Raw genomic sequence first — 272,911 nt, forward strand, 5'->3', positions numbered from 1 at the left:
GGTGTGAGTTTTCTTCCTGACCTACAGATAGCCACCCTCTTGCTCTGGTCTCACATGGCAGAGAGGAGGGAGGCGGGGGGGGGGGGAGGGGGAGAGGAAGAGAGACAGCTCTGTTGTCTCTTCTTATAAGGGCATTAATCCCATCATGAGGGTCCTACCCTCATGACCTCATCTAAATCTAATTGCCTGCCAAAGACCCCCATCTCCAAATACCATCGTGTTGGGGTTAACACGTGAATTGGGGGGCCACAGTGCAGTGGCAGATATCTGTCAGGTTCTTTTTCTCCTCTCCATCACCACTACCACTATCCTAGTTGAGATGTTTATCATCTCTTACTAAGACAATTGAAGAGCCTCCTAGCTAATCTCTCTGCTCCCAGACTTCAAATCTCTTTAAATCTACCCCTTTAAATCTACCCTCCATGTAGTAAGTAGCCTTGTCTTCCAAAAAAGTTGAGACCAGATATTATGGTCTGGAAGCCAGATATCATGGGAAGGCCTGCGTATGAATGAGAAGTTCAAGAGGTAGATTGGACTTCGTGGAAAGCCCAGCCACCATCACCACAGCTGAAGTCTCCACTGCCCCCCAGTGCTGGCTTCTCTGCCTCCCCTGGAGTGAGGCTGGGATCAGACACAGCGTCTGTTGTACCTGCCATGGTAGGAGCCCTGGCAGCTCTGGTACCCAGGTCCACGAGCACACCAGACTCTTGAAGACTCTGATCCTCTCATCACGTCGAGACCTGGATGAAGCTCCATGTAGCAGGACCGGGGATCTGACCTCCCCAGCAGCTTCCCAAAAGCCCACGTGGGGACTCAGTGCCCCGTGGGATAAACTTTGACCAATGACCATCAAGAGGCAGAAGAAAATTCCTCTCTCTTCCTCTCTTAGTGAACTGGTCTGAGGCACAGCGTTTCCGTACAGCCTGTTCACAAATGTCCCACGTGACAGAGCACCTGGCTGTGCTTCTCCACAGCCTCCTTGCACTTGTTTCATCTCGTTCGGTGGCTTATGCGCTGCCCTCTCATGATCACCTAACTGCCCACGTGTCACTCCCTCCACATCTGCTTCCCTGTCTTCCCACCATCCCTGCCCCACAAACAAGTTCAAAGTCAGGTACCCCTTCTCTCTACTTGCACAGAAATCTGAATTGTTGAAACCGTTAGCTTTATTGAATGCTCCCCCATCACTCTCCCCTACGAGACAGTGAACTCCGCTGAGAGCTGGGGCCGTGCTTTATTCATTTCTGTGATCCGCAACACCTAGCACTGTGTCTGGAGATTCCGTGAAGACTGGCTAAACTGAAGAGCCCGTTGATGTTCACTTGGTGAGGCCTAAAATAGTACACAAGGTTTCTACAGACATGACGCTAAAGGAGAGCGTCCCTGGACACAGAGACAACCTGAGAAAATGCCTAGATGCCAGAGTAGAGGGGATAAGCCTGGCCAGGTAGGTCGGGGCTCTCTTGCAAGGGCTTGACAACCAAGCCAGTGAATCTGCGTGTCTTTTCGGTAGATAAATTGGGAGCCTTTGAAACGAGGGAGTTGCTTTAGAAAGCTGAAATTGTCCATGATATATGGGGTGAGTGGGGGGAGGGGATACTGATTGGGGAATGGTGCGGATCGGAATTGCTGTGGTAGCCAAGAGAATGGGAAAGAGGGATGCTTGTGGGCGAGACAGTGGAGGTAGAGTCCACTGGGTGCAGCAAGCACTTGGGAGTGGAAGAAATCAGAGTTAGCTTCTAGTATTCAAAACAAGGTCTCTGGGAGAACAGTGGGGCCGGCAATGGAAACTGTAAAGACAGGAGTCGTCTTTGGTTTGGGGTTGGGAGGCAGAGCTGAAGGAGTGTCAGAAGCATTTTCATAAAAGATGAAACTGCTGCAACACACACACACACACCCCCCACCACCACCACCAGCAACAGCGGACAGCAAGCCATGGTGGTTCTTTCATTTTTTTTGCCACTGTTTTCTATCATGAGCAATGGGCACAGGACTAAAATAACATTTCTGCAAATTCAGAGGGCAAGAGCCATCTGTCCTGCGATTTCTGCTTCACTGTAAGGTGAGTCAGCAGAGGTGAAAGTATTAGCTCCCCCTTTGATCTCCCTGCAAATTCCCATCTTTCCACATCGACCTAAACATTCATACTGTGGGCATATACTTCCTGGGGCTAACTGAATAAATTCCTTTAGGGACAGATCATGTGATTGGGGCCGGAAGGAAAGCCAAAGAGTAGTGAAGAAACGTTTGGTGAAAGTTACATAACAATAGGAAAATTCCTCTTCTCAAGTCATTGGTCTTCTAGAAAGGAAGGCACTTGGAGGCTTCATATCCAAGAGGCTGTTATTGTTATCGCTCTCATCATCATTTTCATGTTTCAGGCGCTTATGCAGTGCCCAGCTGTGGCTGTTAATTGGCCAGTGAGTTAAGAGCATTCATAGAGCAGACTCTCGGACAGCCGGCACTAAGGGAAAAATGGAAAATAAAAGTTGCAGTCCCCATCCTCCGAGAGTACTCTCTAACGTGAGTAATTCAAACACAGAAGATCATTTAGAAATAAGAGACTAGAGGCTATGAAGTACTGAACAGTAAACGGCTAAAGGTTAAAATTTAGTATTTTCATAGGGTACCAGCAAGTAGAACTCTTAGGAAGGAGTGTTTGGGGAGCCCAAGAGCAGCATCTTGGGATGGAGCAGTCTGGAGAAAGTTCTCTCTTCTTTTTCATCAAGTTATTCTGGGTGGGCTTCACCAAGGTGATGTATCGAGACATATATATAGAGAGAAGAGCTATTAAGTCGAGTGCTTGGACATCACAAAGTGATTCTGAGATAAGTGAAGGGAGGATAATTCTAGGAGGGAGAGTGATTGGGGGAAATCCAGCAGTTTCTAAGGCAAGTCCAGCGCGTCTCAGTGGAGTCCTCAGAATATCTGCCCCAGAACAGTCTGATTCAGCTGGTGGGAATGGGCCAGACAATCCCCGTTCTAACCCGGCCCCAGGTGATCCCGAGGCACCCTAAGTTTGAGAACCATGGCAAGTCTTTCTCCCCGGTCCTCCCATCCCTGTAATGGCTCTCATGTATTCACTCATGTACGTATTCAAATATATGTACCGAGTCTCTGCCGTGTGCCATGCTCTGTTGTAGGGGCCGGAGATGCAGGAGAAAACAAAAGAGACCAAGTCCCTGCCCTCCTGGAGTTCATATCCTAGTGAAGTAGCCAAACAACAAACCAATAAATATGCAATAAATATGCAATATGGTGATAAGTAGCCAAACAACAAACCAATAAATATACAATAAATATGCAATATGGTGATAAGCACTCCAGGGGAGCCAGGAAGGACAGTGGCTCCAGTGGACGACGGATCAAGTGCTGTTGTATATCAAAGGACAAGGAGGTCCTCTCTGATCAGTGGCATTTGAGCAGAAACCCAGCCTTTCTAAGTGCCCTGAGACTGCTGGCTGATTTGCCCATTCCCTGAGTTCTTCCTCGTCCTCCAAATTCATTCCTTCACCAATACTGAGGGCGTCTTGTGTGCCAGTAAGATCTCTGCAGCACCTGCTGCCCAGCCTCATCAGGGCTGCTTTGTTTTTGTTCCTGCCATTCTCAGCAGTTCCATGGTTTTTCACAGCCCCTGCTGATCGCCCAAGTCTCTCCCACACCCTCCCCACCCACTGTACTTCCAATCCATTGCTCTGAATTTCCATCTTCCCAAATCAACATGGTGCTCCAAACATCACACTCTGTAGGACACAACCCGCAGAAGGCTTGGCAAGGGCTAGATGATGGCTGGAGCTCCAAGGAGTAGGGAAGTCTGTGAACAGCAATAAACTGCATAATCACGCCGGCTCCTCTTGTGGTTAAGCAAGATCCTGAAGGCAGCAGCCTGGATGAAAAGGGTTAAAATGTGTGAATAAGGAGGCTGGGAACAGGAGGACACCGGATACCTGCTAAACGAGACTGTGTAAAAGATTCATGTCATCCCATTGAATCCTTATAACAATACTATGAGGTTGGTATTAAGCCCATTTTGACAGGTGGACAGCTGAGGCTCAGTGAGCTTAGGTAACCTGTGTCTGAGGCCACACAGCCAGTGATGGATGGAGATGGGATTCAAACCTGAATCTGAGTCTAAAGCTCCTTGCTTTCTTCCATCAAGTGAAGTGTGAGTTTGTAAAGGAAAAAATTCTCAACAGTGCATCTCAGGTTAAGGGAAATCATGACAACTTTGCCAGCTGAAGACTCAGAGGAACTTGGAATACAGCCCTTCAATTCTAGGTAGGTCATATGTGTCAACCAGCAGGTTGAGTTGATAACAATCACGTCGTGACCTGACCACGCTCCCATGCCACTGCCGGATCAGCTAGAGAGAATCTGGCAGGGCTGATACATTTCTACCTTAGCCAGGTAGAAGCAAGGGAAAAATGCAGACCAAAAGACAGCAAAAGAGAAGCTTGCAACAAAACAAAACAAACCTAGACTAAACCCTAGAGCATCTGGTTCCAGCTGTTGCAAATTCCCAGATGCATGAAAACCAAGTTCGTTAATAAGAAATACAAAAAAGGGGAATTCCCTGGCAGTCCAGTGGTTAGGACTCTACACTCTCGATGCTGAGGGCCTGGGTTCAATCCCTGGCCAGGGAACTAAAATCCCACAAGCCACATGGCACAGCCAAAAAAAAAAGCAATGCGAAGAAGGCTTAGCTCCATGGAGCTGTCCTAAGTTCATTTACTGAGCCGGAGCTTGTAACAGTGATCAGGTGATTTCCGGTTGTGACTCCACAGCACTCGTCTCCTCCCTCTGGGAGTGTGACCTGCAACGACAAGACGTCTACTGTCTGGACTCTTCCAACATGCTTCCTTTTCCCTGGAACCCAGGAAATCCTGGCTACCTGCAGTGTGCAAAGGCAGCTGGCCAGGCAAGGAAGCTGGCGCCAGGTCCCGGGGGCCCCTCCCTGGAGGGAGCAAAGTTTGCCTCTCAGGTTGCAGCTGCAGAAAGAGGGAGGAGACTAGAGGGACGGGTTGGAGAGCCGTGGAGGCAGTGGTTTGGACATCAACTCAGTGAGTCATGCCCGGGGCAGCTTTTTACAGGAGTTGCAAATTCCAGTAACAGCAGATGAGGGACATCTCTCGAGGGACTTCCAACCAATCGAAAGTGCCTCTTGCTCCATTTTGGCAGTTCTGAGTCCGCATCCAAATAGCTTACCTTCAAAAGCAGATCCTGAAGTTTTTCCTTGCATGTGTCCCTGGGCTTCCTGAAACCAGGAGGTTTTTCTGCCCAGAAGTTGGAGATGTTGGGTGATAGCCATTGTCAGCAAACACTGCGCCTGAGTCTGGCCCCTCTTCCACATAGGGATGCGATTTCCATTTCCTGTGTCCTGGAGGGTGAACTGGGTGTTTTTCTTTTGCCCCTCCAGATCCACTCCCTGGCCGCCTCCCTGTTCTCAGCCCTGGGGAGGCTGACCTGTGTGATCTCCATCAATGGGCTCCCTCTCTTGTGGTGTCCGGTTGGTAGAGCCCCAGCAGGAGATGAGAAGGCAGGCAGAGAGTGAGGTCATTCTTCCCAGCTTCCTGTATGTGGGGTCCCACAGGCTGACAGGGTCCCTTATGGGAAGAGTACAACCCTCTCTAAACAGTATCTCTGTCTCTAGATTCTGGTAACCACTCTCCGTGTCCTTTCCAGCCTAAGGGAGTAACAGCTCCCCCTGTTACTAGCTTTGGGTACTGCACCATCCTTGAGGTTTCCTTAAACTTTGCCCTCTCCCTTTATCAAACCCACCTCTTTATTCTGTTCCACGACAGTGATATCCACCACTCTGTCTTCCAGCTCACTTATTTGTTCTTCTGCCTCATTTATTCTGCCATTGATCCCTTCTAGTGTATTTTTCATTTCAATTATTTTATTTTTTTAAATAAATTTATTTATTTATGGCTGCGTTGGGTCTTCGCCGCTGCACGTGGGCCCTCTCCAGTTGCCGCGAGCGGAGGCCACTCCTCGCTGGAGCATGGGCTCCAGGCGCGCGGGCCTCAGCAGTTGCGGCAAGTGGGCTCAGCAGTTGTGGTGCACGGGCCCAGCTGCTCTGCAGCACGTGGGATCCTCCTGGACCAGGGCTCGAACCCGTGTCCCCGGCACTGGCAGGCGGACTCCCAACCGCTGCGCCACCAGGGAAGCCCCTTCATTTCAATTATTGTTCATCTCTCTTTGTTCTTTAAATCTTCTAGCTGTTTGTTAAACATTTCTTGTATCTTCTTGGTCTGTGCCTCCATTCTTTTTCCAAGATCTTAGATCATCTTTACTATCATTACTCTGAATTCTTTTTCAGGTAGACTGCCCAGCTCCACTTCACTTAGTTGTTTTTGTGGGTATTAAACCCAGTGGGAGTGTGCCATCTCCCCACTTCTGGGCACCTGAGTGATAGCAATTATTTAGGTAAAAGCCATCTTGACCCACACCTCTTCTCCCCTGCTGTTACTGCTACTCTAACCTACCTCCGCCTACAAGGACTAATAACCAAGTGTCGTTCAAGAGCCTTTGTGGCTGTCGAGCAGAACACATGTCAAGCCACTTAGAATAAAACCCAAGCTCCTTCCCAGGGCTTGAGAGGCCTGAGCCTGCTCTCCAAACCCCTCTCCCTGCACGCTTCCTCTCCCCTCCCCCAGCCACATGGGCTTTCTGACATTTCCTAAACATACCGAGATTGCTCACACTCATAAGCCTTTTGCACGCACTGTTCCTGCCGCTACCAGGTCCCAAGGTTGTCAAGTTTAATCCTCACTCCTGCAAGTTCCCAGAGGCAGAAATTCATTTTTTAAAGTTTTTTTGGCATCGTTTCGTTCCGGGAGCTACAAACTCAAGTGCCTGTGGAACATGTCAGGTAACATAAACAGGAGAAGTGGCCAAGGCTAATAAAAATCATTCAGCTCTCTTGGTCTGGCTTTTGTTTTCCCACTTTTGACAGAGACATGAAAGCAGAGAAACAGTTTTTACTATAAAAACACACACAGTGCAGAGTCAGTGATGGGGGCAAGTGACAGTCCTCCTTGGCGTTGGGGAGCAGTAGACAGCGGGTGTTGACTGCAGCAAACCTCCTACCAGCCAGTTCGCTGTTTTGCAGAAATCAGTCCCAGTATGACCAGAAATTGCCATTTTTCATGAGAAGCTGGAAATCCTGGTTTGTATGTGGTGTCTCCTAATTTTTTAAGGTTGACAATTCTTTAAAATTAAAGTGTAGTTGATTTACAATGTTGTGTTAGTTTCTGGTGTACAGCAAAGTTTCATATATGTGTATATATATGTATGTATACAGTACATATATTCTTTTTCAGATTCCTTTCCATTGTAGGTTATTACAGGATATTGAATATAGTTCCCTGTGTTATATAGTAGGTCCTTGTTGTTTATCTATTTTATATGTAGTAGTGTGTATCTGTTAATCCCAAACTCCTAATTTATCCCTCCCCACCCTTCTCCCTTTGCTAACTATAAGTTTGCTTTCTATGTCTGTAAGTCTGTTTCTGTTTCGTAAATAAGTTCATTTGTATCATATCACTGCCGTATATTCAGTGGGCACAGCACAGAGTATATGTTCAACAATTCTGTGTAGAATAAGTAGTCTTCCCAGGTGACTCCTCAGCTTCCCTCTGTTGGGAATGTAGAAAAAGTGGGTTCAGAAGGAGAGGACGCTTCTCCTTTCTAGCTGGGAGTTTCAAGATATGTCTTCTCCTGAGCTCAGGGGCAGCCTGGATGAGTTCCGTGAATATGAGATTTCTCTACCACGTGGACTGAGGCTGATGTTGCATTGATATGGCCGTGCCTGTACTTTAATAGTCTGCATCCATTCTGATGGTTGGTGCCGTGATGTACTGGTTGTTAAACAATTTTAGTATCAACCCCCACTGCGTGCACAAACGGAAGGCTATATTGGCCACAGTGTGTGTCCACCAACAAAGGCTCTTAGAGGTGGGAAAGGAAGCAAAACACACTCTAGTTCATTTAGAGGTTGAAGTCTATTCCAGGTTTGGTAGAGGGCTGATTCTCTTCAAGACCTTATAAACCTGCTCATGCTTCTAATGGCTGTTTTTCCATCACAGAGGCTGATAGGTTCTCACACCTACCTTCCCTGCCCAGCCAAAGCTACTCCAAAGCTGCTGGAGGTTGAGGAATGACTGGTGTAGTCCAGTGAGCCAGGTCAAGCGGGGGCTGGGTGGTGACCCAGTGGAAGACAGTGGCAGAAACAGGTGATGGCTTTGGGAAGAAATTTTAATTAATTCACTTACTCCGATGTCTAAGGCAAGCTATCCCAGTCTTCACAGCAGCAGGCTCACGTCTGGTTCTACCTATTTGCACTGTAAGCAGGAAGTTCACCGTCTGTTCAAACGCAAAAGAGATGTTAGCGGCACTTTATTGGATCAGCTCAAGGTGATTTAGATTTGTTCTTGGAATCCATTAAGCATTTGATAACGCGGAAGTGTGGCTCTGCTTTCTGGACAGATAGAATTACTCCTCTGTATATGCTAACCAACCAAAGTGTATCATCCAATGCGATAAAGCTATTTGGAGAGATATGCAAACTCATTCCCTAGGATTTCTGACTCAGGCTTATCCTAATGTTGCTCAGAGCAGAGCTTCCCAGCTTTCTTTTGTTTTGTTTTATTGAAGTATAGTTGATTCACAATGGTGTGTTAATTTCTGCTGTACAGCAAACTGATTCAGTTACACACATATATATTCTTTTTCATATTCTTTTCCATTATGGTTTATCACAGGATATTGAATATAGTTCCCTGTGCTATACAGTAGGACCTTGTTGTTTCTCCATCCTATATGTAATAGTTTGTATCTGCTAATCCCAAACTCCCAATTCTTCCCTCCCCCACTCCCCCCAAAGCTTCCTAGTTTTTATTTGGGGTAGCCTAGGGAAATGGTATACAAACTTATTTTAGTTTTAGGAACTAAAATACAAGTACAGAAGCCAATGAAAACCCAGTTGCTCAGAGGCAAGCAACTAAGAGACCCTGGGAGTGTGCCTGTCACCCCACTATCTTCATCCCCTTTCTCTTGTTGCCCCTACCAGGGCTACTAGGAACCTCAAAGTTGGAACACAGTTGAAGCAGCTGTTCTGGAAAATCTCCAAGTAGCTCAAGTCCTATTGGAAACCTGTAACCCAGACCTTTAAAAACAAAGTTCGTTTTACCTAATCAAAACCCTCCTTGGGCTTCCCTGGTGGCGCAGTGGTTGAGAGTCCGCCTGCCGATGCAGGGGACACGGGTTTGTGCCCCGGTCCGGGAAGATCCAACATGACGTGGAGCGGCTGGGCCCGTGAGCCATGGCCACTGAGCCTGCGTGTCCAGAGCCTGTGCTTCGCAACGGGAGAGGCCACAACAGTGAGAGGCCCACATACCGCAAAAAAAAAAAAAAATTGCCTCCTTATAATTTATAATTGTGTAATAGTTCAAACATTCATAGGGATAACAGGACAAACATTTATGTACCTACCACTTTCCTTTGCAAACTTAACATTTTGCTTTGTCGCTTTGGTTTTTGAAAGGAATAAAATACTTAAAATATTGTTGAAGCCCCCCCCACCACGTACCCTTCCCCAATCCTACTCCCTCTCCTGTATGTTCCCTCCCTAGAAATAACCACTATCCTGAATTTGCATTAATTGTCCCCATGCAAGATTTTTACTATTAATACATATATTAATGTATGCATTTTTCCTGAACGTATATATGTGTATATGTACACATATGTAACATATAATATTATATACATATTCCCTAAACAGCATATTGTATTCTTTGCATGAGTTCACACTTAAGATCAATATTATGCTATAATACCAATCTGCTGTTTCCTTTTCCAGCTCAACATTATATTTTGGAGATTTATCCATGTTGAAACATTTAGCTCTGTCTCAAGCACTTTACCTGCTATATCATATTCCTTTGTATGAATTTATGGGTGCATTTTCCTCTTGATAATGTTTGTTGCCTCCAATTTTTCACGAAATGTTGGAATGTATATTCTTGTATGCATCGCACTCTGCAAACTTCTCTAGGGCAAAGGCTTTCAAATTGACCTGACTGCCACCCACTATCAGAAATGCATTTTACACTGGGACCCAGTGCAACACAAACACACAGTACTCTTAGGACACTTTCAGAAACACTCTTTGTAATTTTTGATTGTCTGTTTATTTCATTGTTTCAAATCGTGGTCATGACTCACTCTGTCAATTCTACAACCATCAGTGGAACCCCCAGTTTGAAAATCAGTGCCCTGGAGCATATACCAGGAAGTAGCATGGCAGGATTGGGGGGTGCGCACACCTTCAAACTTTACAAAAGAGGGCCAAAGTAGTTGTGCAAATTTACACTCCACCAGCAGTGTACAAGAGCACCTGTTGCTCCACAGCCTTACCAATACTTGGCGTCAACTGGCCTTTCAATTTTTGCCAAGAGGATGAAAGCAAAACAGCATCTCACTGTGGTTTTAGTTTGCCTTTCCGTGATGAGCAATGGGTATGGCACCTTCCTAGTTGTTTACTGGCCATTTGTGTTTCCTCTTGTGTGACTTGCCTGCTCTTATCCTTGGCTCATTTTTATTAGATAATTTTATTTTGTCTTTAGCTTTCTTGGCCCTTTGCTTTTCTCTATAAATTTTAAGATCAGTTTATCTCATTGCATGAAAAACATTGGGATTGTCATAAAAATTGATTTAAATTTTATAGGTCAGTTGGGGAAACTGACATTTTTGTGATGTTGTCTCTTTGGGAGTTTTTGCATACATTGTCATTATTCACAATTTATTCTGTGCCCTCCAATATTTTTATTTCACTTTTTTTCCCCCATCTTTCCCATTTTAGTTAAATTCATTCCTGAGTTCTTTACAGTTTTGTTTTGTTGCTACTATGAATTTTTTTTCAATTACTCTTCCAAATGCCTCCTATTTCTTTTTCTTGCCTTATTGCACTGGTGAGAAGGCCCAGTACAATGTTGGGTAGGTGTGGTGACAGAGACCATCCGTGTCTTTTCCTTTTTTTAAAGTTAAAATACTTCTGTATATTTGCAAATGCACAGCATTTTCCTGGAAAAATGGGTAAGAAATTGGTTATAATGATTTTCTTAAGGAAAGGGAACTGGGTGGTTGAGGGATAGGGAAGGGTAGTCCTAATAAGTCATTTGTCCTTTTTACTTTTTGTTCCAGGAGCATTTAAATCCTTTTGAAAATAATAAATGAAGTTAAAACATTACAGAAAATGCTGGAATTCCTTTTGTCCACTGTGTCCAATTCTCATTCCTTCTTGACGTCCCTCTAAGTTGCTTTCTCTGAGGGATAGTCTTTATATTTACAAACATTGTAGTACTTTAAGTTTTAAAAAGGAGGACATACTAGGGTATTCTGCCAGTGCTTTTCTCCTGCTTTTACATAAATATGTGTATACATCCACAGAAACCATAGAGTAACGTTTTGTGTATATGTGCATATTATGTAAATGAAATTATACTGCACGTAGAATTCTTTTTTTTTTGCTTTATAATTTGTTCAGGAGCTTTATATTGTTATACATACATCTAGCTCTTCCCTTTTAATAGCTGCCCAGTATTATATAACATGAAGATGTTACCATTACTTTATCTACCCTAGAATTTCTCTAGGGCAGATAGAGTAGTGAAATTATTGGTTCTTAGGGGAAACAGATTTGTTGTCGTTGTTATTTTAGCAAATACTACCAAATTGCTCTATAAAGTGACTATACCAGTTTCTTTCACCCACCAAACAAGTATTTTTGTCGAGGGTCTACACATTCCCCTACTGACTTGCTGTGACCTTGATTGAGCAGGGCATGTTTTCTCTCTGGACCCCTAGTGACTCCATCTGTAGGAGGAGGGAGTTGGGTGGACCCCACGAGTGTACGAGATGGCGTAATGATAGGCTATGCAGCCTCAGAGTGGGTCGGGGATGACTGCCCTAGAGACAACAGGGAGAGGAAGAGGACGCGGGTAACAGCCAAGCTGAAGCCAGGCAATTTATAAGCACTTGGCCCTTATCTCAACTCCTCCATTAGCACAATGAACATTTATCATGAGCTTTCACCCAAAAGCCCCCTCTGGAAGGCCCGGATACCCTTTTCTGGGGGGAATTCACCTCCCAGGGTCTCCCAGAGGAAAGAATGGCAAGCAGGGTTAGCAAAATGTGTGTATGGTAATTTTGCCGTTGAACAAATAAATGCTCTTAACAAATACAGAGCGATATAATTGCACTGGTCAAAGATAATTACAAGATTTATAGACAATATTAATTCATAATGTACTACAGATGGTGTGGTCCAGCAATGGAACACACATTTACAACTGTATGAAGAATAGTTTTCTTTTTCATCCCTGTCAGTGTGATGCAGTGACTGAACATATGTGTCTTTGGAGAAGTCTAAATATGAGCAACTTTCTGAATGTGAGATGCACCAAATACCCTCCCATCTTCTCCACCCTACCCAGGCTCAACCATTCCGAGGCTGGCAGTGAAAAGATACAACATGTTTAATGTTTCTAAATCTGATGCCTGTGTCGATTACCCACACTTGGAGCAAATCCATATGCATTTTATGGTTTCCCAATGTATGCATCCGGAATAAAAGAGAAAAAAAGAAAAGTTCTTCCTCCTTTGGACTTAGAAAAGGGGGGAGATGACAGGGATGAAGTGGATTTTAAGACATGGTAAAGGCAGATTCTGGGCCACAGTAGATGTGGATTCTGAGCAATAATAGAGATGGTAGAGGTGGTTTCTGAGAGAGACAAGGTGGATTCTGGGACATCCTAGAGGTAGGCTCTGGGACAAAGGTGAGGTGGATTCTGGGGCATGGAAGAGGTGAGTTCTGGGACAGGGACCAGGTGGGTTCTGGGAAGGGGCAAGGTGGATTCTGGGTCAGGGAGAGGTGGATTCTGGGTTGGAGGGTGAGAGGTGGATTCTGGGACACGACAGAGGTGGGTTCTGGGTGTCGGGGTGGTGGGAGGTGGGGTCTGTGAAGGGGCAAGGTGGATTCTGGGACAGAACGGATGGACTGTGGGCTGGTCCTCCCACTCCGTGTTCCCAAAACCCACTCATGCATAGTTCCCCCGGAGCCCACAACACGACCCATGGCCCCTGTTGTCTCCCACAAGCCTTCGTTCGAACATCACTTGCTCAGAGAGGCCTCCCTGAAGACTCCAACCCCGCATTAGGCCCCCCTGTTACACATTCTCATCCTGTCCTGTCCTTTCTCTTGGTAACCACTCTGCCTGGTAGGTGACTGTAGATGTGTACCTGTGATTACTTGGGCACCGCCTACTCCTGGCTAGCCGGTGACTCCTTGCGGGCAGGGGCCACGTCTGGACGGCTCGCCAGAGAGCGCAGGGCCAGCCCCAGAGAGGTTGCCCAATAATCATTTGTATCAAGCGAATGAGTTTTTCTTCCATGAAACTTAAGTATCCTGTTTGATTTGCGGTTTCATTCCAAGTGCCTACGAGGCCTCAAGTAGATGAATGAATCAATAAAGAAACAGGGTGTCAGGGCAAGAGGAAGTGAGGGAGGGAAAAAAAGGGAGGGAAAGTGAAAGAGAAGGAAAGGAGGAAATGTAGGAGGGAGAACCAGAGAAAAGAGAGAGACCAAGGGAGGGAGAACAGGCAGAGGCACAGAGGCAGAACCAGGAGCGGGTGAATTAACGCCCGCCGGACTTCATGAATTACCCAACGCCCGCCCGCCTGCGCGCGCCCTGGGACTGGGCGGGCAGTGCGCCTCCCCGCTCGGGCCCACGGCCGCGCCCGCAAAAACCACGCGAGCGGGTGGCGCGATCCCGGCCCCGGGTCACCCCGCGTGCGAGTAGCGCCCCTGGCCGCTGGGGGTCTCGGCCCCGCCCCTCAGGCCGTCGGCGCTGGCCCCGCCCCGCCCGCATCCCCTCCTCGAGCCTCCCGGCCGCGCGCGGCATTGTGGGAGTTGTGGTCCCCGCGGCCCCGCGGAGTGCAGCGCGGCGTCGGCACCGGCTGGGAACCGGCTCGGCTCTGGCTCGGGCTCCGGCGGCGTGGGCCGGGCAGCAGCGGGGCGGTGGCTCCGTGGCGTGGGCAGGGGGCGTCCGAGCGTCCGCGCCCTCGGGCGGCGGCGTCTCCCCGGCCCCAGTGGCCGCCCCCGCCGCCCGCGCGCTCGGGCGCAGGTAAGCGGCTTCTCCGGGGGCTGCGGGGCAGGACGGCGGCGCAACGGGACCGACCCTGAGAGAGGGGGAGGAGGCGGGGGCCGGGAGGCTGCAGGCCCGCGGTCCTCACGCCCGGCGGCGCGGCCGCGGAGGGTGCTCAGCGCCCCGCATCTCGGCCCGTATGAGGGGCCCCCGCCGCCCAGCGCTCGCTACGTGCTGAGCGCCGCCGCCTTGGCAGTGTACGCGGCCCGGGCCGGGCATCACCCTCCTTGTCCCCTTGCTCCCTCGCGACTCTGTTCACCGTGTTAACATGCCCCATCACCGTCACCTTCTCGGTCACCATCCTCCTTGGTCCCTTCTCTTGTTGCTCTTCCCCTCCCCCCCAGCCCTGTGCATCACCCATTTCCCTTATTTCCCGTGGTGACCCTCCTCCCCTGTTCCATGAGCCTCCTTCCCTAATCGCCCACTTTTCCTGTCAGTACCTTTCCATCGTCCCATTCCCCCCACCCCACCCCCACTCCCGCCCCGACCTCCTGGTGGTCACCATCTGTATTAACCTATTCTGTGCACTCCCCTTTTCCCCCACTCTCCTGAGTGGGTGGATACTGAAAAAGCTGGACAAGAAAGTGAGGAGGAGAGGTCTCCGGTGGATACTGAAAAAGCTGGACAAGAAAGTGAGGAGGAGAGGTCTCCGGTTCCCCGCAGCAGAGGGCTGGCCCCAGGGCAGCTCTCAAGCTCCTGGGTGCATGCATCACACTCCTTGCCCGGCTCCTTGGGGGGCTTCTAGGGTACCCTGAGAGTGAGCAGAAGCTCTCTGGCACTGGGCAGCCTCTCGGACTGGTAATGTGAGCTGGATTAGCCAAGTTTGAGCCGAGTGTCTCTCTCCCTAGGTGTTCATTGTATCAGAAGTTATATTTGATTCGACTTGCTCACCAAAAAGTGGCCATGAATTCGGACCCTATTCCCCAGAGCTGGCTGCCTTTGAAGATCTGGAGTTGCGTATTATTAAAGTGCAGAACTGCAGTGAGGTGTCCCCATCCCTGATGAGGACAAGAAATGGAAACAGATGTGTAAAGGAAGCTGGAAGTTACTGTGGTCACAGAGACAAAAGCTCGGGGGTGGGAGTGGGGGGGTGGAATTCATGCCCTCGCAGCTGCAGGGCTGGGGTCTATGAGGGTCAGATGTTTGAACCAGTACTTGATAAACTGCCAATCACCCTGTAAAGGTAAAGGTTTAATTTAGTGTCACGTTTCAGCTGTGAGCTTGTTAATCCATCTCCGGGCTCAGGGTCCTGCCAGCGTAGTTTGGGTAAAAGTAAGTGGCAGATGTGAGAAGTCCTTACTTGAGCTCTCAGTGCTGTTTGTGATCTTGTGAGCAGGGTCTGAAGCTGGGGTCCAGGGCCTGAGGATCCTCTGCGTTTTGTTTATAGCTCAGCTTAGGGAGCGTTCATGGCCGGTGTTGTACAGAATGAGGCTTCCCTGGGGAGAGGGTAAGTGGTGTGACTGTCCAATGGAGAGATTCCCTCGTCATCTACCCGGTACTCCGCGTCTTCATTTTGATTGACTTAAACTTCAAGCAGGGCTGATGGGAACTGAAACTTAACAGGTGTTTGTTAAATGATCATCATGTCACTCTTAGAACATTTAAGAGAAACAAACCTCTCTTCCTGAGAGGCTGGGTTTTCAAAGTTCCAATTAGGGCTTCAGCTCAGCGATGGGGGAAATCCTTTTAGTAAAAGTGCTTGTTATCATACAGATGATAGTTTCACACTGAACTTCAAGAATCCTGGGGTTCTGTTTGGCAGATGGCTTGCAAACAAAATACCTTTCATCATGATTATCCTTCCCTTTTCCTCAAGAGGAAACAGCTGCCAGTTATGGGAGGACTAGTCAAGAACCAGGGCCCCGGGGTGAGTGGGGGAGGGGGTCTGTTTCCATCCAGGGGGCCCAGCCTTTCCCTCTTCCAAATCTGTGAAGACATGGAGAACGTATGAGGAAAAAATTTAGCTTCTAACCTCCCGACTCTCGTATTTTTCCGAGAAACATAAAAATGTCCGTGAATATTCAGCATATGCGTTTCTGACTGAATATTATAGTCAAGCGATTCTTTATTCAACCTAAGCTGGGAAGATATAAGTAGGGAGTTAAGGACAATCTAAGGTTTCCCTTTAATTTTAATAGCTTTTGCACGTCTGGGGACCCGCCCCCCCCAAAAAAAAATTCCTTGAGATGTGTGGCAACAAGAGTATACCTTTGGCTGTTGGAATTCTCAGACCTGAGATACCTTTCCCTGATGGCCCACCTGTGGTTTGCTGGCTACTAGAGATGGGAATCCACATGTCACAGCGGTCACTAGCACATTCTGAACTGTCACCATGATGTGATCATCAGTGCTTTCAACCCATCATTCCCCTTGATCCAATGAGAGGAGCATTACCCCGTCTTAACAGATGAGCAAACTGAGACTTAGAGAGGGGAGTGACCTGCCCAGTTTGGGTTCTTAACCTCTCTGCTACGTTGCAAGAATGTTGGGGCCAAATTTAGTCCCCGGAGAAGGGGGAGGGTACAGCTTTCCTGTTTTTATTAGTTGCCTTCTCACATTCCTGTGAGACAAGGGAGAGCATGGTACCAAGCGAAATTTCTGAATTATTCTGCTCCTCGAGGTGAGGGAATGTATTACACATGTAGTAGAACATAGACCTGGCTGTTTTCATCCAATTAGAGCAGGATGGACAGAGAGTTTCACCTGGGAAGCACGGCCGGGGTTCTATAGACACAGGCAATGAGACAGCTGGGCTTCGATCATCTCTTAGGTTGTTAGGATAATCAGCGTGCCGGACACTGGCCCAAACCATCGGCAGGATACGTGGCAAAGCACAGCACTTCTGTGTGTTTTGGAGACAGACCGGAAAGGGCTTCTATTTTCATTCTATCCATCATTTCACTTTCATAATCTCATGGGTGAGGCCAGTAGATAGCCTCCCAAGCGAGTAGACAGAAAATGCCTGGTGTCTGCCACAGATGTGACCCCGGGGAGCCCACTTCCTTTTCCAGCTTGATTTAAGCCCAACCTATGTCAGAAGGGCAAGAGAGGTTAAATAAGAATGATGAAGTGCTGTGAAAAGAGCAAGTAAAACGGAGAATATGCAGTTCCAAATTCCTTTACCATTTGTAAGATGCTTTTGAATCCAGATTTCTCTTTAATAAAAGGTACAGAGATTTAAGGAGAATAAGCATTTATTACATACCTACTGTGCAAGAGCGTAGCAAAATGGATAGATATGGCTTTGAAGTGAGATGGGCTCTGTGTCCCTGCCCCGGCTGCATGAACTGGGGTGAGTTATAGGACCTCTCTGAGCCTCAGTTTCCTCATCCATAAAATGGGGATCACAGCACCTCCTAAGGATGACACAAAACAGATGGGACTACTGTAATGATCAAACAGTACTTGATGCAGATTAAACACTACTGGCCTTTTGGGAAACGGGGTGGTGATAAAATGGAAGGAGAAAGTACAGGATTGAGAAGCGTGTCCCCTTCCAACAGAGACCTGACAAAACGAGCTGGGGCTTTGTGTTTCACTTGAGGACTTTTCCAGGGGTAAAAATTTATGCCGGTTTATTATTATTTTTTTCATCTCAGGTTTGGACTGCCTAAAAAAGTCATTTCACGGTGACCAGCCCCACTTGCCGACGTGACCTAAAGCCGCTCCTTTGCCCCTACCCGCAGTGACTTTTGCCGGGAGCGGGGGGCTGGGCACAGATGTCTTTCCATGCCGCCCTTGGCAGGACCCGAGGAACCGTGGCAGCCATGCCTCCGCCTGCCCCAGCCGCCCCTCACCCCCTACGCTGACCTGCATGGTATGCATGCCCTTGGGACTCCCGAGGACTGACCAGCTGACCTCTCTTCGGATCCCCAACAGCTCCCCCAAAATGTCGCTCGAGTGGCTGGTGGCCTGGAGCTGGTCGCTGGACGGCCTGAGGGACTGCATCGCCACCGGCATGCAGTCCGTGCGGGACTGCGACACCACGGCCGCGGTCACCGTGGCCTGCCTGCTGGTCCTGTTCGTGTGGTACTGTTACCACGTGGGCAGGGAGCAGCCCCGGCCCTACGTCTCGGTCAACGCCCTGATGCAGGGCCCCGACGCCACGGGGCTGCAGAACGGGTTCGTGTACTGCCAGTCCCCCGAGTGCGTGCGCTGCAGCCACAGTGAGGGTCTCAACCAGAAGCTCTACCACAACCTGCAGGAGTACGCCAAGCGCTACTCCTGGTCCGGCATGGGCCGCATCCACAAGGGCATCCGCGAGCAGGGCCGCTACCTCAGCAGCCGGCCCTCCATCCAGAAGCCCGAGGTCTTCTTCCTGCCCGACCTCCCCACCTCGCCGTACTTCGCCCGGGACGCACAGAAGCATGACGTGGAGCTGCTGGAGCGCAACTTCCAGACCATCCTGTGCGAGTTTGAGGCCCTGTACAAAGCGTTTTCGAACTGCAGCCTCCCACAGGGCTGGAAAATGAACAGCACCCCCAGTGGGGAGTGGGTCACCTTTTACTTGGTCAATCAGGGGGTCTGCGTCCCCCGGAACTGCAGGAAGTGCCCACGGACGTACCGCTTGCTTGGAAGCCTTCGGACCTGTATTGGGAACAATGTTTTTGGGAACGCGTGCATCTCCGTGCTGAGCCCCGGCACCGTGATAACGGAGCACTACGGACCCACGAACATCCGCCTCCGCTGCCATTTAGGTACGTGGCGGGGACAGGGCCTCCCGGCACGCGCTGTTCTAGCAAATACATCCCAGCCCGTCTGCCGGCCGGGAGCCCAGACACCACGAGTTGTAGTCAGTAGCCAGGATTGGGCTTTTTCTCATGCTTCACTGTACTCTGATCAAAAATGGATGGGTCACGTGTGAACAGTGTTGGCAGCAGAGAATTGAGTCAAAAAAGAAACGTGTGGTCAGTATAAACCTAATTTGTGACAGAAACTCCGTCCAAAGGAGCTGTCTGCCGAGATGGGAATGGTCTCCATCTACGCTGTCCAGTGCAGGAACCACCAGCTGCATGTAACTTGAGTGCCTGAAATGTGGCCAGTGCAACTAAGGAGCTCAATTTTTACTTGAATCCAAATTTTAAAATATGACACTTGGCTACTGTATTGGACAGAGTAGTTCTAGAGCCAGAGGCTATTGGGGTGATTCAGGAGGCTGAAAGATACCCAAGTGCCTTCCGAATCAACAAGGACGAAGGGACGCTTTGTGTGAAGTTGATTTTATTCTGCTTCTAGGGAGGTTGGTAATACGTGTAGTGTGTGTAGCAGTGGTTTTGAGAACAGGGTCTGGAGTCAGATTGCCTGTGTTTGCGTCCTCACCCCACCATGAGCTGGCTGTGTTACTTTGGGCAAGTCAGTCCCCCTCCCTGGGCCTCAGCTTCCTCATTTGGGAAGTGGAGGTATTATAAAAAGATCATCTTTTACAGAGTTATGTCGAGGCTCTGGTGTGATGATGTGCATCGTGAGGCATTTGCTCAAGCAGAGCCTGATAGTGAGTACTTGATAAAAGCAGGCTCAGAAACTACTCGGTGAAGAGGGACGTTAGTTCTCCAGAGTGCCTCCTTCCTAGTGAGTCATGATGACATTGGTTACCAGGGCAGTGGCACCACTGGTTAGCATCCCAGACTAGAGGAGCTGCCGAGAGCCTGAGCAAGGTCCCGCTTTGGAAGTCCGCCCCAGCTTTGTGTTGGAGGGATGAGAGGCGCACGGAGGAGCCCCAGTATAGCCTGGAGAAGGGGGTTCATAACCGTGGTCCACAGGGCAGCCTCGGGGCTGCCTGGGGGACCTGAGCCCGATGCCCCGGGCCCTTCAGCCCCTCTTTGCCCAGAGCCCTCTGCTTCTCCCGCTCTCTCTGTGGAGACTGGACAGAGGGCTTCACTGCTTTAAAAAAACAGAAGGAACTAGGTTCGAGCAATTGACATCGTTTTGAGTATTTCAAGAGTAAAAGCAGGACAGGGTAGGGGCTCTGGAGGGAGTTGCCTGGCTTCGTGGCTGGCTGTGAGACTTTGGGAAATAACCACGTCTCTCCGGGCCTCAGTTTCCACATCTGTAAAATGAGGAGATAGTACTTATTCACAGGAATGTTGAGAGCTTTCAATGAAGTCATATCTGCCATGGCTGCTTGACACGGCTCCTGGCATGCGACAGCATTCGATAAATGGTAGCTAGTAGCTTTTATGATCATACGCTGTGTTGGGCAGTGTGAAAAATGACCCATAAGACATAGTCCCTGCCCCTGGGAAACAGTGGAAAATGCACAGACTCTGGAAGCAAACATACCTGGACTCAGATCCCGGCTTAGCCCCGTTTGCCGGGTGACCCTGGGCAGGCTCTGAAACTGAGCCTCCCATTTCTCCTCTCTGAAATGGGCGTAACACCTACCTGGAGGGCTGTTTGGAAGATTAGAAGTATGTCCTGTGTGTGAAGTGCTTGGCAGGTAGAGGGCAGTCAGTTAAAGGGGGCTCTGGTTGATCTAAGAAGTGAGATGATCGTCTTAGTGATGATCATTGTAATGAAATCTCTGTGTGAGGCACCAGGGCGCACTCTGAGCTCAGGGGACACGGGCTGCCTGTGGGCTGCTCCGGGACGGGGGTCTGGCCCTGCAGGACCGCTGGGGCCGCCGGGGTGGAGCAAAGCAGGAGGCTCCCCCTGGGGCTGGGGCGCCGTATCTGGGCTAGCTGGGGAGCCCGCTGGTGGGGCTGAGCTTGACCAGCTCAGTGGGAGCAAACCGCAGGGGGCCTCCCTGCCAGGCTGTGGGCCTCGGGGAGCAATGCTCTTCTTTTTAAAGGTTTCCCTTGTAAGTTTTCTAAAAGCTTCAGAAGGACGTGTAGGGAAGGGCACTTGAGCTGGGTGTGGTAGAATTCCGGGCAGGTGTGTCGAGTAGGAAGGGCTGGTGGACCTGCCTCCCAGGTGTTCATGCCTGTTGTGTATGTGTGCAGTGTGTGTGTGTGTGTGTGTGTGTGTGTGTGTGTGTGTGTGTGTGTAACATGTGCCCACGTAGGCCTCTTTATGATCCGTCATTCCCCTCCCGGCCCAGAGAGTCACTTGCCACCGGAAAAACTGGGTCATCCGTGTCACCCTGGACAGCAGGCGGTGTTGGAAGGCGTCCCACTAGCGTGAGCTGTCCCCATGGCAAGGGTGAGCGCCAGGGTTGGGTTTGCTCCGTTTCCTCCTCTCCTCTGTCCTACCACCCAGGAAGGAAAGAGAGGGGTGTGAGACTCACGTGACCTCGTGTGTTGACATAGGGGGTGTCCGGAGAATGAGGTCAGAGGCAGGAAGGGCCTGGTACATGCCAGCGGCCACACCTCCGCCAGTTACCTGGCAGACGTGGGGAGGCACCTGCGGTTCCAGAACTGTGTCCTTGCAGTGCCCCGCAGCCTCCCTTTCCGCCTTCCGTCTTGAGTGGGGGCTGGGGGCGTCGTCCCGGCCGCCGCTCTTCAGCCGTCAGCGCCTCCGGGTGGCACACGTTTGCCGAGCCTGCTCCGAGCTTCCGCTAGAGGTGGCATCGCTCAGCACCTGTCCATGCGGCCCAGCCGTCACCCAGCACCCTGTACGGGGCTGCGAGGTCCCCACCCACTGTCACGAAGCTCCAGGGAACAACCTCTGAAACTAATGAGGCAGCTGTTAGCCAGGAGGCAGATACCGGTCCAGTGGCAGACCCTCAGGGAAGGGTGGATGAAAGTGTGTGAGCGTATCCAGATTCTCGCTACAAAAGCCCGTTAGGCTCTCATTTTCCTTTCATGAGTATATTGTTGGATTTCTCGGCCGTCCGGCTGGGTGATACAAGCTGGTCAGCTCCTGTCTGCCTTGCCCACCCTGAGTGCCAGCTGCCAGCCTCCTGAAGTGGTGGACAGAGCCCTTTCTCCACCCGTCTTGCGCCTCTGTCCATGGGCATTGGGGACAAAGCAGTGAGCCCTAAGCCAGAGGGGGCCTGGGGATATGGGACTGGCCGAGGCCATGCGTGGGGCCTATGTGTCCCCAGTAGCCGCCCGAATGCTCTGTTTGGGCGAGTGTTAATCATATCTGCCAGCCAGGCTGGTTTATGGCAGTAGGCGGGGATGGTGGGCCGCTGGAAGGCTGGGGCGCAGTGAAGGGAGGCGGAGGCGAGTGAGCAGGGGCTGGGAAGCCGGCAGGCCAGGCCGTTTTTCTGTTGTACCATTGGGGTGGTGATGAATCATTTCGTGGCCCAGAAAAAGGGGAGCTTCTTTTTGGAATCCTGGGGTGTTCTGTCCCTGCAGAGAACCACCTATCCCTAAAGGCCTTCTCCACTGAACCAAGCGGTGAGGGCACGCATGGAAATCTTTCAGGCGGAGCGGAGCTCCTTTACAGCCCTAACCTCCCCCAGCAGCTGTTAACAGTAGTGGGAGATCCTGGTTCCAGAGGCAGAACTGACAGTGTCAGCTGATTCAGTGAAACGTACTATTGATAGTTGAAACATATTAACTACAGGGAAGTTGACAACCACTTAGCCTCACTGCTACCGATGTAACAACTAGCATTTATATCCTACTGTCCAGTGTTGTAAGAGCCTGTTTCATGGAGCCAGACAGATCTGGGTTCAAATCTCAGTTCGCGCAGGACTAAATAGCGACTTCCAGCAGGTCACTTAACTTCTCTGAAGCTCAGTTGCTCCATCTGGAAAGTGTGTGATGTCCGTAAAGTGTTTATTTAACACAAACCTGCTCACAGTAAGTCTTCAGTGATTGGTAGCAAGGACAGTGCTCACACAGCCTGGAAGGCAAGTGTGCTCATGGCCTCTCTTTACAGATGAGGAGGCTATAGCTCAGAGAGATTGAGTGACTTGCTCAGAGTCACCCAGCACGTAAGGGTGGTCGTCTGACCTGAAGTCCTCTCTCCTGCCCATTACTCCACGTGGCCTCTTTGTTTGAATTCTTACTCCATATGTGTCTCCTGGCGCCATCCATTTCTGGTTCAGAGGGTGTGTTAAATCCTCAGGCTGTTGAGAGTACGCTGTTTCATGTGTGTCGTAGGGACATTAAATCAGAGCGGGGATGCTGACTGGCCCAGGGTCGTGATTATCAGGGTGGGTCACTGAAGACAGACAGAACACCATGATCCCAGGCCCTCTCGCAGGGCCCACTTCCTCCCGGCTCAGGGCCTACCCAGCCTCCTCTGAGTCAGTTAGGTGGCTGTGCCGGTGCCTTCATTCACAGATGACCAGGTAGTGCCAGGGGCCAAGCGTTCCTTCAGACCCTTGAGTTGGAAATGGGGGTGTGAAAGTGCATGCACGGCAGCGCTTGAAGAAGACCCCCCCTTTCCGGGGTTCTATACCCGAGCTCGGGTCCCCCGCCTGCATTTTGAACATATGGCTTCCTACGAGGGTGGCAGTCAGTTTCCTCTGAAAGCTCAGGCGTTTCTTTAGGGGTGTCACCATTTTCCCAGAATGAGGCTGGGGAAACTTGGACTGTGAACATGCCATCCTCAGGCCTCACAGTGGATTTTGACGTTGGACCCTAAAGAGGAGGGCACTGTGTGAGTCTCCGAGTCTTTAATCTCGACGGAAGCAGCCTTTGCCTATTGGGCAGGCAGGGTTCTGAACCTGGCCTCCCTCGGTTTCCGGGGCCCCACGACTGGGCTTCAGGAGTCTCACAAGTGGAGCGCAAGCCTTGGTCCGTGCTTTAATCAGAGTAGTCCCTGGCCCAGAACAGATTAAGCCACCAGAGGAATGAGTTTCTCCAGGGAGCACAGTGAGGGTGCAGGTGCACGGCCTGCATCTGTCCTAACGGACTGCCTCCAGCCACCCACCAAGCGGGGCTCCCGAGGGGTAAGGCGCAGGGTCGGGGCTTTGGAGGTCGAGAGCTTCCTCCAAAGCCTGCCACTCCCGACTTCCGGCGTCCCTGGCCCTGCCCGCCTTCATTTTCTTTTCTCTGCTTTGCCCCCAGGTCTGAAAACTCCGAGTGGCTGTGAGCTGGTGGTGGGCGGGGAGCCCCAGTGCTGGGCAGAAGGCCGCTGCCTCCTCTTCGATGATTCTTTCCTGCACGCCGCGTTCCATGAAGGTGAGTGTCTGTGTGCCCCGTGGCTGCCTTTAAAAATATAAATATATATATTTACATGTATCTTTAAACTTTCTTTTTAAAGCAGTTTTTGGTTCCCAGAAAAGCTGAGCAGGAAGTACAGAGTGTGCTCCCTGCCGTGACCCCCATAAATTTCCCCTCTCTTAGCACCTTGTAACAGTGGAGTACGCTGGTTACAATGGCCGCGCCAATTTTGACACATCATCAGTAACTCAGGTCCGTAGTTTACATGAAGGTTCACTCTTACTGTTGTACACTCTGTGGGTCTGGACAAACGTGTGATGTCACGCGTGCACCATGACAGGATCGCACGGAGTAACCTCCCTGCCCTAAAAGTCCTCCGCGTTCCACCTACCACGTTTTCACCCTTCCCTCCCTCTGCCCGTTTCCTTTCTGCACTCTGCTCAGAACCTTCTGGGGTCTTCTGATAATGTTGTTGATCAGAGAGGAGGAGAGCTTGCGATCTGTGCCGGGGTCAGCAGGGGTCCCTGCCCGAAAGCTGACCGCGTGGGTCTGGCTCTGCCCGGGTCCTGGCTCCGGGCGGTTTGAACCTCTCCTCTCTCGCCGCCCTCCCCCAGGTTCGGCGGAGGACGGCCCACGGGTGGTTTTCATGGTGGATCTGTGGCATCCCAACGTCGCAGCGGCCGAACGGCAGGCCCTGGATTTCATCTTTGCCCCGGGACGATGAGAACATTGGTCGTGCTGCAGTCGCCGAGAGTGGCCGCGGTCCGCCCAGGCAGACAGGGGTGCGGCCCGGCCCCTGCCCCTGTTCCAATTCCATGCCTCGACAGAATGCTCTCATTTGGGATTTGGTTTTTAGGTCGTGTTGGGTCCCTCTTTCCTTCGGTTATTGAAAGTGGGAAATTTTCAGCTTGTATTTCCTTAGATTTTTTTTCCCTTCCAATCATTTGCTTCTGCGATTCGTTTCTGCCTAAAAGCGCATTACTTTGCTCTGTGACCAGAGGCTCGGGGTCCCTGTCGTCTGTGTCACGCTGCTACTTGGTTTCGTCAGTGCTCTGAAATAGGGTCGCCAAATGGTTACTTGTCTGGATGTAATAACGTAAATCTTCCTGTCATCTTAAAAGAAAAAAACAAAAACAAAACAAAACACTGCAGATCAGAGAGCTGGAGGACGTGGCCTCTGCTGCTGTCACGATCACCCTGGGCCTCAGACGCCCGGGTCAGGGGAGCCCGCGGTCTGCATCCCCAGCTGTCCCCTGCTGGCTTCCTTGGTAGGGTGGCCCAGGGCAGGGCAGACTCACCATTGCTCACCTCACCCTGAACCCAGTCGGGTCCCTGATGGCAAGAGCATCAGGCTGGTGGCAATGGAGGCTTTTCTGTAGACGTTGCTTTCCGACAGAGCTGAGGCTGGTGTCTTCGAGAGCCAAGCTGGGGCTCCCTCGGTTCAGCAGCTGAACATGTGATTCGATTACCTCACTGCCTACAGAAGCCCTACTGCCAAGCCGGGCCTGGAGAATTCCCCGTTTGAGCTGTTTGGAGTCCAAGGTGATGAGCATTCAGACCCCCAGGCTGGCTGATGGGCGCCGAGGTGAGATGAGACCTCACTCATCCAGTGACGTTCTGGAAAAGCCTTTCTCTGGCAAAACTGGAATCGTAGATCCGCCCGAAGTGTCTGTTTTGCTTTGGAGTTCTGTTTCCTATGATTTCCCATTTGTCTGTACATAAGCGTTCAAACGCTGGGCTCGGAGATCATGGCAGAGTCGGCCCTGTGTCTCTGTCAGTGCACAAGGGTGTGGTGAGGGCCACCTAAGCCAGTGTGTGCACGTGAGGACACTGGGGGGACCTACATACCCAAAGGACCCATGGTCATGGCGCTGGGTCTGCTGTGAAGGACGTGGCCAGTTTGAGGCACTAAGTCTAGAAGCAGCCCCCCGTTAGCCGATGTGTGAAGGAGTCTCCTCCAGTCACACTAGAGATGCCTTTTTTGAATAATGTATTACGGCAGAGTCAGGTTTGTAAAGCCTTGGAGCGGTACGGAACATACTGCTTGTCCCGTCTGGGTCCAGTGTTTCTATCCGAACGGAAACCAGCAGCTTCTGGGAGGAGCAACCGTCAGAAGTAAACGCGGTCTGAAACGCACTAGGTAGTTACTAGCAAGTGTGCAAAGAAACCGTGTCTACATTTGAGTACAATTTCTACACAGATGTTTTTCAGCGATTAGAATGCAGGAAAGGGCAGAAATGTCAAACACACCTGAAGTCTTTTTACTTGCTAAGTTTCTTGTTAAAGAATCCCTGAGGTGCATGATTTCTATACGTACTGACTGCTCTACGTTTACAAAGCCAGCAGCCCACACAGGCCCCTGGCTACCTGTGCTCACGTGACGCGGTTGGGGAGCAGAGGGTAAATAAAAGATCTTGCTGAAAACCAGAGTGAAGTGGTAAAGCGATCTGTTGGAGAGGTGACGTGGGACTTGGGCAGAGGCTCCGAGAGGGCCACTCGTTGCAGGCTCTTGGTTTCTGGATCGTGTCACAGAGACAGGCGGGCCCCTAACGGTGATCATGTACAGGGAATGAAGCAAGATGTAGTTCTCAGTAATGGGCGCGGAGTGGGGGAAAGGAGCAGATCCATGGAATGTTCAGGAGCTGCAGGTGTCACTCTGGACAAAGAACAAGGACCGTGCTTCAGGAGAGCTGAGGATTCCGGACTCGGTGCCAGGAACTTGCTCCCACGTCACCTTGCACAAGTCATGGAGCCTCTGGGACCCTCAGTTTCCTTCACTGTAGAGACAGTGCCTGGCACGTGAAGCAGCGAGGTTGGTTCCCTTCCTGACATAGCAGGGGTTCTAAGCAGTTACAGACAAACAGGTGAGGGGGAAGGATGGGTGAGGAAGAGATGGACGAGTCCACCGGGTCGCTGGTAGAGGCGGCCGGGGAGCTGCGGCTTCTTTCTGCTGTCTGTGTCTAACCTCGGGGAGAAAGAAGCAGGGCCCTTGGTGGCTCTGTTTTGAATGTTTCCCCTTGTCTTAGAAGAAGGACAGGGAGCTCTGGTGGCCTGGAGCCCCAGGAGATGCCTGGCTGCCAGGTGTTTTCATAGCAAAGCTGGCCAGGCTGCCACAGCAGGTGGGAGGGAAGAGCACCGTGCACCCTGGGCCACGATATTTCTCGCTCTCCTGAAGCGCGCGTTGCCAGCTAGGCAACTGCTAAAGTAATTTACACGTTGCAGCCGGGGATGCCCAAGGTGAGAAAAGGGAGGCAGCATGCTTGCCCAGCTTCGAGTGGGAAGCCCTGCCTTCCACGCAGAGGCAGCCTGCCTCGGCTGCAAGGCCGGATTGGTGACTCAGTTTGACAAGGTCACCTCCCAGGTCTTCCAGGCACCTGCTCATCATCCCCCAAAGTCGCCTAGATTGTCTGGGTTCTGAGCCCTCCTTTGCTGACAGCAGCCACCCTTGTAGCATTGAGTAGTGCCCTGCAGCGTGTGGTGGGGGAGGAGAAGGGTAGTCCTCACCCACTGGCTCTGGACTTTGGCTGCACAGTACAGTCACCCAGGGAGCTTTTGAGAAATACTGATGCCCACACCCTGCCCCCAAGGCATCTCAGTTCTTTGGCCAGGTCTCCGGTATTTGTTTCAACTCATTTCCTGGGCTGACTCTAATGTGTAGCTGGAGCTGAGGGTCGATGCCCTGAGTAGCAAAAATGGCAAGGCCTTTGAAATCAGCCAGCTGGAGGTTCAAGGCTCAGCTGTGCCCCTATGTGATACTGGGATAGGCCACCTAACCTTGGCCTCTAGGGGATGGTCACTGTTTTAACACTCTCCTCCAGCAGTACTCTGACGAGCCTCTTGCAAGACCGTAACATTCCCCTTTCTCAGTCCCTGGATTTCCAGGACCTGACCCAACCCCAGCTGCAGGGCTAGGCACATGACCCACACCTGACCAATCATCAGAGCCTTGCAGACTCCTGGGTACTAAGGGCTGGGCACATGGTCCAAGTTCTCTCCTGGGACCATTGAGAAAGAGAGGCTACTTTTCGAGGGATGGGAGTGGGGGATCCAGTGTAAAGAAAATCTGAGAGAGAAACCCACAGAGGAGAGCAGGTCTCTCATCTTGTGGAGATCATCTGAGTCCTAATATAGCTTTGCCTGGAACCAGCCCTACCTCTGGACTTTTCCGTACATGAGCCAATAAACTCCCTTTTAACTCTTAAGTCTGAGTTGTGGTTTCTGTCTGTTGCTACCAAATGTCCAAATCCACTCTGTGAGCTTCATCTCGAAAATGTGCCCAATGCTTCCTCTCATAGGCTTAAAGTGAGGTCTGAATAAGATAAGATTATGGCAAGTTGTGGGTGGGTGGGAGGTGCTTCTTACATGTTTTTAAAATGTAAATACGAGAAGCAGAGGCTAAGTACAAAATGCTGTTTTTAAGGACCATGATGGCCTACTGGCAGCCGCCTCCCCGTGACATGTATGTCCCTGGCTGAATCTTGCTAACCAGATGTAAACACAGGGAACAGGAGAGAATAAGGCTATATACTTTAGAGCTGCTGACAGATGGCAGTGAAAATACTCAAGCAGACTGTAGCATTGGGTGGCAGGAGGCAACACACACAGAGATTAATTGACTTTCCGCCTCCTTCCCAGGCACACACGTTGGTCCTAACTTCGGATCACCTACCCTTCCCCATGTTTCCCACTTCCGCCGCGTTAGCCACCCCGGCTTCAAGGTGAGTGTGTTGCGTCCTCGAGTACAGACAGCACTGTTCCCTCTGGAAGATTCTATTGTATACATTATTATCCCATAATACTTGTGGCCCCGCGGGGGTGGGTGCTGGGACAGTTACGCTCACTTAAGACGAGAAAACGTAGGCTCGGGGCAGTGGGCGAGCACAAGGCTGTGGTGCCGGCTGGAGGGCGAGCCGGAAACAGAAGCCAGGTGTCCCGGCTCACGGCTCAGCATCCCCAGGCTTTTGAACTCCGGTCATGTGTTCAGGCCTCTCTCTCCACGGCGGGCAGAGGGACCCCCGTGGGGAGGCCGTTTGCCTTCTCAGGACACACAGGACACTGTTTGCCTTCTCAGGACACTGAGCCCCACTTTCTGTGGGTCCACGACGTGCCACACTTTTACTTACATCGCCTTTCCTCTGCATTTTAAAGAAGATACTGAGAGTTTCCAAAGCACTAAGTGGTAGAGCTGCGATCTGAACCCTGGTCTCACACCAGAGCCGCGTGCTCCTACTGCCCCAGGAACCAGTTGGGGCTGGTTGGAGAGCAAGGACGCACCCTCTGAGCACACGGGAGATGGAGTGGGGAGAGGGCTCGTCTCACCGTCCCCGTGCCCCGCGCCCTTCCCGGGGATCTCTCAGCCCCGCCGAGTAGGAGGGCAGGGCAGAGAAGGGCTAGCACTCAGCTTGGACCCGAGCGCACTCAGGCTCTCATGACATGGCCTCTTCTTGGCGCTTGACAGGATTCAAAAGGCACTCTGGGTTTTGTTCCCCAGAGAAACACAGCTGGTTTCAAGTTCAGACATTGAAAATAAACAGAGAGGAAGTGTCCTTTTTCAGCCTTGAAGCCCTTAGAATCTTCACCTTAAGCTTCCCAGATTCAATGAATGTACTGAGAAAAGATCCAGCGTGCCTTTTTCTCCTGAGCTACGATGACGAGTGTGGATCTTACATCCCGCCCTCCCTAGGGGGAGGGGACAGGGTACTTCCCCTCCCGCTGCTCTTTTCTCAGGACAGTCCACAGTGAAGGGGGTGTGTGTGTGTGTAAGGCGGGAGGGGGTGAACAGATGCTAGCGTTGCACGCAGTTCGAGAGCGTCAGCCGTCGGTTCCCTGCTCACCCCCGTGGACCCCTTATTAGTAGGGGTCTCCCTCTCTCCGTCTTGGCTTCCTCCGTCTGGAGACAGTGCCCATCATAAAGCAGGCACATCCCTCCATCTGCCCCAAGTGAGGCGCTTCCAATCTCCCAAGTAGTCCCCAAACCTGCCCATCTCTCTCAGTCATGTCACCTCCCTGCTCCGCGCCACTAACCCTTCCCACCTGGACAGCCGCAGCCTCCTGGTGGTTCCACTCCTGCCCTGCTTCTCGCCCATCTGAGAGCCAGTGACATTTCCAACGGGAACCAAATTGAGTCACTGCCCTGCTTAAAGGCTCCCCTTCGCCCAGTGTCTCGGCCACCTTGCAAGGGCCTTCACGGTGCAAGCCCTTGCTCCCCCCCGCGCTCCGTGGCACCGCACTGTTGAAAGACAGAGGCTTGGAATGGCCAGAAGGACAGACACATCAAGTTTGCAGGGTGGGCGCATTAGTTTCCCATGGCTGCTCTAACAAACTACTATGAACCTGGTGGCTTAAAACAACCGAACTCGTTCGCTCATGCTTCTGGAGGCCAAAGTCCAGAATTGGTTTCGCTGGGCCTAAGTCAGTGTGTTGACAGAATCCTGCTCTCTGGGGTAGAGGCCATCCTTTGCCCCTTCTGCATCTTGTGGCCGCATCACTCAACCTCTGCCTCCGTCCTCACTTCTCCTTCTCTTCCGTGAGTCACCTGCTTCTGCCTCTCTGACAAGCACACTTGTGAGGGCACTCGGATGACCTGCATCTCAAGATCTTTAATCACACCCGCGCGACCCTGATCACACGACGTAACGCTCACAGGACCTGGTTGGTATCTTTGGGGGCCACTGCTGGGCCCACGACACAGGGCCTGTGGTCCGGTGTGAGGATGCACACTCAGCGGGGAGCAGCTGCACCCCACTTCCTGCAGGATGGGTGTGAGGAACGCAGTAACTGGGGGAGTGTGCAGAGCGTCTCGGCCACATGAGAAAGGCCCACCATGGGGCTTCAACGCTCGGGAGAGGGTGACTGCAACCAAGAGCCAGTCCCCACTGGCTGTACGGTCAAGGTGACAAGAGCCATAAGCCTAGATGCTTCCTTCCAGCGGGAGGCAGTTTGATTAGGCTCAACATCCCTCCGGGGACCAGAGAGCCTTTCCCGGCCGGAGTCTGATCGATTGCCACTGTTAATCACACCATGGGACCTTTTTCCCTGAGGTTCACAGAGCCTCTCACTGCTCTCCGTCCTCCCATGTTCCCCGCTTTCTGGCGGGAGGCAGTCGTCCTGGATGATGGGGGGTGTGCCGTAAACCAGGGCGTCCTGCAGACACCGCCGTCCCTGGGGGCACGGGTGCGGAGGAGTGGGGCTCGCCCCCGTGGGAAGGATCGGACTCTGGAACTGGCAGGAAGAAAGGGGAGGGAGCGCTCGGTTCCTTCCTTAGTGGTGCGGCCCGGCGGGTGCTGGTGGCTGGATACGGACCGAGGCTGAAGGGCCCCTGGGCCAAAGCTGCAGGGAACCTGGTCGGGGGCTAAGATGTGGGCTTGCGAGTGTCCTGTCTGCTGCTGTAACAGACCACCCCGGGAGTGGCGTAAAACAACACACGTTTATTGTCTCCCACGCTGCCTGAGGGCTAGTTCAGAAGTGGTTCGGCTTCATGGTTCTGGCTGTTTCTTACGAGGCTGAGTCACATGTCGGCAGGGGCTGCAGTCCTCTGAAGGCACCCGGGCTGGGGCACCTGCTTCCAAGAAGGCTCACTCACGTGGCCGTGGGCAGGAGACCCTCACCACGAGGGCTTCTCCATAGGGCTGCCCGGATGTCAGCTTCTCCCCAAAACAGGTGAACTGAGAGAGAGGTGGCAGCTGTGATGTTTCATAACCTACTCTCAGAAGTCACACTGTCATTTTTGCCACATTCTAGTCATTGAAAACGAATCACTAAGTACAGCCCACATTCAAGGGGGAGAATCAGGTCCCTAATTTGTAGCAAAGAAATTGTGGACTTATTTTAAAATGGCCGTCACATGCAGGTCTCACATTCTGCTGTGCGGACCCGAGATCACAGGACCTCATACCTGTGATCACTGAGACTCAGCTCAGAGGGAAGCACCGGGCTGCCTCGAGCACTGATTCTCAGGAACAAGCATTTTGTATTACACACATTTTAGGCTCAACAGCAGCCCTGGGAAATTAGATGGGAAGAGAGGTTTCTGAAAGCAAAACAGAGGAGATTAAGCTCTGCCAATGGCCTGACAGCCAGGAAAGGGCTCAGAGACAGGCAGGAGATTTCCTTGTGAAGCAGATCTTGTTTGGAAGAGTCCTTGAGCCCAGGTAGTTAGCCGAGGTACCGGGGGCGCAGATGAAAATGGGCTCAGGGGCTCCAGGTTCTGTCCCTGTGTCAACACATAACAGGTCAGAATTTCACCAAACTCAGGACTTGGAGATCTCACGATTCTGGAGCATCAGTGGCAAGAGGAAAAAAGTGTGGATGCTTGAAATACCTCAGGACAGAAAGCGAACATGTTCTGTGTAAGGCGGTCACGGGAGTGTTCCGTGAGAGCTTGGCCCCGGGATTTGTAAGGGACTTTTCCTTGGAGAATCAGGCAGAGAAGTAGGACACTGTACATTTCTCCTAGCTTGAGGTGTGGTCCTCCTCCGTCTGGGAAGCTCACCTCTTAGGCCAGCCAGTGGCAGGAGGGACCCCAGAGAGGAGACAGAAAGGGTGGCATGGGCCTGGCGTGCGGTCCAGCCACGCTGAAGCTGGTGCTCCCTGGAACAGCGCGCCACCCTCGCACGGACCGTTCTGTCATGCGCTCTTCCTCACCTGGCCAGGCTGGATCAGGCAGGGCAAAGAGAAACGTGACCACGTGAAATACACACATATGTACATATATACATAGATACCTTCTTCCTTACTTTGTCACTAGAGATGTTACTGTTACTCAGAACTCATTAGTGTTTTTGGCTATTTTTATTTTTAGCCCTTAGAAACTTGTTTCAAGAAAAAGACACCATGTCAGAAACATGAGATAATGGTTCACTGACATGAAGTTATTAACATCACAATTTTCAAATGGAATCTCAGGTACTTCCAGTAAACATCTGGTTAGGATTTTGTGAAATATTTTCATCCTGTGACCTGCATCGTATCATAAAATGTCAGGCTATAACGTAATAGAACTGATGTTCTAGTACCACTCCAGCCCAGAAACACACAAACGAATGCTGTTCCCTTTCATGCAGCCACCGCTGAAAAGCACAGTCCTGCTTTTGCACCAAAACCTTTTAGAAACTCACGTTTGGGACACTCACTCACTCGGGAGGAACCAGCAGCACAGCCCACTTCCACCCAGGGGGCCCAGTCTGGCCTGTCGTCACCCAGCTCTCGGTCCCGGCACCCCAAACTCCCTTCCACGTCATTGAGATCTGCCCCCACTGCGGGTGAGCCAAAGAACAGGCTGCTCGTTTTGAATATAGTTCCAGAAGATCCAAACAAGGTGGTTTCAGCATCCCTGACTGCTTCACTGCACGAGGCGTCCCGCCCTCCCAGAAGGACTGCCCTCAAGGTAACCTGAGAAGTGGGAGCTCTGGTCTGCTCGCTGACAAATCTGCCTCCTGGCTGGGTACTCACACCTCAGACCGGCCCCCTGGAGACAGGGCTGGACATATACTCTAGACAGGGCCAACCAGGTTCTAGAAAAGATGCCAACCTGGGATTTTGTGGTCCTAATTAAGGCTGGGGTGGAACAGCAGCAAGAAATGTCAGGTGCCCGGGGCTCAGTGTGACGGGGGGGCTCACTGGCCCTGTGCCCCTTGGGTGTAAGGACCAAGGCACCCAGTCTGGCCGCAGTGCTGCCCACATCATCAAGTTCTTTACCATGTGCTCTAGGTCTGCTGACCCGGAGAGCTACCTCCTCCAACGCCAATCTGCAGAAGGGGCAACAAACACTTAAATATCATTACATTCCTAAAAACGAGGGACTATTCCAAGGAAAACAAAATAGTGGGACTTTTCCATTTAACAAGGCAGAGCTTCCTTTGCTGGGATTCGGTGTGAGAGTCATCTGCTGGGGTCACGAACCCACGGTTCAAAGTAAGTTCACCCCGTGCTTCAGCAGCTTCTGCTTGGCTTTGCCCGGGAGGCTGAAGGCGCTGTCCTGCGGACTCGGGAAGCCGGAGCTCCGCCCCGCCGGCGCCAGCTGCTGGAAATAGGTTTCCTGGACAGGGCTGCAGCAGGCGTACACAGCCGTGGAGGCATTCCTGTTGGAGGAAGAAAGGAGACCACAGTCCGACGCTGCCTGTGAGCCTTCAGAGCCCGGAGACCCGCAGAGGCGCTGTCAGTGACCCGGCAGGACGAGTCATGGACCAGTCACTACGGCCATGGAGAGGGGGCACCTTGGCCTGCAGGTAACGAGCACGGATCTGGAGTCACACAGACCTCGGTGCTCATCCCACCCCTGCGACTTCCTGGCTGTGTGCCCTTGGCTCAGCTGCTCCAGCTTTCTCGTCAGTGAAATGAATATGACAACAGTAAACTCCCTCACTGAGACTTTATAGAGAGTGAGTGAGTAGGCATATATACGCATTGCTTAGCCCATGGTGCGCGGTTAAGAAGTGGAGCCTGCTTGTGCTGTTTCTATTATTCAAATGAGCTACGTATCCCAACGCTAAAACCCTCTCAGCTCCAAGGAAGATGAAATACTACAGGGCCACAAGGTGGGTGATGGATCTAGGTTGCCAGCGTGGGGCAGCTGTGACTTCAAGCCAGAGGAGACACATTTATTACGGAAAGATATACAGAAATATTGGCTGGAGATGGCGCTGGGCAGCAGAAGTGTCCGCATTCCTGTGTGGCCGGTGACAGGCATTAGAACCTGGTCAGCACCAGAGCCGAGCCCAGAGCCCACACGCCTCCTTCTCAGCCACACTGTCCCCGGAACTGGAAACGTGTGCGGCCGGGGCATGTGCTTAGAGCTGAGACACCTGGGCTCAAATCCTGACTCAGCCTCTGAGTAAGAATGCGACCCTGGGGCGAGTCGTTCATTCTGTTTGTGCTTCAATTTCAAAAGAATGCGCTGGACCAAATCATTCCAAGGACTTAACTGAATGATATACACAGAGCAGGCACCCCCCCTTCTGACCCTCTAACTTGCCTTCTTTTCTGCTACCGGTTTCATAAGAGAAGCTTGTAGAGAGAAAAAGTAGAAATTCGGTTGGTTAAAGATTGTAAATGACAATAATAATAATAATCTACATCTGCTGGCACAGCAGTGTTCAGGACATGCAACAAGGTGAAAAAAAGAAACTTGTAAATCAGCACATTAGTATGCTCCAGTTTTCTAGAAGAAAGACCATTAAATAATCAAAAATTCTAATCGTCTATCTTTTATATGCAAAAAATAAAAATGAAAACCAATGAAACCTGGAGTAATGTACACCAGACTATTAACTGTGGGTGTCTCTGGGCCATATTGCCAGCGAGGGGAGGGCAGCATTTGACTTGGGAGACTTGGTCCTGAGCACATGGGGCTTGTTAAGTTAGAAGATGGAAGACAGCACTTCAGCATCGTTTATGGCAGAGACCGAGGCCCCTCCTCCCTCCCCAGTGACGGATGGACGCACTGAGGTGGTGAGGGCCTTAGGTCTCCTCCCTGCTGTACCCCAGTGTGTAAATCAGCCCGAACCCCAGGATGGGACCCAGCAAATACATGACATGGGAAGCGTGGGGGCAGATGACAGCAGCCACCGGAGCAGATCAAAGAAAGCCCTGACTGGTGCCTGGACTGTCCTTCATTTGGTTATGAACGAGGCTCTGCCGGGACCGGGAAGGCGGCTCCTGGCGCAGGGCTGTCAGTGAGCTGGGGACGCTCACCTGACGGTTACTTCGTACAGCGCGGGCAGCCGGGCGAAGTCGGAATGCATCAGGCTGACAGCCTGGAGGAAGCGGCGGTCCTGGGCTGTAGCCACCTGTGGCAGGTTGCCTTCCAGAAGAGGACACAGAAGTCGTGAGTGGCAGACCGCCCCCCCTCCAGCAACATCCCCCAAACCCAGAACCATAAACTGGGACAGGGTGAGGCCCCGGCCTGGGGTACAGGTGCCCAGGGGCAGCGGAACAGAGGCCGGGTGCTGGGCCCTCCAGCTGCGCCCCGCCACGGAGCACACGCCGCCCCCGATGGTGGGCAACACCGGTCTCTGCACACGAAGGTCCGAATCGGGAGGGGACCTCATCACAGACATTTGAATGTGTGTGTGCTTCTCTCAAAATGTTGGAGAAACGGCCAAAATAAAATAAACGAGAAAAGAAGTGTTTGCCAAGAGAATTTAAACCCCGTGGGAGCTGGGCTCCAAGTGAGAAAGCAGCATCCTGACTGCAGGGCACTCACCCCGTGCGCTGGGCCCCGGTTCCCACTCCCACCCACTGGAGGCGCCCCTTACCCGCCAGCACGTTCTGGATGCGGTCGTAGTGCGCGAAGCCATAGGTTCTGGCCGCGGGGGCCGCCTGGTCCTGGGGCAGCGTCTCGTTCAGGTGCACCTCCAGCCCATTGAGGGACGCCAGGCTGCCGTGGTACTGCGGGGCAGGGAGGGGACAGGCCGCCACTGAGCAAGCCACCCAAGGGATATCTGCGTGGCTGCCTGACTTAGCAAGAAGGACTCTGACCAGTGCTTTGACCTATTGTTAGAGAAGTTCTGACTTCTGCCCTTATGTCCTAATGCATTTCAAACTTGTAGAAAAATCAGAAAATAGGGGGGAGCAGAAAAAGAAAAGAAAAAAAAAAAAAAAGCAAGGAAAACTGGCCCAGAATCTCACTGTCCAGGCAGAGCCACTGGTGGCGCCCTGGTGCATCTCCTATAACCAGGGCTGGCGTTTGTGCCCCGCTCCTCCCCCACCCCGTGCTTCTTGACTGTCTGCAGAGAGGCCACCTCCCTCCCGTGTACCTAGAATGGTACCAGCCACTGTTCTCGAAGGACTGAGAAGTGTGGGTGAAATGGTTTTCTGTGCTCTCTGGCTCAGAGGAGGAACCCAGCTGAGGAAGGCTGTCTGGGAGGTGAGGCCCAAACACCTGTATTTTAAAACACCTCCCAGGGGATGTCACCTGCAGGTGCAGCTGGGAACACTGGACTGTCCCATTTTGTACGATTTGTTGTTTATAAACTAAAGATGGAGTCAGACCATAAATAACAACTGATGCTAGTTCTGTGACCTAAAGATACAGCATGAACTTCATCCTTCATCCGTGAACTATTTTCCCGCAACGTCATTTTCGAACGGCTGAACTCCATCTTGGGCCCCGCCAAGTACGTCCCTCACGTCCAGATGGACTCAGCCTGAAACAGGGCCTCCTGGGGCTGCCCCGGGCTGCTAAAGCCACAAGGAGGCCGCGGGCCCTGGGCAGCAGCTGGCGCCCAGGAGAAGGACCTCCTGGCTCAGCCTCTTCCCGACTAGATGACCCGGGGCAAGTTACTGGCTTTTCTGCGCCTCGCTTTTTTTCATCTGCGAAATAGGGATACTATAGGGCTGCTGAGTGGCTGAGGTCAAATAGCATCTATCCATTCTGTCCGCTCTGAAGTGCTGGGAGCGAAGGCATTTTCTTAAAGTCAAGAATATGAAAACTGTCGTTATTAAAGAAGTGGGACCTCTTCCATGAGCACTCGTCCCTGGACTAATACGACTTGTCTGTGGGTTGACTTATTTCACAACAGCTGTGTAAAAAAATAAGCTCACATAAAAGGACCAGAGATGTAAAGAGAATGTTCTGAGGTGAATGTCATGAAACTCAAGTGTTATTTTGGGGAGTGTCCTGGACTTAAATTAGCATTTCTATCCCATGTCGTAGAAATGGTACTTAAAGACATTAGGTTTGGCACCAGGGTTTACGTGACACCCTCATCTCTGCGTCCCCAGGGCCCAGCAGCGAGCCTGGCTCCCAGGAGGTGCCAGTCAACAGCCACTGGGTGACTGGACAGCGGGTGTGACCGACACCAGGCACCGTCCACCACGAGCTGTGCGGGCTGAGTCGAGGGTCCATAGTAAGGGAACAGGAGGACAAGCACACTGTGCCCTGCTTGGATCCCTGGATCAGCCTCACCAACGCAATTAACAGAGGCAGATGAGGGGGTGTGTGTGTGTGTGTGTGTGTGTGTGTGTGTGTGTGTGTGTGTGTGTGCGTGCGTGCGTGCGTGCGTGCGTGCGTGCGTGTGTGTGTGTGTGTGTACAGGATTTACCACGAAGTCAAACCACAGCCCCGCTGAAAGTTTCTGGATCTCAGGAATCTGCAACAGTCATCCCTCCATCCCCAGCGGGTGCCCAGGGAAAGGGAAAACGGGGACAGAATGAGCCATGCCAAACCTTGAGCTTTCTCTGTAGGCACCGAGCCACTTCTGGAATCTTCTGCCTAACTTGTCCTCAGGATAAAATCACTTAACCATCAACGCAGTTACATCACAAGACGCTATACCAGATGACACGTGGGCAATTTTCTACTGGTAAGCAAGTGCTTTCATATATACCAGGGGTCAGCAAACCATGGCCCGTGGACCAAATCCAGCCTACTGACACTTTTAGATAGCCTGAGAGCTGAGAATGGTTTTTATATTTTTGTATGGTTAGGGAAAATAAACTCAAAAGAATAATATTGTTATGTGAAAATTATATCAAGCTTCAATTTTCGTGTCCATAAACAATGTACTGGAACACAGCCACGCCGTTTACTTACATATTGTTTATGGTTGTTTTTGTACTACAACAGCAGATTCGAAGAGCTGTACAAAGCAGAAAGCACCTGCTATGTGTTCCTTTACATTAAAGTTTGCCAACCCAAGACACACTACCACATACGAGAGCCTCACAGCAGCCCCAGGAGACACAGAGCCGGGGCTGTTCCTGGATCCTCCGCCTTCTAGTCCACAGCACAGCAAGGGGCTCAATGTCAGTGTGTCCCCAAACACGCAGAAGAAACGATGCAGGAACTCACATTACTCAGAAGCACCGGTTTCACGGGAGAGGGGTGCTTTTTTGTATTTTATGCTAACACACTATACCCAGGCTTTGTCTACTGTACCCATAGCTCCGTGTCCTACTGTAATGATGAATAATTGAAGGTCAGTGAGAGGATTATCTTGGGTTTTGAGCAGGAAGCTATCAGCGGCTCTCTGCTGCCCCCTGGCGTGAGCCTACTCTGCTCCTCTGAACCAGTGGGTTGGCTTTTTCTGGACAGCAAGCAGCAGAGGGTCTGGAGGGAAATCAGGTCGACTGTTTTGTGTGCAGAACCGGGACAAAAAGGCAATGAAAGCTCTCTGCTGATTATAAAATAGACGGCCTTTGGGTCTGATCAACCGACTCCACTCACAAACCAGCAAGCTGATCAAAGTTCGTTAACGCCCTACTCTTCTTAGAAAAGACTAGTTTTCTTTTTCCATAAAATTGCGTTCTCTTTCCTTCCCAACACCAAACCCTACTTTCCATGAAAGCCCAGCGAGGTCGTTGCCCTGACAACAAGGATGGGCTGTGACAGACCAAGTCCCATGTCCGAGTATCAAGGGCCACAGAAGGCAGGGCCTTTACTCCTTCACCTTCCCACCTACCATGCCAAAGTCAGATCTGTGGGGGACAGAGGGTTGAGGGTGGGAGACAAGAAACAGGCAGGAGTCCTGGACCCCACCATGTGCATTAGGCCTTGATCTCAAAGAGGCGGTTTTCTTAAGGGCAAAATGGGAGTTACCGTGCCTGCCCCCAGAGCCAGCTGTTCCAAGGCTTGGCTAAAGTAGCAGATGTGAAGTATTTACATACAGCAAATGCAGAATATATCTTAATTTACCTTCTTCTCCCAGAGCAGCCTGCACTATTTCTTCTTTTTCTTTTTGGGGGGAAAGTAAAAAAAGAGGGGTGGTATCCACTGTACTGCATGCCAACACCGGGCCTGCAAAATGCCGCATCTAAGCTCGGTGCTAAGCAGGACAGACCATGAAACCGAGGCATCGGCCGGGAGATGGATGCACAGAACTGCAGCCCTGGATCCCTGAGCTGTTACAAGGAGGAGGAGGTGGAGATGTCGCTCAGAGCCGTGGGGAAGGAGGTGGAGGGAAGCCGCCACTCGGGGAGGGTGCTGCAGGGCCTGTGGAAAGGGGAGAGGAGCCAGGCAAGTGCGAGAGGCGCAGGCTCTGTCTCCAGGCTCCGTGCGGAGGACCCGCTGCCCTCCTCCACTGCGTTCCAGGGGACCTGCTCATGTACGGAGGGCCACGGGCCTGCCTGCTAATACGATGGACTTAGAATAATATAGATTTAAGAACAGAAACAAGGCAAGCCCCAGGACACCGTTCACCCTGCAGCAATTTTAACCTGCTGTTTTTATCGCTGCCGTTGCCCGGCCAACTAAAGCAAGGCTGTTACTATGGCAACTGGATCCAGCGTGGGCCCAGGCCCCAGAGAAGGTCAGCTTACCACTCGAAGTGGGGAAGGGGCTGCAAGGGTTTGAGAGGAGCCTTCTGGATCCAGTTAGCATTTCAGACGTCCTGGGCCTTCTAGGAAGGAGCTCCAGATGGACGGAAAGTCAGGGCTGGCGGAAAACTCCCAATCCAGGCGGTGACACACACAGACTCCGGCCACACAGAGCCTAGAGCTGCCGGGCTAGGGAGTGAGGCCGTGTGGTCATGGCCCGCATGGCTGCACTGCACCCCACACTGCTGATGACGAACCAGAGGTGCTGAGAAAATGGAAGAAGCTGGAAAGGGCAACACTTGTGGATGCCTTTGCACGTGGCTCTGTGCTCAGCACTGGGTGCTCACTCACCCACCCCCCCACAAACAGCCGAGGAGGTGGGCACCACCGGTACCCCACTGTGTGGACAAGGACGTTTGGCACGAGGTCACACAGCTGCTGGCCAAGCGCCCCTGCCTGTCCCCACTCCGAGGAGGCGGGGGCGGGCTGCCAGGGGCCAGGGCGTCTGCACACTCACCACGTCCTCGATGGCCGCGCCATCTCCCAGCAGCGGTTCCTCGGCCAGCAGCAGCAGCGCCAGGCCTCTGACGCGGTGAGTGTAGAGGTTCATCCGCACGAGCCGCGCGAGGGACACGGGGGTCGCCCTGGATCCGGTTCTGTCTGCGGAGGGGCCGTCGCCTGGGGGGTCTGCCGAGCCCGAGGCGCGTTCCGGGCTGGAGGCTGAGCGGCCCTCAGGAACCCCATCGCCGTGCTGCCCCTCGCCTTGTTCCCCCACGGGCAGCTCAGACCCCGTCTGCCTCGAATCCAAGCAAGGCGACGGCAACGGCCCGCTCGTCGGGCTGAGGAGGTGGTCCCTGGGGACGGGGGCTTGGCTGCTGTTGCCAGGGAGGTCTCTGGGCCGTTCTAGGGCTCCATTCTGGGTGAGCATCTCAGCAGTGGAGGGAGGGAGGGGGCCTTCCACGGCTGTGCCCACAGGCAGGGCCTCAGGTGGCTGGCTTCCGGGGTTGCCAGAGTCACTGACAGATGCCCTGCAGCCAGGAGGTCCGCCGGCGGAGGCAGAATAACCCAAGGATGCTCCCGTGTCCTGAGCTTCTGGAACGTGGATTTCAGACAAGTCCAGTTCCTCTTCCCCCCTGGACAAACCGGTTTCCTTCACCAGGGAGAGGCCGAGCCCAGGCCCCCGGCCCCCGGCGGCGTGGTACGGTGTTGGGAGCTTGATGCTTTTCAGATCACAGTCTGACCAGTGTCCGTTCTCCCCGCTGCCATTTGGCCAGGTGATGTCAGGAGACGTGGGCTCAGGGCTGGTCGCTGAGATCCGAGCCGTGGATTCCACGTGTCTGGGGGCGTTTTCTTTCGGGGCAGATGTGTTCAAACCCTTTGGAGGGCGCTGGGCTGGGGGCTCCGGGAGTCTGGCTGGAGATGCCAGAGTGCTGGCGAACAAGGCGGGCATGAGGAAGGGCAGGCGACTGAGCGTGGGCAAGGGCCCTGCCCTGGGGGAGACTAAAGCAGTGCTTCCCTAAAAAGCATGGGCATTGGTGACAAGTGGGTGCTGAGGCCACAGAGCCTAAGAGGCCACGGTCAAAGCACAGGAGGAAACCTAGAGCAACGCCTAGGCCTAGCCCTCGGGGCTTCACACAGTGACACTGGGATCACCTACAGGAAACGGCAGAGCCCACTGAATCAGGGACACCCACGTTTGGAGGCCGACTGTGAGTCAGGCCCTATACTGGGTGCTACACACATACTATTCCCAACTTTCGCAAGGAACCCGTGAAGTAGACATTACTGGGTCCATTTTACAACTGAGGCTCAGGCAGGGAATGGACTTGCTCAAGCTCACACAGCTGATAAGCAGCAGATCTGGGATTTGAAACCTCCGCTTATCTCACTCTGCCAGATACCCCTGATCTCTATGCTGAAGCTCCAGATGCCCCTGCCAAGGCAGAGCACGGAGAAGACGGAATCGGTTATCAGATGCCAGGGGCTCACCTGGATAAATCCTTGGGAGGGAGTGCCCCAGAGGAACCCCTGTGAGCTCCCTTACCTGGTTGTGGGCTCCCGGGGGAACTCACGGAGACTGACAGCTTCCTCTTCGGTCAGGAAAACAGGCACAATCTGGACGTTTGGAGGGAGTGCTGCTCCTAGAATTGTAAAGCGGTGTGGCCAGGGCCCTCCCCTGGGCCAGAGAAGACAGAGGGGCAGGGACTGTTCTTGGGGTGACGCATCCAACCCACAGGCGGGCTCAGAGAGCAGCTCTGGGCTACGTTCCTCAACCCAGAACAAAAGCCACAAAACTGCAGCTACAACGTCAGCCATCAGCAGGGAAAAGCCCGTGTGGGCAACTCTGCACCCAGGGTGACGTTTGGTGGAAGAAAGTTTAGTGGCACTTTAAAAAAAAGACAGAAGCTGGGCTTCCCTGGTGGCGCAGTGGTTGAGAGTCCGCCTGCCGATGCAGGGCACACGGGTTCGTGCCCCGGTCCGGGAAGATGCCACATGCCGCGGAGCGGCTGGGCCCGTGAGCCATGGCCCCTGAGCTGCGCGTCCGGAGCCTGTGCTCCGCAACGGGAGAGGCCACAACAGTGAGAGGCCCGCATACCGAAAAAAAAAAAAAAAAAGACAGAAGCTGGAAAAAAGCACTTCCACCTGACCAAACGGGTCTGCCCTGACTTATGATGCAAAATGAAACAAATCCCCCTCTTGGGGGCACCTGCACTGCTGCAAAAGGTCTTCCTGGCAGGGGCCGCCGATAGCACCCATTCCTAACCGTGACCTTCTGGGACTCGTCTGAGTAGTCTCATAACGGGGAGTTAAGGAGGATCTGAAAACGGGGATTTAAGAGGTGTGCCTAAAATCACGAGCTTTACAACTGGGATTTTGATGGGTAACTTTGTGCTTGAAGCTCTATATATTTTTCCTAATCTCACGAGCTGATGGAATTACCATGTAGGACTACTTGGCCTTTCACGTGACTTGGATAGGGCCAGGCAGCTTGAAGACCATTCCCAAGATGTAACAAGGCACCTGATTGCTTACCGTGTTCCTCCAGGGCATCCCCTCCTAGAGGTTTTCTCTGAAAATAAACACACAGAGAAGTTGGTGCTGGGCACCGCATTCTCCCCCCAACCTAACCATCAGGACCGCGTGGTACCATCTGTTCATGAAATGTAGCCAGGCCCAGGATGCTGGTCCCAGCCGCATGCCAACAGCAAAGCAGATGGAACAGAAGCTCCCCCAAGCTGCCTGCCCCCCGCCGTGGCTGGGGTCAGCCAAGAGCCGGGCCCACGCTGGCCGGGGCGGCCACACCACCCCGGCTCACACCAGGCTTCTTCCCGTTCTGATTTCTCAGTTTCTCCTCTCTGGGAATAACAGCAAGCATTCATTCATGTTACCTCTCAGACCTCCAGGGAAGTCATCTCCTGGAATAAAGCCACATCTACCACAGCCCTGGCCTAGAGCTCACACAGATCCCATTATAACAAAAGTGTGAAGGGCCTGTGACCCTCACAAGGGAAGGATTCAACCTAAACCAGATGTGAGGTCAGATCTCTTGTTCTGATTTACAATCAAGGTGAGAAACCCAGGAATCTCCTCAAAAGAGCTTTCCAGCCATCTCCACCTAAAGGTTCCAAAAGGACCCACCAAAACAAAACAAAAACTGCTCTTCTCACCAAAATGACTTTCACTCCTAAGAAGTGTTGTGGCTTTCTTTCTTTCTTTACATAAACTAACTCTAGACAAAAATTCTTTTCCAAAATATCACATATAATTCCCTCACCCGCAAGCTAATCCTGTTAACATTGGGCACATTTTCCTTTAAGTCTATGCATTTTTTTAATACTCTGAGGCCACATTACGTAAAACTTTTTTTTCTGCTTGAAAGAGTGACACACAATTTCTGTCATTAAAGGATCTTTGGCCATTTTCAACGGCTGACCAAAATTTTATGAAGTTTACAGTGGTGCAGGAGAATTCATCGTTTCCGAAAATAGTGAATATTTTCGGCTTTGCGGCCATACGGTCTCTGTCCAACTGCTCAACCTGCAGATGTGGCTCAAAAGCAGGCCAAGAAAATTCTGTCAGTAGGCGACTGGCCCACAGCCCATGGTCTGCCAGCTCCTACCGTAGACATTTAAGTTATATCTGATTTTTCACTTTCGTAAATCCTGTTGCGATAAATTTTGAGTATAAACCTTCTTCAGCAGTCAGATGACTTCCTTAGTATTGATTCGTAGTGCTGAGCAATGAGGAAAAAGGAAAGGGCATCCTCAAGCCTCTTATTATCAAATAGTTTACCAGGAAGGCTGTCCTGACGACCCCTGCATCACGGTGGGAAGGAGCCGGCTAGAGCCACACACGTGTTTTAAATGTCTACTGATTTAATAAGTGTAAGAAGCTAGCCTGATGACACATTTAAAACCAGAGTCTGGCACAGGAAGAATCAACTAGTAAAACAAAAGAAAAAAGAACTCAAAGGAAATATGCCAGATGCTAGCAGTGATTTTCTCTGTGCAGTCCAGTTGTGGGCAGTTTTATTTCCCATGAGCACATATGACTTTTCCTTCATTATAAAAACAGTTAAGTAAATATAAGAAGGAAGTATTTTTAAAGTTTCTGTTGTCCTAAGCCATCTTTTACAGTCTCTCTCTCTCTCTCTGAAAAATCCAACATCTCTTTGACATAAAGCCCATCCTTGAGGGAAGTCAAATTCTCATAGCTCCACTTGGATCGAAGAAAAACCAACCAAGTCTACCACGCAGAAGACAACATTTTCTTTCGGCTTTGCCAGTGACCTCACTCGAAGGAAACCACACGGATGGACCTGGGGTCCTGAGAAGGACAAGGCAGCGGCAGCTGCCCCCGTCCATCTAGCACTGGGGCTCAGCCTTGCCCGGTATAAAGACAGACTCGCCACATGAAGCATCCCAGCCAGCGGGGTGGGCTTTGCGATACCTGGTCCCGACGTGCAGCTCGATGAAGCAGAACCTTGGCTGTGACAGAGGGTGGGAGCTGGGTGCTAACGATCCTGGGGGGTCAGACACAGGAACAAGGACACCATGAGAAGAAACACACTCAGGACTCTGAATTGGAAACATTCCTGACACCCTGTGGTGGCGAGGATCTCGGGGACACAGCTGGTGGGAGTTTCAACTGGGAGAGCCCCCGTGGAGGGCTCTTGGGTGCTCAAGCTCACTAAGAGGCCCTCCAGCTGTGTGAAGAGCTGCAGTGAGACCTCAGAGGCCAACTGGAGACGGACCCAGCCAAGAGGCTGCAGGAGCCTGAGCTGAAGCTATGGCCAGCACACCAGGGCCCTGGGCAGCAGGGGAAGGTGCTGTGGGCCTCCTCCATGCCCTATCTGAGAATTTCACGGATCTCTTCAAAGCTGCCTTTTATATTCCCAACTCTTTTCTGGACACAACAGTTTGCAATTTCCCAGCTCTGCCCAAAGACAGGCAGGGACCCTATATCAAATCTAAACTACCTGCTAGTTGCCCAACAAGACCACCTGGAACTGGCCACACAAAGAGCTCCCCGCCCCCGATCGGGGTGGTCAGTTCTGCAGCATGGGCAGGGCTGGAGGGGCAGGACCCGGCATTACTCACAGCCCCTTATAGAGGATGCAGCCGGCTAGAACATGGGGCGAGCGCTGGCAGGTCTGCAGAATGAGGGCCGCCTTCAGCAACAGCAGGGGCTCCACCTGTGCCGGGCAAGAAGCAAGCCACGAAGTCAACACACTTACCATCAGCGAAGGAGGAACAGGAAGGGGGCTCTGGAGAGCAGATGGACAGCTCAGAGCCCAAGCCTGGAGGCAGAGTGTGCCGCACAGTGACAGCTATGTCACGCCTCTGACACCCAGAACGGCTGCCACCACAAATGCCAAATTCTGGGGACAAGGAGGCCTCTCTGGAAGCTGGAAGGTAGAGCAGATATGGCGTATGGCTCTTCACAGGCGACAGTGCAGATGGCCAAGGAGACCCTGACGATCAACGCTGAGACCAGAAGGCAGCAGGAGAGGAGAACCTACCTCTCAAATTCAGGTCATGGTGTCGGTGAACCCACCCACCCGTCCTCCACCGTCGCCCTGAAGCCCAGGCACCCCTGTGACGCAGCTGGCTTGATGTCTGACCAGATCCCGTAACTCTGTTGCGTAACAGAAAATGATAACATCATGGCCTTTCACTCAGGAGTATATGCCTCAGTCCACGGTCCTTGTAAAAAGTCCCGAAAAAGACCAGAAAACGATCTGAGCCTGGTCAAGAATGGCCAGCAATAACCAAAAGCCTCTTCCTGCTTCCTGCCGGGCAGCGGTTAGAACCCAGTGCCAAGGAGCCAAGCATGCAGTTCATTCTTTCACGCCCTCAAGACGCCCAGGCCCAGCCAGCCAGTCTGGAAAGCTCTGGGCCAACTCCAAGAAGCCCTCCAAACAGGAGCGGGAAACCCGTCTCTGTTTCTAGCAGCATCCCAGTGCCACATCCCTGTTAAAAGGACACAGTCAATGACAGCAGCGAGAGCCAGCCCGCACATAGTGGAAGGCTCCCGTCCCCCGAGATGCTCAGGGCACGGGCCAGCGGTTCTCGAGGGGCAGTGCCTCGCACCTCCCTTTGGCTACCTGACTGTGAGGATGTGATGCTCAGCCAGATCAAGGCCACTGAGCAAGGGCAGTGCAGGCGGCCGGGCCAGCCACGCAGGAGGCCTCCTGTCACCGCGTGCCAGCGGCAACAGCGACAGCGCAGGGACAGAACACCTCCCAGCCCCGCAGTCCCAGATGTGGCAACCCTGGTTTTAAAATGTCAGCCCTGGGCCTTTTTGGATGTCGAGAATAATTAAATCACATAATGGTACTATCGAGAAGGGGACCTTCAGATCACTGAGTTCAACACTCCTGGGCATCAGCAAAACAGTAACACCCTTTACTGAGTATCTGCTTCCTGTCATTTACGTACTGTCCCATTTCACCATCAGAACAGCTCTGGGAGGCAAATCTTATGCTGTGGCCATTTTACGGGCCAAGCCATTTTACTTGTCCAAGCCTCGTGAGGGCTGCATGGAATCTGAGCACGGGTCTTAACAACTACGCGCACTGAGATACACCTCATTCAAAGGGGAAAACGTGTCCAGAAGCCCTATTCCTATCCATGCAACGAGCAGGGGGCTGAGCCTGTTACTTTCGTTCGGTCCAGGTTCCAGAGGGAGTTGAATATCTTATGCAGGTCACCGGTGTTTCTCAGGATCTGGTCAATGAAGGTGTCCCACTCCCCGCTCAGTTCTTCCCGAGAGCAGCTCTGAAACAGAACAGCTGGAGGTCAACACCCAAGATTCCAAGAGACACAGTCTTCGGCAAGGACTCCAACCACCAACAAAATTGTTCCTGCATGAAAAACTGGCCAGAAGGGAGGGCCTGTTCTGAACTTCCCATCCAGGCGAGGCCTCACCTCATGCCCCTGATAACCTGCCCCCCACAGACCAGGGCCCCTTGGGGCGGGGAGTGGGGGGAGGGCGTGACCAGGCCCTGCTCTTCCCAGCCATCCTAGGAAGGAGGGAACAGGCATAAACATTTGGGTGAACGGGACTCAGGCCACCGGGGAAGAAAGGCATCTGAGAGGGGCTCCAAGGGCCCATGACCTTGTCGCTGACACGATGTGTTTCTGTCAAGTGTACCAGACCCCTGGATGAACACTGTGTTCTGCCGATACCGATTTTGCTAAGGAGGTTCCACTTAAGACTCCTCAACACCATACCTTGTAGGCCAGAGAAACAGGCCCGTTGTAAAAATTAAAGAAGCCGATGAGCTGATCCAGAAGCTGCTTGCAGCTGACATCAGGGAGCTCAACAGCACAGCCCAGCACCTGTAAAGGAGGACAGGCATCTTCCTTTTCTCTGAGGCCAAGCTCAGAATCCTGGCATCCAGGGCTCACTAAAGCTGGACTCCACTGGCCCATCAAAATCCATCTTCTGCTGTGTGACCCCACACCCTCCACCAGCCTCGCTGGTCTCCACAGGAAACAAATACTTTTTGTACCTACTCATGTTGCCCAAGCTGAAATCCCCCCGCCTCCCGTTCTTGTTCATTTGCCTGGGACTCCCCCCTGCCTTCCCCCCGACCCCGTGCCCCCCCCCCCCCACAGATGCCAGCCCCCGCAGGATGCCTGTTTTCATCACTCCAGACAATGCCGACCTGTTTCCTGATCCCTTGTATTGTTAGCACTGTTATTTGGACACTGGATGTTTCATTTGGGTTTCACAGCAAACACTGGACCCAGACCGTTTCATGAATGGCAATCCCGTCTCTCCAGCTGGATGGAGTACTTCCAGAACAGGGACCGACTGCATCATCGCTCCAGCCACAAAAGATAAACACTTGCTCAGTTAGGAAATAATCTGGGCCTATGTTTAAAGAGCCTGAAAAACCTTCGTATTCTTTGACTCAGTAATTCTTCCTGTAGGAGTCTTTCCTAAGGGACTCATCAGAAACTTAAACAAAGCAACCCTGAAATAAAACAAATAAACAAACAAACAAAAATGCTCTCTGAATGTAAGCCCCACCGATGCAAGGATCTGCATTTTGTTCACTGATGTAATCCAAGTGACAACAGTCTGGCACCCAGTAGGTGCTTATGTCTCCCCTAATTAATCTATAGAGGGAATGAAATCCTAATAATCCCACCAGCTTTTCTTTAGAAACTGACAAACTGATTCTACGACAGAAATACAAAGGACCTAAAATAACCAAAGCTGTCTTGGAGAAGAATAAGTTTGGAGGACTTCCACCATCTGATTTTAAGACTTATTATAAAGCTACAGACATCAAGACAGAGTAGTACTTGTATAGAATCTTCAGAAAGATCAATGGGAAAGAATAGTGAGCCCTGAAGTAGAGCCACACACTTAAATGGTCATTTGATCTTCAACAAAGGAGCCACAGGAATCTAATAGGAAAAGGAAAGTTTTCAACAATGGTGCTGCATTAACCGGACACCCATATGGAGAAAAGGACCCTTGACCTCTGCTTCGCACCATACACAAAGATATATCCAAGGTGGATTACAGACCTAAATTTAAAAGCTAAATCTGTGAAACTTACAAAACCAAAAATTGGAGAATGTCTTCTCCAATGGGGTAGGCAATGGTTTTAGACAGAATACAGAAAGCAATAACCATAAAAGATAACACTGATAAATTAGACTTCCTTAAAACTAGGGCTTCCCTGGCGGTGCAGTGGTTAAGAATCCACGTGCCAACACAGGGGACATAGGTTTGAGCCCTGGTCCGGGAAGATCCCACATGCCGCAGAGCAACTAAGCCCATGCACCACAACTACTGAGCCTGAGCTCTAGAGCCCACGAGCCACAACTACTGAGCCCACGTGCCACAACTACTGAGCCCACGTGCCACAACTACTGAAGCCCGCCCACCTGGAGCCCACGCTCCGCAACGAGAAGCCACCGCAGTGAGAAGCCCGCACACCACAACGAAGAGTAGCCCCCCGCTCACCGCAACTAGAGAAAGCCTGCATGCAGCGACGAAGACCCAACGCAGCCAAAAATAAATAAAATAAATTTATTAAAAAAAAACTAAACTAAAAACTTCCCATCAAAAGACATTATTAAGAAAGTAGGCACACCACAAACTGGGAGAAGATATTTTTAAAATGTATATCTGACAAAGAACTGGTATCCAGGATGTATGAAGAAACCTACAACTCAAGAAAAAAAGAAAACCCAGTTTAAAAAATGGGCAAGAGCTTTGGACAAATACTTTGCGAAGGAAGATATACAAATGGCCATGAAGCACACGAAAAAGCCTTAATATCACTAGTCATTGGGGAAATGCAAGTTGAAACCACAATGAGATACCACTTCACATCCAGCAAAATGGCTAAAATTAAACGAACTGACCACATTACTGCTGATGAAGATGTGGCAGTATCTGGAATTCTCATACACTGTTGGTGGGAATGTAAACTGGTACAACCGCTCTGGGCAAAAGTCTGGCAGTTTCTTGTAAAATCAACATACACCTACCCTATGACCCAGCAATTCCATGCCTAGATATTTACCTATGAGAAATGAAAACATATGTCCACAAAAAGACTTGTATAGGAATGTTTCTAGAGCCTTATTCCTTTTTTAAATTTTATTTTCTTGAAGTACTGTTGATTTACAATGTCGTATTAATTTCTGCTGTACAGCAAAGTGATTCAGTTATACATATATATACATTCTTTTTCAGATTCTTTTCCATTATGGTTTGTCATAGGATATTGAATATAGTTCCCTGTGCTATACAGTAGGACCTTGTTGTTTATCCATTCTCTGTATAATAGTTTGCACCTGTTAATCCCACACTCTCAATCCTTCCCTTCCTCTATCCCCCTCGGCATCTAAAAGTCCGTTCTCTATGTCTGTGAGTCTGTTTCTGTTCATTTGTGTCATATTTTAGATTCCACATGTAAGTGATATATGGTATTTGTCTTTCTCTTTCTGACTTACTTCACTTTCTGACTTACTTAACTTAGTATGATAATCTCTAGTTCGATCCATGTTGCTGCAGATGGCATTATTTCATTCTTTTATGGCTGAGTAGTATTCCATTGTACATATGTACCACACCTTCTTTATCCATTCATCTGTCGATGGGCATATAGGTTGTTTCCACGTCTTGGTTATTGTAAATAGTGCTGCTATGAACACAGGGGTGCGTGTATCTTTTTGAATTAGAGTTTTGTCCAGATATATGCCCAGGAGTGGGATTGCTGGGTCATATGATAATTCTATTTTTAGTTTTTTAAGGAACCTCCATACTGTTCTCCATAGTGGCTGCACCAACTTACATTCCCACCAACAGTGTAGGAGGGTTCCCTTTTCTCCACACCCTCTCCAGCACTTATTATTGGTAGACTTTTTAAAAAAAATAAATTAATTTATTTTTTGGCTGCGTTGGGTCTTCGTTGCTGCGTGTGGGCTTTCTCTAGTTGCGGCGAGCAGGGGCTACTCTTCCTTGCGGTGCATGGGCTCCTCATTGTGGTGGCTTCTCTTGTTGCGGAGCATGGTCTCTAGGCTCACAGGCTTCAGTAGTTGTGGCTCGTGGGCTCAGTAGCTGTGGCTCAAGAGCTCTAGAGCACAGGCTTCAGTAGTTGTGGCACACGGGCTCAGTAGCTGTGGCTCAAGGGCTCTAGAGCGCAGGCTCAGTAGTTGTGGTGCACAGGCTTAGTTGCTCTGTGGCATGTGGGATCTTCCCCGACCAGGGCTCGAACCTGTGTCCCCTGCATTGGCAGGCAGATTCTTAACCACTGCGCCACCAAAAAGTCCCATTGTTGGTAGACTTTTTGATGATGGCCATTCTCACTGGTGTGAGGTAGTACCTCATTGTAGTTTTGATTTGTATTTCTCTAGAGCGTAATTCTTTTTTTAAAAAAAATATTTATTTATTTATTTATTTATTTATTTGGCTGCACCAGGTCTTAGTTGTGGCGTGCGGGATCTTTGCTGTGGCGTGTGGGATCTAGTTCCTTAACCAGGGATTGACCCCGGACCCCCTGCTTTGGGAGCAGGGAGTCTTAACTGCTGGACAACCAGGGAAGTCCGTCTAGAGCCTTATTCTTAAGTGCCCCAAACTGGACACAGTTCATGTGTCCACAAAAAGGAGAATGAATAAGTAGACTGTGATACATTCAGACTGTGGAATACTGCTCAGCAATAAATAGGAATGAACCGCCGGTACATGCAACAATGTGGATGAATCCCACAAGTGTTAAAATAGAGGATAAAGGGATGAATATATAAATGTGTGATAAAGCAACTATAATGAAGTGTTCTGTAGAATCTAGGAGGTATGTGAGTAGTCACTGTAAAATTCTCTCAACTGTTCAGTATGTTAGAAAATTTTCATAACAAAATGTTGGAAATAATACCTACGAAGGTGAAGATACTTCCTTACACTTAAGCATCCCATCCCCTCAGGAATAAATTTAAAATAAGAGGAGGCATGAGACAACAGTACTTTAGAGTCTATAATACTACTAGCTGTAAATTGTTCTTTTTTTTCCTTAATGGTTCTTTGAAACCTAACATATATGCACCAGTGTCTTCGAGTTTCTGGCTCCCTTCCCCAGTAAGCGTGGAGAGTATAGAGAGTAGAAACAAGAAAAGATGGAGATTAAAAACTCAATTTGCATCACAGAGCAAAGAGAATTTCCAGAGGATGACCAAAAGAGAGGAGAAAGCAGGCGTGTGCAATGCAGGATGTGTTAGCAGTGTTTTGGAGAGAGCACTCAGTTCTGATGGGCACCTGCAGAAAGTGACACGAGAATCGCAGATGACCGGGGGTCGGGGGCAGCACACGCGGGGAGAGGAGGAGGTTCTAGGCTCAAGATCCATGGCAAGCATTATTTCTAAACCCTAGCATCGCAATACTTCTCACAAAGACAAAAGACTCTTGGTAGAGGCTACCCTGCAGGCACTGGTTCAGCCTGGTAAACTTACCCAAAGGTAATCGCCGTCAACCTTTATGGCGAACTTAAGTTTCCGCAGACGGACGATGGTGGGAGGAGAGCCGGAAATGTCAGAAATGCAGTGGACAACCCCGGCGATCTGTCCACAGAGCAGCTCCTGTTGGTCAAGCAGGGTCTAGGGAAAAGAGCCAATTCCAGACATTACGTTGAAGTTCCCGAACTCCTGTGTCATTCCTTAGAGCAGGGGTTGGCTAACTATAGCCTGGAGGCCAGATCGACTCTGCTGCCTGTTTTTATATAATCCGGGAACTAATGATGGTTTTTACGTTTTTTTAAGGGTTGTCAAAATAACAACAAAGAAGAATACGTGATAGAGACCTTACACGGCTTGCAGAGACCAAAACATTCCCACATTGGCCCTTTTGAGACAAAGTTTGCTGAACCCTGCCTGAATTGTCACAAAACACCCACAGTGAATGCATAAGAACTACGTTTTGTTCCTAGGATTATAGGCCTGTGGGTAGAAGAGTGAGCCTTTATCCCCATTCATATCCCCTGCAGAGTGGCCAGAGCAGCCTAGACTAATCCCCACTCTCCAAGTCAAGTGTGATCACATGAGTGAATACACAGGCCTCCTAATCGATCTTCACGTTAACTAAACTGTGGGGCAGACAGACATCATGTGATGCAACGGAAAACAGAGAACTCTTGACTAAAAGAGCTGAACTTGAACCAAATCGAGGCTCTAGATCTTACTACTAGTTTAAAGGAAATGCACTGGGTAGAAAGCATTAAATGATACCATCGTGAGGAAGTAATCAGCCCAATGCAGAGTGGGGGACGTGCTGACATTCTACTGCATAAGAGACCTGGTTTCCTCAATAATTCAGTGGCACAGGGGGAAAAAAGGATGGGGGGAGGGGGGAGGAGTGTTATATGATAAAAGGGACTTGAAACACAAAATAACCGAATGGGGTATGTGGACCTTGCTAGGATGCTGATTAGGAGAGGGAGGGAGGGAGGGAGGGAGAGAGAGGCAGGGGGGAGGAAGGAAGGACTAAGTAACATCTAAGATAATAAAGGCAAAATATGAATATAGACTGTATCAGATGATATTATTGTTACTAATTATTGTAAATTTTGCTGCATGGGATGTTAACAAAATACACCCTTTTCAGTTAGAGATGTTACTTGATACTGGTGAGATGACACCATGTCTAGGATTTGCTTCAAAATACTTCAGGAATGGACTTCCCTGGTGGCGCAGTGCTTAAGAATCCGCCTGCCAATGCAGGGGACACGGGTTTGAGCCCTGGTTTAGGAAGATCTCACACGCTGCGGAGCAACTAAGCCCGTGCGCCACAACTACTGAGCCTGTGCTCTAAAGCCTGCGAGCCACAACTACTGAGCCAGCCTGCCAAAGCTACTGAAGCCCCCGCGCCTAGAGCCCGTGCTCTGCAACAAGAGAAGCCACTGCAATGAGCAGCCCATGCACTGCAAAGAGTGGCCCCCACTCACCGCAACTAGAGAAAACCCACGCACAGCAACGAAGACCCAATGCAGCCAAAAATAAATAAATACGTTTATTTTAAAAAAATACTCCAGGAAAAAAAGAGTGGGGAGGAGTTAGGATAGCTCATATCACATTGGTCAAGTGTTGATTATTGTTGAAGCTGATGATGGGCACGTGAGGGCCGATGATTCTCTCCTCTTTACTTTGGTATATGTTTGGAGAAAAGTTTTTTTTTTTTTTTTTTTTTTTTGGTACGTGGGCCTCTCACTGTTGTGGCCTCTCCTGTTGCGGAGCACAGGCTCCGGACACGCATGGCTCATGGGCCCAGCCGCTCCACGGCATGTGGGATCTTCCCGGACCGGGGCACGAACCCGTGTCCCCTGCATCAGCAGGCGGACTCTCAACCACTGTGCCACCAGGGAAGCCCTGGAGAAAAGTTTTTAGTCCAGCGGGGCAGACAGAAAATCATGACGGTAACAGAGAGCTAGAGAAGGCGGAAGTACTGGGCTGCCTGGGCACTTCAACACCAGAACAGCAACAAATAATACAACTAAGAATAAGAGAGTAGAAGTGGCGAATGCCTGGACTACGCAGAGAAAACTGTCCACATGTAACCCTCCCCAGACCTTTGGAAAAGTCACCACTTTGAGGCAGTGGGATCCCCACCAAACAAGAAAATGCTGTGCGGCTTACCTGAGGGGGAAAAAAGTAACAGATGCCAGCTCTGGTTGGATCTCCTTCTCCCTTCACCTTGGAACCATCATAAAGGAAAAAATAATTCCACCTGTCAAGAGAACAGAAGGGAGCTGTGTTTCCTTCCATCTGGTGAGCAGGGCCTTGTAAAACACAGCTTCCTTTTGCCCAGCCGGAGAGGGGCTCATGATTCGGCATTTGAAAAGCCCTCTGGTGGCCCCAGAGGAGAAGGGACCCAAGAGCTACAAAGAGATAAAACCATTTCATAAGTGCAGCCAAGTCAAACTAAAAATACGCCTCTATCCAGCCGTCAGACCATCTGCCCCAAAAGACAGAAGAGCAGCTAAGGAAAGACAGGGCACCCACAATGATGCCTCTTATTTGAGACACTGAACCTTAACTCTATAACCATGTGGTTTGGTCAACTGTCTTTTAAGGCTCTGATAATGAAGTAAGTTAGGGATGTCTTAGTTGTCTTCATAACTGCTGGGCACGAGGTCTCTGGAAATTGCCCTTCTACCAGGAATTCATTTAACACACATTTGCTGAGGGTCTGCGGTGTGCGCTGCATGTGCCAGCCTCGGGGGCCATCGAGAGGAAAGGGAAACAGGAAACATGCAGTTTGCCCGCAGGGCAGCGAGTCTATGATGGGAGAAGCGGGGACATCTGAGAGCTCAGAGAGGCATCACACCCCTCCTTTAACACAATCCCTCATCAAACTTCTGATTCCCTCCCTGCAGAGGAAGCTCTCTCCTCAATACCCATAACCCTCTGCTCCTCCCTAAAGACTCGGGGTCTCCTCTCTGGTGTAACTACAATTACTTCTTTAAGACCGCAAAGCAGACTACCCAGGCTGGACCTGGGTTTTAACCTCTCAGTCTCCGAAAGCACACCCATCAGGCCAGAGCAGTGACTACTCTGTCACCTGCACTCTTCTCCCCTGATCTGCGCCCTCCCCGGCTCCCACCTTATCTTCCTATGACAAGCACTAACTCTGTTTCTAGCACAATCCACTTTCCCGAGTTCTAGGTCCCAACGTGCAGCTGGCTGCAGGGCCCGGACAGATCAAAGAGCCTCAAAAAATGTTTCAAACCCAGCTTGGAAACCCCACTGCCAGGTGGTGAGCATACTGTAATGTATAGAAATAGCAAATCACTATGTTGGGCACAGTGTTGTAGGTCAATTATACTTGAAACAAACTCATAGAAAAAGAGTTCAGATTTGCAGTCATCAGAGGCAGGAGGTGGGGGAAGGGGGATTGGATAAAGGTAGTCAGGGCTTCCCTGGTGGCGCAGTGGTTGAGAGTCCGCCTGCCGATGCAGGGGACACGGGTTTGTGCCCCAGTCCGGGAAGATCCCACATGCCGCGGAGCGGCTGGGCCCGTGAGCCATGGCTGCTGGGCCTGTGCGTCCGGAGCCTGTGTTCTGCAACGGGAGAGGCCACAGCAGTGAGAGGCCCGCGTACCGCACCAAAAAAAAAAAAAAAAAGTAGTCAAAAGGTACAATCTTCCAGTTACAAAATAAATAAGTACTAGGGATGTAATGTACAACATGATAAGTGTAATTAACAATGCTGTATGTTATATATGAAAGTTTTTAAGAGTAAATCCTGAGTTCTCATTACAAGGAAAACATTTTTTTTCCTTTTATATCTATATGAGATGATAGATGTTCACTAAACTTGTGGTGATCTTTTCATGATTATGTGTGTTACAGTGCTGTATGTCAACTATATGTCACTAAAACTGGAAGCTAGATAGATAGATGAATATTTGAATGAATGAATGAAACCCCACTGCTGGGCCCCATTCTACTGTTTCCTTATGTTCCCTGGGTGAAAGTGACCCCACTCTTACAGGCACACAAAAGAAAACCTGAGTGTCGTTTTGAACTGCACACATATAATCAGTCATAAATCCTGCTCATTCTATTGAAACCATGCCTCTCACTTTCCTCTCCTTCATAAATGTTTGCTGAACCAAATTAAGACACGCTTAACCCATTTGCGGTTGAGAAGGGAACTGAGTTTCAGGCAGACATTGTGTAATACCCTTGAAGAGCCAGTCTGGCCAAACCTCTTCTCGTGGTGTAATTCTGCACCGCCACAGCTTCTTGTCTCTCAAAAGTGAAGACTTCAGTGCCCACGGTATTATCAAGGCCGGCTGCGGGATCCAGCCGTGGCTCTCTTTTCTACCTTCTACCAGCAATGCTGGATTCGTCAAACCCTGCAAGAGGCTCGTGTGGTTACAGTACATCAGCTTTGGAGAGAAATGGCCCTTGATTTGCTGCTCTGAGGAAAATGGTATTTTTTTTTTTTTCTTAATAAAATCAAGACAGTCTGGCTGGGGACTCTCAGTTCACCCAAAACATCCGTGCAGCAGCCTGCAGGAACTAACCCCCTGCAGGCCCTGCTACTCACCAGGAGGCTGACTTGGTCTCTGTCGAGGTGGAGGTGGCCATTTACTCTTCGGTGGCCCTCATTCTCTTTATTTGGGTTTTCTTTTCCAGTCTGGCTTCTTTCTCCCCAGCAGTGACAGTTCCTCCGCTGAATCCGGATGTGGGACGTTTAGGTGTTTTCAGTCTCCAACAGTCACTTGTCTAGTTTTCATTCAGCATGAAAATGCTTCTTCCCTTCCTTCTTCCTTCCAATACCTCCAGCCTCTCAGAGCTCTGGGAAAAAAATCAATAAAGCAAGAGAATTCTACCAGAAAGTCAAATCCACCAATCTGGTTCCGTGAGCATCGTTTCCCTGGCCCTCTGCAGAACGACCCCTTCAAAGAACGACCCCTTTGCCAGGGAAGCCTGACAGGGCAGATGCATGCTGAAGGCGGTGCTCTGAAGCGATGTCTAGCTTGTCGGGTTCAAAGCCATTCTGAAGGTTTCTTTAAAAAGTTTTGAAGCTTTCCCTTCAAACATCAGTCCCTTGACCCTAAAATAAACACAAGGAATAGATTATTTCAGAATCCCATGAGTGAGCATGTGACCCAGCAGGGTTAAGCAAATGGTATGCTTCAAAAGAGTTTTCCAGAAAGCTGAAAAGTGTGTTTCAAAATCCAAAAGTGAGGGGAGCAAAACTTCAGAGTAAGTCCCATAGTTAACGTGAAGAGATATATCACACAGAAGATAGAATTAAATAACCGGTGTGAAAAAGCTCTGGGTGTCAAGGACAGCTATACAAATAAGGCGGTTGGTGTAGTAATAATGGAACTCAAATTAAGGAACTGTCACCTTGACAGCCCAAAATTAATCTTAACATGTAGAATCCCAGAGCTGGGCAAGTTTCCAAAAGTCAAAAAGAGAATTTAACAAGTGGCTTTCAAACTCCCACAAGAGGAAAGAGAACTAAAGAGTATCAAGAAATTTCAGGCTCAGAAGGGACGCTGGCATCACACACTCTAATCCTTACTCTCCTTCAAAAACTACCTGGACTGGCTCTTGCTTACTCCCTCCAGAGATAGGCAGTTCTCAGTGTTCTATTTATCCTTCCACCAAGCTGAAACGGGCCTCGCACTAACCTCCACACACTCTCCAGGAAAACAGAACAAGGTCTCATCCTTCCACAAGTCAACCCTTTGGTCACTTCAAAACTGTATCCCTACTGTCACTTTCTCCAAGCTTAATGTCCCCAGCGACATGGTTTCGAAAGCTTGCTCACCATCTGCCATCCTCCTGGGAACACAAGAGAGTTTTTTTAAGCTCCTCTGGTAGAGGGAAGTCCCTAGAGAGGACACCACCGAATCTTTGATGGCCTGTAAAACCTCTGTCTTTTCTCAGCTCTGGATACCCTGGGGTGGGCCTCCCTAGGGTCATATTCATAGCCGGGTGCCTGTGGAGGCGGCATCTAAGCCCGTGGAACCAAGGACTGCAATCTGAAACCCCCATCCCTTGTTCCCATAGGACTGGGCCCTACACTGCCAAGGTCCACTCGCTTATCTCTGAAAGGTCCAGAAGAAGCCGCTAATGGTCCGTCGGGGACAGGGCAAGTGTTGGGATGTGGCCAGAGAAGGCTGTGGCCTGGGAAGTGGCAGTAACGATCGGGGGAGTCGAGACGTGGCCGGCAAAGGCCTGTGGGTGGTGGTGATGGTGTAGGAAGTGGCCTCAGTGTGTCAGCAGAGCAGGAAAAGGGGCGCTAATGAAAGCGATCGGTAACCGCCGGCAGCAGTGGGAAGTGTCTGGCCTCAGCTCCAGGGGGCTGGGACTGGTGGGCAAAGGTGCGGGGATCAATCGGGGCCGGGTCACAGCGCGGAGGGGCCGCCAAAAGGCGCTCTCGGCCGGGGTCCCGCCCTTTGGTGTCCCCGCGCCCCCGGGCGCCGCCCACCCGCCGGAGTAGCCAGGCAGCCCGGGGATACGGGATCAAGGCTCGGGACTCGGGACCCGGAGGTCCCAGCGACTCCCGCCCGATACCTACGCGCGCGGCGGAGAGGCCCCAGGGTCACGCGCCACCTGCGCTTACCGCCCCCTAAAGTTCCCGCAGAGCTGGCGCGCGCCGATGACGTCAGAGACCAATGGCGGCGGCGGCGGCGCTGGAAGCCTGGCAGGCGGTGTCTCGTCGGAGAAGGCGCTCGGCGGCTCTGCGTCCGCGGCGTAGGGAGGCGGCGGCGGCGGCGGTGGCGGTGGCGGCGGCGGCCCGGGACCCGGGAGCCCAGCCCGAGGTGGACGGCGGAGACGTGCTTCGTCGCATCCAGGAAGCCAGGTGAGTACGGGCTAGGTCCTGGGTCCGAATCTTCACGTCCGTGGGAACCTCCCCAAGCCCCAGTCTCGCCATCTGTAAAGTGGGAATAACTGCAAACTCTTTAAGGGTTATGGTAGGATTTAACGGAGGTAAAGAGCTCATTACAGACTGGAGCATAGTAAGCGCTCAGTAAAGTTTGTCATTCCTCTTATTGCAGTTGTAGCTGCGTGACCTTGGGCAAGGTATGTAATCTTTGTGCCTCAGTTTTCTCATTTGTGAGATGGACGTGGAAATAGTACCTATATAGGCTTGTTTTGAGGATTCAGTGAATTAGTCAATGGTTTGCCATCCCCAACAGTGTCTGGCGTGTGGTACGCGCAGTACCAGTGTTTGGTATTAATATTATGTTAATGTTGGTTATTAGCGGTTTTGCTCACACCGTGGCCGCAACCTGCACACGTGATTGTCATCTTCACAATTATCATCACGCGTTAATTGAGGAGCTGCTCCGTGCCTGGCGCTGGCTTGAGCTCTCTACACACTTTGTCAGAATGAACATCTCAGCCATGCTAGGATCCTGGCAGGGCGCCCAGTCTCAGAGAAACATAGGTAATGTGTGGAACCAGGTTTCAAACCCATGTCTTCGGTAACTTCAAAACCTGTGCTTAAAAGCTCTCCGTTATTCTGGTTGATCCCACCCCTCCCGCCATCATCGCTCCGTGCCTTGCTGTGTACCTTACATAGTGTTGGGGAGGAAAAGTTTTTCCTCTATCCTTCTAGGTTCTTTTGGCTGGTCTAATAAGAAAATTGACACAAGACAGGTTAACAGGAGGGAAAACCAAATTTCATCAGGAATGTGCAGGAGTCCCATAATAACATGGCACCCAAGAAAGTGGCCAAATCAGGCACCTTTTCTATCTTTCAGACAAGGAAACAATTATTTGTTAGAAAACAGAGGGGCTTGGACTTAGGGTAGCAAGTTCATGAAGTAACAAAGTGTGTTTATAAAGCGTTCTTAGCCTTGACTCATCTATCTCTGGCGATAAAGATGCCTTCTATTCTCCTGGTATTTGAGGATCCTTTCATATGGGAGATTTATTTCCTGCCTTCAGGGGAACAAAGTAGGGTCAAAGTGTTCTTGCCGTGAATGTTTCTCAAGTAACTATAATTCCAGATAATCAATATGCCACAGTGGCATATTGGGGGGCAGCCTGCCCTGAACCCCATCAATAGCACTTAGAATAGTGCCTGACACCCAGGAAGCACTCAATAAATGTTACCTACTTTTGTTATTCAGCATTGTGCCTTTATTTTCAGTCCTTTAAGGGCTCAATCAATAACAGCTTTTGTGAGTGCTTCTTCGGATCAACAGCTGAAGGACCTTCACAACTGAGAGAAATGAGACTAATTTTGTGTATTCCCCTCCCCCAGAATTAGGGCCTAGAGTCAGTGGTGACTGAGCCTGAAAAAAAAAGCATCAGTGACTTTTTCTAGGCTCTCAGGTGATGCCATTGAGAATGAGTGTGCCTCGGGGCTTGGAGATATCTTAAGAGGTGTCCTGACACTGTTATTCCTCTTCAGCTTCTTCAGTATCCCCTGGAACTCCCTGCTTCTCCCTGTAGCCCCAGGTGTGGTGCAGTCCCCATTGCTCTGAGTAGAGAAGAGCCCAGCACTTTACACGCTGTTCTCCTGTGCACACACTCACCAGTTTACAAAGCACTCCCTGTACGTTACAGCCCTCCTTTACCCTCTGGGCAGAACCTGAGGGCAGCCTCTTCAATTCTGTCTCCTCTCTGAGTCCCCTGAACACTGGTTTCTGGCTTGTCGGTTCAAATCCAACAAGTTCAGTTTTTTTTTCTTTCAATTTTTTTTTTTTTTTTTTTTGTGATGAGAGCTTAAGATCTGCCTTAGCAACTTTCAAGTACACCATACAGTATTTTTAACTGAAGTCGCGGTGCTGTACATTACATCCCCATGACTGATTTATTTTACAACTAGAAGTTTGTACCTTTGGGACCCCCTTCACCTGTTTCACAGCGCCACCCCCCTCCCGCCCACTCTTAGCAACCGCCAGTCTATTCTTTGTATCTGTGAGCTTCATGTGTGTTTGTTATATTCCTCATATAAGTGGGATACAGTATTTGCCTTTCTCTGACTTATTTCACTTAGCATAATGCCCTCAAGGTCCATCCATGTTGTCACAAATGGCAAGATTTCATTGTTTTATGGATGAATAATATTCCACTACATATATATAAGTATAGTATGTGTGTGATATACATATATATATATATATATATATATCACGGTTTCTTTATCCATTCATCCATGATGAACACACAGGTTGTTTCCACATCTTGGCTATTATAAATAGTGCTGCAGTGAACATGGGGGTGCATGTATATTTTCAAGTCAGTGTTTTCATTTTCTTTGGATAAATACCCAGAAATGGAATTGCTGGCTCAAATGGTAGTCCTGTTTTTAACTTTGTGAGGAACCTCGTACTGTTCTCCATAGTAGCTGCACCAATTGACATTTCCACCAGTGGGGCACCAGGGTTCCCCTTTCCTCCACATCCTCACCAACACTTACTATTTCTTGTCTTTTTGATATAGCCGTTCTAACAGGTATGAGGTGGTAACTCATGGTGGTTTTGATTTGCACTTCCCTACTGATTAATTATGTTGAGCATCTTTTCATGAACCTGTTGGCAATCTATATGTCTTCTTTAGAAAAATGTGTATTCAGATCTTCTGCCCATATTTTAATTGGATTGTTTGGGGTTTTTTTGGTATTGAGTTGTGTGAATTCTTTATGTTTTGGATATTAACCCCTTATCAGGTATATGATTTGCAAATATTTTCTCCCATTCAGTACGTTACCTTTTCATTTTGTCAGTGATTACATTTGCTGTGCAGAAGCTTTTTAGTTTGATGTGGTTCCACTTGTTTATTCTTGCTTTTGTTGCTTTTACTTTTGGTGTCAGATTTTTAAAAATCATCGCCAAAAAAATAAAATTAAAATAAAAAATTAAAAATCATCGCCAATACCTATGTCAAGGAGTTTACTGCCTGTGTTTTCTTCTAAGAGTTTTATGGTTTCAGGTCTTATATTTAAGTCTTAAATCCATTTTGAGTTAAGTTTTGTGTATGGTGCAAGATAGTGGTCTAATTTTACTCATTTTTTGTATGTGGCTGTTGATTTTTCCAAATGCTATTTATTAAAGAGACTGTCTTTTCCTTTGTATATTCTTGGCTCCTTTGTCATAAATTAATTGACCATAGATGCATGGGTTTTTATCTCTGCTCTCCATTCTGTTCCATTGATCTGTGTGTCTGTTTTTAAGCCAGAACCGTACTGTTTTAATTAATATAGCTTTGTAATAGAGTTTGAAATTAGAGAATATGATGCCTCCAGCTTTGTTCTTCTTTCTCAGGATTACTTTGACTATTTGAGGTCTTTTGTGGTTCCATACAAATTTTAGGATTGTCCTATTTCATTAAAAATGCCATTGGAATTTTGATAGGGATTGCACTGAATCTGTAAATTGCTTTGGGTAGTATGGACATTTTAACAATATTAATTCCAATCCCTGAGCAGGGATAGCTTTCCATTTATTTGTGTCTTCTTCAGTTTCTTAATGTCTTGTAATTTTCAGTATACAGGTCTTTCACCTCCTTAGCTAAATGTATTCTTAGGTACTTTATTCTTTTTGATGCAATTGTACATGAGATTGTTTTCTTTTTTTTCTGATAAATATTTTTTATTGAAGTATAGTTGATTTACAATGTTGTATTAGTTTCTGCTGTACAGCAAAGTGATTCAGTTATACATATATACACATTCTTTTTTTTAATATTCTTTTCCATTATGGTTTATCATAAGATATTGAATATAGTTCCCTGTGCTATACAGTAGGAACTTGGTGTTTATCCATTCTATATATAAAAGCTTACATCTGCTAACCCCAACCTCCCACTCCAGCCCTCTCCCAACCCTGGTCCCCTTGGCAACCACCAGTCTGTTCTCTATGTCCATAAGTCTGTTTCTGTTTTATAGGTAGGTTCATTTGTGTCATATTTTAGATTCCACATATAAGTGATATCATATGGTATTTGTCTTTCTCTTTCTGACTTGCTTCACTTAGTATGATAATCTCTAGTTGCATCCATGTTGCTGCAAATGGCATTATTTCATTCTTTTTTATGGCTGAGGAGTATTCCATTGTATATACGCACCACATCTTCTTTATCCATTCATCTGTCGATGGACATTTAGGTTGTTTCCAGGTCTTGGCTATTGTACATAGTGCTGCTATGAACATAGGGGTGCGTGTATCTTTTTGGTTTTGTTTTTTATAAATTTATGTATTTTATTTTTGGCTGTGTTGGGTCTTCGTTGCTGCACACGGGCGGGCTTTTCTCTGGTTGTGGAGAGCAGGGGCCACTCTTCATTGCAGTTCACGGGCTTCTCATTGTGGTGGCTTCTCTTGTTGCAGAGCACGGGCTCTAGGCATGCAGGCTTCAGTAGTTGTGGCGCGCAGGCTCAGTAGTTGTGGTGCATGGGCTTAGTTGCTCCATGGCACGTGGGATCTTCCCAGACCAGGGCTTGAACCCTTGTCCCCTGCATTGGCAGGCACACTCTTAACCACTGCGCCACTGGGGAAGCCCCCACATGTATCTTTTTGAATTAGAGTTTTGTCCGGATATATGCCCAGGAGTGGGATTGCTGGATCATATGGTAATTATATTTTAAGTTTTCTGAGGAACCGCCATACTGTTTTCCACAGTGGCTGCACCAACTTACTTACCACCAACACACCCACAGTGTAGGAGGGTTGCCTTTTCTCCACATCCTCTCCAGCATTTATTATTTGTAGACTTTTTAATGATGGCCATTCTGACCACTGTGAGGTGGTACCTCATTGTAGTTTTGATTTGCATTTCTTTAATAATTAGCAATGATGAGCATCTTTTCATGTGCCTGTTGGCCATCTGTATTTCTTCTTTGGAGAAATGTCTTTTTAGGTCTTCTGCCCATTTTTTGATTGGGTTGTTTGGTTTTTTGTTGTTGAGTTGTATGAGCTGCTTATATATTTTGGAAATTAAGACCTTGTTGGTTGCATCATTTGCAAATATTTTCTCCCATTCTGTAGGTTGTATTTTCATTTTGTTTATCGTCTCCTTTGCTGTGCAAAAGCTTATAAGTTTGATTAGGTCCCATTTGTTTATTTTTGCTTTTGTTTCTGTTGTCTTGGCAGACTGACCTAAGAAAACATTGGTACAATTTATGTCAGAGGATGTTTTGCCTGTGATATTTTCTAGGAGTTTTATGGTGTCATGTCTTATATTTAAGTCTTTAAGCCATTTTGAGTTTATTTTTGTTTATGGTGAGAGGGTGTGTTCTAACTACATTGATTTACACGCGGCTGTCCAACTTTCCCAACACCATTTGCTGAAGAGACTGCCTTTTCCAATTGTATATTGTTGCCTCCTTTGTCAAATATTAGTTGCCCGTAGGTATGTGGGTTTATTTCTGGGTTCCTTATTCTGGTCCATTGATCCGTAGGTCTGTTTTGATTACTGTAACTTTGCAGTATTGTCTGAACTCTGGGAAGGTTATGCCTTCTGCTTTGTTCTTTTTCTTCAGGATTGCTGTGGCAATTCTGGGTCTTTTATGGTTCCATATGAATTTCAGGATTATTTGCCCTAGTTCTGTGAAAAAATATCATGGGTAATTTGATAGGGATGCATTAAATCTATAGATTGCTTTGGGTAGTATGGCCATTTTAGCAGTATTCTTCCAATCCAAGAGCATGGGATATCTTTCCATTTCTTTGAGTCATCTTCAGTTTCCTTTATTAATGTTTTATTGTTCTTAGCGTATAAGTCTTTTACCTCCTTGGTCAGGTTTATTCCTAAGTATTTTATTTTTGGGGGTGCGATTTTAAAAGGTGTTTTTTTTTTTTCATTCCCTTTCTGAATTTCATTGTTGGTGTAAAGAGATGCAGCCAATTTCTGTATGTTAATCACGTATCCTGCTACCTTGTTGAATTCATTTATCAGGTCTCGTAGTTTTTCTATGGAGTCTTTAGGGTTTTCTATATAGAGTGTCATATCATCTGCATATAATGACAATTTTACCTCTTCCTTTCCAATTTGGATACCTTTTATTTCTTTTTCATGTCTGATTCCTGTGACCAGGACTTCCAATACTGTGTTAAATAGAAAAGGTGAGAGTGGGCATCCTTGTCTTCTTCCAGATTTTAGCTGGAAGGCTTTCAGCTTTTCACCATTTAATATTATATTGACTGGGGGTTTGTCATAACTAGCTTTTATTATATTGAGATGTGTTCCCTCTATACATACCCACTTTAGTAAGAGTTTTTTTCATGAATGGATATTGAATTTTGTCAAATGCTTTTTCTGTGTTTATTGAGATGATCATGTGGTTTTTATCTTTTCTTTTCGTTTATGTGGTGTATCACATTGATTGATTTGCATATGTTGAACCATCCTCGTGAACTTGGGATGAACCTCACTTGGTTGTGGTGTATGATCTTTTTTTTAATTAACTAATTTTATTTATTTGTTTATTTATTTATTTATTGGCTGTGTTGGGTCTTTGTTGCTGCGCGCAGGCTTTCTTTAGTTGCGGCGAGCAGGAGCTACTCTTCGTTGCAGTGCGTGGGCTTCTCATTGCGGAGGCTTCTCTTGTTGCAGAGCACGGGCTCTCGGCACGCGGGCTTCAGTAGTTGTGGCTCGTGGGCTCAGTAGTTGTGGCTTGAAGGCTCTAAAGCACAGGCTCAGTAGTTGTGGCACACGGGCTTAGTTGCTCTGCAGCATGTGGGATCTTCCCAGACCAGGGCTTGAACCCATGTCCCCTGCCTTGGCAGGCGGATTCTTAACCACTGCGCCACCAGTGAAGCCCATCTTTTTTATGTGTTGTTGGATTCAGTTTGCTAATATTTTGTTGAGAATTTTTGCATCTATATTCATCAAAGATATTGGTCTGTCATTTTCTTTTTTTGGTGGTGTCTTTGTCTGGTTTTGGTATCAGAGTGATGGTGGCTTCATCAAATGTCTTTGGGAGTTTTCCCTCCTCTTCATTTTTTTTGGAAGAGTTTGAGAAGGATTGGTATAAGTTCTTCTTTGTATGTTTGGTAGAATTCACCTGTGAAGCCATGTGGTCCTGGATTTTGTTTGTAGGGAGTTTTAAAATTACAGATTCTATTTCACATCTAGTGATCAGTCTGTTCAAATTATCTATTTCTTCTTGATTCAGTTCTGGTGGGCTCTATGTTTCTGGAAACTTATCCATTTCTTTAGGTTGTCGAATTTGTCGGCATATAATTGTTCATAGTATTCCCTTATGGCTTTTTGTATTTCTGCCGTATCAGTTGTTATGTCTTGTTTTTCATTTCTTATTTTGTTGATTTGTGTTCTCTCTCTTTTCTTCTTGTTGAGCCTGGCCAGAGGTTTGTCAGTCTTGTTTTTCCTTTCAAAGAACCAGTTCTTGGTTTTACTGAGTTTTTCTAATCTCTATTTTATTTATTTCCTCTCTGATCTTTATTATTTCCTTCCTTCTGCTGATTTTAGGTTTTGTTTGTTCTTTTTATAATTCTTTTAGGTTGTAGGTTAGGTTGTTTATTTGAGATTTTTCTTGTTTTTTGAGGAAGGCCTGTATCTCTATGAACTTCCCTCTAAGAACTGCTTTTGCTGCATCACATAGATTTTGTATGGTTGTATTTTCATTTTCATTTGTCTCAAGGTATTTTTAAATTTCTTCTTTGATTTCATCATTGACCTCTTGGTTTTTTAGTAGTACGTTGTTTCGTCTCCATGTAATCATTTTATTCTCATTTCTTTTTCTGTGGTTAATTTCCAGTTTCATGCTTTTGTGGTCAGAAAAGATGCTTGACATAATTTCTGCACCGTTAAATTTGTTGAGGCTTGTTTTGTGCCCTAGTATGTGGTGAATCCTAGAGAATGTTCCATGTGCAATTGAAAAGAATGTGTATTCTGGGGTTTTTTTGGATGTAATGTCCTAAAAATATCAATTAAGTCTAACATTTTCTATGTTTAGGATCTCTGTTGCCTTGATTTTCTGTGTAGAAGATCTGTCCATTGATGTGAGTGAGGTGTTAAAGTCTCCTACTATTATTGTATTACTGTCAGTTTCTCCCTTTATGTCTGTTAGTATTTGTTTTATGTATTTGGGTGCACCTATGTTAGGTGCATATATGTTGATGACTTTAAAATCCTTTTCTTGTATTGATCCTTTTATCATTATATAGTGTCCTTCTTTATCTTTCTTTATGGCCTTTGATTTAAAGTCTGTTTTGTCTGATATGAGTATTGCAACCTCTGCTTTTCAACCTGTGTGTGTCCTTTGCCCTGAAGTGGGTCTCTCTTGTAGGCAGCATATTATAGGCTCTTTTTTTAAAAAATCCAGTCTGCCACTCTGTCTTTTGATTGGAGCATTTAGTCCATTGACATTTAAGATAATTATTGATAGATATGTATTTATTGCCATTTTAAACCTTGTTTTCCCATTGATTTTATGTTTCTTCTTTGTCCTTTTCATTTTTCCTTTTATGGCTTGATGATTTTCTTTTGTATTATGTTTATGTTCTCTTCTTTTTGGTTTTTGTGAATCTATTGTGTGTTTTTGATTTGTGGTTACCCTGTTTTTCATGTATGTTACCCCCTTCCTATATCTACTTGTCTTAGACTGGTACTCATATAGGCTCAAACACTTTCTAAGGAAAAAAAATCAGCATTTTCGTACTCTTCTTCCCCGCATTTTATGATTTTGATGTCCTCTATTACATCTTCACGTTCATCCTTTTGCTGTTCACTGTGGTTATCATCACTGTCACAGAAATTTTTTGATTTTTTTTTTAATCTGTGTACTGGCTTATTTAAGTGATTTACTTTCCCACTGTGATTTTTTTCTTTCCTATATATTCTTACTTCTTTTCTATTTAGGGAAGACCTTTCAATATTTCCTTTAGGATAGGTTTAGTATTGCTGTATTCTTTTAGTTTTTGCTTGTCTGAGAAATTCTGTGTGTCTCCTTCTGTTCTAAATGATACTCTTGCTGGGTGGAGTATCCTAGGTTGCAGATTTTTCCCTTTCAGGACTTTGAATGTATCTTGCCACTTCCTTCTGGCCTGCAGCATTTATGTAGAGAAATTGACTGATAGCCTTATAGTAGGGTTCCCTTGTAATTAGCTCTTTGTTTTTCTCTTGCTGCCTTTAGAATCCTCTCTTTCTCTTTAACTTTTTTCCATTTTTATTATATGTCTTGGTGTAGGTCTGTCTGGGTTTATCTTGTTTGGGACCCTCTGTGCTTCCTGTACCTGGATATCTGTTTCCTTCTTTGTTTTTTTTAAATTTATTTATTTAATTTATTTATTTTTGGCTGTGTTGGGTCTTCGTTGCTGCGTGTGGGTGGGCTTTCTCTAGTTGTGGTGCACGGGCTTCTCATTGTCACGGCTTCTCTTGTTGCAGAGCACGGGCTCTAGGCACAGGCTTAGTAGTCATGGCACGTGGGCTCAGCAGCTGTGGCTTGCAGGCTCTAGAGCGCAGGCTCAGTAGTTGTGGTGTGTGGGCTTAGCTGCTCCACGGCATGTGGGATCTTCCTGGACCAGGGCTTGAACCTGTGTCCCCTGCATTGGCAGGCGGATTCTTACCCACTGCGCCACCAGGGAAGCCCTTGTTTCCTTCTTTAGGTTTGGGAAGTTTTCAGCCGTAATTTCTTTGAATTCATTTTCAATCCCCTTGTCTCTTTCTTCCCCTTCTGGAATCCCTGTTATGCATGCTGTATATTATCCTGTAGGTCTCTTATGTTGCTTTCATTTTTTTTTTTCATTTGGCTTTCTGTCTGTTGTGCTGATTGGGTGATTTCCATTATTCTGTCTTCAAGGTCACTTACTCGTTCTTCTGCATTATTCGTTCTGCTGTTCATTGCCTTTCGGTCAGCTTTCTTATCTGTAAATGAGTTTTCTCATTTTTCTTGGTTCCTCTTTATAGTTTTACAGTACTCTACATTTCTGTCAATAGCCTTTCTTAATTCCTTCAGTATTTTCATTATCTCATTTTTGAAATAGGTATCTGTTAGACTGAAGAGGTCTGTTTCATTGTTCTTTTGGGGGAATTCTCTTGGTCTTTTAACTGGGAGCTGTTCCTCTGCTTCTTCATTTTACTTACATTTCTCTTACTCTGGAAGTTTAGGAGAAGCAGTCGTCTGCTGTGGTCTCGGAGGGCTATTTGTATGTGGAGGCGTCCCTGTGTAGCTTGTGGGTGTTAATGTATTTGGTGCAAGCGTTGCTTTTAGTGTGGATGCTTGTCGCCTCTCTCTTCAGCGTGTGCTGGGCATTGTCCCCTTGATAGGGGTGTGCAGGTGTGTGGTGGCTGATGTGGGCATCAGCCACCACACATCTGCACACCCCTATCAAGGGGACAGTTGGTGGCAGTGTTGGTTCTTGGTGGCAGTGTTGGCTTAGGCGCACCCGCCGAGCACACAGTGGGAGCGGAGGCGGCTCTCAACCGCTCCTGGCATCTGGGTGGGTGGCAGCGGCAGCTCACGACTGCCCCTGGAACCCATGCAGTGTCCTGCCCTCTGCGAACGCACACACAGGGAAAAAGGCTACAGTGGTGGGTCCCGCCCCTCCCCTGTCATACCCCCCAAACAGTGTCACCTGGCCTCTAAGGGGGTCTGGGCTTCCTCTGCATACACCCTCAGTTGTGGTCACACAGATTCCAGCCCCTCACGCCCCCGCCCCGAGCTTTTTTCCACACAGCCACGCCCAGCCCTCTCTCAGGGTCTGATTGAAGCCCAGGTTCCAGCACCCAGCCCTTGCCTGTGCCGGCGGATGCACATCTCAGGCTGGGGAGTGCAGGGCAACGGCACTGACCGTCTGTGAAGTCCTCTGTCTGCCACAAACCAGCTGCTGTGTTCTCCCCAAGGCTCTGAAGCTCTCTGTCTGTCCTGGCCAATCTCCCGACCGGTGAGGGTGTAGAAACCTTTCCTCATTCACAGCTCCTTCCCAGGGGCACAGGTTCTGTCCTGATTCCTTTCTCACTTTCTTTTTTTTTTTTTTTCCTTTTGTCCTACCTGGTTACATGGAGATTTTCTTGCTCTTTTAGCAGTCTGAGGTCTTCTGCCAGCGTTCAGTAGATATTCTGTGAGAATTATTCCTCACGTAGATGTATTTTTTTGTGTGTGTGTACTGTGTTTGGTCTTCATTGCTGCGTGCGGGCTTTCTCTAGTTGCGGCGAGCGGGGGCTACTCTTCGTTGCGGTGCGCGGGCTTCTCATTGCAGTGGCTTCTCTTGTTGTGGAGCACGGGCTCTAGGCACGCGGGCTTCAGTAGTTGCCAACCCACCTGATCTTAAAAGGGCACTGGCCTCCCTGTCTTCCCCATTGGTCCTGGGAGTCCTTAACTTCCAGGAAAGCCAGTTGGTCTCCAGTCACCTTTAGGACCTGGTGGACCTATTGGACCTGGAATGCCTCGTGGACCACCACCTCTAGTGGGACCTCTCTCTCCTTTTTCACCTGAGGGTCCAGGAGGACCTTGAATTAAAGTGATATTTTTCAATGTCTGAGAATGTTCCCAATCTTTTAGCCTGAAATCATTAGTGATATTATTCAGTAGTTTCACTTCTCCTTTTATTTCCTGTTCCAAATGCACTTTTTTCCCCCAGAGACATAATCTCTGCTATGCATTATACACATGCTCCTTTAGCTTACTCATCTCCTGCCACTGTTCTGATGATAGGTACAAGGACTGCAAACACAAGGAGATAAAGGGCAATCAATGCAGCTTTGAAAGATTTAGTTTCTCTTGAAGGGCAAGGCCATTTTTAGGATTCAGAGGAAGCAAAGCTGCCATTGAGCAAGCATCGGACTTCACAAATTCTGAACAGCTATCAGTGTCCTCCTGTTGATTGGGAAAGCCATCCCACCGTGTCATACTTCTGAAGCAGAAGCCACTAGAGCCCTAAACTGGTGAGGACACTTAAATGATCATTTTGATGAATTCCTGGAAGCTGAGTGAGGACTAGTGTGAGAGTCTCTGAGAGCCTTCTGGGGGCTGCAGTCCTAGGGGCACCCCCAAACTTTCCTGGGCTTTACCTGCAGGAACTCAACCAGGGTCTTACAGTGAAGAGCCAAGAAAAATCACCCGGTGCCTCTGGCAGAGGGAGGGGAAAACTAACCATTTAAAATACATCCAGAGCATTCTTCATAACAAAGGCTTGCTCTCCAGTGAAAAAGCCATATGTATATAGCCTTTATTATGTTATGTTCCCTCTATACCTGCTCTGTTCAGAGTGTTTATCACAAATGGAGGTTGAATTTTTTCAAATGCTTTTTCTGCACCTATTGATAAGATCATGTGATTTTTATCCTTTATTTTGTTAATGTGATGTATTACGTTGACTGATATGCAGATGTTGAGCCAACCTTGCATCCCTGGAATATTAGATCCCACTTAATCATGGTGTATGATCCTTTTAATGTATTTTTGAATTCGGTTTGCTAATTTTTTAAAAAGATTTATTAATTTATTTTTTGGCTGCATTGGGTCTTAGTTGCGGCACACAGGATCTTCGTTAAGGCACGCAAGACCTTTCGTTGTGGTGTGCAGGCCCTTCGTTGTGTGTGGGTTTTGTCTCTCTAGTTGTGGCTCGCGGGCTCCAAAGCACAGGGGCTCTGTAGTTTGCAGCACGCGGGCTCTAGTTGAGGTGTGCCAGTTCAGTAGTTGTGGCGCACGGGCCCAGTTGCACCACGGCACGTGGGATCTTAGTTCCTTGACCAGGGAATGAGTCCCCTGCATTGTAAGGCGGATTCTCTATCACTGGACCACCAGGGAAGTCCCTGGTTTGCTAATATTTTTGATGAGCATTTTTGTATCTATGTTCGTCAGGAGTATTGGCCTGTAATTTCCTTTCCTTATGGCATCCTTGTCTGGTTTTGCTAGGGTTATGCTAGCCTTATAAAATGAGTTTGGAAGTGTTCCCTCCTCCTCTATTTTTGGAAGAGTTTGAGAAAGATCAGTATTAATTCTTCTTTGAATATTTGGTAGAATTCACCAGTGAAGCTATTTGGTCCTGGACTTTTGTTTGTTGGGAGTTTTTTTTTTTTTTAGCGGTACGCAGGTCTCTCTCACTGTTGTGGCCTCTCCCGTTGCAGAGCACAGGCTCCGGACGTGCAGGCTCAGCGACCATGGCTCACGGGCCCAGCCGCTCCGCGGCATGTGGGATCTTCCCGGACCGGGGCATGAACCCATGTCCCCTGCATCGGCCGGCAGACTCTTAACCACTGCGTCACCAGGGAAGCCCTGTTGGGAGTTTTTTGTTGTTGTTTTTTTTTTTGCGGTACGCGGGCCTCTCAGTGCTGTGGCCTCTCCCGTTGCGGAGCACAGGCTCCGGACGTGCAGGGCCAGCGGCCACGGCCCACGGGCCCAGTCGCTCCACGGCATGTGGGATCCTCCCGGACCGGGGCACAAACCCGTGTCCCCTGCATCGGCAGGTGGACTCTCAACCACTGCGCCACCAGGGAAGCCCGGGAGTTTTTTGATTACTGATTCAACCTCCTTACTAGTAATCAGTCTGTTCAGGTTTTCTATTTTTTCATGATTCAGTCTTGGAAGGTTATATATTTCTAGGAATTTATCCATTTCTTCTGGGTCGTCCAGTTTGTTGGCATGTAATTGTTCCGAGTGGTCTTTATGATCTTTTATATTTCTATGGTATCAGTTGTTATATGTCTTCTCTTTCATTTCTATGGTATCAGTTGTTATGTCTCCTCTTTCACGATCTTCCTGGACCAGCCCTGTTTTTTTTTTTTCTTGGTGAGTCTAGCTAACGGTATGTCAATTTTTATCTTTTCAAAGAACCAGCTCTTGGGCTTCCCTGGTGGCGCAGTGGTTGAGGGTCCACCTGCTGATGCAGGGGACACGGGTTCGTGCCCCGGTCTGGGAAGATCCCACATGCTGTGGAGCGGCTAGGCCCGTGAGCCATGGCCACTGAGCCTGTGCTCCGCAACAGGAGAGGCCACAACAGTGAGAGGTCCACGTACTGCAAAAAAAAAAAAAAAAACCAGCTCTTAGTTTTATTGATCTTCTCTATTGTCTTTTTAGTCTTTATTTCCTTCATTTCTGCTCTGATCTTTTTTTTTAATATAAATTTATTTCATTTTATTTTTGGCTGAACTGGGTCTTTGTTGCTGCGCGCGGGCTTTCTCTAGTTGCAGACAGCGGGGGCTACTCTTCGTTGTGGTGTGCAGGCTTCTCATTGCGGTGGCTTCTCTTGCTGCGAAGCACGGGCTCTATGCATGTGGGCTTCAGTAGTTGTGTCGCATGGGCTCAGTAGTTGTGGCACATGGGCTCAGTAGTTGTGGCACACAGGCTTAGTTGCTCCGCGGCACGTGGGATCTTCCCGGACCAGGGCTTGAACCCGTATCCCCTGCATTGGCAAGGGGATTCTTTTTTTTTTTTATAAATGTATTTATTTATTCATTTAATTTTTGGCTGCATTAGGTCTTAGCTGCTGCACGCGGGCTTCCTCTAGTTGCAGTGAGGGGGGGCTACTCTTTGTTGCGGGGCACAGGCTTCTCATTGCAGTGGCTTCTCTTGTTGCAGAGCACAGGCTCTAGGTGCGCGGGCTTCAGTAGTTGTGGCTCGTGGGCTCTAGAGCGCAGGCTCAGTAGTTGTGGCACACGGGCTTAGTTGCTCCGTGGCATGTGGGATCTTCCCAGACCAGGGCTCGAACCCGTGTCCCCTGCATTGGCAGGCGGATTCTTAATCACTGCACCACCAGGGAAGTCCCAAGGCTTTTCTTGTTTCTTGAGGAAGCCACTTATCGCTATGAACATCCTTCTTAGAATAGCTTTTGCTGCGTCCCATAAATTTTGGTATGTCTCTGTTTTAAAGTCTATCTTGTCTAATAGAAGTATAGCTCTCCCGCTTTCTTTTGGTTTATGTTTGCATGGAATATCTTTTCTTAGTCCTTCATTTTCAGTCTGTGTGTCCTTATGTCAGAAGTGATTCTCTTGTAGGTATGGGTCCTGTGTTTTAGTCCATTTACCAACTCTATGTCTTTTGATTGGAGAATTCATTCATTTCATTTAAATTAATTATTGACTGTGTTTTGCTCTGGTTTGTGGAAAACAGTTGACTTTAAAGAAAGCCTAGACACTTGGTTTTGTCCCTTCTTTTACTTTCACCTTGGAATTATTTGTAATAACAAAGGCCATTTATTGGGTACCTGCTCTGTACGAGGCACTGTGTTGAGTGTTAACCCATTTCACTCCTACCGTAACCCTTTGTGATGGGCACGGTTCTTATCCCTATTTTAGAGATGAGGAAACTAAAGTTCAGAGAGGCTAAATCTCTGCATCTAACCACCAATTGTGGAGCTGCACCTGTGTGCCAAGACCCAGCCCAACATGTCCCCAGGGGTCGGGGGCCTCCTCCAGGAAGCCCTCTCTCCTGCCATCTCTGAGCCCCAGCAGCTCTGCTCTGGCCATATTCACCTGGTACCCTCCTTCAGTCTCACAGGTGGACTCTGTGTCTGAGGGTGCTCCACCATCCTCACATCCCAGCCAGGAGGAAGGTCCCTGTTAGGGCAGCCCTGAAAGGGATGAGAGATGACCACGCCATTTTTTTCTCAACAGGGAGGACCTGCTTATCTCTGATTTCTGGAGTTCAGCACTAGGTGGGTACCATCTGGCTCAGGCTGGAGGCGGTCAGGGTGGGAGGAGGGCCTGGATGTGGGCAAAGCAAGGAATCCAGCTCTCATTGGATGATGTTTTGCTTCACAGAGTGGTGTGCATGCTGGGTTCTAATTCTGACTTCCCCCTTACAACTGTGTGTCTTTTGGCACTTAACTCTGGTCCTCAGTTTCTTTATCTGTGGAATGGACATGAAAATGTGCATATCCTGTAGTGTAATTTTGAATATTAAATGAGGCATTCAGTAAAGTGCTTACGACAGTGTGTGCCTGCTGCACAGGAGGCAGTAACTGTTCGTTGTCATTATCAGTGTTGTTGAAATTTATATTTATCCTGCTCTTCCCCTTGACTTTACATTGTAGACCCCACCCCCTGCTGTTATACTCTCTTCCTGAACATAATCTGTGGCAACATAAATATTAATACACAACGTGAATATACCATAGTTGTAATTTTTATTGAGGGACACTTAGTTTCCTTTTTTGTTTTTTTTTAAATTTATTGTACATAATTTTTCTTTTTTTAAACAGTAATCAAAACTTAAAAATGTTTTTAATTAAAAGAATTTTTTTAGCCGCACCATGCAGCATGTGGGATCTCAGTTCCCCAACCAGGGATCAAACCCCTGCCCCCTGCGGTGGAAGTGCAGAGTCTTAACCACTGGACCACCAGGGAATTCCCAATATACATAAATTTTCAATGAGCACCCTTATGCATAAAGCTTTTACCAAATTTAGGGTAATCTTCTTAGTATATATTCCCAGAGGTGGAAGTGATCAACTTGATATCCACTGTCAAGTTGTTTTCCAAAAAAAGCTTTTACTGATTCTTTGACCAGCATGGATGAAAAGAGCCAGCTTTTCGTGCAACCTTTCCTAGCCTGGGTCTTATTTAAAGGTACCTTTGCTGATAAGTCAAAACTGGTATCTTATTATGGGAATATAGGGCTGTTTGCTTTTTGTTTTGTTCTACGTACAGATTTGTTCTGCTAAATTCAGTACCAGTATAAGAGGAGAGACAAGAGAACTCACCACTCTGTGAAAGGCTTTAGACAGAGTATTTTTCATTACTGTCTAGAAGCCCCAGCCTACCTTTTTTTCTTTTAGTTTTTTACACATTAAATATTCTTATTCCCAGTTATTTATAGTGTCATTTTGAGAGCTCTGCTCCTCTATTCTTTATTGTAAAAAAAAAAAGTAGGTATTTCAGACCATCACTTGCATTTACCTGGTTGCCTCTTATTAAATTAGAATGAGTTGACAATGAGCGTTAGATGGAAACCGTGCCCGTGAATGAAACCTGATTTTTGCTTGAAACACTCTTTTCAGTTGTAGGCTGTGGGCAGCCAGGGAGCGGACAGCCATCAGTTCTGGGTGGGTGTGGCAGCATGTCCCGGGCACGTTTGGGAGCGAGGCCAGCAGCCCTTTTCTCTGAGGAGCTGAAGCCTTTTCAAGCCTGCTCTTCTCCTCCCTGGGTCCATGGAGGATTTGGTTCTCAGGGTCAGAGCGTGCCCTCTGACTGTACTGGGCCTGCTCTTTCAGAAACCATCAACAGGTGTCTTAGGAAATATCTGGAACAGCTGAAGGCCCCTGTGGGGCCTCTTTCAGAAGTCCTTGGAAACCTGCATCTCGACTCATCACCAGGTGAGTCAGATGTGGCCCCTGGCTCCGTCCCAGAAGAGACCCCAGTCACAGGATCCTGCCGTTTGAAGTGTGTGTGTTACGGCGTTGGGAACTTCGCCACCTGCATCATAGCTAGAAACCAGCTCGCATTTTTGCTTCTCTTTCTGGAGAAGTGCCAGGTAAATTTTGGTATCCTTCTTTACTGTCTCCTTCCTTGGTCTTGTGCACACAGATGTTGACTAAGCCACTCATTTGCCCTCTGCAGATCCCCAGAAGTCACTGCTGGGTGTATGACCCTCTGTTTAGCCAGCTGGAAATTGCGGTTCTTAGCACCCTTGGTGTGGTTGTTCTCAGTGAGAACGAGGTACGTGGTTTAAGAGAGGGGAGCAGGGAGGGCTGGGCAGCTGCTCACCAAGCGGACCCCGGGCCCTGTCCCGGGACGCCAGGCTCTGTGACTAGCGGTGCCTCCTCCCCAGGGCGTCCGTGTGTGGCTGGTCTGTTACCCCGTTTGGACCTATGTTGTGCCTGTCAGAAGAAAAAAATCACACAATGGCACAAACACGTTAGGTTTGCAAAATTCTCGTTAAGAACTGTGTCCCAATTTTATGCTTAGCTGGTATTTACTGTTGCTGCAGGAGAATAGAGGGCACAGTCTCCGCACCTCAAACGAGGTCCTTCCGGTTGGAACGTGCCCTGTCCTGGGGGAGGGAGGCCGTAGACCAGTCACACGCATAGCACCTGGCTGAGGGTTACGGCTAAGTCCTTGGCCTACCCTGCACCCCCTAAAAAGGCTGGGATTCAGATTTCTGAGACCTCTGGAAAAAACATCATTGCACAAGCCAAGGGCTGGAGCGACTCCACGCAGGTACCCCTACATTTAGTCAGGCATTGTCTTGGGATCACAGAATCATCATTTTGTTCCTCTCGGTTCTGAAACCGCCATCTCATTGCTTATTATGAAACATGAAAATTAGGCCCAGCTGAGAGGAGAGTCAGTCTCTGATGTTGGCGGGGTCCTAAAACACTGAGGTTCAGCTCAGGTCATCCCGAGCTCTGAGTGCCTGCTCTGTGCGAGGCAGGGAGCTCTGGGGAGCCCGAGGGCGGTGGGCGCTGCTCTCCACCACTGCAGGGCACGTGGCTGTGAACAGGCGCATGACGAGTGGACAGCGAGCAAAGCCACGCCTGGGAACTGAGACGGAGGACACCTGTGCTCTTCCGGGGGTCCAGGAAGGCTTCCTGGGTCTGAGCTGGGATTTGAAGGTCTCCCAGGAGTTTGCTGAGAGCCAGGACTGCAGGCAGCCTGGGCGGAGCCGCTGCTCAGGAACCACGGCCAGTGTGTCATGGGCTGGGGAAGCTGCAGGGAGAGGAGAGAGGCCTAGGGTCGCCGGCGCCAGACAGCAAGGGCCAGGGGGCTTGTTCCCACCGGAGAGGTGGCAGAGATGGCATAGAGCAGAGGTTCTTCAGAGGCGGTGACTGGACCCCCAGGGCACGTTTGAAAAGGACTGAGTTACGATAGGGATCTGCAGAAAGTGATTCAGGAAAACACAAGTACCTGAGGGACAGTGACCTCTGCTGTCCCTCCTGCCCTGCTGTCACGGACCCAAGCTGCCCCTTCATTAGTCCAGAGCCTTCTGCGTTCATGGGACACGCATTTGTTAAGTAAACGCGAGTTCTTTCTGGACTTCATGACTTCTTGACTTGTAGTCCCGTATAACCTATAGATTTCACATGCACTACTTATGTAACTGTTCCACAAGAGAATGTAGTAGTTTGTTTCCATTTGATGCTTCAGTTCGCCTTCCCCTCAGCTCATCATTTGTCCAGCTACACTGACCTGTGGTGACATGTAACGTGTAAGTTGAACGTGCACTAGTTGATTTGATGCATTTTTTGGTAAGATGATTGCAAGCGAGCTAACACATCCTTCAGCACCACACAGAATTACATTCATTTTTTGGTGGTGAGAACTCACAGCTCATTATCACTCTGCCCATCCCTCTCCCTCACCTTGTTGTAAGAAGTGTGTTTACACCTGTGCCCGTTGTACCCCAGGAAGGAAAACGGAGTGTGTACGGCGAGCCCACCGTCTTTTACATGCTCCACTGTGGGACGGCGCTCTACAACAACCTTCTGTGGAGGAACTGGTCCATAGATGCCCTTTCCAAGATGGTCATCGTTGGGAACAGTTTCACAGGACTCGAGGAAAGGTAAGCCTGGGAACGCCGAGGTGCCACCAGGCCCTGAGGTGAACCCATTCCTCAGACTGACCTGCAAGCAGGAAACATTTCACACTTGGAAAGGCTTTTCCATGGGAACCTGGACAGGGGGTTGGAGCTGGGAGACGTCAGCCCTGAGTCAAGCTGGGAAGCAAGTTAAGGAGTCTTTCTGCCAATAATTCCTCCCTTCCCTTAGGACAGGCAGAAACGGCTTTTTAAAATGGGGGAAAAAACATTTGCGTTCTCTTCTTACAGCTGCATAACATCCTCTTCCTGCTTCACGATGCCTCGGTGTCTGCTGTCGTTTTTCCCTGATGAAATGGGCAGTGACTGGGGCGTTCACACCTTCTACTAAATATTTAACCTACTCTGCAGCCCACATTTTTAAAAGATTTTTTGATCTATTTCAGTCACCTTGCCCTTCTGTGTCTTAAGTTGAATGAAACCACTCTCAAACCACCTAATCAGATTTTTAAAAAAATTTTTGTTCTAGGTTGTTGACAAGGATTCTGCAGAAACATTATCCGTATGTTGCAAAGGTATGTGCCTGAGTGAAGGGGCTGGGGTGGGACATCATACATACCTCTCCATTACCCTGGAGAATTCTGCCTTCACCTGTAGCAGCGGGAGCTCCCGTGGGGCTAACCGAAGGCGGCACAGCAAGGTTACAGCACCGTCAGCTCTCGCGAGGGGTCTGTGTTCCAGAAAGCTAGGACGTTTTAGTGCATCGCTTCATTTTTTTCTTAATTATTTATTTCCTCTATTCTTAGTATCTGGTCTGCAGTAGGCACTGCCCTTGGGGCTTCCAACTCATTGCACAAAGCACTTAAAATACCTTACTCCTTATTTATTTTTTAAAAAAAGGGAGGTGGGGGTGAATAGTAAAACGGGACTCTAACCCAGGAGGGTGGGCCTTACTGGGACTCTCAAGGTTTTGTTTTACTTTCGAATTTTCCTGCTCAGATTTTGAAAGGACGGGAGGAGCTGGCATTCCCTCAGACTTCACAGTACACGGACGTATTTAATGACACCTCCGTCCACTGGTTTCCTGTACAAAAGCTAACACAACTCTCCACGGACACTTGGGCCTTCCGGGAAGAACCGGATTACCAGGACTGTGAGGGTCTCGAGATCATCAGGAACAAGACAGAAGACCCTTCAGCCACTGACTTGAACCCGCTGTGATGCGTCGCCACGGAGGGACTGCAGTGAGTCCCCTTTCAGACAGGGCAGGAAGTACGTCAACTGTGATTTAAAATACTATTTAAAATACCGTTTGTTTATTCACCAGTCTGTCCGTGGCAGGGGCTGCGGTCTACTTGGCCATGTCAATCAGGCTCTGCAGGGAGGTGGGCACCCAGGTCTTCTCCCCCTGCACGAACACCACGCCCCTATCGATGTAGATGACGATGCGGCCGAAGGTGTACAGCTGCTTCCCTTCGTGTCGCTTCCCGATGACGGGCATGAAGACGATGTTGTGCTCCTCGGCCTTGGTCTCAATGAGGTCTTTAAAGTTCATGGGCACGGAGCTGGCAGCCACGCCGATGCCTCTCTGGGCCATGTTCTCAGCCTCTCGTCGTTCCTGCATGGCCTCGTACTGGAAATCCTTCCTCCGCTCCGTGTGGGTGAGGTAGGCGATGTTCTCCCGTGCTCCGGGCTGCATGTAGGCACCTGGCAGATAAAGGGGGGATGGCGGGGGTGAGGGACAGGTCCCAACATGACAGAAATGGAGACGCTGACTTGGCCTAGGGCTGGGTATGCCACAGGCGCCGTCTCCTAAGGCCTCCTGGTGCCTCAGAGCACTGGTTTTAAATAAACCAGATGATCTTGGGGGAAATGTGGCCAGCTGGCTGCAACCAGAGATTATTAAATATTCCACATAATAAAGAAGCATCAGCAAGGGACTTATTCTTACGGGCCAGAAACCTTGACAGGCATCAGGCACTGTTCTGTTCCCTTCTTGCTAGAGTTCTCACTCCACACTCCCCCAGGGCAGCTTTTAGAACCCTGAACACACACGGCCTATGCTAGTTATATATTTAACTTACCCATACAGGCCCCTAGCCCTGGAAGAACTTTATATCCGGGGAGCTGAAACACAGATGTTTCAGCTTCACAGATGAAGGGATAATACAGGACCATATTTGCCTCATTAAATGCAGTATGTGTCTATGAATTCTCTGTTTTCATGTAATAGGCTAAGTAGAAAGAATTAAAGCCTTGCCTCGGGAAATAGAAATTACAATCCCAGCTGCCACTCTGTAGTTCTGTGACCTTGAATGAGCTCTTGACCTTCTCTGTGAAACATGGCTAGACTAGGTGCTCCATTGGCCTTTGCTTTGAGACGTGAGCACACTCTTCACAGAAGACTGGCTGAGTGGCTCCCAGGCAGAGGGACTTGCCTAGAACTGAGTAGTTCGGGAATAGATAGTAAACGAACCAGCTGCCTACTTCTGACACACCGAAGACACCATCTACTGAGTGCCATCCACGAACAGTACGTACCTTGGTCCCCCTAGGTGCTTAATAAAAACCTGGAAGTGGGTCCTTACTACTGCTTTACAGGCAAAGAAAATGGGCTAAAGAAGTTAAGCAGCTACTAAGCGTTAGACTGTCACCCAGCTCCACACCATGAGCTGTTCCACTGGAGTGGCCACAGAACGCCGGCCGGGCAGACATGCCGAAGAGCCCAGGTGGAGCTTGAGTGAGTGAGTGCCCATTCAGGAAGAACGCCCCTCCCAGCCCCAGGCGGTGGGGGAGTGGCTGCTGGCTAAATAAGTATGTGATGGGTCTTGTGGGCAAGAGTCTGTGCCCTGCCGGCGACGGTGAGCCCACTGGTACCTGAAAACTCTGTCATTTCCATGCTCAGAAACGTGGAGCTGGCCCAGGATCTCCATAAAATGGAACCCTCACTCACCGACATTGGAGGACACCGCCCTGTTCATGATATCAAGTGCCTCGTTAAATTTGTCCTTGACGGATGGGTGCGCCAGCACTTGGTCTGAGAACATGGACTTCCAACCCAGGTACCACTTGGTGATCTCCTCGTAATTTGGGCTGTTACTGAGCCAGGAGCACAGCACCTGCCAAAAGGGAACAAATACGAAACCTGCATCCACAGTGGCAACAAAGGGGAGCAAAACTTCCAAAGGGGCCACTTGTTTTGTGTGGGTCCTGCTCCTACAAGCTGATGATACCTGGTAGCTAAGTGCCCTGCATGTAAACTGCACCTCGGCCTCCCACCTACACACGCGATACCGGTCCCCACCTTACAGGGCTGTTGCGGGGGTGGGTAATCAGACCAAGTGCTTAGAACAGCATCGGGCACGTGGCAAATGTCCAATAAAGTGGTGCTCGCTGTTCCTGCCCGCCTCATTCTTACCTTGCCGTGTAGTTTACCTTCATTGTGTGGCCACAGCACTGCCACCCAAGGCTCCAGTGACTCCCTCCCTGTCCCCAACGCACCCCAACAAAGCGAAACAAAGCGTACCTGAAGCCACTTGGGGAAGAAGTGCTTTTCAAGAAGCCCCACCAGGCTGGAGACAGAGATCATCCCTTCCCAGTCGATGACCCAGTAAAAAGCATCCATGTGCTGCTGGTGGGGGTTGATGACCAACTCCCCGAGGCACATCCCTGGAAGAGAAACCAGCCTCTAAGGCAAAGCCACATAGCAGTGGCTTCACCAGACAGTGTCGGCTTTCGATCTGCTTTTAAAGGGCAAGTTTAAGCTCCTGTGGCTACTCTTAAAAATTGTTTTCTTTTCTCTAATCCAGTATGACAAAAATTTCAGAATACCTGTGGCTATACTGTCAGCAAAGGCCCGAAGCGGACCAATCAGGAGGCAGGCAGGGTCTGATGTGGTTAGTGCAGAAAGGGACCTGGTTAACATTTATATTCGGCCTCAGTGCACAAACGCCACCTCTTATCCTGAGGAATATGCACTCAGAGCTCAAAGGCCATGTTTCTAAGCAGCACCGTCATTACCGCCAGCCACAGAAGCCAGGCACCGAAGCCGCTCGACCCGGATGCATGTCCCCGTTCCCTTACCCAGTTTGGGCACTATGTTCTTGACCATGAATGCCTCCCAGGAGCCGGGGGTGAAGACGTCCTTCCAGGGCTGGAGGATGAGCTTGGCCGAGGAGTCGCTGGGGTGCCACTTCTGCAGGGCGCTGGCCAGCTTGCTGCGGATGGGCGAGTAGAGCGGCTCCAGGCGCGCCCGCATGAGGGGCAGCCACGGGTGGACCCACGAGTGGATGGGGACGGTGTCCGTGAGCGGGTTCCAGTTTTCCACCTGCAGGAGGAGCGGGGGAAAGGCAGCAGGGACAGGATGAAGAGGAATGCGAAACGAGCCCGCGTGCTTCCTGATGACAACCGTTCCCCACGCCCAGCCTCACCTCCTTCTGCAGCTTGGGGAAGACGAGCTGGTCCAGGATGCTATCCAGGATCCACACGGGAATGATGTGCACCCAGCTATCCAGAAAGTCCACCATCGGGTCACAGTTCCTCGGCTGCCAGTGAGTGACGATATTTCGAACAAATGGCATCCAGACTTCCCATATCAGCCTATACGAGAAAGGCAGGGGGCGGCTGGCTAAAAGCACTGGCTGGTTTCCACGTGTGCAAAGTACACCGCCACCTACCTCTAGGCTAAGAAAGAAAATGGCAACAGCGGGGCAATCCAGTCACAGAAAACCACCGGACCGGCCCATGTGTTGGCCAGACGTGCGCCTGCCTCGACCCCGCTCTCCTGGCCGCCCACTCGGCCTTGGGGCCTGTCTCCTCAGTAGCACCTGCCGGGTCCCGCCCCCCAAGCATCGTGTGCTTCCCCAGCTGGAGCTCTATCTGCACAGCCAACGCCCCTCATGCTTTAGGGTCACAGCTTCAACGTCACCTCCCCCGAGAGACCTGTGCCCTCCCCACAGGTGTGCACCCTTGTCATTCTCTACTGCTGGACCCAGGTGGTTACCACCTGCCTTTTCCCCTCACTGGAGGCAGGCCGTCTCTTCACTCCCAGGGTAAGGCAGCAGCACAGAGCACAGGCAGATCCTCAATGACCACTTGACAGATGTGGGGTGCACTAATGAATGAATTTAAATTCCCCGAGCAGCATCGGCACGTGGCCAGGGCTCATACAGGCAGTGCCCCCCGTCCCCCCCGAGGAGCACCTGTGGAAGGCGTCTGCCGAGAGGTCCTGCCCCCCGTGGGACAACAGCTGGTCGTTCTCCAGGAGGCTTTTCCACTTGGAGATGATCTCGGTGCCATACGTACAGTCCTGAGGAGAAACACATCAGCCGAGAGGCAGCGGGCTGACGGCCCCCTTGCCCCCGGGCCTGCCCCGGAGGAGAGGCAGCGCGGCGGACTCCCCGCCCACTCACCTTGAGGGGGTCCCACTCCTTGAAGTAGTCCTTCATGAGCGGGTAGACGATGGCCACGGCCAGGTCCACGCGGTCGGACATCCTGTACTCCTCGTAGTACTTGTCCTGCAGGGTCTCGAAGATGCGGGCGCACTCATCCAGGGTAAGGGGGTCACCGCACCCGGGCTGCAGGCGCCGCTCGCACTCCTCCACGAGCCCCAGGACCTTGCTCAGGTTGGAGATGGCCCGTTCCTCGTGCTCCAGGACCTCCGACACCTTTTCCAGCTCGTGGGACAGGTTGACCACCATGTCTCGCTCGTACTGCAGCTGCCGGTCGTTCTGGATGATCTCCTGCTCTGTGAGGTCGATGAGCAGCTGCAGGTTGTGCTCCAGCTCCGGCAGTGCGAAGCCGGGGGCCTTGGCCTCCTTGCCGGGCTGGGGCGGCTGCTGTGACTGCAGCGGGAGCCCGTCGTCGGGGACGCTGTGCTTGTGGCTGATCTGGCTGTAGCTGTAGTAGACCTTCTGCTCCCGGCCCGTCATGTCTATGACCTTGGAGAAGGCGGCAGAGGGCACGTGGGTTAATGCTCACCACTGCTGCCGTTAGACACACACCGGAGCCCAGGGAAGGCACGACGCTAGTGGGAACATGTCAAAACCACACCGTTCAGCAGAGCTGGAGAAGGGCGGTGTTTCTCAAAGTGGGGCCTGGGCTGCGCTAGATTGGAAGAGACTCCAGGGACAAAACAACCAACCGGTTGTTGAATCGGTCCCTCTGGACCAACCGGATGGAGAAGACTTTTTAGCAAAACTGATGAAATATGAATGTGGACTATTTAGTTGAGATGAAAATCTATTTTCATGGAAAAGTAGAGGCTGTACTGATCAAAGCAGGCAATGGGACAACAAACACAATCAAAATCGTATTTTGGTAAAAAAAAAAAGCATATTTAGACAAAAACACCTGGAAGGATGTACATCACAGGTGTGAAAACCAGTCATTTATGGGAAAGGAAAGTAATTCTAATATTTTTGCCTCTATTTCTTAATTGTCTAAAATGTACTGCATACTGCTCTGTAGTAGTAGTTTTTTTAATTTAAAAACAACATGAAACATACAAAAGGCAACCGAGGAAATGAGCTAACTTCAATGCCTGAAGGAGACTGAGGAAACGAGAACGTGGCTGTGCTGAAACAGAAGCATCGCCGTCACCTGAGGTGAGAGTGTAATCTCTGAACCACCTGTATTACAAATACCTGGGGGAAAATAACGGAGCATGAGGCCTCAGGCCCCATCTAGAGCTACAGCCTCAAAATCTCCAGCTGTGACCTGGACATCTGCGCTTCTCACCAGGTCCCGAAGTAACCTGATACACAACACCCTGACCTCTGAGAACCCCACTCGACTTTCTGTAATACACACGCACTGTATCTCCTACGCTACGTCCCCTACAACAGACATTTGTCACCAATGTTCTCTGGCCACTAGGGACAGTAATGGAAAAGCTCAGAACAGTGGTAATCATCTTAAATGCGATGCTGGGACGCCCTGAGGGCCCACTCCTGCTCAAGAAGTGAGTTAGTGCAACCTTCCCACGATTTAAGAGCCTTGATGACTTTAACCTGTGACTGCACTTCTAGGACTCTATCCTTAACAGCTGTAAAACAAAGACAAACCTTTATACACAAACTAACCTGCCCCAAACCAAACCAGAAATGTTAAAGGTCTAGCGACAGAATGACAGGAGCATCATTAAATCCACTGACCGCAAGCTCCAGAAAGCTGCAGACACTGTTCGATTTAGCACTCTCACGCCACAGGGAGCGCTTGGCACGGGTGGGACGGCGATGAGCGTGAGTGCGGGGAGTGGGCACAGGCTGCTTCATGCCACAGAGGCAGCACACACACAGCCGGGATGGAAGGCCCGCGGGAACCTTACGAGCAATGTTCGGTGACTGCTCTGGTGTATGGGATAACTTTGTGTCTTCCAAGCCCCCATCCTGGACCAGGCATCCACGGGCCCCATACCTTGACCTGAGAAAGCTCCTTCTGGGGAGCAGCGAGCTTCTTGCTAATCCTGCCCTTGGCTTTCAACTCTTCCACTGTCTTGTAAGAGTATCTGGGCTTCTTCTTGCTTCCACTGGGGTCTTTCCTCCACTGGCTCAGCTCCTTCTGAAATTCCTGAGTCAGAGGGATACAGTCCATCACAAGAAGGAAGCGCCACTTTTTACCACAGGTGGGGTCGGTGAGACTTTCACAAGGTTCTGTGCTGAGGACCGTACTGTGTAACACTAAACCCAGCCAAGGACGCTGCTTGACACCCGCTCCCCGCCCTTACCAATGCTGAGACCCCTTCCCCACACACCCAACCTTAAGTTCTCCCCAGGACTTCCTGCAACCACACTGTGGTTACTTGTTGACCACGTCCCTGTCCACCAGGCTCCACACCCGTTCAGCGTGTGACACCAGCCTCCAGCACAGTGAGTGGCACACGGTAGCTGGGCGAGTGAGCGAGCAGATGAACAGACACCAGTTGAAAGGGGCACAGACAGCACCCGGCCCGTCTCCTGACTCACCTCCTCGGCTTCTTCTTCGGAGTCAGCCATGGGGAAGTCTTGGAGGGGCTGAGTGGTGCGCTCCGAGCCATATGCCCCCACGGCGCCCTTCCCCTTTCTCTGCTTGGCTTCGATTGGGTTGATGATACCTGACAAATTTCAGCAAAAGACAGAGACTTCAGGTCACGGCAGTTGCCACGTGTGTGAGCCACTCAGGGGGACCACACTCCTGGGTCCTTACTCAAGACGACGCACCACCCAGGAAGGAGAGTGCACTTCTGCCCTCGTGACACTGTTGCACTCCTGGGTGACCGGAAGTGTCTGCATTTATGCTGCCACAGAGCAGTGTGCGGATACCACCATATGTATGTCCGAAACACAGATTTCCATTTCCACTTGGGTTCACTGTTTTAGTGGACGGGAATATTCATTTATAACTGGAAACTCTGGCATACTAGAGTCTACACTTTGTTAATTTGGAAGCCTATTAATACAGAAAGGGCAGTAATTCAGATAATATATTAATTCTGATTAAAGTGAGGTGAAGCTGCCATTTAATATGAAACGCCATCTATTTTACTCAGTACTTCATGTCTCCCGTGCTTAACTTGTTCTATAACATGTTTAAGCCTTGGAAACAAATGTGTCTTTCCTGTAAAAAAAGTTTACAAACAGGACTACAACATTTCAGTGAAGAACTGCCCTCACCCCAAACTTCCCACCACACCCCTTCCAGCTAGTACCGTGGAAATGCCACGTTAGAACGTCCCTCACGCATTCCAGGTCACCTTTTCCATCTTCACTCAAGTCCATGGATTTTTCATACAGCTAACAGTTACCTGTCCTGCCCCTTTGTGAGCAGGGACCACAGACTCCTATGCCTTCAGGGCCCAGAAACATTAACAGGAACAAGGAAAGTGGGCTGGGGTGTGGAGAAGGCTTCCAGAATAAGGCCGTGGCTGCTACCTGGGGCAGGAAGATTCAGGGAAACCACTCACCGCCAAGCAAATCTAGAATTCAGATTTTTAAATACTGGCAACCAGTTTGATTTTTTTTAGAAACAATGGGCGGGCCAGAAAGAAGCCTGTTTTCAGCCTATCAGCCTGCAGCCTATTTGAACCCTAACCTCTCCCTCCTGCTAAAATAAGTGTATTTTATGAAACTTGAGTTCTGATAAAGTGCAGTGGCATGGAGCACAACTGTCATGCGCTGCCAGAAAAGCGAAAAAGCAGAGAAAAGGCAAACCACGCCCCAGCTGCTCTTCCGGCCTCTGCCTGGCCGCCCTCGTGTGAAACGGTGGAGTGGGGGTACCACACCTTGTGCGTTCTTCCCGAGGCCTCTTCCAGGGACATAGCCCATCTTCTGAAGAAGCTTCTGTCCAATTCCTTTTGTGTGTCTTTCCCAGCTGCCAAAATCCATGAAAGACTTGGTTCCTCCTGCAAAACCTTTCTGGCTGGGTTTAAAATTGCCACCCTGAAAAGAAGAAGAAAAATCAAAAGAAGGAAAAACCTAAGGAAGAAAGCTTGGCTGATGGGAACATGGCTGGCAGTCACAGAGCATTGTGAAAAGTATCCTATTGTACAAACCAAACATATCTGTGATGTGTCTCAGGAAAGAGACAAGACTGCACTGCACATATCACCCCTCAGGGAAACCTACCTCACAGGGAGAGACCCACACAAGCGGCCTCCAGCTGAACCCCTCCCCCAGCAGATGCTTGGGCCAAAGTGATCTTCCAGGGGTATTACTAAGGTCACAATCCTTCAATAAAAATGCTACCGTTTTTAACTTCTTTGGTCCGAAATCCTTAGGAAATTCATCCTGCTTAACAGGTTTCTCCTCATCGTCGGAGCCTTCCAGCTCCGGCTCTTCTGCCGCCCCTTTCTTGAGCCCCGCGCTGATGAAGTTGACTGGTGCCGAGTAGTCGCGGGCCCTGCGGGCAAACACAAGGCCACGGGGTCCATGAGAACTCTCTGCAGGCATCCCTTGGAGCTTTGCTGGCCAGAGAACTTCCTTAGGGCGGACCTCGTGGGATCCACTTTAAAGACCAACCCATTGACTCGTATCAAAAGGGCCCCAGTAATCACGTTTGACATTTTTGCCTGATGTGTTCAAGTCAACTCCGTGGCTTAAGAGTTACCAATAACATACACACTAACAAACGTAGTAAGGTAGATAGCTAGTGGGAAGCAGCCGCATGGCACAGGGATATTGGCTCGGTGCTTTGTGACAGCCTGGAGGGGTGGGATAGGGAGGGTGGGAGACGCAAGAGGGAAGACATATGGGAACATATGTTTATGTATGACTGGTTCACTTTGTTATAAAGCAGAAACTAACACACCATTGTAAAGCAATTATACCCCAATAAAGATGTTAAAAAAAAAGTTACCAATAACAGAGTTGACTTAAAATTGTAAATATGATGTAACTGTCCACCTTCCTTTTACGTTTTTAAAAAATTAACTTACTTTAAAAAGCATTTGTGACATTGAGTCGAGATGGCATCCCCCCCAAGACTCCAGGAGCATATGTACAAATGGAGCGGCTCTCAGAGAACACCTGCTGGACACCAGCAGGGGACCTTGGACACCAGAAAGGACAAGAAGGAGCTCCGTGGAACCAGGGAGGACAAAGAAAGACAAAAAAAAAAAAAAGCAGCAGGACAGGACCTGCACCCCTGGGGGGGAGGTCTCGTCACGGGCGGAGAGATCAGCCGGGACAGAAAGGGAGCTTCGGAGGCTCAGAGGAGAACGCAGCAACCGGTCCGTGACAGGCAGGACAGAGTGAGAACTAGGCGGACGGTCTGTGCCACAGCCCTACACACCCCAGCCTGAGGCCTGTGCCCGCTGGGACGGGCAGGGGCTGCGTGCCCGAAAGTGGGGTTTAAAGAACAGACCCGGGAAGAGGCCTGCTGCTGGCTGTGCAGAGACAGGCTGTAGGGGTGGGAGTGCGGAGCTCTGCAACCAGGAGTGCTGGTGAAAGCAGCCCAGGCCGCCACAGAAGTGAAGTGCCATTTCTAAGAGGCGCACAAAGCGCAGGGCCGCCACCGCAGCCTCTTGCCCACGCACGGCCCCTGCCTCTCCCAGAGCAGCCCGCTCGCCCGAGCCGGCTCGTGCACTCCAGCAGCCTCGGGAGCAGATGCCCGTGGGTAGCCCGCACGCAGAGGTGGGGCTGAAGCCCCAGCTGAGCCCCAGGGGCCCTGAAACTACGGAAGAAGAGCTGAAGTCTCTCCTTGCGGCTGCGCGAACTGGATTTACGCCTCCGCTGGGGGCTTTATAAACTCAGCTCCTGCTGAACGTCCAAGAGGACGTCCGAGAGGACGAGTGCCCCCTCGGCTGAAACAGGCCTGGCTTCAGCAGCCGAGGGCTCCGTGGGCACATACACGTGGGGCTGGGCTGGGCCAGGCCGGAGTCGGAGCTGCCCCCACAGCAGGTCCAGGTGCAGCACTGCTGCGGTCCTGGGACCTGAGTTCAGTGCATGTGCACTGCTGGCCTGGTGAAAACAATGCCTGAGCGTCACCGGGGCCAACTGCCAGCTCACCGCAGTTAAGGTGGGACCAGTGCCAACAACAGCGTACTTTGTAAGCCCACGCAGCGGGGGAAGAGTGACACAACAGAGCACATTCACAGGTGAAAGCTCCCATGGAGGAATACTCAGTGGCTTCTCTCCCAGTGGGAGTGCTCCAATCCCACCTACCTTGCACCGCAGATCAGAAACAGCTCAGAAACAGATCTGGGGGCTTCTACTCCAACAGCTAGGGAGCAGACCCTGCCCCTGACACGGCAGTGACAACCACAGAGCAAAGAGGAGGCCTCACTCGATAGCCAGTGTAGGCTCTGGTCACAACATCAGTCACACCACCTATCAAAGGGATAACGGCCAGCATACACTGAAGAAAGAGGTGGCAGACATCCATACTAAAGGCAACACTTGCACTAAAAAAATATTAAACCCACGCAGGCTACACAGGGACATTCCCACTTAAAAAGAGCCTTCCAGGGACTTCCCTGGTGGTCCAGTGATAAAGAATCCACCTCACAATCCAGGGATGTGGGTTTGATCCCTGGTCGGGGATCTAAGATCCCACATGCTGTGGGGCAACTAAGCCTGCATGCCACAACTACTGAGCTCACACACCTCAACCAGAGCCCGCATGCTGCAAACTACAGAGCCCAGCCCTCTGGAACCCGTGCACCACAACAAGAGAAAACCCACACCCACAACTAGAGAGAAGCCCACGCACCACAACAAAGAGCCCGTGCGCCACAACGAAGATCCCACATGTGCCGCAACTAAGACCCAACACAGCCAAAAATAAATAATAAATGAAATAAATAATAAATATTGAAAAAAAATTGCCTTCCAAGACAGTCTGAGGGCCTGGCGTCAGGAGGAGGAACCCCCAGGGCATTTAGCTTTGAAGGCTAGTGGGGCTTGAGTGCAGGAGTTCCACAGGGCTGGGGAAACAGAGACTCCACTTTTGAAGGGCACACAGGGCACACACAAGGTCTCACATGCACTGGGACCCAGCACAAAGCAGTACCTCCACAGGAACCTGGGCTAGACCTACTTACAGGTCTTAGAGGGTCTCCTGGGGAGGCAGGGGTCAGCTATGGCTCACTGGGGGGGCAAGGACACTGGTGGCAGAGGCCCCAGGGAACACTGGTCAGTGTGCGCTCTCCTGGAGGTCCCCATTTTGGCACCAAGACCTGCCCCCACCCAACAACCTGCAGGCTCCAGTGCTGGAACGCCTCAGTCCAAACAACCAGCCAGATAGAACACAGCAGAGAGGCTGCCTCAAGTACTGAGCTTAAAGCCACCTCTTGACACAGCCCTCCCCACCAGAGGGAAAACACCCAGCTCCACCCACCACAGGGCAGGCATCACTCCCTCCCACCAGGAAGCCTGCGTAAGTCCCTGGACCAACCTCACCCACCAGGGGGCAGACACCAGAATAAAGAGGAACTACAATCCTGCAGCCTGTGGAAAGGGGACCACAAACACAGAAGGACAAAATGAGATGACAGAGAAATACGTTTCAGATGAAGGAACAAGATAAAACCCACAAGAACAACTAAATGAAGAAGAGATAGGCAATCTACCTGAAGGAGACACTTCAGAGTAATGATAGTAAAGATGATCCAAAATCTCAGGAAAAGAACAGAGGCACAGACCGAGAAGACACAGAAATGTTTAACAAAGAGCTAGAAGATTTAAAGAACGAACAGATGAAGAATACAACTAAAATGAAAAATACACTAGAAGAGGGACTTCCCTGATGGTCCAGTGGTAAAGAATCCGCCTACCAATGCAGGGTACACGGGTTCGATCCCTGGTCAGGGAACTAAGATCCCTCATGCTGCAGGGCAACTAAACCTGTGCGCTCCAACTACTGAGCCTGCGTGCCTCAACGAGAGAGCCCACGTGCCGCAAACTACAGAGCCCACGCACTCTGGAGCCCACGCGCCAAAACTAGAGAGGGAAAACCCGCACACTACAACTAGAGAGAAGCCCACGCAGAGAGAAGCCCACATGTCACAACGAAAAGCCCGTGTGCAACTAAGGCCCAACGCAGCCAAAAATAATAATAATAAATAAATAAATATAAAAAAGATACACTAGAAGGGATCAATAGCAGAATAACTGAGGCAGAAGAACAAATAAGTGAGCTGGAAGACAGAGTGGTGGAAATCAATGCCATAGAACAGAATAAAGAAAAAGAATGAAAAGAAATGAGGACAATCTCAGAGACCTCTGGGATAACATTAAACACACCAACATTTGCATTATAGGGGTCCCAGAAGGAGACGAGAGAGAGAAAGGGCCTGAGAAAATATCTGAAGAGATTATAGCCAAGAACTTCCCTAACATGAGAAAGGAAACACTCAGTCAACTCCAGGAAGTGTAGAGAGTCCCATACAGGATAAACCCAAGGAGGAACCCACTGAGACACACATCAATCAAACTGACAAATACAAAGAAAAAATATTAAAAGCAACAAGGGAAAAGCAACAAATAACAAGAGAATCCCCATAAGGTTATATCAGCTGATTTTTCAGCAGAAATTCTGCAGGCCAGAAGGGACCGGCACGATATATTTAAAGTGACAAAAGGGAAAAAACCTACAACCAAGAATACTCTACCCGGGACTTCCCTGGTAGTGCAGTGGTGAAGACTCTGCGCTCCCAATGCAGGGGCCCTGGGTCTGATGCCTGGTCAGGGAACTAGATCCCACATGCAGGCAGAACTAAGACTTCGCATGCCACAACTAAGGAGCCAGCAAGGCTCAACTAGGGAGCCCTCAAGCTGCAACTAGGGAGCCTGCCTGCCACAACTAAGACCCAGCACCACCAAATAAACAAATTAATTAATTAAAAAAAAAAGAATACGCTACCCAGCAAGGCTCCCATTCAGATTTGAGGGAGAAATCAAAAGCTTTACAGATAAGCAAAAGCTAAGAGAATTCAGCACCACCAAACCAGCTTTACATCAAATGCTAAAGGAACTTCTGGAGGCAGAGAAGGCCACAAACAGAAACAAGAAAATTATGAATGGGAAAGCTCACCGGTAAAGGAAAACATACATACAGTAAAGGAAAGAAATCATCCACACACAAATATGATATCAAAACCAGCAACCATGAGAAGAGGATAGTACAAATGCAAGAAATGGGAAATGCATCTAAATTAAGAGACCAGCAACTTAAAATATCCTTGTGTGTGTGTGTGTAGGCTGCCATATCAAAACCTCATGGGAACTGCAAACCAAAAAACTACAATAGACACACAATCCAAAACAATCCGAACACAACATTAAAAACAGTCATCAAAGCACAAGAGAAGAAAACAAAAGGAAAAAGACCTACAAAAACAAACCTGAAACAATTAAGAAAATGGCAGTAAGAACATACATATTGATAATTACCTTACTGTAAATGGATTAAATACTCCAACCAAAAGACAAACACTGGCTGAATGGATACAAAAACAAGACCCGTAAATATGCTGTCTACAAGAGACCCACTTCAGATCTAAGGACACATAGAGACTGAAAGTGAGGGGATGGAAAAAGATATTCCATGCAAATGGAAATCAAAAGAAAGCTGGGGTAGCAATACTCGTATCAGATAAAAGAGACTTTAAACACTGTTACAAGAGACAAGGAAGGACACTACATAATGATCAAGGGATCAATCCAAAAAGAAGATATAACAATTGTAAATATTTATGCACCCAACACAGGAGCACCTCAATACGTAAGGCAAATGCTAACAGCCATAAAAGGAGAAATCGATTTTACAGCCCACTTTTATCAATGGACAGATCATCCAGACAGAAAATCAATATGGAAACACAGGCCTTAAATGACACATTAAGCAAGATGGACTTAACTGATATTTATAGAGCATTCCATCCAAAAGCAGCAGAATACACATTCTTCTCAAGTACACATGGAATATTCTCCAGGATTGATCACATGCTGGGCCACAAAGCGAGCCTCAGTAAACTTAAGAAAACTGAAATCATATCAAGCAACTTTTCTGACCACAATGCTATGAGATTAGAAATCAACTACAAGAAAAAAACTGTAAAAAACACAAACACATAGAGGCTGAACAATATGCTACTCAACAACCAATGGATCACTAAAGAAATCAGAGAGGAAATCACACAACACCTAGAGACAAATGACAACAAAAACACAATCCAAAACCTATGGGACACAGCAAAAGCAGTCCTAAGAGGAAAGTTTATAGCAATACAATCTTACCTCAGGAAACAACAAAAATCTCAAACAACCTAACCTTACACCTAAAGCAACTAGAGAAAGAAGAACAAACAAAACCCAAAGTTAGCAGAATGAAAGAAATCATAAAGATCAGAGCACAACTAAATTAAATAGAGACAAAGAAAACAACAGAAAAGATCCATGAAACTAAAAGCTGGTTGTTTGAAAAGATAAATAAAACTGAAAAACCTTTAGCCAGACTATCAAGGAAAAAAAGGAGAGGGCTCAAATCAACAAAATTAGAAATGAAAAAGGAGAAGTTACAATGGATACCACATAAATACAAAGGATAAGAGATTACTACAAGCAACTACAATTCAATAAAATGAACAACCTAGAAGAAATGGACAAATTCTTAGAAAGGTACAATCTCCCAACACTGAACCAGGAAGGAATAGAAAATATGAACAGACCAATTGCAAGCACTGAAATTGAAACTGAATAAAAAATTGCCAACAAACAAAAGCCATCCAGGACCAGATGGCTTCACAGGCGACCTACATCAAACACTTAGAGAAGAGCAAACATCGGTCCTTCTCAAACTATTCCACAAACTTGCAGAGGAAGTTAACACTCCCAAACTCACTCTATGAGGCCACCAGCACTCTGATATCAAAACCAGACAAAGATATCACAAAAAAAAAAAAAAGAAAAAGAAAGAAAATTACAGGCTAGTTTCACTGATGAACATAGACGCAAAATCCTCTACAAAATACTAGGAAACCAAATCGAACAATAAAAGGATCATACACTATGATCAAGGGGCACTCATCCCAGGGATGCAAGGATTCTTTAATATCTGCAAATCAATCAGTGTGAAACACATCAACAAACTGAAGAATAAAAACCATATGATAATCTCAATAGATGCAGAAAAAGCTTTTGACAAAATTCAACACCAATTTATGATTAAAAAAAAAGAACTCTCCAGAAAGTGGGCATAGAGGGAACATACCTCAACATAATAAAGGCCACATATGACAAACCTACAGCTAACATCATACTCAACGGTGAAAAGCTGAAAGCATTTCCTCTAAGATCAGGAACAAGACAAGGATGTTCACTCTTGCCACTTTTATTCAACATAGTTTTGGAAGTCCTAGCCATGGCAATCAGAGGAGAAAAAGAAATAAAAGGAATACAAATGGAAAAGAAGAAGTAAAACTGTCACTGTTTGCAGATGACATGATACCATACATAGAAAATCCTAGAAAACTACTAGAGCTCATCAATGAATCTGGTGAAGTTACAAGATACAAAAATACACAGAAATCTGTTGCATTCCTGTACACTAACAAAAGATCAGAAAGAGAAATTAAAGAAACAACCCCATTTACCATCATCAAAAAGAATAAAATACCTAGGAATAAACCTACCAAAAGACCTGTACTCCGAAAACTTTAAGATGCTGGTGAAAGAAACTGAATATGACACAAACAGATGGAAAGATATACCATGATCCTGCATCGGAAGAATCAGTACTGTCAAAATGAATATTCTGTCCAAGGCAATCTACAGATTCAGTGCAATCCCTATCAAATTACCAATGGCATTTTTCACACAACTAGAACAAAAAATTTTTAAATTTGTACGGAGACACAAAAGACCCCAAATAGCCAAAGCAATCTTGAGAAAGAAAAATGGAGCTGGAGGAATCAGGCTCCCTGACTTCAGACTACACTACAAAGCTACAGCCATCAAGAGTATGGTACTGGCACAAAACCAGAAATACATATCAATGGAACAGGATAGAAAATCCAGAAATAAAGCCACACACCTATGGTCAATTAATCTACAACAAAGGAGGCAAGACTCTACAATGGAAAAAAGAGTCTCTTCAACAAATGGTGCTTGGAAAACTGGACAACTAAATGTAAAAGAATGAAATTAGAACATTCTTTAACATCATACACAAAAATAAACTCAAAATGGATTAAAGACCTAAATGTAAGACCTGATACTATAAAACTCCTAGAGGAAAACATAGGCAGAACGCTCTCTGATATAAATCGCAGCAATATCTTTTTCGATCTGTCTCCTTGAGTAATGGAACTAAAAATAAAATAAACAAATGGCACCCAATTAAACTCAAAAGCTTTTGCACAGCAAAGGAAACCATAAACAAAACAAAAAGACAACCCACAGAATGGGAGAAAATATTTGCAATCGATGTGACTGACAAGAGATTAATCTCCAAAATCTACAAACAGTTCATGCAGCTCAATATCAAAAAAAAAAAAATCAAAAAATGAGCAGAAGACCTAAACAGACACTTCTCCAAGGAAGACATATACATGGCCAAGAGGCAACTGAAAAGGTGCCCACCATCGCTAATTATTAGAGAAATGCAAATCAAAACTACAATGAGATATCACCTCACACCAATCAGAATGGCCATTATCAAAAAATCTACAAACAGTAAATACTGGAGAGGGTGTGGAGAAAAGGGAATCCTCCTACACTGCTGGTGGGAATGTAAATTGGTACAGCCACTTTGGAGAAGAGTATGGAGGTTCCTTAAAAAACTAAAAATAGAGCCATCATATGATCCAGCAATCCCACTCCTGGGCATATATCTGGGGAAAACCATAACTCAAAAGGTACATGTACCCCAATGTTCACTGCAGCACTATTTACAATAGCCAAGACATGGAAGCAACCTAAATGTCCATTGACAGATGAATGCATAAAGATGTGGTACACACAATGTTCACTGCAGCTCTATTTACAACAGCCAGGACACGGAAGCAACCTAAGTGTCCATCAACAGATGAATGGATAAAGAAGATGTGGCACATCTGTACAATGGAGTATTACTCAGCCATAAAAAGAAATGAAATTGAGTTATTTGTAGTGAGGTGGGTGGACCCAGAGACTGTCATACAGAGTGAAGTAAGTCAGAAAGAGAAAAATACCGTATGCTAACACATATATATGGAATCTTAAAAAAAAAAAAAAGGCTCTGAAGAACCTAGGGGCAGGATAAAGATGCAGACATAGAGAATGGACTTGAGGACGTGGGGAGGCGAAGGGTAAGCTGGGACGAAGTGAGAGAGTGGCATGGACATATATACACTACCAAACGTAAAACAGATAGCTAGTGGGAAGCAGCTGCATCGCACAGGAAGATCAGCTCGGTGCTTTGTGACCACCTAGAGGGGTGGGATAGGGAGGATGGGAGGGAGGGAGACGCAAGAGGGAGGAGATATGGGGATATATGTATATGTATAACTGATTCACTTTGTTATACAGCAGAAACTAACACACTTTATTGGAGTAAAGCAACTATACTCCAATAAAGATGTTTAAAAAAAAAGATGTGGTACCTATATACAATGGAATATTACTCAGCCATAAAAAATAATGAAATAATGCCATTTGCAGCAACATGGATGGACCTAGAGATTATCATACTAAGTGAACTAAGTCAGACAGAGAAAGACAAATATCATATGATATCACTTATATGTGGAATCTAATTTAAAAAATGACACAAATGAACTTATTTCCAAAACAGAAACAGACACACAGATCTGGAAATCAAACTTATGGTTACCAAAGGGGAAACGTGGGGGGAAGGGATAAATTAGGAGACTGGGATTAACATATACACACTACTGTATATAAAACAGATAACTAATAAGGACCTACTGTGTAGCACAGAGAACGCTACTCAATATTCTGTAATGACCTATATGGGAAAAGAATCTGAAAAAATAAAAGCATTTATTTCAGACACTATTTCAAATAGAAAAATCAAACAAGAAAGACATTCTCATAAATAAAAATCATAAATAAATAAAATATATTAAGAGAGATTATATGAATGTAAATTACATTAGCAATTGTATCAATCAGATTCTTAGAAAATCTCATGTCCATTAAATTTGTTTATGAAAACTAAAATACCTAAGAGGGACTTCCTTGGTGGTCCAGTGGCTAAGACTCCGTGCTCCCAATGCATGGGGCCCAGGTTGGATCCCTGGTCAGGGAACTAGATCCCACATGCTGCAACTAAGAGTTCGCACACTGCAATAAAGATCCCACATGCCACAACTAAAATACCCCACATGCCACAACTAAAAAGATCCTGCGTGCCGCAACTAAGACCCAGCGCAGCCAAATAAATAAAAATAAAATATTAAATAAATAAATGAATAAAATACCTAGGAAATTAACTCCGTGAGATGGAAAGTATTGATTTTAACCCTGAATGCCTCAAGAACAGTAGTTACAATAAGTCATTAGCAACAGTTCCCTTTTGTATGAACTGGAGCTGATAGCTTTCTATTATGTAGTTAAAGGGAGAGAAAAGATTCCAAAGAAAAGCCCCGGGAATATAGCAAAATAAGGCGATGCTTTACAAAATGACTAACGTAGTAAATAAACATCCCCATGGCAGCAATAAAATTCAGAGAATTTTTTCCTAAGAGATGCAATATAAGAGCCCAACTCTAGAGTCAGGCCCAGATTCTCAGCTTAGCTGCGTGACTTTTGGCTGCTGTTTCTTAATCTGTAAAATGGGGTGATAATAATGGTACCTTTCTCGGACTTCCCCGGTGGTGCAGTGGTTAAGAATCCACCTGTCAAATGCAGGGGACACAGATTCAAGCCCTGGTCCGGGAAGATCCCACATGCTGCAGAGCAACTAAGTCTGTGCACCACAACTACTGAGCCTGCGCTCTAGACCTCGCGAACCACAACTACTGAGCCCGTGTGCCACAACTACTGAAGCCCACGTGCCTAGAGCCCGAGCTCCGCAACGAGAAGCCACTGCAATGAGAAGCCCGCGCACCTCAACGAAGAGTAGTCCCCACTCGCTGCAACTAGAGAAAGCCCGCGTGCAGTAACGAAGACCCAATGCAGCCAAAAATAAATAAATAAATTTATTTAAAAAATAATGGTACCATTCTCATACGGTCAATGAGACCAGGCCTGTTAAGAACCCAAAGATTTTGGCTGCTATTATTATCTTATGATCTTGCAATTCTTGACCCCTGATCTACTCGTCGTCTGCTGTTAGATTTCTTGCCAGAAGAAAAAAGGTTGAACTGATCTCTGCTCTTTCTCCCCAGTTTCTTTTGTGAAAAATGTACAATATCAATGGGCTGGAGCCTCCAAGCCTCAGGTGGGGACAGGGAGACAAGCCCAAATCTACTACCCACTCTGGTCAAGTGAGTTGCAGCCAACACACACACGACTTCACACCAAGGAGGAGGCTTTCAGCCTGAATCCTCATCCCTGTGCTGCCATCTTAGACCAGGTCTCCCGCACCTCTGCCAGGACCACTGCCTGGGCCTCCTCACAGAGCCCCCTCTTCCACTGTGGCTCCCCGCCAACTTTGCACATGAGCAAAAGGGTCTTCTACCCTTCTCCCCAGGTCATACCCTCTCTACACAAACCCACGGCCTCTTCTCAAACTATACTCCCCACTCTCTCCCCGCTTCAGCCCACAAAACCTCTCATATCCTCGTGGGTGCCCTGCTGCCTCCCATCAAGGGCCTTTGCTTACTTGTGCCTCCCCTACCGGCCAATCTTCCCTGACCTCCCAGAATAGGTCATACTCCCTAAAATGTGTTTCCCCTCAGGTCCTAAATCAGTTACACCCTTCCATTGTGTGAGCCTGTCTCCATCCACTAGAGTCTGGGCTCCTGGAAAGCAAGGACTGGGTCGACAGCACAAGGCTTAATATACATAACTGCTCACTTAACACCAACTGATGATCAACAGTCAGAGAGCAGCGCTCTAACCTAAAGCGGAACTGGGCTCCCGAGCTGATGTCGCAGCTAAGGGACTCAGTGAGGCTGGGAGAGAAATTTACTTAGCGGGGTAGCTCCCCAATTCCTAGGGAAGCAGCCCGTGCCAGCCATACCGTTTGCCTCCAAAGCTGGGCCTCTCTTCATCCGAGTCTCGCTCTGCCCATACTCCGTAGGTGGCCTCTTCCTTGGTCTGCCAGTGGCGCTGCCGGTTGGGGTTGAATTCATTCTGGAGATCCCAGTCGGTGATCTCAAAGTTCTCCCGCTCGTCCTCGTCATCCATGAGGCCTTGGCCTTCCCCGTCCCGGTACAAGTGGGACAGTGACATGCCCTGTCACTAAAGGAAGGGATAAAAGAAGGTACAGTCTGTGACAAGTCCTGGGAGCAGCAGCATGCTCCCCTGAGTTCCCGCTCCTTGCCGCCTTCAGAACTTCCTCCAAACTAAAGTTAACTAACATCATTGTTACAATTCAATAAAGCACACACTAAAAACATATTGTAGAAAACAACAGGTACTAAAACAGGTGGAACAAAAGACCAGTCACAACAGTCCATGTGATTCTTAAGCATGTATTTCCTTGTCAATGTCGTAAAACATCACACACACTCACATACACACAATCCACATAAAAACAACTAAGGAAGTATGTTGTTCTATGTATTATTGCCTCAGAAATGAGGCAGACATCTTCCTGGACCCCAGATTTTATTAGTTTTTTCTATTATCGAGTAAAGAGTTTCATCTGGACCTCCGACAGTCGCAGCACAGTGAGTTTTTTCGAAGACGCTTTTCTGAAACACATTATTTGATGAAAGCCTCATCAAATGAGCCTTAGTTTTCTTCAAAAAACATGAACCTCTTCTGAGGCGCCAGAAGGCAGTAGTAATTATGAACACGACCTTAACAGTACACAGCTGTGAAGTGGAATACAGCTATCATCTCAAGGTAGCTGGGTGATGAGATTCAGCTGTCTCTTAAGTGGATTAACTGCAGTACCAACCTTAGAGCGTGCCTGTAAGGCAGATTCAACGAGATGGTGCTTTAAAATCACTTAGCTCATAGCCCTTCCTATTACTGGATTCGGGAATGAGCCGAGCAAAGTGGCTGTGAAACCAGCTGCTAAAATCACAGCCCGAGTTCAAATCTCCACTCTACCAGGTACTCAGTGTATGAGTATTAAATGCAGATGAAATGCCACGCATGGGCCACCACACAGCAATACATTCAATATATGACAGCACTGTGATTCGCCTCTATCAGTTGCTGCAAACAGCCTTCAGGGACGCGGGATGGCTACTTCCCCAGGCGGTGTTAAACTCTGGTCAGCTCTGTTTGAAAGTTTCCCTGCTTACTCTACTCACTGGTGCACTGGTTGGTTGCTGCCGGTCCCAGCGTCATCCAGGAGCGCAAAAGAGGGAAACATTCTCAGAGGAGGCGGGGAGTCCCAGATACACCGCTGCCTCCTTGGGCACAGAGCATGGGGATAACCACATAGTTGTCACGAGTAATAGAGCCCCCGGGGGGTGCTAAGCACTTGCCGGACGCTTCAGGCCGATAATCTCATATAGGAATCAAGACACTTCTACGAGGAAGGTACTACTAGCGTCCTCAAGCTTCAGTTTAAGTAAAGTGAGGCTAAGTTAAATAATTTGCCCTAGGTTCCACGGCTGGCGGGGCTCGAAACCAGGGGGGCCTGAAGCCGGGGCTCGGGTGTCTCCCTGCCATGCTGTCCAGGCCCCGCGGCGGAGACTCGGTGCCTAACTCGGCCTAGGCCCCGACTGCCCGGTGACCCCGCGCGGCCCGCCCCTCTCCCCGCCTCGGCAGAGCCGTCTGCGAAAGGGAAGCGCAACTGGCGAGGCCGAGGCCCACTTCCCCCAAACCGGAGCACCCACTCCCACCGGCACAGAATCCCCCGGGTCCCCTGCCCACTCCCGGGCGCCGCTCACCTCTCTCCTGCTCAGCGTATCAAACACAACTACCCGCTCCGGGTTAGAAGCGCGTCGCTTGGGGCCGGAACCCGGATGTGCCGGGACAGGCGCGCCGGAAATGACATTTCTCGACAGCGGAAATGTCGCGCAGGTTGCCATGGCAGCAAGGGAACGCTAGGGCGGCTTTGGATCTAGCGTGGCTGAGCCACTAGGGAGGGTTTTCAGGGCCCGGAATAGAGGAGGGCTGATTTCCCTGTTGCGCCCGCTTCGGGGCGACGCCCAGCCTGTGACGACGGGTGTGGACGTCGTCAAGCCACCCTAGCCTAGGGAGACTCCTTTGCCAGCCTGAGATTCTAAATCTGCAAAATGGGGATATAGGACTAGCTCATGGGATAGCTGTGTGTGAGACATTTGCGGGGGTCGGGGGGCGAGTTAGAGGTGGGGACGAGACATGGCATTCAAATAGAAATAATGAAGGTCAAAACTGTCTCCTGGATCTTTGAGTCTCTCAGTATAAGCACTGTCGTTGGCACAGATCAGTTGCCTTATACAGGTGTTTGAGGGAGTGAAGGAATGAACGGGCAAACTCTAGAATTCCCAAGTATTCCCGCCAGAAAATCTTTCCATTCTCTTCCTTTCCAACAGGTTGGTAAATAAATCCATTCAATGATCTAATAAAAATGTACTGAGGGCCTACGCTGTGCTAGGCTCCAGGGATCCAGGGAACAAAGAGGCACCAGGCACTCCCAGGGAATCCCTCACCAGCTCTGGACTCTGTGTGGGTACACAGACTCCAGAGTTCTGGTCTCAGCTCTGCCACTTACCAACTGTGGACCTCGGGCAAGGCGTTACATACATACACCTTAAGCCTCAGTTTTCTCTTCTGCAAACGGTTGAGATAAAATATGTAAGCAATTAAAACTGTACCTGGTACGTAAAAGGTGCTTAGAGAGTGTTAGCTGCTAATTTTTGCTTTGTTTTCTCTCACTCTCTCTCTAAGATGAAAAGATCCAGGAGGCATTGTTAGAGTATACACAGAGCACTGGACTTGGAGTCAAAAGACTTGGGTCTAAGTTCCCATGGTTGTTATTAATTACACGAGAACCTACATGAAGCCAATTACATGCCAGCCTCTTGGGAACAGGGACTGTGACTTAATGGTCTCTGTATCCCAGTGACATGTCCAGTCCATGTGCCTTACACATAGACACACACTACAAAGTATGTACTCAGGAAAGAATCTGGAAAGTGAGGTTTTAGTAGAGGAGAAGGCGGGGGAGAGAGTCTTACAGACTGAAAAGTCTACTACGGAGCAGAGTGAGGGAAACACGGAGACGAGATAAACCGTGTTGAGCCTGGGCCTGAAAACATGTATGCTTCTATTTATAAGTCAAAGTCAAAAATAAATATAAGCCTGGCTTCTCAGTAGCTATGTCCATAGCTCTACAGCAGATTTTATGGAGCTGAGTTACTTTGCTCTTGACAGACGGATGCTAGTGGATTTGTTTCACCAAATGGACCCGACCATGTGGCTTCTGGAAAAGGAAACCTTCTGGATGGTTGTGGGGTCATTGAGAATACAGGCTCTGATCAAGTGTGTGTCCCCTAGAATGGGGCGAATGGGAATCACGTGATAGGATGTCCTGAGAAGATGGGAGCATCACTCCTGTGATTTCCTGCCAAGCTGCATAACCTGAATGGAATCATGAGGATACAGAAGGCAAACCCCATTAAAGGGACTCCTACAAAACCACCAGTCTGTCATCTTCAAAAGTGCCAAGGTCATGAAAATGAAAGACCCTACAACTGTTCCAGACTGAAGGCGACTGAAGAGACATGACAACTAAATGCAACACATGAGTCTGAACTGGATCTTTTTGCTATAAAGGAAGTTATTGGGGCAGCTGTCAAAACTTAAATGGGGTAAGCTGAGGTTTCCATGGTAGTGATGTGTCCATGTTCATTTCCTGATTTTGATGGTTGTCCTGTGGTTACGATGGAGAATGTCACTGTTCGTTGGAAATACTAAAGTATTTGGTGCAGGGTGGAGGGGCATCACATAGGCAACTAAGTCTCAAATGATTAAGAGAAATAATGTTTTCTCTATGTACTTAGAATTTTTTAAAAGTGAAGGTTCTGGAGTAAAAGTTTAGGGATCCAAATCTAGGAAGCCCTAGATAGGGGACCTGGGGCAGGTTGCTTTGCTTCTCTACACCTCAGTTTTCCCACCTCTAAAATGGAGATAAAGATAGCACTGCTCTAAAAAGGTTGTTCCCAGGACCAAAATAAAAAGGGGGAAGGCTAATTAATGCATGTAAAGCCCCTGACATAGTAAGATCTTCTTAAATGGTTGTGGCTATTTTCATTTAAAAGACCCAATCTCATCTCTCTGCATAGATGGTCTCTAGCCTCAAAGATAGTGGTTTTTCCAGATTTTTGGACTCAAATGCACAGCCTCAGGAAAAGAAAGGAGAGAGGTGGCCAGAGGTGTAGTTTCATGATCTCATACCCAGCCTGGTCTCCTGGCACTGCCCAGATAAACCCTTGATTTGGGACCCAGGGACATCCAGGCCCATGTCTAGATTCCCAGTGAGGTGCTCAGACATGTAGCCTTCCCAGGAGGGCGTTGCCAGGCAATAAGGTCCCTCAGCAGAAGCCTGGCAGGGCTCTCGGACAATCATTGGTCCAGCCCTCCCTTCTCACAGAAGAGGCAACAGAGGAGGCCACGCCACAGGGGAGGTACCAGGGCCACACAGACAACTGAAGGACACAGTCAGACCAGTCCTTTCTTTGCTACACGGTGCATGCACCCACCCACATCATTTCTGTCCACTTACTTGAGCTAATACTTATAGGGTGACTACTGTCTGTTCAGGGTCACAAAGACCTCTGCATATGTCATCTCTTCGATTCCTCAACCTTCCAAGGTCGTTTCTAAGCCGAATCCACACTCCTAATCACCCCTTAGGCAGCTCACACCATACAGCACTGTTTCCATATTGCCTTCAAAAGATTTGGGGGGGGAGACTCCTCACTCAGTTACAACTTTAAATAGGTTGGTACCATAGAAACAATCTGTAAGTGGCATTTCAAAGACGATATATTTAAAGCCTAGCACAAATACCTTTTCTGGGACATTGACATTCTACAGTTGCACATGGCTTAGTCTTATTTTGAGTTTTGTTCAAAAAATATATATATCATGTCCTGAACTTGGCAGAATTGAAGATCCAGATCAACTGAGATTAGCAAATTTGGTTTCCTTTCAAGTGTTTCTTACAGATGGTTTCTACCCTACTTATCTTCCAAGAATTTGTGACCACTATCCTTAGATAGCAAGCTGGGACAAGGTTCTGCAGGCCTGGGACATTACCTGTAAAGCAAGCGTCCTCAAAAGGACACAGGTGAGGTGAAGTGACACTGCACCAGCTCCAGGCGTATCCCTTAGCTGCGTGGCATCTACTCTGGGGGAGCCCAGCCGCCATATAAGGAGTCTGCCTAACCATGCTACAAGGAAGTCCAGGCTCGCCGTGGGGAGAGGCGATAATGACACCTCCAAATCCTCCAACCGTCCCCAGCCCAGGCACCAGACATGTGACTGCAGGAGCCTTCAGTGGACAGAAGCCCCAGCCACCATCTGACTGTGAGAACCACTGAGCTCACTCTAGTTAACTCCTAGAACTGAGAGGTTCAACAATAAATGCTTTTAAGTCACGAAGCTGGGGGCTGTTGAGTCATGCAGCAATAGATGTGTAGAAGAGTGAATGAGGCCGGATGTCTTCTGCTAACCCTTGAGGGGTGATCATGAGCTTCCTGTGTCCATGACTCCATCGACTACCCATCCCACCTCCGTCTCAAGACAAGGAGAGACAAGAGCTGCCTCACACTGCGGGCTCATCACACACCAGGCACCACAGCCCACGTCACCCATCGGCCCCTCCCAATAAACCCAGGAAGTTCTACCTTCCTCATTTGACAGATGAAGAAACAGGGGAGCAAACCACACAGCTGGTACTTCGGCCTGACTCCAAAACTCCATACCCCACGCCACTGTGAGTCACTACCTTCCCAAAGCCTCACTACTGTCATGAGAGCTAAGGCAAGGCAGTGTGGGTAAAACAGTTAACCCTTAAAAGATAACTAACTATTCTGGGCCTGGTTGATCCCTAAGCATTTGAGCAGCCAAAGATGAACTCAGCAGGCTTGGAGAGTTCCAACAAACCCTGCATGTGACCAAGGACCTGCCTGGACCAGCTCCTGGGAGCTCACCTCTGAGCCCTTGGGATGTCCTCACTAGAAGGAGTGCCTTTGAACACCTAGGACCCTGGACCACAACAGGCCATAGAGTCTATGTTAACAATGTGATTTATGGGGGGTCTTGGATCACACTGTTATCATTTGACCTCTGGAAGGGCTGGAGACCAAGTAACTATGGTCAGTTGCTGCATACCTTTGTGACTGATGCCAAGTAAAAAATGCTGGACACTAAGCCTCAGGTGAGCCTTCCTGGCTGGCAATACTTCATACATGTTGTCACACATTGTTGGTGGGAGAATCAAGCGTGTCTGTGAGACTCCAGTGGGAGAGGACATCTGGGAGCTTGTGCCTGGGCTCTCTTGGACTCTGCCCTATGCGCCTCTTTCCCTTGCTGATTTTAATCCGTATCCTTTCGCTGTAATAAACCGTAACTGTGAGTCCACCAGGTTTTCCGAGTTCCGTGAGTCCTTGTAGCAAATCGCCAAACCCAAGGGTGGCCTTGGGGCTCCCTGACACAGGAGTTCAGCTGTGTCCTTGTGTGGACCTATTCTCCAGCCTTTGTTCATCATCAATCCACCTGACAAAACTCGACATGGAAGAAAAAAATCTATTCACTCTGTAAAGTAAGGCACAGACAAATGAGTCCCTGTTCAGTTTATTCAAATAATATATATATATTTTTCTCTGTGAGTAAAACTGAGGAGGAATCAAAGAAAGTCTCATATATTAAATTCTTAAATAGATTCTTTGAATTCAAAAGTAAGGGTCAACAGGAGAGGCACGGGTGGTGGGCCTTGTCCCAGCAAACAAAGCCACCAAGGCAGTCCTGCAAATTAAGGAGGATGGCAAATCCATTTCTTAAAAAAAACTTCTCGAGGGGAAAAATATAAAATACCTAAGTTTCAAAAGCCGGACTACCTCCACACTCTTGGTTCTCTACCCCAGACTATCCTAAGATAGAATGTTTCAAGGTTAAGTTTTCAATGATTCAGCCTTTGCAACCATATGCAAATACATTCCTCATGAGCAGTCCTGTTTCGACGATTAATAGCAAGCAATATGCTTGGATTTGAGGTCCGATTTCCACTCAAATGCAAAGTCTCTTCTCTTCTGGCAACAAAGCCACTTGCAAAGATCTGAAAGGGGAGAAAAACGGGTGTTAGGCCCAGAGTCGCAATTCTGAAAGAGATCTTGTATATTTGTATGTGCGATTGCAGGACAGATGGTCTTCATGCATTCCTGTAAGCATGTGAGATTTTCTATAGCATCCAGATGGCTGGAGAGAATTTACCTTTAAAAATGTTTCTTGGGTCCTTACCCACATCTCAACCTGTCGCCACCTGACCTCAAAGATATCACTTTTCTGATTTATGAAGAGCAGATGGCAATGATTAGCTAAAGTACCCTGTCTCTGGGACCTCATCTAAAGGGTAAAGCAAGAAATAGATCTGGCTTTCGTCAACGAGAAGGTTCAGGATTCTACTAATGAACCTGCAGAAAGAGAGAGAGGGAAATCGAGTTGGGGAAAAACTTGGAAAAAGACTGCTTTCAACGTGAGACTTCTTAGGAATTAAACGGAAGTCCTGGACCTTAGCACAACTCAAGATGGGAATGCTAGAGTCAGGGTGACTTTGTGTCTCCAGCCTTGTGGGCTGGTGCAAAGTGGATTTCAAGAAAAATGAAAAAATATGCTGATTATTTAAAAATAAGAAAAGGAAACTAAAAATCGACTAGAGGTTAGAAGCTCTTTTACAGTTTAAAAGAATAGGCCAAATACCCAGGCAAGTTGGTCCTGGCCTCTCTGACTCCCCCAGGTTTCCCTGAGCCTGATCAGAGAGGCTGGGGAGCATAAGGAAGTGAGCTCACTCGCTGGGGCCTTAACTCCAGGGCCCACGTCTGCCGCAAGGTCCCAGCGCTCCCACCCGGGCCGGCTCACTTCATCTCACGACCACCCTTGCAGGTGGACAGTGATGAATCCCCATTCTCCAGATGGGGAAAACAGAGGCCAACAGGAGTTGAACCTCGAGTGAGTCCTTAAATCTCTGACTTCCCAAGTTCAGAACCTGCTTCCCTGCCCCTTGGCAAAACATGGATGGATAAATATGCACTTAAAATCGTTTGTGAAAAGCAAACTCAGGGGGAGATGACTTTCGGTAGCTCTGTGGCCTTAGGCCAATCAACGCCCTTCTCTGGGCTTTGGTTTTCTCCTCCATAAAATGGGACAGTCATGTCACCTGCCTCCCAGGGATGCTGAGGGTTAAAGGAGTAACACAGGAAGAGCACTCAGCCCAGTGCAGTAGGGGTTATTCTTAGACCAGAACTGCTTGCGACTATTATTACAACATTAATTGCTTTGGGCCAACCTGATGCTGTTTATAGAAGCTGGGTTGGCAGACAGCATTCTGTGCAAAATAGTTCTAGAATCCCCCCATCACACCTGTCCTCTGTACCCCCTCCCCAACGCCAGATAAACCTTCTTCTGGCTGGTTCAGCATTGATCCCTGCCCACACCCCTGATCCAGAGCTGGGAGACTAAGCCTTGATTCTATAAATAGCTCCCCAGGCTGGGGCCAGGGAAACCTCCTCATGGGGCTGGGTCAGCCCACCTTGGTGGCCACTCCTCCCCAGGGAGGCTCAGGAAGGACAAGCTTTTCAGAAAAGTGACTCCTGGGCTCAGAAGTGTCGGAAGGTCCCGGCAAAGTCCGCAGGCCTACCTGGAAATCATGAGCTTCCTAGGTGGGAAGAGGTGCTATTCTGGTTCACCTGGAGGAAGACAACACACAGAGGAAGGGTCACGGCCAAGTGGTGGTACCAGGGCCTCACTGCCCTGAGGTTCAGCCCTCAGCGTCACTGAATCGGGCACACTCCCTCACCGAGTAGCTACCGCACACCTACTATGTGCTGGGTGCTGGGGCTACTGTGGACATGATAGACCCTATCCTATCCCCACCCAGCTCACATTCTAGTGGGGACAGCCTGCTCAACAAACACATCCGTAAGACACTATTAAGTCCAGGCAATACAATGGGCTGATGTGAGCGACTGGTGTTGGGGCTCCTTCAGATAAAGTGGTTCCGAGAGGCCACTACCGGGGGATGACATTTAAGGTGGAGTGTAATGAAAAACCTACATGTGTTTGCCCTTGGGTTCCTGGCACCAAGCTCCTAGAACCCTTGGAATCTCCCTAGTGAGAAAAAGCATCTTTTGTATGCAAATGAGATGACTGGTGGCTGGGGGCCCCCGGGCTTCAGGATGTGGGCTTGGTTACCAAAAAGGCTAAGGCATGATTAAAGGGTTGGAAATTTCAGCGCCCTCCACCCCAACCTCTGGGGAAGGGAGGAGGCTGGAGGTTAATAACCAACAGCCAATGATTTAATCAACCATGCCTCCTTAATGAAACCTCCATAAAAATCCATAAGTGATAGGGTTCAGGGAGTCGGGGTGGGCGATCACAGGGAGGTGCCGGGAGGGTGGTGCCCCCAGAGGGGGCATGGGAGCTCCACGCCCTTCCCCCATACCTCGCCCTACACATCTCTTCCACTGGGCTGTTCCTGACTTACAGCCTTTATGATAAGCTGGTGATCTAGGAAGTAAAGTGTTTTCCTGAGTCCTGTGTGTTGTTCTAGTGAATTACCAAACCTGAGTGGGGGTGGGGCATGGGGACCCCGCAAATGTGTAGTTGGCTGGGCAGAAAGGTAGGTAGCCTGGGCATCTGAAGTGGGGGCAGTTTTGTGGGACTGGGCCCTTAACCTGTGGGGTCAGAGGCTATCTCCGGAAATCAGCGTCAGAATTGAACTGAATTACGCAACACCTAGTTGGTGTCCAGATAATCAGAGAATTAGTTGTTGGTGTTGGAAAACACCCCATAAGCAAAGAGCTGAAAGATGAAAACGAAGCCGGCCATGCACGGATGTGGGCAGAAAAGCATTCCCAGCAGAGGGATTAGCAAAGCCCTGGAAAGGAGAGGGTGTTTGGAGTTTAGGGATTGAGTTTACATTTTTGCATGAGTTGCCATTCTAACGTGTGAGCAGCTTTGTTTTGCTTGCTTCCTACCTTCCTATTTTTGGGGTTTCACGATTACCATTTGGGATGGCTACATAATATTCTATACAATGTACACACCACCATTACTCAACTGTTGCCCTAAGATTGTTTCCAAGTTTTGCAATATCCTGCAGGAGATCACGTGCACAGTGGAGGAGAAAAGGGCCGAAAGTAGGGGTTTGATGTAATTTGTGGGGCAGCTCTCCAGAAGGTGGGACTGCTCACGATGACAGAGCATATGCTATTCCTTTACATTTTGCTTCTAAGAGAGCAAAAAACAGTCCCAGGCCAGCTTGAATACGCCACACAGTGCAGGAGAGTGTAAACTGGTCCAACTCTTCTGTAAAGCAATTTTAACCTTGTAGTTCAAGAGTCTCAAAAAAGACCCTCCCATGGGGAATTCCCTGGCGGTCCAGTGGTTAAGAATCCACGATTCCACTGCAAGGGGCACGGGTATGATTCCTGGTCCAGGAACTAAGATCCCACATGCCGCACAGCCAAAAAAAAAAAGACCCTCCCATCCTCTGATTCCACTCCTTAAAAATGTATCTGGGGACTTCCCTGGTGGTGCAGTGGTTAAGAATCCACCTGCCAATGCAGGAGACACCGGTTTGAGCCCTGGTCTGGGAGGATCCCACATGCCGCGGAGCAACTAAGCCCGTGTGCCACAACTACTGAGCATGTGCTCTAGAGCCTGTGGGCCACAACTCTACGGAGCCCGAGTGCCACAACTACTGAAGCCTGTGAGCCTAGAGCCTGTGCTCCGCAACAAGACAAGCCACCGCAATGAGAAGCCCGCGCACCACAACGAAGAGTAGCCCCTGCTCGCCGCAACTAGAGAAAGCCCATGCGCAGCAATGAAAACCCAATGCAACCAAAAATAAATAAATTTATATAAAAAATTGTATTCGAAGGGAACAATTCCATAGAGGCCCCCCCAGCCCTCGCCCCACAGAAGAGAGGCAAAATCAGGATGATAGGTGCATGACATCATTTGAAATATTGCAAAATATTGCAAAAGTTACATAGGGCAACAGTTAAGTAATTGGTGACTCATAATGCATTCCAGAGAAAACTAGGTAGCCATCCGAAATGGCCACGTGAGACCCCCAGGATGGAAAAACAGTAAGAAAGTAAAACAAAGCAGCTCATACAATGGAATTGCAAGGAACATAAAAATGCATATCCAGGTGGGCAAAAAAAAGACTGTATGTAAAAATGAAAAGAGTTTCAGATTGTGGCTAATTCCCCTTACCCCACTTCTGTTTGTTGTTCTTGTTACATCCTCTTTGGGCTAGAACAAATAATAGATTAGTGCTGATTAAGTCTGGCAATATTTTTTCACAGTGGCAAGAGATGGGTTTCTGATTCCCACAAAGGGAGTGTGGACTCATCCCCAAAGGACCAAAATCTCATTGCCCGACCCATGAGAGTCTTGTGAGTTTGATGATTAAACTGGGGATTAGCGTAGGGTGACCCCACCCTTTCCTGGCCAAGTTAAATAAAACACACACACAAACTGAAACTACTGATTGTAGCATCACCACCCTTCATTTAAAAAGGAGCACTTTGGCACCAAAAGGAGGATGCTACTTCAGTCCTGGGAACGGTTCTTGACAAGATTCAGGGACAGCCTCCATGGACACGCCCAGGATGCATGGGAGGCCAGCCTGTGGGGATGCGTGTGGGGACACAGGACTGTATTATGTCTACTTTTGCACACATACCTGCATCACATGACCCTCATTTTCTGGTAGACTGATGAAATTTTTGTGCTGGGCTGGGAACTGCCACTTCATACTTTTTTAGTTTGGCCACACAGTGCGGCACGCAGAACTTCCCTGACCAGGGATCAAACCCACACCCCTGCAGTGAAAACACGGAATCTTAACCACTGGACCTCCAGGGAAGTCCAGGAACTGCCACTTTAAATGAAGCTGAATTTAAGGCTAGAGGCAGAAAGTTTGACAGAAAGTCCCCACTAAGTTCCTCCAACTGCTTTCAAGCCAGGGGACAAGGAAGGGACTCAGGCTGAAGGGCTACTGAGATGTCGCTCCAGGTGGATCAGACACTTGAGAGCCTCTGACCGGAATCCCACCCCCATCCAATTTTCTGATGGACAAACCATCAACCATATGAGAGAAGTGAAGTGTTCAAGGGCACAGAGGAAGCTAGTGGTGACGCAGAATTCCCCCTGAGGTTTCTGACCTGAAGATAGCCTTTCAGATTGGCTGGTGTTTTATAGTCCCCTTTCAAGACCTAGGAAAGAAAAAATTATCGCTATTGTAGAAATGATCAAAAAATAAAATTTAGTCCATCATTTGCACACCCACCCATCCATCCGGGTACCCACCCATCCACCCTCCCATCCATCTACCTCTCCATCCACCCACACCCCCCCATCCACCCTCCCATCCACGCCCCCCATCTACCCTCCCGTCCACCTACCCACCCATCTACACACCTATCCATCCATCCACCCAACCCACACATCCACTTATCCACCTGCTCATCCATGCATCCATCCAACAAACATGTATTAATAAGCTCCTCTTATTCCGGCATTATTCTAAGCTCGGGGGTGGGGAGGGGGTTGGGGGCCATTACAACACTGCCCAGACAATTAGAAGTCCCATCCTCCTGGAGCTTCCGTTCTGGAGTGGGGAGGGCCAGACAATCCACAAGTGACAACACAATTAAACAAGAACATATCAAACCATGGGAAGTACTACAAGGAAAGTATGTGATTAGGAGTGCCCGGGGGCTTCTTCTGAATGGGTGGTCAGAAAGGGCCCCGTGGAACGCATGGCCTTTGTGCTGAGACCTGAGTGACAAGGAAATCCTGCCAGGCTACGCTCTGAAGGAGAAGCATTCCAGCCAGAGGGCACAGAGGGGACAAAGGCCCTGAGGTGGGAACCAGAAAATTCCAGGCCTTTCCAATATCTCTCAAAATACAAGGCACTGGATAGACCAGCACTGTCCAATAGAATATAATGTGAACCTAGTCTGTAATTTAAAATTTTCTAGTAGCCACATTTAAAAACAAAGTGAAACAGGTGAAATTAATTCTAGTGGGTTTTTTTTTTTTTTTTTTTTTTTTTTTGGCCACACTGCGCAGCTTGTGGGATCTCAGTTCCCCAACCAGGGATGGAACCTGGACCCTCAGCAGTGAAAGCGTGGAGTCCTTACCACCGGACCTACAGGGAATTCCCTATAGTGGTATTTTTTATTTAACCTGATATAGCTAAAATATTAATACTTCAACATGTAATTGATGGGGTTCAGGGCAGGTCGCCCCCAAATCTACCACTTTGGCATATTCATTATTTTGAATTAAAGTTATTTAAGAAACAGCCGGTGCCAGAAGGACACTCTGACCCTCCTTAGTGCCCTTGAGAGCAGGGAATAAATCTCCCAGGTGAAAGGTACCCTCCCCGCAACAGGAGGTAGAGAGCCATCCTTATCACCAGAGATGGAGAAATCAGGGCCAAAAGGGCTGTGTACACAAACCTTGTTACTTCTTCAGTAATTTACTACCCCAAGCCCAGATGTCTTTGTCTTATCAGTACTTCACAAATGTATTCTTTCTTCGTCTAAAAGGTATGAAAGATGCCTGCTTTGGCCCCTTCTTATGAATCTCCTATTTTTATGAGCCCCTGTATGTATGATATTAAATTTGTTTTGTCTCCTATTAATCTGTCTTATGTCAATTTCATTATCAGACCAGCCAAAGAACCTAGAAGGGAAAAAGGGAAAAGTTTTCCTTCCCTATGTAATCAATATAAAAATGATTAAGGAGAAGTTTTACATGCTTTTTGGGGGTACGAGGACCTCAAAATCCAGTGTGTGTTTCACACTTACACGGCACCCTTCAATTTGGACTCATCACATTTCAGTGGTCACATTTCAGTGGCCACACAAGCCTAGTGGCTGTAATGAACAGCACAGGTACAGACAGTTTCATTAGCACTGGGATCATTTCAGAACTGAGTGTACTGCCTAGGATCCAGTACAGGAACGTTCTGTGCCTTCAGTATACACACACACACACACACACACACACACACACACACACACACACACGCACACCCTTGTGGCTTTCAACGAGGGGACTTATCTTTGTAGTTACAGCAAAACCACTGTAAAGACTAAATAAGGTGTCTGGCGCTTGTTAAAACTTGTGGAACCCCCAAGGAGTAAAGCTCTTTTGTTTCGTTTTTCCTTTTTTTGCTTTCTTGATTTTATTTTAAAAGTACACAGGGTCACAAAACTAGAGCAAGTTTTTGGCTTTTTTTAAACCAAATTTAGTTCTTACAAATGTAAAAATCTGCCCCATTGGATATTTAAGCCAGAAACTTGAAATACAAAAAATCACTTTTGAAAGTGACCCTATCAATTCTCCACTTGCATAGATAGACGAAGTGTCAAAATATTTCTTCTCAGTAGTACAAGTGTATTTGTCACAAAAATTCACAGTTAGGGATGAGAATAAGTGAATCAGGGAATTGTGGTTCTCTTAACACTTGTGTCATTAAATAAGTTAGTAGAAAACAGAGTTTTTCTTTGGGGAGTAAACCTCTTTGGAAGAAACCCAGAGACATCTTCTGTTTTAAATAAACAACAGAGCTCCAAACAGCTGTTCCTACCCATCACTGCTCATCAGTTTTTTTTATACAACACCCAAGGTCAGGCCTTACTCTGGGAGCTTCTGACCCATAGTCTAGGACCTGCCAGGGGCCTCTGCCTTTTAGACGGACTTCAGAGGAGCTGGGCCCCTGGCTAAAAAAGCAGGTAAGGAGAGGCCAGCTTTCTCTGATGCCCTCATCCTGTCCCAGCCACCCCTTCTGAGAAGCATTTGGGGGCTGGATTTCAAGGTCATCACCAGTTGCTGCTGCTTTTTTAATCCCGTTAATGAATTTTAAAAAATAATAAATTTATTTATTTATTTTTGGCTGTGTTGGGTCTTCATTGCTGCGCGCGGGCTTTCTCTAGTTGCAGTGAGCAGGGGGCTTCTCTTCGCTCCAGTGCGCGGGCTTCTCATTGCGGTGGCTTCTCTTGTCGTGGAGCACGTGCTCTAGGCACGCAGGCTTCAGTAGTTGTGGCGCACGGGCTCTAGAGCGCAGGCTCAGTAGTTGTGGTGCACGGGCTTAGTTGCTCTGCAGCATTTGGGATCTTCCCGGACCAGGGCTCAAGCCTGTGTCCCCTGCATTGGCAGGTGGATTCTTAACCACTGCGCCACCAGGGACGTCCCTAATCCTGTTAATGAATTTTTTATTATGAAATATAGCATGTATACAGGAAAGTATATAAAGCGCCTAAGTACAGTTTAAAGAATGATAACTATTATTAAATAGTAAACATTGAAATTAATAATATTTAAAACAAAAATCATAAAATCATAAAAATAAGCCACATCCAGGTTGCCGACACCCACGCTCTCCATGCACTCTGGGTATCTACCTTGGATCCCTGAGTATTTCCACAAGTAGATGTTTACAAAATCAACTAATGTCGGGGGAAGAGGAAGTAATGAGACCTATAGATGGGCTTGCATTTCAAGGACAAGGGCAGAGCTGCCTACGCTCAGTGTGAGTAAATTCTCTCCGTTAAAAAGAAAGCTTGCAGGAATTCCCTGGTGGTCCAGTGGTTAAGACTCCGCACTTCCCATGCAGGCAACACGGGTTCAAGCCCTGATCAGGGAACTAAGATCCCACATGGCGCACGGCGTGGCCAAAAAATAGAAAAAGAAAGAGTGAGAGAGAGAGAGAGAGAGAGAAAGCTTGCACGTGTTAAGGACTTGTTGGCATCAAATGGAGTCTTTCTCCTTGAGTCCACTGAAGAATTAAAGGAGAATAAAGAGTAATGACTCTCTCCCTTTCTGATTCAATACAAGAACTGTTGGGTTGGGAGCAGGGGAGGTGAGATCGGTGAAGGGGGTCAAGATAATATAAAATAAACAAGCCACAGGGATGTAATGTACAGCATGGTGATTATAGTCGGTAATATTGTACTGCATGTGTTGTAAATTTGTACAGTGACAGACAGTGGGTAACTAGACTCAAATTGTAGTGATCGTTTTGCCATGTGCACAAATATCAAATTGTTCTGTCACACACCTGAAACTACAATAATATAATAAGTCAGTTATAAGGCAATAAGAGAAAGAAAAAAAAGAACCGTTTACTTTCTAAAATCAGCATGTGCTCAGAAATGCCAAACTCGGGCTTCCCTGGTGGCGCAGTGGTAAAGAATCCGCCTGCCAGTGCAGGGGACACGGGTTCGAGCCCTGGTCCAGGAAGATCCCACATGCCGCGGAGCAACTAAGCCTGTGCGCCACAATTACTGAGCCTGCGCTCTAGAGCCTGTGAGCCACAACTACTGAAGCCCATGTGCCACAACTACTGAAGCCCGTGCGCCTACAGCCCGTGCTCCGCAACAAGAGAAGCCACCACAATGAGAAGCCCGTGCATCGCAAGAAGAGTATCCCCTGCTCACTGCAACTAGAGAAAGCCTGCGCGCAGCAATGAAGACCCAATGCAGCCAAAAATAAATAAATTAAATAAATAAATTTAAGATGCGTGCCTTTTCTTCTCTAGTTCAACAGACCAAACACAAAGTAGTTCTCTGAAAGTAGAATCAGAGGACTTTAGAATTAATTTTTAAAAAAAGTGAGAAAAAAAGAAATGCCAAACTCAGCTTAAATTAAAACTCTGGGTCTCAATGACATAAGGGGTAGGAGGGCTCTTCCTCAGGCCTGGGTCCCATGTTCAGATATTTTCATTAACTTCGTGTCTCTGAGGAAGTCAGAACACAGCAACCAGAGTAAAGGAGAAGTGACAGTGACATGTAAATAATATCAACTTGGTAACTGTTCCACACCCAGGATTAGCCTACTTCTATGCTCCAGAAACATCTTCTCAAAGTCATTTCCCCTTGACCACCTACACTAAGGAGAACTTAAAAAGTAATTTAAACCACCCTAAACTTACATTTGTCTGAGAAGTAAATATTAAACCTTATGGGGGCAGGGACTTCCCTGGCGGTCCAGTGGTTAAGACTCTGTGCTTCCACTGCAGGGGACATGGTTTCGATCCCTGGTTGGGGAATTAAGATCCCACATGCCTCGAGGCAGGGCCAAAAATAAATAAATAAAATTAAAAATTAAACCTTACGGGGGCAATAAAGGGACCTATCGTTGATTTATTCACACCCAGTCTCAACAGAGACTTGAAGTGCTTTACAAACAGACAAACAAACAGCCAGGGAAGCAGGGGGAAAAGGGTAAATCAAAGTACAGAAATGGGATGGAATTAGTGCACGAATGGGCCTGCCGTGAGATGCTATACAGTGTGAGAGGCAGGCTACCAGTTGGTTTTGAGCTTCCTTGTGGCCCAGGCAAAAATGGAAATACAAGCAGCCATACGGATCACCGTGTCCCTGAGACAGAAACAGACCAGCTGCATAGGAATCAAGAAACTAAGTGTTTTCTGGGGTAGCTGGAGCCTCCACCCCCACCACAGCCTGAGCACGCATCTCCCCGTGTGCACGTGCACTCACCCGGTGTGTGTTGTTGATGACGATGGGATCGGGGTTGCCGTAGTTGGGCGGGTTTGCATAGGGGTCATAGCCAAGCCGAGCCAGCATGGGGGCGATCTGGGCCATGTCCCTCAACACATCCCCAGGGATGTGGCCAGTCCACTTGGAGAGAGCTTCCAGGTTCACGGGCTTGATGACCTGGTCTGTGGATCGCTCGATCCTGGGGAGAGAGGACGGGCTGGACGGGGCACGGGCAGACCCAGGTGGTGCTCAGGTGGGCTCCCTGCTCAGGGACTCTGGGGCAGCAGGAAAGGTTGGGGGGACTGGTCCCCAGGGCCCACTCGGCTCTTATCAAGTATAAGAATGTGGGCAAGTCATATGGCCTCCTCATACCTGCTCTGTACAATGGGGATAAAAGCATGGGGTGGGAAGCTGGGAGAAAGGGCTAGACAAGGCACACCACTTCAGTGGTGTTGAAATTCTGCTTCCTTGACCTCTCTGACTTTTTAAAAATTACTTTTTATTTATATGACTAAGATGAGTATTTTGTTCTTGAGAAGTAATTCTAAGACACAAATGGTAAGGCAAATAGCCCCTGGGGTCACCACTCTGAGTCCTTCAGCTCCCTACAGGGACCTGACCATAGCATTCTGAAGCGTACCCTACCAATCTGTTTTCTGTACTTTTAAAAACAGAGTGGCTAAGCGCAGACTCAGGGGCCAGACTGCCTGGGTGCAGATGCCAGCTCTACCAACACGGGCTGTGTGGCCTTGGGAGACTGACTGAACCTCTCTGAGCCTCAGTGTCCTCACCTGTAAAATGGGAATCATAATAGTACTTACCTCACGGGGCTGTTCTGAGGAGTAAATGAGTTAATAATAAAAGGGTATCTGGTACATTTTAAGGTCTCGGTGTTAGCTCTCTCTTTCTCTCTCTCCCACACATATGCACACTGAAAATCTGTGGTTTTGCTTGCAGATTTAAAAACAGAAATTATATACTATACATAGTACTGGTTTATAGGTGGGGTGTTTTTTTTTCCCTGCTCTCTCAATACCTCATTCTTTTTCCATTCCCCTAAAGATGGATATTTACGTTGTTTCCATTTTGCTGTTAGGATGAAACAGTCATCGTCTTATATTTGCTTCCTTGCTCTCCCATCCAACAGGGTTACCAAGCTGTGTGAGTCCTGATGATCTTATCAATTATAGTTCAGAGGCTTTACAGGATACAGGGTGGGGAACTCCTAGGATCGAGGACCTATTTCTAGATGCTTCCATCCCAACTAAGAGATAACTTGGGAACAAAGAACAGAAGCAAACAGATGGAGCAAAAGGAAGATGGGGAGGGGGGGTGAGGGGAACTGGGGAGGGGAGAGGGTGTGGACTGGTGGGGAGGGCATGGATCTGGAGTCTGAAGACCCGGATTTAAATCTCAACTCTAGCCAGTGTGTCAAAAAATCACAAATACGGTTCTAGGTATTTTCACCATAACCGTCTTCACTGTAAGCAGTTTCACCCCACAATTGGCCATAAGGCCATTCTGCCATAAAGGATAAAATCGCTGGCTGACAGCTACCTTACACGAAAAAATGATAACATATCAGTTTCTGCAAATCCTTCGGTGAGCTAATCTAAGCCAGATTCTGTTAGAATTTTCACCGTTGTCAAGACACATCAGGGATCCAGTAACCATTCCTTTCTGAGGGGACAGGAGGAGCTTGGTTCTTCTTTTGCCTCTTTTTTTTTTTAATTGAAGTATTTACAGTGTTGTGTTAGTTTCTGGTATGCAGCACAGTGATTCAGTTATACATACGTGTGTGTGTGTGTGTGTGTGTGTGTGTGTGTGTGTGTGTGTGTGTATTCTTTTTCATATTCTTTTCCATTACGGTTATTACAGGATATTGAATATAGTTACCTGTGCTATGCTGTAGGTCCTTGTTGTTGACCTATTTTATATACAGTAGTGTGTATCTATTAATCCCAAACTCCCAATCCATCCCTCCCCTACACCCTTTCCCCTTTGGTAATCCTAAGTTTGTTCTCTACATCTGTGAGTTTGTTTCTTTTTCATGAATTAAGTTCATTTGTGTCATATTTTAGATTCCACATATAAGTGATATCAGACGGTATTTACCTTTCTCCGTCTGACTTAATTCACTTAGTATGATAATCTCTAGGTCCATCCACGTGGCTGCAAATGGCGTTATTTCATTCTTTTTTGTGGCTGAGTACCATTCTATTGTATATACGCCTCATCTCCTTTATCCATTCATCTGTCGATGGACACACGCTACTTCCATGTCTTGGCTACTGTGAGTAGTGCTGCTATGAACATGGCCTCCAATGTCTAATACTGTGTGATAAATCTGGCAAAGATGGCAGGAGAGAGAAAGTAAGTCTATCTAAATTAGCTAAAGAATCATCATTAATGCTCTCAAAGGCAGCTGTCCCTTTCCTATGAACCACAGCTCAGTAACCTTTTGGTTTTGACAGGTGGGAGGGATAACTGTGCTCAATGAAGTATTTGCAGAAACTGATATGTTATCATTTCCTAGAGTAATGAAACCAGAACTGTCAATCAACCAGTGATTTCATCTTTTATAACAAAACGCTTGTTGCGAAGATGTTTACAGTGGACATACCAGACACGATCAAACATGTGCCTGCCCTTTGCCACAACCCTTGTGTCTCCAGGACTTCACAGGACAGAAATCACACAGATACATCCCAGAACTTGGATAGGAGCCAGGCTTGATACGAGTCAATAAACAAAGTGTCCAAAAACAGATGTTAAATAGAATATGGTGATCGTGTAGTGGAATATTATGCAGCCATGCAAAATGATGTCACTGCAGAGTGCTGGGGGCCATGGGCAAGTGTCCCAAATACAAGGTGAAGAAAGGTTACACAGGAACATGACCAGCAGGACTCCAGTTTTATCAATATACCCTGATCAAGGACCAGCAAGCCACAAATCAAAATCTGGGTGTTGGGATTATGGGTGGTTTTTCTTTCCTGTTTTATGTATTTTCCCAATTTCCTGCAATCAGGATGTATTCCTTTGGTCATCTGATGTCTTGTCATGATGATTTACAAAAATCCCGGCTCCAGCACCAACTGGTGGGGGTACCCAGCCCATGGGCACTTCGCTGCCAGGAGCTGCTGAGAGCCTCCCGCTCTGCTCAGGGATCAGGAGCTCTTGGGGGCAGAGCCTGGGAGGGTCCAGCCATGAAAGAAATGGGAGGCATTGTCCCAGGAAGGACTGCCCTTCCACTGGGCTGTTAAAGATGCTTGCAACTGACCAGGATGGAGACATGGGGATGGCACACTCTGGTGCTGCACGGTCTCAGGAAAGGGACAGCCTCCTCAAAGGAGGAAGGCAGACAGCAAGGGACAGAAAGGGAGGGAGGATGGGTCCCAGCCACGGAGGGCTTGAGAACACAGGCACTGGAGTCCAACAGACCTGCGTTCAAATCCTGGCACCACCCTTTGCTAGCTGTGTGGCCTTAGGCCAGTAACTTTCCTGAGACTCAGTTTCTCCATCTGTAAAATGGGGATAAGAGCAGTTCCTATGTTCTAGGTGGCTGTGGGGATTAAAGGAATAATGATTGTTTGTGGCTTCACTCCTTGCTGGCCACACAGCAGACACTCAATAAACGAGAGTGAAGGTGAGCCTGATGAGTATTCCAATAAAAGCAAGATCAACACTGAAACGATGATAACGGGAATAAACCACCTAACGTGTATTAACCCATTTGATTAATAGGGATTAATAGGGATTAATAGGGATAGATTCTATCCCTATGCTACAGATGAGGAAATGAAAGCACAGAGAGGGAGAATTACTTGCTCAAGGTCACACAGCTAAAAAGTGGCAGACTTGGGATTCAAACCCAGACAGCCTGGTTCCAGAAACTATACTCTCAACCTTTACCTGCTACATACAGCTCACTACAAAGCATATTCACAGTTTGGAGAGGAGTGACTGCTCCATTTTTTGGATAATAAAGCCGAAATTCAGAGAGGTACAGTGACTTATTCAATGCCACAGAGCTATGAGGTGGGAGATCTGGTTCAAGGCTGTGCTCTTAACCACTCTCTTCCCAGATCTTCTCCAGTACAACAGAGGAGGCTCAGAGAGGCACAGTGACTTGCCCAAGGCCACACAGCTTGGAGGGGCAGAGCCGACCTTCCCACTGAGCGTCTCTGACTCCGGGATCAGGGGTCTGAGCGGAAGGTGGGGGCTCCACTCACTTGGACAGGGAGACGCCGCCGGGCTTGCCGATGAGGTCCTCATGGTGCAGGACGGAGTCGCTCCAGGAGATGCCGAGGAAGTCGAGGATGAGCTTGAGGGAGCGCCGGGGGTGCAGTACCAGCTGCTCGTAGTACACGGGCAGGCACTTGTCCTCGCCCACCTCCATGCACTGGGCGTACATCACCTCAATGGCCTTGTTCCACTTGGCGAGGCAGTCACGGTAGCTGCTGAGGTCGAAGCCGGCAATGGTGACCTTGCGGGTGATCATGGAGTGCACGGAGGCCCGGCCGTCCCGCACCATCAGCAGGAACTTGGAGTTGGGAAACAGGCGCGACAGGTAGACAGAGGACTTGAGCGTGAAGGGGTCTTTGTTGCAGAGGACGCGGGCCGGCTCTCCGTGCTTGGCGATCACCTCCAGGATGAAGGCCTGCATGGCGGCATCCAGCACCTCGTCTGTCACACCCGCCTCGTCCAGCCGCAGCTTCTCCCGGCCCGACTTGGACCAGGCCTGGCGCATGGCCAGCACGCGGGGGATGATGCGGGTCTCCTCCCCGCAGCGCACCTCGGGGTGGGCGTCCAGCATCGCACGCATGAGCGTGGTGCCACTCCGGGGCACGCCCCCCACGAAGATGAGCGGCATGGCCTTGCCGTAGCGGTACTCCACGTGGTCCGTGCCCACCATCACCAGGTCCTCCTGCTCCGGCCGCATGGCCCGCCGGGGGCCGCGGGGGCCCCCCAGTGCCACCCGGCACTCCAGCACCTGCTGCCCAAGCTGGACCGCCAGCACCAGGGCCAGGGCGAAGCCGGCTGCCAGCAGTGCCCTCCGCACCGACAGGCGCATGCTGGGCCCGGGGCGGGGGGCGCGCTTCAGCGACAGGTGGGCGGGAGCCCCGCCGGGCTCACATCTGGGGAGAGAGAGGGACACGGGCGGTCAGGGAGGCCTGCGGGCTGCAAGCGCTTTACCATCCAGACCCCAAGAGCGCCAAGTATGAGGGTGCTGACGTTCAGAGCAGAACGCTACGGGGCACTGCATCCATCTTAATTCATGAGGTCCTCCAACAACCGTAAGCGTAGCTGCTATTATTACCTCAGGGGGCCCGATGGCCTGGGTTCAAATCCCTCCTGGCTACTTCCTAGCTGTGAGATCTTGCCCAGTTCCTTAACCACTCAATGCCTCAGTTTCCCCAACTGATAACTGGAAAGAGTAATAATTCTTTCAAAAATGGACTTTCTTGAAATACATTTATGTGAAATTCTTTGAAATGTGAAAATAATAAAGCACTAGAACATCAGATTTCAGCAGCACACTCGTTTGATAAAGACATGGGTTTTGCCTGTTTTGTTCATGGCTGTCTCCCCAGCTCCTAGCACGGTGCCTGGCCCCTAGTAGATGCTTAACAAATATTTACAGAACGTGCTTGGGTCCAATGAGCGTGGCCTGGCACAGAGTAAGTGCTAGGAAATGATTACGGTACAGCGAGGAGGGAACCAAGGTACAGAGCGACTGTTCACCGTTGTCCAGCTGGAAAGCGGCCAAGCCAGGGTCCATGATTTTGACCCAGGCCAGCAGGCTCATCAGCCGGCTCTGTGTCTGCTCTGAGTGACCACAGTCTGCCTCTGCAGGAGAGGCTTTTCAGAAGGTGCAAAATATCCTGGTCTGGGCTTCTTCCAGAATCGCCGTCCGTTCGTTCAGCCTTCACTCGGAAGCAATAAAAAGGTTTCAGGCACCTGCTCGAGGCTGGAGACAGGACAGTGGACGAGACAGCCAGGCCCCTGGCCTCAAGGAGCTTACAACTGAGTGGGGGATGTGGACGGTACACAAGCTACCGCCAGACCGCGGTAATGGCTTGCAAAGAAATAAGCTGGACACCATGAGAGAGATCAAGAAGGGGAAGGAAGAGGGAGGTTAAGGAGGACTTCTTGGAGGAGGTGACGTCCAAGCTGAGACCTGGATGAGAGGGAGCTGGTGGTGTGAAAATGTGTGGGAAGGGTGCTCCAGGCGGAGGGAACGGAGAGTGCAAAACCCCAAGATGGGAGAGAGAGGGTTTGGTGTGTTCAAGAACCTGAGAGGAGGCTTCTGGGGCTGGAGGGGAGGGAAGGGGAAGATGGGGTGCAGCTGCCAGGCATGTCCTCAGGGGATGGGGAAGGAGCTGGACTTACTCTACGGGCAGCCCCTGGGGAGAGGGCCTGCAGGGGTGGGAACGGAGGTGGGGAGGTCAGTCAGGAGGCTCCTGCCCGTGTCCTGCGGAGACTTGGGGATGCTCAGACTGGGGGGGTGACGTGCGAACAGGGGGAGGGGATGACTTAGGACATGAATTATGACCCTGAGCCTAGCTCCTCACCCCTCCCAAATGTCACTAATAAAGATGATGAGACCTCAATGCCAATTCTTTAGGTAGGGGCTGGTTTCAAAGAGTAGGGGTCCACCCAGCCCAGCCACCCCTTCTCTAGTCACTCAAATGTCAGATCTATCCTCCTCCCCAATTCACCCTCAAGGCCCTTTGATTACGCAACCTCAGCCCAACGCAAAAGGTGCAGACCCAGACGCTGGACAGACAGCCCACCTCCGACCACCCAGCCCTTCTCTGCCTCACCCCCGCTGTGTTTCAGAACCTTCGTTTCCTCTCTCACCTCTTTCTAGAATCCAAGTGAGGGCCTGAGGTCTCTGGGCATTCAAGAAGTCAGACAGACCTGGGTTCAAATCCCAGCTCTGCCATTTCCTGTGTGGCTGTGTGAGCTTGGGCAACAGACTTCACTTCTCTGAGCCTCATCTGTAAAATGGGTCTAAGAGTGTCCACCTCAAAGGGCTATTATGAACATTAAATGACCCCCTTTAAGAACTTAAGAATGTGCCCGGCACATTGGGAGCATTTGAAAGAATATTAGCCATGATCACTGACTGGTTATTCATTTACCCCAACATTTCATGAGTTCCTACTGTGTGCGGGAGTTGGGCTATGGAGTTAAGAGACACAGCCTCAGCCCCCCGAGTCCACTCATACTGTGGACCCACACTAGGGAGGGGGTGACAGGTTCGACCTGTGTAGGTGAGGGAAGGCTTCCTGTAGGAGGCAGCCCTTGTGCCGAGTTCTAAGCAGTGGACAGGGAAGTTCTGAACAGCCAGGTGGAGAAGAGAGAGAAGGGAGTTCCTGGCAAAGGGAACAGCCAGTGCAAAGTAACAGGCAGGAAAGAGCCCAGCATGCCGGGGGGTTCAGGTGGCTTGGCGGATGGGACAGGGTCTGAAGGGAAAGGAGTGGGAGGCGGCCTTCTTCTTTGGATGGGAGGTTCACCGGAAACCACTAAAGGACCCGGCTGGCAGCTGGACCAATCCACCCACGAGGGCCTGGGCTGCCTGGGGCCCCTCAGGCCATAGCAAGTGGAAAATAAACATCAAAGCTGAAGAAGCACACAGCCTGGGGCCTGGGGTCGAAACTGCTAAGAGGCCCCGGCATTTCCTGGCCATGTGTCTTTGGGAGAGTCACTTCCTCCATCTAAGCCACAGTTTCCTCAGCTACAAAGACGGGTGGGTCCACTGACCTCAAAGGCTGCTGTGAGGATTCTAGAAGCAACTGACAAAGCAAAGATGAGTCTCATCCGGGGGTTGCTGGCTTCTCTGAGCATCAGAAAATAGCGGGGGACCCTCTCCCCAGAAACCTGAGCCTATCATATGCTGCTGAAACTGTTGGCAGTTAATGTGTACACTGGATTCATGTCTGGCATGGGGAAATCTAATTCCAGGGCTACTTTCAGCGGGGAAGCAGGCTGGACAGGACACAAAGTCCCTCAGAAATCCCTCTATGGAGCTCTCGGCTTCTTTAAATGCTCACTGAAATTCTCCCCTTAGACCTGAGAGTAGAATTCTGCCAATGATTATTATTTCAGTGTCAAAACCCTGGGGGACTGTCAATCACACTTTAGCTTGAATTAGTACAATCACCCTTTCTTCCTGACACTTGGTGGGGAGTGAGAGACTGAAGCTTTGGGGAACAGATGGCGATGGGGGATGCAGAGAAAGGGAGAAAAGGGGATAATTTGGGAAAGTGGTTTCCAAAAAGGATAGACACAGTGTGCCTGGCCGTGTGTGTGTGTGTGTGTGTGTGTGTGTGTGTGTGTGTGTGTGTGTTTATGTACTCTTCGAGCTTCTGTTTGGGGTTGGAAGTGACTTGGATACTAAATACCAGGGGAAAAGGCCTGGAAGAAGGGATAGACAGAATTTTTTTAAATGTTATCAACTCATGAGTTTTGCTTAATACTGAGCATTCATCTGGCTACAGCGCTTCAAAACAAAGCACTGAGTTGTGTGTTTTTACATTGACTGAGCACGTCCTCTGCTAAAGCTTATTCCATGCCTCACGTAGCGGGATCCTCTCCGCCACCTCTGGGGTAGGGATGCCTCCTGCCCAGCAAGCAGCTCAGAGAGAAGAGGCAACTAGCCCGAGATGGATGCCATGGCTGGAGTGGCAGGCCTGGGTCAGACCAGGCTGCGGCTGAGCTGTTCACTGTCCTTGGACAGCACCCAGCGAAGGGCTCATCTCAGTCGCCAGGAGAAAACAGCTCAAAGCGCGCAAGTCAGCCGTGAGGAGGAGACTGCACAGACCTGGAGGATGGCTTGAGAAGCAAAGGCAGGGCCACTTGGCAGAGGGAAAGCAGCTGGGAGCCTACGAAGCAGAAGGTGGCCTCCTGATCACCCAGAATCAGAGACTCCGCCCATTCCAGGAAGGGCCAGAGGGCCCAGCCCAGGGACTCCGGCCTGCCCTCCGTCCCCGCCACCCTGTTGGACCCTGTCGAGGGAGGTGTCCCGGCATCCTGGCAGTGAGGATGGTGGCTAAGACCCTCAGACTTGGAGTCTTACAGCCCCAGGTTCAAATCCAGCCCCTGCCACTTGCCAGCAGGAGAGCCGGACAAGGGACTTCGCCTCTCTGAGCTTCTGTTTTCTCCTCCAAAAAAGGGGGGGACGATAAGAAGCTTTTCTCAGGGAGCTATTATGAGGTTCAGGGAGCTTTTGTGTGAAGGGCAAAGCAAGCACGCCACGAACACTGAGGCTGGAAGGTGGCACGCAGACGGCTGGGTTCTGGCCGTGCTTGAATCTGCCCACTAATGCCGGGTAAGTCCTGCCTGCTCGGGGACTCGGCCTTCTCCCATCACCGGGAGAATCACTCTCCTAAGGGGTGAGGAAGAACAGATGCCTGCCCTCTCCACGCTGCTGGGATCCAGCTTTGTCTGGATTTCTAACAGAGGAGAGAGCTGCCTGGGGGAGTTTGCTCGGCTGCCCAATCAGGAGGCTGGGGACTGTCCCTGGAGGAGCCGGGTCTCTGGGGGACCTTCGGGAAGCACTTACCTCCCCTGGACACTCTCATCCCTGGGATCTAGCCCTCGTGGCTGCTTGCTAAGACTCTCCACGGGTTGAGCCCTGCAGAGGCAGAAGAGACGCTGCATTAGGCGCAGTAGGGGTGGGTGCTATGGAGAGGGGCTGGGCCCCCTCGGAGGGGCAGAAGGGGATGCTGGGCTTCCCAAGGGTGCCCGACAGTGACTCTGGGAGACGAGCGGCAAGGCAGGGACAGGCCACCTCCGCCCAAGATGTTGAAGCTGGGGTCTAAATTCACTGATTCAGCCAGGGAGTGAACCGGCTCACTTCTCAGGCAGAGGGGTGTCAGCTGAGAACCTGAGCTAAGGCACTGCTGCCTTAGGAAGTAATGGGTCTCTTACAACCGGGCTCTCCCTTCTTCTTGGCCCAGGGACCTTGGACTTCAGGAAAAGTCAATATAACAAGAAGCAACAACCACCACCGCTGTACCACGAATCACCATCTGGAATTGCTGGGTATGGCTGAACAGGCTGCGCACTGCTCAACTCCAAGGGCACTGCGTACCCAGCCTATGACAAATATGGCGCCCCCTGGAGTTGGACAATGCCGTGCCGCCACTGCCGCCTAACACTGACCAAATGCCTGCTGTGGGTGCCTTGTGCCATTTAATCCCCCAACGAGGAAAGTACGACACTCCCAATTTTACAGGTGAGGAAATGACACCAAGAGGAAGAGCAACTGACCCGGGGAACCAGGATCGCCATCCACATCTGTGAGACTCTGACGCCCAGCTCTTAACCACTGCATTAAAGGAATGGGCCGTGAACTCATGGGGTCTGGCGTGAAGCCTGGCTGATGGGGAACCAATGGGATCTTGGTGTACATGTCACTGCTATGCCCTTACCATTTACTGGGGGAGGCGGTGGGTGGCAGATTTTTAGTCCAATTCTCACCTTCTCCCATTTTACAGATGTGAAAATTGAGGTTTGGGAGCAAAAATCTCTTCACAGAGTCACAGAGTCTGAGGCTCAACTTCCCTCTGCTTAGTCCCAGCCCAAGAGGTGGGGTGGGGGGGTTTAAGGATGCAGCTCTGGAGTTGGATGATTCCCTGACTAGGTAGATTGTTGTTCTTCCGAGCCTCGGTTTTCCTATGCTGTAAAATGGGCTATTGGGAGGTTTAAACAAGACAATAGCAAATACTCAAAAATCTCAGCAATTATTTTATTTGTGCCATGATGCAAATACATTGGGCGTAGGACCATTTTTGGGGTCCTCTTTCCCTTCCTATTCGCTCTCTCCTTGCCTCTATACAGTTTTTTTTCCTCTCCCTGAAATACCAGGGATTAGTATATCTAACCCCAGGAGGAGAAGGGTTCCCAGACCCTCCCCCTCCTCCCAGCTACAGAATACACAGGCTTGGCATTCCCAGGGCATATGGGTGGCCAGTGAAGAGAAGCCTGGTTCTTGGAATAACAACAACAAACACAATTAGGGACCAGGGCCCTTGAAGCTTTTCCGGAGACGAGATGGCTCAGGCCCAGCTGCCCTCAGGCGGCCCTTGAAATGCCAGAGAGTTCAAGAGGCCTGCCAGGCGGGCAGCTCCCACGGCCCCTTTCAGGGTGGTGAAACGGGGCTGTCAGAGCCTTCAGTCACTCAGAGCTGCGACGCCAAGACTCCGACATGACGCTTTAGCCACAGGTCAGTATTTAAATTTAAATCAAGTAAAATGGGGACCTCCCTGGTGGTGCAGTGGTTAAGAATCCACCTTCCAATGCAGGGGACACGGGTTCAAGCCCTGGTCCAGGAAGATCCCACATGCCACGGAGCAACTAAGCCCGTGTGCCACAACTACTGGGCCTGCACTCAAGAGCCTGTGAGCCATAACTACTGAGCCCACGTGCCACAACTACTGAAGCCCACACACCTCGAGCCCGTGCTCCACAACAAGAGAAGCCACCGCAATGAGAAGCCCACGCACCTCAATGAAGAGTAGCCCGCGCTCGCCGCAACTAGAGAAAGCCGGTGCACAGCAACGAAGACCCAACGCAGCCAAAATAAAATAAAATAATTAAAAATAAATAAATAAAGTAAAATTAAATAAAATTTAAAATCCAGCTCCTTATTGGCACTGGTCACAATTCAACAGCCCAGTGGCCCCCTGGGGGCTACCATACTGGGCAGAGCAGATTTAGGATGGAGTCAGCACATGATGGCCCTTGGGCCAAATCCACCCTCAGCCTGTTTTGTAAGGCCTGCAAGCTAAGAATGACTTTTACATATTTTTTTTTTTCAAGGGAAAGAGGAGGAAGAAGATGCGGGGCGGGGCTGGGGGGGAGGGGGAGGGGGAAGCAGCAGCAATAAGAAAAATTCTACGTGTTCTGCAAAACCTGAAATATTTACTATCTGGTCATTTATAGAAAAAGTTTTCAGGCCCCTGATCTAGAATATTCCCATCATTCACACAAAGTTCTACTGGACAACACAGACTTGGAAGACATGTGAGAGGCATGGGGAGGGGTCACTGAGCCCTCCTTTTCTTGCAGGAGGAACATCAGCATTTATTAAGCACCACTGTACATTTAACACCAGACCAAGGAAGTTCCACACCGCTACCTCATTTTCTCCTCACAATAACTCAATGGCAGGGCGGAGTGGGGAGGGGGCGCCTTGGTTCTCCAATTTACGGATGACAAAGGCCCATGGGGGTTCAGGGTAAGCACGACTGTGCCAAAAAGCGAAACCACCAAGTCAACAGAACCAACCAGCAAACACAAACCCCATGTACGAAAAATGAGAAGGGAACAGACTCAAAATGCCACAGGGGTGGTAGGTGATAATATTTTTCTCCTAAAAACACATGGTGTTGGGCTTCCCTGGTGGAGCAGTGGTTAAGAATCCATCTGCCAATGCAGCAGACCTGGGTTCAAGCCCTGGTCTGGGAAGATCCCACATGCGGCGGAGCAACTAAGCCCGTGAGCCACAACTACTGAGCCTGTGCTCTAGAGCCCGCGAACCACAACTGCTGAAGCCTGCGTGCCTAAAGCCCGTGCTCCGCAACAAGAGAAACCACCATAATGAGAAGCCCGCGCACCGCAACGAAGAGTAGCCCCCGCTTGCAGCAACTAGAGAAAAGCCCCTGCGCAGCAACAAAAACCCAACGCAGCCAAATATAAATAAATAAATAAATTTATTTAAAAAAAAACAAACAAAAAGAACACACGGTGTTGTTATATTACCTTGATCTAGATAATAATAAAATGGCTAGTATTGTATGCCAGCCATAGTAGGGGGTCAGACTGTTTGGGCTCAAATCCTGGCTCCACCAGCTACTGGCTGTGTGATCTTGGCAAGTCACTTAACCTCTCTGAGCCTCAGTTTCCTTCTGTACAATGGAGATGACAACAATACCTCCTAGGAGGCTCATGTACGGCCCCAGGGCACTAGAAATGTGGCCAGTGTAAATGTGGAACTAGCCTCATACGAGTATTGGGAAGTATAAATGTTAGAACGTGTTAGAACAGAACCTGGCCCACAGCAAGTGTGCCTTACTAAGAGGGAAAGCCAGTTTCCAAATCTGGTTCTGTCTTAACAATAACATCCTTGGTCTCATGTCACATGGCTCATAAAACGGGGGCAGCAGGAGAGGATGGGAGAGGACTTCGCTCCCTTCTCACTGACCCATGGGCTGCCCTGAATGACCACTGGAAGGAAGGAGAGGGGAGGGGGGCTGGTCAGTCTTCAAGATGCTCTTAGGCCGGATTCATTCATTCCCCAAATGTTTACTGAGCACGTACTATGCTTGCAAGTAGATGCTGGAACACCTCAAGGGCGGCACACCAAGGCCTCTGCCCTTACAGAGATGATGTTCTAGTGGGGATCCAGGAAACCAGCACATCAGATAATCACGACTGTGATTGTGTAATGCCCCCCGTGGGAGGGGAAGACATGCCCTAAGGGGTCAGACTCATTTGAACTTTCCAATTCTGCATGATTTCTCCAAGCTCGGCAGATCAAGAGGTTCCCAAGATTGGGGAGCAGGGGTGGGGGTCTGGAGCACAGGACGCCAGCCCAGGGGGCAGGTCATGGCACTTGCAGAGGAGCCTTGGAGGGGTACCTGGTAGCCACATGCCTAAGCTCAGCCATCAGCCTCGCAAGCCCTCTCAGTGGGGACCAACTCCCAAACATTCCATCACCATGGCAACCACCTGCCCCTGCTCCCTGCGACCTCACTGCCCCAAGCCTCCCGAGCAGATTAGGGGAGACCGGAGTTCCCTTCAGGATCCCTGGGGATCAGAGACCTCCAACGCACTCCGGAGGGAAGCCAGCCAAGAAGAGCCTGCCAGGATCCAATGGGGCAAGAGGAAGAGGCAAAAGAATAATTCTGAGGTTCTGGATGATGCTTGGGCATAAGAAGCACCATGAGGTGGCTCAAGAGGAAGAAGAAAAGCCAGGCTGGCGCGCGGCCTCAGAAGTATTAGCTCATACTTACCAAGCACTTTCTGTGCCCCAGGTACTGAGCTAAGGGTGTTGCATATATCACGGAATTTTGTCCTCACTACCCTGTCCAGGATCCCATCTGACTCTCCCTTATTAACCATCTCTTTTTTTTTTTTTTTTTTGCGGTACGCGGGCCTCTCACTGCTGTGGCCTCTCCCGTTGCGGAGCACAGGCTCCGGACGCCCAGGCTCAGAGGCCATGGCTCACGGGCGCAGCCACTCCGCGGCATGTGGGATCTTCCCGGACCGGGGCACGAACCCGTGTCCCCTGCATCGGCAGGCGGACTTTCAACCACTGCACCACCAGGGAAGCCCCCTTATTAACCATCTCTTTACTGGGGCTCAGAGAGGTAGGTTCACCTGCCCAAGGCCACAGAGCTGGTAAGCAGGGGAGTAAAAGGAAAACCCAAACCTTCCTCTCTCTCCATAGCCCATGCTCCTAGATCTCTCCTTCCTGACGAGCTTTGCATTTTTTTTTAACCTAAAATGATCAAAGCTGGACCCCCACGTGCCACCCTGCCTCCCTCTCAGAGGCCCAGTTCAGCACCCTGTTGGCACAAGCTCAGGGTGGGGAGTGATGAGGGCGGAGGTTACTTCTTGGCTCTTGTACTCAGAGGCTGGGTGTCCTGCGTCAATCCAGCTCTCCAAGCCTCAGTGTTGCCATCTGAGAAATGGGAGTAACACTTGGGACAAAGAGAGTCATGAGGAATTCCATAACTTCATTGTGCCCAGCACAGACGTGCAAAAACGTCAGCACTGAATATTATGATCATTGTCATCACAGCACGCGGATGAAGACTGGAAGGAACCCGAAGACGAAGAAGCCAGTGGCCCGGTGAGGCGGGGTTGGCAAACTTCTGTGAAGGGCCAGGAAGCCAATGATTTTGGCCCCGTGGGTCAGAGGGTCTGTGACAGCTACCCACTCTGCCTCTGCACCATGAAAGCAGCCAGAAACAGCACATCCAGGAACACACACGGCTGGATTCCAGCGAGACTAAAGAAATCAGGCGGCAACCTCGATGCGTCCCTCAGGCCATCGTGGGCCAGGCCCCTGCTCTGTGTGAGCTCCCAGGGGAACTAGGACAAACTCACAAAACGCAAATGCCGTGCGTGACCGTGGAAGCCAGTGCATATTCGGGTTCTGGGCCCAATCTCAGAAGGCCTAGTGGGAGGACTCAGGCAGCCGGCCTCTGGTGAGAAAAATGGACAACTCGGGAAAATATTTGATATTTCTTAGAAAAAGCAATGCATGTGCACACAGAGTCATCCGATGTCTGGCCTGTTGCCAACTAAAGATTTAAGGAGAGAGACTTGTGTGTGCCGGGCACTTTGCTGTGCACTTTGCCTCTAACACCCCGGGGAGTAGGGCGAGGCACGCTTTTTAGCCCCGTTTGACAGAGGCGGAAGCTGAGGCTCAGAGAGGTGAAGCGTGCAGCCTGAGGTCACACAGACAGGAACGGTCTGAGCCTGAAGTGGAACCCAGCTCTGTCTGATGCCAGAAGCCAAGCTTTTAACCATCACCCCCAAACCTCTCCCCTGCCAACTCATGGATGGGGGCGATGCATGTCCAAGGTCATGCAGCTGCCCGGGGCAGTAACCAGCTCAGCCTCTTGGCTCCCATGTCCCAGCCTTGCCCCCAGAGCCTGGTGCAGCCCTCCCTCTGGGCTTCCTGTTCGGGAACACACGGGCCCCTGCCTGATCAAGAGTATAAACAGGAAAAGGCCAGGGTGACCTTGCAAGGCCCGGGCTTCCTTCACCCACGCCACACAACACACACACACACACACACACACACACACACACACACACACACACACACACACGACCTGTCTCCATTCCTCTGTCTAGAAGCTTCCAGAAGTAGGGGTGGCGGGGGTGGGATGAGCACTGTAGTGGGAGTTGTACACACTGGGCTTGGAGTCCGGTTCTGGTGGTTACTAGCAATGCAGCCTTGGTTGGAGCAGGGGAGGTAAACAGCGATGTTACCTAACTCCTCTGTGCCTCAGTTTTCTCATCTGTGGGTGCTACCGTGAACTGATAGCGCTCAGAGCTTTGTTACTGTATCACTGTTATGTCTCCCCTTTAAGGTGGCTCGAAACCTCTGCGCGCATCAGAATCACCTGAAATTCTTAAAAGACAGATTCCTGGGTCCTGCCCCCAAATATTCTGGTTTGGAAGTTCCCCGACGGAGCCCAGGGATCTGCATTTGCCGAGCGCTGCCCCTCCCCCGAGCTATGAAACACTGCGTGGGGCACTGAATTCAGCATTTGAGGGCTATGTACTGGCCAGGCTCGGGGACTGCAGTGGTCCCAGCATGGAGGCCAAGAGCCGGACAGGCCCAGGTGCAATCTGGGCTCACCCACCCACTAGCTGTGTGACCCTGAGCCAGCGACTTCTCCTTTCTGGGCCTTACTTGCCTCCTCTCCAGAATAAGGGTGCAAAGCGCACCCGCCTGGTGGGCTGTCGTGAGGCTGGCACACAGTGTGAGCTTAAGTGACATCGTTTCTTAGGAGAGACACAGGTCTGCCAGTGAGGAGTGTCAGGGCAACAGACACAGGACAGACAGACAAGCCACCCGGAGGGGGAAGGACCCCAGGACAGGGGGCGTGCACATCCGGGTGCTAGCGCTCCCGGGGCCACACCCAACGGTCAGCCGGACGGACCCCGCACGGGGCAGCGTCCAGCACCATCACTGACTCTCCCACAACCCGGAGGGAGAAAGCACCTCTCTGATCAGGGCACAAATAAGAAATGCAGACTAGGGAAGCGGCTGCCCATGCTCTGGCGGTGCCGGGCAGCGGTAGGACTCGAACCCACACCCAATGGGGTCTTTGACCTTTCTGCTGCCATGGACCCTGTTAGCCATCTGGTGAAACCTACGGACCCCTTCCCAGAAGAGTGTTTTTAAATGGAATCAATTACGTAAGAGTAAAAGGAAACCACTTATAGTCGAGTCCGGCTAGGAACACACTGATGAAGACGCTGTGATACTGTCACCTACATGCTGCTTCATTACAGCCATGAATAACCAGGTCGAGGGGTGGGCCTCATGACGACCGTCATTGGCGTGCTGTGATGTGTACAGGTGTCTGCGGCAACAGGAATATGATATGAAGATACATACGGTTTCTGTCGGTGACCAAGGCCCAACTACTGCTGCTGCTACTATGACTGCCATTTGTCACCTACATTGATGCCTGGAGATGTTAATTAATATAAATAAAGATGTCATTTTTTTTTTCCTATCCAGATTCCCGGGCCCCTGGGAACCAAAGTCTGTGACTCGGGGAGCCAAGAGCTGCACCCCTGCCTCAGGAGGGCCCTGGGTCCCATTCCTCCCTCTCCCTGCCCATTTCCTCACTCCACCATCAAACGAGAGCATGGGAAGGGTGTGTACCAGGAAAAGCTCAATGGCATATTCTGGGGTGTGGTTTAGCCGTTTTGATTTTATTTAAAAAATAAAAGACACTTCCCTGGCGGTCCAGTGGTTAAGACTCTGCGCTTCCACTGCAGGGGGCCCAGGTTCGATCCCTGGTCAGGGAACTAAGATCCTACACGCCGTGTGGCATGAGCAAAAAATAAATAAATAAATATTTTAAATAAATAAATAAAAATCAGAGACAATGGAACTATTATGAAAGGCATGTGACGTCCACCCATGCTGGCCTCACATGCCAGCACGTGACCTTGGAGAGTAACTCCAGTCAGAAGTGGGTGGAGGACATCAGGGACCGGAGTGGGGGTGACCTTGGCCTCAGACACTGCACACAGGGCCCTGAGGGGAAGGAGAACAAGGCGTGTGCATCTCCATTGCCAGCAGAGGACAGAATCCCAGGTATGGGGTCAGTCTGCCCGGGTGTACACCTGCCTCTGCTCCAGGCCCCTAGCGGTGTCCTCTCCTCTCCCTGGGCCTCAGTTTCCTCACCTGTAAAATGGGTCCACCAACTCTTACCAGCAAGGCTGCGGCGAGGATTTAAGTGAGGTGGAGGCTTATCTGTGAGAAAGCACATAGGGCTGAGGCTGTAGCTCTTGGATAAATATGGGTTCCACATGAACATGTGAGGCAGAAGTCAGCAATGGGGGGGCAAGAGGGTGGGCAAAGGAGGTTGGCGGGGCCCAGGCTGTAAGTAAGGAGCTTGGGGTTATCCTGGGGGCAGTGGGAAGTGGTGAGTGCTGGTGAGGTTGGGGCTCTGGGGGCGGACACGGCTTTTTCTAGTGTAGGATGGCTTAGTAGACGAGGGCTGGAGGCCAGGTTAGAGGTGCCGGGGGATCCAGGGACCACCTCAAAGGAGAGGAGACGGAGGACAGAGGGAAGAAGGTGGCCAAGAGGCCAAATGCTCTGGGCCAGAGGAGGTGACACAGAGACCCCACTCTAGCCTCAGGCCAGGCGTTCGTTCTGGTTTTTCCATAACACTTTAGGGGAAAACCCGAACAAACTTTATGGCCAACCCAATACTTTCTGTCTCTACGGATCTGCCTCTTCTGAACATTTCATATAAACGGAATAACATAAAACGGGGTCTTTCGCTTCTTTCCTTTAGCATAATGTTTTCAAGGTTCACCCGCTGGTTTTGATTTTTTTTTAATTTGCATTAAAATAGTATTTATGTTGACTGCTGAGCTCTGGGGTACTCCCTTAAATTCTGTGCCCAAGTCAAGCGCCTCATATACCTAATCTCAGCTCTGGGTCTCGGGATCCCTCCAGACTAAACCCTAAATTGAGTACACAGTTCTGTTCACACTGTGCCCAGGAGCCGGGGAGCTTGGGACACCCCCCAAAACGCTCCCGGCCTTGACAGCAGAGGCTGCTGGGAGTCCCTTGAGGAAATCCACGTGGAGTGGTGGAAATGGGTCCCCACAAAGCCCCACTCCTCCTGGAGTGATTCTGTCTCCACCTGCCCTGAGAAATCCTACTGCAACTTCTGCTTTGAGATGAGCATTTACTGAGCTCTGGCTGTATACATCATGTGTCACCTCTCCACACACTGGGCTCAGTGGGCAGCCACTTCATTCCCTTTCCTTGGACAGTCACAGCGCACCCACCTCAAAGACACAGGGCATCTGAGAACACGGGAGGTGAGGCACATGGCAGGGATGCCCAGTGGTTAAGGGCCTGCATGGAGGGCTCGGGAGGGGCTGGGGCCGCATCCGGCTCTGCCAAGGACAGGCCAGGAGACCTGGGCCTGGTTAACGTCAACAGCCTCAGTTTCCTCATCTGTAAAATGGGGCTGAACGGCCCACCTCAGAGGGTTGCTGTGATGACCACTGAGGCAAGTGCTTAGGGCAGGACCCGGCAGGAGGAGGATTTCAGTAAATGTCAGCTCTTAATTTATCATCATTTCTAACTAGACACCCTAATTAAATATTCCACGGTACAACAATAACAGACCTGGTATTTTTTACGGATACGACCGTAAAAAAAGAAGGATTCATGACCCTATGGGTCATCTGGGATGTGATGTTAGGTGATAAAAAGGTTATCTGATCCCACTCTGGTAGAAAGGTATACCCTAAACTGCTAACTGGGGCTTCACTAATTTCTCCTTTTTTCCCTCTGGATTTTCTAACTATTCTACAGTGGATGTTTATCAATGGTGTGATGTAAAATAAAAGAATGGAAAAAAGAAATTGGGTGATTTCTAGGCTTGTTGCACAATATTGAGACCTGAAGCCTCGGAAGGTAGAGCTGGCCTTGGAGGAAGCCTGGTGAAAGCCCAGAGAGTCTGGCCAAGGTCACACAGCAAGGTCATGGTGCAGCCAGGCCTGGGCCCAGCTCTCCAGACACCCTGACCCAGGCTCCTCCCTGCTGGCATCATGCTGGTTCATTCTCCTAGTAAGATGAGGTAGGCTGGCCTCCTGGTTAAGAGCCTGGCTCTGGAGTCAGGCTGCAGATCCTGGCGGGGCCATGAGCTACATTACCCTGGGCAAGACGCTTAACTTCTGTGGGCATCAGTTTCCTCCTCTGTACAATGAGAATCAGACTTGCAGCAGTGCCATAGGGCTTTTGTAAGAGTTAAATAAGATAATACATGAAAAGCATTTTGTACCATGCCTACCAAACAGTAGGTACTCTAGGCCCTATTATTATTATTATTGTTGTTACTATTATTATTACTATCAGTATTAGTATTTGGAATCTAGCAATGTCATAGAGAATCTTTTGTAGGGCACAGAATGCTAACTCAACAGGAAGGAAATTTCGACTTGGGTACTAGGGAGCCATGGCAGGTGTTTGAGCAGGAGAGGAGCAGTACGACTCTGCAGCTGCACAGGGCTGGCAGCCAGTGCCCACCTCCAGGGACTGTCTCCGCCAAGGTCCTCCGTCACAGGCTCCACACCCTTGGCAGTCCTCCCAGAGTTGCTGGGCCAAACCACAGTGCAACTGCCACAGGCTACAGCCCTGCCACCTCCGGCCTTGCCCACTTCCTGGGTGCCAGCTTGGCTGGTGAACATCCAGTGATCAACAAGCTGGGGGACTTGAAGCAGCCCACACAGCCTCACATGTGATGATCAGGAGGTCCAGATGCCCGGCAGGGAACACAGGGTGGCAGAGGAGAAGTGGCCCCTACATCAGAGCCATGAAGACCGATGTTCAGTCAAGCCGAGCTCCTACTTTGCTGTGTGACCTTGGGAAAGTCCCTTCCCATCTCTGAGCTCAAGTTTGCCCATATGGAAAGAAGAGCTTAACTGCTTCATATGCTTAGGGGCTGCCAGAGGGATGCAACACAATAAAACAACAATGGTTTCCTCTGGCTGTGCTCCTGCTAGGTGCCAGGCGCTGTGCTGAGCACTTCAGGTGTGTACCCTCACTAAATCCCTGCACTCTAGAAGTGGGTCCCTGGACCATCCCTGTTTTTTTAATTTATTTAATCACTCAAGTCACACTTATAACCTCCATATTTAAAAATAACAGAAAAGGCTTAAGTCTCCTTGGAGCAAAATCTCCAGTCTTGTCCTCTTGCCTCATTTCTAAGAGGTAACCGCTATCATCTTAGGGAGGAGCCCCCGACACCTGCTTTCTATGAAGTTACAGCCAAAATCATATCTGAATGGAAATCACATAGGGCCTCTCTCCCACCCTCCCTGCCACCCATCCTTTCATCCTTCCATTCACCCTTCCTCCCTCTAGCCACATACTGTCCTATCACACAGTAGATCTCAACTGGGCCTGATTCTGCCCCTCTGGGGCCAACTGGCGATGTCCGGAGACAGTCTGGGCTGTCACAACTAGGGATCATCTGATGGGTAGAGGCCAGGGAGGCTGCAATGCCCAGCACCCACCACAAAGAACCATCCAGCCCCAAATGTCGGTAATGCTACTAGGGCTGAGAGGTCCTGGATCACACGTAACCTGAAACTGGATCGGTTCACTCCACACCAGGTTGGGGAGATTTTCCCATGTCAGCATACTGATCCTGTCATTCAGTAAACACTGCCTGAGCACCCACTGTGCTCCAGGCCCTGTTCTAGCACGGGGCCACATCAGTTAATGACACAGGCAAAGCCCCGGCCATCCTCTTGGGAGACAAGACACATCCATGTGCAGGACCCCAGTGGGTCTCCCTCCCTCTTTTTAATTGCTCCAGAGCGTCCCCGGCAGGGACGGCTGACCATTCATTCGGCCAAAGCCTTCCTGATGGACACTGAGGCTATTTCCATCTTTGACGCAACACGCCCCATCACAAAGGGACATGCCTCCTTGTGCTCGTGAGTGAGAGGCACCCCACGGCCTTGATGATGCATCAGCAGGGTTCCCTGGAAGCTTGCTGGTCCCACTCCAGAGGTACAGCATCAGAGTCTGCATTTCACCCAGCCCCCAGGCATCCCCACGCACATTAAAACTCGAGAAGCGCGGCTCCACTCTAAGTAGCCACCTAAAAGCAGCTGGCTGGCTTGGGGGCCAGGCATCCTCTACGTTTCAGCAGAAGTGCCTTCCAAAGACCCTCCTGCCAACGGTCTGCAAGTCCCCCGTCTGCACCAACTCTGTATTGTCAGATGTTACTGTTTTTGCCGAGCTGACGATTCCTCCCGTTTTCCAGATGTGCAGACTGAGGCTAGACAACCAAACCCCGGGGCTGATGACTTCTAAGGCCTCTGCCATCTCTGGCTTTTAGGATTTGGCCACATCCTGGGCACGTTCCATGCCAGCTTCCCTCCCAAGCACTCCGGCTCTCAGAGAGCAAAGCTGCTTACCTAGCAAAGGAAGACGTCCTGCGGGAGAGCAGCTCTGTAGAGGGAAGGGGAGCTTCTGAAAATACCACTGGGGAGGCTGCCCTGTGCCCATTCATGTCCAGTCATCCAGGACAAAGGACCAGCTGGATCCTGGTGCCCACCTGCCCTTTAATGCACAGGAGGTGACGCCAGGACTCTGGGATAAGGGCAAGGATGGGGGAAGGAAAGGGCTCTGGAGCCAAGGAGCTGGTGGGGACCCCAGCTTTGCTCTCACTAGCTGCACATCAGCTTCCTCTCCTGAAAAATGGGCTCATGCCACTCACTTTGGAGAGCTGCCGTGAGGACTTATGTGCAGATCAGTCAACAAACAGTAGCCGCCGTCTGGAGCCCTGCCTTGGGCTGGCACCGCGCTGCTGCACTCAACTCGCTACCGCGACACGGCAGTCGGCTGTGCTCCGCATCGCCATCCTCCCCACTTGACAGATGAGGAAGCTGAGGCTCAGAGAGGTGCCGCACCCTGCCCTTCATCACACACTGAGCGGTGGCCATGAGAGCGGTGGCCACGGACCTTATAAGGTCAGACTCCTCCTAAGAACCCTGCCTCTGTTGTGCCGTGTGACACAGGGCAAGCTGCTTCGCCTCTCTGAGCTTTAGCTTCCAAAGCTGTGAAATGGGAACGTAGTGCAGGGATCGGAGATGGGAAACCCCTGCAAACTGGAGAACGTACCAGATGTTCCTCCCCCCGGGCTCCATGCTGTCATCCCCAAAAGACCCAGCCCAGGAAGACCCGTCACCTGTCAGCATCTATAATCTCTCCTGTACTCTCTGTACAACATGGGCGAGGTCAGGCAGAGCCGGTGGCCCGCTGGGAGGGAAAGCCACCTGCTCAGGGTCGCACAACTGGTAAGCAGTGGAGAGCAGGGCCAGGCAGCAAGAGGCGGGGTATCCAACCTGAGTGGGGTGCAGGCAGCAGCCAGCGTAGGGGTGCAGGCCAGGCCAGGGCTGGTGGGTGTCTGGAGCGGTGGCCACCAGGAACAGGTGGACCTGTACCGGCCGAGGTCTCTCCTACCGGCTCTTAGCAGTGAGGCCCCTTTGAAGGACTGGTCAGTCCCAGGACGTGCCCACTTCTCCCCAAACGTTCCTCCTCCCTGGGGGCCCAGCCTGGCCACCTGTTCATGGATTGGCAGTGGACACTACCTGTCTGGGACATCACAGCTTCCCTCTGCGGCCAGAGCTCAGGCCTTCCAGGCTATTTGGTCTCCCTATGGCTGGTCTTGACCTGTTATCTGGAATCTTCTCTCGCCACTGTGGCCAGAGGGTGTAGCTGCCACGGAAACCTGACCATGTCCCCCCCCTGTCTAAACCCTTCCATGAGCCCTCAGCCTCGGCACGACGCTGCAGCTCCTCCCCACGGTTTATGACAGCAACATCCAGTAGAAGTTCAAGGTCAGCCACCCGTGAAAGTCAATTTTCCAGCAGCCGCATTAAAAAGGTAAGAAGAAAAAGGTGAACTTAAAAACTTCATAATAGATTTTATTTCACCCAGTATATCCCAAAATATTATTAATCAATATAAAAATGATTAATGAGACAATTTACTTGCTTTCTTAGTACTAATTCTTTGGAATTGGGGCTGTATCTTCTATCATCAATGCATCTCAATTTGGATGACCCACTGTCAGTAGAAATACCCAATCTGCAGCTAAAGTTCATAAAATTCACAGATGGAAAAGTACATCCACATCCCCGAATAGTTCTACACATATTTAAAAGTTTGCCAAGAATGGAATGGAGTATCTGTTTTGAAATCTAAATTTAAATCATATTCATAGAAAATTCAGTGCCCCAGCTGCATGAGCCACATTTCGAGGGCGCCACGGCCACAAGGGGCTTGTGGCTCTCGAAGCAGACACACAGGTTCAGTCCTTAACTGTCTGGTCCCCACAGCCCTCTCACACCTCCTTTCCAGGCCTGGCCCAGACACGAGGGGAATCTCCAAGCATGCCCTGAGCTCCCATCACCGTGACTCATCCGCGTCCTTCCTCGGCGTCCCCCATTTCCTGCCAATTCCACTTCCTTTATCCGCGTCCTTCCTCGGCATCCCGCGCTTCAAGCCCTCTCTGACATCCACTGCACAAGATCACATTCCCGGTCCCTCTGCTCATCCCCCTTGTAATAATTTCACATGGCATTGGCATTGGCCATCTAGAGGTTCCCCAACCTCACCACTATCGACATCTGGACCAGATAATTCTTGTTATGGGGCTGTCGTGTGCATTGTATAGCAGCATCCCTGGCCTCTACCTACTAGATGCCAGTAGCGTCCCCTCCCCAAGCGGTGACGGCCAAAACTATCTCCAAGTGTCCCCTGGGGACACAATCACTCCTGACTGGAAACCAGTGCCTGGAACACAGAAGGCACCCAAGCGTGCACCTAAACAGAAGACGCTTACCCAAGTATACTCCACTATGAAGCTCGCCTACTCTGGGAAGCCTTCCATGATGCCCTCGCCCGGTTAGTGTTCTTCTGGGCTCCCACAGCCCCCCGCACTCACCCTGGTGCAACCTCCTCCAAGGGCAGGAACTGGGTCTTGTTCACTGCCATACTTTCAATCCCTAGCTCGGCAACTGGTATATAGTAGATGCTTAATAGATATTTATAGAACTGACCCAAGAAACAGGGATGACTTATGAAAAGCCCCACGGGGCTAGTTTTGCCTGTTTTAGTTCAGGGCTTTCATCCCTGCAAAGGTGCTAATAACAGTCCCAGCTCTGTTTACACACCAAGCACTAGGCTAAACACTCTAGCCTAGCAGAGTGTTGAGAGAGGGAAACTGAGGCTCAGACAGGTGAGCGCTTGACCTGTGTTCAAATCAATGACTCGGAGGCTCAAAACTCCTGGTTCTATCTCTTACTGATCAAAAAAAGTTACACATGGAAGAAGATATTTGCAATATATATGGCAAACAAGATATCTGTATCCAGAATATATAAAGAACTCTGGGAAATCAATAAGAACAGGAAAGGCAACCCATCAGGAAAAGGGGCAAATTTTAAGAGACACGTCATCCAAGACGTTATCTATATAGTTAATAAGCATGTGAAAAGCTGCTCAATCTCATTATCCAGCAGGGAAATAAATGCAAAATAAAAGTACAACGTGGGGCCACTATACCTCTGAATGGTTTAAAAAAAGAAAAAAAAGAGGATAATACCAAGTGTTAGCAAGGATGTGATTCGATCAGAGCTTTCATGTTCCACGGGTGGGAGAGTAACCTGGCACAATCTCTTTGGAAATACTCTTTGGCATAAGAGACAAAAGCTGACCTTGCACCTTCCCTATGACCAGCAATTCCACCATTAAGGATATATCATCAGAAATGCATCTAACTGTTCACCGCAGAGCACATGTCACGTTCCTGGCAGCATTATCTGCAACCGCCCTCAACCGGAAACCACTCAAATGCTCACTAACAAGAGGATGGATAAATAAGCAAATACAAATAAATCCATCCATGCTGAACAGCCAGGAGAGAAAACAAGCCAGAACTTCACAAAATATGGGTAAATCGCTCAGATATTATGCTGAGATATTAGCCCCAAAAGCCAGTACAAAAGAGAACATAAGCTTTTATGTATGTAAAACATTTTTATGTATGTAAAGCACTTTGTATGTAAATAAAGTACAAAGACAGGTGAAATTAATCTCTAGTAGGAGACTTTGGGATGGTGGTCACCCTTCGTGGCGCCTGGAGGGGGTATAGGTGTCTTGGATGGCGGGTGCCGGGCATGTGTTTTTCTTGATCTGGGTACACACGGGCATGTTTATCTTTTGAAAATTCATCGAGCGGTCCTCTTATGATGTGTGCACGTTTCTGTATGTCTGCTTGACTTCAATAAAAATAGTCTTAAAGAATCACACTTTGCCAAATGCAGCTGGTCATCCTCCCACCCACACACCTTTCCTGTCTGTTCCAGAGGAACACACAGGACTCCATTCATTCATTCAAGGACCTCTGGCTGCCAGACACTCTCCCGGGGCTCGGCTTGGTGCCAGGTGCCAGGGACAGAAACGTGGATTGAGCCTCGGCCCCCGATTTTGCCACTCACGCCCCAGTGCCTGGCACACATACGCCCCAAACCCACACGCAAAAAATGAACCACCAGGCCGGGTGGCTTCTGATCAAGGGCCAAGGAGGTGACGTCTGCTTGTTTTGCTCTCTCTCTCCCGCTTGGTGCGAGAAAGTTTTCAGGCTTTTTCCTTATGCTGGACCAATCCTGGCCATTCTGGCACAGGTAGAAAAGGTTTCGTACTCTGCTACTTGTCTGCCATCGTCTTCCCTCCCTCCTGCCAGGCTTTCCTCTGCTCCCCACAGGCTGATGACTCCTGTGTTGTCACCTCCAGCCCAAATCTCTCTCCTCGACACCAGACCTGGCCAGCAACTGACTCCGCGTCACCTCCACTTGGCGTCGAGCTGGGACTTCAAACTTAACGTATCCAAAGCTAATCTCCTCGTTTCTCCCCCTAACTCACTCCACTCCAGTTGTGGGCAGCTCATTATGCCCGGGGCCAAAAGCCTCAGAGGCAGCAAGAAGGCATGACCCCTCTCTGTCTCTTCCAACCCAACCCAACCTTGCGGCCAATCCTGTCAACTGCACCTTCAAAACAGAGCCAGGCAGTGATTTCCTGGATCTGACACCAAAGGCACAGGTAATAAAAGAAAAGAAATAAACAAACTGGACTTCATGAAAATGAGAACACCCTGTGCTTCAAAAGATACTATCCACCGAGTAATAAGGCAAACCACAGAACGGGAAAATAATATTTGCAAATCACACAACGGATAAGGGATTCATATCCCGAATCTATAGAGAACTCCTAAAACTCAACAACCAAAACCAAGCAGCCCGATTCAAAAACTGCTAAAGGACTTGAAAGGACATTTCTCCAAAGAAGACATACAAACGGCCAAAAAGCACGTGAAAAGATGCCCAGCGTCACGACTCATCAGGGAAATGCAAATCAAAACTACAATGAGATGCCACCTCACACGGATCAGGAGGGCTAGTGTTAAAAACAGAAGATAACAAGTTGGTCAGGATGTTGAAAAACTGGAACCCTTGGGCACTGTTGGTGGGGATGTAAAGTGGTGCAGCCGCTGTGAAAAACAGTATGGACGGTCCGCAAAAAATTACAAAGATAATTACCATATGATCCAGCAATTCCAGGGCTGGGTATCTACCCAAAAGAATTGAAAAGCAGGGTCTCAAAGAGGTATTTTTACTCACAGCATTACTCACGATAGCTAAAATGTGGAAGCAACCCAAGTGTCCATCGATAGATGAATATATCAACAAAATGTGGTAGTTTATACAATGGAATATTATTCAGCATTAAAAAGGAAGGCAATCCTGATACATGTTACAACATGGATGAAGCTTGAGGACATTATGCTAAATGAAATGAGCCAGCCACAAAAAGACAAATACCGGATGATTCCACTTATATGAGGTCCCTAGAGCAGCCAAATTCATAGAGACAGAAAGCAGAATGGTGGCTGCCGGGGACTGGGGGAGGGAGGGTGCGGAACCAGTGTTTGACGAGTACAGAGCTTCAGTTTACAAGATGGATGAAAGAGTTACTGGGGTCATGGATGGTGGTGATGTGAAGACATTTAATACCACTGAACTGCACATTTAAAGATGGTCAAGATGATAAATTTTATGTTGTGCGTATTCTAACACAATAAAAAAAGAGAAAAAAAAACCCCCACCAAACCAGAGCCAGAACCCACTTGCTCCACATCACTCACACTTGCTGGGCGTTTGTATTTTGTGTATCCATGTCTCATCACCCTGGACCAAGGTACCCAGGTCTCTTGTCTGCCTAATTCCTAACTGGCCTCGCTGATTCCGCCCTAGTCTCCTCCGTCCATTGTCAGTGAGCAGCCAGTGACTGGATGAACGTGGAAATCAGGTCTCGGCCCCTCCTCTGCTCTGAATCTTCCCATGGCTCCCACTTCACTCGGGAGAAGCCAGTCCCCACACGGCCCACAGGCTCTGGAGGCTCAACCCTGCCCGCTGCCTTCTGTCCTCATTCCGCACCTGCCCTGCCTCGCTCTCCGCCAGCCACACGGCCCCCTTGCTGTTCCGTACACACACGTGTGCACACACACACACGTGTGCACACACACACACGCACACTGCCCGGATGCCCTTTCCCCAGACATCCACTTAGCCTTCCTGTCCTCGTTCATGCCCCTGCCCCATCACCCATTTCACACTGCAATCTGCCCCCACCAACACAGCACCCCAGACCCCCCTAACCTGCACCATTTGTCTTTCCTCCCCAGCACTTACCAGTAGCTAACACGGCCCGTAACTGACTTCCCATACTTAACTGTCTGGGGTCCTTGAGTGCTTTGCTCGCCAGAGTGGAGCATAGTACATACTTAGCACTAAATACTTACTGAACAGAATTCTCGCCCTGGGCCCCTCTCCGGGCCCCTCTCTGCACAGCAATCATGAAATACCCAACTTCCCAGGGCGACCTCAACTCACCACATTATCTCCTGACCTTGGTTCCCTTCCAGGCTTCCCTGTCGAACAAGATCCCTGTGAACCCCTTCCCTTCCATGAGCCTGGTCCAGCTCACCACTTAGCCCTGTCCAGCACCCCAAACCTGGCCCCCGGCTCTTGCCCATCTCTACACAGCGGGCCTGTCACTTTCTGCTTGTACGACACTGCTCAGACTCCCCAAGGCTCCCCACTACCTTCAGGAGGTAATTCTTCACATGGCTTATGGGGGCCTCACCATCTGACCCCGAGCTCTGGCCAAACAGAACTACTATCAGCCCGGAGGGTGGCACGCACACCTGATTTTCCTATCCACATTCTCAGTCTACCTTAGACTCCAGGTGCAGACACCTGACCCGGGCCTGGATAATGATAGCATTCTGCTCCCAGGTCACAGTACTGGTTCAGGGATGGATACATGACTCAATCTAGGTCAATGGCAGTTGGCTAGAGACTCTTGCAAGATCCTCTGGGGAGGCGAGACAATTAGGGTACAGGGCCATTTCTAGTCACCGCTTCAGAGCCTTCCTGAGACTGAAGCCAACCCAAGAAGGTGGTGCTGAGAGATAGAGACATGAATCACTGATATTAGTTGGGCTCCTGGATCCAGCCATGCCTGAAGCCATCACTACCCCTCAACTTTTTACATGAGCCTATAAATTTACTTTTTGGCTTAATTCCATGGAAACTGGGTTTCTGTCTCTGTTACTCAAGAGCCCCAACTAACTGGTACCTACATACCCTCTCCTCATCCTTACCTTGGCCTGTTTGTTATTGCCTTTGCTTAAGCATCACCTTTTCCAGAAAATCTTCCCTGAACACCCAGCCTGTAGTAAGCACTCCACTATGTCTCCCGGTCCCCTATGTCTACCCCTTACCATTCTCTATGATAACTGCTGTTTGCACCTCCTTGAAGGTCGGGAGCTCATGGACTGAGGGGTCCTGCAGTCTTAAAAAAATTTTTTTTTTCTCTTCCCAACCTTAACACAGAGATTGGCCCACCCAAAGGCATTCATATTTTATTTTTTGAGCTCACTTTGCAGGTTACTAAGTTTCCCCAGGTATCAGGGAGCTGTGAAAAAAAATGCGTTTTGCAGGAAGATGGAGGTGAGTTTAAATTCTCCACCTGTCAGCTTTGTGACCTTAGGTGAGTCACTTAACCTCTCTGAGCCTCACTTTCTTACCTGTGAAAGAGGAGAGCAACTAAATACACATAAAGGCTTTAATACCATATTGGAGCAGATTAAATACTCCATTAAGGGCGGTGCCTGCTTCCACTTTCTCCCCTAGGACATAAACCCTGCCTTTCCCTTTCATTGTTGCTCCACCACTGGTGTGGGCATCTGTCAACCTGCCTGCTGAGAATGCATTCTCCAGTCTTCTGGGATCTGTCCTTGTGACTGGGGTAGGGCTGACCCCATGCCCAAGACCAGCAGCTGAGGTCTGGTCAGTAAGAGGGGACAGATGCTCATGGATGGGTAAGAGACTCCAGGTGGATGAATCGGAATCAATCCCAGGATTTGCAAGAATTATGAGAGAAATAGTTCTCTTATAGCTGAGATAACTAAATTAGCAGGATGTATGCCTGGAGATGTTACTGGGGAGAGCATGCCTGAGAAAGAAGCCGTCACAGAAGAAAGCCCATCTGAGAGACAGAGCAAAAGAGAGAGCGCTCTGAGACAGTGGAGTACCTGGATACAGCTATAGCTGAAGGCAGTCTACCTTTGGACTTAACCATTTACCTAACTCAATAAATGCCCTTATTTTTCACCTTAACTATTTTAAATTCGGATTTTACCACTCAAAGCCAACTGATACAGACACGTAACAGGCTCTTTTTGACCTTTGCACACTTACCATTCAAGTGGTCTTCTCCCAGGCCCCAGCATGACTTTTAAAAAATTTGTTTTGACAATCTAAGCAACATTGATTTCCAAAGTCTTATTTGAAGACTCACAGTGATGGCTGGAGCCAGCTAACCACTCTCACTTCTGCCCCAAGGGTGTGGATCTGAGTTTTCCTCAAGCAAAACTAACCAGAGAATATCCTTAGCAGAGGTCAGAAGGTTGCTCTGATACTTCATGCTTAGAAAGTCTTTGATTAACTTCCCCCTTCCCCTGCCCCTTAATTGTAGTTTATGGCTTTTCTGATTGCATTTCTTTGCTGTAGAGGTTTTGCAGTGGCAGACAGCCAAAAAGGTAGAAAGGCTTGACCAAGAACAAAGCAAGCGGGTAATAAATACTTGATGTAATGTTCCCAGATAAGACAGGTTTTTCGTCCAGGTGAGCTTTAGGGCATCTGAGCGGGGGACAGGGGTGGGATTTGGGTGGGGGTCTTAAGAGCACAATTTGCAAGCAGCACATCCCTGGGGATCTAGTTTCCTGGGACATCAACCTGCCCTGCTGCTTCCCTCTTGGACAAACACAGCCCAGGACTGGGAGACCCTCCTCCCTCTCACGTGCTCCTGAAGCAGGTGGAAGAGAAAGAATTTCAAAGAGCTTCAAGAGCTGCTCAGAACAAGAACACTTCAAAAATCAAAGGGAGGAACCCGTGAGGAGAACCGTCTCCTCACAGTCCACCGACTTCTGGAAGCCAGATTCAGAGTGAGTGAATGGCCTTTCCTTAAAGGAAAATGGTTTGGGGCTCTGAGGGGGCCTGGGACCTTGTTGGAGAGTATCTGAATCTGCAGACTTGCCCAGACATCAATAGGAACAGAGCCAGGGGGCAAGATGCGGTGGAGAGAGTCCCTGAACTTCTCTGAGTCTCAGTTTCCTCATCTATAAAATGTGTGAACAACACAATCCTGATCGCTGTGAATTACTGAGCATGTCTATGCATCAGGCACCACATAACCTTATCTATAATCGTGCCAGGAACTCAAGACATGGTCACTAATATGATCCCCATTTTACAGGTGAGGAAACTGAGGCCCAGAGAGGGGAAGGGACTGGCCCAAGGTTTCACAGCTTGTGCACGAGCCAGCTCAAGTGCGTCTGACCCAAAAGCCCCATCTTTCCACCAAATGAGGGCTCCTCTCGATGGCTGCCTCATGGGTCACTGTGAGGGGTCAATGACATCACATACAAAAAGATAACGATGCAGCTGTTTGCTCAGAAACTGGCAAGTCACAGGGATTTAGGTATTTGAGAAATGGATGGATGGAGACACAGAGAAACCTCTTGAGTCCTCATTACCCGCTTCATCTGGGCTCCTGCTGTCCCTAGTCCTAAGTGGAGAAGGTCCCAGACAGCAGAGCTGGGAGACAGTGACAGCAAGCGATCACATCCTTTCAGTAAAGGTGCACACACCTGGGTGTCCTCACCCTCCACAATGTGGGCTTTCCGCCATGGGTCTGGCTGTGCCCACCACTTCCTGCCACACCCCCAGCCCCATGGGGAACTTGCCACCCACCAGCCGACCTCACCAGAAGCGGGCCAGGGAAGAGCCATCCCTTCTCACCCATCCGTGTGGGGCTTTACCCCACACTGGTTTTTCTGGACCATAAGATGAGAAGATGATGTGCTGTGGACCTCCCCGCCCCAAGCAGCCCAGGACCACCCAGGGTCTCCAGCAGGAAGACATGCTAAACGACCTTGGTTCAAGGCAAGAGTCCAGCCTTCCCCACCTGCCCCGGCCCCACCAGTTTCACCTCCCACCACTCACCTATGGAGCCCGCAGGCCCCCCGAAGAAGGGCCGGGTTCAAATCCCATCCCTCCACTTCCCCAGATAAGAGGCCCAATTCCCCTCATCTGAAAATGGGGATAAAAATGCACCTCCCTGGAGGGTGAGATGACTTCTGTCCCTAGGAGGCCCTCAGCGGAATACCTGGCACACACTGGGGCATCAGTAAACACTGACTACGAATACCGTGATTGTGACACCAAATGCCTTCTTGTCCCTATACTGTCACTGACACTATACCTTCTTCCTATGACACCTCCCTTCCCTTCTCATCTCCTCTAATAATTACGGTAATAACAATAGCAATAATCACAATTACCAATTGCTGACCAATTGCTGAGGGCCTCTTATTTGCCAGACTGTGCCCAGAGTTCTTCACACGGACCACCTCCTTCCCAGCACATCCTCCTGGAACAATGCCACTGTGATTCCTGTCCTTCTCCTGTGACGGTTAATGGTATGTGTCAACCTGTTAATTGTATGGGCAACCTAAGGGATGCCCACATAGCTGGTCAAACATTCCGGGTGTGTCTGTGAGGGTGTTTCTGGAAAGGATTAACGTCTGAATTGTTAGACGGAGTAAAGATCGCCCTCAGCAATGTGGGTGGGAATCGTCCGACTGAGAACAAAAACGTGGAGGAAGGAATTTGCTCTTTTTCTGCTGGAGATGCACCTGCTTGACAACCATCTCCTGCCCTCACACACAGTTGCTCCTGGTTCTCGGGCCTTCAGACTTGGACTGAGTTACACCACCGGCGTTCCTCGGTCTCCAGCCTGCGGATGGCAGATCATGGGATTTCTCGGCCCCCATAAATGGGTGAGCTAATTCCTGTAATAAATCTCCTCTTAAAATACATCTCTCGGGCTTCCCTGGTGGCGCAGTGGTTGAGAGCCTGCCTGCCGATGCAGGGGATGTGGGTTCGTGCCCCGGTCCGGGAAGATCCCACATGCCGCGGAGCGGCTGCGCCCGTGAGCCATGGCCTCTGAGCCTGGGCGTCCGGAGCCTGTGCTCCGCAACGGGAGAGGCCACAGCAGTGAGAGGCCCGCGTACCGCAAAAATAAAAAAATACGTCTGTCTCTCTATATAGGTCCCATTGGTTCTGCTTCTCTGGCGAACCCTAATACATCTCCCTGTGCATCTGTCTTTCCCCCTAAAACGTCAGCACCCCAAGGGCAGAGATGGTGTGTCTCGCTCACTGCTGGATCCCCAGTGCCTAGCACGGGGTCTGGCATACAGAAGGTACTCAATATTCGCTGCATAAATGAAACCCCACTGAATCCTCACAAAAACCTACTGACATCAATGATGATAGTGTCACTTTAAACTGAAGATGTAAAGGGTACAAATAACTAAGAAAATTACCCAAGGCGGCACAGCACTAAATGGTAAAACTCAGATGTGAACTGGGGCTTTCAGACGCCAAGTTCATACTCTTACGAATTAGGGAAATCTCACATCCAACACAGGGCTCCACCTCGCAACCTGGGAGGCTGCCGGTGGGGCCGGCCTTCTTGAAACACATCAAGGCTGTACTTTGGGGGTAACGTTTCCAAGGGGACCTTCCTCGTGCCATCAAAGCCTGGAGAAGTCGGATCTGAGGGAACTTGTGGGTCACCACGGGAGACTGATGCCCAAGTAACTGGATGACGGGCTGAATGAAGTGAGAGCTGGATTAGGGAAGTAAGTCATGTGATCAGGGAAGTCAGAAGGCTGTGGATTCTGGCTGGGCCGTGGGGGGGTGGGGGGTGGGGGGCGTGGTGAGGCCCAAGCAGGAATCTGTGCTGAGTCTAAAAGGATGGGCTGCGTTTTAGCAGGTGCAGAGGGGAGGGGAAGCACCCCAGGGGGAGGGCAGAGCTTGATCACAGAGGCCTGGAGGTGTGAATTTGCGCTGGAAATTAGGAGACCGGCAAAGGATTCTCCGTAAGCAGAAGTCTGGGGGTGGGAGTGGGGGAGAAGCGAAATTATAATTGTAATAAAAATAACAACAACAGTAATTGTAATAACAGCAAACATGGATATAGCGCTTACTCCGTGCCCGGGCACTGTTCTAGGCAGTATACACGTATTAGCTCATTTAATTCTCACAGCTAATCTACGAGACCGGTGCTGTTATTATCCCATTTTACAGACGAGGAAGCCGAGGCACAGAGAGGTAAGCCCTCGTCTGAGAGCTCAAGGCAGGCAGATAGTGGAGCAGGGTCTTAAGCCTACACTGCCTGGTTTTAGAGCATGAACTACCATGGTGGTTCTCGAACTGGGTTCCCAGACAGCTGCATCCTGCAGCACCTGGGAACCGGTAAGAAATGCAAATTCTCGGGCCCCTTGCAGACCTGCTGGATGGGGGATTCTGGGTATGGGGTGCAGCAAGCTGTGTAGAACAAGCCCTCCAGGGGGTGCTGCTGCTTGTTCAAAGGCACTGCACCACCAGGAACCCTCTCACAAGGGGTGGGGAGGCGAGAGGCGGGCGGGGGCCGATCTCGGGGCCTGGAGTTGGGGGAGGAGGAGTATCCCATCTCCTCTGCAGGCAACAGGGAGCTATGTCTTCTCCTTCTGGGTTTCCCCAGCGAACCCACAATAGGCCTGTGATTACAACAGCATCCTCCCTGTGACGCAGACCAGGCAACACATAACCAGAGGACTGAGGTTCCCAAGGCCAGGGCAGCCACAGACCCTGCTGAAAACAAGCACGCTGTCCACCCGCTGTGAGGTCAGCAGCTCTGACCCCAGAGACCCGACCCCGGCTGCAATCCTCAGGACTGTGCATCATCACCTGGAGGGTGTGTAGAGACAGAGAGGACCTCCAGGGAGGAAAAGCTTGCCCAGGGTCCCCCAGCAGGAGGGCAAGGTGGCCTCAAACCCAAGTCTCCCGCCTCCTAAGAGGTGCTTTTCACAGGACACCTACAGAGGGCCACCAGAGCACCCACCTGCTCTCCCTGTCTTGCTGGGGGTCGGGGACCCAGACTCTGCTCTGTTCTCCAAACCTGTCTGCATGATCCTCAGCAAATCACCTCAACTCTCTAGACATCAGTTCCTGCATTGGCGAAAGGAAGGGTCTGGACCCAACCTCTAAGCTGGCTATGCTCCCCCAAACTCTCAGCCCTTAAATATGCACTGCTGGCCTACTGTGTGCTCAAGGGGAGCCAAGGACACACTGCCTGGTGCCTGCCCATGGAGCTCACAGCCTCTCGGTGGCCCAAGGAAGGGCGAAGGCGACATGCCGTGGGCCTTGCACCTACTCCTGGGAGCCAGGATCCTCGATCAAACCCAAAGCAGCATTCAGCCCTCTTGCTGTAACCCAGGCTTCCTCTCCGCACCCCGGGCCCCCACGGCCCTGGGGCCAGCTGGGCCGGGCGAAGGGCCCGGGGTCAGGGCTGGATTCCAAACCCTGGACTGCGGCATGGCCTCCACAGACCTCCTAATCTCCCTCTCTTCACCGGGGATGTGGCCCACACCAAGTCTCCCACACTTCCACTGGGGATGCTTGGCCGTGTCCCCGGGCTCTGCAAGGGCCCTGATGGTTCTGAGGCAGGATATCACTCACGGCCAAAGGAAGTGGGACGGAAATGGAGGAAGGGAAAACAAGGAAGAGCGGTGTTAGGGTGTGTGCGTGTGGGGAGAAGGGGAAGCAGTGCAGGTGGGGGAGGGAGACGACAGACAGACAGGGATAGAGATGGGGGAACCAGGGATGCGGAGAGACAGAGGTGGGAGAGACATGTGGGGAGAGAGAAACAAGGAGAGACAGCAATGAAGGGAGACAGTCAGGGGAGAGACATAAACAAGAGGGAGACAGGGATCGGAGAGACAGACAGGGAGCAACAAAAACAGAGACGAAGACAGACACAGGGCGTGGAGGAGGAGCAAGACGCGGAGAGGGAGTAGCCTGGAACAGGAACCCCAGCTGCCCAGCGAGAACCAGGACCCGCGCCTGCACCACCATGGCTAACGGAGTCCTTCCCCACCCCCACCCCAGGTCAAGGCCCCTGCGGCTTCAGAGAAAGAGCAGAATATTAAGAGGAAGGCTGCTGCTGGTCTGGCCCCCTCCTGCCACGGGGCTCCCCAAATTCCCACCTGCTGAAGACCACCTTCATTCATGACGCTGGCTACAGCCAGAACCCCCTTTACTCTCACCTACTTTTTTTGTTAGATGGATGCAATATCGTTAAAACATTTTCAAAGGAAACTCTACCCCCCAGCTTAAATTAAAAACACGCTCTAATTAAAAAGTAACTGCAAAAACACACGCAAAGGAAGCAATCCTTCTGCCTTCTAGCTGGAGACTGCCGCCTGCCCAAGGACCCCCGGGGGGCCCAGTGGGGGTCTGCTCTTTGTTAATCCACAGGACTCTAGAGAGAAACATGGAGGTAGCACCTAGTGAAGACTGTCCAGGGAGTCATCAGAGGGTAGAGGGGGACTTGGAGAGGAAAACTCTTTTTCATTCTCCAGGGTAAAATCCAGGTTCTCTGACCTGGCCACTTTTAACACCCTCCCACCCCCAACATACACAGGCAAACATACTAAAATCTCAGTGCCATGAACTCTAACCTACAAAGCTCACAGTTTTGTGGCTGTGGTTCCCTTCCCCTAGAAAACCTTTCCTGCCTTCCTCTACCCAGCTAACTCCTACTGGTAAATTTATACCCCCTCCTCCAGGAAGCCTTCCCTGACTGCCTCCCATTCTTGTGTCAATGTCCCTCAAAGTGCTTAGCAGCCTGCATGGCCTCCTGCACCGCAAGGCGAAGGGCTAGGCATCCCCCACATCTTCTCAGGACTCAGCAAGGCCCCCAACTCCCAGCATGGGCTGCGAGGGTATTTGTTGACTCAATGGAAGGACAAATAAAGAAATGAAGGTACCTGAGCACCCTTGGATGGGCTGAAATCAAAACAAAAGCTTCTCTGTGCTCCGTAAAAAATGTCCAGGCAGAAGCTCTCATGTAAAAAGAATGAGCTGACCTGGTTCCAACCGGCCTCACCCAGCTCCTGGCCCACCAGTCTCTGGGCCAGCGACCCAATCCCTATGAACCTCAGTTTTCTCACCTATAAAATGGATACAGCAGTGAACTACCCGTAAAGAGCTAAGTACCCTGGAGGCCCTCAAATGTTAACTGCAATCATTCTTTTTATTACCACCTTATAGTCACCAAATCACAAAATATTATTACTTGAAGGAACCCAAGAGATGAGTAGATTGAGACTGCCAGACTTTCTGTAAATGGCCCAATAATTGTTGTATTTTCAGTCCTGCGGGCCACAGGGTCTCTGTTGGAACTACTCTACTCTGCTGTTGTAGCATGGAAGCAGCCAGAGACAAAATGTAAGTAAAAGCGTGGCTGTGTTCCAATAAAACTTTACTTACACAAACAAGCAAATGGGCCGGATTTGGCCCAGGGGCTGTAGTTTCCTGACCTGTGATATAGGCTGTCACTGCTCCAAGTGTGGTCTTTAGACAAGCAGCACTGGAGCCTGCTAGGAGCTGGCAAGAAAGGCAGTCATAGGCCCTGTCCCCACCCGACTCAATCAGAATCTATACTTTGGCAAGAGCTCTAGGGGATTCGTGAAAGTGTTTAAAAGTTTGAGAGGTGTGGTCCCCAATTTCCCAGCTCAGCACCTCGGGTCAGAGATGTGATTTACCCTTTTTCTTGTTTGCTGCCTCCACCAGAAGGTGCACTGCGGAAAAAGTGGGAGCTGGTGGCTTCCTGAATCCTGCACCCAGCCTCTAGCTGAGAACCTGTAGCATGTCCCTACAGGTTCAGCAAGTTACTGAGTGCCCAGTATGACCCAGGCCCAGGGCCAGGTGCAGGGGACACGCCAATTACTGCAGACATCACTCCGCGGCTCTCCATGCAGTGATGGGATGGATGGATGACTCGCTCGGGCAGCCAGTGGAGTTGGGCAGATCTGGGTTCGAATCCCGGTGTTGTCACTTCAGGCCTGTGTGACCTTGGGAAAGTGACTCGAGTCTCAGTTTCCAGGAAATGGAGTTGTCAATAACAAAAATGTCTCCCTGGTACCCTGTGAGGACAGGGAGAGGGTATGGGATGGTGTCCCAGCAGCTGTGCAGCTGGTGTGGATGCGCTGGTACACAGACACACACCCACCAGTGCCCACCTCGGCCGGCCCCAAATAGCTCTGTGGGTTAAGCAGGGACCTGGACCAGGTAAGGCGGGACCCTGGGGCCCAGAGACAGGGGCTCCTCACCCGGGGAGTGTGGGATGGGGACAAGGGTGTGTTAAAAGCCTTGAGGGTTTACAGTGGCAGAAGAGGTATCAGAGGCCTCAGACAGCCTCCAATAACCTAGAAAAGCAGAGCTGGAAAGACTCCTGGAGAACATCAAAACCAGTGGTTTAAAATATATATATCAATTTTTTTTTAACTTTCTTTTTAAAATAATTAATTAATCATTTTGGCTGTGTTGGGTCTTTGTTGCTGCGCGTGGGCTTTCTCTAGTTGCGGTGAGCAGCGGCTACCCTTCATTGCGGTGTGTGCGCTTCTCATCGCGGTGGCTTCTCTTGTTGCGGAGCATGGGCTCTAGGGCGCTCAGGCTTTAGTAGCTGTAGTGCGTGGGCTTCAGTAGTTGTGGCTCACAGGCTCTAGAGCGCAGGCTCAGTAGTTGTGGCGCACGGGCTTAGTTGTTCTGCGGCATGTGGGATCTTCCCGGACCAGGGCTCGAACCTGTGTCCCCTGCATTGGCAGGCAGATTCTTAACCACTGCACCACCAGGGACGCCCTATATTATTTTTTAAAGCAACGGATCTGCTTGTTCAAGTGACACCCAGACAGGTCCCTGGTGTCCTCAGAGCCCTGAAGGTGTGCACTGGGCCAGGGGGCTCTCGGGGCCAGGGGACCGTGGGGAGCGACCAGGACAGCCCAGGCCATCGATACGCCAGCTTCAAGCCACTCTAGTTTGGCCCAAGCTCTTGAGTTTCCATAAGAAGTGAGATACTGGAATTATTCTCTAAAAATATTTGAATGTTTTCTCGTTTTAAAATACAGCACTAGGGGCTTCCCTGGTGGCGCAGTGGTTGGGAATCCGCCTGCCAATGCAGGGGACGCAGGTTCGTGCCCTGGTCCGGGAAGATCCCACATGCTGCAGAGCGCTAGGCCCGTGAGCCATGGCCGCTGGGCCTGTGCGTCCGGAGCCTGTGCTCTGCAACGGGAGAGGCCACAACAGTGAGAGGTCCGCGTACCGCAAAAAAAAAAAAAAAAAAAAAGTACAGCACTAGATTGGGATTGACACATATACATTATTGATACTATGTATAACATAGACAACTGATGGGAACATACTGTATAGCACAGGGAACTCTACTTAATGCACTGGTAGGGTCCTAAATGGAGGGGATATATGTATATGTATGGCTGATTCATTTTGCTGTTCAGCAGAAGCTATCACAACATTGTAAAGCAACTACAGTCCAATAAAAATTAATTAAAATAAAATAAAATACAGCACTGTGGGAGCTACACAAAAACCAACCTGCAGGGCAAAGCCATTGACTAGCAGCTTGCTACAGCCCTACCTGCCCATTTCACAGGTGGGGAAACTGAGTCTCAGAGAGGGGAAGCACCTTGCCCAATGTCACACAGCAATGTGGAAGCAGAGCTGGGACTCAGTTGCCTCCAAGCTCTTGTCCAGCCCCCAACTGCTCATGAGAGTGGGGGGAGTGGGGGGACATTGGGGAGGGGGGTAGGAATCTAGTCTTCACAAGCCAAGAACCCTGCTTGTTCTGTCCGTCCAGGAAAGAATGTGGGCAAAGAGGCAGGAAAAGGGATGAACAATTATTAATAACATAATTTTACAATCATATAATATGTAAGAATAATTCTATAATAATGTAATAATAGCAACTGACATTTTCTGAGCATTTTCTGTGTACTAGGCATTGAGACAGGGTATCAAGAAGGGGGTAAGATGAAAATCAAGAGTGTAGACTCTGGATTCAAACCCTGTCTCTCCCACTTCCTAGCTGGGTGACCTTATGCAAATTACTTCACCTCTCTGTGCCTCAGCGTGTACATCTCAGAGGGCTGCTGGGAGAATTAAATGAGTTCAAGTACATAAAGTACCTAGAACATTGCCTGGCACCCAGTAAGCCCTGTTGACATTTTATTTATAATTATTGCCTCTGGACAGATGGGGAAGCCGAGGCTCACAAAGGGACACGTTCAAGTGTCTCTGAAGATCCTGTCTGACCTTGGGGTCTTGCATTTTGCCCGACAGAAGGGTAGGTATTAGGTTGGCGAAAAAGTTCGTTTGAGTTTTTCCATAAGATGTTACGGAACAGGACTTCCCTGGTAGCGCATTGGTTAAGAATCCGCCTGCCAATGCAGGGGACATGGGTTCAAGCCCTGGTCCGGGAAGATCCCACATGCCGCAGAGCAACTAAGTCCGTGCACCACAATTACTGAGCCTGCGCTATAGAGTCCGCGAGCCACAACTACGGAGCCTGAGTGCCACAGCTACTGAAGCCTGTGCGCCTACAGCCCAAGCTCCGCAACAAGAGAAGCCACCGCAATGAGAAGCCTGCGCACCGCAATGAAGAGTAGCCCCCGCTCGCCACAACTAGAGAAAGCCTGTGTGCAGCAACGAAGACCCAATGCGGCCAAAAATAAAAATAAATAAATAAAATAAAATTAAGAAAAAAAAGTTACGGAAAAACCTGAACGAATATTTTGGCCAACCCCAATACTTTATCCCCAATCCCTCCCGTCAACAACTGCAGGAGGTAGGTCCCATTTGCGCTTCTATTCTGCAGATGAGAAAACTGAGGCATAGGAAGGCAGCTAGGGAACCCAGACCCATTGCCCCTAAGTGGACTGGCCGGATTCTAACACAGGCCTGAGCCCTGGAGGATGCTATCACCCAAGCCCACTTTCTGGCCACCTGCCCACCTTCTGGCTACAGCCACGTGGGTCAAAAGTCTGGTTGATGCAAAATTCACTTGGCAGCCAGGGCAGCTGCCCTGCCCTTGCTGCCCACCTTCTGAGCATGCAGGATAACAAGCAGCTTCTCCAGGCGGCAGCCCCAGATGTCCCCCAGGGCACGTGGGCACTGCCCTCTTCGGTCCTTCCCTGCAATTTTTGGCCCAGCTCTCGGGCTGCTCTGAATGAATCATTCCCACAAATCGTCCTCGGGCCGCAGCAGCCCAGGGTGGAGGAGACCCAAGCAGGGGCATGGGAAGGGGCAGGCATCCCAGAACCTTCTCTGGAGCAGCCCCATTCAGGGTGGATGTGTCTGCAGAGAGCAAGGGGCTTTGCAGGCAGTAGGAACGGGCGTTAAGTGGGGAGGCCAGGAGCCAGCTACCCAGAGAAGCTTCCACGCCGCCACAGGGCAAATCAAAGCCACACAGGCCACACACGGGCTTTCAAGTCGTCAATACCAGCCACTTCTGACCTGCCACTCCTGCTACAAATTGATCCACAGAGTCACGTCGATAAAGCATCTGAACACTTTATGATTCCCAAAGTGGTACTGCATTCAGTCCATGCCCATTCCCCAGCAGGGTACACTGAGGCCCAGCAAGGGGCAGCCCCTTGACTAGCCTCCTCAACCCTGTTTCCGTTTCCCCAGGCTGCCTTCTTCGTGCACAGGAAATCGGGACTTTAAAAGGCCAAGAGAGTGAAAGTATGCACAAGTGAATAAAGCAGGAGGGGCTGGACACGGCCACCAGAAGGCCTGGTCTCCACAGCCCTCCCAAAGGGCAGCTGCCCAGGTGGGAGGAGGCCGGTGGCTGGGACCCGGGAACGCAGAGCCCAAGGCTGGTTGAAGTTCCCGAACCAGCAGGTTATAGGTTGAACCTCGTGAAGAACGGATGACCTTCAAGCCCCTTTGTTATCCTGTGATGCTGCCACCCTCTGACCAAGGATCTTCCCTGCAGCCTGGCCTCATGGAAGGCAAAGAGCATGTGGGAAGAGGTGGGCGTCCCAGGTGGGGGGACGACACCCGAGAGGAGGGACGGGGGTGTGTGTGTGTCCAGCGTGTCACGGGTGGGGCATCTGTCGCTCAGGACTGCTGTCCTCAGGCCTAGGGGTGGCAGCTCTGGAAATAAGCAGTGGCTCACTTAGGGTATATCTAAGGGAACCACATGGCCACCAGAGGAGGTCACCTTCAGAATGAGCATAGTGTAGGGGGTGGAACACAGGCAGGACCAGACCCCACTTCCGAGCCAAGGGACAGGCCTTCCCTTAGGGTTGCAGTCTAGGAAACCCACCAAGGGTCTCCCTGGCCTCCACATGGAGCCTCAGCTGTCAAAGGACCCCCGCTGGCCTGGTGTGGGAAGGTCTGAGCTGTCCCCGCCCCCGCTTTACCTTCATCCCATGCAGAAGTCCCTAAAGGCACCACCAGATCCTGTGCTGGGTCCTGGGTTGGCCACCGCGAGCCCCTGGGTTCCTCATGGCCTCCTCTGGTCCCGCTCAGGAACAGAAGGGCCACAGTGCACACGTACCTCAGCTAAGAGGCCCACAGGCTTGATCTGTTTCCCTAACTGATGGTTCCAGAGGCATTCCCAGTTACTCTGCTAAGGAGGAGTTTAATTTCATGTGTGTTAGTTTCATGTACGTTAATTTCTAACTAGCACATCAAAGCCCCTGATTTCAAAGATTAGGACTGCTGAAGACTAAATTTGTTTAAGATTATACCCCAACCCTCATCTGCTGCTGCTGGGATTATAAAATGGTGAAGCTGCTTTGGAAAATGTTTTAGCAGTTCCTCAAAAGGTGGAACACAGAATTATCATATGACCCCCCAATTCCACTCCTAGGGCTGTACCCCAGAGAACTGAAAACATACGCCACACAATGACTTGTACACGAATGCTCACAGCAGCACTACTCGTAACAGCCCCGTAAGTGGCAACAACCCAAATGTCCAACAACTGATAAATAAAATGTGGTATAACCATACAATGGAATATTATTCAGCCACTAAAAAGAATGAAATGCTGAAATAAAATAGTAATGAAGTACTGCATACTAGCATACGGACAAACGCTGGAAACATTCTAAGTGAAGAGCACCAATCACAAAAGGCCGTAGTGCATGATTCCATTTATAGGAAATGTCCAGCACAGGCAAATCCACAGAGGTGGAAAGTAGATTAGTGGTTGCCAGGGGCTGGGGTGGGGGGGTGGGGGGACTGGGAGTGACCACTGATGGGCCCAGGGTTTCCTTTTGGGTGATGAAAATGTTCTAAAATTAGACAGTGGTGACGGTTGCACAACTCTGAAAATCCTAAAAACCACTAAATTAAATACTTTAAAAGGGTGAACTGTATGGCATATGAGTTACATCGCAATAAGGCTACTATAAAAAAATTACATGAGATTTTAAAAAAGGTGATATATATATTAAGTAAACAATAGTATCAATATTATACAATTGGGATTCGACGAGTTAAAACGGTTCATTTATAAATGACACAATAAACCCGATTTCACAGTCATGGAAACTGAGGCTGAGTGAGGGGGAATGCCTTGCCCAGGCCACATCACTACTAAACCAGAGTGAGTCACACCAAAATTTGTCCAAACACAGAAGCTTGGCCTAACCATCTAGACATGCAGCTGAATGAAGGGATTTGAGATGGGATATGGGGAGAGGTGCCCACAGCCCAGAATGGGGGACAGACCTGCAAAGAGGTTAATAAGTGAGGGAAAGGGCCAGATACATCTGTGGGATTCAAAACACGAAGCACCCAACAATGCCTGGGGAGTGCCAGGGAAGGCTTCCAGGAGGAGGTGCTGCCCAAGGAGGCTTCTGAAGGATGAGTAGGAGTTTACCAGCCCTCCTGCCCCAACACCTCTATAAGACGCATAAAGTCAGGGGTCCTAAGGGTGAGTTTCAGCTCTGCCTCATAAGGGTGAGTTTCAGCTCTGCCACATCCTAGCTGTTGGACCTAGGGCCGTGGGCACAAGACCTCTCTGAGCCTCAGTTTCCCCGTCTGTAAAAGGGGAAGTAGACAAGGTGATCAGCCCTTCTAACTACTGCACTCAATCGGATGGTTCCCACCCTTCCTCCCGAGGGGACCAGCCTTTGAGTGGAAAAGCCAGACCTCGACCTCTGTCCCACATAATAATAACAGGCTTTGCCAGGTCAGGCGTGCCCAACCTTGGTGACCAAGCCCCCTTTCCCTTGCTGCCACTCACGTCCCAGCTTCACAAGGCATCTCCCGTTCAGCTGTGCACACTGAGAAGGGGAGGTTACTGGGCGGTGGGATCCTCTGGTCAAATTCCGCCCCCCCTCCTTGCGGGTGACCCCCAAGTTCACCAGGGCTGCCCCTATCCCATGCTCTCGGCGCCCCCCTCCCCAGGCAGCGATTTCCTACCCCCAACCCCTTCACTTTAGATACGCCTCGTAACTCCACAGCAGCTGCAAGTTAACTTCAACGCGTCCCCCGAGCGTCCAGGCGCCCGCGTGTGGGGCGCGCCGGGGAGGGGTCCGGGGCTCAGACAGCGGAGACACGCCGCCTCCCCCCCAAAACACACGCACGCTGAGCGTCTCCCCCGCGCAAGGTCCGAAGCGAGAATCGCGGTCACGGGGGCCGGGTGTCCGCCGCACCCAGGGGAAAGCGCTCGCAGCGCCGGGCGGGTGAGAATCCGCGAACCTCCCGCCCGCCCGCGCCGCCTCCCTACCAGCACCCAGCCGCGGAACCCGAGCAGCTGCGCCGGGCCCGGGAAGAAGCTGCGAGGGCCGAGGGCTCCCCGCCGCCCGAGGCCGACCCGCAGGCGGCCCCCTGCCGGGAGCTGCAGCCCAGGCCCCCCCCTCCCTGCCCCGGAGACACCTACCACGAGAGGCACGGCGCGGCAGCCCCGCGTCCCCAGCGACTCAGCGCTCGCCAGCCGCCCCGGCCGGGGGAGGCGGGACCATGGCGCCGTGACGTCGCACGGGGGCGGTCCGAGACGTGGTCCCGCCCCCAGGTCCGCCCACGGCCGCTCCCCGCGCCCCCCGTCCCGCCTCCAGACCGCGCTGTGGGGCGGGGCGTCCATGGCAGCTGACTGCCCGCCCCGGAAACTCTGGTCGGCCGGCCGGCTTACCCACAGGGCGGGCAGCTCATCGCTTTCCCCACCCCCTGCTACTACTCTGCTTAAGAGAAGTTCCCTCTGTCTACAAGCAGGGGAGTGGAATGATCGCCAAGAAGTGGTGTAAAAGAAGAAAACTAGACCCTGAGCAGAGAGTTTTAATGCTACTGTCTGTAGGAAACAAAAGGAAAACTGAGAAGGGCTATCATACAATTCATATACATCACTGGTTCTCAAGGAGGGTGTGATTTCGCCCTGCGGGCCACCAACCTCCCAGGATGACATTTGGCAATGTCTGAAGACATTTTGGGTTGTCACAACTGGGGGGTTGGAGGGGATACGTTTCTACTGGAATCTAGTGGATAGAGGCCTGGGATGCTGCTAAACATCGTACAATGATCAGGACAGCCCTCCACCCTGCCAACCAAAAGCCATCCAGCCTAAAATGTCAGTAGTGCAGGGTTGAGAAACCCTGTTAGATAAGAATAAAATAAAACTCCAGGCTGGTAGAGCTCAACTCGGTCCAACCTCTCTGTGCCTCTGTTTCTCCGTCTGTAAAACTGGGAAGATAATAGATCTATCTATGCATCATATGCATATGCATTGAATACCTGAAGGAAGGGGAGGAAAGGATGAAGGCTTACTTCTCACTGTGAACCTTTGTTCTTTTTGAATTTTTTTTTTTTTAACCATTTGTATATATTACCTATTTAAAATAAATTTCTAGGACTTCCATGGTGGCGCAGTGGTTAAGAATCCGCCTGCCAACACAGGGGAAACGGGTTCGAGCCCTGGTCCCGGAAGATCCCACATGCCACGGAGCAACTAAGCCCATGTGCCACAACTACTGAGGCTATGCTCTAGAGCCCACGAGCCACAATTACTGAGCCCACGTGCCCAGAGCCCGTGCTTTACAACAAGAGAAGCCACCGCAATGAGAAGCCTGCGCACCACAACAAAGAGTAGCCTCTGCTCGCCGCAACTAGAGAAGTGCCGCGTGCAGCAACGAAGACCCAACACAGCCAAAAATAAATTAATTTTAAAAAATTAAAACAAAAAATAAAATAAATTTCTATAGTAGTTACCACCATAACAGCAAATGCATATATATATATATAATTACCTTTATAGTATATCTATATAATTACATACTATTTAGGCATTGCTCTAAGCACTCTATATTTACACACTTAAACCTTTAATAACCTTGTGAGACGTCTATTATCATCCCCATCTTACAGATAAGGAAAAGATGACATACAGATGTGAAGTCTTTTGTCCATGGCCAACCATGTGTTTATTCATAGCTCATTAATTCATTCATCTATATGTCTAATAAATAGTACCTGCCCTGTACAAAGTGCTGGAACTGACAAAATGAAATCGCCTGCTTCCATGCAGCCAGCTGTTACTGGCCTGGAAACAACGGAATAATGTTATATAGTGTTTATTGTGCACGTATCACAGGCTTTGTATGACTCACTATGGGGTAGCCCTGCTGGATGTTTTATAATGTCCCTTTCTGGGTGGAGAAATGGAGATCAAAGGAAGAGGTCTGAATGGGGCATGTGTTTAAGAACATTCTAGCAACATGCATTTCCTGAGCGCCCTGTGCTGGGCGTTGGGAGTCAGCAGGTAACAGGAGGTCTAGGGTCCTGCATCCAGTTGGGGTAATCTGGACCCTCCAACAAGCATGGTGGAGTTGGGAACAGGGTGATCAACCTGGTCCCAGGAGGGAGGGCCGGGGGTGTTTACACTGAGGCCTGAAGCACGACTGAGGGTTCATAGGAGATTGTGCTAATCACAGGGCCCCGCAGGTGCAAAGGTCTGGCAGGAAGGACCTTTGTCAAGGGGCCCTGCATGAAGTGCAGAGTGGACAGGATGTGGGGCGGGTGAGAGGAGGTTGCGGGGGTCTGCGGGGGCTGATGCTGCGGGGCTTTGTGGGCTAGAAGGAGTCAGGACTTTATCTTGCAGAGGTGGAGAGATATGGAAGGCGTTCAGCAGGGGAAGGACGTGCCAGCTTTGCTTTCTGCAGAGATCCTCTGGCTATTGTGCAGAAGAGGACAGGCAGGGAGACTGGTTTGAAGGCTGTTAAAATTCTCCAGGGGAAGCTGGTCAACCCAGGTGGGGCTGGGGACATAGGGTTGTGTTCGGGCTCCAGAGATGTCTGGAAGACAGAACTGGCAGATCTCAGCGGCGGCGCTAAAGAAGGGGACCAGAATGATTGCCTGTTTTCTAGGTTGCACCTCTCCTCTCAGCACCCCAACTCAGCGAACCCCCTCAGGTCTCAAGCTGGCTGTCCCCGCCTTGAGGAAGCCTAACCCCACCTCCCCACCCCTGGCAAATGTCCTGATGAGACGGGCACTGGACCAGGCAGCCGGGGAAATTGATGTGACGTTGAAGGCAGATGAACGAGCTCATTACTGTTTGCTCCTCCAGCCTGTGAACAACTGGGTCAGGGGCCTCTTCTCTCTTCCCCAACCTGTCTCCCCAGCTTCTAGACAAAGCCTGGCATGTGGGAGCCCCTCAGTCAATATTCATCGAAAGCAGGAAGAATAAATGTAGCATAAAGCATGTGGATTCTGGGACTTCCTGGTGGTCCAGTGGTTAAGACTCTGAGCTCTCAATGCAGGGGGCACAAGTTCGATCCCTGGTCAGGGAACTAAGATCCTGCATGCTGCACGGTGTGGCTAAATCAATCAATCAATCAATCACGTGGATTGTAAACCCCTTTCCACCTCTGACATTCAAGAAGATGATGCCGATGATGATTCAGATGCTTGCTATGCTCTAAGCACCTTATAAGAATTACATTCAAGCTAATCATTTACTCCTTCCAACAACCTCCAAGATTTTATTACCATTACTCCCGTTTTACAGATGAGGAAACAGAGGCTCCATCAGGTAACTGGGCTCGACCAAGGGCAAGAGCTAGTAAATGTCAGAGCTGAGATGCAAACTCAGGACAGTGGGGGAAGGAGGTGGTCCAGCAGCAGGCAGGAAGCTAGGATAGAGGGGCAGGTTCCCTCCTCTTGCTGGAAGGATGTGGGGTTATCCTTCCTAGTTGGGTACCCAGGCTTCATAAAGTACCCTGATCTTGGGTTCTTGATCCAGATGACTGGCTGTCATGGCAACATGGCCCTAAAAATATGCTCATCTCTCTAGAACCTCCTCAGGGCACCCTGGCACCATGCCCTCTTTCCAAAACTCAGTTGCTGTGTATCCATCACCATCTAGCGCTGGCACAAAAGGGATCACGCCTCAGGTGGTCCTTCCGTCCCCATCCTGCTCTTGCACACACATCGCTGACTTTGTGTCCATGTCTCTATGCCCAAAAGGCTGTGGGCTGCCTCCGGTCACTGTGGGTGCGAGATGATGTTCCATAACCAAGGTGCTTTATTTTCCCAAAGGCCTGAGACTCAAAGATTCATGAGCTGAGATCTAGCGTGGAAACATGGTGATGTCCCAGCTTGCCCAGGCAATGCATCCTGAAGCCAGCATTTACAGCAAAACTCATGCAGAATCAAAACAGCGCTGAGAAGCCCCCGAGAAGGCTGTGGGCACCACGGCCACTCAATCAAGTCCAGCTCTACTGCTATCGCCCAGCATCGTACCCATCATCCCTTCTGCTGAGCACCTGATGAAGTCGAAACTGAAAGTTTCTGTTTTGAGGCAAATATGTCACATATTTAAGCTCTGAAATTCTGTTCCAGGTGGTGAGATGCTCACATTTCAAGAGACGTTTTGGAACCAGGACCCACGGAAGGAACAATAGGCTTATAACTCTCATGTCACACTCCTGGTCCTTTTAGATGTTCTTTTCTTTTACTTGTTTCTTTTTATCTTTGTTACTTATTTTTGCTTGTAATTTTTATTTGTTCTCTGTTTTCTATTACCGTGTTTTATTTATTCATAAATTCAGTAGCAAAAGTTACATAAATGTATGGATAAAACAAATTAAATATAAAATAATCGCTTTGTTATTTTCTTCCAAGTTATGTTGGTTTGTTTTGCCAAGTGTGTATATTATTTCAGCAATGCTAATGTGCATATTTTTTATATAACACCTGTGAGAAAATAAGGACATCAACAGCTTTGAGTTGAAAGCAATCTGGAAGGTCTAGACTATGAATGCAAAAAACTTAAGGACTCACTTCATTGGTGGATGTCTATTGTGTTTTTCTTTTTTTAAATATTTATTTACTTATTTATGGCTGCATTGGGTCTTAGTTGTGGCGCACGGGCTCTTCATTGTGACGCACGGGCTCCAGAGTGCGTGGGCTTTGTAGTTGTGACACGTGGGCTTTGTAGTTGTGACACGTGGGCTCTCTAGTTGTGGCACATGGGCTCAGTAGTTGCGGCGTGCAGGCCCTGCGGCATGTGGGATCTTAGTTCCCAGACTAGGGATCGAACCCGTGTCCCCTGCTTTGGAAGGCAGATTCTTAACCACTGGACCACCAGGGAAGTCCCCTATTGTGTTTTTCTTTTATAGGACTCACAAGATTGACACACTGAAAAAGTTATGTCTAAGTAAGTTTTAAATAGTTCTTTCAATAAGGACGAAATAAAAATTCTAAGTGATCAGAAAGCAGCTGTGTTATATTTGAATGGATAGTAATTCTCTTTTTCTTTCTCAAATCATAAAATCATGGAGCATCTTGCCATCGATGAAGTCTTAGCATTGAAGAAATGTGAAAGTTGGTTTTGTGTGATTCCACCACAGTAGAATTTTAGAGCTGCCCTCACACACCTTAGGAATCGAGGATGGGAATCTATGTAGCCTGACACCAGAATCAGAGAATGGTGGACACTTAGACATAAATTACAGAATCTTGGAGAATCACAGAACTTTGGAACCATAGAATCCCAGCATCAGAATCTTGAGGCTGGATGGACATTGGAGCTGTCATTTTACAGATGAGAAGAATAAGTCCCCGGGAGTGGAAGTGATTTGCCCAACACTTGGTAGCTTCTAGCAGTAGAGCAGGACTGACACCCATATCTCCTGATTCCTACCCAGGAATCCTATCTTCTGGTCCAAGACAAGACAGCCTGTCTTCTAACACAAGATGCTGGTCAAACTGGAGAGTGGATGTTGGGAGAACTAGGGTGGGAAGAAGATGGAAAATGCATGTCTCAGAAGGTAAGATCGGAGGTGGTGCTTCAACTTTGAAGCTCAGCAAAACCACGGAGCGGGGTGTCATGAGGCCCCACTTTTCTTTCCGGCTTCCTCTTCTGCCACACTTAGCATTCCCTTCCCACCCCTGACATCCATCCACACAACCACCAAACTACTCCTCCCACCTTAATAAGCTTGGACCCACCACAAGCTCTCTCAGCCTCTGTGCCTTTGCGCATGTTGCTCCACGGCTGCCGAGTACAGCTGTGCAGGTTGGGCACTGCACAAGGGTACCATAATGACATCGTAGACATCACAGATTTATTCCAATACTTTCTGGCAGATGGCCGTCAAATGTCCTGAGAAAGTAGCATCTTTTTATCATTTGCACAAAGGTGCCATATGGGGTAGCAGGGACCATACTGTTTGCTCTGCCTGGGATGTCATCTCCCTCATTCGCCACCAGGCAAGCTCCTAGTCCATCCTTCAAGACCCCCTTCAAATATCCCCTCCTCCAGGAAGGTATCCATGGCAACAGCTCCCCTAGGCTTTCTGCATAGATTAATGGTTAATAACATCAATCAATGCTACTTGTTGACTCAGGAGTCAATACTGCCTGATGGAGATTTCCAGAGCAGGGCATGTGCCATTTGTAGCAGGAGAGATGATTCTAGGTGGAACTTGGACCCAGGATTAAATAACACTAAATCAGATACAAGGAAATAAGCCTCTTTTTACTCTTCTTTGATTAAATCAGGGAGAAACATGTCAGTTTGGGCAAGCGTGTCTTTCAGACCTCTCTCTGACGCTTGCTAATCACCCATTTTGTCAAAGAGCAAGCAGGATGCAGGCTAAAACCTTCAGCAAGCGGTGGTGTCTGCTGAGAATTCAATACTTGGCCTTTTTAAATTGTATTTACTTATATGACTGCTTTCTATCTATACCATATGATGCCTGTTTTCCACATCCTGTAGTGTTATCAAATTTTACTTACAAGTCAGTGCATTTAAGCACACAATATTATTTATTTAAATAAATATATTAAGTAACTAACAAAACAGGTGGTAAGCAGAGAAGGCAAAAATCAGGAGAGTGGTACCTGAAGGAGTAGAATTTGAAAACACAGATTTGTTTAAGAGCGTGGCTCTGGAACCAGACTGCCTGGGTTCAGATTTTGACTTGACACCTGTGTGACCTTGGGCAAGTCACTTTCCCTCTCTGAGCCTCAATGTCCTCACTTTTTAAATAGGAATAACTATATAATACTGGCCTCCTAGAGTAGTCCAAAAGATACACTAAGAGAATGTAAAGAACTTAGCAGTGCTCACTGTTTTGATTATTATTATAATTATCAAGACAGAGGAAGTCACATGCCAGCAATGACAGGGGACCTTGAGGCATCCATCTGTTCACAGACCCAGGAGACATTTTGGCTTCAGGAACTTTTATTTGCATGGGGAAGATGAGCCTCCGGAAGGGTGGGTCACGAGAGAAGAGTGGTGTGTAGACTCACTTGGGGGGCTCAGCGGCCAGCACGGGGAAGCAGCCTTCACGGTGCCACTGTCTGTCACGCAGGCGGCGCACAGCCTGCATCTGTGGCTGGAAGGCTCCCCACTCATTCCAGTGCCGGAAGTCACCAGGCTCCAGGAGGTACTGGTACCCGCGGTAGCCAGGATACTGATAGCCGACCCAGCTGGTAGGAAAGCAAGGACAGCATGGAGATGGCTAGCCTCACTACCTGGCACTTGGACCCCCACCTTGACCAGTCAGTTCTCCATCCATCCATCCATCCATCCCTGCAGTCTGCTCTCCATCCCTCACCTGTGAGGGTTTGGACTTGGGTTCACCGGGGCCTCCTCTGTCCTGGCTTTGCCCCTTCCTGCTGGCTTCCTGCTGGCTTTGGCCAGTGATCTCACCTCTCTGACAGATCTCAGTTTTCTCCTCTAGAAAGTGGGGATGGTCATGGGAGCTGGTTTATTAGGGTGTTTGGGGGCCAAATGGGAAAATGCATCTAAATTACTTACTAAGTGGGTTACATGTACATGGTAGGGAGATTAATACACATCCCACTGAAAGTGGTGACCCAGAGCTCAGAGAACAGGATTAAAGGTAGTGAAGATAGGGCTTGGGGACTGGTTAGCAATGAGGCAGATAAGAAGGGGGAGCTTTGTTTCAAAAAATGGTTTCCTTTGTATGAAAGTGAATTTGCGTGTAGCGGTTGGGATCACACATTCTGGTATCGGATATAATCGGTTCAAATCCTAGCTCTGCCATTTACTAGGTAGATGACTTATCAGAACACCAGCTTGCTATCTATGAAGTGGGCGTGATGACATACCTGCCTCATTGGTGTGTTGTAAAGACTCAATAACTATTCATTGAAGGTAGTTAGTGCAGTGCTTGGTCCACAGTAAGCAATTAATACCAGTTATTATCCATGATTGATTTCTAATTCTGTCCTTGCCTCTGCAGGGAGGGTTTTTCCAGGCCTCTCCCAGAGCCCCTGCCCATCTTTCAAAGTCTGATTTAAGTTCCAGCCTTGCCAGATAAGTCTCGGACCCACCCTCCACTCCAGCACACATACCCCGGTCCCAGAAACCTTCCTTCCTCCTCTGACCTCCTGTGGGGACCATCTCTTACCTATTATTGTCGGACATCATCTCTCAGGTGTATTGACATCTCCCTGCTAGACTGAGTAAGGCCCCTGAAGGCAGGAACTGGCCCTTCTTCATCTCTGCCTCCCCCAGTGTGCTGAGCACAGAGCCTGGCTCACAGGCAATGTTTAGTAAATTTCAGATTGCTTGAATGCAGGGATACTGGGTTTCAGGGAAGGAGAAAATAGCAAGAAAAAGGTCAGAGCCCTGACGGTGTTACAGGAGCTCAGAAAGAGTCTGGGGTGGAGAGGTAGACACCTTACATTTGCCTAGAGGAGACCAGGGGTGTCTGGCGTGGTTGTTTGGAGGCAGGGGCATCGATAAAGTGACCTCCTTCGGGTATCCGGCCCTTCCCTGTGTTCTCATGGACATGGGGACATGGGGCTCTGTTTTGAAAGCTTCAAATCCTGAGAGCTCAGAGCAGAAGTCCTTCGGAATAAGGAGTCTGCTGAGCCCATTGTATAGATGGCAACACTGAGTCACAGAGAGGGCATGTGGCTCACCCAGGTGCCACAGTGCATCAGTGATGGGGTTAAGGACCTTTCATTACACAGTCTCACCTCTCAGATGTCATTCTACTCATGTCCCTAGAGGCTACAATTTCCCTGAATATTCCCTTTCCCTAGACACATCCAGACTCGTCTACTCACGTCAACTCTGCCCCTTGCACTTAATTATTCCTCCAACCCAAATACAGAGTTAGAAGCCCCTATTCGCTCCATCTTCCCACTTTTTAGAACAACTTGCTAGGTCTGTTTACATTGACATGTAGTTCGTCAACAAATGACTCCACTCCCCAGAGGGATGAAACTCTCTTTGTGGAATCCCAGCCACTGGCACAGAGAGAATTTAGGAGGAGCCGGGGCCTTTCCTGTATGTCTGATGTCACATCCTGTAAGGGAAATGGCGTCCGAATCTGTCTGAGCTTGAAGCAGGGGATGAGGGCCCACAGGAGGGATTCTTACGTTCCGCTGGCGACCTTCACGCTGCCCACGCGGTCACAGAAGCCGTAGACCCAGAGACTGGGCACATCGTCCTCCTGAATCTCCATGGTGTTGCCCTTGAAGTTGGCACCTTCAAACAGGCAGAGCTTGTGCGCCTGGGCGTCCTGGGGAAGGAGAGACTGGGTCAGGGCTGTGAAGTATGAATGGGGCAAAGAGAAGTGACTTTGCAGGGCCTTCTGGGTGTGGAAAGAGAGAGCGGAGTCTGCTCAGGCCACCATGGGACTCGCCCAGGATTGCAGTTGTCCAGCCTCAAAGCGCCCTCCTCATCTGGGAAAAGGGAGTGTCAGCCTCTACTTCCTGGAGTTAATCCATACAGAGCACTTAGCACGATGTCTGGCATACATACACCAAGTGCTCCAAGCAAATTTATTATTTTTATTATGATGATCAGGGATGCAGAGGCTCAGAGAAGTCAAGGTTCTTGATCAATGTCACACAGCCAGCGAAGGGTAGAACCTTCCAGAGAAGCATTTCATTCTTCCCATCCCATCTTGCACCCTGTTCCCTTCCACTCCCTCTGCTGCAGCCACAGTGGCCCTATTTTAGTTCCTTGGTCCCACCCACTCCATCTTCATTCCAGGAACTCTGCCCTGCCTGTTCCCTGGGAGCCTGTTCAAATGGCTGACTCAGTTCCCATCCTTTGCAAGCTGTCTCTCCTGATCACCCCTGACCACTCCCACCCCCTCTTCCCCAACATCAGAGCTCCGGTTTCCTCTTCCCCTCTCCTAGCACACTGCATGGCCCCCGTGCAGCACGTGCAACAGTTGTTTGCCATTACAGATTCATTTTTGTGATGAGGTTTTCAGTAGAAACCTCCCACGAGGGCAGGGACCTTGCCTGTCCGAAGCACAGCTGCACACCCAGAGCCTACGACACAGCCTGGCAGAAACACATCAATGTGTTTGTGGTTGAATGAATGACTGTAGGTGGAAGATGGTTGAGATAGAGATCCCTGTAACTTCCCAGGAGAGAGGGCTGGAAGGAGTCAGGGAACCAGCTGGCAGGGAGTTGGAGCCACTCAGGTATGAGAGAAGATGGGCCACGTTAGGATGGTGGCAGGGATACAGAGGAGGAATTAGACCAGTGGCTCTCAGCCCTGGCTACCCAGAGACTACCTAGGAGGCATGAAAAGATATCAGTGCCTGTGACTTAGCCCCAGAGATGTGGACTTAATTGGTCTGGGGTGGGGTCCAGGCATTGGGAATTTTTTCTTTGTTTTAAAATTTTACTTTTATTAGCGTATAGCTGATTTACAATGTTGTGTTAATTTCAGGTATTCAGTTATACATACATATATTCACTCTTTTTTAGATTCTTTTCTCATATAGGTTATCACAGAATATTGGGTAGAGTTCCCTGTGCTATACAGTAGGTCCCCGTCAGTCATCTATCTTATATGCAGAAGTGTGCATGTGTTCAGCCCAAGCTCCTCATTTTTCCCTCCGCCTCGGGGATTTTTTTCTAATAATGTATTTTATTTAAGAAAATGTGTCTAAATTATGATGATTTCAATATGTAGCCAACATGGCAATATTAATGAGGTATTTTACATTCTTATTCTCCTTTTTTACTATGTATTCAAAGCCTGGCATGGCTGTTGCACACCTCCATTCAGACTAGCCAAGATTCAAGCGTTTAATACCCATACATGGCTATTATATTGGACGGCAAGGTTCTAGAAGCTACTGGAAATGCCCTAGCTGATCGCTCTTCCAAACAAGGTCCGTTGACATAGACCGCCTTATAAGGACCATTGACGGAGAGATTTCTACGAATTCTTACGAAGAGTCCATTATTAAGGCTGATAATTCAGCCTCAATTTGAGAAAAACACTAGGAATGATCGGAATGGATAATGCATTAAGGTACGTTTGGTGATGCCAAAACAGCTGGCTGTGCGCACATGATAGCCTCAAAAGGACATGCGTGAAAACTCTTCATGGGGCTTCCCCGGTGGCGCAGTGGTTGAGAGTCCGCCTGCCGATGCAGAGGACGCGGGTTCGTGCCCCGGTCCGGGAGGATCCCACATGCCGCGGAGCGGCTGGGCCCGTGAGCCATGGCCGCTGAGCCTGCGCGTCCGGAGCCTGGGCTCCGCAACGGGAGAGGCCACAACAGTGAGAGGCCCGCGTACCGCAAAAAAAAAAAAAAACTCTTCACGAAAATTCCCATCTCAGATGGCAAAAGTTGGTTACCATCAGACACTAACATTGGTGAGTGAAGATGTGGCTGGTTCATGAATCATCATCAGCATAATTCTAGAAGAAACTTGTGATTGGCTTGGAGATAACTCCACCTATTTTGGCTTTGAGTCTTGAAGTTATGCTACTTACTTTAGTTAAACATTATAAAGGGGCTAATTCAGTATATAGTCTTATCATCAGGATAAGGTGCCTTTCATGGTGCCTTTCTACAATATCCCTCTTTTCAGCTATTACACGAGCTTCAACCTGCATGTCTGATGATTTGGATGGACCTTGGGATTTTTCGAAGCTCCCCAGGAGTGCCTAATGTGCAGTCAGCAATTAGAAACGTTCCACAAAGAGAGTCAAGGAAGACAACAACTGAGAGGTTCAGTCCACTCTTGACAGCAGCAGAGAAGGAAAAAGCTAGGTTCCATTGGCCCTGGGCTCCTAGTAGGAGCTGGACACACGATGAGTGTATCAGGGATGCCTTATGAATTGTTGAGCACAAGAGCCATTGCCCTTGGACAACTCAGAGGTCGCTGCGCCTCCCTGCCCACCATTCCTTCTTTATTTTTCTTGCTCACCTGACTCCTTTGCTCTCCTGGCCATCAGACCTCACGCTTGCTCCTGTCCTGCCGCACTAATCCCCCAGGCCCGGTACAGGAGCCACTCACCATCCTGATGGGCCGGAAGGACATGAGCCGGTCGCTGCGGTAGCTGCTGGACCACGTGTCCCATCGCGGGTACTCGCCCTTCTCCAGGATGAACATCTCCCCCCGGAAGTTGGACTGCTCAAAGGCAACCCAGCTGGACATGAGAGAGATGGGGAGGGCGGGGAGAGTCAGGAGGGGCAAAGGCAGAGAGGAGAGGAATCCTTAGCAGAAGCCCCTCCCACCACTTGCCTTCCGATCTTCCCCTTGCAAGGCAGCCCCAAGGCCGGTGGGTTTGATCCCAGGCTATGCCACTGACTGGCTGTGTGACCACAGGAAGTTGCTTCACTTCTCTGAGCCTCGGTTTCCTCATCTAATACGCCTATTTTCTTGAAGTTGGTGAAGGATTAAATGAGACAATGTGTGTAATGATACGACCAAAACGTTTCCCCAGATGTAGGATTTACATATAATTTAAGTATTATAAGGACTTGGGAGAAATAACACACAAGAAGACATTTTTTAAAAAATGGATTCCAGCTAGGAGAAAGTCTTTGTTGGATACTAATGTGTCTTTAACACTTATTAATCTCTCTTTGTAGCAAAGGAAGAACAGGCCACCAGCCCAGAGCCTTGAGCAGGCTATTATACTGTGTTCATTGTATAAATTTGTTTACGGATACCTTTTACTTATAGCAGATGATATCAGCTGTCCATTTGTAAAAGTGATGCAAAGGTTCTTTTGATATATGTTTACTTGGGTCAAAAATGGGTCATTTAAAATGAAATATATTAAATAAATAATAGTCCTGGAGGTATGGGGGTAGGGAAAAATTGATACAGGTGCTTGAATCACCTGTATTTTTGGTAAAGACCGGCCTGGCATACAGAAGACAGTAATCGGTATGAGGGCAGTGGGAGGGAAACGATAGTAATATTCACCTCTCAGATACCTATGAGAATTAAATGTGATTGCACATATGCAGGTGTTCAGTTCTCTAAAAGGACTAACTAAGCTTGATGTCAGATGGGGGCTTTCTCAGTGCGGCCTGATTGAGAATGGCAGTGAGCTTGTGTTAGAGGGACCAGGGATTCTGGGGGAGATAAGATGAAACCCATTTCATAGATGAGAAGGCTGAGACTAAGGAGCCTCTCGAACTTTGCCCTCTATGTGTTCAGGAGTTCTGAGGGAACATGAGAGGGCTGAGGGGTCACTGACATTAGTCTTATCTCCCTGGGGGCTGCTGGGACCTTCCTCTACCCAGAAGGAGATGCGGCAGATGGAGGAGGGATGGGCTACCACCACAGACTGAAACAGAATGTGTCCCAGGAGCCTCAAGTCTTGTCTGAGGAATGCGCCAACCCACACTGGAGTGACAGAATTGAAGATGCAGACTGATTCTTCCAGAATAGAGGTGAATCTGCCTCAGTCCTCCCTAGTCTAGAGTAGAGGAGAAGAGGGAGGGAGGGAGGGAGGAAGGAAGGAAGCTAGAAGGAAGGAAGGAAGGAAGGAAGGAGGGAGGGAGGGAGGGAGGGAGGTTAAATGGATAAGTAGATAAGTGGATGGACAGGTGGATGGACAGGTGGATAGAAGGGTAGATGGCTGGATCTATGGATGAGTGTATTGATGGATGGATGCATGATGGAGAATGGATGGATGGAGGGAGGGGTAAATAGAGGGATAAAGAAATGGGTGGAGAATGAATGGACAGATGGATGGATGGGTGGATGGGAAGGGAGCCTTGGAAGGTGGTGCCTTGTAGGAGTTAAGAACATAGACTTTGGAAACAGATGGACCTGAGTTCTAATCCCAGTTCATCATTTATTTTCTGTATGACTTTCGGCAAGTCACTTAAGCTCATTAAGCCTCCGAAAAGGAGAAGAAATGATTGCACCTACCTTGTCAGGAGGTTATGAGAGTTTAAAAGAGAAAGCATAATCAGTAATATCTTTCATGACTAAAGAAGAAGGGAAGCTGCTGGAGATCTGAGCTTATGGAAAGACAGACACTGATGTGGTCCTGCCACCCTGCCACCCTCCCCCAAAACTGTCTTATTCAGGAGTCATAATGCCCAGTGAGGACCTGTTACATGAGTGAGGAATTGTCAATATTTATTTTAGTGCCTTTTCTCATCTCCTACGGTTCATTTGAGTCTTATAAGCAAGGAGAGAGGTAGGGCAGAAATCTGAATTCCCAGATATGGAAACTGAGGCTCAGAGGGGCTAAGTCACTGGTCTAAAGTCACATGATGGTGTCAGGTGTCAGTTGAGGCCTCCTAGGTTTCAGGCAGGCATGCCTCCCCTCCCCATCTATGTGAGGGCACACCTCTCCTCCCCTCCCCCTGCCCACCTCATCCCCTCATTTTTTTTTTTTCCACCTCTGTTTTTCCCATGACTCTGCTGGTCCTGACACAGAGCCAGGGCCCTGGAACACAGGATCTTTTCTCTCCCATCAGGTGCAGTCCCAGAGCACACACCAAAGACCAGCCGCATCTTTGCTTGAGGAGAGATGCTCTGGGTTTGAGTCACAGACAATGAAAAAAGCCTGCAAACCCAAACTGGCCACATCCGGCAGCTTCTGCCCCCAGCTGGGCAGTCTGAGGGTGGGGCTGAGGTTACCAGCCTACCCTGGCCCAGGGTGACTTGGCTAAACTCACAGGGCAACAGGGTGGGTAAATAATCCTCTGCCACCTGCCATGTTTGGGCACCGCCAAAGTGCCAGGCCCATGCTGCGTTATCACCTGCAGACCTTAGAATAATCCAGTGGAGGGTAGTGAGGACCATTACTCTGCCCATTTCAGAGATGAGGAAACTGAGGCTTGGACGCTGAACAAGGCAAACAGGGAGCTGGGACTCAAACCCAGACCTGCCTGACCTCAAAGCTTATCTCTGCCCTTTGTATGCTGGGTGTACCGGCTGATCACACTCCTTGAGGGCTTTTTTGCTGGAGAGACAAGAGGCAAGGGGGCCCTGTGGGTCTCATCCGGGGGCTGGCCCTGCACCCTGAGCTTAGTGCACAGGGGCTGAAGTTGGTGCAGCCACTATGTCCAAGGGACAATGATTCTTGTATTATATGGGGGTCACTAAGGCCCAGAGAAGCCCAGAGAGTGAGGGGCAGGCTGTGGAGCATGGTGACTAAAGCGCTAGAGATGAAACTGATCAACCTGAGTTGAACCCAGGGTCTACCACTTACCACTAGGTGACTTTGGCCAAGGGACTTAACCTCTCTGAGCCTCGGTTTCCTCATCTGTCAAATGGGAATAAGAATCGCCCCTACCTCATACAGCACTGTAGGATCATCTAGGTAAAGCCCTCAGTCAGTGCCTGGCACGAATGGGTACTCAACAGTTGCTTAGTATTACCTTTAAGGCTGCTTGATGCCCAGAAGAGGGGACAGCTAATGGACACCTGGCTCTTTGGCCTCCTCCTGCTATCAGTGATGGGCAGGGTTCCTTCTATAGCAGAAAAAACATCTCTCTAGAGCCTGGAATCATGACTTACTGTCAGTGTGACCTTATGTTAATCAAATCACCTCTCAGAGTCTCGGTTTCCTCACCTGTAAAATGGGAAGGAGAATCATACCTCTCTTTCCTCCCTCTTGGGTTTGAAAGAAGTACTGGAAATAATATACAGTTGGCCCCAGTACCCATGCATCCAACATCTGCGGATACGGAGGTTCGGCTGTACTATGGGGACTTGAGCATCCGAGGATTTTGGTATCCACTGCGTATCCTGGAACCAATCCACCTCGGATACTGAAGGATGACTGTATGTGTCTCTAATAGCATGGTGATAGGCATGGAGTGGAGCGGGTGGCCAGTAAATGGCAGCTACGGTCGTTTTCTTATTACTTTACTAGGGCTGTGGGAGTGCCCTTCCACTGCCCAACACTCACGGTCCTGAGACGACAATGAGGCTGCGCACTCGGTCGAAGCCGCGGTCTCCCAGGTTCAAGCACTCCCCGGAGAATTCCACCCGCCGGCCCTGGAAGTTCTCCTGCTCAAAGACCACCAGCTGCAGGAGAGAAGCCCCCATGCCAAGGGGGCAGAGTGAGCAGGGAGAGGCTCCAGGTCAAATATGCATTAAGTACCTATGTAAATAAGAGCAGGCTGTGCCCAGATCACACGAGAGCTTGCCATGAGCCAAGATCTGTGAACTTAATATCTGTACCATCTTTAGGAACTGATGGATCTTCCTTCCAGGCCATTATCTGTGCTCTTTCTCCTGTCTGGGATGCCTTCTTCGTCACATATCCCCATCCTGGAGCTCATGTCCCCTGTCCTGTCCTAGGCTCAGATGTCACCTCCTCCAGGAAGCCCTCCCTGATACCCTCTCCCTGGGTGAGCTTGGTTGAGTGCCCCCCCCCCCACTGTGCTCATCCCATCAGCAGCACAAGTAACACACTACACAGTCACTGCTGCTTTGCTTCTGGGTATCTCTATGCACCCCTCTCCCCTTTCACTCAACCCTTCCAAAGACCAATGGGGTGGATCCATTTCTTTATCTCCAAGCCCCAGCCCCTGCCACAGAGCTGATGCTCAGGAAACATTCACCAGTCTACCCAACAAACCATAGGGGAGGCCAGAAGCAGGGGCCCCTGTGTAAACGTGGGCTAATCCCCTCCTCTCACTAAGCATCCAATTTTGGTTTTTATCTGTTTGTTGTCCCAAGTTGGGAAAACGCTGCCATTCACTTGGACCGAGGCAAGTGGATGCCTTCTCTTGAGCCTCAGTTTCCAGCTATAAAAGGGAAAGAGGTTCACATACCCTTGACCCAGCCCTTCCACTCCTACACTTATCTGCCCAAGAGAAACTCTTGCAGGTGACGTGGCTGAAAACACCTTGACCAAGCCGTTCACGACAGCAAAGCTACCAATCACCCAGGAGTGACGGTCACACTCTGAAACATCACACAGCAACCAAAACGAATCACCCACAGCAATGCACAACAGTATCAGTGACTATTAGAAATCTCATAGGAAGAAAAAAGAAAAATCCAGAAAGATTACATATGGTACATTTCAGTAAGTTAAAAACAAATAAAACACACATATATACTTTTAAAGGAACAATGCATCAAAGTACATAAAAAAGCAAGCAAGCAGATGACGGACGCGGTGGGGATGGCAGGAGCCTCGCGTAGGGGAGGAAGGAGGTGGGCTCGCGGGACGGTGGGGGGCGGGTAGGCGGCTGGAGAGGTGGGAACGGAGGGGGGCGGGAACACTTTGAAGTTAGATTGAGGATGTTTACCAAGTCCTGGCTTTTCACACAAGTGGTGGGTTTGCTGGTGCGTGTTGTATTATTAAAAATTAAATTGAAATTAACCATTAAATAAGCGACTACATAAATAAAATCTGGCCAGGGGTGGACTGCATGACAGCCTGTCATGAACCAAGGGTGGTGAAATGACCCAGTTCTGTGCACCCGAGGTTGAAACCCAACCCAACCCAATCCGAAGGGACCGGATGCCTCGCTTTCCAGGAGCCCTTTCAGCTTGACCGACCACTTGGAACACTTTTCAAGAGGGTCTGAGGCCGGCCTTCTGCCCTGGAGGACCTCCTGGGACAGCCGTTTCCTGCTGCTAAGCCAGCCCGCTTTCTCTCCTTCTCCATCTGTTTCTTGCATGCGACAAACTGTAAGCAGGTGCAAGCCGGTTGCGCAGACTGGCGGGGAGGGGAGCGGAGGAGGGGGAGGAAGAGGGAGGGGAAGGGTAAGGGGAGGAGGGAGAGGAAGCGCGGGGTGGAGCCCAGCCACTCCGCCCCCAGGTCCTCACCTTGTAGCTCCCGGGAGGCAGGTCCCCTTTGGCAGCGGGCACCCGCTGGGCTGGGGCCTGGGCGGGGCCGGAGCCCGGGGCTGAGCCCTTCCCATCAGTCCCTGGGTTCACCGCAGCTGTTGCCGAGGCCTTGGCCGCTGGCTGAGACATGGTTCCCAGCTGCAAAAGTCTGTAAAGAACCCTTCGACCTGGGTTCAGTCAGGGGTGGCGCCCCCAAGCTGCCTCCCTGGCTCTCATCCCCCATCACCCTGTGTGCTCAGGCTTCTCTGAATTCGTCTAGTCCTTCTCCTTCTAAAACAGAAGCCTGAATGTTTTCTGTCCCCATCTCCCTTTGCCGTCAAGGATTTCCTGTCTGGGGACCACTCATCCCTGTTATGCTTTTCTCCAGGCCTCAGACCCTGCCGGTACCTCCACCAAGCCGTGTCCTCGCTGTCCCCCTGCTGTGTCCTTCCTCTGCCCCCCCGGAGTCACTTATCATGCTTCTCACCACTTATCATGCTTCTTGGCTTGGACAACCTCAACTTGCCTCAGCAGATTCATAACAAGAAGTCCCGTTTGGGAAAGCCTAAGGGAGGCCAGGCTCTGTTACAGTCATGAATGAACACATCCGTCCCTCACCGTAACCTCTTATCTCCTCTGAGCAATCTGAGGCGGGTGGGGGTGGTGGGATGACCTGCCCAAGGCCACATAGCTACTAAGTGGTAGGACTCCAATTTCAGGGCAAGCACCCAGCAACTGGGCTTTGCCATTTACTTATTGGGATTGATTCACCCTTCCATCCCCTGCACCTGGCTCAGCGCCTGGCCCACAGTAGATGCTCAATTAACATCTGTTCAGAGATTGCATGAATGCATGTTCCTCTCTCTTTTCCCAGTCAAACTGCTGCCTCTGGTACTGCCTGGGAACGGGTGTGTGGGTGCAGACACAGGCCTGGGACTGGGGCGTAAAGGAGGCTCCAGGAGGACGTGTTTGGCCCATGGCAGGGTTCTAAAAGGAGGCTGTGGCTGTGTAGGCGTTGGGTGGAGAGGCCTTTGGTCAATTCCAGTGGTTCCTCATTACTTTGGGGTCATGGATGCCTTTGAGTGTTTGAAGAACGCCTTGTCCTTGTCCCCAGGGAAAAAAATGCCCCCTTTAATTTTGGAGACAATTTCCAGGGGGCTCCAGGACCCCCTGAGGGCGCAGATCATCAAGACCCTCTGGCAGTGGATTCCTGAACACTTTCTGTAAGAAAGAGCTGGTTGGGGCAAGGAGATCCCTCCCTGCGTCTCCCCCTGAGAAAGACTGCGGTGACTCTGGGGTGCTCTGCCCACGATGGGCAAGGCCACACATCTGGGCCACATCTGTGGCTTCCAGGCGCTTGCTTACCCCCACCCTGACCCCGGCCAAGTCAGTCTATGAATCAACATTCCCCTCGTATGGTAGCTGGGTTCCTTGCTTTCTGGACATGTGCTCATCCCTTCAATATTCTCTCTCTCCTCTCCCCCCCCACCCCCGCCTCCTCCCTTTCCCCTCCCCCTCCCTCTTGCTGCCTTCCTGTTTATTTCTGTTTTTACTTCTCTCTCTGCCTATGCTTCTGTCTTTCTGTTTCTCTCCCCAGTATCTTGCTCTCTTTATACCTCTGCATCTCTCTCTCTATCTGTTCTTTGTCTTTCTCCTCTTTCTTTTCCTCCCTCCCTCTCCTCCTCTCTCTGCCTGTCTCTATTTTTATCTTTTCTCTCTCTCTTTCTCTCTCTCTCTGCCTTTCTCCTGATTACCCCATCTCCCTGACTCTTTTCTGTCCCTGATCTCTCTGCCTCCCCCTCTCTCTGCCTCTGTTCTGTCCCCTCCCCTCCCCTGGGGCTTTTAGCTGCGGTGGGTCCCCTCTTACCTGGGGCCCTGCTACTTCCTGCTGGAGGGCAGGCAGGAGGGCAGGCTGGTGCAGTGGGTGACAAGGGGCCGACCCCCCATTTTATAGTCTGGCAGACACCAGACCCTGTGGTCTGTGGCACAAAGGGGGAGCTGGCTCAGCAGGCCCCAGGCAGAGAGTCAGGGGCCTCAGAGGCCTGACCCTGTCGGGTTCCTGCAAAGGGCAGCACTTCCCATTGTGAGCCCGGCAGGCACAGCAGAAACCCTGGCCAGTAGCCACATCGCTTCGCCTCTGCCCAGCCCCTGCCCGGGTGCCGCTCTCACAAACCCCAGCCGGGGCTGGGCCCACAGGGTCCCCGCTGGCTGCCAATCCTGGGGCAGGGAAAAGGGGAGCCCCCAGAAGGTAGGGGACCTGGGTTTGAGTCCAGGCTCAGCCACTCTGCACTGTGTGGCATTTGGCAAGTCTCTATCCCTCAGGGCCTCCGTGTCTGCAGTTATCAGTGGCGCAGGTGTCCCTGTGGGGTGCTGCACAGGAAAGAAGGGGCCGTGAGTAGCGCTAAATGCATCACCGCCGCCTCTGGTCAGGTCCCAGGACAACCCACCTTATTTGGCACTTTCATTGTACCCATTTGGCAGATGACCAAAACTAGGGTCCAGAGAGGTCAGAGTCAGGAACTGGCCCGGGTAAGGGGGAGCTAGGGAAACCAGGTTGCGAGGGAGACAGATTGGGAGAAGTGGAGAGCGACAGAGAAAGAGAGATGATGGAGATGGACCTACAGAGGGGCAGATGGACGGTGATGGGGAGAGAGACAGACAGAGAGAGACGGACGCCAGGTTGAGGCCCGGGTAGAACAATGGACTTCAACAAGGTCACACAGGGCGAACTCATAGTAGAGCCAGGGCTGGAGGGACCCAGGGGCGCTGCTGGGCCAGACCAGCCTGCAGTCTGACTCCCCGGCCCCAGGTGGGGAGGGGCGGGGAGAGGGGATTCTGCATAGGTTTTTGCTTCTTCTATGGGGGTCCAGGAGCCCAGATTCCCCGCGGAGCCCAGCTGCGCCTGGAGGTCACTGTGGCCTGGGGCCAGCTCTGCCTTGTGCCCTTCCACCCCCGCCTCACTTCCTGGCCTCCCCCTCAGCCTTTCATCCTGGGCCAAGGCCTGGGAGGGGGCCAGCGACCGCAGGATGGGGCAGCCACTGTAATGGGGGCCAAGATGCCTGTGGTAGGGGCCACCCACAGGTCTGGGTTTCAGGGTCAAGATGTCTGGGGCAGTTCCATGATCCCTGTGGTAATGGGCTGCCAGCCAACCAGTGAGGGCAGAGGTAGGGGGTGCACGGCCCCATGCTGGATGGCTCCACTGGGAGCATCTGACTGACTTGGCTCCTATAATCCTGATTATGATGGTGGGGACTCTGAGACCAATCCTCTTTGCAGATGAGGAAACCGAGGCAAGTCCCTTTCCCCTCTCTCAGCCTGTTTCCTCATCTGTAAAATGGAATTAGGACTCATATCTTTTTTTTTTAAGTTTTTTTTTTTGATGTGGACCATTTTTTAAAAGTCTTTATTGAATTTGTTACAATATTGCTTCTGTTTTATTTATTTATTTATTTATTTTGGTTTTTGGCCACGAGGCATGTGGGATCTTAGTTCCCCAATCAGGGATCGAACCCACACCCCCTGCATTGGAAGGCGAAGCCTGAACCTCGGGACCACCAGGGAAGTCCCAGCCACATCCTTTTAACTCCTGAACCCAAGCTCTTAAAAACGACACCCTCCTATATTTAAGGGTAATCATGTTCCCCAGCTTTAGTGAACTATAAATGACACACAACATAGTGTAAGTGTAAGGTGTGCCACATGTTGATCTGATACATTTGCAAATTGCAAAATGATTGCTACCTCCATCCCATCACATAGTTACTATTTACTTTGTTGTTGGGAAACATGTAAGATCTGCTCTCTAAGCAACATTCAAGTATACGATACGTATTAGCTGTAATCACCATGTTGTACATTAGGTCCCCAAACTTGTTATTCTTATAACTGGAAGTTTATACCCTTTGAGCACCATCTCCCTGTTTCCCCCACCTCCCAGCCCCCGGCAGCCACCATTTTACTCTCCACTTCTCTGATTTTGTCTTTTTAAGATGCCATATGTAAGTGAAATCATAGAGTATTTGTCTTTCTCTGTCTGATTTATTTCACTTAGCACAATGCCCTCAAGGTCTATCCATGCTGTCGCAAATGGCAGGATTTCCTTCTTTTTCAAGGCTGAATAATATTCCATTATATCTATATACCACCTCTTCTTTATCCACTCATCCATTGATGGATAATTAGGTTGTTTTCACTTCTTGACTATTGTGAATAACGCTGTAACAAACATGGGAGTGCAGATGTGTCCATAGTAATTTTTTTTATTAGCAATGATGATGGAGACACATGACGAATGTTATGTCCCAGGAGAAGTTCCGGAACAGCAAGTGCTGTTCATGTGTAATTCACACTTACCCTCACAATACCCTTATCTCTTAGGTTAAACCCAATTTACTTTGTTATACCCATTTTACATATGAGGAAACAGAGGCTCAGAGAGATTAAGTAACATACTCAAGGTTACCGAGCCAACAAGAGTGGGACACAACCCCAGGCAGTCTGGCTACAGAGCCTACATTCTTAGCCTTTAATCTTCATGGCAAATTAATATTAAAGTTATGCTTTTTTTTTTTTTGCGGTATGCAGGCCTCCCACTGTTGTGGCCTCTCCCATGGCAGAGCACAGGCTCCAGACGCGCAGGTTCAGCGGCCATGGCTCACTCTGCGGCATGTGGTATCTTCCCAGACCGGGGCACGAACCCGTGTCCCCTGCATCGGCAGGCAGACTCTCAACCACTGCGCCACCAGGGAAGCCCTAAAGTTATGCGTTTGATAGGGCTACCTTTAACCCTCTCAGGAGGGAACTAATATTGCCATTTTACATGCCATGAGCTGACCTAGGACATCCTCCAGGTCACCCAGAGCGATCTGGTTTCCAGCCATGCTCTTTCCCATGCTGTGAAAGCCCCCTCTTAGGCCAACTCAGAGGGTGGGAGTGTGGGGAGAGGGCGCACAAAGCGAATTCTACAAACCCTGGATATTCAGCAGGTGTGGTACAGTTTGCAAAGCATGTTCACACCCACCAGCTCCTTCATTCTGCCCACAGAGCCCTCTGGACTCCTCTCTGAGCTCTGTGGGCCCTGGAGGCCTTGGTCCAGCCACCTTTCCTGCCTGTGTCCCTCTGCTCTCCTTCAGGGTCCCTGAACTCCAGCACCATCAGGCCACCAGCCCCATATTCCTACCTCTACAGCTTTGCCCAGCAAAAGCATTTCCTTCCATCTCACTTTGTACAAATCCTCCTCACCCTTCAGAGCCTAGTTTCAATGCCACCTCCACCATGAAGCCTACCCTGATTGCTCCCACTGGAAGAGGAAGGGACCTGGGAGGGGGAAACGTATAGGCATTTGTTGAATGTCTGTTCCAGGCATGTTACATAATCTCACACCAGTCCTGTGATATAGTTTATTCTTGTCCCATTTTCCAGGAAGAAATAGGGGAAACGACCTGCCCCAGGTCACACAGCTAGGAAGGACGAGGTTTTTAGACTCTGTGTCTACCGCTTGTTATCCTTCTCCAGTCAGGAGTCCCATGGAGCTGATTAAGGCGGACCTTCCTCCTCTTGCCTTCTTCATGGGTAATCCCTGAGTGGGAGCAACCTGACCTTTCCCTCCCAGCCGAAGCCAATGCTGCTGACACCTCTCTATTGGAGTTCCAGCCAGGGCTGGCTTTTGTTCCCGTTGCTCGCTTGCTGAGTCAGGGCTCTGTCCCCCAGGGGCCCTCTCTCCTCCCTGCCTATAAGAGCCTGACCTCCGCTGGTGCCAGGTCTGGCATGTTCTCTGGGTCCATCTCGGTAAGTCCCAGGCTCGGAGAAGGAGTGGGATCTGAGCTCTGGGTGAGCATCCTGGGAGGGAGGGGAGCCCAGGTCCCCAATCCTGGGGACATCACTGTGCCATCCTGAATGCCATCCTCATCCTAACCGAGGCATCCTAACTAGGACCCAGACATCAAGACCAGTACCTGCAACCCCCATTTAAAACCAGAATTACTCCTGCAATCCTGTTGCCTCAGCTTCCACTATTAGAGTTCCCTTTTTGGGTCAGATGCTGTCTTTGGGAGGCTATCTTAAGCTGAGCACCTTGGTTCTTGCCTGGGGTGAAACATCCGCCCACCAGCAGCTACAGAAAATTTCCCATAGTGAGCAGATAAAACAATACAGAGCAGGGCTTAGAGGAATGGGACCCAGAATGGGTACATTCTGAGATAGCGGTAGGATGGAAGCAAAGCAGACGGTATTGGTCACAGATGGAAAGGGTAGGAGAGGGACAGGCCGAAGCCACACTTTGCCCCCAACCGCAGGCACATCTGGACCCCATCTGGAGCCCAATCAGCCCAAACTAGACTTCAGCCTCAAGGAGGGGAGCAGAGTCAGGGCAGAAGCGTATCACGTTCTCCTCTTGTGTAGGAAACAAGCAACATGTCTCTGCAGTGCACCAAGTCAGCGGGACACTGGAAGGTAGGAAGAGGCATGGGAAGGGGGCGATGTCTGGGAAGTGGGAGGGCACAGGTCGAACCCAGATCCTGGGGACCACCGCCCCCACCTTCATTGAATCCCCACCTCACCCCTGGCGGGCGGTAATGAGGGCCCATTTCACAGAGGATGCAGTCAAGGCTCCAAGAGGGAGAGGGTCTTGCCCAAGTTCACACACTGGGGTCTTGATTTGAACTTGTGTCTTATGGTCCCAAATTCAACCGTCTCTCTGGCAGAGGTGGCAAACTGGTAATGGCACATAGTCTCTGGGCATGATTTCTTTGACTTCCTCTGTGTTAAAAAAGAGAAGAAAAAAAAAAAAAACCCAACCTTTGAGTTTGTCATCAGCCTTTGAAAACATGGAAGGTCCACAGAAAAGTCAGATATAGGGGTTGTCTTGGGAAATTTAACAGTTGGTTGCATTATCATGTGGCAACAGTAGGTGGCGCTGAGCAGATGCCACCCACTTCCACAGGGCCTATGCTCCTGGGTCCTCAGCCCTCACGCTCCTTTCCTGGCCCCTAGAGGCATGTGAGTTTGCAATCCCTGCTTTACCTGATCTGCCCCACCCTGAGTCCTGGGGTGAAGCCCTAACCGCTCACGGGACTCTGATGCGCGTCTCCACCTTTTCTCTCCGGCATAGATCGTGGTGTGGGATGAGGAGGGCTTCCAAGGCCGGCGGCATGAGTTCACAGCTGAGTGCCCCAGTGTGCTGGAGCTTGGTTTTGAGACTGTGCGATCTTTGAAAGTGCTGAGTGGAGCGTGAGTCCAGGGGGATTGGAATCGGGGTGGGGGAGACAGGAGGTGATCTAGAGAGGGGTGCTGGGACTTTTAGATGTTCTAGGTGTTATCTTCCCAGGCTCTAACTGTACCGGTGTGCCTTCCTTGGGTCTGAGATGCTGGGGAGTGTGCAGCATGGCAGTGTAAGGTCGCGCAGGTTGTGCACTGCTCAAATGTAAGGGGCACCATTCACACAGAGCCTTCCCACTGGATGAGGCAGCCCTGCGGGGGCAGACCTTTAAAACCCAGTGTTGCATCTGAAATGTCCCTCTTAGGCACAAATCAAAAGCCAATATCACTCACCAAAAGTAGAAGGTAACTATAACTAAATATAGTAAAAAAAAATAATAATAATACTAGCATTCTGTAATTGAACATTGTTGCCTGACTGAGGCTCTGAGCATGAGATATGTTTTGTTAAGAGAGAGAGAGAGAGAGTCATGAGATGGCCAAGGCGTAAGTCAGCATGTGGTCAAGCCTCATCTACATGGCCTAGAGGGACACGTGCAAGAGTGCCAGCTACCTGCACGGAGCCGGTCCCCTACCTACAGTACGCACAGCGAGGCAGTGGGCTACTAGGTCTAGATTGGACGCCTCCATGTCAACAGGCTGGATGTTTGGGGCCGGGTAGTTCTGTGCTGGGGGCTGTCCTGTGCCTTGGAGGACGTTTAGCAGCATCCCTGGCCTCTACTCACTAAACGCCAGCGGCAAAACCCTCTGCTCCCTCCTCCCGGCACGAGGACCAAAACTGCCTGCAGACATTGTTACATGCCTCCTTGGGGGACAGAGTCACCCCTGCGTGACAACCACTGGTCTAGAACTCAGGGTGGGGGGCCTCTTAACCTCTTGCACTCTCTACCCTCTGTCCGCAGGTGGGTGGGTTTTGAGCACGCCGGTTTCCAAGGGCAGCAGTATGTGCTGGAGCGGGGTGAGTACCCGTCCTGGGATGCCTGGAGTGGCAACACGTCCTACCCCGCCGAGAGGCTCACCTCCTTCCGGCCCGTGGCCTGCGCTGTGAGTCCTGCCACTGCCTGAGCCTGGGGTGGCCTGAGCCCCTCCAGTGGGGGTTTGGGAACCAGATGTCCCAGAGTTCAAATTCTCATGTCACTGCTTCAAGTTGTGTGAGGTGGCAGTCCCTCCCCTGGGCCTCAGTCTCTTCATCTTGAAATGGGGCCATAGTACCTATGTTGTGGGGTAAAAGGATGTACGTATAGCATCTGGACAGAGCCCTCCACAAACGTTCTGCCCATTGCAACTTTGGTTATAATATGAGCTCCTCCGTGTTCTGTGTCCTTCTTTTCATGACTGAGGGACAGTGGGAGAGTCTGGGTGCCAGAGGTGGCAGGGCAAGTGAGGAAGAAGCGTTCTCTTTCTTGTTCCTAATTCATTATCAGTGTTCTTGATTTTATATTTTTGCTACTGTTTACAGAGTATGGGTGGAGGTGGGCATTATTACTCCCATCTTACAGATGAAAAAACTGAGGCTTGGAAAGGTGTACTTTTTTTTCCTTCAAAAACAACTTTTATGGATTTTAAACCACACGGCACACATTTATCACTTAAGGTTCAGGGGAAAACCTGATATGGCCGAATAAGAAAATAAAAGTCATTTATACCCACACCTCTGAGACAAAAGCTCACTGTTATCAGTGCTGGAGATTTCCTTGGTCTTATATGCTACCCACAGATTATATCCGCAGTGTTGATATCAGTAACTATGTCTAGATCTGTATATCCATCTATATCTATATATCTATACACGCGTATCACTCGGTTATAAAAGTTGAATCATAACGAACCTAAAGTTTGGAAACCAGCTTTTCTCCCTCTGCAAGTATATCACAATCACTGTCCCAGATGATTAAATCTCACCTGTGGCATCATTTTCCATAGTGTCCTAGTATATCATTTGGTGAATGTTCATTTGTTTCACAAACGGCCCAGGCGTTGCGCCAATGCGGGGACTCGGAAGGACTCTCACAGATGCAATCCCTACCTTTACCCAGTTTACAACTTCTGGTTTCATTTCGTTCTCAAAACAATCCTGAAAAGCAGATGTGGTTAGTTTCATTTTAGAGATGCGGAAACAGGCTCAGAAATGCTGTGTGACGTGTATTTGTTTGTTTTTTTTAAATAAATTTATTTATTTATTTTTGGTTGCGTTGGGTCTTTGTCGCTGCGCGCGGGCTTTCCCTAGTTGCGGCGAACGCGGGCTGCTCTTCGTTGCGGTGCGCGGGCTTCTCATTGCGGTGGCTTCTCTTGTTGCAGACCACGGGCTCTAGGCGCGCGGGCTTCAGTAGTTGTGGCACGCGGGCTCAGTAGTTGTGGCTCGCGGGCTCTAGAGCGCAGGCTCAGTAGTTGTGGCGCACGGGCTTAGTTGCTCCGCGGCATGTGGGATCCTCCCGGACCAGGGCTCGAACCCATGTCCCCTGAATTGGCAGGAGGATTCTTAACCACTGCACCACCAGAGAAGTCCCCATACTTTTTTTCTTTAGATGATTAAGCTTAGTCAGCTGCTAAGTGGAGAGTCAGGATTTGACCCCAGATCTCCACACCCTTCTCTTAACCGTAGTGCAATATCCCAGTGTACCTGATCCTCTGTTATCGGACATTCAGGTTGTTTTTTCTCTTCCCTTCCCCCTTCCCTTCCCTCCCCTGCCCCCTCCTGTTATCAACAAGGCTTCTTTTCTCCTTGATTATCTTCTTTGTGTAAATTTCTGAAACAGGAATTTCTGGAAGGACAAGCAGTACACCTCTTGTAAGGTTTCTGGTGCCTGTTGCCTTACTGTCCTTCCAGAAAGTTTCAAGGAAGGCTGATTTTGGAGACAAGAACAGGGGTGTAGGGGCCAGCAGAGGCTCCTGGGTTTCCGACTGAGGACCTGATGCTCTGACTCTGTTCCCTGTACCTGCAGAACCACCGCGAGTCGAGGCTGACCATCTTTGAGCAAGAGAACTTCCTGGGCAAGAAAGGAGAGCTGAGTGATGACTACCCCTCCCTCCAGGCCATGGGCTGGGATGGCAATGAAGTGGGCTCCTTCCATGTCAACTCGGGGGCGTAAGTGGATGCAAGGCTCTGCTTGGCAGGGACAGAGGATGTTGAGAAGGATGGGGACACCTCCTGTGAAAACTATGCTGGGGACTTTGGGGATCTGATGCCCACATTCCAGGGGAAGATACTGAGGCACAGGGAGCTATCAGGCAAAATTTCTGGGATTGCAAGTAGTGGACACCCAGATCACACTGATATTGAGCTCAAAGGTTATTTATTGGCCCCTATAACTAGCTTCAGGCACAGCTGGATCCAGCTGCGACAGTAGGGATCTGTCTTTCTCCCCCTCTTGCTCTGCCTGCCTCAGTGTGGCTGTATTCTTAGGCAAGTTCCTCTCATGTGAAGAGAAGATGGCAGCTTCATCCTTATATTCCAGCCAGCCCCAGTGATTCCTCGAAAGGTTCCAGGAAAGGCTCTCATTGGTCCAGCTTGGGTCACAGGTTCAACTCTAAACCAATCACCATGCCCACAGGAATGGGGTGCTCTGGTTGGCTAGACCTGGTCACGTGCTTATTGCTAGAGTGAGGATTTTCCCACGTTGACTGAGGCGGGTGGATGTGACAGGGTCTGTCACCAGAAGAGGAGAGGATGGATGCCCAGGAGTAAACAAACAGATGTGGGTTAAGCAACTTGCTCCAACAGCAAGTTATCCAACAGCAGGTAGGTAACTGAATCCAGCTTCAAGCCCAGGACTCACTGACCCTTCCCACCCTTTTCACCCAGGGGATGGCTGAGGTGTGAGATCCTCGGTTATATAGGATATGAGAGTCACCTTCTGAGGTACCCCTTGGCTCCTGGCTGGCAGGGGCAAAGGTGGGAGGTAGGGTTACTTTATTTTTTTAGTTTTCTCGGGAAGCACCAGAGGATCTTGTTTCAGAGTAGGATGGACCTCTTGTGATTCTTGAGTCCACTTCCCTCTTACAGAAAGGGAAAGGGAAGCTCAGAAAAGGAGACACCAATCCTTATCTAGTCCTGAACAACGCAGGGGTCGATGAATTGAAAGAATAGCCTTTTCCTTGGAGGTACCCCTGAATAAGGCAGGAGGGGGAAAAAATAAGACTCCCCACTTCGTTCTCCCTCCATCCATCCCTCTGTCCTTTCCTTCCTTCCTTCCTCCCTCCCTCCCTTTCTTCATCAAATATTTATTGAGCTCCTCTGTGCTGGGTATCATGTTAGGCACTAGATAATGATGAACCAGCACACACACCCCTACACCCAGGAGCTTCCTGTTGGCAGAGGAACCTGACATTTTTACAAATCATCTGTTAATTACCTAATTACATGAGTGCTACAAAGGTTCAATAGGGGACTGTCAGACCGCCCTGATGAAGTGATGACTGAGCTGAGACCTGAAGGATAAATACAACTTAACCAGGCAAAGAAGGGTTGGAATGGTGTTACTGGCAGAGGGAACAGCGTGATCAAAAGGACCCAGTGGTGGGGAGAGCAGGGCACATTCTGGGCAGGAATGCCAGGGAAGGAAGTCCAGGATGGCTGGCGTGTGTTTGCAGCATGGGGTCCCCTTGTCCCTGTCTTAATCACTATGCTGGTGCCTCTTCAGGGTAACAGTCTGCCTCTTCCCTTTTCCAGCTGGGTTGGCTCCCAGTTTCCTGGCTACCGAGGTTTTCAGTATGTGCTGGAGTGTGATCACCACTCAGGCGACTACAAGCATTTCCGGGAGTGGGGCTCTCATGCCCAGACCTTCCAGGTGCAGAGCATCCGAAGGATCCAGCAGTGAGCAGGGGGTCCAGCGCTGAGCAGTGAGCATGTGCTTGTCTGGAACACAGGAGCTTTGGAGGCTGTTCCATGCTCTCTCCTCTGCCTCCCCCTGTAACCCGTACGACCCCAGCACCCATGTGGGCAAGTCCATGCACAGTCAGCACGAAAAACTAAAAGTAATTAAAAAAAAAAAAGTCTAGGGTTAGCCTGTGGTTTTCAATTTTATTAATCCCTTCAAAGAACCAACTTTAACTTTGTTGATTCTTCTCTATCATTTGTGTTTTATTTTACTGAGCTTTGCTCTCATCCTTAACATTTCCTTTCTTCTATTTACTTTGGGTTTACTTTATTCTTCTTTTGTCCAGCTTTTAAAGGTAGACTCTTGGGTCATTAATTTGGGCCCCTCTTTTCTTTCCCCCCAATAGAGCCGTTGAGAGCTATCAATTTCCCTGCAAGTACTACATTAGCTGCTTCCCAGAAATTTTGATTTGATGTGTTTCCATGATCATTCAGTTTGATATTTTCTAGTCTCCCTTGATTTTTTTCTCTGACCCATGGGTTAAAGGTGTGGTATATAAATATTTATTTTCTAGATATTTTATTGGGATTTTCTAGATAGTTTACTGTCATTGATTTGTTATTCAAGTCCATTGTGGTCAGAGAACATACTCAAGATTTCAATATTCTAATGAACGGAAACTTATTTTATGGCCCAGCTTATGGTCTATTCTTGATAGACTTGAAAACTGTTTAAATCCTGCAGTTGTTAGCTACAGTAAGTCCTCTACATACAAACCTTCAAGTTGCAAACTTTCAAAGATGCGAACGTGCGTTCATACGTCGAGTCACGTCAGTTAGTTCGCGTGTCTGGCGTACGTTGTCACGTGCGTGCATCCTCTACGAGTGGTTGTGTTTCTGTATACTTTACAGTACAGTACTGTATAGAGTACAGTAGTGCAGTATCTTTATTTTAAGCCTAGGATGTCCAGAAGCAAGCGTAAAAGCAGCAGTATACAGCTGGCTGTATTAGCTGGGTACCTAGGCTAACTTTGTTGGACTTAACGAACAAATTGGACTTACGAACACACTCTTGGAACGGAACTCGTTCGTATGTAGGGGGCTTACTATATCGTGTTCTATAAATGTTGATTAGGTTGAGCTGGTTCACAATGTTGGTTAAATTTTTCTATATCCTTTTGCCAAATTTTTAAAAAAATCAGTTTTTCATCAATCCCTCAGAGAGGGCTGTTAGTAACTCCTACTGTGATTTGGCTCTATCCGCCTCTCCCTTTAGTTTTGTCCAATTTTGCTTCCTGATTTGTTTTTTTTTCCTTCAAGAATCTTGATGCTCTGTTATTAGGTGCACATATATTTATGATTGCTGTCTTCCTGATAAATTGTCCCAAGCTTGTGGTTTTTTTGTTTTGTTTTGTTTTTTTGGGTTTTTTTTTGCGGTACGCGGGCCTCTAACTGTTGTGGCCTCTCCCATTGCGGAGCACAGGCTCCAGACGCGCAGGCTCAGCGGCCATGGCTCACGGGCCCAGCCCCTCCGCGGCATGTGGGATCTTCCCGGACTGGGGCACGAACCCGTGTCCTCTGCATCGGCAGGCGGACTCTCAATCACTGCGCCACCAGGGAAGCCCCAAGCTTGTGTTTTTTAAAGCCACGCATGGAGGGAGCCAGTTCTCTCCCCTAAAGCTTCTCACATTCCTTTTCTCTCTCCCCAGTTCTTTCTCACACATACTACCCTGGAGTCTCATTTAACATCTTCCACCTGAAAAGTTTTTAAAACAAAGAAATAAACTCCTATTCCATTTGCAGCCTGAGTGGCAAGATCTACGCATACGTTCCCCACCCCCACCCCTGCTTACTCTCTCTCCTGGTTCTGTACATATAGATTGTCTCAACAATCATAAGCCATTTGGCTGTTCTTCTAGACAATCTTCCTCTGTCATAAGTAAGTCTGACAGAATCAGGAAGGGGTGGGGTTCTGAACAGCCTGCTGGAAAAGATAACATTCTCTGGCTCAGGAAGGGGAGGGAAGTGTTTGGGAACATTTGCACTTCAGTAATTTTTAACCCCTCTTTGTGGCATCCCATTCATTCAAACAATCATTTGCTTGGGACCTACTGTGCCCTGGGAAATGGTAAACAAGATACACAAAGTCCTTTCTCTCATCCAGCTGGATGGGCAAGACAGACAAGTCTACAGTGGACTATAGTATCCTGTGATACGTGCTGTGATGGGGAAGCACAGGTGTGTAGGGTAGATAAGAATGGGCCTGGGGCAGATGATGGGAGAGCGATGGGGAGGCAGTTCTTCCTTGGAGCTTGTCTCTACTCAGACCTCTCCTCTGAACTCCATCCCTGAATACCAGCTGCCTCCTGGATGCCTCCGAGTGGATGTCTAATGCACATCTCAAACAGAACCCATCCAAAACCAAAGCTACACTTTTCCAGCTGTCTGGGCCAAACCTTTGGAATAATCCAAAATCTCTCACACCCACAATCCAATCCACTGGCAAATGCTGATGTCTGCACCTTCAAAATGGAACAGAACCCAGTCCCTTATCACCATCCCCATTGTTCCCACCCTGGTCCAAGCCATCCTCCCCTCTCTCCTCGGTCTCCCTAGTCCCACCTTTGCCTCTGAACAACCTGTTCTCCGCCCAGCAGCCAGAGTGGTCCTGTTAAAAATGTAAGGCAGATCTTCACTCCCCTGCTCGAAACCCTCCCACTCTTCCCATTCCACTCCAAGAACAAAACAAAACATTTCCTAGTCCTACAAGGCTGGCCATCATTTGCCTCCCCTGTGATCTCTCTGACCTCATGTCCCTATAGCGATGCTTCCTTAAACATCCAAGGTGTATTCGTTCGCTATGTTTGCCAAGACCAAATAGCACAGATTGGATGGCTTCAACCACAGAAATTTACTTTCTCACAGTTCTGGAGGCTAGAAGTTCAAGACCAACGTGCCATCAGGGTTGGTTTCTGGTAAGAGCTCTCTCCTTGGCTTGCAGACGGCCACCTTCTCCCCGTGTCCTCCCGTGGCCTTGCCTCTGTGCGTCAACCCCTGGTGCTTCTTTCTCTTCTTATAAGGACCCCCGTCCTCTTGGATTAGGGCCCCACCCTAAAAGCCTAACTTAACTACCTCTTAAAAGACCTTTTCTCCAAATACCCTTATATTCTGAGGTATTGGGGGTTGTTGGACTTCAACTTGTGAATTTTGGGAGGAAACACTTCAGTCCATAACACCAGGTTTATTCCTGCCTGAGGTTTTTGATTCTTGCTGTTCCCTGTTCCCTCAGACATTTCCCACCAATCCTTTCACTTAGAATCAGGGATTCACAGACTGTCAGACCTAGAAGGAAACTTCTAGATCAAGTCTAGTGTTTCTCAAGCTTTTTTTCATTATTGCCACCCTCCGGGGTCTTTTTAGACATTGTCTTCCAAACTGCCACCCCTCTCCTCTGTGGAATCTTAATACCACAGATATAATGTATATCTGTGTATGTCCAATATGTATATCTGTGCTTTATACATAAAAAGAATAAAGTTTAGGGGGTTTCTTTGGTTTGTTTGCTCCTCAAGAACCAATTTTCACCTCTTTGGGGGCACTGTTGCCCCCACTATAAATGTGTAATGTAGCCTCATCCCTTTCTTACATGTAGGGAAGTGGAAACCAGGGAGGGATGGGGACTTGCCCAAGGACATACAGTGAGTTAGAGGCAAAGTCGGGATTAGAACACAGACCTCCTGACATTCTCCAACTCACCTCCATTCATTCATTCATTTATTCATTCAACAAACTTTTATCAAACATCTACTAGGTACCAAACACTATTACAGGCACTGAGGATCTAAAAGGGAACAAATCAGATACAAATCCCTTCCCTTGAAGGAGTTACATTCTAGTTGGAGGGACACTGATGTTATCCCCACACTCCAGGGTTCCTCAGTTAGGATTTATCAGTGGTCATTTGGGGATACTGTTACTTTGTTCCTTGAAAAAAAATTATGTCCTATAGCTTTGGGTACCATTGGTGTCGACACTGCAGGAGTTCTCACAGCTTGCAAGAGTTTCATGTGTATTTTGACTCTCTGGAAGAGAGAACAGAGTGTTCCGAGTTTCCCAAACTTATTTGACCACACGACTATTATTATCTTTTATTTTTCTGGCGGAGCATCTTGCATCATGAGTGACCTGAGGAATATAGGTGGGAAAACCGGCAGTTAGCTGTGATAGTCATTCACAGCCTAGTATGATTTAGTTTGGGGGGCGTTTAGGTCCCGGCACTCACCAGGGCTTTAGGAAAGGCACTGTGGAAGTGCTAAGTGCTGCTGTGGGAGCAGGGATACTATCCAGGAAGTGGTTTCATGGTCAGTCCTCGGGAATGGGCATTAGAAAGACACAGGGATGAGGACAATTTAGAGAGAGGGTTCTGAAGTCAATCACTGTGGATTCTGAGGTTTTGCTGAGGCCTAGGATGGACGTTGGGCCTGGTCACCATCTTCCAAACAGAAGTGTCTTCACCCTGAGCCCCTGAGCCCCTAGAAGGCACTGGATGTAGGGAGGTTGTACCCCTAAAGCTCTACCCACCATACAGGGGCAGCTTTCTGACCCTGACAGCTCTGAGTTGGTACCACCCTCTGAGGCAGAGGCCATCACAGCCCTGGATTTGCATCCTGGGCTTACCAGCTTGTCACCTCAGTTTCCTTCTCTGTTACCGGGGGAAACACGATACCCACCTCTTTGTTTGTGAAAAGTTAGATGACATATTACACATGCCTGTGCCCAGAACATATACAAGGTACTTGGTAAGCTCTCAGGAAAAGCTGGTGGAAGTTGTTGGTATCATTCTCAGTATTGTTATTAGTATTAGTCTACCTTTCTCTGTCTTTTTGCTTTCATAGCCCCCCATCTCCACCTCAACCCCCTTACCTGGGGTATGCCTTCCTCGTAATAATGATGATGATGGTGACACTGATGATACATATTGCGTTGGTTCCTTTCACATGGGATATAATTTAAACCTCACAATAACTCCTTGACATTATTATTATCCCTCTAAAACTCATCAAGAACTTGAGGCTCAGAGAGGTCAAGCAACTTGCCTGAGGCCACCCAGCCTGTATGAGCATTGAGCTCACTACGGGTTGTATAAGGTTTCATGAAGTATTAAAGAGATACTAGGCACGAATGGGACTTATAAACAGTAAATTGCTAGGTTCATGTCCTCCTTTAAAATAGTTAAGAAAGTAGCCCCTCACACTTCAGTATGAATAACCAGGGGACTTCTCATCTACCACAGGAAAGCTGTGGATTCCTGGGGTCAAAGCAGGCAATATTTGCTTAAGGAATGAATGAATAGGGGGAGCCTCATTGGCATTTGATGGCGGCCCTATTAAGAGTCAGCCCCAGTCAGAGCCAAGAGTGAGACTGGCAACTACAAAAAATGGGACCCCAGATGCGAGATGACGGCTGGAGAGACAGGCAATAAAGAGACAATTTTTCAGGGATGATCTTGGGAGGGAAGGAAAGAGAGCGTGAAATTATTTTTCATATCTTGCTGGGAGACAAATTCTCCTAGGTTATAGAGGAAGGGGAATTTGAATTATTGATGCTATTTGTTCAGAAGTAAGTGGCAAGCACAGAACACCCACCATCCAGCATTCCACGCTTGGAGAACATGACCGACCAAAGGGTCTGGGACTGCGGATCTCAAACCAGCGTCCTCTTAGCCCAGATAGGGAAAGGGACTTGTCTAAGACCACACAGCAAGCACTGTCCACGTGGCTGGTCCAAAGCCTCATCACCCAGATACTCCCACCCCAAGTGGGTGGCATGGCACAAAGGACGGCAACACATCTGGGACTGCACACACCTAAGTCTGAATCCTGGATCCTGAGTTTTCCAGACAGGATGACCTTTTCTGTGTGTGTGTGTCGGGGGGAGGGTGCTTTGCCTCACTGAGCCTCAATTTCCTTATCTCATAAAGGGGAAACTGATACTTGAGAAAGTGCTGTGAGACATAGAAAGCAAACTTATGGTTACCAAAGGGGAAAGGGGAGGGATAAATTAGAAGTTTGGGATGAACAGGTACACACTACTTATATAAAACAGATAAACAACGAGGACCTACTGTATAGCACAGGTAACTATAGCCAATATCTTGTAATAACCTATAATGAAAAAGAATGTAAAAAAAGAATATATATATACACACACACATATATATGTATATATGTATAACTAAATCACTTTGCGGTACACCTGAAACTAACACAACATTGTAAATCAACTATACTTCAATTAAAAAAAAAAGTGACAATACCAGAAAAAAAAAAGTGCTGTAAAAAATGAGATGGGACATTGTGTGCCGTTTCTCCTTCTTATTCTTCACTTGCTCTGCACAGCCGCCCCCGCCCTTCTGGTTCTTTCTCTGGTCTACAGGGTCCTCACACTACTGTCTTACCGAGCAAAGAGGCTGTGACAAAGGTGATGGTGGGAACGGTCAGATAGAAAGCAAAGAAACCACCTGGAATGAAAGTGGAAGATAGATAGATAGCTAGAGAGAGAGAGAGAGAGGGAGGGAGGGAGGGAGATATTGGGCTTTTTCCTGCAAATCCCGCCATAAGCGGCTGCGTGGAACACCTATTCATCACTAACAAGAACCAAAGCAATGATGATTACAGTAACAAAGCTCATCACCGCAGCCCTTTGTAAAGAAACAGCATCTATTGAGGTTTGTATCAAGCTGGGCACAGGGCCAGGCATTCAACCATTTCCTCCCCCACTCAACCCCCAAGCAGGCCATCGCCCCCAGCTCACCAGCTGAGGGACTTGAGTTTGGGAAGCCGCCACCCAGCCACAGCACCCGGGGTGGGGGGCGGAGTCTGGCACAAGCCCACTCGGTGGGTGATGACCGCCCCCCATCCCTACTTCCTGGGGCTGTTTACCTGTCGCCTAATTACAAGACTAATGGAGATGAAATATCTCAAGGTGCAGAGGCTCTTTCTTCTCTTGACACAAAACCTCGGGGAGGCAAGCCAGCAGGTCATGACCTTTTCCTCCCTGAGGTGGCAGTCTGCCCTTTTCACCCCAGTTTCGGTTTAGAGAATTGCCCATTCTCCTCTGCGAATCAACGCATCCAATGAGGTTGACTCACCTGATTCCAGAGGTGAAGACACCAGCGACCCAGGTAACAGTCACCGTGATTGGGCCAAGGGATGGGCACGTGACCCAGTGGGAGCCAATGACAGTTTGCTCTGGAAGTTTGGTTGGAACCGTTCGGAAAGAGACGCTTTCTACGTTCTGGGCTTGTGAAGTTTACAGGTGTGAGCTTGTGACCTGCCTTTGAAGGCAGCCCTGAAAGCAAAACCAAGGTGGGGAAAACCCTAGAGGCCAGAGAATGAGTCCAACCCTCCTGTTATGCAAATGTCACCTGTGCTCTTCATCACATGAACCAAAAAACACCTTCTCCCCGTTTTTTGTTTTATTTGTTTTTTTTTTCTTAAGACATTTTAAGATGGGTTTCTGTAATTTACACTTGAAAAAGTCCTGGCTCTTCCAAACCCACCAGAGGGGAAACAGAGAGGAGTTGACCACTTCCTCTCCTTTTCCCAGCAAGGGGCCCTGGTGGCTTTTCTTTCGGGGAATGTGGGCCCCCTTTTTTTCTCGCGCGTAGCTCAGAAGCTTTCGGTCTTTTACCCTCTGGCCTTTCTCGACCTTAGTGACCACGATCATTCTCCATCCCGGTCTCAGTCTCCTCTTCCCCCAACAGGCACTATTCACACCCTTGCTCCGGTGAGAAGACTGAGGCTGAGACGTGCAAGCTAATGTGCTCCTTTGCACAGAGCACCGGAAGCAGAGCTGGGACTCGAACTGGGGACTGACACTCTGGCCAGGGTTCTTCCTCCTTCCCCCTGTGGGGAAGCAGTGCAGCCTAGCTCTGCCGAGTATGAAACCGATTTCTTCGTTGAGGTTCAACCAAAGTCTGGGCACCAACTCGTGGAGGTCCCGCAGGCACCTCCCGGCCTCTTCAGCCCACCAGGCTGCCTCCGGATCTAACAAACGTCCACCCAAGACCTGCGCCGCACCGCCACCTGGTGGTCACATATAAAAACACACGCTCCAAGGGGCTGTCAGGAGATTGTTCTGCCCTGGGGCGGATGGGATAGGGAAAGGGGTGGTGGGATAGGGATCGATGGGGCAATTTCTAGGAATTTTGGAATCTGAGATTTGATTAGGGGCCTGAGATTCCTTCTCTGTTTCTCTGCCACACCTGTGTCTCTATACTCTTTTTTTCTCCTTGTAGTCCTTGGACACCTTTGAAACGAATTGCATTCCCTCTTTTCCTTGGCTGCCAGGATGCTCAGACCAATGTACAATCCACTACTGGCAACTAAATTACCATGTGGCAGGCATCTGGAAGAGAAGCTTAATCCCTGACTCCATATTCCTTTCTCTGAGCCTCATTTTTCTATCTTATTTTATATTTAGTTTTCTGCTTGGGCTGAGGGCATCCTTATAAACCACCTTAATTCCCCTCTTTGTGGGGAAGAGGGATGAAAAAGCAGGATTAAAAATTCAGAAAGCACTTCCTACCTTCTGCAAGCCTCAGTTTCCTCCCCTGTAAAGTGGGTACAAGAATCCCGGCCCTGTAGGGTTTTGTGTGGGTTTGGGGAGATGCCAGGTAAATATTAGTGCCTGCCTTATTTCCCATCTCTCCAACCCCCTGCCCTGGGCTCTCTGCTGCTTGCCTAGGGCAGGCCGGGATGCAAAGGGGATCCAAAGCACAGATCACTTTGCCTGCAGACCCACTCTGTGCTCTGTAGACCTACTGGGTGCCCCTGCCTGAGCCTGGCGCCCTGAGCCCAGTTCCTGTCTACCTCCTGGAAGACTTTTGGCCTCCAGAACCTTCTGCCTCCTGCCTGAAGACGCTGCAGCATTCCCAGCTGATTTGCAGAGAGTCCAGGTACATCTCATAAATGAAGTATGTACTCTTCCTGCAGAAAGGCTGCAGCGCGGCTGCGCGGGGGTGAGAAGCCTGGGTGAGAAGGAGCCACGGGAGGTGGGGAGGACTGTAGGTGCTTCTGGTCCCATACCAGCGGCGGCTTGGGGGTGGGGGGAACGCTGAGAGCCTAGGAAGGTGTAATGGGGCCAGGGTGGGGAAGAGGCTCCATGAGGGCAGGAGCTGGATGCAGCCTGTTGAGGCTGAATCTTGGTTCAGACACCTTCTAACTGTGTCCCTTAGCTTCAATTTCCTTATCTGTAAAATGGGGATAATATCAGTACCGGTGCCATTGGGCTGCTATAGCCATTGCACTTAAAGCATTTAACTCACGAGCTGGAACACAGTAAATGCTCAGTAACTGTTATATTTGCCCTGAATTTCCTTAGTCTCTTCCCCAAGAGCTTTGCATTGCTTCTGCTCTGGGGAGCAATGAGGATGGGGTTCACACTGCGCCTGAGTGTGGGGAGAGGATTACAGGCTACAGGAAGGGTAGGAAACGGGAAGAGAGGCTCAAGGCGACAAGAGCAGGTGTTTGGAACAAGAGATGAAGACACAACCACCAACGCACAAGAGCCAGACCAGTTCCGGAAAGGGGACAGCATTTCTGCAGCCATTTCTGCGTAGGTGCTTGAACTGCTTGACTGGCTTCTAAAGGAGAGTGTGATCTTTGGAAGACAGAAGGAGCTGGGGACCCTGGGGACATAGATTACACCGTTAGCACGGCTGCACTGGAAGAGAGGCCTTGGGTAAGTCACTTTCCTTCTCTGGGTCTCTGTTTGTTCATCTATAAAATGGTTTCTGAGAGGCATTCCAGAAGTGTAGCATTTCCACTTCAAGGTTCACAGATGTACTTCCGACAAACATACATGGAGGGCCACCTGTGAGTCAGACCCTGGGCCAAGCTCTGGTGATGCGATGGTGGAAAAACAGCAGGTTCCTCCCATGAAGGGTCTTGAGAGCTGGTGTGTGCGTGGTGTGTGTGTGTGTGTGTGTGTGTGCGCGCGCGCGTGTACACAACAGACAAGCAAATGAATGTATAATCTCAAACTGAAATCAGCCCTGAAGGAGTGGGACGTGGGTCAATCATGGAGTGTGTGTAACTAATGGCCTTGACTTTGACCAGGAAGCTGGAGAAGGTTTCACTGGAGACAAGGATGCTCGGGCAGGGCTAGGGGCAGCCGGGTGGTGCATGGCTGGAGGAGGAGCTTGGTGAGGGATGGACACGGAGCCATGATCAGGAACCGGCCAAGACAGGGCCTTGCTGGGAAAGGGAAAGAGCTTCCTCTTCATCCTGAGACCCTGAAGGGCTGTGGGCAGGGGGAGTGATGACGTCAGCTTGGCATTTCGAGAGTCTTCCGGCTGGAGTGGGGGGAACAGATTGGAGGACGCTGGCCTGGAAGCTGGAGGTCCCAGCTGGGGACGATGGAGGGAGAGACCCTGGTGGCAATTGGTGGGGTGAAGAGGACTTGGTGAAATGACAAGAGGATGCACTGATAGGGCGCGGGCGCACTGCATCTGGGAGCGAGGCTCTGCCGGGCTCATCTCCCCCTTTCCAGTTCCCTCTGGGCCCCATCTCTGGCTCTGCCAGCGTCTGCCCTTACCGCAAAAGAGCTGAGGCGGGAGGGGCGGGGCGGATGGGGCGGCAGCGGCTGTGCTGGAGGCTGCAGGCGGCGCCTTGCTCTCCACAGCAGCAGGAGAGGCTGGCTGCAGCCCCTGCTGGAGCGGCTGTGGAGCAGGTGCGGGGCGTCTGGAGGGGCTCTGTTTGCAGATGGATCACGAGATGGGATGGATGAGAATGGCACACACGCTGTCCTCCTTCTCTGTTGTCTGGACACAAAAACCCAGACAAAGGAGCAGCAGGGACACAGGGCACAGCCCCGCAAGGAGGCAGGCCCACACAGCACGTACACACCGGGGACAAAGGAGAGGAGGACAGAGGCAGGTCTGCGCAGAACAAGGAGCGAGGGAGGGGGGAAGGCTCGCGTGACCTCGGGCAAGGCCGCCTGGTGTCTGAGCCTTGCTCTGGGCACCGTAGACAAAGAGGCTGCGGGACACCAGTAGGCCCCGGACCTCGCCAGTCCGATGGTCTCTTCCTCAAAGGAAAACTGATCGTGGACTCCATAAATTTGAGAGTACACTTTCAGGTCCTGTGGTTGGTGGTGATAAAGAAAGTGACCGTGAATGTGGTGTGGGGTCCACGTCAACCTGCATTTAGTTAAACCAACAGCTTGGACACACACACATGAAAGAGCAAGTGATTTGTGGATAGGACTTGCTACTTATACGCTCTGCAGACAGGGTTGGTGTCTGTGGTGTTTGTAAGACCCACTTATAATAATTTCCCAGGGCTAAGAACTCCAAGTCTTGTATAGTCTGTAATGGTCCTTCCAACTGAGAAGGGGAGAGAGAGAGAGACAGAGAGAGAGGATGTTTACTAATCCCATAACCATGCCATGTGTTTTCTGCAATCAAATCACTTATTCTTTGGAAAGCCCTGCAAGACAGGTTGTGTTATGCCCATTTTACAGAAGAGGAAACTGAGACCCAGAGGGACGTCGCATACTGAGTAAAGGGCAGATTCAAACTCAAGTCTGCCTGACTCCCGCGTCTATGTCTTAGCTGCCAACCGAGCTGAGAGGAAGGCAGAGAAAGGAAATAAGACAAAGACCCGAGTGGCAGAGAGCCTGGCAGTCTTTAGTGAGTGCCTCCCCACTGCTGGAGAAAGATGGATGCCTGGTAATGTTGTTTGGACACCTGGATCCAGCTGTGCCTGAAACCATTATAGTGGTGGACTTATTTCTGCCACTCGAAACTGAAAAGGTCCTGAAAAAGAATAGTTATACTTCTTGTGACTTTCAATTCTCAGTCCCTGGTACAGCGTCTGGCACTCAGTAGGCCTTTTGACTTCAAAGACAAGTTGGGTCACTAATGTATATTCCCACAAGCTCCCTGAACTTCTTCCGTGATGGTTTGCTCACAGTGACTTCTGCCCTCTCCTTGACTAGGCTGCGAGCTTCTAGAGGGCAGGACTCTGCGTTACTCACCATCCTATGCCAGGTTGGCACATAGGGGGTGGAAGCTTCTCAAACTGGGGAGACCTTGGATTCACGGAGCCCAGGGTGGGCTCTGCTGAGTGGCATTGGGCCGTGGTGGGTGATGGGAGTCTGCATGATCCATTGACCCCATGGGATGTCCCCTGGGCACTCACTGTGCCCAGGCACACCAGTGGCTTCGTACTGCAGGCCCCTGTGACTCCCTGCTGACGGTTTTCTTGGGCCAAGGGCATGTGTTTGGTCTGCACCAAGGGCAGCCTGGAGGTGGCAAGGGGTTGATGCCTGGGGAGCATCCTTCAGCCATGACAGATAAGAGTTGGTGAGTAAGTACCCTGGTTTCCTGGACCTCAGGTGGGACAACTCAGGCATGTCCCACCCAGTCTCCTAGAGGGACCCCAGCAGGACTGTGTCCTAGTTGCCACAACAACTTGGTTCTTGTTATGGACTGAATTGTGCCTCCCTAAATTCATAGGATGGATTGAATGTGACCCCAATGTGACTGTATTTGGAGACAGGGCCTTTATGGAGGTCATGAAGGTTAAATGAGGTCAGAGGGTGGGGACCTAGTCCAACAGGACTGGGGTTCTTATAAGATGAGGAAGAGACACCAGGGGTGTACACACAGAGGAACGGCCAGGTGAGGACACAGGGAGAAGCTGGCTGTCTGCAAGCCCAGGAGAGAGGCCTCAGGAGAAACCAGCCCTGCTGGCACCTTGATCTTGGACTTCCAGCCTCCAGAACTGTGAGAAAACAGTGGCTGTGGCTGAAGCCCCCAACCTGTGGCGTTCTGTTACAGCCCTAGCAGAGTGATGCACTCGCTAATCCACCTCGTCTGGCTTTTTTCTCTTCCTTGTCTCACTACTTTACTCCACTCTCAGTGTTTCCTGGGATCACCTTCCAAATAAACTACACGCACTTGAATCCTTGTCTTGGAGTCTGTATCTACGGTAGTCCAGGCTCATGCTCCTGTCCATGCCTTATCTAGTGGGACTGCTGGCCTTTGCACGGGAAGGCAGCCACTGGGGGCAGGACAGAGATAAAACTGGAAAACATGAACTCTACTCGCCCTTGGCAATGATCCTGAACCAATGATGTGCTTCTTGGACGGATATTAACCGCTGCTGTGCATGCCCAGGGCAGGACAATAAACAGACCCCAGCAAGGCGGTGGGGCTGAGCTGACTGTGGGCCATTGCATCCTTCCTAGGGGAAGGATTGGGTGAGCGTGAATGCAGATGGTTTTTTCAGAGATCTGAGCGCGGCTTTTGGAAACAATGCTGAGTTTGAATTTCAGCTTCAACACTTTCTAGCTGGCTGACCTTGGGTAAATCACTCCCCCTCTCTGAGCCTCTCTTTCCTTATCAGATGGAGATGATGTTGACATTTCCTCAGACAATGCCCGGGGCAGGGGATGTGGGTAAAGCCCTCTGAATAGTGTCAAGTAAGTGGGCCAGGGGTTAAGTTCATTGCTTCTGAAGGTGATGACAAGGGAAGGCAGAGGTCACGGGGGGAGCTGTTGAAAAGCATATGCTATTCGGGGCCACACCAAAGGCGCCTCTCCTCTGCTGTACAAGCACCTTCCCCTGAATTTAGGGAGCTCCACCCTCCCCGCAGCGAGGATGAGTCACAATGAAATTTCTATCTGAGTGAGCTGGAAGCTGCTGGCTCGGGGAAGAGCCCTCAGAGAGAAGCTCCCCTGAGGCCCCGACGATGCACACAGGCTTGGTTAATATCTTGGCTGGAGGGCACTGGCTTTTCTCAGAGCCCTTGCTTAGAGGGTACGGCCGGTGTGGCCAGGAAGAGAGGTGGTGCTGGGGAGGCGGAGGGGGTCTGTGTGATTCGTTTAGGTAACAAGGTGATGAAGCCCATCTTGTCACCTTTCCAGAATGCCCTGACCAGGTGCAGGGTCAGGGGGGTATAAAAGGAAACGAAGCACAGAGAGGCATGTACCCCAAAGACTTGAAAAGAGGGACTCAGACAAATCCTTGTCCGCACACGTTCACAGCTGCCAAAAGGTGGAAATAACCCGCGTGTTCATCAACGGATGGGTGGACACACAGATATCCTGTATGCATATGATGGAATACGATTCATCCATAACAAGGAACACAGTGCTGGTATGTGCGACAATGTGGCTAAACCTCAAAAATCTTATGCTTGGTGAAATAAGCCGGAATCAAAAGAACACATGTTATATGATTCCATTTATAGAAAATAACCAGAATAGGTAAAGCCATGAGAGACGGAAAGCAGATTCAGGGTTGCCAGGGCCTGGCGGGAGGGGAGCATGGGGAATGACTGCTTAGCGGGTGTGGGGTAGTATTGGGAGGGGATGAACATGGTTTGGAACTAGATCGAGGTGGTGGCTGCACAACGCTGGGAATGTGCTAAATGCCACTGAACTGCTTGTTTTCAAGTGGTTGGTTTTACATTATGTGAAAGTCACCTAATTTTTTTTTAGGTGCAGCCGCTGTGGAAAACACTATGGAGGTTACTCAAAAAACTAAAAATAGAGTTGCCACATGATACAGCAATCCCACTCCTGGGCATATACCCGGAAAAAACTCTAATTCGAAAAGATACATGCACCCCTGTGTTCATAGCAGCACTATTCCCAATAGCCAAGGCATAGAAACAACCTAAATATCCATTGACAGATGAACGGATAAAGAAGATGTGGTGCATATATACAGTTGAATACTACTCAGCCATTAAAATGAACGAAATAATGCCATTTGCAGCAACGTGGATGGACCTAGAGATTATTATACTAAGCGAAGTAAGCCAGAAAGAGGAAGCCAAATACCATATGATATCACTTATGTGTGGAATCTAAATTACGACACAAATGAACCTATCTACGAAACAGAAACAGACTCACAGACGTAGAGAACAGACTGTGGTTGCCAAGGTGGGTGTGGGGGAGGGATGGATTGGGAGTTTGGGATTAGCAGATGCAAACTATTATAAACAACAAGGTCCTACTGTATAGCACAGGGAACTATATTCAGTATCCTGTGATGATCCAAAACAGAAAAGAATATGAAAAAGAATATATAGATCTATAACTGAGTCACTTTGCTGTATAGCAAAAATTAACACAACATTGTAAATCGACTATACTTCAATAAAATCAAAAAATTAAAAAACTTTTTTGAAAGGAGGCACAGTGGGCTAAGTGACTACTCAGAGGCACCGGGCAGGCTGATGACAGAGTTGTAATTGGAACCCTGGACTCCTGGACCACCTGAATGTCTCCAGGGGCTGTTCTAGGGATAAAGAGAAACCAGAGTCCCCTCTCCTCGACATGTTACCAGCGTCAGAATTCCCTTGGAAATCTTGGGCTGCGGGGTGGGGGGTGCAGGTATAATGAATCAGTCCAAGATTACCCAGGCTTGCAGAGCCTTATGGGAATAGGTGAGGTAACCACCCGGTCCAGCTTACAGGAGGAAACTTTATTTTGAAATGGATCTCCAGAACGATGGCGCCTCTTCCTGTTGCCATGGCAACCGGCACTCCATTATAAGCCGCTCAAGCCACTTGCAAGAGAGGCAGAAGAGAAGACATTGCCACTTCCCTTTGGGGTGCGGTCTGAGGCTCTTATCCACTTGTGGGTTGCCCGGGGCCCAGGTTAGCCCCGTAAATGTCCCCTGGAGGTTGGGGCTCTTGGTGAGTTGTGGTGAGAATGACATCTACCATGTTGGGGATGTACTCTGCCGTGTCATGGGTCTACCCGCAGGATAAGATGAGGGTTAGAGACAAGAAGGATGCCAGCTCTCGATATCAGACGAGGCGTGGATCCCAGAGGAGGCGGCAGCCGTGCCTGGAGCATAAAGGAGATGACGGAGACCACCGTGGGTCCCTCCCCTTCCCAAGATAATGGAGAATTCAAGGGAAGGTTTTGTTCACTGCAAAAGTACTCAGCAGGTGGACAGAGGAAAGGCAACGGACCAACCGAATCCCTCAGGAGAACCAGTTTGAGCTAGCCGTGATAAAGAAATTAGAGAATCAGGGACAGAGGGCAGCAGGCAGGACCACACCTCACTGCTTTCGGTACCCGCTGGACATGGGGTCCGCCCTCTCCTTGCATCATTCAGTGTATGATTCATGCTGAATCCAGCTGTATTAGACACGGTGTCTTCGCAGCAAATCCACAGTAGCTTCTGATGATTATCTTGCCCCTCTCTTCTTCCCACTGCGCTCCTTGACAAGATATCCCTAGAACCAAAGATGCTTGGGAATAGGATCACAGGATCATTATTGTTCCTCTCTGAGAAGCCCCAGAGAACAGGAGAAGCGTTGAAAATTTGTGAGCGGCAAGTGCCTTGATTTTTTTCCCCCAAATGGATGTTGGAAATGATGGGTGGATCCTCAGGAGGATTTGGGAACTGATTATGAACTAGGTGGTTTGGGGATACTTCACAAAGAAAGGAGTGACCCCTATGCATCCCTTGTGTTAATTCAGAACCTGTCACGCTGAACCCCATTTCCTTTTTTGTTTGTGGTCTGGTGATAGAGGGGAAAGTCGTAGACCTGTAATGACAGCAGTTTGGCTGTGGACTCCGGGCTATGCTGTGACCAGACCCCATCTTGCCTGTTCTCTTACTGTTCCACGTGAGTCTTACTTCTCTGGCAGGACTGCCAGGTCTGTCCGGGTGGAGGCAGTATCTCTGGCCTCCCTGGGATCTTCGTGGTTCCTGCAATGGCCTTGGGCTGTGCACACTGGAAATGTGCTATAGGTTTGTTGAAGTGGGTCTGGATTTTCTGAAGAGCAAAGCTGGGGGTCCCAGCAAGAGGTGTGTAGTAGAGTGAATAGCTAGTAAACCTGGAACCTGCAATGGTGGCTTCAAATCCCACCTGAATCCCTTACCAGGGACCTGGGCAGCTCCGGTTGCCTCTCTGAGCCTTAATATCCTTTCCGGAGCAGAGGAGATGATAAATAATATACACAGAGGGGTGAAAATGAAAGGAGATGTCATCGTATTATAGGAATAAAAATATGTTCTGAGCCCTTGCTAAGTGCCAGGCTCTGTGCTCAGCATCCCTCCCACCATGTATTCCTGCATTTAACCCACACAACCCGATGAGGAGGACTCCATTATTATCCCTACTTTGTGGACTAGGAAACTGAGTCTCAGAAAGGGAGTGAAGCTTGCCTAGGGTCATCCGCTAAGGGGCATGGACAGAGCTGAAATCTAAACCCAGGATAGCCTGGTTGTAGAGGCCACTGGAATTGTCTAGCCACAGTAGTTCTCAAGCATCGGCATCCCCCGGAGGGCTTGTTAAAACACAGATCTCTGGGCCCGCCACGCCAGCGTTTTTGATCCAGTCGCTCTGCGGAGAGGCCTGAGTGTCTCCATTCCTAGTGATGTAATGGTGCCTGTCTAGGACCCGGTCTAGAACGACTGCTCTAGGACCATTTTCTAACATTGCTCCTCTAGAAAAATAGTAGGTACAAAGGAGTGGGCAGTTTGGGGGGAAAAAAAAAAGCCACACCTATAAGAGCTGTTAGGCCAAGCGGGATAGTGGCACGAACACGGGCCATGAGGTCTCAGACATGGGTTCGGATCTTGACTCCACCATAACCACGTGCAGGGTTAATTGAGAGGCACACACCCAAGTCGTGCTGGTTAAGCACCTGGTACTCCGGCACCAGCCTCTTCGTCCTCCTATGCGCGGCTCCAGGCTTTTGCTCCCCGTGTCCGCAGTCATGCGCCGCTCGCCTCTCGTCTCTCCATCCCTGCGCGCTCGCGCTCCGCTGTCGAGTCCAGCCTGGCGAGCGTTGCCATGGCACCGTGGCTGGCTGGGACGCTGGAGGCAGAGCGCGCTGCCCGGCTCGCCCCTTTGGGCCGCGGGGGTGGCTGTGCGCTCCCCCCACGCCCGGCCGCACCCCGCCTCCCCGGCCCCGACCCCCGGGAGGGGGTAAAGGGTAGGGTGGGGGTTGCAGAGGCGCGGTGAGGCGGGAGGAGGGCAGAGGCGAGGGCCGGGGGTAGGGCGCCTCCGCCCGCCAGCCGCTCCCGCATTAAAATTTCATGGGCGCTGCAGCAGCTACAAAGACGACGCCGGCTGCGCTCGGGGGACCAGAGGGAGGGAGGCTGCGGACGAGTGCGGGGAGGAGTTTGCGATGGGAGGCGCTTGCAGGGGCTCCCCCAGTTCTGCGCTGTGAGCTGGGGCACAAAGAGCCCTCTGCTCTGGCGCCGCAGGACCGCGGACCCGAGGTAAGCCACCGCCCCATTCTAACAGCCCTCCCTTCCCAAGCGTCCTTGTCTGCACGCTGGGAACAGCCTACTTCCCCGAGCTTGGGGTCCCGGGCAGGGTGCAGGGGTGGCAAACACTGCCTGAAGTGCCCCTCATTTGTTGGACGAAGAACCTCTCCAGCCCGCAGTTGTCAAATGAAGCCAGGACTCCGGCCTGGGTGGGGCATAGGGGAAGAGGTGGGGAGGTTCGCAATGGAGTCTAGTGCCCATGGGAGTCTTGCAGTCATGATCTGAGGGGGAACAAAGACCCTCCCCTCCCCCCGCTACCAGACAGAACAGGAGGGGTCCCCCTGGACCTTTTCCACCCACCGGAACTGGCCAAGCCTTGGAGGGACCCTCAATGGTCTCAGAACTGGAGATGGGGGATGGGATGGTGGAGCAGGGTTCTTGAGTCCCTGTTGTTTCACACCAAACCCCCCACCCCGACCCCCCGCCCAGCACCTGCCCATGCTCCACTTCTGGGACTCAAATTCCAGATGTCCAGCTTCCAAAAGGATGGAGAGGGTCGGAAAACCTCTTCATTGAGCAGAATAATGATATTGACAATGATAATAATAATACATCAGTTTATGGAGCGCTTTCTGTATGCCAGCAACACGCTGGTTGCATGCATTGTCTCAACAGTCCCAGGAGATGGTAAGAACCCCATTTTAAAGATGAGGAAATTGAGCTCCGGAGGTTAGCTACACGTCCAAGGTCACACAGACAGTGATTTTGAATCTAGATATGTCCAACTCTAAAGCCTATGTTACATCCTTAAAACGGTCTGGGGAGACCTCAGAACCCACCAGCTGCCCACCTATTCCTCCCCAATACACTCTCTGGAGAGGCTGGGAATTTAGGAGTGAGGGGGTCAGATCTCTCCTCTCCCCCACCGGAGGCTCGGCTAGAGAAATTGCTTCTCTGCAGCGAAAGGGGAGGCCAGGGGCCTAGATTCCTCACCGTCATCCCAGACTCCAGACTAGTGGCTGCCCTGCTCCGGGATCGCTGGGGCGCACACCCCACTGCAGTGCCGCGGCGGGAATCGGGGGCGGGGAGGGGGAAGGTGGTAGTGCGGGGAGAGGTGGGGAGAGAACGGCTTTGTTTTTCTTGGTGCCAGCCTCAGTCTGAGTGAGGCCCAGAGCCAAACGCTCATTCAGGCTACGGTGCTCTACCTTCCAAAGCGCAGTGCCATTTGGGAGCGCCTGGGAGCTTCGCGATTGCCTGGGCTGGTGGGGGAGGGGAGGGATGAGTAATTCCTCTTGACAGACTGGGAAACCTGAGGACAGTGGTTCTCAGACTTTAGGGGCGTTGCTTCGGATACGCAGATGTCCAGGCCACGTGGCCAGGGGGATGAGTCAGCAGGACTGGGGTGGGGCTGGGCATCTGCATGTTTACTCAGATCCCCTCCTCTCCTCCATCATGCAGAGGATCAGACCTCTCCCCTCACCCCAGCCCAGAGCCATGTAGCACTCTGGGCAAAAAGGTATCCTCGGGGACACTTGAGCAGTGGTTAGCTTTGAGTTTGGTTAATTTCACGATGAAAGCATTTTAAGGGTAACATCTCCTATGCCTTCCTTGCCCACCTATTTTATTATTTAATGACCGTTGCCACTGAGTAAGTTTCTGAAATCTACCCTATATCCTTCTTGCTGCATTTTTGGCCCATCTCTCCACTCCTTCAGGGAGGAGAGCGGTGAAGTCTTCGGAGCCCCCCAAAAGGAAGCATGACTTCGTACCACGAACTTTAGAAGAAACACTCTCTATGCTGGCATTCAAAATGAATTCAAAAATGTAATTTTTTGGTGATCTTTAAAATGACCATAGTGAGTTTAATAGGATGCATGATAACTGTAGAAGATTTGCAAACGACTGAAAAAAAAAAGAGATGAAAACTCCATCATGTCGTTACCCAAGAATAACTACTGTATTTACTATTTTCACATATTCCCCTGCAGTATATTTTCTATTCCTGAAGATACTAATTGAAATTGTGCTCTATGTATACTGCTTTTAAAACGTTACATCAGAGGTGTGTTTCTCTGTTTTTATGCCCTTGGCAGAAATCATTGTAAGCGGGTTGGTGTTTCCTTATTATTGGTCCTGCCAGTTTGTGTTTTTTTTTTTTTTTTTTTTTTTGGTACGCGGGCCTCTCACTGCTGTGGCCTCTCCCGCTGCGGAGCACGGGCTCCGGACGCGCAGGCTCAGCGGCCATGGCTCACGGGCCCAGCCGCTCCGCGGCATGTGGGATCTTCCCGTAACAGGGCACGAACCCGTGTCCCCTGCATCGGCAGGCGGGCTCTCAACCACTGCGCCACCAGGGAAGCCCCCTGCCAGTTGTTTTTAACATCTCTGCGTTTAAGATCCTTTCTCTGGACCTGATCCCTGCTTCCACCCAGGGCAGGATTCTGCTCTTTGAATTGGTCCCTCCTGGATGCATTGCAGTGTGGTAGAAAGAGAAGGCATCGAGTTACACGGATCTCTGCGTGAATCCTCCTCCCCACCTACACGGTGTCAATTTCAGGAGGAAGTAATTGCCTTTCTCTGAGCCTCAGCCTCCGCATCTGTCAAGTGAGAATCATAATCTCTGCTTTAAAAGGCTGTTGTGAGGCTCTGAACCAGCGTGTGTAAAGTGCCCGACACCCAGTAAAGACATTGCTGCTTTAGTGCATCAACTATCAGCTCAGGTCACTTCTACCGCCCCTGAATCTTGTAGAGAAAACTTCGTTATTTGCTTTTATTTGTACGGGGCTGTCGGTTCCTCTCCTGGGTGAAACTCAGGCTGTTCGAGCAGCAACGTTTCTGGGGCATTGGGGCCGTAGTGCAGGTTCAATGGGCTGGTGAATAACTTAAAGGCTAGTCCTTTGTTTGGAAAGGATCCTTCCCTGTGTCTCTGAGGCCTGGCTCATCTGTCAGCTGGAGCTCCGTGGAACAATAGCCAGCGATACTCAGGGGCAGAGGCAAAGGCCGGCTGAGGGTGACATGTCTCCTCATCCCTCTCCAGGCTGATTGGATCAGATGAGGCAGGTGTCCCTTGCTCCCTTGTTGTGCCAGGTGGGCCCCTCTGGAAGCTACCAGGTGAGTCATGGAGGGGAGGGAGGGGCTGAGCTATCCTGTACTCAGGGGTGTGGAGTAGATGATTAATGGTAACTGACTCCAGCTACCATTTATTAACCATTTACCAAGGTTCTTGCTGGGTGTTGCCTCTTGGAGACCCCACAATAAGGCTGGGAATTGGGCATTACGGATGGGAAACTGAGACTCAGAGAGGTGAAGTGACTAACTCAGGGTCACACAGCATGTTAGTTGTAGAGTCAGGATTTGAACCTGGAACTAGTATGGCTGTGAAAAGTGTCTGTGCACCTATTACGCTACGCCACCTCCTCTCCTAAAAGTGAACATAATCAGTTGCCTCAAGACTACAGAAGCCACTGGAATAAACTGACCCAGATGGTTTAGCAATCATCACGGATTCCCTCACAGTAACACTAACACTGATGACTATTGTTTGCATTTGACACATCCCTTCCTCAGGTCTCTTCTCCTTTAACCCCCACCCCCATATCTGAACAGGAGCCTTCTGCCCCTTAGGGGTTCAACAGGCCTGGTTAGAATCCAGAGGCATCATTTTCTAGCTGGGTAATCGTGGAGCAAGGCACTGGACTCTGAACCTCAGTTTCCTCATCTGTAAAATGGGAATAAAAACCCCACTCCTTGTTTTGTCAGGTAAAGGCATCCCCCACCCGCAGTTCGGGGGTTCCCTTGTTTGAGGAAGAGGTGAATACTGAAGCTCCTCTTTTGTGTAGGCTGTATTTGAATACTTTGTGAAACTGCGTTCTGCGCATGCGCAGAAGCCTGTTCCTGTGCGAGTCTCCTGCAAGGCGCCCTGCACATCCGCTTATTCCCAGGAACTTCCGTTATGTCTCAGCACTCACTCGTCCAAAGCAATTTAGGCCAACGTCCTTCCTACGCCTCAGCTCTCTGAGCAGCTATTTTATTCCAGAGTCAGGGAAATAAAAAACAACCCCAAACCCAGGGGGATCCTAAAATGCAACCAAATGCATGTTTCCCTGGCAGCTGGTCGTCTGTTACCAGGAACAGCACAGATTTTAGGGGAAAAAAATGAGTATCCATGGATGGTATTAATGAGCACTGTGGACAACGGTAGTCATAATAATATGAGATCATAAGAGAATGCAAGCTAATAAATAATAGTCATCATCTCATGTAATCCTCACAACAGCCCTGTGTGGTGGGCACCATCATTATCCCCATTGCGTGGATAAGAAGACCAGCCCAGGGAAGCAGCGGATTTGCTAGAGGTGGCAGAGCAGGATGGGAAGCCACACCGCAAAGCCTAAGTCCTTTCCAACACATTTGGATGTTTTGGTTGGCCTTGGCCCCACCAAGACACCTCCTGGTTTCTCATTTCACTTCTGATCTGCACCCGAGGAGATCAGTTTTGGCAAATGCTGTGATTTCAGAATAGGACCCTGGCATCTATTGTCCGATGTGCCCATGGCTACATCTTTATCCCCCCATCCCTCTTTCTTTCTCTCTCAATGACAGATGGAGGCATCTCCCTGTCCACCCATGTGGTACCAGACACATTCACGTGGCCACCAGGACCCTAACAGCATCAAAGGAGTAACCAAGGTGACCCTTCCTCTCCTTCTGTGCACCCCTGGGGGTGATGGAGACCAGCCTCATGCTGTGTGGTCAGGTCCACCACGAAATCCACACACACAGGAGACCCTGTGGATTTCAGCAGTAGGAGGGACCTCTAGGATTCTCTGGTGTCCAATCCCTGGATCGAAGCTTTCCTGATGGGGCCCCCGACCTTGGCTTGAAGTAGGGGTGGGGTGGAGTCTGTCTGGGCTAGTGGGAGCTGAGATGCTGGGACCCGGGAGCCCACCACCAGGCCCCTGTGTGGCCTTCGATCTGACCCTTCTTGATTCTTGCCCTCTGTCATCACATCTAAGTGAGTTTTGAAAAGCGAACTATATTGAGGTATAATTTACGTGCAGTAAAAATACACCCATTTAAAGCATCAATGTGTTTCGATAACTGTATACACCTGTGTAGCCACCACGACAATCAAGATATGGAACATTTTCATCACCCTAAAATGTCCCCCTGCCAATCCCCTCCCAGCCCCTGCCCCAGGAAACCACTGACCTGCTTTCTATGCCTATAGATTTGACATTTTCCCTAACGTTTCACTGTTAGGGAATCTTTTGTTCTTGGCTTTTTTTGCTCAGCATAATGTTTTTGAGGTTCATACTGTTATCACCTGTGTCAGTAATTCACCCTTTTTTTGTCTAACTTCATGGAGGCATATCATGTAACTTACCCATTTCAAGTGTGCAATTCAATGTTTCTTTTTCGTAAATTTACCAAGTTCTGTACCCATCACTACACATCAGTTTTAGAACATTTCCACTGGCCCAGTAAGATCCCTCACCCCCACTTACTGTTAAACCCAGCCAACTCCTAACCCCTGGCAGCTGGTAATCTGCTTTCTGTCTGTACAGGTTTGCCTTTTCTGGACATTTCATATAAATGGACTCGTACAGCATGTGATCTCTTGGGCCGGGCTTCCTTCACCCTGTATAATATTTTCGAAGTTTATCCTTGTCATAGTGGGTAGCAATAGTTTGTTCCTTTTTACTGGTGAGTAGATTTCATTATATGAGTGTACTACAGTTTATTTATCCATTCACCAAGACAGGGGATTTAAATTTAATCCGTGCCTCCTAAGTGGGGTGTATACACCCCCCGCCCCTGGAGACATATAATCCTGAAGGATAAACATGGCCCATATTTCTGGGACATCAGTGTTACACAAAGATTTACTCCAAGTTTAAATCATTAACTGGGGGAAATAATTTTTGGAACATGCACTGTGTGCCAGGCACTGGCTAAGCCTTTGAGAATAATTAACTTTGAGTCATACATCGGGTACGTGGGGTTTGGAAGCCAGAATCTCACCCATGTTTTGTTTGACCTCAGAGCCCTTTATACCCTCCTAGACAGCTGTCAGCTTGATGCAGGAGCTAAAGTGCCCCTTGAAACCCCTATTGCCTTATTCATAACAGGGATTCTGGGTCCACAGGGTGAGGGGAAAGGGTTTTTGTGTTTAAACAATGTTCCTCTGAGCAATGCAGGGTCTCTTTACAGAGTGCAGCAGGTTCCTGGGATAGAGGAGAAAGAAAGGGATTTCCGCTTTCTTCGGGACCACACGGGGAAGCAGCCTTGCAGATAAGTATTCAAACTTAGCAGCCCACAGCCTACCAGCCTGCCCTCTCCTGGTCCGTACAGGAAAGTACAGCATCCCCGAATCCCCAAGTCGGGGGAGAAATCAGTGCTGCGGCTCATTCACTTCTGTACCACAAAGAAAGAGCTTGTCCCCGCTTTATGGGGCCCCAGAAAGTAATTTTCCTACCCCACTTTTGGCATCAAGGCTAGAATTTTACAAACTCCACCATCGGGAACTTCTGAGGAACCGAGTTTAATGACTTCATCTTGAGCACCTGTAGATCTGGTGTCAGAAGGAGACTGGGGACTCCTGGTGATTTGGGCTGGCCCTTCCCTTCTCAGTTCTGACCCTCTGTCATCATGTTTATAAAACTTGGCTAGGACCCCTTTGCCTGGCAGTCAAGTGGGGACCTTGGCACTGTGACCCTATGGCATGTGCTTCGCCATGTAAGTGTCTGAGTACATCTCCAGGTCTGGACCCATGCCCTAAGTCCAGGTGCTGACAGCAAGCTCTGAAAATATGCCAAGAGGGCCCCTGACTCTCCTGGCGCAGGTCTGCTAGTGGACTGGAGACCTGGGGTAGTCATCAAAGAGCCCCAGCCCACCATCTGACTCCCCAAGCTTTTCTTTTTCTGGGGCATCAGAAGAGAGAATGGGAGATGAGGGCGGGGCCATAAAGATAACTGAGGCTGAGCCGAAGGGCACTTCCTACGTCCCATCCACTGCTTCAAACTACGGGTTATTACTGTGTGCTTTGGGTGAGTGTCCAGACGGGCTGGGCTCCACAACTCAGAGAGAGGGGGACAGACTTCCCACGGCTACACGCGATGCCGGAGCTGGGACCACATGTCCAGATTCCCGGCTCTGTTTGCCTGTCTCACTCGAGCTGTTTCCCCTTTCTCTGGGGTCACATTCCGCTGCCGGCAGGGAACAGGGAGGCGGCTGAAGGGAGCCAGGGGTGTTCTGGGCTGGGAGGGAGGGAGGGAGGGAGGGGGCGCGGGGCCTGGGCCCGGCCTCCCTGGCTCCTGGGGCGGGGCCATCTTGTTAGCAGAGACTCGCGGCCCGGCCCGGGCTGGGGAGGGGCCTGGGGGCGTTTTTCTCCCGTGTCGTGGTTGGCTCTTTTGTCTTCCAGGATGGACCTGTAGGGTCTGCGTGGGGTAGGAGCTGGGAGCTGCACGCTGCCAGGTAAGCCCGGGTAGGTGTCAGGGAGGGGTTCCGCTGCGCTTCGTTTCTTTTTTTTTTTTTTTTTTTTTTTGCGGTACGCGGGCCTCTCACTGTTGTGGCCTCTCCCGCCGCGGAGCACAGGCTCCGGACGCGCAGGCTCAGCAGCCATGGCTCACGGGCCCAGCCGCTCCGCGGCATGTGGGATTTTCCCAGACCGGGGCACGAACCCGTGTCCCCCGTATCGGCAGGCGGACTCTCAACCACTGCGCCACCAGGGAAGCCCTGCGCTTCGTTTCTTGGAGGCTGATTCTCCCCCCATCCAGGCCCAGGTACCCAGGTCTGGCCCAAACACTCCTGCCGTTGTGCGTGGTCTCGTGGAGGTGGTGGGACTGAATCAAGAGCACTGCGGGTGGGTCCACGTCAGAGATTTCAGCACATGCCTTTATCCAGCGCAAACACGGACCAAGCGCCTTCTCCCGGCTAGAAGCTGAGGATCCGGAGGTCAGCATGAGATGCGGTCCCGCCCTCTCAGGGCTTCATGTAAGAACGTGCTTTATCACAGTCTCTGTGAGGGAATGAGCTCCCCGTCCTGGGAGGGGTGTGTGTGTGCGCGCGCACGCGCTTGTGTGTGTACGTGTGTGTGTTGGGGGAGAGGCGTACCGAGGTCCCCTCAGCGGGACTGTTGTAAAGGGAAGCCGAGCCTCCCGAGGACTGTGAAGGCCCTTTCTGCCCACCTGGACACTTGCTTCTTGTCCGCCCGTGAAGCCTGTGGGCCGGCTCCGGGGCCCCTTTATTGCTTTTACACCCCTTATGCGAGCCCTGCCAAGACGGGGCACCCTCTGCATGCGTTACGAGCATCCGAAGCCCTCACGCCGCCCTGTCTCAGTCTCGGTGGCACAGGAGGGAGACTGGGGGTCTTTGAAGGGCCCCCTTAGAGGTGCGGCTGTGGGAAGCCGGGGTGCAGGCTAGGCCCCCATCCTCACGTGCTGTGCCTGCTCCGGCTGCCTCTCCAGGACTCCCGGGTGACCCTGGACTCTGGCCACGGTGACACAGGGAGCAGCCTTTGCTGGTTTTCTGGAACCCTGGACAATTCCCCGGAGACCTCATCCTTCCCAGCTCCTGGGCTGGAGACCCCGGGGATAAGGCCCCCTCCTTGTTGGTGCTCCGCCGAGGACAGGACCTGGCTCTGGAGGACAGCGCGAGGGCTGTGAGGGAGGCTGGCAGCTCACCGTCCCCCCGCTTCTGTCTGGACCTGCCTGCTGGGCCCTACGGTCCAGGCCTGGAGGCCCTTCCTGACCCCGTGAGGACTTGATTTCTCCTTGAATCCCTGCCAGCGACCAGGCAGAGCTGGACCTGAGCCAAGGCCCCGCTGACCACACCCTCGCCATGGCTGGGTCTCCAAGGACCCTACAGGACGGGGGAGTCGGGGAGTAGCTCCCAGTGGGATGGAGGGTGGATGCAACTCCCGGGGCGCCACTGGCTGGAGTCTGTCTTGCGCCGTTTGCTGTGTGAGTGATTCTCATTTTTTGTGGGAGCTTCTTGGACGGGGCTTTTCCTTGCTTCTCTCCCTGATGGTGACCAGGAGGGGGCAGGTGGGCCTGGGGGCAGCTTGGGCCTTTCCCTAGTGTTACGGAGCTCTGGGAGGGGCTATCCTGAAAGGAGAGAGTTTCCAAGAGACCCCGCTGGAGGTGGGGGAGGGGTGTGCGTCGTTGTCGTGGCACTCAGCAGAAAGAGACAGACACCGGGCCTTGCTCCCGACATCCAAAGGGAACGGTCTGGAATCAGCCTCACCCCAGCCCAGTCTCAGACCCTGCCCCTTGCCACACCCCTGTCCCTGGGGAGCAAAGGCAGGCAGGGCAGGCTCCCCACACATGCAGCTGCCGCATCACGCGGCGCAGACTCACTTGCACGCCCCCCTCCTCGTTCTCCACTCCCTCCAGCCCCCGCAGCGGGGCCAGTCCCAGTGCTGGCACAAGAGCTGCCTCGGCTTTCCTTAGGCAAGTTTAAGAGCCCCACCGTCCTTTTCCCAGGGTGGGGAGGGGACCTGTTTTAGTCAGCTTGCTTGGGCTGCCATAACAGAGTACCACACTGGGATGGCTGAAACCACAGAAATGCATTTTCTTATAGTTCTGGAGGCTGGAAGTCGGAGATCAAGGTGGCAGGGATGGTTTGTGGTGAGGCCTGTCTCCTTGGCTTGCAGATAGGAACTTATTGCTGTGTTCTCACATGGCCTTTTCTCTGTGCATACAGAGAGAGAGAGAGACAGAAATAGTTATCTGGTGTCTCTTCCACTTCTTATAAGGGCACCAGTCCTATGGGATTAGGGCCTCATCCTAATGACCTCATTTAACCTTAATTACCTACATAAAATCCCTATCTCCAAATATAGTCACATTGGGGGTCACAGCTTCAACGTATGAATTTGGGCGGAGACACAATTCAGTCCACAGCAGGTGGTCACCACAACATGGACAGCTGGAGCCAACTCCCCTTTAGAATTCCCACCCCCAGTAGGGAGGAAGAGGAGGAATAGAGGCCTGGGAAGTAGAAACATTGGGAGATTCTGTGCGAGGGTGGCCCTGGAGGCCTCGGGGAGACACCGGACCCAGTGCAGCGAGGAGGCGCCCCCAGCAGAGGGCTGTTATGGGAAGAGCTTGGGCTTTGGAGTCTGAGGGTGTGCAGTCTGCCGTACAACCTTGGGCAACTCACCTCACCCCTGTGAGTCCAATTTCCACCCTGAAACTGGAGCCATCTGCTCACCTGGGCGTGTGTGTGGGGGGCACAGGGAGAAGTCAGTGAGATCATGCACCTGGCACAGCGCCTGACTCTTAGTAGGTGCTCAATAAACACTCCTATCCATCTTGGAGTTTAGATTTAGGGCTTCTCTCTTTTTGGTACTCTGGACTTTAAACTCCTCATCTTTGATCCAGAGGCATTTCTGACTCTTGTATTTTTAGTGTCCCTCTCTAATCAGATTGAGGAATTGGCTGCATTGCATGGCCTCCATAGTAGCTCCAAATGCTTCCTGGGGAATCTAATATCCACCCCTCTCATCAGAATTGAGCACCTACTGTGAGCCCTTCCCTGTACTACTCGCTTGGGGGGAATATAAGTGAAGATATGGCCCTGATGCAAGCCTGCAGGATTTCACAGCCATGCCAAGTGGGAGAAAACCATCTCACACAGAGAATTAGGGGATGGGGCAGAAAACAGTTTACTGAGGCACAGGTTCTCGGTGCTTGAGTGGGTGGGAGTAAGACCCCAGAGTAGGCTGAAAAGGCTTCCCAGCGAGGCTGAACTAATCAGGACCTTGGAGGATGAGAAAGGTGTGGTTTAGCTGAGAGTTTCCAAGGGAAAATTAGAGCAGACATGCCCAAAGTAAGTTCTAGGAGACGTCATTGCTCTTAAAAAAAAAAAAAAAGTTCAAATTCAGTAGGTTTCTGTAGTGCAGGGCTTATCAGAGCCTCTGAAAGTGCTGATGGGAATTGTGAATACTCAAGGATAGACAGAAGATTAAGTGTTTCCCCCCAGACTTTACTGGCAACAGAACCCTTTTCCTACAGAGCATCAGTTAGAACCGTGGAGAGTCTACAAGGGGGTTTATGTGGGAAAATCACAACTGTGACAAGAGATGACGAAACGAGGGCACACTCAGGTGCTCTGTAGCAGCGGCTGGAAAGGCAGCCCTTTCCCTGGGGCTGGGAAGTCTGAACTTGGTTCCAGGAGCCAGGTGAGCTCTATGCAGTTTTAGTATTTGGGGGAGGGCAGGCCATTGGTTGGAGTAGCCAGAGGCCTGGCAGTAGGGGACGGAGAAGCTGTCCACTGGACCCGGCGGCTCTAGGGCAACAGACCTTCTGTGGGAAGATGCTGGTGTGCGTGCGCGTGCGTGTGTGTGTGCGTGTGCCTGAGTGTGACAGGACCCAGCCTTCTGGGAAGGGGATGGCCAGAACCGGGCAGGGGGTTTCCAGCCAGAGCAGCAGGGCCCATTTTCAGGGGAACTGAAGTGTGTGGGAGGGCCCCTGAGGCCCAGAGCTGAGAAGTAGGGAAGCCAAATTCTTCTGGGCAGGGTCTACGTGGCTAGCCTTGATTCTGGTGGGGCTGAGGAGCTGGGAGGCAGACCCCCTGCCCTGGTCAGACCTGGCTCCCTGGCTGGTGGGGGCGGGAGGCCTCTGGAGCTGCAGCTGGAGGGGCTGGGGCAGTGTTGCATGGTGTGATTAACCTACTAACACAGGGCTCGGCCGGGGGACGCTGTGGCGTGTGACGAGGTGCCTGGCCTTCTGCCAACCGACTAACCCACTAACCAGGCCCGAGCATGCCCTACTAACCCCCTGCAGCCAGACCCTACTAACCTTGCAGCTCGTGGGCCTTTCCCGGGGCAAGGATGTGGGGCAGACGAGGCTCCGGAAGCCCCTGCCCAGGGCCTGGGATCTCTGTGCAGACCCACATTCCAGGACAGGGCGTGCAAACAGGACTCGCCAACTCTGCTGCTTCCTGCTGGGTGACTCTGAGCAAGTCCCCTCACCTCTCTGAACCCGTTTCCTCGGCAGTAGAGTGGGAGGCCCGTTCCTCACCTCACCGGTGGCAGTGAGGAGTCCCAGGAATATGAAGCTCTTGACACATGGCAGGTGCTTAAAACATATATATGAGGGCAGGGGTGGGAGACCCAGAAAACCCGACCCATCATGTACCCTGGCAGACCCTGATCGCTCTGGGTGGTCTGCACACAGACCCCTCTGCCTGGGGCTGGACACTTGCTTTGAACCCCTAACCGTCTCTTCCCCACACTCTCCCTCCTCTTCAGCTTTCTTTCCGTAGACAGCTCTTTTTTTCAATTACTAACCCGTCTAACCCCGGGGGGCCTCAACTGCACCCCGACCACCCCTTAACAAACTAATGGACCTGCGTGTGTTCTTCCTTTTCTCCTAGCGACTCCCAGTGTGTGTCTGCTGAGGTGCCCCTGTCCGCTGGTGCTGTGCTCTGACTTACTAACCCAGCCCCTACTAACTCTGTTTTCTCTTCTTACTAACCCCAGCCCTGCCGAGCTCTGGGCCCCCCCTCGGGGCTGGTCCCCCTCCTTTTGGCAAGCAGATGTCCTGGGGCTGGCCTTGCAGACAGATGCCCCACTTTGCTGCCCCGATCGGCTGTGAGTTCAGAGTCCACTGGGCCGGTTCTACTAACCACACCAGTGGCCCAGAGGAAGAGGTGGTCCTGCGGGTGTGGGAGGAAGGCCGACCTCTGAGCACAGCATCCCTCCTCTGTGCACAAGGCTGGTTGCCACTGGGAGTGGACGGGAGCAGGGCAACTTCTGGGGTGTGAGTGTGGAGGCCTGTGGGTCTAGAATGCAGAGCTCTGGGCTCCTCCCAGCCAAGGGAGCAGAGAGAAGGCGCCTGTGTGTCCTTCTCTGGAGGGAAGCGAGGGTAGAATCTTCTACATTGGCGAGTGGCCGGTAGAGGCGCGGTGCAATTAATGAAAGGCGCGTCCTGCACAGGAAGTCAGCAAAGGGGCGTGTCTCGCACAGGAAGTTAGTAAAGGGGCGTGTCCCACACCGTTAGTCAGTAAGTGAAGACTTCCCCACATTGGAAGTCGCTGAAAGGGTCTTAAACCAAAGTGGAAATCAATGAGTGGAACATTTAGTACAGGAAAGTCAGCCAGAGGGGGCATTTCCCACATTTGAAGGATGGGAAGAGGGGTATCTTTTACACCAGAAGTCAGGGAGAGGGGACTTTTGGCCTTATCACAAGGTGCTGAGAAGGAATGGCCAAGAGATCAGTGAGAGGGGCCTTTCCTAGAACGAGAACTTGGCTAGAGGGGCCCTTCTCATCCCTGGAGCTGGGAGACCCGGGTTTCCCACACTGGAAGTAGATGTGGGCCTTTTTTCCTACTGAAGTCATTGAGAAGGGCAGTCCACAGGGGGAAGTTTGAGAAACCAGGCAAGAAAGCAGATCTTGGGTTCGGGGTTTGCAGGAGAAAGCGGGAAGCCACAAATGAACCCCAGGCACCCACAGAGCCCTGCAGACCGTCGGGCCAGCCAGAAGTTCATCCCTGGCTCCGCGTCCTGTTCACACCCATGTCCCTACACCAGCCTGCCTCCCCAGAGCCCGCCAGCTGCTAAGCCAGGGCCACACCTGGGGGTGATTTTATGCCTCACCTCCAGTGGGCACCTTGGTCTCTTTGGGCTAATCTCTGGCTCCTTTGCACTAACTCTTGCTCTCACCCAGCTAATCCCTGTCTCGCCCTGGCTGCCCCAGAGGGCTGACCACTAACAGCCAACCCTACCCATCTGGGGGCTCCAGCCTCCTGGCCTGGCTCTGACCTGCTCTGAATTAACCCCTCCTTCACCTGACTAACTCCTACCCTCCTGATCTGTTCCTTTCAGCGGAAACTAACGGCTTGTGGATTTCTTTCTGACTAACAACAGGTCTAACCCTCCTCAGTCACTATTACTATTAACAGCTTGGATGTCGGCATGGCTGGGACTGGGCTAACACAGGTTTGGGACTTGACTAACACAGGGAGAGGCGGAGCTAGTCGTGTTGGACGTGGTCACTGCTCTGGGGAAGAGCTATCTGAAGTCAGGAAGGTTCTCAGTGCTCTAAAGGAGGGGCTGGGCTGTGGCTCCGGCCTGATGGAGGAGTGGTGTCTGCTGAGGTGGCGTCAGAAACAAAGTCAGCCTCCCAAGATTTTGGCCACTGGACATATGCTATCAACCCCTTATAACCTGCATTTGGGCTCTGATTCTTTTAAACAATAGCCTGATAGTTGCAATAGTGGATGCAGCGTTTGTGGCCCTAAAAATGCCCGTCTGGTGTATACAGAGGATATGCCATTGTGTATGGAATTATCAGTCATCAGGTGAGGGCCTAGACTCCTTGATTTGGGGACTTTAGAGCTTTGGAAGCTCTAGGACATAAAACTTTAGATTGGAATAGTCAGACCGGTTGTAAATCTATCACCCATTTACACCCTGGTGTAAATTAGCTCAGCTTTCTCCTCTAACTGCTGTGCAATTTAGCTGCCCTGAGATGATGAGAGTTTGGCTGGGAGGGAGTTTGGATCTCTTCAGTGCTGGGGGAGGGTCCTCTGGGCGCAGAGAGGAGAAGCAACGAGTCCAGGGGTTCTTGGGTGGGAGTAAGAGGGGGCACCAGGTAGGGGGGGGATGGGAAGAGGGGGCAGTTTTGCTGGCTCAGTCTGGTAGTCAGGGTCTGTGGGAGACGACAGCTCAAGGCAGGGCCTGGAGGACTGGATCAGCTCAGGGGCAGGGTCAGAGGCCTGCCTGGAGGCCTTGCAGGCAAGTTCCTTGGGTCACTGAATACTGCTCTGGGGCTGAAAGCTTCTCTGATAGGCAGGGACTCAGAGCTAATTTAGCGGAGCTGGTGGTGAGGCCTGAAGGGCGATCCAGAGGCCTGAGCTGCAAAGGGAAGGAGAGGAGAATGCATCGGAAGGAGCCTGCAGAACCGGGGCTGGGGTGGAGCCTGCACTGGGGAAAGCACGTGCCTGCTGCCCTCTAGTGGCTGCCTTGCCCCATTTCACTCGAAGCATTTCCCATTCCGGGGGCCTTTTTATTCAACCACAAACACTTGATGCTGCTGAGGACCTACTATGTGCCCAGCACTGCTCTGGGTCTGGGACCCACGCACGGGCTTTTCCAAAGTGCTCGTCTAGCTCAATGGGGGAGATGGAGAAAATAAACAGGTAATGCAGTAAGATGGGTGCCATGATAGGGATGGTGGGGCTGTGAAAGCACCCAGGAGACAGACAAGGATGAGATGCACCTACTGTGTGCCAGGCACGGTGCTAGGCGTTGGGGATGACTGCTGATTAAACATCACACAATCGTCAGGAACTTTAATGCTAGCGTATTTAGTGGGGGCGGGGTAGCGTGAGGTGTGGGCAGTCAGGGTAAATTTTCTAAGAGGAAGACATCTAAGCCGAGCCCTGGCTGGGCAGACTGTAGTGGGGATGAGTTCCAGGAAGCGGGAATGGCGGACACAAAGTTCTGGGGATCAGAGAGGATCGAAGAAATTCTGGAAAGGTCGTGGAGAGCGCAGCAGGAGGCAGGTGGGAAATGGACAAATACCAGATGGTGCTGCCAGAGAGTTTATCCCCGGGGCAGTGGCAGTGCGCTGTGCATGTGAGCTGAGGAGGTGAGAGGTTAGATTTGGGTTCTAGGCTGACCGTGTGACCGTTTCAGCCCAGGTGGAATTCTGGGGAGCTTCTAATACGTTCTGGCCAAATTTCAGAAAACTGGTTCGAAGTGCTTGAAAGGAGGAGGACCCTCAAATCCACCTTAAGATAAATAAGGTTGGGCCATGCTCCTGCCTGGCGGGGGCCTGGTGGAGGGAGCACGGACGGCTTGGAAGGAGAACAGCCTTAAAGGCACGTCATCCCCAGCCCCTGGTGTCACGCCACTCCATGCCACTCTTCATCCGAGGGCATGTGGTCACTGGCTGGGAGAATCTCACTGGAGAGGGACCCTGTTAGTCCTGTCAGGCTGCAAAGCGGGGGCAGGCAAAGCGGGGGCAGGCAGGCGTGGAGGAAGCTTCCGAGAGGCTGGTCCCGGGGAGGGAAAAACGTGTCTTGGTGGGTAACGAACCTTCTGGAGGCAGAAGGATTGGGACCAGGCCACCTTTGAGACTGACGATGGTGGTGGGATTCTAGGATCCTGTGTGAGTGCGTGTGTCCTCGACTTCATACTAGAGGAAGCTGAGCCCAAGAAGGCAACTCTGTCCTCCAGCCCCTGACCCGGCCGTGCTGATGCTCACCCTGGCCTCGACTCCACTGAACAGCCAGCTCGTTAGGAGCAGGACCTCGGGAGCTGCGGAGCTGGGGAGCTGGCCTCCCAGCTGGAAGGGGAGGCTGAATCCTTTAATAGGCAGCGTGGAGGGACTGGCGACTGTGGTCCCTGCCGGGGGGCTGTGCTTGCGTAGCTATTCATAGTGTACATATTGAGCTGGAGGGATATGCTGCAGGGGATGGGGCTGGTCCCATCCCTACAGAAGACCCCAAAGGCCCTCTTGAGAATCTACCCAGGGACCCACTGTTTTACTTGAATAGACCAGAGACATTTTCCACGTCATTGCCTCCGGGGACGCTGAAGGTGGGGACAGAAATTCTGCTGTTGATGAAAAACAGTATTTTTACGTGGATCCAGCAACGGAGTTTGAACTTGGCATTTTGTTTTCACCCACGAATGTAGTTTCTTTTGTTGAAAATACCATTTTGATATTAAAACTAACTCACACCCAAAGGATGACTGTGACTTAAGAGGCTTGGAGGCAGGGTGGGTGGGGAGGGGAGAGCCAGTGGCATTTTCAAGGAATAGGAGTGGGCTCTGCCAGCCTTTTCTCAAGACCATGACCTTAAAAGTCAACACAATAGGGTACAGATTTCATTTGTAGTTTGTGGGAAAACACACAAAAGTTACCATCTTAAATAAATTTATTTTAAAAATGGTTATTTAATTTTATTTATTTGTGGCTGCATCGGGTCTTCGTTGCTGCGCGCGGGCTTTTCTCTAGTTGCGGCGAGTGGGGGCTACTCTTCGTTGCGGTGCACGGGCTTCTCATTGCGGTGGCTTCTCTTGTTGCGGAGCACGGGCTCTAGGCACACGGGCTTCAGTAGTTGCGGCTCGCAGGCTCTAGAGCGCAGGCTCAGTAGTTCTGGCGCACGGGCCTAGTTGCTCTGCAGCATGTGGGACCTCCCCGGACCAGGGCTTGAACCCGCGTCTCCTGCACTGGCAGGCGGATTTTTAACCGCTGCGCCACCACGGAAGCCCTACCATCTTAATCATTTTTAAATATACAATTCAGTGGTACTGAATTACAAAGTTACAATGGTAACACTGTTGTGCAACCGTCACCACTATCAATGTATTTTTTAAATAGCACTACTTTGTGCCTAGGACAGTGCCTCAGAGAAAATCCATCTCTCTTCTCACCTTCTCTCTCTTTCCTTCTCTCCCTTTATTCACCTAGAAACCATCCACTGAGTCCATCCTGTATATCGGGCACTGCCCTACTCTCTGGGATGCCAGGCTGCCTGCTTTTCTGTTTCTCTAAGGCAACCATCTTTTTCTCACTCCAGGATCTTTGCACTGGCTGTTCCCTTTTCCCATGGCTGGCTTCTTTGTGGCCCTGAGGTCTCAGCCGAATGTCACCTCCTCACAGACATCTCCCCTGACCACCCCATCCATAGTGGTTCTATCGTTTTTGTTCTCAAATATTTTGGTCCTAGGACCCCTTTATACTTCTACCATATAGTAAGTGGTCACCCCCCGAGTCCTCTTGGGCTCTGCCCACTCACAAGGCTCAATTGGTTTCCCATTTCATTCAACAAAACCTTCTAATGGCCAAAAAGCACATGAAAAGATGCTCAACATTATTAATTATTAGAGAAATGCAAATCAAAACTACAGTGAGGTATCACCTCACACTAGTCAGAATGGCCATCATCAAAAAATCTACAAACAATAAATGCTGGAGAGGGTGTGGAGAAAAGGGAACCCTCTTGCACTGTTGGTGGGAGGGTAATAGTTGGTGCAGCCACTATGGAGAACAGTGTGGAGGTTCCTTAAAAAGCTAAAAATAGAGCTACCGTATGACCCAGCAATCCCACTCCTGGGTGTATATCTGGAAAAAATGAAAACTCTAATTCAGAAAGATACATGCACCCCAATGTTCATAGCGGCACTACTTATAATTGCCAAGACATGGAAGCAACCTAAATGTCTACTGACAGAGGAGTGGATAAAGAAGATGTGGCAATGTATATACAATGGAATAATACTCAGCCATAAAAAATGCAATAATGCCACTTGCAGCAACATGGATGGAGCTAGAGATTGTCTCACTGAGTGAAGTAAGTCAGACAGAGAAAGACAAATATCATATGAGGAATATTATATGAGGAATCTAAAAAAGTGGTACAAATGAACTTATTTACAAAACAAAAATAGAGTTCCAGATGTAGAAAACAAACTATGGTTACCAAGGGGGAAGGGGGGAGGCATAAATTGGGAGGTTGGGATTGACATATGCACACTACTATATATAGAATAGGTAATAAGGACCTACTGTATAGCACAGGGAACTCTACTCAATACTCTGTAGTGACCTATATGGGAAGAGAATCCAAAAAAGAGTGTGGATATATGCATATGTATAACAGATTCACTTTGCTGTACAGCAGAAACTAACACAACATTGTAAATCAACTATACTCCAATAAAAAATTTTAAAAAGATCTTCTTATCCCTACTGTGTGTGAAGCACCACCTTGGGTGCCCAGGGCACAGGCAGAAGCAGACAGGTATCACCCCTGCCTTTGTGGAACTCACAGCCCAGGGGAGGCAGCTGCGCTCAGCTCTTCAAGGACAGGGAACACCTCACAGGGAGAAAAAGAGGAGAGAGAAATCGGCATAGAGAAAGTCTACCATATTATAAATTAGAACTGAGATGTTTTAGAAAGACTGGTTTATCCATTCATTACCATAATAGAAATGAAAACTGAGACTTTTAGAAGACTTGTTTATTAATTCACTAAAAAAAGACAATAAAAATAAACATTGCATGCAAGCACAAATAACACTTTATGAAAAACAACTGTTTCTACAACAAAGACTCTGTTTTTCGGTAAATCTCTTTAATGTCTGGCTTAATAGAAGATAGAGTCTGTTGGATTCTGATATCTGCTTCTGCATTCAATCTGCTGCAATATCATATGTCCATGTAGCCCCTGCAAAACTCCACCGTGCACTTGTGAGGGAAGGAGATGAAATGGACAAATTAATTTCTCTCTGGTCCCCAGACCTCAGGACTGCACCTTGAGAACCGCTGCTCTGTCACAGAAACCTGTTTATTTCTTGCAGAAAACTTGTGCCCATCTGACATGACCTTGCTTACTCCTCTGATTCCTTGTTTACTGTCTGTCTCCGGTCTTGTTTATTGTACGTTCCTAGAAGGCAGGGTCCCAGAGCCCATTGGAGGTGCTCAAAGTGGCTGAACCAGAGCTGCAGTTCTCAGGCATGGCCAGCAGGTGACGGCATTGCACCAAGACCACTGCACTCTCTACTGGAAACCTGGTTCCTCTCTGGGACTTTTGGGGGAGGCTCTGTGGGGATACTTTTTGGATTCCAGAGTTTCAGGGCATTGGGTGGGCCTGGTATGGGTGGGGGAAGGGAAAAGGCGGGAGAGAACGCAGTTTTGGACAGAAGCTTTGGAAAAGCTTTGCTCATTTCTGCTGAGGGCTTCTGTTCTTTTTTTTTTTTTTTTTTTTTTTTTTTTGCGGTACGCGGGCCTCTCACTGTTGTGGCATCTCCCGTTGCGGAGCACAAGCTCCGGACGCGCAGGCTCAGTGGCCTCACGGGCTCACGGGCTCAGCCGCTCCGCGGTATGTGGGATCTTCCCGGACCGGGGCACGAACCCGCGTCCCCTGCATCGGCAGGCGGACTCTCAACCACTGCGCCACCAGGGAAGCCCCTTCTGTTCTTAATAGAAGCCAAGCCAAGTGTCTTCTCCTCTTGAAGCCTCAGTTTTCTTCTCTGCAAAATGGGCAAACTATGATTTTGGCTTCCATTTCACCATGGTTCTCTCGGCAGGTGTCACTTTATTTTGACGACACTGGTGTTTCTGACAATTCAGGGTCCCCTAAGTTTCTCCCCCTAGAGTATTCCGAGAACCAAGCTGATGCTGTGGGCTCTGCCTGCAGGCAAGACCATCTCCCCTCATCCCGCCTCCAAACCCCAGGCTTCGGCCCACCCGGGTTGACGTAAGATGGCCGTTTCCATTTTCCATGTGCTTACTGCGTGCCACGCTCTGTGCTAAATGGTTCCTACGTGTTGGCTCCTGGAGCACTCACGGTATTTGAGAGGTGGGCTTCCCTACCCCCATTTTTAAGGGAGGGGGGCACTGAGGCTCAGAGAGGTGAAGAGAGTTGCCCAGAGATGCACAGCTGGAGGATGGGGAATCCTAGGTCCAAGATGGTTACCATGGCGACAGGGATACATCATCCCCAGATGCTGAGTCCATCTTCCCAGTAAGACTGAGTCACTGTCTCTACACCGGCTTCTCTCTCCTGTTACTCCTTCTCCCTGCGAGGTGTCCCCTGTCCTTGGAGAACTGAACCTAGTTTGTGCTTTCATATTTGTTTTGCTCACGTGCTGCCTCCTCCGGTCTGTGAATTCCATAAGGATGGGGATGATGCCTGCCTGCTTCATGGCTATACCCTGTGCTGCACCCAGCATCGTGCTTGGCACAGAGTTGGGAATCCGGAAGATTTTGTTGAATGAATGAAATGGGGAGCCAGTGGGAACTTGAAAGTGGGCGGTGCCCCCAGCTGACTCGGGAGCAGCCAGCTCCACCCCTCGCTGGCTGCATGACCCCCAGCTAGTGATCTCCCATTTTTACGCCTTAGTTTCTTCATCTGTAAAATGGGGATAACACCATGTCCCTCTAAGAAGTTGTGAGGATTTGATAAGAGGAGATGCAAAGTATCAGCACGTGAAGGGTCCCCAGTCCCTTTTCCCCACACCTGTGGTTTCTACTGGCGCCGGGTAGGTAAGGTTTGCCGATGGAATCCAGGCAGAAGGTAGAACTGAGCCTGAGAATCTGACGGGGGAGCAACTGGGCCAAGTCACTGAGCAAACTGACAGGCAGCCCAGCTGGGGCTCAGGCCGCCGTGTCCTCCCAGCTCCTGAGCCCACCTGAATGCAGGCAACCCAGGAGCCGCGGTCTTGGTGGTCAACTCCCTGTGGGCATTTCTCACCAGGTCCCGTGGCAGATAAACAGAATCTCCAATGCCAAGTGGTCACAACAGGGTCGAAGCCACACAGCTGGGGTCGGTGGGGAGACAGAGGCCGCCGTGGAGAGGTGGTGCTGTTTAGCCTAAAACACAACGAGCTTTCCAGTCCTCTCCTGTGGGAAGGAGGCCTCCTCCCAGAGAAAAGCCCTGGAATGCAAGGAATGTTCTGGAGCCTCCAGCCTGGGCCCCAGGACAGGAGCGCCTTGGAAGCACAGGGCCGTGGGGGCACTTTCCCAGGGATTATCTCAGGGCCGCTGGGCCGCCGGGGAGCTCATACCAGACATCACCTTTTGGCATTGGGGTCAGGCCTCAAATGCCTCGAAGCTTTCCCAGGTCCTCAGTCTGGCAGCGACGGAGCTCCTGCCGGTCTTGTACTGTCTTGACTTCAGCCTCTCATCCAGTGCCAGCCCCCTGGGGTCTGGGGCCGGGTCCTGTGCTGGGCACTGAGGGGTACGGAAAAATCAGACTGAGCTCTGCTCTGAGCCAGCTGCGGGTGGGAAAGATCCAGTTTCAAATCTGAACTCAGATACTGTGTCATGTGGGACAAGTCACGTCACCTGTCCAGGCCTGTGTGTCCCCATGTGTAAGATGGGGTTAATAATGGGACCTCCTTCTTGGGATTATCAGGAGGGTGAAAGGACCCCATGCATGGGCAGGTCCTGGTGCAGAGTAAGTGTGCAGCAAATGTTCGTTATTATTGTCACTGTGGTTGGTTGTATTTTCCAATCTCTCCCATCCCCTTCCATTCTCTTGAAGCTCAGTGGGTTTGTGACCATGGCAGAAGTGATGGTATGTGATTTCCAAGGCCGAGTCCGGCTCACTTGGAGCCTAGCCACCATGCTGTGAGGAAGCCCAAGCAGCTGTGAAGAGGCGTGTTGAGGACCTAAGCCCCCAACCCCTTTCCCCATCCACAGCCCTGGCTGAGCCCCCAGACCCATCAACTGGGCCATCTCAAAGGCGGATCCTTTAGCTCTAGCTGGGCTGACCCAGCTGATGCTGCACGAAGCAGAGACAAACGGTCCCCACTGAGCCTTTCCAAAGTTGCAGGTTCAGGAGCAAAAGAAATGATTCTAGTTTTAAGCCGCTAGGTCTTGGAGTGGATCCTTATGCAGAAACAGACAATAGATACAGTTCCTTTTAAGAAATGTCTTTGCTCCTCTCTTGCCTGGACTCAGGATGTTTCCTCCCTCATCCTGGTCCTCTGCCAGCATCTCCCACCTCAGTGAAGAGCCCCACATCTCATCTCTGGTTGCCCAAAGACGAAATCTGGGAGAAGTCACGGATAGCTCCTGATTCTGTCCGTTTTCCTCCATCCCTCTGCCATTCCCCTCACCCACGCCTCCAGCACTTCTGTCTTGGGCAGCCGGGGCAGCTTCCTTGCCTGACTCCCATTTTCTTACACAGAACAGGAATCTGATAGATAAATGATAGGCAGAGTGGGTAAATCACAGGCTTACAACTTCATCTGCCTGGAGTGCTGGGTCTCAGCTTACAACCTTCATCTGTCTTTTCCTGGCCTGTCTTCTTTGTTCCCCAAGGCCCAGGAGGAGGCCACTCCGGCCACCATGTCCTGTCTGCGCACAGCACCCTCAGAGGTCAGCGGGGGAAACAGACATGGAAACTAACACGTGAGGTACTTCCGGCCATTCACTGCTATGGAAGAAGTCAAGGAGAGCGATGGGGAAGTGTGTCCAGGGGGTGGACAAGGTCAGGTGGTGGCACTGAGCTGCTGGGAAGGAGTCAGCCACGTGACATCAGGAGGAAGGGAGTGTCAGGCAGGGGGAAAAGCAGGGGCAAAGGCCCCGAGGTGGGGATGGGTTGGTATGTTAGAGGGAAAGAGACAAGGCTGGGGTGCAAGAGGCTGGGGCTCAGGTCATGAGGGTGGGGTAGGGGGCAAGCAGGGAATCACGTGGAACAGAGGAGGTGATTCAAAGTTATTTCATACACTTGTTTTCCCAACCAGGTTACTAGCCCCTTGGAGGGCAAAGAGACGCTGATCGTCTCCCGGTGGGGACAGCCAGCCATACCGCTGCTGGTGCCTGTTACAAGTGACACTTTGTGGGGGCAAACTGCTCTTCAGGCTCACCCCGGAAATTCCTACTCAGTGCCAGTGTCACCTGCTCCGCGAAGACTCCCAGGTTCAGCTGCCCTTGCTTGCCTCGTGCCCCGCTGGACCCTGGAGCAGCTTCCAGCCCGGCACCCAGCGCTCTGACTTTTGTTTCCTCGTGTGGATCTTTTTTCCAACCAGGCCATTGTGTCTTAAAATGAGGCTCCCCCACTGCCTCTGAATTTCTGAGGCTGGGTGGGCTTGTTAAAAATGCAGACCCCTCTGAATCAGCATCTCGGAGTGGGCTCAAGAATCTGCCCTTCTAACAAGCTGCCTGCCAAGTAATTGTTTTTTTTAACTTTTTATTTTACATTGGAGGATAGTTGATTAACAATGTTGTGTTAGTTTCAGGTGGACAGCGAAGTGATTCAGTTATACATATACATGTATCTATTCTTTTTCAAAGTCTTTTCCCATTTAGGTTGTTACATGACATTGAACAGAGTTCCCTGTGCTATACAGTAGGTCCTTGTTGGTTATCTGTTTTAAATACAGCAGTGTAGAAGCAACGCATCCCAGAACGAGGTCCTGAGCAGAGGGGCTGTATCGAATACGGTCCCCAGGCTCCCTGCACAAAGCTCACCCCACTCAGTGTGTGTTGAGTGAAGGAATGAGGTTCCAGCAGGCATGTGGGGAGAGCAACTATCTATCCCTCTTAGGACCCTCCCTTGTCTCACGCATAGTCCCCAGGTAAGCAGGCAGTCTCATCATGTTTTTCTGCCAGGGGGAAACTTCTCCAGTAAGAATTCCCCTACCTCCCCCACTGTATAATCTGCTCATTAATACACAGTATTGTAGAAGTGATCTATAATTAGATGCTAACCGAGTTTGCCCGTAGAATTGGGTGGGCGAGGTCAGCAAAGTAAGCCGGGAGCCAGCTGATTGTTATGATCAATCAATAACCTATTTATTTCCCAACATTTCTATTAACCTCTGCCAGCCAATCACGGTTTCAATTTGAAAGGCTGGGCTCCGCTTTGCTGACTGGACAAGTCTGATTGAAAGCAGGACCCTGACACGACCCCGAGGGCAAAATCCAATTAAAATCATTTTCACTTGTAGATTAATATTTTTAGCATGTTCTACATCCTGGGATTCATCATTCCTGGCAGTAACTAATGTCTTGAGACACGAGCAGGTGGATTGGCACTGCCATAAATAACAATTGTGATTAATTCGCTCATCACGTCCTAGGATGGCTTTGGGGCGGTGGTCGGTGCAGCTTCTGAGAACTTTTCCCATCACAGGCTGGTTATGTGGTCCTCTGAATCCTATCATTGGATGGCCTTTTCTAAGTAGGAATGGAGTTTGTCCCTGGGTCTGCCTCCCTCTTGAAACTGAGCTCCCTGAAGCCAGGTATCATGCCTCGTTCATCCCAGCAAGTCACTTATTGTTTGGCATATCCAGTTCTCCTGCTCTGGAGAGGGTCCCTTCCTCTTTACATCTACCTTGTTCCCATAGGAATCACCATGTTTGTGCAACATGGCCCCACCCCTGGACGCTGTTGATTGGATCAGGGGTAAGGCCCAGCCCAAGGTGGGCCAATGAAAGCCTTTGGGAATTTGGAAGTAGGTTTAAGGGAAGTGGTCCCTAGGCCCAGCATGGGTATTCGGGGGAGTGCTGACTGCCATCATCTGTCCTGTGGGCTGGGAAGTAGTTATAAACGAAAGCAATGCCAAGAGAGGAGAAAGGGTGAGAGAAGGCCCAGAGAAGGGATACAGGTTTCCTAGCACACCCTGATCCCTATTTCCAGCCCTTTTCTGAGACCTAGTTGCATTCCAGATCAGGTTCTATGAGTCACCCCTGCATTTAATGATAATTATTCTTTCTCCCTACCTCCCCTGCTTGTTAATTTGAATGTCAGTTCCTTTCCAACAAACGTATTCCCCAAAATTCAGAGCCCAAGAGATGTCCAATGTCACACACAGGCTGGTGGTAGAACCATCCTCTTTCTCCTGACTCTCTAATGAAGAGCCCTTTGGGGGAAGAAGGGAGTAAGGAATAACTCCCACTTATTGAAGATCTACTCTGTACACGTCTGCTTAATCTCTCCCATCCTGGGAGGTAGATTTTATCCTGTTTGCAGGTGAGAAATCTGAGGCTTGGAAGGGAACAACTTGTCCAGAGAAGAACTGGGGATTTAATGGTTTTGACTAGTTCTGTGACTGTCCAGCACCCTATGCTGCCTCTTTGAAAGAGGTGTGCTGCCTCGCTGTAAATACCGGGGTGAGGCTTGCTGGGAGAGAGTTTGCCCATGGGAACTCCAGGAGGAAATCAGCCAAAAGTCAAGGTCAGCCCCTTGAAGTCCTGCAGAGGAGACACAGGGCCACGAGTTCAGACATGACCAAGACCCCCTATCTTTTTTTTATATACATAAATTTAGTTATTTATTTATATTTATTTTTGGCTGCATTGGGTCTTCGTTTCTGTGCGAGGGCTTTCTCCAGTTGCGGCGAGCGGGGGCCACTCTTCATCGTGGTGCGCGGGCCTCTCTTGTTGCGGAGCACAGGCTCCAGACGCGCAGGCTCAGTAGTTGTGGTGCACAGGCTCTAGAGCGCAGGCTCAGTAGCTGTGGCTCACAGGCGTAGTTGCTCTGCGGCATGTGGGATCTTCCCAGACCAGGGCTCGAACCCATGTCCCCTGCACTGGCAGGCGGATTCCCAACCACTGCGCCACCAGGGATGCCCAAGGCCCCCTATCTTTAAAGACCATCCCCTATAGGACCCACTCATTGCTGTGATCGCTTCAGGACCCCGTCAGGGACCACCCAGGCAGCCCCACCTCCAGCCTCTGGATGTCTCATCGGCCACTGTTGTCTCAGTGTGGCCACTGAGATCATGCCAGCATCTGCACCTGTGTGTTAGGAAAAGCAAAACCAGATATTCCCAAAGAGGCTCTGCAAAGGGGAAATCCAGAGGACCAAGGTGCATGACCTGCTCTGATGCTCTCAGTGATTTTTGTCCCCCGACACTGGGCTATGGTTGTGTGTGTACCAGGCTCTCTTTAATATGCACATCTGGATTGGACTGGGATTCCCACAGCAGATTTCCTAATGGAGAATGGATGGCAATAGGGAAACAAACACAGCTAGGACCAGGTATCCAGACTAATGTATACTGAAGTGTTTCAGCACATATATTCAGGAGTCCAAGAAGACTGGGAAATTCCTGTAGTTCCTGTCTGAACTTGGGCTGCTAGAACAAGGTACCATAGACTGGATGGTATATAAATGCGAATTTCTCATAGTTCTGGAGGCTAGAAGTCAGAGATCAGGGTGCTAGCATAGTGGGATCCTGGTAAGTTCTGGGTTGCAGATTGCCAACTTCTCATATCTTCACATGAGGAAAGTGAGCTAGCTTTTTTTTTTTTTTTTACCCCCCTTATAAAGGCATTAACTCCATTCATGAGGGCTCCCCTATCATGACTTAATTACCTCTCCAAACTCTCATATCCCAGTACCATCCCAGTGGGGACTAGATTTCAACACATGAATTGGTGGGCGCGGGGGGAGGGACCACAGACATTCCAGTCCCTAACAGTCCCAAATTCTAATCTCCAAATCATTTTGGCTGACCATTACAAAAACCAACCAGCCAACCAAACTGGAGGCCTTGTAACACTGCGGTTTCCTCAGCCTCACTTCTGGGGGATTCTGATTCCATAGGTCTGTGGTGCATTTGTCCTTCTGAGATGCTTCCCAGAGGACTCTGACAATCAGCCAGATTTAGAGAAGCCCAGGGCATATCCTTATATTAAAGGCACTGATAAGTCCTTCAATAGATACACCTGTCAATTTCACTGCACCCGGCTGATTAAAGTTACTTAACGTGAAATAAATAAAATATATAAAGGGATACATAACACCTGTTTGCACGAGGTTCACTGGGTCCACCGTTCAGAGTCTACCAACATTTTTCCTTAATAATTCTATACGCATAACTCCAGTGATTCTTTCATGTCTATCCCACCCTTTTACTGAATCCACTGGGCTGTTCTCTCCCTAAGGGTAAGTATAGTATCTGCCTTACAGTGAAACCAAGAAGGACCCTGCAGGGCCCTCCCAGGTACAAAAGCCCTTCTGAGTCCCCTCTCTTACTAGTAGAAAAGCTGTAGTCTCCCGGACCTCGCCTGAGTCCCAAAAGAGCAAGTTCAAGCAGTTAATAATTAGGGAAACAGAGTCACAGAATCTTTAGTTCTTCCCTGAAGGACACAGATAAGTGTCTGAAGCCCACTCCTGAGTTGTTTTATGGATATAAAACCACCTCCAGAGGGAAGAAGCTAACTGCATGATGACCAGACTGTAGCCATGACATAAACTGCTCCACCTTGCACAATTCCAGGAACTGGTCTCAAGGAAATGGGAACAAGCCGACCCTGGAGCTGAAGATTAACTGCTCTTAAGACAATCAAGATGGCGCTGACCAGACCACCACGTGACCAATTGCAAGATATCGACGGAGCCGAGTGTGCCGTTCTGCACGTAAGCCCTGCCCGCACACCCTTGAAGCTTTCCTTTAAAAGCTCTTGCCCCCTGATTGACAATGGGGAGCTGGTTTGGGGGGATGCTAGTCTGGCATGTCCCAAGGTCACCGGCTTCCTGAATGATGCATCTTTTTCCACCAATCCTTGTCTCTCAAACATTGACTTTTGAGCAACGAGCAGGTGAAGCTGAGTTGGGTTCCAGCTCTGGCTGGTAAAAACATCCCCCCCAAACAGAGCCTGAGCAAACTAATGTCTCTCAAAATCAACTCTGAACAGGAGACATGACCCCCTTCTCCTCTTCCTCTCTTCCTATCAATGGCAACACTGATCTTTGGGGGAGAGATTTAGAGCAAAGGGATGACGATTTCCCCTTGATCTTCCCAGATGTGAATCTGATTTTCATCCTACAGGTGGTCATAGTTGGGACGCCTATAAAAGCGCTTTTGGTTAGCTGGCAGCGTTGGGTGTTGGGTGCTGGCCACCCACCTCATTCTCCGAGGTGTGTTCTCCCACTGCTCTGGTATTTGCCTCTGAACAAACTGGTTCCCAGGTATGAGCCCTCCTGAGAGAAGCGGTCAAGACAAGAAGTTTCCCGTTGCTCCATTTCCTGTGCTTTCAAGCCACCAGGGGATTGAAGAGAGCGGTGCCAAGGCTATTGAAATGGGCTTCTCTGTGGAGGGGGCTCTTGTGTTGGAAATCAGGTAAAATTCAGCACCGATAAAGCATTCACAACGGCACTTTACACCCCAGGAGCACTAAGATCCCACTAATCTTCAATCAAAATAATTAGACCATGAAAGGTGGCGTATTCATCCCAAAGGCACTTGGGCATCTGGAAGTTAGGGAGAGACCGAACCACCCACCTTTGGGGCTTCGCCTTTTGAGGGGTGCAATGACAGGGCAGGACACCGGAGAGCCAGAGGATTCTGCTGGGTGTTGCGGGAAGGGGGCCCGGTCAGCGTCAAGTCCACTCAGCCCACCCACCTCTCCCTCCGAGCAGGGAATGGTTAGCATATGCAAGGCACTTTAAATGCACTATTGGGTTGCACCTGCAGGCCTGTGAGGCTTGCAGTTACCCAGCCTCGAGACCGAAGAAAGCCAGGACAGCGAGAGAGACGTCAAATGACTTGTTGGACGGGGGATCTTAAAAAAAGGTCCTGGAGCAACACGTCACCACGTGCAGCCAACGGCAGGCAGGACATGGCATCTTCTCCAGCTACTTGGGGGAGAAGGAGGCTGCCATTTATAGGGGGGAATTGACGTCAGGTCAGTTAACTGGGACTAAGGAAGCCCTATAATGAAGACGACTGGGTGGTCATGTGAGTGAAGCAGGGGCTGGTCGAGCAGGGGACGGACACAGAGCAAGAGAACATCCATCTTGAGGGGCCTGACCATACACGCCACCCCTACAGACCCCACAGGACCCTTGCAATCCGGGTCCACCCCTCTGCCCCGATATCCCTGGGGTCAGGCCGGGGCGCACTGCAACCAAACACCACAAATGCCATCTAGACACCAGCAGCTAAGGAGCATCACAAGGAAGCCAGGTGCTGTCGGGTCAGCTTTTCACGTAAGTCCAGCGGAGGACCACAACGGCAACCAGACTCATCTCGCAGTGAGGCCACCACTGCCGCCCAGTCTGAGAACAGATTCCCTCCACTCAGACTAGGGTCGAAACGTAAGCTTCAACAGGCGCAAGACGGGGACTATCACGACCATCGAGCAAAATACAAACAGTCAGGGCACTGAGACAACCCACCTGCCTGCAGGCCACACCCCCTGTCCACCCTCGGTCCCCACAGCCGGCGCTGAATACTGAAGAGGCGGTTAAACAACAGGCCACCGGGTTAATATAATGGCGCCTTTCTCCAGGAGGGGCCCAGGGTAATTACCGTAGCGGCCTTAGGCGGGGTCGGGGAGAAGACAGGAAATCTGTAAGCCCCTTTCTAATGCTGTTCCCCACGAAGCGGCAGACACAAACCACCTGGACTTACCTGCCAGTCCCAGGCCATTTTATAACTGTTCCCCGGGGGTAGATCCTGCGGCAAGGCCAAAAGTGAGATGCTGTCCCGACAGGTGCTTGGCAACGGTCCTTTGGTCCCTCGGTGTCAACAGCTGAGCTAGTGTGGACTAGTTGCCTCTAGGTTAACACGGCGTAGGCGCCGGGACGATGGTCCGGGGGCGCTCAGGAATATTTCTCAGGGCTCGAGTCAGCCTCCTGGTCCACGTGTTGAGAGCGAGCTCCCCTCTCAATCGTTCAAGTGGTCCCGTCATAGCCCCGCAGTGGTGGGGCAGCAAGGCAGGTGGAAAAGCGAGTGTACGGCATTCTTATCAGCCCATCCCTGGGCTGCATGGTCCTTGGTGGCTATCCGTGTCCACGGGGGTCCTGTAGGTCACGCACAGCTGTTCTAGACCCTGAAGAGTGGTTGTGATGCTCGATGACTTGGGTCAGCTCCCACCTGTGGTAACGCGTTGTAGACGGCCTGTAGCTGTGGTCCCATCCCCCTATATCGTTGCTCTGCCCCCTCCCATAGCTGGGCCCAGAAACCCAAGGGTTCTCTTATTATTCTGCCATTGCCACAGCCCCTAACCAAACCCCTCTGGGTAACTGGCCGCGTCCAATTCACAAGGCTGTCCCTGAGTTAATATCCCTAAAGCCTGTGTCTGTAATTGTGTAGGGGTGCTGTTTCGGGGTAGGCTTGTCTTACCCGTCCAGATAACACCCAAGTATCTGATGGATAATCCAGGTCCTTGTGTTTCCTCCGTATTCACCAGCCATCCCCGTGCAGTCAGATGAACCCCGAGGGTGGAGCTGCTACTTCTAAACTGGAAAGAGACTCTGAGTTGAACAGGGCATCCTCAATGTAAGGAAGAGGAAGGCGGCTCTGGTGGTGGCCAGCCGCCCCAGGGCCCTGCGTGCTAGTGGACGGCCGCCTCGGGATCATCCCCCGCAACTTTCCGTTCCCGACAGCTCGGCGCTCACGGGAGTTTCCTCGGCCTCCTGGTTGGCCGGCCAACTGTTGGACTGCACCCGCGGGTCTGTGAGCCTTGTAATTGCCCAGCCTTGAGCCTGGTACATCAACGGTCACTGGACACGGGACCTTACACGTCCGAAGCAAAGGGTCCTGGGGCGACACCCCACCATGCGCAGCAGACAGCGAGCAGAACATGGCGGCACTCTTTACCCCGGGTGGGGGGGGGGGGACGGGAGGCTGCCATTTATACGGGGAACCGCCATCACGTGGGCTCATCAGTTACCAGGGAAACCAGCAGCTTGGGCACGCCCCTCACGGCCCTCAGGTTAATGAGCATCACGAGGACAGGTGTTTCCCTTTAATAAACTAGCAGGTGGAGCCGCTCTGGGCTAAGGATTAGGACAATCACTAGCTGGGGGCTGGGGGCAGGTACAGTCCCGTGAGCAGGTGCAGGTGAAGCAGGGGCTGGTCCAGCAGGGGACATACAGAGAGCAAGAGAACAGCCATACATGCACTGCTTCATCGCATCCTTGCCATAGCTTTGTTACCGTTATCTCCTATTACAGGTGAGGAAACCGAGGCCCAGAGAAGTTAAATAATGCACCCTTCAAAGCCCCACAGGAAATGTACCCCACAGATGGTACATTCAAATTAGCCTAATTTAATAAAGGTACCGTTTACAGAGGTCAGGGTAGTGTATTCGTTTTCTATCGCTGCATTAAAAAATAGCCCCAAACATCGTGGCTTTAAATTTTATCCGTCTGTCAGCTCACAGTTCTGTAAGTCACTAGTTCAGACATTGTGTACTTAGATTTTCTGCTCAGGGTCTCCCAAAGTTGAAATCAAGGTGTCGTTGGGGCTGTGGTCTCATCTGAGGCTCAGGAATCTCTTTCAAGTTCATTCAGGGTGTCAGCAGAATTCAGTTCCTTGTAGTTGTAGGACTGAAGTCCCTATTTTCTTGCTAGCTGCTTGCCAAGGGACTGCTCTTGGCTCCTAGAGACCACTCTCAGACCCTTGTCATGTGTCCCTCTCCATAGGCAGCTCATGGCATGGATGTTTGCTCCTTTGAGGCCAGCAGGAGACACTGTCTCAGACTTCCAATCTCTTTGAGTTTTTTAAAGGATCACCTGATTAGGCCAGGCCCACCTGGGATAATCTTTCTTTTGATGAACTCAAAGTCAATGGACTAGTCACTGAGTTACAGTGTGAAATCTCATCCTATTCACAAGTCCAGTCCCCACTCAAGGGGAGGGGATTATATAGGGTGTGTTCACCAGGAAGCAGGAATCACGGGGGGCACCTTTGTATTCTGCCACCAAGAGGCAGGAGATCAGAAACTACCAGGCTTTGTGGGTTCCCTGGGGCTAGTCATGGAGGGACTTGCTGACCATCCTTAGTCATGAATAGATGAAAAAAGGGGGTGGTTATAGAGCTGGGAGAGAGGGACGGCTGTGGGGGAGGGCTACCTAGCAGAAGCTGGACCTCTAGTTGAGGGGCACAGCTGGTCCATGGAGACCTAAGCATGGGCTTAGGGTGTCAGAAAGATCAGGACACAAAAGGGATTAAAAATAACTTCAGCCAATGGAACCAGGAAATCTAGAAAGGAGTTCATTTACCCTCCGCATGTGCACACATTTTGTGTTTTATGGTTTACATTGTTTTAATTTTGATTTGCATAGGGGATCACATGGGGATCCGTAATCTTTTCTGAGCTTAGGGCTTCTGAAGATCTGTACCTGCTCCTGCCCATAAACAGCAGGGCCAGGGGAAGGGACTAGGAGAGTCCCTCATCTTAGTGCTCTAGGATGGATAAGAGCATCCCCTTTTCCAGAAGGAAGAAAATGGGAGGAAGGTTGCTACTGACCCCCTTAGGCTCCCTGCATGGTGCTTAAGTACATGGCTTTGGGGTCGGGCTGCCTGAATTTAAGTCTTATTTCTGCCACTTACCAATTCTGTGATCTTGGACATGTCATTCTTTACGATTGGGCCTCAGTTTCCTCATCTGCAAAATGGGAATGATACCAGCTTGCTGAGTCATTGTGAGGGCAACCAAGGCACATGCACTTAGTAAACACTGTAAAAAGATGGATAATCACTCATTCCTTATTTATTGGATGTCTGCTATGTGCCAGGTTCCATGAGAGGCACTGGGGATGCAGAGGTGACCAGAACAGACTAGGTCCTTTCTCCCATGGAGTATATTGTATTTTCATAAACAAATAATGAGTCAGGTTGTGGTAAGGGCTACAGAGGAAAAAAAAAATCAGGGAATTCCCTGGTAGTCCAGTGGTTAGGACTCAGCACTTTCACTGCCGGGGCCCAAGCTTGGTCCCTGATCGGGGAGCTAAGATCCTGTAAGCCATGCAGTGTGGCCAAAAAACAAAAACATAAAATCACAGAAGAAAAATAATCAGGGGAACAGACTGGAAATTAATGGTGGGGCAGGTTCTATTTTAAAAGGTGTATTGATCAGGGTTCTCTGGAGAAATAGAACCAATAGGATCTGTAAGATTATTATAAGGAATTGGCTCACGTGAAGTCCCATGATGTGCTATCTGCAAGTCGGAGACCCAGGAAAGTTGATGGTGTAGTTCCAGCTTGAGAACCAGAACTGGTGCTATAAGTTCTAGTCCAAGTCCAAAGGCCTGAGAACTGGAGAGCCCATGGCATAAATTCCAGTCTGATTCTGAAGATCTGAGAACCAGGGGCAATGATGATATAAGTCCAGGACTTACAGGAGATGGTATAAGTCTTCTGGGGGGCAGGAGAAGACTAGGGTCCCAGTTCAACAGTCGTACAGTGGGAGAAAATTCTCCCTTCCTCTGCCCTTTTTGTTCTATGCAGGCCCTCAGTGAATTAGATGATGCCTACCTGCATTGGGGAGGGTGCTCTGCATTACTCAGTCTACTGATTCAAATGCTAATTTCACCTGGAAACACCTTCACACACACACACACACACACACACACACACACGGAGAGAAATAAATAATGTTTAACCAAATAAGTGAGCAACCCCGTGACCCACTCAAGTTGACACATAAATTAACCATCACTGAAGGGACAGTCAAGGATGGCCTCTCTGAGGAGGAGACATTTAAACAGAAGCCCGAGTATTAGTTATCAAAGCTGTGTAACAAATCACTACAAACTTAAAATAACATACATTTATTATTGCACAGTTTCTGTTGGTCAGGGGTCCAGGCACAGCTTTGCTGGGTGCCCTGCTCCAGGATCTCATCTGAAAGCTACCATCAAGGTGTTTGCTGGGGCTGTGGTCTCATTTGAGGTCTCATTGTGGTCTCTCTCTTTTATTTTTTTCTTCCTTAAAGCCTTTACTTTTCAGACATGACAGAAAACTCTTACAGGTACACATGGAAAAGCAATACATGATCACAGCCGAAAGTGAAGACAATCTAGTCGGATTGCTAATGTTGAAGCTGAAGGATCCGCGTCCAAGCACACGTGGTTGTTGGCAGAACAGACTAGTCATTGCTTTCATGATTGGATAAGCAACTGTCTCCCCTTGCAGAGGTCCTGAGAGCAGGGACCACGCCTGTTTGTCTTCCTTTGTAGCCCCAGCGCCTTGCCCAGTTCCTGGAGCAGACGGGGCATTAAGTAAATTATGTTAAATAGCGAAGGAATCTTTGTGCTCTTGGAGTCAGGGCCTGGCACGTCGCAAAATAACTGGTTCCGTTTGTGCTGAATAAATGAATGGGTTCTCCGTGGTCTGGTGGATCCCATCTCTGCTTCTATGTGGTGTCAATGGCACGGCTTTAGGGTGGACAGACTGGAATTTGAATGCAGGCTCTTCTACTTTCCAGCTGTGACCTTGGCAAGTCTTTTCCTTCTTTTCCAAGAACCCATTTCTTGGTCTGTCCACTGAGGGTCTTCATTGGGGGCTGCAGAGAGGATCTCACAGAGGATGGTTTCAAAGCCCTCGGTTAACCAAAGTCCTTTGCAAATGTACTTGGAGAAATACCGCTTCCCCCAACATCCTTCCATGGAGATCAGTGGTTCAGACCCTGCTGGGTGAACCCACTTCTGGGCCTGGAGGCCAGGGCTGCAGTCCTCGTGTCTCCTCCCTTTCCTGACCCTCCTCTGTCTGAGATGCTTGATAAACATTAGCACTGGCCAAATTTCCTGGTACCCTGAGTGATTGGGGTTTGTGGTCACAAATTTGAACATCCTGGATGTAATTCCTGAGTCTGGTCACCTGTGTCTTGCAGGCGGGAGGAAGGTGGACAGATTTAGCAGTGGGATGTGCTGCAGCCGCTTTGGGTCCTGTCTTCTTGCTTTATGGGCGCGAGTTCTGAAGCACGGTCACGTGCACGCAGCTCCTTTCTCCTCCACTGTAGTCCATATGGAGCTTCCCCCACCCTCATCCCCCAACTAACTTATCTATTTTTATTGTTTCTTATCTCTTAATTATAACAGAATGCATGCTTGTTGTTTAAAAGAGGTTTCAAATAATAGAAAGTGAAGGCTCTTTTTGCCCCACTCGAATCTCACATTCTAGGGTAACCAGTGCAGAGTGTGGTGTGGGTACCACCAGCCCCTGTCTCTATGACACTCTTAAAACTTGTATGTGTGGGCTTCCCTGGTGGCGCAGTGGTTGAGAGTCCACCTGCCGATGCAGGGGACACGGGTTCGTGCCCCGGTCCGGGAAGATCCCACATGGCACGGAGCGGCTGGGCCCGTGAGCCATGGCCACTGAGCCTGCGCATCCGGAGCCTGTGCTCCGCAACGGGAGAGGCCACAACAGTGAGAGGCCCGCGTACCGCAAAACAAACAAACAAACAAAAACAAACAAACAAAAAACTTGTATGTGAAATGCTGGAGGGGGTGTGGAGAAAACGGAACCCTTTATGGGGGCAAACTGCTTTTCAGGCTCACCTTGGAAATTCCTGCCAGTGCCAGTGTCACCTGCTCCGCAAAGACTCCCAGGTTCAACTGACCTTGCTTGTCTCGTGTCCCGCTGGACCGTGGACCAGCTTCCAGCCTGGCACCCAGCGCTCTGACTTTTGTTTCCTCATGTGGATTTTTTTTCTAACCAGGCCATTGTGTCTTAAAATGAGGCTCCCCCACTGCCTCTCAATCTCTGAGGCTAGGTGGGCTCATTAAAAATGCAGGCCCGGGCTTCCCTGGTGGCGCAGTGTTTGGGAGTCCACCTGCCGATGCAGGGGACACGGGTTCATGCCCCGGTCCGGGAAGATACCACATGCCGCTCCAAAAAAAAAAAAAAAAATGCAGGTCCCTCTGAATCAGCATCTCAGGGGATGGGCTCAAAATCTGCCTTTCTAACAAGCCACCTGCCAAGTAATTCTTTTTTTTTTTCTACTTTTTATTTTATATTGGAGTATGGTTGATTAATAATGTGATAGTTTCAGGTGTACAGCAAAATGATTCTGTTATACATGTATCTATTCTTTTTCAAATTCTTTTCTCATTTAGGTTGTTACATAATATTGAGGAGAGTTCCCACTTCTTTTTCATTTAACAATGTATCTGGAAAATTGTTATACCTCAGTCCACATAGACGTCCTGTGTTCACATTTATTTATTTAATTTTGAGGAAGCAATATATCCACTGTTAAAATATATAATAAAATATATTAAACGTATTTATGTGTAAAATATATAAATATATTTGAAGGAAGACAGTGAGAAATCTCCTTCCCATGTCTATGCAACCCCTCCCCCACGAATAACTATGATTCTTAGTTTTTTATATCTTTCCATATATATATATCCAGAGTATATTTATATTCTTACTTTACCCCTCTTTTTTACTCAAGAGTGATACACTATATATGTGTATTTTGGAGATATTTCCATTTTAGTACATAAACAGTTTCCTCATTCTTTCCTTTTTTTTTTTTTTAAACAACTGCATATAGCACAGCATTCCACAGTATGGATAGATCAAAATGTGTTCATTCTTTTAGAAACTATCATTTTAATTCACTAAATAAGTGATACAGCGTAGGTATAAAACTCAAGGTGCAGACGGGTGGCCAGTGAAAAGTCAGTTTCTCCCACTTCTGTCTCCAGATTACTCAGTTCCTCCATCTGGAAACAAACACCGTTCCCAGGGTCACACTATCCTTCTTGAGTTGGGCTGTGTAATACGTGGTGTACACACACACACACACGCATACATACACACTTACACTTTTCCCTTCTTTTTCAGCCTCAACCAATGAGGCAGAGATTAGCCTGCACAAACACCTCTGTTCTCAGGTGTGGATGGATTGGGACGTGTCATCACTGAGTTCAATGCCAAGGGCATTGCCTATTTTGATGGATGTTTCCAAGTTTTGTTCCTAGGAGGCGCCATATACATCTCTACGTGGATCCTCCAATGCCCAGGGTCTGGGCTGGCTCTGAAGGGATGGGAAGCCAAGGGGAAGTCTGCCTCCTCTTCTTTGCTCAGCCTTACCCTCTGTGTCCCTCCTTCCAAACTTTCCCCCAGCTCCAGCTTCACGGTCAACCTTTTCTGGGCAGTGTGCTTGCTCCTGTATCCCCAACAAACTGAAGCTCCATTCACGGGTCTTTTGTGTCGCCAAGTCCATATGTCCCAAAGGGTCTTCCCTGCAGGTGAATAGGTGGAAGGGAACCATTTTACTCCTCCAGTCAAATACATAGTTTCACCAACTCGGGGTGAAACTACGTTAAAGCAGGTCTCTTTACTGCAGGACTTTTCAGTGCCTCTAGTATGCTAACGTACACTGGGATCTCTACGAGGTCTTAGAGTCTGTAGACTGCTTTGACTACACAATTTCAGACACGCCAATATGGTTTCACTGCTTTAGTGTCATGAAGGGGAGTCTGAAGCCCAGAGAGGGACTGCTACTTGTCCAGTGTCACACGTCGATGGTGGAGGTCTGAATTTCTAGCCTTCCCGTGTCCGTGACAGCAATGGAGTAAGTCCTCAGTGCCTTCTCCCTGCACCAGCAGCTCTAAACGTGGAGCGTCAAGGTGTCCTGGTGACCTTCAGGGACACCAAGACCTGTAGCTTCACTAAATTTTGTTTTTTGGGCCACGCCACGCGGCTTGCAGGATCTCAGTTCCCCGCCCAGGGGTCGAACCTGGGCTACGGCAGTGACGGCGCTGAATCCTAACCACTAGGCCACGAGGGAACCCCCTAGATTCATTAAATTTAAAACAACTGCGTAGGATCCTTCAAAAGTGTTAAGATCATGAAAACAAGGGAAGGTGAGAAACTGTCACAGACTGGAGGAGAGTTAGGAGACGTGACCACTAAATGCAACGTGCTTTCTTGGGGAGGATCCGCTTTAGTGAAAAACCGGGTGAAATCCAAATAAAATCTGTCGTATAATTAATAGTACGGCACCGATGTCAGGTTCTTAGTTTTGATCAGTGTACCATGGTCATGTACGATATTAACACTGGGGGGTGCTGGGTGAAGGATACACCAGAACGCTCTGTTTTATCTTTGCAGCTCTTCTATAAACCTAAAAGGATTTCTGAAAAGGGAGCTTCACGGCCTGCAGAGTGTGCGTGGCGGCTGCGTTCCCGGGGACCGTCGTCCGCGATACAGCAGCGCAGCCATGGTAGAGCTGCAGCCCACGTCCAGCAGACTCACCGACGAGGCCGCCCTTGTCTGCGGCACCTACCCGGACCCCAGCACCAAGGATCTTCTCTTGCAGCAGACCATGCTGCGAATTAAGATCCTAAGTAGTCACTGGATTTTTATCCTAGAATTCTTGGAATGACGCTACTCCAAAACTTAGATTTTCCCACTATGAAATTTTCACTCTGTTTCTTGGCTACTGAGGATAAAAATGACATCCCAAAAGGTAAAGATGAAAGAGTAGCATGGGCCATTCTCCAGAAAAGCTATGCTAGAACTGACACACTACTGGGGCACTGAAGAGGATGAGATGCAGAGTTACCACAGGGGCAATTCAGACCCTCGGGGATCTGGTCACATTGGAATTGCTGTACCCGATGTTCACAGTGCTTGTATAGGATGTGAAGAACTGGGAGTCAAATTTGTGAAGAAACCTGATGATGGTAAAAATGAAAGGCCTGGCATTGATCAAGATCCTGATGGCTACTGGATTGAAATCTTGAATCCTAACAAAATGATAATTTTATTTAGTTCTGTGAGAATGCTGCATTGAGATTTCAGTGAAGACATTGTGGAAGGTGAAAAAGGAAACAATGTGATTCAAGATATTCAGTTAAGGGCTTCCCTGGTGGTGCAGTGGTTGAGAGTCCGCCTGCCGATGCAGGGGACACGGGTTCGTGCCCCGGTCCGGGAAGATCCCACATACCGCGGAGCGGCTGGGCCCGTGTGCCATGGTCGCTGAGCCTGCGCGTCCGGAGCCTGTGCTCCGCAGCGGGAGAGGCCGCAACAGTGAGAAGCCCACGTACCGCAAAAAAAAAAAAAGATATTCGGTTAACAGGAGCATCTAGGACTGATGGCTTATTGTCTCAATTCAAATTATTCTTTTTTTTTTTTTTTTGCGTTATGTGGGCCTCTCACTGTCGTGGCCTCTCTCGTTGCGGAGCACAGGCTCCGGACATGCTGGCTCAGCGGCCATGGCTTATGGGCCCAGCCGCTCTGCGGCATGTGGGATCTTCCCGGACCGGGGCACGAACCCGTGTCCCCTGCATCGGCAGGTGGACTCTCAACCACTGCGCCACCAGGGAAGCCCTCAAATTATTCTTAAGTCCATTTCCCTTTCCTATTTCAGCTATGTTTTTCACCTAACTGTTCAGCCATTCTAGTTTTAAAGTAGTGCTTTGTCTTATGTCCTTGAATGTAGTTGTATAACTTCACTTTTTTAGGCAATAATTAGAACAATTCCCTTCAGGGGCTGCATTTGCCTTCTATCTCCTGAAGAGATACAAGTCTACAAGTCTGCCTTTGAATCATCATTTTCAAAAAAAAAAAAAAAAAACCGACACTTAGTATGTTTTTGTTGTGGTTACCTTCCGGGGTTTCAGTTCCTCAGAAGTAACTTTTCAGAATGAGAAGTAAAGAACCCCGAACGAAAGTGAAGCTTCATGTATATTTCCAAAAAAAATAAATAAACAAATAACTAAAATTATTTCAAAATAGAAAGCTAAAAATGCATATATTAGTTATGCCAAATCAAACTCCATCCTGCACTGGATTCAGCCATAGAAAACCAGAAGCAGGCCCAAAATGTATGTTAGAATGCTGGATGAAAATATCTTCGGGAAATAACCCAAGCATGCTGATCATCTCGGTCACTTGTGAGCAGGGCCCCGGGTGGCTACTGTAAAAGGAGGGAGACTTTTCACAGTTGATTCTGTAATACCTTTTGGATTTTGAACTATGTACATGTATTCTCTTTCAACAATTAAATCTTAAAAATAATTGAAGAGAGGAATTGGAAAAACATTACTTCGGACTTTTGGGGGCAAACAGAATGGATGAGAGAGTAACAATACTGCTCACTGCTGTTAGTGTTCACTGGAGGTCCTGTGATGTGCTTGGTGCTGTGGTGAGCACGGAACAGGGAAGAACTCATTGAATCCCCTCAACAGTGCAAGACCCCCATTTTATAGAAGAACACCCATTTGTTCAAGTTGTCATGTAGAAAGTGGCAGAGCTGGAATTTGAGGTCAAGTCTGCCTCATTCCATCACCTGAGCTTTTAATCATTCTTTCTACTACTGTGGGATAAATGTGCATGCAGGAGGCTATGGGAGCAAACAAGACGAGGCATGCAGCAGACGCTGCTGGAGCCCAGCCCATAGTCCCTTGCCCTGCATTTCTTTCCCTGGGGTGGGACGAGGCTCTCTCTGGCCATTGGACCTGCGCTACCCATGCTCTGGTCAGCTAAAAGAACTGGTGAATTACACCCCAACCAATGACTAATAGAAGCTGGTGTATAGATAACCTAGCTCCCTCCTCTCTGGGTGACACCCTGTGTCATTTGAGTGACAGGATTGAGCCCTGTTGCCTGCGGTGGTAACCTGCTTGATAACATATCCCTTCCCTGTCTCACTTCTCTTCTCTCCTACCAAATAAATCACCTGCGTGCAAATATTCATCTCTGGGTCTGCTTCTGGGAGCTTCCAGGCCAAGAAGAGCCCCTAATCTAGTCTGGAGGAGGTAGAGAAGGCTGCCAAAAGGAAGTGAATTTGATTTATCTTTATGTCTTTAAAAATGAGATGTATTTTACATTTAGTGAAATCTTGGTCTTTAAGCAGATAGTTAGATCAATTTGATAGAGGTGTACACTTGTGTAACCCACATACCCATCGAGAGAGAGCATGTCCGCCACCCCAGAAAATTCCCTCGTGCCTGTCTCAGGCAATCCCTCCATCCCCAGAAGCAACCCCTTCTCTGATTTCTGTCACTATAGTTTAGCTTTTCCTATTCTAACACTTGTAAATGGAGTCATACAGCAAGTGCCCTTTCGCATCTGGCTTCCCTCACTCAGCAGAACGCTTCTGAGATGTACCCATGCTGTAGCTCGTGTCAATAGCTCATTTCTTTTCTATCGCAGTAGAATATGAATATCTCATAGCGTGTTTATTTATTCTCCTGTGGATGGACGGGTACCTGAGGTATTTCCGGGTTTTGCCTATCATGAATACAAGCCGCTATGAACGTTCTTGCACAAGACTTTTTTGAGAATCTATGTTTTCATTTCTTTTAGAAAAATTTCTTGGAGTGGGATTAATTGGTCACATGACAAGTATATATTTAACTTTTTAAGAAATTGCTCAATGATTTCCAAGTGACTATAGCATTTTTTATTCCCAACCATAATAAATGAGCACTCCAGTTCCTCCGCATCCCTGCCCACACTTGATGTCATTGGGCTTTTTCATGTTATCCATTTAGCTGGGCCTGGAAGGGCAAACTGGACTTTGGAGGATGGGGGAACACAGGCCCCCAGAGTGTCAGGCATTACCCAAACAGCATTACAGTTGCCAAATACGGGTGATTTCTTTGACGGTTTCAGCAAACAGTGAAGTCCCCCTGTAGAGAGCCAACTCTGAACACCTTTCCTCTTTTTCCCACTCTGCATTGGCAGCAGACGGCATGCCTCTCAGGCTCAGACCAGGAAGTCTAGTTCTGAACTCTGTCTCTCGGGTGTGAGCAATAAAACAAAATTTTTTGTTTGGCTTTAAACATTTTTTTCTTTCTGAGTCTGTTGGACCAAGGGAATCAGATTATTTACAGAGTACAGGCGATTTTATGAGAAGTTTAAAAGCAAATTCATCTGTGCTAAGCTACAATCTGGTGATGGGGTCAAAGCTTTGCAGTTACACATCCACTGAGCGCAGAAGGAGACGTTAGCACCAACAGTGACAGATCTTAAATCCTGATCTTCCAGCTTTTTGAAAGCTCATTCCCCTGCTTGAAAAGTTTTATTGGCTCTCATCACCAGAAGACGAAAATACACACTCCACAAACCCTTGGTTGGAGAGTACTCTCCACCTACTTCCTCTCTGTTCCAGTTCTACTGACTCCCTTGGGTGTCTCAAATACGCCAAACTCACTCCTGCCCAGGGCCTTTGCATGTGATATCTCCTCTGCCTAGAATGCTCTGCTTCCTGCTCTTAATGGCTGGACTTCTTAACCCTGGGTCTCAGCTCTTCAGCATTTTTGCCACCTTTTCAAGAGATTACTTTCCCTAATCACCAAATCAAAATCATTTCTTTACAGAACTAGACTCCTCGTCTTTTTGTTGGAGAAAAAGAATCTATGGAAGTCACAGACCTTCCCCTCCATCAATCTGGAGGGAGAAGAGAAAAACACCAATGACCCACCTCTGGTTTGTTTTTCTGTCGGGAACACAGAGATGTGCATTGCAACATCATTCCAAGGGCAGTCCACCATCAGGTAAGATCATCAATCCAAATGCCGTGATTTTCTTGGGACGTTATTTTTACAGGATGTGGCAACCATTTCTAAAGTCTTAAGAATTTTTCAAGACCCTTTTGCTCTCTGTGTACTTTCAAGACAAGTTGTTAATAGTTATAAATGTTAACAACTTGTACGAGCCTCCACGTGGCACTGAATAACGAGATCGTGTGTTCCTAAGATGGTCCTCAATTTCACATCTTCTCAAATCTGGCTGTCTGATCTTTGTTTTCTAATGCAGGAAGAGATCTGTGCCTTGGTCACTGCAGGGGAGAAGAGCCTTTTCTTTCGTCTCCTTCTGGGAGGACTTAGTAGGAACATGCATGTGCGTGCAATAACTGGATGGTTGCACAGTGGTGAAAGCTAAGCTGAAGTGTCTGATAGATTGGTTGGAGGCCCAAGGGCACAGGGGGCCTGCAGCTGTGTGTGGGCAACTGTCCCCATTGGACCAAGAACCTGCCCTTCTGTGTACTTCCCCACTTGGTGCAGATACCACAGTGGCCAAGTGCAGACTGAGGTCACATTCCTGGGCAGAATGGGGGAGCAGGGAGGCATTGACAGTGGGCAGAGGGAGGCCAAGGGGCAGAAGGGCTCTGGGGAGGAGGGTTCAGCCTCAGCTCAGACCCCTGTCTATTGTCCCAACCACGAGAGCTGACCGTTGTCACCATGAGTCACAAGATCTATGATGTAGCCGTCTGGGGCCTTGATGGAAACTCTGCAGGAGTTCCCAGGCTAGGAAAACCCTCTTTCCTGTTTTAAAGTTCTTTCTTTACACTTCCGAGGGTTCTTTCCCACCACTCACCCCTACACGGGATTTATCACTGTGTCCCAGCTGAGAAGCTGGGGATGCCAGGCCTCGGCCCATGAAGATGCCCCTTAGGGGGCTTCCTACATGGACACCAGGAAGTCAGGGTGAGCCCCCGGAGCTGTGGCCCAGGCTGCCCAAGTGAGCAAAAGTGACCCATGGACCATGGGAGTGGTTTCTTGCTTTGGAGGATGGGCAGTGCCACCCATTAGACATCGTGGCTCTCGGAAGCCAAGCTGTCACCAGCAGGTTGGGCAAAAAGTCAAGAGTGAAAAGAAAGATAGAAGTATTTCCCCCAGCACTTCTCTGGGTGGGGAAAAGGTACTGGCCCAAGTTCTTATATTCTGGGCTGCGGAAGAATAAGAGAATAAGGGGAATACCCTTCCTTATATACTTCCTCAACCTATGTCTTGACTTAGCCAGTCCTGCTGTTGTATTGGCATGTATTGAAGGTAGATGGAGTCCTGTCTCAGTCTGGGTTCCCCGCACAAAGCAGAGCCCACGATGAGGGTTTGGATGCTGAGGTCTAGTTGGAAGGAGGTGCAGGAAGCAGGAGCGAGGGGGCGGAACGTGGGAAGGAGGAGAAGCCAGCATGGCGGGCTGTAGGGAGCCGGTGTCTCTCGGGGCAACAGGGCTCCGCCCTGTGAGACACCCTCTGAGGGGCTGTGCTGAGAACGCCTCAGAAATGTCCCTCTGAGGGACTGGGGCAGCATTCATCCCCCAACTCCTGTCCACGTCCCCCCACCCCTGCCAGTGGAGGGGGAACTCCCCCTACTTCCTGGCTGCCCCTGCTGGAGAACTGAGCTGTTTCTGCAGTTTGGGGAAGACCCATCGGCAAAACAGTGGAGCGATTCCCTGGCTTGTCCTTGAGATGGGACACGGCCAGTGTGCATGGAACCATCTGCCGCAGAGACACCGAGAGGATGTGATGCAGCCCCACAGTCTCCCTTTAGATGTGGCGAATAAGGATGGCAACCAAGTCAGTCTAGAATCCAGGTGGCCTCTGGACCCAGACTGCCTGGGCTGGAATTCCAGGGCCACTCTATGGTGTTGGGTCAGTTCCTCAGCCTCTGTGAGCCTCAGTTTCCTCCTCTGTACAATGGGAACAACCCCAGGGCCTCAGTCCTGGAGTGAATGTTGGCTGGAATAAGACACAGGAGGCTCTTCGCTCCGCCACAGGCACAGAGGAAGTTCCCAGTAAGCATTTGCCGTTGTGTGTATGGTTCCATCGTGGGCTTTGAATTCTAGCCTGATGGAGCCCATGGTGGGAGGAGGTGGCAGGTGTGGATATCTTTTAGAGTGCTCTGTGATGCGCAGGAAAGTGTGGGAACAAAGGGCAGAAGGTGAAAGGCAGTTACGGACATAACCGAATGGACCAGGAGGGATTTTGCCCTTTCAGGCACTTGTTTCTGGCTCGGTTCCCTGCCTGCGCCCCAGAGCTTCCGTGATTCACTGGGAGCACCAGGCACTCTCCCTCTGGCCCCTCCCCGCCCTCCTCTCCGAGCGCGCGCCCATCTCACGGCCCCTGCACCTCAGCCGATTCTCCTTGTTAACAATAAACACAAATCCTGTTATCTCGCCTCTCTCGCAGCACTTGCCCCTTGATTTAAGCTGCCTTCTCTTCCCCTTTCATCAGCCCTGGGCCCCTCCTATCGTATATCTTGCCTTTATCTACTTCCCCAGCACTAGGTAGCCTTGCGCACAATCGATTCGCTGGGCGGGGTGGGGGGGGGCGGGGGGGGGGAGGGGGAAGGGGGGAGATGGCAGGCCACCTGCTCGGCCGCCGAGGCCCGCTGTTCTTCTCAGGAGGCCGGGCCAGTATTTCTTGTGAAGCTTCTGTCTGGCCATGTTCGGTTTCTCATAAGGTTTCTGGCCGAGCTCGGTAGTATTTCTTGCTCCTGCGCGGCACAGCCTGGAGCTCCCTAGTAATTCTTAAAGGGCGAGATGGAGAGGCATACCTTTGGAGCGCTCTAGAATCCATCTGGCCTGTGGCTTGAAGTGGCACGTGGGGGTTTGTGGGCAGAGGGATGATGGGGAGTGGCTCCCATGATGGGGACTTGGTGGGTCCCTGGGTCACACTGTGGGTTTGCTCCTGTGCCTCCTGCGGCCACCTCCCCCTTGCGTCTCTGCATCAGAGTGTCATCACAACAGTCTGGGAACGGGTTCTCCGGTGCCAGCCTCATCCCACGCCATCTCTGGAAAGACCCCAGCAGCTCTGCTAATAATCTAGGTGTGGCAAGTTCTTCCTATCCCCAACTCAGTTTCCTCGCCTGTGAAGTAAGTTGGTTTCTCTTTCTTTTGTTCCTTTCTTCATTTATTTAAGAAACACGAAAGATGCAAAGAGTGTTCATGATGTCCCAGGTAGTGTTCTAAATACTTTCCAAATATTGACACCTTGAGATTCTCCTAGCCACCCCATAACAAAGTTTTACAGATGAGAAACCATGGCACAGAGAGGCTAAGCGACTTGCCCAAGGCCACACAGCTAACAAGTGGCAGAGCAGGGATGCAAACCCAGGCACTGGCTCTAGTGCACGTGCTCTCAAGAGATGTTTCCTCTTCATGGTCTTGTGGCCTCCATCCAGTTCCCAAACACTGCTACAGTTGATTCTTGTTATTCAAGCTAGTTAAGTTTTATAAAGTAGTCTCAAACACTGAACTGGTGAATATCGAACCATTGCTCCTAGGGGACATACAGGGTTAGGTTCCTGAAAGCCTCTTGTCACGACATTTTTATCAACTGATCAATACATAAACTTGTTTTATGTGTGTTTCTGTTTAAAGACACCTGAGTTAATATATATTGTTGATTCATTAACATTGAACTCACAGCCAATAGCCCTATAGCTCCTGCCTGAATAAAGGTTCTCCAACACATGTATTTTCTCCATAAGGTACATCACAGCCTTCTTACGCTTAGGAACACTAGTTAGCTAAACAGCAAAATGAAATGAACAAAGAAACAAACAAAAGCAGCAAAATCACCAACGAAAAGCCTACAAATGCAAAAAATGTGGCACCATTTAGACCACAAAAGGACACCTGTTCACAGCATGAGAGCTGAAACAGGAAGGCAGAGTGCCACCTTGCTCAGCCCAAGCTGGGAATGTTCACAACGGGTGACTTAAATTTTTTGCTGCTCTGCACATGACCACAAACGACTGTGGAAATTGATTTGGGGGTTACAAGTACATTTTAGCAAGTAGGCGAATTTGCAAATACAGAATCCATGAATAATAAGGATTGATGGTATTTTGTATTACTCCCCTGCTTAAACATCTGCTGAGGCTCCTTACCGTCTACTATGTCAAATAAATAGAAACTTCACCTGCCTGCCTTTCAAGGGTTTTAATAATCTAGCCCCATTCCATCTATTAAAATGCGTTTCCCTTTACTCCTGGGGCCATCTCCTTTCTCCCTGGGCCTGGTTCCTCTTCCTTACTATTCTGCCACAACACCAACTCACTCCTAACTTCACACCTTCGCTCTCTGTTTCCCCTCTGGGCATGTCCTCCCTTCTTTCACTTATCTACCAAATCCTACCTACAGTTTAAAGGTCAGATCAAATTTCTTTTTTCTTTGTATAGCTTTGTCCCACTGATTATCCTTTCCTGGATGTTGTAGACTCATACCATACTGGAGGTTCATTTTTTTAAATGTTCTTTTGTGATTCTCTCACAAACAGCCTGCATGCGGGGAATTTCCCACAAAGCACTGTTTGATGACACTCTCAGAACAGGAGGCATCCAAGTTACACTGATCACGTTTGGGCTTGGATAGTGAGGCTGTTTTGGTTACAAGTGTAGAAGGAGGGATAACGTTGTACTCACCATTGAGACCTGGCTGGAGGAATGTGTTAACTCTTCAGAAATACCAATCGGTCTCCTTACATAACATAGAACAGTGAGCGGAGGATAATTAGACCATCAAAGGGGTCTTATCTAGAATTGATCTGTTCAGAGACATAAGCCTCTGCTTCTAACAGCCTCAGGGCGAGCTGGCCACGTGTGCAAGGAGCGGGGGCAGGGTGGGAGTTCTGAGATCTCAACTTGGGTAGGGGCTGGTCACCACAGGAGGACTTCAAACTCCCTCTCTGGGACCCAGCTTAGCCCTAATGATGCTCGTCCCCCTCTTCCACCCTCCATGGAATAAGTAAGTGGAAACGGAGCCCAGCAACAGCTGGTCCAAATCATAGTCTGCGAGGGGTATTTGTCTTGCTGGTTTTCCCATGTCTTCATCCTGAGGGAAAAGACCTCCCCCAACCCCAGTGCCTTTGCTCTGGGGCACAGATGAAGGACAGGTGAGATGCGCAGAGGGTGCCGCCTCTTTCTGCCCATTACGTATACCTTCCTTTCCTTCTTAAAGTGGTCCTTGTCAACAATATTCAGTTAGGTTGAAACCTGCCGATCGACCAGAGTGGGTTTGGATAAACTAGTCTTGAATTCCATCAGTGAATTGGCGGTGTGCAGAACGTCAGAGCTAGGAGGAAACTAAGGGGGATGGTGGTCAAGTTCAGCACTTTCTTCTTGAAAAGAAACTGAGGACCAGCTCGGGGAAGATCACACAGCTAATTCATGTCATAGAGCCTCTCAAAATTGGGGCTGTCCTTCAAATGTCCCCACTTTCTGTTTCTACCTCTTTGGACATTTCCCCCTAGGCTTAGAGTAGGTTCCCCAAACTTAGGTGTTAGTAGGTGTGATGGAAAGTAAGACAGGTTAGGCATTAGGGCAGAGATCCAACCTGGCCCTGTGACCCATCGGCTGTGTGACCTTGAGCAAGTCATTTACCCTCTCTTAGCCTTGGTTCCCTTATTTGTAAATATAAACGCCCACCTCACGGCCCTGTTGTGAGGAATAAGTGATACGATTTATGTGATATTAAACTAATATTGACTGAGTCCTCCTAATTGAAGGCCCATAGTAGATGCTCAAGAAATGTTGGTCCCTTTATTCCTTACCCTTGACGTGTCCCTACATCCAGGTAATTTACACACATTCTCTGTTCTCCACTGAGGAGCGTGTGTTATCCTCTGTACAAAAACAATTCTAATGGTGGGGTTTCAGGCTGGGGGGGGTGTGTGGGGGCCACTTTGAGAGACTCTCCTGTCAATTCTGAGCCCTTCTCAGGAGCTAGACTGACCTTGGCTTCTGCATTGTTTTCGTTCCAGCCAAAAATGTTTTGAAATTGGGGCCCAAACCTGGCAGATCCGAGAGGCTTGTGCCCACCCCCAGCACTTCTCTCCTTGTTCTGTCTCAGGTGGACGATCTGGCCACAGAGCATTTTCCTTATGGTCACAGGATGATGAAGAACCATGCACTAAGACACTTCTCTGAAGGGTGACATTTTTCATGGCCCCGTCTTCTCTGAAGCAGGGGGACAGTGGGGAGAAGGGGAGAGGAGGAGAGGTGCTGGATTCAGTGCTACACATCCCGGGTTCCAGTCCCAGCTCTGGCTCTTGCTGTGTGATTTTGGGCAGGATGTTCCATCTCTCCAAGCCTTCTTTATCAAGTAGGGGTAACAATTGTTCCCACCTCACAGCTGTTAGGGGGTTCAGTGATGGGATCTATGTAGCCAAGGGTCCAGCACCCAGTAACAGCTCACTAAACATTAGCCATGCCTAGAAACAAAGAAGGCAGGATTCCAGTTGTAGAATCGACTTCCAGAAGGTTGGACTGTCTTAAATATTGGGCAAGTCCCTTTCCCTCTCTGGGCCGCAATTTCCGCATCTGAAAAATAAGGCTGGGACAGATGGAACCACATGGCAGGTGTTTACGTGGGTCCAAGGAGCTCAGGCCACTGGCCCCACCTCTGCCACCTGTAAGACTCTACCCTCCAGCTGGCAGGAGCCCTGTTTCTCTCCCTCCCCAGTGCTTCTTTAGCCCCCGGCATGCGGCGTCTGGCAGAGGACGGACACCGGACAAATGCAGGTTGCACGGATGGAGGAGCCCTGCCTTGGTCTGTTTTATCTACTGGGTTTTTGCATATGATTTTGTTTGAACAAAGAATCACATGGTTCATCAGTTAGTCCCCAGCAGGAAACACACAGCACACACAAATCGGGATAATTCAAGGAGAGTTTAATAAAGGAATTGCTGACAAAGGTGCGGGCAGGGTATAGGGAAACCACACAGGATAGCACAGTCTCTGGGGTCTAGTTACAGAGCATCATTCCTAGACCAGAAGATGTGACCAGGGAGGGATAAGGGTTACGTGGTCTCCAGGCAGGGGCTGAGATTCTCAGTGAAGGGATGCAGCCACCTCTCAGAGACCCTGGCAGGTAGGAGCAGAGGGGATAAGTACCCTGACCTCCATTCCCCCTTCCACCACCCACTTCTCATTTCCTTCTGGCAGAGCCCAACCAGAAGGCAGAAGGCAAGACAGTCCACTGCAGTCCATACGCGTCAGCCTCTGGGGCAGATAGTTGGGGGAGAAGCGTAGCGAGGGGATGGGGGTGGTGAAAAAGGAGGATGCCCGCGGCCAACACCCCCGACCCTGCAAAACACATGCCAGGATTAGCTCCCAGATCGCCGCTTTCCAAGGGTCCTTCCAGGTCTATCATGCACAGACTCTGCAATATGTCCAGCCTTACCAAGGTCCTATTGTAGCAGCTCAGAGTTGGAGGGGGCTGGTCTGGTACTAACGGCACAAGTTTGTTACATTAGGTCAAATAATGCCTATATTCAGATGTCAGGTTTTTGGGTCATGGGATTTTTCCTCTTTCCTTCCTTCCTTTCCTCCTTCCTTCCTTCCTCCTTCCCTCCCCACTCTCCTTCTCCCTCCCTCTCTCTTCCTTCCATCTCTCTCTCTCTCTCTGTATTTTCTACACATGAACAGATATTCCTCCTGCCGCTCCGGGATGCTGATACTGGGAGCAGATATACAGCATTTCTGCCATGATATAAGGGCTGCTGCAGTGCACAGCTGTCTCCTACGAAGGCGCTGCTGGGTGTAAAACTGCACTTCCTTGTCGGCGTTGGTTTTCTTGGCTGTCTACTGACTTTTCCAGAAATTCTTGCAGAGCAGAGTTTCTCAAACAAGGGAAATTTTGTGCCCGTCCCCTTCTCCTGGGGGACACGTGGCACTATCTAGAGACATTTTTGGTTGCCACAACTAGGGGTTTGCTACTGGCATCTGGGGAGTAGAGGCCAGGGATGCCGCGCAACATCCTTCAATGCACAAGACAGCCCACTCGCCCCACCCAAAGAATTATCCAGTCCAAAATGTCAGTGGTCCTGGAGCGGAGAAGCCCTATTGTAGAGGAAGCCTCTTCATGTGGCTTTGGTCTTGGAGTCTCCCTTTTCCTCAGTTCCCTCTACTACCTTCTTGCTATGTGATTATGAAGACTCTTGGATACCTCCAGCAATGGGGAGCTCACTACCTGTTTTGAAGCCAGTCAGGCCTGGTCTTGATCTTGGCTCTTCCACTAGCAACCATGGAACTCTGGGCTTCCCCACAGGTGGGAGTGGCTCCACCACTCTGCGCCTAAATTTTGTCCAGGACCACGGGATCAGCAGCAGCCCTGCCTCACAGGTCATATGAGGCTCAGATGAGTTGATGCTCTTAAGTGGCCAGCTCAGCGCATGGCACAGGGTGAGACCACTCGGTAAATGTTCTCAGCTATGAATGGCCCGCCCTGGCTGGTTTCATCACCTGGGTCGTGGGTGCATCAAGGAAAGATGAACTGCAGGGTCTCTCATGCCTGGGAAATTTCAGAAATCTAGAGAAGTTTAGCACTGAGTGAGGAAGAAAATACAGGCTCTTGGGGGGACCTTTTCCTTTGGGGTTGTTTCCGTTTGGGGGAGGGGTGGTCTCTACGGATGATCGGAGGAGACCTGATAGCAAGCTTTTGTTTGTTTGTTTTTAAAAAAATTTTAATTAATTAATTTTTGGCTGCATTGGGTCTTCGTTGCTGCACACAGGCTTTCTCTAGTTGCAGCGAGCGGGAGCTACTCTTCATTGTGGTGTGCGGGCTTCTCACTGCAGTGGCTTCTCTTGTTGCAGAGCACGGGATCTAGGTGTGCGGGCTTCAGTAGTTGTGGCACATGGGCTCAGTAGTTGTGGCTCGCAGGCTCTAGAGCACAGGCTCAGTAGCTGTGGCGCAGGGGCTTAGTTGCTCCGCGACGTGTGGGATCTTCCTGGACCATGACTCAAACCTGTGTCCCCTGCCTTGGCAGGTGGGTTCTTAACCACTGTGGCACCAGGGATGTCCCAGCAAGGTTTTAGGATCGTTTGTGAAGGAAAATCAGAATTGCTAACGAAGGCAATGGCAGGCACCAGTTAAGTTGGCAAGTGGACGGTTCTGACCACCATTCATTCCATTTCCCTGCAGCGCTCAGGACTCCATAGCACACCCCAAAGGTGGGTACCAGTGGGACCTACCTGAAGAGACTCAAAGGTGGTGGGATGGGGAGGGAGGAGGAGAGGGAGGGGATGACCCAGGTGAGCCCAAACATCTCGGTCCAGAGACCCTTGCACCGCCGGAGCACCACTTAGAACTGTCCCTCTGCTCTCCCCAGTGCATGACCTTGGAGGGATACGTAGGGCTTGGGGAGCAGGTGTGCATGGGGCTTAGGTCTAGGTGCCTGGTCTCTGAGTGATGACCTCTCCCACCTCCATCCTGTAATGCTGACAGGCAGAAAGCTCTCGTACTGTTCAGACTCCACGCTAATTCTCTCACCTGGTCCTCACAACATCCCTCTAAGTCGGGGTCTCCATCCCCATGGAGAGGATGAGGAACTTGAGGCTCAGAGAAGTGAAGCCCCGTGCCCGCGGTCACACAGGTGAGGAGGGGCACAGGCGGGACCCACTGTAGGCAGCCGGGTTCCAGAGCTCGACTGCTCAGTCCTCTCCCAAAGAGCTCCCATCCAGCTCCATCCATCTCCCCTCAGCACAGGATCCCCTAATCTATGTGAGAAACCGACTGTTGGCGACATTTCATCTCGCTTGGAGGCTGACGGTGATAATTTGCAGCCTTGCCAAGGTGGGGAGATTATATATATTATCCAAAGCAAATATAAAGTAAGGGATGTAGTGTAGAGGGCAGTGTGAACGTGGATGTGGAGCCCGCAGGGCCAGGGGCCCAGATCTGTGGAAATAGTTACTCATCCCGGCTCACCCACCCACGGCTCCCTGGACCAGGGTCTAGTCTATGGTCACATGACCATACAAACAAATACAGAATCATGAACTGTGATGGGTTCTGGGAGAGATCAGAGCAAGTGTGTCCGACATCCCCAAGACAGCCCTCAAGTTCAATGAATGAGTTGCATAGAGTCCCTGCAAGTGCTTTACTGGAAAGGACGCATGGTTACAGTTTATTACGTGAAAGGATGCAGATTGAAATCAGCAAAGGAAAAAGGCACATGAGGCAGAGTCCAGGAGAGATCTGGCGTGCGCTGCCTGTTGTCTTCTCCCAGTGGAGTCGTGAGGACGCTGCTTCTTTCTCCCAGCAATGGTGTGTGACGGCACATATAGAGTGTTACCACCGGGGAGGCTCACCTGAGCCTTGGTGTCCAGCATTTTTATTGGGCGTCAGTCACATAGGCATGGAGCACCTACAAACGGACCTTAATAACTCAGTCTCCTGCCCCTCCAGAGGTCAGATGATACAGCAGGGTTCAAGGGCCCTCCATACATCGCATTGTTAACGTATACTATCCGGCCAGGTGTGGCCCAGGGTCCCAGGTATACAAAGACACTCCTATTAGTGAGACTATCTCAAGGGCTTAGAGGTAATCTCCCGAGAACCAGTCAAGCCCCTTCTTTGGATTATTCAGGGTTGAACATGCGAAACCTGCTGAGTTAACCCTTTAATGCACAATAGGATTCTACAGGCGAGAACAATAAGGGCTTTTCAAACTTGGAAATTTGGATATGGTGTCAGTGATCATTACCTGAGCAGGTTCCTACCTTTCTCAGTGCCACGCTCCTACCATTAGACTTATGGTCGTTGATAATTATTCTATTTATTGGTTTACTTGCTTCTGTCTGCCTGTTTTGCTAAACCAAGTGTTCCATGGGGTAATGTGTGGGTCTGTCTGGTTTTTGCTGTTTTCACTAATACTTGACATACTTCACACACTGCCCTGCAGGACCAGGACTGGGCTGGAGCAAGCAGGACACTCTCTGGGGTGCAAAATTTAAGAGTGGTGGACACATACAATCTCAGTCATCAAGATAAATAATGTTTTAATGCAATATTTTAAGAAATCAAAATTAATACAAAAATTTACAAGAAACAAAGTATTAAAATTTTAAACAAATACAGGGCCAGTGCTATTGCCGACCTTTCCTTTGGTGTCCAGCTCTACCATGGCTTGGCTCTGTTTTGGATCTTGTCTTTGTACACAATTTTGATGTTTCGTTCATTATGGATTTGGGACATTCATTTTGACTTAAAAAATATTGCATCAAGAAGTTATGTACCTTGGGGAATTCCCTGGCGATCCCGTGGTTAGGACATGGGCTTTCACTGCTGTGGGCCTGGGTTTGATCCCTGGTCGGGAAACTATGATCCCACAAGCCACGTGGCTCGACCAAAAAAAAAAAATTTTTTTTAAGGAGTTATTTATCTTGAGGACTGAGTGTTTTGGTGCCCCCTTAAATTTTACACTCAGACAGAATGCCTCGCTCGTTTCACCCTCATTCTGGCCTTGCTGCTCACTGCACGGTGGGCCCCCAACAAATATTTATTGAATGAATGAAACACCCACCTGTGAAGCGGATAGTCATATGTCCGTTTTTAAAATGAGGAAAGGGGGACTTCCCTGGTGGTGCAGTGGTTAAGAATCCGCCTGCCAATGCAAGGGACACGGGTTTGAGCCCTGGTCTGGGAAGATCCCACATGCCGCAGAGCAACTAAGCCCGTGTGCCACAACTACTGAAGCCCGCGTGCCTAGAGCCCGAGCTCTGCAACAAGAGAAGCCACCGCGATGAGAAGCCCGCGCACGACAACGAAGAGTAGCCCCCGCTTGCTGCAACTAGAGAAAGCCCGCGTGCAGCAATGAAGATCCAACACAGCCAAATAAATTAATAAATTAATAAAATGAGGAAAGGGAGGCTCAGGGAGGCTCAGCCACTTGCTCAAGACTCAGGAGAGGGGCTGGGATTCCTTCCTCAACTGTCTTTCTCCGAAGCCTGAGTTTTTATCTACTGTGTCCAGCTGTCTCCCCACCTCCCTGCCTCTGAGCATCAAATCCCGAGGTGGACCCTCCCGAGGGTCCCCTGGGGGACAAATCTCAGGGGAAAGGAGGCCAGCAGTGAGGAGACAGGAGAGGAAAATCGAGAATTGGAGAGGGCACGACATATGTTCAAGGCATCCGGATGGAGAAACACGATGGGCACATTCCAGGCAAGACAACCCCCTGCCTTGTCACTTACTGTAAATTGTCCCCCAATCACTGGGCTGACAGAGATGGATTCCCAGGGCTCATGGCACAATTAAGCTTTCTCAGGCGTCTCATGGGGGAAGGAAGCAGTTGGTTTACTTGCGAATGCTTGGGGATAATTTTCTAATGTCCCTTCCGCCATCGCAGAGGCTTGGCTCCAATCTCTTATCATATGTAATTCCTAATGATTTCTCTGTTATGTCCTGTTTTATTAAAGCGTCATTGAACTCTACCCTATTGATTTAGATTTCACAGACAATTGAAATTTAAATTGACTCCAAATTGAATGTCTCCATGTAATCTCTGTTCTGCAATAAAGATAGATAAAATGCTTCTGTTTTTGATAACAAGTTATACTGGAGGCACATTTTAATTTTGGGGAGGGAAGAAAAAAAATGTGACTGAGTCTTGACTTTCTTTGAAAAGTGGCCGATGGTTCAGGGCCCAGGAGGTTGTTGTTGGGTTTATTTTCCCTCTGGGGCACAATGCTGGAGTTACAGAATTTTGGAATGTCTGAGCTAGCTCACAGATGGCAGCGGGAGGTGATCTCATGTGACCTATGATTGAATTAATAAGGTGATCCATCCACAAAATCCATCCATTTGTCCAGTGAGGACAGTGTGAGGGGCGGGGAAGCGGGAAAGAACAAGGATCCCTCATCCCATGATGCTGTGCGTGACTCATGTCATTCTGAGGGTTGGGTCTGGAAAATCATCTTGGGAAAAGGAGGGAGATACGTCACTGCAGCCAGTTATGGGGCACTGTCATTCAACATCTGTTTCCCCCAAGCCAGATGGTCACTTTTATGATGGTGGTCACTCTCAAATCTTCTTTCCTTTTCCACTAATGATGGAGGACAGCAGTTGGGGCATGGGAAGGATGAGTGGAAGAGGAAAGGTGGTATCATCCCAGAGAGTCTCTATTTGTTATGAGATAGATTATCTAGAAAAGGGAGAATCAGTCAAGTGCCTGTGAGAACCTGGAGAGAAGTTGAAGTCGTCAGATGCCTGAGATCCTTCCAGAACAGTTCTAAGGGAACAATCATTGCCTCTGGAGGGTTCTAGAACCACCATGAAAGCTACCTCATCTGAGTCGCAGCATTCAGGAGATAGAGATTCAATGGTGGGAGGGTGTACCTGTTTCCTATTACTGCTGCAATCAACTACCACAAACTTATCGGCTTAACAGAATACAAATTTATTATCTCACAGTTCTGGAGGTCAGAAGTCCAAAATGGGTCTTACAAAGATATAATCAGCGTGTTAGAAGAGCTACATTCCTTCTGGAGATTCTAGGAGTGAATCAGTTTCCCTGCCTTTTCCAGCTTCTAGAGGTCAGTGCACCTGCATTCTTTGGTTTGCAGCCCCTTCCTCCATTTTCAAAGCTAGCAATGTACCATCTTCAAACTTCTCTCTGATCTCTGCTTCCATCCTCACAACTCTTTCTCTGACTTTTGTTTTTTTTTGCCCTCACCGCCCAGCTTGTGAGGTCTTAGTTCCCCGACCAGGGATTGAACCTGGGCCCTTGGTGGTGACAGCATGGAGTCCTAACCACTGGGCATCCAGGGAACTCCCTCTTTCTCTGACTTTGTCCCTCCTCCTTCTTGTGGTGACATTGGACTCAGTTGGCTAATCTAGGATAAGCTCCCCATCCCAAGATCACTGATTTCATCATACCTTCACAGTCCTTTTTGCCATATAAGGTAATAATTCACAGGTTCTGGGGATCAGGGGGTAGATGTCTTTGGAGGGGCCATTTTTCTGTTTACCACAAAGGAAGTGGAAATGACCCCATTTAAGCCATAATCCTAGCTACTGTGCGCCTTTCACAGCAAAATCCACTGGAGCTGTCCCGAGTTGGCAGCCTATGATGGAGATGAGAGCAGAAGATGGAACTCAGGACTCCTGTGCCCCTCCTGGCTTTCTGTTATCAAGTCATCTCTGTGCTCCTGTGCCTGCGTGGAAGCTGGGTCAGAGGGACCCTGAGCTTTGCAAATGCAACTGGAAAGCTGATTTGAGTTTCTCGATGGAGGTCAGTTTTCAATGCCTCCATGAAGGAGGAATGGCAGCAAATAAGGAAAAAGTAGAGAAACACTTATTTTTATGGAGGGCTAGCGGACCCCAGGGTCTGCCAAGCAATGAATGAGACTGAACAAAGGATAAGGATTTGACTCATCCATTCAATACAACTGTTGTCACAGTGAAATTCCCAGCCTAGTGCAGCAGCTAGAAGTGCAAAAGGCAATCACTCTCCAGTGTGGATAGGAGAATAGTAGGGGAGTACCTAGCCCACACTGGGGGCATTGGGGCTGGCCACTGGAAGGAAGTGACCTCGAAGTTGACACCTGTAGGATCAGGAGGAACTAGCTAGGGGAGGAGGCAATGGAGTGGAGGGAGACTTCCAGGGAGAGAGAACAGCATGTGCAAAGGTCCTGAGGTGAGAGCGTGCTCACTCAGGGAACTGCAGGAAGTCCAATCCAGCAGGGGCACTGAGTTTGACGTTGAGACTGGTTGTAATGATAAGGTTATTTATGGCATTCTCAAAGCCATGTCTGTTTTTCCCTCTAAACTGTGAGCTTGTAAAGCAGTAGTTGTATCTGTCTTGCTCATGGTTGAACTCCCACCAGCATGGTACTTAGCATCTATACATAGTGTTGCATGAATGAATGAATAAATGGACGAGGTCAGAGAGGCAGGCATGGGGCAAGTCCCACAAGGCTTTGCGTGTCATGGTCAGTAGTACCGCCTCTCTCCACAGTGGGTGACCTGGAGCTGAATTAGGCTTGGCTTTAGGCTACTGGAGGATCAAGTACGTATCTGGTGGTGGGGCTGAGGCTGTCGATTTTGACACTCCCAGCAGTTGGGGGCTGTCTCCAGAGGCCTGTGTTCAGAGCTTAAATAACCAAGAATGACTGACTCCTGCCTGCCGTGGCATTTACTGGTTTTTGCCCCTCACTGACCAAAATGCCAGCCACGTGCCCCACCCATCTTCCAGCGCATCTTCCACCAGAACCTCGTTGTCCAGCTCCGATGCGACTCCCGCCCATGCAGGTGATCCAGACTTGAATTTACCCAGGCTCATTCAAGGCTGGGTGTTTATTTCATCTGCCGCTGAGACTCCCCTGGTGCTTGGACCCCAAGTCCACCCTCTAGCCCTGAAGATGCTCTGTCTTCTCTCTGTCCCCACAGCCGCAGCCTTTCCCAGGCCATATCCTGCTTGCCCTTGAGTCTCCTGGGCTTGGGAGTGGGAAGCACCTGGCACATAACGGCAGCTTAATAAACGAATCAATCCTCCTTAAGACTTGATTGGCCATTAGCCTCATTATCCTGTGAGCAGAGGGCTGGGGGAAATTCTAGAATGCCCAAGAGGGGACAGATCAAGGGGAAGGGTGTGTCCAGCCCGCATTTGTGGACAGGATTACACCCAGAAAGAAGGCAGTCTGACCAGGAATCTTCATCGCTGGACGCATGTCAGATCCACAGGGGAAGCCTTATAAATACCAATGCCGAGGCCCCACCTGGAGCTTTGGAAGCTGAACCGCTAAGGGAGTGGCCCAGCTGTTGGTGCTTTAAAAAGCCCCCCAGGTGAGTTTAATGGGCTGCCAAGGAAGGCTGGAATGTTATTTTTAATCTCTTGAGTGAAAGAAAGTCCCAGATTTGGCCATCCCAGCTTTGGCACACGGAGATGCTTAATGAATAGCAAGTTTCCTGAGATCTCAGATTTTCTGGTACCATCAGATTAGCCTCGATAACAGTCTCCCGTCACCACCGTCCCATGTCACACTGATATATACAGCATCTCCTGTGACCCCTTCATGCAACCGATGGTTGCCGTACTCTAGATGATTCTGTGCTTAACATCTTTCTTCAAATTGCATTTTAACCCACTTCTCTTATTCTTTCCTTAGTCTGTTCTAAACTAATCTCATGAGAGTGTGGGTTTGATATTCTGCTGGTATTTTTTTCGGAACACATGAAAACATAAACATATAATGATGAAAGAGAAAAAATAGGTTCATATCTCTACTACCTAAAATCACTTTGCCAACGAATTGTACTTATACTACTCTGTGGAAAATACTATTTTATAGTTACCAAAAATGTTTCACAAATAAAAGGATGAGGGCGAGCAGTTTTAAAAGTCTCCATCTCTCTCCATGAATCAGATACTGTTATTCTTTCATTACATCCTTCTGACAACCTTTGAGATATTAAAAATAACACTGTTTCTAATTAATTAAAATAGAGCCCACTGGGGGTCTAATTTTGTGTGAGTTTCTTTCTTTCTTTCTTTTTTTTTGGTATTTGCTTTAGGTCACAAATCAGTTTCACTCCTAAAACTTCATTTAAGTAGAAACCAGATTTCTCATTAAGAATTTAAAAAATATTAATACCCTTAGACCCATTCATTGCATTCTGGGGCATTTATAAGAAGGAAATACTTCAGAAGAGAGATAATAGTTTATATACAAAAATGTCCAGTGCAGTGTTCTGTACAACTATGAGAAACATTAATCCACCCAAATCTCTAATAACAGAATGACTAATTTAATATATAATTAATATAGATATTTATATATATATTCAGTTTAATGAAAGGTGTGATTTAAAAGATTAGGAACCCTATAAGATTCTAATGTTTACTGGATTCTAATTTTTACATCTCCACCACTTAGCGCAGTGCTCGGTACAGATTAGACCCTCAAAAATACTTGTTAGGGCTTCTCTGGTGGCGCAGTGCACGTATTGCAAAAAAAAAAAAAAAAAAAAAAAAAATACTTGTTAGAGGTTGGATGATTTATTAAAATGATAGTCACAGAATTTATAATAACACAAAAAACCATTTTTTAGTAAGTGAAGAAACCAGGTTGCAATAGGAAACATAAAGTATTGTCACATCTGTATTAAAATGTGCATTGGCTTTGTACATGCCAAAATAAAGGGTGGATTAGTGAAATGTATATCAGGCTATAGAATTTTCTGCAGCTACTAAAATGATGTTTGCAAATAATATTCATGATATGAGAAACTGTGATAAAGACGTAAAAAGCCACATGCCACATAATCCAGTTTGTGTGTATGTATAGAATTCTAACATCATATGTTATAATTTAATTGTAATTATGTTATATTTATAATAATGTAAATATTATCAATAAATATTATAAATATCTATAAATACTATAAAATAATAACATATATTTAAACATTTTACATAAATTTAATATTCAATATATTCATTTTATTATGTATTATATATAGGTATCTGTATTTTACGTTTTATTTTATTTATATGTATATGTATGTACATATATATGTATACACATACATTCACAAGACTGGGAATAACCTCAGATATTAACAATTGTTTTAGGTGGTAAGATTAGGATAAGTTTTTTTTTTCCTCCATTTCATTGTTCCCAGTTTTCCAAACATCCTCCTTCAGTGAGCATGAGTTACTTTTATCATCAAGACAAAAGAATAACCTCTAGGTATGTTTTAGAGACAGAGCGGGTGGGAGAGTTGGGGGGGGTGGAGGCGCGCAGCCTTGAGGGATGCTGGAGGATAGAGGTCTGCGGTCACATCGCATCAGCTGGTGTGACTGATTCTGCCCAAGTTCAGGTCCGCAGGCTTCTCTGGGCAGGAACTCGTGGCGGAGCCCGGCGGGGGGATGTGCACTGTCTGCGCCCTGGACTGTCTGCTTGTGGATGGTTTTGGGGACCAGTAGCCCGGGGGCCTGGCTGATCCTTCCAGAGGAATGCTGCCTTCCCCTAATTTGCCGGGTCCCTCCAGTTGCTAAGAATGATGGACAGTAATTAAAACTAAGCTAATAACCTCCTCACTCTTGACATTTCTGTGGGGTTTTGTTCACCATTATCTACATATAGATTAAAAATTGTAATTGGACTGGCGATCGGGTTAGGAAAATCAACCGCCTTCTAACTTGTCGTTTGCCAGAGACTGACACTTTGAAATTTTATTTAATCTGAGAAAATTGAGTTGAACTCTGGCACCCTGGGAGGCAGGGATGGGGGTGGAGAGGAAGGGGGAGAAATGAAGCAACATTTATCTTTAAGGACTGATGCTAGCTGAGAAAATATTCAGGCTCTGGGCTGGAAGGAGTGGGTCTGAGGTCAGAGGGGTGCAGGGAGCAGCTGCAAGGATACAGCAGACCAGGTATAGGGTGGAGGCCTCCTAGGAGGCAGCCATGGGAGGGTGACCAGATGCCCCAGTGGGATCCTGGATGAAGGAGGTTTAGGGAGACCAAAGCCACCTT

The 272,911-nt window shown here is 49.7% G+C and overlaps 7 protein-coding genes, 1 long non-coding RNA gene and 1 pseudogene across 24 annotated transcripts; 5 read left to right on the forward strand and 4 right to left on the reverse strand.

Moving 5' to 3' along the window:
• The first annotated feature begins 13,875 nt into the window (after positions 1-13,875).
• ASPHD2 (aspartate beta-hydroxylase domain containing 2) lies at positions 13,876-53,915 on the forward strand. 2 transcript variants are annotated; one of them, XM_019950178.3, is made up of 5 exons: positions 13,876-14,188; positions 17,809-18,906; positions 24,112-24,225; positions 28,843-28,925; positions 53,247-53,915. In XM_019950178.3, exons 2-5 carry the CDS (start codon positions 18,024-18,026, stop codon positions 53,391-53,393), a joined length of 1,227 nt encoding a protein of 408 aa, XP_019805737.1. In that variant the 5' UTR covers positions 13,876-14,188; positions 17,809-18,023; the 3' UTR covers positions 53,394-53,915. The 2 variants fall into 2 exon arrangements, with proteins under 2 accessions (XP_019805737.1, XP_004326372.1); XM_004326324.4 differs by lacking the exons at positions 28,843-28,925; positions 53,247-53,915 and adding an exon at positions 24,822-26,634 and having other exon boundaries at positions 13,891-14,188.
• Positions 30,787-58,763, reverse strand: HPS4 (HPS4 biogenesis of lysosomal organelles complex 3 subunit 2). 4 transcript variants are annotated; one of them, XR_012325239.1, is made up of 15 exons: positions 57,534-57,669; positions 55,116-55,206; positions 52,941-53,084; positions 48,198-48,305; positions 47,625-47,741; positions 46,062-46,156; positions 45,412-45,484; positions 43,495-43,531; positions 42,506-42,602; positions 40,979-41,891; positions 36,462-36,594; positions 35,899-36,007; positions 33,737-34,286; positions 32,699-32,859; positions 30,787-31,871 (listed from the first exon to the last, which is right to left on the reverse strand). XR_012325239.1 is itself a non-coding variant. In XM_073790265.1 (14 exons), exons 2-14 carry the CDS (start codon positions 57,572-57,574, stop codon positions 34,115-34,117), a joined length of 2,130 nt encoding a protein of 709 aa, XP_073646366.1. In that variant the 5' UTR covers positions 57,575-58,043; positions 58,630-58,763; the 3' UTR covers positions 32,983-34,114. The 4 variants fall into 4 exon arrangements, 2 of the variants coding, with proteins under 2 accessions (XP_073646366.1, XP_019805729.1); XR_012325238.1 differs by having other exon boundaries at positions 30,787-32,859; XM_073790265.1 differs by lacking the exons at positions 30,787-31,871; positions 32,699-32,859 and adding an exon at positions 58,630-58,763 and having other exon boundaries at positions 32,983-34,286; positions 57,534-58,043.
• Positions 58,740-80,636, forward strand: SRRD (SRR1 domain containing). The gene is made up of 7 exons (XM_019950180.3): positions 58,740-59,807; positions 75,470-75,510; positions 77,068-77,327; positions 77,414-77,512; positions 79,201-79,355; positions 79,858-79,903; positions 80,328-80,636. The coding sequence occupies exons 1-7, from the start codon at positions 59,620-59,622 to the stop codon at positions 80,547-80,549; spliced, it is 1,011 nt and encodes a 336-aa protein (XP_019805739.2). The 5' UTR covers positions 58,740-59,619; the 3' UTR covers positions 80,550-80,636.
• Positions 75,965-107,490, reverse strand: TFIP11 (tuftelin interacting protein 11). 5 transcript variants are annotated; one of them, XR_004521480.2, is made up of 14 exons: positions 107,195-107,490; positions 100,932-101,152; positions 89,051-89,204; positions 88,588-88,744; positions 87,293-87,420; positions 86,745-86,897; positions 84,740-85,267; positions 84,530-84,636; positions 83,759-83,927; positions 83,412-83,655; positions 82,855-82,997; positions 82,282-82,447; positions 79,948-81,035; positions 75,965-77,673 (listed from the first exon to the last, which is right to left on the reverse strand). XR_004521480.2 is itself a non-coding variant. In XM_073790264.1 (13 exons), exons 2-13 carry the CDS (start codon positions 101,141-101,143, stop codon positions 80,680-80,682), a joined length of 2,517 nt encoding a protein of 838 aa, XP_073646365.1. In that variant the 5' UTR covers positions 101,144-101,152; positions 107,195-107,490; the 3' UTR covers positions 75,965-80,679. The 5 variants fall into 5 exon arrangements, 2 of the variants coding, with proteins under 2 accessions (XP_073646365.1, XP_033692996.1); XR_004521479.2 differs by having other exon boundaries at positions 75,965-79,416; XR_004521478.2 differs by having other exon boundaries at positions 79,156-81,035.
• A 150-nt stretch (positions 107,491-107,640) lies between these two features.
• Positions 107,641-163,936, reverse strand: TPST2 (tyrosylprotein sulfotransferase 2). 5 transcript variants are annotated; one of them, XR_012325241.1, is made up of 8 exons: positions 163,850-163,935; positions 128,177-128,248; positions 122,838-123,743; positions 118,603-118,801; positions 113,254-113,304; positions 112,301-112,911; positions 109,716-109,764; positions 108,077-108,137 (listed from the first exon to the last, which is right to left on the reverse strand). XR_012325241.1 is itself a non-coding variant. In XM_033837106.2 (7 exons), exons 3-6 carry the CDS (start codon positions 123,677-123,679, stop codon positions 109,723-109,725), a joined length of 1,134 nt encoding a protein of 377 aa, XP_033692997.1. In that variant the 5' UTR covers positions 123,680-123,743; positions 128,177-128,248; positions 163,850-163,934; the 3' UTR covers positions 107,641-108,137; positions 109,716-109,722. The 5 variants fall into 5 exon arrangements, 3 of the variants coding, with proteins under 3 accessions (XP_033692997.1, XP_004332468.2, XP_073646367.1); XR_012325240.1 differs by lacking the exon at positions 108,077-108,137 and having other exon boundaries at positions 112,301-112,339; positions 112,773-112,911; positions 118,603-118,819; positions 163,850-163,936; XM_033837106.2 differs by lacking the exon at positions 112,301-112,911 and having other exon boundaries at positions 107,641-108,137; positions 163,850-163,934.
• LOC109552578 (uncharacterized) lies at positions 127,525-130,253 on the forward strand. Its single transcript, XR_002179412.3, has 3 exons — positions 127,525-127,942; positions 128,574-129,841; positions 129,921-130,253. It is a non-coding gene; the product is annotated as an uncharacterized lncRNA (long non-coding RNA).
• A 6,632-nt stretch (positions 163,937-170,568) lies between the features above and the next one.
• On the reverse strand, positions 170,569-183,508 carry CRYBB1 (crystallin beta B1). 5 transcript variants are annotated; one of them, XM_033837111.2, is made up of 6 exons: positions 183,332-183,508; positions 181,465-181,633; positions 179,588-179,706; positions 175,717-175,849; positions 172,822-172,964; positions 170,569-170,895 (listed from the first exon to the last, which is right to left on the reverse strand). In XM_033837111.2, the coding sequence occupies exons 2-6, from the start codon at positions 181,612-181,614 to the stop codon at positions 170,712-170,714; spliced, it is 729 nt and encodes a 242-aa protein (XP_033693002.1). In that variant the 5' UTR covers positions 181,615-181,633; positions 183,332-183,508; the 3' UTR covers positions 170,569-170,711. The 5 variants fall into 5 exon arrangements, with proteins under 5 accessions (XP_033693002.1, XP_033693001.1, XP_033693000.1 ...); XM_033837110.2 differs by having other exon boundaries at positions 181,465-181,645; XM_033837109.2 differs by having other exon boundaries at positions 181,465-181,652.
• CRYBA4 (crystallin beta A4) lies at positions 181,200-193,664 on the forward strand. Its single transcript, XM_033837113.2, has 6 exons — positions 181,200-181,326; positions 187,864-187,914; positions 188,573-188,691; positions 189,582-189,723; positions 191,622-191,764; positions 193,349-193,664. Exons 1-6 carry the CDS (start codon positions 181,315-181,317, stop codon positions 193,494-193,496), a joined length of 615 nt encoding a protein of 204 aa, XP_033693004.1. The 5' UTR covers positions 181,200-181,314; the 3' UTR covers positions 193,497-193,664.
• A 17,600-nt stretch (positions 193,665-211,264) lies between these two features.
• On the forward strand, positions 211,265-250,741 carry LOC101339466 (lactoylglutathione lyase pseudogene; annotated as a pseudogene).
• Positions 250,742-272,911: the final 22,170 nt, after the last annotated feature.

The sequence above is a fragment of the Tursiops truncatus genome, chromosome 13, assembly GCF_011762595.2.
Source record: "Tursiops truncatus isolate mTurTru1 chromosome 13, mTurTru1.mat.Y, whole genome shotgun sequence".
In the NCBI taxonomy this organism is placed as follows: Eukaryota; Metazoa; Chordata; class Mammalia; order Artiodactyla; family Delphinidae; genus Tursiops; species Tursiops truncatus.

Bases quoted from the DNA above. Each gene is read 5' to 3' on its own strand.
- ASPHD2 (XM_019950178.3), top strand. From the start codon at position 18,024: ATGGTATGCATGCCCTTGGGACTCCCGAGGACTGACCAGCTGACCTCT. The intron at 18,907-24,111 runs GTACGTGGCGGG...CTTTGCCCCCAG, and splicing joins CCGCCTCCGCTGCCATTTAG to GTCTGAAAACTCCGAGTGGC. The intron at 24,226-28,842 runs GTGAGTGTCTGT...CCTCCTTCCCAG, and splicing joins GCACGCCGCGTTCCATGAAG to GCACACACGTTGGTCCTAAC.
- HPS4 (XM_073790265.1), bottom strand. From the start codon at position 57,574: ATGGCCACCTCCACCTCGACAGAGACCAAGTCAGCCTCCTG. The intron at 43,532-45,411 runs GTATCGCAAAGC...GTTTATTTTCAG, and splicing joins GAGCTGCACGTCGGGACCAG to AGAAAACCTCTAGGAGGGGA. The intron at 41,892-42,505 runs GTAAGGGAGCTC...CTTGTTCGCCAG, and splicing joins CCCCGGGAGCCCACAACCAG to CACTCTGGCATCTCCAGCCA.
- SRRD (XM_019950180.3), top strand. From the start codon at position 59,620: ATGGCGGCGGCGGCGGCGCTGGAAGCCTGGCAGGCGGTGTCTCGTCGG. The intron at 59,808-75,469 runs GTGAGTACGGGC...TTTTCTCAACAG, and splicing joins CGTCGCATCCAGGAAGCCAG to GGAGGACCTGCTTATCTCTG. The intron at 79,356-79,857 runs GTAAGCCTGGGA...TTTTTGTTCTAG, and splicing joins TTCACAGGACTCGAGGAAAG to GTTGTTGACAAGGATTCTGC.
- TFIP11 (XM_073790264.1), bottom strand. From the start codon at position 101,143: ATGTCACTGTCCCACTTGTACCGGGACGGGGAAGGCCAAGGCCTCATG. The intron at 88,745-89,050 runs GTAGCATTTTTA...TCTTCTTTTCAG, and splicing joins GACCAAAGAAGTTAAAAACG to GGTGGCAATTTTAAACCCAG. The intron at 84,637-84,739 runs GTGAGTGGGCGG...GTTTCTCCTCAG, and splicing joins AGGAGTGGGACCCCCTCAAG to GACTGTACGTATGGCACCGA.
- TPST2 (XM_033837106.2), bottom strand. From the start codon at position 123,679: ATGCGCCTGTCGGTGCGGAGGGCACTGCTGGCAGCCGGCTTCGCCCTG. The intron at 113,305-118,602 runs GTGAGTGCACGT...TTTCTTTCCTAG, and splicing joins TCATCAACAACACACACCGG to GTCTTGAAAGGGGACTATAA. The intron at 109,765-113,253 runs GTCAGAAACCTC...GTCTTCCTCCAG, and splicing joins ATCTGAAAGGCTATCTTCAG to GTGAACCAGAATAGCACCTC.
- CRYBA4 (XM_033837113.2), top strand. The intron at 189,724-191,621 runs GTGAGTCCTGCC...CTGTACCTGCAG, and splicing joins TCCGGCCCGTGGCCTGCGCT to AACCACCGCGAGTCGAGGCT. The intron at 191,765-193,348 runs GTAAGTGGATGC...TCCCTTTTCCAG, and splicing joins TTCCATGTCAACTCGGGGGC to CTGGGTTGGCTCCCAGTTTC.
- CRYBB1 (XM_033837111.2), bottom strand. From the start codon at position 181,614: ATGTCTCAGCCAGCGGCCAAGGCCTCGGCAACAGCTGCGGTGAACCCA. The intron at 175,850-179,587 runs GTGAGTGTTGGG...TCTCATGTCCAG, and splicing joins CTCATTGTCGTCTCAGGACC to CTGGGTTGCCTTTGAGCAGT. The intron at 170,896-172,821 runs GTAAGAATCCCT...CTTTCCTACCAG, and splicing joins GTGAAGGTCGCCAGCGGAAC to CTGGGTCGGCTATCAGTATC.